The sequence below is a fragment of the Mastigoproctus giganteus genome, chromosome 2 (assembly GCF_048544385.1).
Source record: "Mastigoproctus giganteus isolate SK-2022 chromosome 2, ASM4854438v1, whole genome shotgun sequence".
NCBI classification, from domain to species: Eukaryota; Metazoa; Arthropoda; class Arachnida; order Uropygi; family Thelyphonidae; genus Mastigoproctus; species Mastigoproctus giganteus.
In genome coordinates, this window is record NC_143576.1 from 69,530,292 (window position 1) to 69,818,649 (window position 288,358).

Consider the following 288,358-nt stretch of genomic DNA (forward strand, 5'->3'; position numbering starts at 1 on the left):
TATTATGTTCGTGCAGTGTGTGTTGTTGTGTTGGTCTGGCCGTTTTGTCACCAGGCAGGCGATGAACTGGAAAGCCTGCCCAGTGTCCGTCTACACCACGGGGAGATGCGCCACAACTACGTATGTATCGCGAACGCCCTCCGAACGCTCTGGTTTACCAGCTCTTACTGCCCTAATATCACAGCAAAAAAATAAATAAATAAATAACAATAAAAATAAAAAATATATATATGTAAGAAAATAGTAAAAACTAGATAAAAAGTGCCCTACGCGTGTCCTATAGCTAGCTGATAGAGACATAATATCTACAATGTCAATCAGACACTGACACACTTACTAGAAGCAACCATGGCCAAATGGAACACCGCCATCAAGGTCGTGAACATTACCATCAGACAGATACCCATCAGAAGAGGAATCTTCCTAAGGAAAACAGACCTCAGGAGAACATAGTTCTGTCTTCTGAGGAGTTCAGCGCTGACACAAGGATTCAATTTGGCCTAGAGAAATATGCAAGACCCATGGATTGCATCAAGGAAATCCAGTTAGCCAAAAGTACCAGCTAAAGACCGGCGAAGAGATTGAAGCCATGATAGTGGAAGAGACATACAAATATTTGGGTATGATGCAGGCCCACCAGTTTGAATACAAGGAGATCAAGGCTCGACTGAATGAAATACGCTATCAGAGACTGATACGCCTGCTAAAATCCCGATGAGTGGCGGGAACATGGTCACAGCCATAAACACTTATGCAGTCCCAGTGCTAATAATGTACTCTTTCAGGATCATAGATTGGACCACCACCGAGCTGGGAGAGATTATGTGATTGACCAGGAAAATGATAACCACGAAGTACCAACACCGCCGGAAGTTGGCCATCGAGAGACCTTTCCGTAGCCCGGAAAGAAGTGAGGGAGCGACTGACCCCACTGGGAAAGAGAAGAAGACGATTAAGAACCTGCGGGATTATTTCCAGGAAAACACAGCACCAATCTTCCAAGCCAAAACAATGATCGACAAGAGGACCACACTCACACAAAGAGAATAAACAAAGACAGAAAGGTAGGCAAAGAAGACATTCCATGGCAGACACTGTAATGACCTCCATCAAGACTGCATAGATAAAATGGCTTCCAACGCTTGGCTCACTAACAGAAGGATCTTCCCCGAGACAAAAGATTTCAAGCTCGCCATCCAGGAGCAGGTAATCAACACCAGAAATCACAGGACATGCATCGTCAAAGACCCCGGAGTAACAGATTAAACACGTAACCGATGCCACCTGGCCCCAGAGACAATCCATCACATTACCGTAGGATTACGGGTGATCACCTAGACGGAGTGCACTCACAGATTACCAGGTGGCTAAGCTGATCAAAGAAAGTTGGCCGTATTACAAGTACAAGCCTCAGGCCCTACTAGAGACCTCTTTTCACAGACTATACTGGGTCAGTTCCATCATAACGGACAAAAATATCCTGCGCAATTAACCAAACATAATGCTTATTGACAATACGGAAATGGCTACCTGCGTTCTCGACATATTAGTGCCCAGCACCAGCAACCTCCACAAAACATACGAGGAAAAGATCAGGAAGTACTCAGAGCTAAGACTAGAAGTCAAAGATATGTGGCATATGGAACAGGTAATGACCATCCCAAGCATCGTGTCAACCACTCGCATGGTGCCAAAGCGCCTCCATAAGAACCTAGCAACAATAGACCTCCCAGAGAGCACTTAACATAGAACTTCAGAAAGCCACGATCCTGATCACATAGGATAATACGAGAGTTCCTCGATCAATAGTAATAATAATAGCAGCAACCGGACAGACACAATCAACCACCCCATGCACCAGTACCCGTCACAGGGAGGGAAAAATCCCATGAAGAGAAATTTATAATAACAAATAAAAATTTAGTCTTCCGTTGTACAGTGTCCAGTAAATAGCTTATCTTCCAGAGTTTGTAACACTTTTGCACGGTTAATGTTAGCTCAACAAAACACCAATGTTCATATGACATCTACGAAACAAAAGGACCATTTCGAATGGTATTTCTTTCTTATGCTGGATTTCATCTAAGAAATTTTCACTGCAGTTATTTCCCAGTTGCACCAGAGAAACTTCGAAGGAATGCATAGAATTATCTCTCTTTATAAAATCTAGCACAATAGCGTAAACTTGGTATGCTCATTTTAGCGCTGCCTAATTTGCTGCAGTCGTTTTCGGGAAACAGTTAAGCATTAATGAAGACATGATTGTCTCATCTCAGCAAAATCACCTAGACTAACCATTCTTTCCAATGAGAAAGAAAGTTATTATTAAAGGAATTCAAAACGGTCTTTGGAGGGTAACTTTTAGCATTCGAAAAGTAGTTTGACTATTTCTGCAGTTAACGACAAAATAACTGCAGATTTCGAAAAGCTGATGGAAAAAAGAGCTGCTGAGCATTATTCAAAAGCAAAATAAATATCTTCAGTGAAACCAAAGCTTAGGGCCATTTGCACAATTCTGAACCTAAAAGCAGAGTTTACAAAAAATGAATATTCTTCAAGGAATTTACACCTCAAATTTCGGCCGGGTCGCCACGAGTTATCATGATAATGGCTTTTACTTTTCGGAACTCTTTTCTACTATTCCTTCGCATGTGATAGGTGTATCGCAATCCACGAAAGCTCATTAACTTAACACACCAGAAACAATTTCAGATCTTAAAATTTAAATCGTTACAGGCTGAGATGGCGAATAATTGAATTATGTTAGTGAAACTACTGTTAACAGAAAATGTGACTTTGAATTTATATGCAACACCCTTGTGATTGTAGAACACTAGTATAAATAAGAAACATGGCGCTGAAGGATTAGAAGAAAGTACAGCGATATCAGATTTTCATTTGGCGCTGCAAAAAATTATGAATCATACGCGCTATGACTTCATCCACAGCGGGCCTTTCTGTAGAAATAATTTTAACTTTTGTTTTTGTTTTAAATAAATAAATTTTCATTTATTGCAACTACAGCAAGCCCATCACAGCACTAGGCTAGGGGCATAAATTCAGTACAAAGGAGACAAATATATACATAAAAAATTACATAGCATATTCTATATATACATTAACAACGAATATGAATTATAATGATCAAAAATATATATTGCAGAACATCACATATGGCTCTGGATGTAGTTACTGGGTTGTAGGTAGGCAGCTGTTTGTATTTCTCATAATTTGTTTGGAAATGAGACTCCTGTAGGCTTCAGAGTTGAGCAACCTCTTACAATCAATGTTGTGATAATTTATGAGGTGAAGGGATGCATTGGGGAACATCCTGTCCATTTGTTTTAGTCTGGAGAGTTTGGATTTGAATTGTTGTTGGTTTCTTGAGTTTTCTCTGTTGGTGGGAGCTATTATGTTGGCTAGGTTTGGTGAACTGGATGCAGAAGTAATTAACTTTGCAAGAAGCATGACTCCAGACTCGTTGATCATCTGTTGCAGAGGCTTTGTTTTTAAGTTTTTGTAAAGCTGTTGCCTGGATATTGTACGGGGAAAACGAAGTTTATTGTTCAGCCATCTAAGAACCCAATACTCTAGGGCAAGGAATTTTTTTACGGTAACTTGAGGAGCGCCAGACCAGATTTCGGAGGCATAGGACAGAATGGGAAAAATGCATCTCTGAACATGGTTAATGACTGTTTTTCTATCTTGAATCGCCGCTGTTTCTTGCTTGATCAGCCATCTTGATTTTTGAATTTTTTTAGCAACATATACATAGTGAGAATTAAATGAAAGATTTTTGTCAAAAACAACTCCTAGGTCTTTGTGAGCAAATACGTTGGGAATTGAAACATTTGAAATTTTAATTTCTATGTGGTTTGGTTGTTTCTGTAAGGAATAAGTTATTTGAGCAGATTTGTTTGTATTTATAGTGAGATTGAGATTCTTCAGATATTTGATGATTCCGCACATCTGTAAATTCGCATCATGGCTAACCTTGGAAATGTCATCACAGGATTTGGAAATAATAAACAACTTTAAATCATCGGCATAAGACAGCAGATAAAACCAACATAAGTTTCGTAAAAAAGACACCACTCTTTCTACTTTTTCTGATTATTTAAGCAAAAGGACATTCATTAGTTTCATTGCAGATCCATTGCAGGATCTGCAATTTCGTTAAAAAGTTTATTATATTTTCAACTTTTAGCAAGAACATTAATAAGATGTTTTGTAAGACATGTAAATTATTTCGTAACCTCATGTTTAGGCTGAGATGTGAATCTTCCTTCTATTCCAATGGATTTCCATTTCATTCCACCACGGCTGAGTTAGCAAATGGAATCCCAAGAATTTTAAACGTTAGTTTATAATGAGAAAGTTATGGTCATTTACAGATACGTGTTTAAAAATCTATAAAAGATTAAAATTCAAATTCCAATCTAGAAGTCGGTGAGATCAATCCCTCCATTGCTGGTTAACTTATTTGGACACTGGGCCTGTTATATACAGCATTCTAGCGCTTTTCTCCATACGCCACACCATGAGACTTCTACCATTTACGTAATTTCGGAAAAATCATTGCATATATCCCAAATATATTGATAAAATGGCCAGGCAGTGCATTATCACTCTTTTTTTTCCCAGTGTGATATAACAGAATTTGTTCTATTTTTAACTCGATACTTTTCCATGAAATTTAAAGTTATTATTTATCCATGCAGAGATAAATTTAAATATTTTCTCTTGGAAATCTTGAACGCTTTTGTTCATACCCGTATTATCATTGCCTGAGAAATGATCCTAGATCCGTGCTGCGCTATTCTGCCAACATGCATGAAAAGCTGTCAGTAACGTTTTAAGAGCACCGTTGAGACGAGCTTTTCGCGTCTCAGGGGTATTCGTGTTTCCTGCCGTTGTAGGATATAGTTAACTTTCACTTATGCTTCCGACTTTCTACTCGAACGGATACCTTTCTCTTATTTGTACTTCGATGTCCTCTCGCAATCTTGAACACAAATAACAGGCAGAAACGTGATTTCTCAAAATTTTACGGCGTGCAGTGTTATTGGGAGCAGTGGGGAAGTTTCCCAAAATTATTTTCACTGCGTATTCTTAAACAGAAAAGGCGATCAAAACGTCTTCGATTAAGAACAGATGTTTTTATAGATTTTCATAATCCTGGACAATAGTGAATTAAAAAAGAAGTCGGAATTAAAAGAAGAAATCAAAATACAACAAGGCAACGCTGTTCATGAAGCATCAGGGTGGCGTTAAATTTTTAAATAATATTATTTTTTTTAAATCACTCCGTATATGCTTTTTATTGTAATTATTGTTTGTAATAAATACTGAAGAATAATAATTGGATCCCAAACCCTCTATAAAATTGGCGATAAAGTTGGGTTTCTCTAATCCGAGACCATAAATAGAAAAAAAGTAAAATAATATGTCAAAAAATTTAAAATACAGGAGTTACCAGAGTCCAGCAGAGGATATCACGGAAGTCAATATAGTTAGGTCATGATAATATGATGGGACGCTGCATATATCTCTTCTGTATTTCAGATCATTAGCAGACTTGTTAAGCTTTGCATCAATTTGTTGGGCAAGATCAAACACATCGTTTGGAATGAATCCGTCCATTAGATGGAATCTTTGTTAATTGGACAGAGAGAAAGGTTCGCCCTCAGACCTTGGAGGGGAATTCTCCACTGGCATAGCTCTCATCCCTTTGAAGCATAAATGGTTCCTGTGATAATTTTGATTGTTGTTGTAATCAGTTTGATTGGGATTTCATACGAGCGAAAAAAACTGTCTAAACAAGGTGCTAATTGAATAGTCGGAACAGCGGTAATCTGTAACTTCTCTGATGGTCTATGTTATCGATAAAATACATATTTAATAATTTTGTCCGTTTATAATAAAATTAAGTCTACAGGAAGACTTATTCCAGGTAGGGAGAATTGGATGCCAGTTCTGTTGCTCGGTTTTCTAGAAATTTACAGTGATAAAACTTACGCGAACACTTGTATTTTGCCATTAATACCTGTCGATTTTACGGTTAACCCATCCAGAATTTGGTAAAAATATTTGAATTAATTAAAGTTGAGCTTTTTGTGTTTCTAATTAAAGCACAGCGTAGAGAAATCCACGTTATTTTACTTTCCAATTATGTATCAGAACTTGTTCTGCTGTTATTAAAGTATTTATCTAGCTTTTGCTTTTCCTGGCTGTGAAACTTTAAAAGTTCTTATTTTAGATTTATTTAAGCTTAATGCGCTGAAATAAATCTAAATACTTTCTTTTGGGAATCTTGAACACGTCTGATCGAAGTACTGTACCATGGTTAAATAACCTATTCTAGATCAAAGTGTATACTTCTATTAGGGTATACATGTCAGATTTTCGTACATTATATACGAAAAGCTAACAGCAGCAATTAAGCGCCATCTGTACAACGGTTTGGTTCTATATTTACTACTCAAGCGCAGTTGGCCAGAGGCAATGAGGAACTACTCGCCATTTTATATCCCTCATAAAGTTATGGCGATATAATTACTTATACAAGTGATTTTGGAATTAATTCACATATTTGAATATATAATTGATGACATATATACTTGACATTAATGAAATATTTAATTAATAGAAGTCACAAATAATGTACCGCTATTTTATCAGCTTAACCTCGACACTTTTTTCCCTGTAATTTGGACTCTCACCTGTCTATGATGATCAAGATCGTGACTGTATTAACTACTGGATTTTTTTCTAGTCGCATCTCGCTATGACCAAATTCGGGTGTTTCCCTCAGTGCTAGAATGGTGAGTAGTTAATGAAAGTTTCCCAGAATGGATCGAGGTCTACAGGGTGTCTCAAAAATACACGGCATAACTTCAGGAATGAGTTCCTCATATGTAGACAATAAAAATATTTTATATCAACATAGTTCCGGAAATTCTTGGTTCCCGAGTTACTAACCGGAATGTCTTATCGCCCGCAGGTGATTTACTTCATCACAAGGTACTGGCAGAATCTGGTGATTTTCCATTCCGACCATGTACTCAAATTAGGAGCAAGCGAATATGCACTTTATGTACGGTGTGGCGGACGGCAATGCTCTGGACGCTCGTCGTTTGTACCACGAAAGGTTCCCAGAACGAAGATGTCCAGACAGGAAAACGTTTGAAGGTATCCATCGCTGCCTTTGTGAACATGAGACCTTTACACCTCGTGCTGCCGACAGAGGACGACCAAGATCTACGACTCCTGAAGTAGAGGAGGAGATTTTGGATGTTGTGCATTCCACTCCTGGAATCAGCACACGCAGAATAGCAATGCAACTGGCTGTTCAACGTTCGATTATTTGGAGAGTGTTGCAAGAACACCAACGGTATCCTTACCATCTGTAACGGGTACAGGCCTTGTCACCAGCAGATTACCCTGCGCGAGTAATGTTCTGCCAGTGATTCTTGCAGCAGTGTTGTACAACTCCTCACTTTCCTGCCTTAGTGATAAGCACAGATGAAGCACAGTTCACACGAGACGGAATCCAAAACTTTCACAATCAGCATGCATGGGCTGAGGAAAACCCACACGCAATTCTTCCATCACATCACCAACAGCGGTTCAACCTCAACATCTGGGCGGGTATTTTGGTGATAAGGTATTTGGGCCCCATGTACTTCCAAACAAACTCACAGGGCAGGTGTACAGAAACTTTCTGGAAAACAACATGCCTGATTTCTTGGACGACACGGCACTGATCATTCGTCAACAAGCACACTTCATGCATGGCGCTCCCGCACATTTCAGCCACCTAGCCCGCAATTACCTGAATCGAAGGTTTCCTGGTCGGGGGATAGGTAGAGGTGGACCAACCTGGCTTCCACGCTCGCCTGATTTAAACCCACTAAATTTCTTCTTGTGGTGGCCATTTAAAGTCATTGGTGTATTCGACTTCGGTAGCTGATGTGGAAACTCTCCGCAATCGAATTGTGGCAGGATGTGAGACAATACGAAACCTGCCAGGAATTTGGCATCGTCTTCTCGAGTCCTTGAGACGTCGATATGAGATCTGTATTCAGGCAGAAGGTGGACATTTCGAACAATTACTATAAGGTGATGTGAACAGTTAAGTGTCATAGACTTACCTTCAAAACTCGGAAACCAAGCATTTCCGGAACTACGTTGATATAAAATATTTTTGTTGTCTACATATGAGGAACTCATTCCTGAAGTTATGCCGTGTATTTTTGAGACACCCTGTATAATGTTTGCAATTACCCTCATGGATAGCACAGTTGGTAAAATCGCGGTCCTTCTCACACCAGGTGGAAAATACCTGGGTTCGAGTTCCATCGATGACGAAAGGAATTTATGGGCCTTTTTTTCACAATGTGGCTGAATTAGTCAGCCTCAAGCGAGGATAAAATGTTTTTTTCTCCTGGAAACTCCAGTTTTTCGTCACGCAAGCACACAATCGACAACAGAACGCACTCAATTTATAGACAGTATATACGGAGCAATATGGCCTTAGTTGCTGACGCTCCTAAATCCCTACAACAACAATGCTTGCAGTCATTTTGATTGTGGTGTTTAGTCTTGCTTATGATTTCTGTTTTCGAATAGAATAAAGTTATGGATTTTTTATAAGATGTGATGTGTATATTACTCTGTCCGTATGATGCCGTTGTTTGTTGGATTTATTGCTGCAAGGGCTACTAAGCCTATAATGTACCTATTACAATCTTATTTGGTACATGATTTTATGATGCGAAGTAGCCAGTATTCATATGAATACATTCTTTTAATGTTAGTTGTAGTCGCAGAAGCCCAGCTTTCTTCCCCATATAGCGCGAATGGATGAATAACGATGCACATAATCCTTTATGGTTTGTTTTTTTTATCTATGTTACGCAGGAACTGTTGCTTTGCGATCCATTTCACTTTAGACATCTTGATGTGGTGGAATTGAATAGTCTGCTTAAAACTTAACTTTTCATCAGACAAATCTCGGTAGTGAGAAGCATTTAAAATTTGATTGCCATTCAGTTCTGAAGAGATGTGTGCTGTATTTGGCTTTAGAGAGAATAACAGCTGACTTATTCGAATTAACTGCCTACGCGAATTGTTGATGGTATGTTTCTAGTTAGTGTATTAGATTAAATTATTGAAATCATTCATGGCTGTCACGGGATTCTCATTCTCAATCGGTGAATCTGCTTTATGTCATCAACGTAACAAATCATTTCAGTTTTATTTGGCCAAAATGGGTATAAAGAGCAAACCCGAGAGAACATCCACTCCTGGCAACACTCTCTCTTCTGTGTGTGTTGAATAATCTCTGTTATTAACAGTCATTTTTAATCTTCTATTAGGATTTTTAGATTGAAAAGTAGGAAAATTTCCTCCTTTGCATCCTAAAATGTACTTTTTACCTATTTTATAATTATATTTCACTTCGATCTGCTCGCACACTCTCGAACACAAGTAATAGCTAGAAACGTAGTTCTTAAATTTTTCGCCATGTATAAATACTACTGAGAGCATTAGCGAGTTTCCTAAAAATGTTAAACTACACAACCCTATTCGATGAGAGCTGACACAGTTCAGAAATGTTTAAGTAAAGAAAACATTTCTTCACAGACTTTCGAATCTGCGAAATTCTGAATTAAAAAAGACGTTGGAGTTGATCGAATTAACACCAATGCCATCAGGCGTTAGTGTCTTGTAAGTATACTGCATGCGTTCTTAAAGTTATTACATACAAATCTGAATATAAAATTTATTCAGAAAGAATACACTCAGAAGCACCAATAATCGCTTCATGAAAACGAATACCTTTAAGAATCTATAGCTAGTAAATTTCTAACTTCTCTTATGATCTGAATGTGAAATTTTTTGAAGAAGAGCACGCTAAAATCTGTCTTAAATGTTAATGGGGAATTCATCATTTTCTAAGGTTGTGAGCGATCTTATTGCAAGATCATTGTGTAGATACAGATGGATGAGGTGTTAAGGATTTTTTCCATGGGAAAAATTCTTAACACCTCATCCATCCTTAATCATTTTTCAGTTAAGGATTTTTAACCATTTAACCATCCTTAACCATTTTTCAGTTAAGGATTTTTCTCATGGGAAAAATCCTTAACACTTCAACCTCGGCCATGAGACTGAGTAATCCATTAAAAGCAAAATGACCATGGACCTCATTTCCACCGCGATAGTATTCGAAGTAATAAATAGGAGTAACGCACGATAACTTTCGTTATGATGCCACGCTACCCTTCTGTTTGAATCGAATTCAAGACAAGAATTTTTTATGAGCTTTTTTCACACTGAGGCCGAATTAGTCGGTCTCTGGAGGAAGTTGTCATGGCCACGTTCCTTCCTCGGAAACTCAGATCATCCATCCAGCTAAACAGAAAAACCGATCTTAGAACACACCCACAAATTGCAGATAGAGTGCACTGTCACGTCATAGCTTAGTTGCTTTGGCAAAAACACAAACAACCACCAAACACCTCTTGGGTAATATAACGCAATGGGTAGAGTGGCTTCTTGTCTGAAAAGCAAGAGAAAGTTTTATAGGCATTTTATCCACATCAGCTATTCTCAGACGAGAGTTACACGGTTTTATCTCCCAGAAATGCATTTTAAATCTTTAAAAACAGAAAATTCGCCTGTAGAACATTAGCAGTTTACATGCTATATGCAGTGGATTTTTGTGACTTCAGTTTCTCCACCGCTTTCCGGAGAACAATTATCCCCCACATACCGAAAACGTTCTACTTGAGAAAATGGTGTATGATAAAATTGTCGAGCAATCTCTTTCGTCAATAAATATTCACAATGGGCTTTTACCGGAACGGTGGTATCACTAGTGAACGCACTTTCCTCATAATCTGCCCATGGAATTTCTTATGTTTTGGAAGAACTAAAGATTACTGAAATATTTGATTCCAATGATTAAGCTGTGCTTACTCTCATGACGTATAAATATGAAATATTAACAGACAGAGTATTTAGTGATCTAGCAAATCTTTATGTTATTGGCTAAAACTGGACCAAAATACAGATAAAGTACGCATTTAGGTAGTACTCGGATTTCTTTCAAAAATTTTAGCGAATTTTGAGAAACTTCAAACTAATTCACGCGCTCGTGAATTAGTTTGAAGAATATGGAACATAGAAATCTGAAACTTGTCTCAGGAATATTGTTGACCACTAGATAGCTTCTGTTTTCTCGTGCTCTTTCTTTATATCTTTGTCCCGCCAGCCTCTCAGCGAGATCGGATACAGTATGGTAGAATAATGCCCTTCGCTCAAAGGGAACTTTCTTTTGTGCACCCAGTGAGCTGCAGCAAGAAAGTTGAGAGTCAGGTTTGTGAACTGGTCAAAATTTGTAAAATTCAGATCAGTGCTTGATTTGCAATAACCTTTCTCCAAAACAATGAGTGTAAATTACGTATCCTAAGTCACATAAAGATATTTACTGGTATGGTGGCGAATATTGACAATATGAAGCATTAAACAAACAAATCATTTATTCACAGGATGAAATGCTAGATTGGGAAAGTAGGATGGACGGGTGATCTGTATAATGTCATGTTTCATCAGAAATGTCTTCACAACAAGTGCGAAGTGGGCGGGGGCATTTGAAGTACCTGTCCGTTAAAAGCAGCATTTATTCTCTCCCCTTCAGGTACAAATTCCTTGAGAATCACGCTATGTTTGTCGAAAAATATGACCAGCATCGTCATGCTCCTGGACTTCTGTAAACAAAACATTTTGGACCTGGTGACGATTAGAAAGTCCTTTATGAGCACTTTAAACGGATTTTATGAACTGAAAGTAGTATTTTCAAATGTTGCTATCATCTTCACGGCCACAAGTAGTTTTTCTAAAGTGCCATACTAGAACCAAAACAACTAATGCAGTCTCAAAAACAAGCTTCTTTCTCAATTTCGTAACATTATGCAAAATTACTTGTCTGTTGATATAGAATTTTTGAACTCTCTGTGGTACGGTGTGAGTTTTAGTTTCTCTGCATAACCAGAAACTTAAACTCATAATTCGTGTCCCCACCATGTTTCATAACTTACCCAGTCATCATTTTGCCGTAAAACACGACGGGCTGTCAAAAAGCTCATATCACTGAAACCATCATCGTGAGTTGCCGTGCAGTTGATCACATTCCAATCAACCTCTCTGATCTGCCATTTTAATTTAAATGACTATAATTCTTTGATAGTCTAAGCTTTTCTATGACCATCGACAAGGCGTAGTGCTGTTGGTTTCAACCTGCACTGACCGTATTCTTCTCATGTAAAACCTTATGTTGGCTTACATCTCTTTTACCTTGGCCCAGAATGGCAAAACGCGCAACAGGCGAAGACTGTAGCTAAATTGTCAATGGAACAACATACAGATGACAGGCGTCTTTTCCGAATTCGTGTAGTATCACAAAGTTTGTGTTCGTCCTCTACATTATTTATTTATTGTCTATAGGGACCTCCACATTAATAAAATATTTGTCTAACACTAGGAAAATGTGACATACTGGGTTTTGGTGTTTGGCCGGAGCCCAGAATTTACTTGTGCGATTCATAGTGGTGTCACTCTGGTAAAATAAGGCAGCTAGTAATTTTTTCGCAATTTCCCTCAGTACCCAAAAATACATGTCCCTCTAGAGATTTTTTGTCAAACAGTATGTTGGTAGAGGTGTTGGTGATTTGTTATTTGGGTGTGTCAGGAATGAAAGGCGTGTTCAGTGAGTTATCATTTATCACGAACACGGAGGATGACAAAATTGAGCTGCCAGACCTGCGACATGATAATTTTTAACTTCTAGCATTTAGATAAAGATAGATAGATACATTACTTTAGTAAATGGATTACCGAACAGGGGATCGTTGATTTTTTTTATATGTTTGCTTAATACCATTTCAATTAAGAACAACCGTTAGGGTAGATTGCAAATCTCATCACAAGCAAGAAAAGATCATAATCCCAGTGTTGTTTTATGTTCTTTCGTTTCAAAGAACTCGCTTGCCCATTGTTATCTTTCATCATGTTTAAATTCCCACTTTCATTATAACAAAAAAATTAATCCGAATTATCCAGCCATGTCTTAACGATAACTAAAGAAAAGAATGCTGCTTAATACATGCATACATAATGTATAAACTCACATATCTTCTCTTCAAGATTCTTTATACCCCCCTCCCCGAACACGGGGTGTGAAAAATGAGACAGTAATTTTTTTACAGTGCAGAGGTGAAGTAGTATGAAAAGACGCATTCGAATTTAAAAAAATAATGATTACTAGATTTATTGCCACAACATAGAACCGAAAGTATTTATAGCTGCATTATTTCAAACTGAATTAATGTTTCAGGAGAATGCCTGTAATTTTCGCTGCCCACGAAGCGCATTCCTTTAATTAATGCAACCGCAAAATGAATTGATTAAAACATGGAATAATGAAGGAACTGATTAAGACAGCATAAGGACCAAGTCACACAATGTACGACAGTTAATAATTACAGATATATAATCAAAATCACGCAAAAAAGTAATTAAACCCGCTTAATTTGGCTTCTTTTTTGTGAAATTTTGTTTATTTATTATTTGAAGGGAGCAATTAATAAATAATTGATAGAAAGTTTACAAAAAATAAGTAAAACAAGAGCGTCTAGCTTCCTTACATCATGAAATTAATTATAAAAACATTTTTCCTTATTTTTTTTTCGAAATGTCGATTGGAAAAATTATACCACTGGAACCAGTTTCATATAAAAAAAAAAAAATACGAAATACAGGAACAACCTCAAACTTTCCTTCATTGTTACCTTGAGAAGATATTTCCTCCGTTTTCTTTCAAAACCGACGTACATTGCAGACTCTTCACATCTTAGCTCGATGTCCTTTTTGACAACTCCACCAGCGCATCTCGTTACTAGCGACATCTGCAGTAGGAAGAGGAAAGGAACGCACTATCCTTGGGGCGGAAACGGCCAGAGTGCAGTTCAAACTTCGGCAGAACATGAGCGCGTCTGTCCGCCTTGCTCTGGAAAACCGAGAAAACGAAACTGAAGGAGCAAAGTCAGTTTTTCAGTAGTTTTAATCGAAAATACTTTGCGCAGATTCGCCCTACTTAAAATGCTAATTTCTAAAAGAAAGTCAAACATGAGAGAAAAGTATATTTTAACATTTCGTCGTGACTTTCTTACCTTCGTGGAAGAGCTAAATCGTTTAATCAGCTAACCAGTTGGGATGAACATCGGAAGAGAAGAAGATCCATTCCAATTATACTTTCCTACTAACACAGCGATGAGTTCCAAACAAAATCGAACAAACTGGACGAACTCCGAGGATAACTTACCCAGTGACCTGACTTTTAACGGTGACTCCGCACGAGAAGTTGCGCTTTACGGAATTCTGTTTGTGTTCGCGGCAGCTGGAAATGTTCCTGTTTTCATGTCTCTGGTTCGAAACAGACACAGAAAGTCCAGGGTCAACTTGATGATAATGCACTTGACAACTGCAGATTTAATTGTCACCTTTATAATGATTCCTCTGGAAATATTCTGGAGAATCACCGTGGAGTGGATGGCAGGGAACATAACATGCAAACTTATGCTGTTTCTACGCGCTTTCGGACCGTATTTATCTTCAATGGTATTAGTGTGCATCAGCCTCGATCGCTATTTTGCCATATTGCATCCACTTAAGGTAAATGATGCGCAGCGTAGGGGTAAGATGAACCTTTTAGTTGCCTGGATTGTTAGCGCAATTTGTAGTACACCCCAGGTAAGTTGCGACATTTCTGTCTGTCCTAAAGTTTAAATAAGATCGACAAGAATAGTAAAATTTCGAGTATTTGATTTTCACTTTAGTTGTCTGTCAGAACTGCTTTTTCTTATCCGAAAATCTAAATCAATACCGGAAAGGCAAGCCTTTATGTTCGGTTGCTATTGGTAATACATAAATATATCAAATGTCACGGCAACATTTATTATTTATCGTTTTGCTCTTTGCAGAACTTGCAAAACTTTTTCTTATTGGTTTCATATCGACAGGACTTTTACAGAGGAAAGTTGTTATTCTAATGTTCGTTTTATGAATCTTTTAAAGGGACTTGTTTTTTAACAGAGAAGGATAAAAACCCTGGACGCCATTCTCAAATCACGCAAGGGATTCAAGGAAGCCTTGGTCCTCTGCGCAGGGTGACAGCATCTCTAAACCAACAGAGTTTAATTTATTTAAAGCAAATTGGTACAAAAATCATTCCTATTTTCATCATATCAGCCTACAAATAATATCATTATTATACTTAGTCGTCGACAGGAAAGGGGAGAGAAGCAAAGGGCACTCGGCCCTTGAATTTTAAACATTTCCAAAATGATGCATTTTTATTGGGTTTTCGAACGAATAGATACAACTTTCATGGAGTAAATCTTTATCTTCTTCTAGAAAACCTCTTGAGACCGTCATCTGTTTGCTAAACATTTCCATGGAGATTCACCGAGATTTTTAAATGCCAAAATTAAAACCTTTCAAAGGCTGTAATTAAGTATCCCAACTCTTAAAAGATAAGCGTATCGTGCCTGTAAAGCCTTTTCAAACCCCAGCTATAAAGGGATAATTAAAAATAAATTGAAAAACAGACTGCTAGAACGCGAATCTCCTTTGGACTATAAGGAGAAAAGCTAAATATAGCTCCTTCGTTTTCCTATTTTATGAGGAAAGCGAAAGAGAAGTAAAAGATGCTATTTAAGAAAAAGTGTAAGAGTAGACTTCTTATAAAAGTTTATCTCACTAGAAAAACCACTTTTAAACGCGCTGAATTTTTACTGTAAAAAAATTAATTCGGAATTATTTAAACTCAAGCCAAAGAAGAACGTAGTGCTCCTTTTTAGAGTATAATTAATCACCGAAATCAAATTATTCAAAGATAAAATAATAGTTAAGTATTTATACTAAAGTTGAATCGCTGAATCTGCGGATTTTTAAAATTTCTCGCATAGCGGAGGTGATGCCAATCCAGACCTCTCCAATCAGTGTCTTTCCAATATACATGCGAACTATATATTCCTTAATATATGGGCTGCCTGTTTGTGAGAAGAAAGAAATCTGCACAGTCTCCTTAGTCTGCTCCCTCAGACCGATTAACTCAGAAGCTGGGTGTATGAAAATTGCTGTTTATGCGGGGCGGGATGTTATGCAAACTGGGCCACTCGTGGCAATAGCAGGGCTGGCTCTTGTCAAAATGTAAGAAACTCTTCGTGTTACTGAGGTCACTTAGCAGAGAGTGCACACTTGAAATAACAAGGTCAATATTGACCTCATGAATCAGAGCAGACCTCCGTGTTACTTTCGTCACCGCTCGAGATAATTTTACCACCAACTTGTATATAAATGTTATCTATATGTTAATTATTTTAATTTTAAACAAATATCAGTTGCTTCTGTGGTTTTAGTAACAACGAAGTTGTGTACATTTCCTTTAGCATGTGATTTTAACAAATCTTGTTCGATATTTTAAAAGGGTCACTCGCGAGCTGGATTTAGGGAATAATTTCGACATTGTTTATTTAGATTTCAGCAAAGCTTTTGACTCAGTCCCACATGAGCGGTTGCTTTATAAGCTGGAACAGGTTGGAATCACTGGGAAAATCCTTAGATGGATATCAGGATGTCTTCAGGGCAGGAGGCAGAGGGTTGTGATAAATGGCTATACCTCAGATTGGGTTGATGTAAGAAGTGGGGTTCCCCAAGGATCGGTATTAGAACCGCTGTTGTTTTTAATTTTCATAAACGATATCGATGAAGGGATAGAGGGCGTGATATCTAAATTTGTAGATGATGTTAAAATTGGTAGAGTAGTTAATGATCACTGTCAAGCTGAGCTTCTTCAGAGAAACCTAGATATATTTCAGGAATGGTCAGAAAAATGGCAGCTATGCTTTAATCCAACAGAGTGTAAGGTATTACACCTGGGGAAACAGTAATCCCAAAATAACTTATTCACTTAGTGGAGTTCAACTAAACCCAGTACTGGAGGAAAGGGACTTGGGTGTTACGATACGGTCAGACATGAAATTCTCTGAGCATTGTAAACAGATTGCAAGGAAGGCCCATGGTGTCCTATCGATGATCTATCAAACTTTTATCAAAGGTTGGGGAAATTGAATAAAATGAATGAGGACAAAATTTTCAAGATTATAAATGATGCTAGAACTAGGGGACATAAATTCAAGTTACGGGGGAAATGTTTAGATTGGACTGCAGGAAGTTTTATTTTAGCCAGCGAGTTATAAATTACTGGAATAAGTTGCCTTCATGGGTGGTAGAGGCCGACAGTTTGGGGAAATTCAAAGGTCATCTGGACCTCTAACCTTCGGGTCAGGCAAGCGCATAGGATAATAGGTTTAATTTCCTTTTCTTTTATTAATTATTATTTTTTTTATCATTGTTTTATTCGTTTTTTTTTTTTGGATGGTGCAGCATAAGTCATAGGCTTTCTTCCACCATACGGCCATTACTAACACTAATACTATTTTTCGAATATAAACAATTTTTTTGCCCCTTGAGGTTAACTTGACAACTTAACTTCGGAACAGTCTAATTATCCGCAGATATGAAATAAGGTAATAAAACGTTTGAAATCTTTCCCTTCAAAAAAAGTCCCGAAAACAGCATTTGTGTGGCGTTTTCCCTATTTTGGAAGATTGGTTAACGATTACAGGGAAATGAAATAAGAATTACATACGCAAAATTCAAAGTAGAAATCGTTTTGAGCGACGGTTGGTATTACTTTTTATGCATTAGGAATTTTAAAATTTTACTTTCAAATGTAATTTTTTTTTTTTTTGGTAAATTATATTTGTTTGAATTTTCATATTTCGAAGAGAACGTCCATTTCGCGTAGTAGATCGACGTAAAGAAATAGAATAGGACGAATTCATAGGATAGAATTTTCTTTTTATTATCTTTACTTTCATTAGTCATAACCAAAGAGTAATAATGTTATAAACACTGTTTTACGAGATCTGAAAAATGTAGAACATTTCAGAAAGTTAGCTCAATAAAAACATTACTCTGATGAAATTGTTGAACGTTTTACCGAGAAGAAAAATTCGTTAATTAATTGGAGAATTCCATTTGCTTTTTACCCAATTTTTAAGAATTCTAAAAATTTATCCGTTGGAAGTGAATCATGAAAAAAAAAAAAAAAAAAAAATGGTCTTTCCGAATTGACTACATTGAAATAACCCTCCGGAGAATTACCAAGGCTATTAAATAGTTTTCAACAGGTTTATGGAAGCTCAACTAGACAGAAATTACGCTGAAAATCATTAATCAAGTTTAAAAGCTGTAAGACATTAGATATTTAACGACCTTTTTCGAAAAGGTGCTAGCCCTGTTGAGCAAACCTTATGGCTGCATTTTTCTTGTTATTTAGAGATAGAGAGGTTTCCTTACCTTACTTGCTGTTTCCTTACTTGCAGATTAAAATTATTAAAATCTGTCCACCTTTGTTAGCCTTTACTGTAGACAAATTTTCTGACAAATGAATTCTGGAGGTATCGTGAAATCTAACTTTTAGTATTAGTAACGGCCGCATGGTGCAAGAAAGCCTATGGCTTATGCTGCACCAGTCAAAAAAAAAAAAAAATAATAAATAAATAAATAATAATAATTAATAAAAAAAATAAAGGAAATTAAACCTATCATCCTATGCGCTCCCCTTACCCGAAAGTACTACCCAGATGACCTTTGAATTTCCCCAAACTGTCGGCCTCTACCACCCATGAAGGCAACTTATTCCAGTAATTTATAACTCGCTGGCTAAAATAAAACTTCCTGCAGTCCAATCTAAACATTTCCCCCCGTAACTTGAATTTATGTCCCCTAGTTCTGGCATCATTTATAATCTTGAACATTTCGTCCTCATTCATTTTACTGATGCCTCTCAGAGCCTTAAACACCTCAATCAAATCTCCTCTAAAGTGTCGTTTCCAAACTCTGCAACCCACATATTCGAAGTCTTTCATCATAAGGACGCCCTTTTGCCGATCTCACCAGACGAGTTACCCTTCTTTGCACCCTTTCAAGAAGCTCGATGTCTTTCTTTAGGTGCGGTCTCCATACTTGAACACAGTATTCCAAGTGTGGTCTAACATAAGTCTTATATAATGGGATTATCACGTCCCTATCTCTACTTGCAAAAGTTCGATAGATCATCGATAGAACACTATGGGCCTTCCTTGCAACCTGATTACAATGCTCAGAGAATTTCATGTCTGACCGTATCGTAACACCCAAGTCCCTTTCCTCCAGTATTGGGTTTAGTTGAACTCCACCAAGTGAATAAGTTATTTTGGGATTACTGTTTCCCAGGTGTAATACCTTACACGTTGTTGAATTAAAGCATAGCTGCCATTTTTCTGACCATTCCTGAAGTCTATCTAGGTCTCTTTGAAGAAGCTCAGCTTGACAGTGATCATTAACTACTCTACCAATTTTAACATCATCTGCAAATTTAGACATCACGCCCTCTATCCCTTCATCAATGTCGTTTATGAAAATTAAAAACAACAGTGGTCCTAATACTGATCCTTGGGGAACCCCACTTCTTACATCAACCCAATCTGAGGAATAGCCATTTATCACAACCCTCTGCCTCCTGCCCTGAAGCCATCCTTCTATCCATCTAAGGATTTTCCCAGTGATTCCAACCTGTTCCAGCTTATAAAGCAACCGCTCATGTGGGACTGAGTCAAAAGCTTTGCTGAAATCTAAATAAACAATGTCGAAATTATTCCCTTTATTATTCAACATGTTGGCTGCGCAGATGAAAATGAACCATCACGTTTTAGGGATCTGTTTTACATTTAACGGTATTTTACATTGGAAACAGAATTTTCCAATCACTAGTTCTCAAACTTCAGTGAAATCCGTAGGTGACTCATTGTTACTTCATTTCTTTGGCTGGCGTTGATGAATTCTGGATTGGACTTCGCCCCCCACCCAATGCCGTTAATTAGTTCCTATAAAAATATACATAGTAGGAGATACCCAGCTTGCCTCTTAGAGTTCGTAATGTGTTTTTAATTTGATTTCTATTAAATATTATTAATTTTTCATAAATTTATCGACTTTCCAGCCTCCTTAGCCATCTTTTTTTTGAAAAATTGTTCAAAAATAGCTTGGTGTTTAAAAAAAGTAATTTAGATAATCCTCTGGATTACTTTTTTTCGACTTTTCTTGATTACATTTTAATCGAAAAGCAATTCATAAACAAAGGTGGAAACTTCAAAAAGCCATCAATGTTTATAAAGAATAACTAGAGTAAGTAGTTGTCGAAGACCAGTCTTGACAGAGCTATCATTCAGGAAAGAAAATTGGTGGTTAGAGATCGTTTTTCCAAAGAATTAGTTGTTCAACATCTCCGTAGTTTATTGAGTCGCCAAGATAAAAAAAGTGCACCTGAAACATTTGTTTGGTAATTGCATGTACCTCAGTTATTGGCATGGGTGAAAATAAGATCGATTTTAAATGGTGTTTCCGAAGTAAATTCACCGACACATACTCATTTGCAAACATTGGAATAAAGATGTAAAAGGCTACAGTTTGGGAATGAGTTAATGACTGACCGAAGATGAAGATGTAAGATGGAGATTGAACACTCTATTCATAAAAGTACAATGAAAACGAACAAATGCATTTCCCTTCCTTTCTTTCTTTTATCTGCTCAGATCAGATGTCTGATTTTAATTCCTGGTTCTCCTTTTCATTTCATCGTGTTCGTTTAAATTCCTTTCAGATTAAACTTCACAAGGTTTATCTATTCTCTATCTCGCTTTCACACAATTCTTTCAGCGAGATTGGATATATTTTTCTTTATTCTATATCCTGTAAATCACTTATAGTTTATCATTTGCGCAAGATTTCTGTCTTCAGTCTTTCATTAGGCTCTCTTTCTGAAGGGTTATTCCAAATGAAACGTGAACAAATGCGAATAATGGAATATGACAGGTTTTGTAGCCATTGGGCCACACAATAAATTCACTCGCGTCAAATCAGAGTTCCGTGCAGGCCCTGATTCTTTTGACTCATGTCAGATAATGTCTGTCGTGGAAATTAATGTGAAGCCAGTTTCGTACGTGTGGCGAATCGCTGTCCTGCAAGACTCGGATATGCACGTCTTAAGGAAAAATAAAATTTTTAGTCACATTGAGGTAATTTTTTGATTCTTCGTATTTTTAAGATATATGGGTCGAAAATTTTGTCATCTGTTATCCCAAACAACTGTGTCACACTGGGATAGCTTTGGCTCTTATCCACTCTTTACTGTGAATCGTGCCTCTCAAACTAGTAACAGCCCATGTGCTTAATTAAACCTCTTTAAAAAAAAGGGATGGTTTCCACTTTAGTTCAGCTTTCAAAATTTTCTGTACAGAATGGTAACGCATCCCAGATTGACGTACCGCTCTAACGGACTTAGTGAAAGAGTATCCTATACCGTCTTAATGTTATCATCCGACACAACAGTGCACTTTTTCTTACATGGAGCAGCATTCATCGCTTGGTCACTTATACTCAGTTCAGCTGTCATTACTTAAAACAAACCTAGATTTGTTTTTTAAGTAATGACAGCTGAACAAAAATAGAATACATACTCTTTGCGATTTTTCGTGCCTAAAGCACTGTTTTAAAAGTAGTCAGCCACTTTCCCGTCACCCAGTACACATTGACAAACAAAAAACAGTCATATTGGACTCGACTGATATCGAGTGTGTTGCATAAAAGACAGTAAACCTTGTAACTTTCCCTCTGGTCTGGATGAAAGTTTAATTTTATATTTAACTTTCATCTAAAAGACATCCTAACCCCAAATATAAAACGAATTAGAAGTTACAAAACATCATCCTTTTAAAATTAATTTTCCACTGCTAAAATATATTTGAGATTTTCTCCTCAGTAAAATACACTGGTTTTCAAAGAAAGTGCATCACGTAAGAATTTCACATTTCTAACCCTTTTTCGCGATGGTATGTTACATTAATGACTAGCATCACAAATAGAAATATAATCAAAAGATATTTATTAATAGTTAAGGCAAAGCTAAGTAATATTTGACAGGTGCTCTCAAAATATTCCAAAATGAGCAATTGCAACTTTTATACAACACTTATGGTAAACACGAAAATTATGGCTGAAATGTTATCAGAAGTCCTCAATTTGCTTCAGTTTATCATTTTAAATGGAAAACAAAATGTAAAGTTTACCAGGTGCTTATATAGCTGAAAGTAACAGCTGATGCAATATTACTCATCACCTATTCGTGGCAGTCTTATCTGATTCAATCTGTAAGAAATATTGCCATATACTTACGTTATTCGGACGACAATTACAACTTTAAGGGGTGATGCACTTTCTTTGAACACCAGTGTATATTGTTAGTGGGTTTCTAATAGATTAAGACGCTGCCATTGAATTATTAGTATTAGCCATATAGTGCAAGAAGCTACGATCTTTTGATGCACTGCCCAAAAAATTAAAAAAATAAATAAATAATAAAAATATAAGGGATAATATAAAACAATAAAACAAGATGTATAAAAAATAGGTAAGAAAGAACACTAATTATGTGATTCCTTCTTCCCGTAGGTGAAGAAGGAACATGGACTCATCCAGTTGCCTTTGAATTACTCCAAGCTGTCAGCGTCAATTACCAGCGGAGGTAGTTAAGTCTAACAGCTTTGAAATAAAGAAGCTAAAACGAACCATTAGTTCGGAATAGAGCTGAAAAATGTTTTCAAGGTGGGAATAATGCAGTTCGCAATGTTTTGCTCCACAGTTATTTTTTGTTGAACAAGTAATGCCCAATGGAGGACACAATTGCAGTGCATATACAATAAAAATAAATACGTTTAGACAAACTATACAAGGCTTATCGGGACAGTTAAAAAAAGACTACAGAAGTCTATCAGCTTCATTAATATTGAGTAACTTAACCATTTCATCAATATTTCTTAGAACTCTGTTGGACATAAAACAGTAGTGGCATGTGATACAAGAAAGCAAGTGTATGAACTTATGCAGAATCAGCCAAAAAAAAAAAAAAAAAAAATCACACCATTCCCTCCAAATACTTGTCCAGTTCCTCCTTAAATTTATTTAACCTATTAACTTCCACAACGACAGATGGAAGTTTGTTCCAGCAATTAACCACCCGCTGGCTAAAGGCAAATTTCCGCACATCTATTCTACATCTGTCTTTCCTCAATTTGAATTTATGTCCCCTTAGTTTCGTAATCTGAACAAGTGGAAGGATCCCATCAGAATTCAGCATGCTCAACCCATTAAAGGCCTTATACACCTCAATCAGATCGCCGAGCAGGTGCCTAGTCTCTAGCCGCTGCAATTTGCAGAACTTAAGCCTCTCTTAAGAGGATCCCTTCATTCCCTCCACCAATCTTGTTGCCCTTCTCTGTACACGCTCAGATCTACATCCTTCCTAAGAAAATCTACATCCTTCCTAAAATGAGGCCTCCAGACCTGTACGCAGTACTCAAGGCGCGGTCTGATCATTGCCTTTTTCAGAGGGACAATCACCTCCTTTTCCCTGCTAGCAAAATTCCTATATATCATTGACAAAACCCCGTGACCTGCCCTGTCAGCCTGTCTGCATTGCTCAGAAAACTTCATATCTGCCTGCACAATTACTCCCGGGTCTTTTTCATTTTCTACCACCTTAAATGTAGTACCAAACAGTTGGTACGTTTCTCTGGGGTTACTTCTTCCCATATGCAGTATTTTCATTTATCAAGGTTAAACTTCAGTTGCCACTTCTTAGCCCATCTGCCCAAATTATCTAGATCCTGTTGCAGTAGCACACTGTCATTAACAACCCTGCCAACCTCTGTATCATCTGCAAACGTCGACACTAAGCCTGATATACCTTCATCAATATCATTGGTAAATATACAAAACAACAGTGGACCCAACACCGAACCCTGTGGGACTCCACTAATAACATTAGTCCAAGAAGAGCAGCACCTATTAATTACCACCCTCTGTCTTCTCCCACTCAACCATCCTTTTATCCATTGTAGCAACTTACCCTTAATACCATTCTGCTCCAATTTGTACAATAGTCTTCCATGCGCAACAGTGTTAAAAGCTTTCCTGAAATCCAAATATATGATATCAAAATTAAAATTATTTTTTGCATTCACTTCCTTTGTAACCACATCATAATATCCTATCAAATTTGTCAGACAAGACTTTCCCTTAACAAACCCATACTGTGTCTGAATTATTGCTGCAGTCTTGTCTAGATGATCCTGTAGTGAATCCATTATTTTACCCGGATCAGACGTTAAACTAACTGGTCTGTAATTACTCGTGTCACCCTTCGATCCTCCTTTGTGAATTGGGGATACATTTGCACATCTCCAGTCCGTGGGGACCTCCCCTAAGTCCAAGGATGCTCATAATTATGGCTGAGGGTTTGCTTAGTTGATTTTCCGCCCCCTTTAATATAACTGGATAGATCCCAGGACCTTTCTTATCTTTAACTTCAATAATTTTCCTCCACTTTGCTCTCAGTTATTACAAAATCATTAAGCACCCTGCTACAATTTCATAACCTTCTGCCATTTTCAAACCTTAATAACTCCTAATGTGTGAATGTAGTGTACTCTTAACTTGTCTGCATACTGGAATCTGAATGGCCGTATGAGAAAGAGAGAGATGTCGGACGTTCCTCAGCTGTAAATGTAAGTGGACTCTTAAATATTTCATGAAATTCGTACTTCTCAGAAATTTGAGGGCTGAGTGAATTCTTCTGGGACAGAGTAACATGGAATGCAAGTAGGCGTAGAGGGATTCATTAAAAGATTGTGCGGTAGTAGACCGTATTCCTGAAAACAGTGTACATTATAAAATTTCGATGAACTGCTTCTATCCTGCTGATTAAATAAATATTCTGTTTTATACTTCGGAACGGCCATAGAGGGTCAGATCAGGCACTACTCCTGCCTTTCCGTGTGCCGGAAACCTTGGTAGAAAAGTTAATCATCTTACAAGGGCTAAAAAGAGGAAATATGTACTGTATCCATACTACCACTTCTTCCTCATGTTCATGGACTCATTAAATATAATGCATATCCTCCAATGAAAGCAAATGCCAGCTCATCCCGTACTTCAAGTTTCAAGGTCATCTAATGAAACTCAAAAATCACAAAATGCAAGTTAATTTTTGTTGGATACCAGTTCAGCTGGCATTGACGTGCTAATCGAGAAGTAAAGAATCTCACAAGTAAAAATCTACTGTTCTATAAAGTCCCGCATTCTAATTACAGGCGTATCAGACTTTCATCACTCAGTAGCCACAAACCTGTCAAAATCAATCAAATAATAGAGTTCTGCAAATAAAACAGAAACTTCAGCTATGGAAGTGCAGTTTATGAATCGGCACGAAGAAATCATTGGACACACTTGTGTTTGCTAACGAAAGACAAAAATGCTCCTGAATGTCTCCACTGCTACTGTCAGCTCACTGTGAAACATTTCATTGCATCATATGGCGCGACAAACAGCCCTCCATAGCCCTGTAAATATGCGAAACTCCCTGACCCTATCGTAAGCGACAGTATACATTAGATCATATACAATGGCATTATAGTTACCCATTATTTAAAAAAAACTCTCAATGGTAGGCTGTCATTAGAACTGGATGAGTTTGAATATTTGTGAAAGGCTTAAGCTCTGTATTTCTTGGAGTTGCACATCTTGTCGACATCCAGGCAGAGATTGCCTCAAAGAGGATCTGTATTGGCTGGGAAGAAATGTTCCAGGTAGTTAAGGTTAAAGCACCGTTGGGTTTTAAGTTGCTTTTGAGATAAAAAAAAAAAATCCAAAACCCATTTTAACCCATAAAACAAACTTCTGCTGTTTCACTTCCATCCTGTAATTGATTGATCGCCATGGAGTTTAATCACTTCATAATGATTTTAATTAATTATACAGCTGTGTTATCCATTAATTGCAATAATAACTAAATAATCACCGTTAACCTTGGATGTCTTTTGTTACTTAAATCAGGCACAATTAATTTATCTGAACATCAGATTTTTAATAATTGATTAAAATAGCTAAAGTTTTTTCTACTCTCCTAAATTTTAGTCAAACTATTATTACAGTAGCTTCTGAAGTGATTTTCTTAAGGTTTTCTTATAGAAATTGGAAGCGCGAGAACTTTCAAGTACCTCGCCACTGTTTTTGCAACTACAGTATTTAGATTTTGCTTGAAGAATGGCGCGGTATCGGATATGCGCTGATGCAGTTTGTTTTTCCTTTCCCATTAACTCAAACAACATCTGCCGTCTTACCCTAGTTGTTTTAGTAAGATGCATTATTGCTTTTACAGTACAAAAAGGATAACACGAAACTCAGTATTTGCACGGAATGATCACTACTCTATACATATAGTAGTAATACATAACATTTAAGAAGGAAAATAACAAGTTATAGTATGTCTAATACTCCAAAACGCGTAGTGCAGCAGTAGAGGAAGCAAAAGGATATAAATAATTTGTGATTTGTAGAATAAATAAAGTGTCTGTGAAAAAAAAAAAAAAAAAAATATATATATATATATATATATAAAAGAATGCGCAGTTTGATTTTTAAAATACTTCACACTTTTTTAAATTGAAAAATGGAGGAGATTAAGAGATTAACGCTTCTATTTTATTTGTAATGCGTTTATTTTTTTAGATAAAAGATGTAAAACACACAGCTTCTTTTAAAAATAACACACAGCTTCTTTTAAGCTACATACAATAAGAATTACAATTTGTTAAGAAAAGATAAAATATTGGAATTGTTCAATCCGAATTAAAAAGAAAATGGGCACGTGTCTGGTATCTTGCCACCATTTTTCCAAAAATGATGAGATTACTAGCACCAAATGAGATAAACATTTTAATATATGCAATAAATAAATATGTAAATATCAATAATTTAAGTAAGGATATAGAAATCTCCCCCCCCCCCACAATAGGGTTACTAATATCAAGTTATCCGTGATTTCCTTTCATTTTGAATCTGCCTGCATCATTATAACTTCGATCTAATGATTTTTGGCAACTTAAGTAGCTCCCAACCTCTACTCTAGAAAATTATTGTGTGCTTTTGGAAAACATCAAATGGCTTTAGTATTAACAGAGGCAAATGATGTAAGAAAGCAAGCATATACAGCATCAGCCAAAAAAAAAAAAAAAACCTTCCCATTTCACCCATCCATTCGCTCCAAAAGTTTGTCTACTTCTTTTTTGAATTTATTTAAACTATGAGCTTCTACAAGGACAGATGGAAGTTTGTTCCAATCAATCCAACAAGGCAAAATTCCGCACATCTATTCTGCAACTATCCTTCCTCAATTTCAATTTGTGCACCTTCATGTGTGTGGTCTGAGCAAAAAGAAGAATCCTATCAGCATTTATCTTGCTCAATCCATTCAAATCCTTAAACACCTCACTCAGATTTACCTCGGAGGTGCCTAGTCTCCAGACGCTGCAATTTGTAGAACTGAAACGTTACTTGGTGAGAGCATCCCATTTCCCCCACCCACCAATCTCGTTGCCCTTCTCTGTACTCGTTCCATCAGTTCTACAGCCTTCCTAAAATAAGGCCTCCTGACCCGTATGCAGTAATTAAGGTACTGACCATTGCCTTATAAAATGAGATAATCACCTCCCTTTCTCTGCTAGCAAAATTGCTGTATATATCATTCACAAAACCCTATGATCGTCTTGGATTCCTGTCTGCATTGTTCAGAGAACTTCATATCTGACTGCACAATTACCCCCAGGTCTTTTTCATTTTCCGCCTTGAGTGTAGTACCACACAGTTGGTACGTTACGCTGGAATTACTGCTGCAGTAGCATACTGCCATTAACCACCCTCCAACCTTTATCATCTACAAACTTGGACATTAAGCCCGATGTCTTCATCAATATCATTGATAGCTAGAGAATGCAACAATGAAGCACCCAAAACCGAACCATGTAGACTTCATTAGTCTCAAACAGCAATGTCCACTGATTATCACTCTCTGCCTTCTCCCACCCAACTATCGCTTTATCCATGCTACTTTCCCTTAATGCCACACTGATGCAATTTGTGTAGTTGTCTTTTATGAGTAACAGTATCAGAAGCTTTCTTAAAATCCACGCATATGATATCGAAATTATTTTTTTCATCCAGTTGCTTTGTGACCATTTTCCCCTATGACTGCTTTCTTGTCAGGAACCAAAAAATTGTCAGTCACGATGGATAGGCCGATCTCAAAGCACAAATTGATGGATTGCAGTGCATGGAAGAATATAATTTTCGGGATTATAGTGTTTGTTTTTTTTTTTTCGATTCCAGAAATCTCGTTATTTACCTGCCTAATTCAATATTTTATTATATCTATGTATACATATCTAGTTACAATTAATTATATGTAATAAATATTTATTCATAGCTAGTTTCATTTTTATGTATCTACGATTTGAATTGTTTAGTCGCTTGTCGGTGGCATTGGATAAATGAAAAATTTATATTCCAGAATGACACACAAGTGTCAAAGGAGTTCCACAGAGAGAGTTTGTTTGTTTGTTTGGATTTTTTTGGCGCATTAGCAACTAAGGCTATAATGCGCCCAGAGAGAGAGAGAATACAAGAAGGGTATCGTATCGTATTATTCGTCATTGTCTTCAAACAAACACGGTCGCTTTTGGTTGGTTGAAAAGCAGGTACCTCTGTATCTTCAAGCTTTAATATTTAAAAAGACAGCTGCTGCGGCTGTTTTCGTATTCATTGAAATTTCCTAATCTTTTTATATTAAATTGTATTTTCCTACGTTAAATGTAATTTACATTCCGATTCTACTCTAACCATTCCCGATAAGCATGTGAAAAATTATGCAGAATTGATCTCGTGACCATGTTTATTTTTTAAGAAAATATTGCGGCTGGGACTCTGGATATTTCATGCTCTGCCCTTGCTGATTGGACCCTGTTTATTAAATCATATAGATCGCCGTTCCACTTGCTTTTTTGAGTTGTATTTGATTATTGCATCTGTCAACCGTGCTTTAAGTTCGTTTAAGGAACTCGTGCCGATACGTAAAGTTCATGATATACAGTAAATCAGAATTGATTTAACTACGTGGTACACCCAAACGCACATTTTCCACCTAGAAGTTGATATACAAGCTAGTAATTCCGTGTTTCTAGCCTTCGTTGGTAACACGGTTGTTATAATCACCGTTATTCCCACTCCACCGAGTAGAAAAGACCTGAGTTCGAGTGCCGTCAATGACACGATGAATTTTTACTTGTATTTTTCGCAATGTGGTTGAATTAATTCGGTTTCAGGCGAGATTAGCATGGTTTTTCATCCAAGAAGCAGCAAAATCGACCACAGAGCACATGAAATTATCAGATATATATGGCGCAATATGGCCTAAGCTGCCGATGCGCCTATAACAACTTGTGTTTGTACAGCAACTTCTATGTTAGTAAGAGTAGAAAAAAGTGTGACAACTTTTTAGCTCCAAATACAAACAAATAGGGTATTAAACCTCTTATTTCTATTTTATTTTTCTATCTTCTTGAAATTGTTCCAATAATGTTGTACTAATTTTATTACCGGATGCAATATTAACGTAACTCTGCTTGGGTCTTTAGAATGTATAAAAGAGACGGAAAATGAAAATTGTTTTCACAACCGGTAACCAAACCAAGGACAAACTATAGTGTTCGAGTATTCTGCGCACAAATGGAATGGAGTTCCTCCAGTATTCTGAGTTATACTTTATTGTATTTAACTTACTGAGCCTCTAAATCATATTCAGCGCTAATAAACCAGAGGGACACACTAAAAGATGAACCTGGCTGTAACTAATCGAAATGGTGATTTCTTCTCAATAGCAACTCAGTCATAATAAATAAAATCCAAGGCGTCATGCTTATAGAACTTCAAGTTGGACAGGCTAGGTTACAATGAATTGCATAATCAATTGAAAGGCCTGTAAGGGGAAGGAGTGAATAAGAAACAAGATACTGTACAGTAAAAATGCCCTCGTGGGTAGTACAGTTGGTAGAATCGCCGTTCCCCCAGACACCGGGTGGAAATGACCTGAGTTTGAATCCCGTCGATGACGTGGGGAGTTTTTATGGGCTTTTTTCACAACGTGACTGGGTTAGTCAGTCTCAGGCGAGGATAAAATGGTTTGGTTTTTTCTCCTGGAAACTCGGGTTTTTCGTCCAGCAAACAGAAAATCAAGCTCAGAACACACGCAATTTACAGACAATATACACTAAGCAATATAGCTTAGTCGCTAATGCTCCTAAAAAAAAAAAAAACACGAAAATCTCCCCTCTACTAATCAGAATGCGAAGAGGTGAAAAATCATTTGCCGAAACGTTGTGGTTGGTGAACTAGATAACTAACTGATTAATTACACTGAGCTGCCATGTTATTGAATACTCCTGCTCAGTCATGAGTAGATCCGGCGAACTTTCAGAATAGCCTGAATTCTTTATAGCATGAACTCAAGGAGATACCAAAGATTTAGGAAGTTTAGGATCTACAATCCGAAGATCTTGTTTCGCCTCGTCCTAGTGGTATGAGGATTGAGATCTGTAATTGGGAAGGCCGCTGCAGTAGGTTTTCCTAGTTACCAGTTCGCTTTTAATGTTCTGAAGCCATTTCTATACAGTTGTGGCCTTGTAACTGGGTGCATTATCCTGTTGGAAGAGCCCATTCGCAGATAGATATATTATAGCCATAAAGAGAGGGTCTGGTTGGTTTGTTGTAGAGTTTGGGCCCATCAGCAACTTAATCAATATTGCGCCGTATATATTGTCTTTAAATTCCGTGTGTGTTCTGTGGTCGATTAGCTGTTTGCTGGACGAACAATCCGAGGTTTCTGGAGAAGAAAACATTCTACTCTCGCCTGAGACCGACTAACTCAGCCTCGTTGAAAGAATCGAATCATCAATGACTTTTGTGTCATTGACAGATTCAAACTCTGTTATTCAGGGAAGGTTACAATTTCCAGATAATCTGTGGCATTCCCAATATTGCTCCGCTGATATCAAGCCACTTCACACATCCCCCACCAGTCTGGAAGGATGGATCCATGTACCCATTCTATTTAGTGTCAAATGGCACCTGGGGGGAAACCCTCCCCCGTTGCCGGTTAACATTAAACACATTACCCATTCTATTTTTTCCATATTCTGGTAATTCCATTAATGTGAAAGAGAAGGAGCCAGGATTCGCCAAACCATGCAAAGCTTTTCCTACCAAGCCCACTGCGATCACTCCTTTTTTTTTTTTTGCTTTTTGTTGAAAGGAACGGAACCAATTCGGGCTTCAGCTGAGATACCTTATCCGTGACAAGTACGAAGAGTTGTGTTTTTTTAAAATGCTTTTCGTTTACCACCATTGCACCGGGTTGTTATTTGACTGAATGTAGTTTTTCTGTTACTCTTTAGAAATCTTGTCAGTCTCCTATACCTACGAGCTGTTTCCGACCACGGGTTTGCCATTGGCTGATGTTATTCAGTTATTGGATCAAATACAATACGTATAAATGTTCTAAAATCACTTCTGGCCCTCTGTGAATCACAAGATGAAATGTGCGGCCACTAATAGAAAGTCAATCGCCCCATTTTAATTGTAATATAAGTAAGATCGAACTTTTTCAACATTCATTGTGCTGCACGATTTTTTTTTTTTTTTTTTCTTTTGCCTGGGATTTCATTATTCACTTAGTTATTTTTCTAAAAATGAAACAACGTATTTTATAAATTTAACTGTCTACAGAATCTTTTTTGGGAGAATAGTTCTAAAATCTCTTTCTCTTCCCATTCAATTAAATACTACTTAAGAACAGCCTTGGTAGACTGATTTCGGTCTCGACTCTCCCTCCATTTAAAAGGATTGGCCAAACAAGTTCGATGCACGATAGTTCTCAGCAGAGTGGGGAGAAGCTATCCACGCGCGCTAAAATCTCCTTTGTTAGTGTGTTTGTTCGTTTTGTGGGCATGCGTGTAATTCAAATTGACAGCGTGGCGATGCTCTAAACGGAGCAGCGTGCGGTGATTGACATGGTAATCTGCTGAAGGCTAAGAACGACAAAAAATTCATAGAAGAATGTTCGCTGCGGGTATTGTGTTGTTAGTGCTTACAACAGCTGTTAATAGAGTGAATAAGAAAGTTTGAGAAATAAGACAAAAGACACATCTGCCACGAGAATCCACCGACAGTGTTGAACCTTTGAAAATCGAGCTACGTAGTGACAGAGCTGAGGACTTACACAACTACCGACATGAGGGCTTTTGGAAACAGTCTAATTGGGTGATGTGCATTTATTTGCATGCGAAAGCGAAAGGATCATCATACGGTAAGTACTAACATATTAGCCATTCAGTTAATGACACAATTAGTCATTTAAGTCACTAATTGTCGCAGCTAAGAGTGGGTAGCTGTTAGCTGTGGACAAATTGAGATTTTCGGGTTAACATATTGATGTGAGGCGAGGAACTACCAATGGACAATAGCGGTTCCTTCTGAATATCAAATAAACTGTTATATTGAGATTTCGAGAAATGTGTAGGTATCACTCTATGAATGATAAATAATTTGTTATTGTTTATATTTCGGGACCGCCAAATAGGGCTATTTCGATTAATTTGAACTCGGTCAGCCCAGTGAACTTATATTATGCACGTGTTTCACCGAACGACTGAACGTTCTAAAATGATGAAGCGGTATATCTTTTATAAAAAGAAACGCTTTAGTCCTTCAGTATGGTCGCCACGAGATGTGATGCATATTTATGAATTAGGAAGATAGTCTTGTTCCCAGCCTTTTTAACTACCACTATCTCCAAATTACATTTATTGTGCCTGCCACCATGGTTGAACCCGTAGTGTAACTGATAGTTCCGCAAGCATTGTTTTTATTGCCCGGTGTAGCCAAGTATTCACGAGCGATAACACAGAAGTACACGATTGTGGTGATGTCCTTGTATTCTCTCTGTCTTGCGAACTATTACGACGTTATGTGGTTGACCCAGAGTAAAACAGAGAAATTATTTTTTGTGTGTAATTGCGAAAATTCAGCATGTCCATGTAGTCGCCCCGGTCACCAAAAAGACCTCGCCCAATCGGTATTTCTTCCAAGACACAAAGGGCAAATGTAGGTACTTTGTGTTTAGACAGAGAGGAGTTCACTTTGAATACGGTTCCTGATAACTAGTCTAGAGCCACTTCTGCATATCACAGTCGAGAATCGCTGATATAAAAAAACTCAGCTTTTTTGCATGAAGTATTTTTCTGTTTTACCAATCTTCTTGTGTCCAACTGATTTTTCAATGTTCCTCCCTTCTATTTCTGTTATTTTTATTGAATTGTGAAAGAGCGGAGATAGTCTCATTTCCAGAGGAGGAATTGATGGAAATGGTTCACTGATCGACCTTTTTAACACCACCGAAAACACTCTGGTATAATCGGCTTGATTGATCAGTTAGCTAAGTATCCAACTCCACAATGTTAAGATTGATGTGCTTCAATGTTGCTGAGTGTTCGTTTGCTTTTCGTATTGACCTGATAAAAATAAAATAAAATATTTTAAAGCCTTTAAACAGTTCTTGAGTTTTTCTAATGTTAAAATGAATCTCTTCGAAATACAGGATCTTTGGAAAAATAACATGTCTGTTCTGAGTTATTTATGGAGAATAATTTAATTACCGAAGTGTTATTTTGCTTTCGTTGTAATTGTGTATTTACTGTGCTCAAGCCAAGAAAAGAATTTCAGGGTACATTTAGAGAAGTAACATTTGAAAACAAGTCCCTTTAAAGGGACTTGTTTTCAAACAAATTTTGTATTTGATTGACTTCTTCTGTACAAAAGATGCACATGTCAATAATTGCTTTTCATATCGGCATCAGTAAACCAACTGCTATTAAGCACTACACCATTTTGTAGATAATCTCATTCAAAATAAATGAAACGTTGCTATTATTATTATTATTATTATTATTATCTTTATTTTCTCCTAAGAGACACCCGCTTACAGCTATTAACCAGGGGGTGCACATTCATATATAAAAATATAATTTATATACATAATTATCTATTTATAATTTATACAAATCAAGTCTTTATAAATTATACAAATCAAGTCTTTATAAATTATACAAATTATACAATGTCTAAATTATACATTTTCTAAATCATACATTGTCTAATTAATTATATTATACACATCATTGCCTTATTTTACATGACAGGCAGATAGAAAGAGAGCACAAGCATAATTTACAATTTTACAAGGAATTAGAGAATGTTCACATCTACAAAAGTACAGCACTATTTACAGCGAGTTCACAGAAAGACAAGACGTCCAATATAAAAATAACAGGAGCAAAAACCAGTTCATTTTTCATTTCCTGCATTCTCTTTTGTTTCCCTCTGTCGGCATCACTCAACATTTATAGGTGGAGTAATGCCTTTTGAAACACTTCGGTCCTGTATCTCTTCTCTGTGCAAAGCCTTTCTGGGTTTGCTTGAAGATCGTTGAACATCTTAATGGTGTTCAAAGGAAAAAATCGCCAAAGGCTTTCCAGCTGTGTGAGCGCGCTACTGATTGGAAGGGATGTTGTTCTATTCGCCCACCTTTGCGTCATGCGGGGCCGAGTCAGCAGGTGGTCAGTTTTCGGCGAGTCGACTCTTCCGGTCAGTAGTTTTGCAAGCGTGAGGACGTTCTTGGTGACAATAATGTGAGGCCAAGGCGTGACATCCAAGTTGGCATATAAAATGGTTCTTGAGATTGTAAATGGCTTCGTAGTGATCCTGTTTAACCATCTCAGCATCCAGTACTCTAAACCCAGGAAAGCCTTGATGGTAGCATCTGGGGCAGAAGACCAAATCTGAGATGCGTAGAGAGGGATGGGGATGAAGCATCTTAAAATATATTGTTTAACAAGGTCAGGGTTCCTGATACCTACTAGTTCTTGTCTGGAGGTCCATAGCGCTGCGTAAGTTTTCTTCTTTACATGTCCGAAATGGGGTGTGAAGTTTAGGTTTTCGTCCCATTTCAGACCAAGATCAATATGTGTCCTGACTTTTTTGACCACACTGCCATTTACGCGTATTGATATGTGGTTTTTTAATACCTTGTTGGTGAAAACCATTTGGGCTGTCTTGTGTTCATTTAGTCGGAGCCCCATGCAATTAAGGTATTCTTGCAACTCGGCGATTTTGGAGTTTGCTTCGTTGTTGCATTGTAAAGATGTGTTTTGGTCATTCGAGGTGACGAAATATTTCAAGTCGTCTGCATATACGACAAATTGCTTTTGATTTTGGGTAAGGAAGGGATGCAGTGCCGTTGCGAAGAGAGTAGCAGAGAGGACACCACCTTGTGGGACTCCCCTGTTGACTTGGAAGGTCTCTTTGGAAGTTCCATTTATGGCAGTGATGTGTCTCTCCCTCAAAGAACTCGTTATTATAGCTAATACGTGCCCAGTTATATGGAAATATTCCTCCAAGATGATAGTAATAGCCGAGATGGATATTCTGTCGAAAGCGGATGCAACGTCTAAGAAGACAATGTCTAATTGCTGTCTGAAGTTAAGGGCGTGTTGTATTCGGAATAGAGTCTCCATGAGATTGGTGGTAGTAGATCTTTGTGGGATCACTGAATGAAGGTACTCCGGTCTATGCCCGAAGCAGTGATGGTTGATGGTATTTAAAATGGATTTCTCAAATATTTTTTGAAACGAACATCCAATTGCAATAGGCCTGTAGTCTTTGGCGGATTTAGGATTGCTATTTTTGGGAACAGGTTTAACGAAATACGTATTCCATATCTTCGGAAAGTGGTTTTCACTGAAAATTTTGTGGAAAATGTGAAGGAGCAGATCTATGATGTATACACTGCTGATCTTAATCATGAAGAGTGGGAATTTATCAGGCCCAATTGTGGCTTTATTCTTGAGGCTATTCACAGCGGCTTTAATATCATCTCTAGCGATACTGATTTGAGACAGTTCAGCATAGACCTCTGTCTTCAGTTTGCTAATTGCTTCACGGATTTTCTCTGTGTTGACTTCACTTTCAACTTGATTTTCTGCTAGAGGAGTTCCAAAGGTGGCTTGGGTCCATTCTGAGAAGGTGTGCTCGGGCATTATATCCGTACGCCTTTTCTTATTATATATCCTGCTTCCTTTCTTTAAATGTGATCGCACCATGTCATAGTGAGCTTGACGTTTCGATCGAATGAACCGCGCTCTAGCTTCTTTATATCGAATATAATCAGGTGGGTGTTCAGTTTTTTTCCATTTTCTGAAGAGTTTTTGCTTCTTTTTAAAAGCATATTTTACTTGTGGACTAAACCATGAATTTGCTCGATGGGAAATTTTTATGTGTTTTGATGCGCCCTCAAGAGCAATAAAGTGAAGGGTATCCGAAAGTGCTTCTAAGGCATCGTCTACGGGGAGTTGGAAGAGATTTTGCCAGTTGAAATTCGCGAGCCGTTTCAAAATTACGTCTGGTTTTATATACTTGGTTGAGAAGATAACATCAGCGTTGTTTTCCCTCTTCCAGTTCTCTTTTTGTCTACAAGTTTGACTCCTCAGGTTGACTTGGATTGAGAGAGGGATGTGATCCGAAGCGAAGCGAGTCGTACTGTCAGTTAATGTGATGTCTAGAGCATTATAGTATACCAGGTCAAGACGCTGTGTGCCTCTTGTGAGGGGCGTTTCAAGTTGTTTCATCGAGAGGGTTTCCATAGTATCATCCAATTCGCTCTTTGCATCTTTGTACTTAGGAAGAGGCATGTTCAAATCTCCCATCACAATAGATTCTACATTTGGGTTCAAGTTTGCAACGAGCCAAGTAAGGAGTTCATTTCTGGCTTCGCTGTCATGGTTGGGTGGAAGGTATATAATACAAATTTGTACATTCTTTGTACCTTCTCTGAAGGTTGCTGAGACGGCTTCAAAATTTTCCGAGTGTGACTTTTGGTTTTTAGTTACAGAGAAATTATTCTTATAGAGTATCATTACTCCTCCTCCTCTTTTGTTTTCTCTTCCTCTTGTAACGCATTTAAAGCCAAAATTGTCAGCCAGAGCATCTAGCTGTCTATTATTATGAAGCCAGGTTTCTGTCAGGCAGATGAATTCATATTCGGAGCTTAATAGAAGGTTCTGCAAAGTGTGAAGTTTATTGGCTATGCTGCGCACATTTTGAAGGTAAAGAGAGACTTGCATATTTTCTTTCGAGTCTGATGAGGAATTCCTTAATTGCTACTGAGCAACCCTGGTTGAGAGCCTCGAAGCACGTTCCCTGAAGCGTTTAACCAGGGTGCCAGTGGGCCAAATGGTTTTGTCTAGTAATCGTGCTTCACAATTAATAGGGCATGAGATAGTGAAGGAGGAATATGCTGGATGTCTTGTTCGTACTTGTCGTACTTCCACGTCAATACCCATTCCCTGTACGCACATTTCTTTAATGACGCTCGGTGTGATACTGGGTTCAATCCGCGAGACAAATAGCTTTCCTCTTGTTTGAACTGAGGTGATGCTGTATCTTTCTGCAAGACAAGGGTGATAATCAGATGGCTGGGATGTTGGAGGATGATCAGTAGAATCGCCATTTGTCCGTATGGCATGTTGTTGCTGATGGGCATTTAGGTGAGGGGGGTCCTTTTTAGTGGAATTTTGAGGGGCCGATTTTGTCGGCAGAGAAACAACCTGAGAAAAAGTAGGTTTCTGGTTCATGTTTGGCTCTGATGGAGGGGTTGATTTCTTTTTATTGCGGTCTCGGTTTGCAGAAGAAGTAGAGCTGGGGATAGCGGTCGCTGGACAGTTTTCCGACCTGTGCATTTGTGCATACCTTTTATTGGAGGATTGGTTTTTTGAATTATCAAAATTTTGAGGAGGTGGCTGCTCTTTGCATCTTGCAACTCTGCCCTAAATTTGAGGGTAGTCGTCCGTTGTGATTTAATGTGCGAGTTCTCCATCGGTTTCCCTCTTGCAACTTTCGAGGTGCCAGCTGGGCAAGCCTGTGGGTTTTCGAGTATCGGGATATTTCGTCCGATTGTTCCGTTAATTGCACGTAGTTGAGTTAGGACTGTGTCTAATTTATCATCAATTAGTTTCTGTTTGGCTATTAAAGTTGCTAAAGTAGCATAAAGTTGCTATGCTAGTGAAAGTGAAGTACGAGGGGTAATCATTTAACTCGTGGACTGGTGCAAGATCTTATCATAATTTTCATCATCTGGATCTTCTGTGGATTTCTCCTTCTCGAAATACTCTTTCCTTGAACTTTAAACTCTTTCGCCACCATCGTTCCCACGCATTAAATGCTTCTTGTAAACCATTTTTCGAAAGAATGTGAAGTGCTTCAGTTGTGGCTCTGCGAGCATCACTGTGCCGAACGCGAAATGCTTGCCTTTCAGAGCTTTCTTCAGACGTAGAACCAGGAAGGAATCACACGCGACTAAGTCTGGTAAATAAAGGGTGATGTGGCAGAACCTCGACACGGATAACTGCCTGCACAACATAAGCCGTATGATGCCTGGCATTGTCTTGACAAAAAATCATTTTTGTTGAAGTAGTTTTGACACCGGAAAGTTCTTGATGTTACTCACAAATGGCGCGGCGAAGTTTGACCCTGAGAACCTCAGAGTATGCTTCCTTATTAATAGTTGTTCTACGGGGCACAAAATGTGTAACAAGAATGTCTTCTATGTCAAAAAACACAAGAAAAATTTGTCAGCCGAACGAGAAACTCGAAATTTTTCGGTTTTGGTGAATTAGAATGCTTCCACTCATTGGACTCTTGTTTTGTCTCTGAATATTAATGAAAATTCCATGTTTCATCACAAATTACTACTCGATTTAAGAAGTTTGACCCTGTGTTTCAAAACGATCAAGAATTTCTTTGCGCAAATTTTGTGAAATCCAGCGAGAAGATTCGCGACATTTTCAGGTGACCTTTCACAAATTTTTTGAACACTACTGTAGGAAATGGACATTCTAACAGCTAATACACGAAGTGTAATTCGCCTGTCTTCACCCAAGATTTCCTGGGCTTTTGCGATTTGCTCAAGGGTTGATGAGGAAGAAGGCTGACCGGGTCTTGAGTCAACTGCAACAGACTCATGGCCTTCACTAAATCGCTTGTGTGGTTTAAATATGGTCGTCCTACCAAGACACTTCATTGATCTCTTTAATTGCTTTCGATGCATTTAAGTCCCATCTGACACAATAACGAATCACATATCGTTGTTCAATCGATATGTCCGACATGCTTCAAAACGATCGTCAGTTACACGCGGCTAAAAAAAAACTCTTCTCTCATAATAATAAAATTCTTTGTTCATAGAAATGTAGGACACGATTCCCGCTACAGGCAACCAGAGGAATCTTACAATTAAAATTACGTTCAATACATAAAAAACTACGTGGGTACACAGCAAATACATAGACAGGGCAATATACACAGCTAATATTGCAATAAATGGATTGATTATACAGAGCTTATATTGCATTACAGTATATAGGTTTTACACCTATTATATACAAGCTGCAACACATTGAAAGGGTCTGGAAACTTTCGCTGGGAGTTATTCCGCTGACAATTGCAGGAATGCTGAGTGCACTTGACTATGGATTTGCGCTTTTCTCTTCTGTAGACAGAATCTCTGGACCACACATCTAAATCAATGTTTGCGGCGTTCAGTGCGGCGATGATGCTGTTCGGAAAGTGCCCCTTGAAAGTCGAGAACTTCTGCAGGTTAGAACAAAGCACTGGACGGTTTCTGAGGGCTCTACCAGGGATTTTCCACCCTACGATTTCCCAGATATTAACGAAGTCGAGAGCAGCGGAGCACAGATTAAGCGCCATTGTGAGCTTCCTCGCATATCCCAGGTGCTGGGCTGGGGTGTATCTCAGATTTATGCAGAGCTGTGATTTTGATGTTGTACAGGGCAAGTGAGCCGAATTCTTGGCCCAATTTAGGACCCAGAATTCCAGACCCCAGAGTTTCTCCAGACTGGACATAGAAGCATCTGACCAAACTTCAATACCATAACTGATGATAGAACTAAAATAGTAGAGGAGAAATTGTCTGACTGTTTCCTTGTTGTTCGCCCTACAGAGATCAAGTTTCATACCCCAGAAAGTCCGTAATGCTCTTGAATGCAGTTGCTGGATTTGTTCCTTATACGTTAGGTTTTCGTCCATTACCACTCCTAGGATTGTTTTTTTATTATTATCATCATCTGTTTATTCCAGTAAAGGAAACGTGCCAGGAGGGTACGAGATACTACGTCCAGTGAGTTACATATACTGAACACGTAGTCTCGTCCTGAAATATTATATATAGAGGGTGATTCACTACCAGTGCTACAAACTTGCAGGGGGTGTAGGGGGCACAAAGACGAATCGGAATCACATAGCATTGCAGGGTCCGAAATGCCTTCGTCATGCGGTAGATGACGTTCAACGAGGTCGCGTGAACAGCGATCCTGCTGGAAGTCAGCATTTGCGAACCGGTTCCCGAGGCAGTAGGGTGGACGAGTATTCCAACGCTGAACTGGCCGACATGCACCTCGCGTAGGGAGCTGCGGACTGTAACGGGTGCACCGCTCTGCGCTTGTACCAGGAACGTTTCCCGCACAGGCGTGCTCCTCATCATACGATTTTCGCACGTGTGCACAGAAGGTTACGTGAGACTGGTTGTTTCACGAGAGGTACCGTGAATCGAGAGCGAACGACGAGGACGCCAGACAATGTGGAGAATGTCCTACGTCTTGTAGAAGGCAATCCGAGTACGAGTACTCGAGCGATAGGACAACGATTGGTATTTCCCAATCCACTGTATGGAGGATACCGTCAACAAACCAAATGAGTTCATACCATCTGCAACGCGTCCAGTCATTGGAGCCTGCGGATTATCCACTCCGGAGGACTTTTGCTACTTGGCTTCTTCAATAGAAACGGTTCGCAAATGCTGACTTCCAGCGGGATCGCTGTTCACGCGACCTCCCGTTCAACGTCCTCTTCAGCATGACAAAGGCAGTTCGGACCCTGCAATGCTATGTGATTCCGATTCGTCTTTGTGCCCCCCTACACCTCCTGCAAGTTTGTCGCACTGGTAGTGAATCACCCTGTATACAGTATTTACACATTAATGATTCTGTACTATACAAATCATATATTTACAATTCAATAATTCCATATATAACTTACATAACTGTTAGAGATGGTATATTTTTCCAGTCAACAGCCTACAAAATTATTATTGTTCTTAAAGCAGAAAGTTTCACTTTTACTCGCAATTCTTTGGTACTTTGCAGCCGATTCTCATTACGGAATGAGTGGCGACGAGAACATGCCCCGCAATGGAGGGCTGCAGAGAGGCTGCTGGATCGAGGTCTGCTTGTGCTTTAGGTGAGAAGATGATATATCTCATGATATACTGTGTGCACATGACTAGCATACGCACACAGTCTGTTCAGTAGTGATCAGAGAGAGCGCCTCTATCGGTTTTATGGAAAATTCGCGCTGTAAACATAAAATCTCGTATAACTGCCCTCTAAAAAAGAAAAATATGTGGCTGTTCGGGATACAGGATAGAAGACTCAAGTCGTCATATTTCAAGTTTGTCAAAAATCGCAAAAAGATTGTTCATAACTAATCCAAAAGAGCAGTACAGTAAAACGAAAATATCTGGTCGTATTAGATGAATGGGCACCAACAAGAAATTGCCAAAAACTTCCATTGCAATGTTCTCGTCTGTCTGGATACAAAAAAAAAATCAATTTTGTTGATCCAGAAACTGCAGCCCATATAAACAACATAGAGAATCAATGTAAGGAGCTGAAACCACCCGATGAAAGTCGGAAACACTTATTGCGAAGTATAATCGCGGACACAATCTAAAAAATGAAAAATGTGATTGTTTGGGATACACGAACCTGAAGTCATATTTCAAAATTGTAAGAAGATGCTGCGCAGAAATCTTCAAAAAGCAGTTATATCAAATGAACGGTACTAATATTTTCATATGTCCCTACAACGCAAGTTCCATTTTGTTGATCCAGAAACTGGAGCCTACAAAAACAGAAAATGAAACGGAAATCCTTTTTAAATGAAATGTTAGCAAAGTTAACGATTTTTTAAAATTAGGAATCTCTCCCATTTTTCATTATTATGGATTATTCGTTGGTACATATATATAACCTCATAACTTATTAAATAAAGCTAAGTTACCTTACCTTGACAACGCACATTCCTCAGGAATAGCTCTGAATTTTATCTAAGAGGGAAATTCAATATCAGTAGCTTTCCTGGGTGCTTAATTAACAACTGATTATTTTATTTCGCGTATCCTAATCTTATTTAATAATGGAGTTGACCTAAACTGTTAGGTCTCCTGAAGCGACGTTACTAAAGAACGCTGGATATTTAATAGATAATAAATTGCCGATTAATGTTAACTACATCTAACATTGTGAGTTGAGTCCGTTTGAGAGTAGTTTGGCCGAAGTTAATTTAAATCCTATAAACTATACTTATTTTTACATAATTACGCAGAATATTTAAAAAGCATTCTGATATTATTCTAATGGCCAGTCAGCCATTTTTTTCCCTATTCAAACCAACAACCTCATAAGATTGGTAATATAATTATGAATCACTCTTTAGATGTTCATTAAAGCATATGTTATTACTGCGGTTTCAACGATGGGTATCCTTTAGGACTCATGAAGACCGAACAGTCGAGTGATCAGATTTATCTACAGCATGCAAGGTGATGTGAGAGTTAATAAAACAAGTAACTTGATGTTAAGTGAGTTTTACATTACTCGTAAATTTTAGATATGTAATCACTGTTTTGTTCAGATTCTCACGATTTCCATATCTTAGTATTATTAGTGGCGCATACTAAATAAAATGCACTGAGCCATGGGAGAAGTATGTTGTTATTTATTTATAGTAGTATGAGTAAATATTGATAAGGGCACCTATGAATTTGTATAATAATAAAGCCTGCAATACAACGCCTCAGTAACCAATAGGTATTATAGTTACTATGCTTTTTTTTTTTTTAACGAATAATATATGCTGAAAACATACTATCTGCGGTGATTCAAACATTTTGAATCAAGAATAAACTAGATAAACGTTTTCTGGGCGAGAGCAAGGAACTACCCTCTCCCGGGCGGGGGTAGCTCCCGTAGGAGAGCCTTGAAAGTTCAATACCCCTTAAAAGGGGCATTGAAATTTCAAGGAACGCGAAGTGTAGTGGTCTGTAATCCCGTGTGTAACCGACGGTCGATTTTAGGTGTGTGAGGGGAAACCGGAGTACCCGGAGAAAACCTCACTCCACGGCCCGAGATCGACTAACTCAGCACCGAGTGGAAGAAGGCAGGAAAACTTCCTAAATACCTTCTGCTGGATTCGAACCCAGGCCCTTCCACTCGGCGAACAAGCACGCTACAACTGTGCTACCGTGGACCGCACGAACAGCGCGCGCAAGTCAAGTTATATGGTTTACAGTTTCCTCATAATGGTGGGATCGTTAGACGTGAGCGAATCATTCATCTTGCAATCTAAAAATTCTTAATTCTTTTACTTTTAAATTACAATAAACACTGAAAATGCTGAACTTCTTGAATACACGCACGGAATCTTTTCATCATATTTGTGTTTCACGAAAACATGTTAATAATCATGAATTGTTTGGTTCTAGTGAATGTTGATATTTGTTGGTAATTCCGCTTTGATGTTCGCATTTTTATTTATGCGATTTTGAATGAGTTTATATAACCTTACAACCACCTCTCTGCATGCGCAGATATACAGTGTTGTACGAATTGCGTATGATTATCAAAATGAGACAAACATTGTTCATGAATGTCCTTAGTACTTTTATATTAAGTTGTTATCCGGCCTGCCTGGGGTGTGATGCCCTACCGTGGTCGAACGGTCCCTTGTGTGGGACCTCGCCGAGCCCTCCCGAAATTTTGATGCTAGTTACAAGTTAGGTTAAGAATATTCGCGGTAGGTTTGATAAGTCACAGTGGTGGAAAGGCTGAAGGAGAAAGATAGTTGATAGCGAAGGCGACCCCCACAAAGTACAAAGTATGTTGAGGGTCAAACGGCACCAGGAATTTCTCCCATCTCCGCGAGTGTTCGCTGTATCGAGGGACAGTACTCTGTCAAGACCAGAGATTTAAAAGTGTGTGGATCATGTGTTGTGTCCATTGTTCTTCTGGCCTATTGGCCGTCGAGCCCCTGATGGGACCCGACGTTGCCCGTACTATGCCAACGAGGAGGATAGCCAGGTGTACCTTGAAATTTATTATACTCTGGCATGTCCCGCCGCCTAATTTCCTGGGATTTCAGCGGCTGGGTCCTATAAAAAAACAGATAATCGCGGTGTCATAATTGCAAAATCGCTATACAAGATAGTCTGTGGGGTTTGTTCCCCGAAATTACCATGGGTTGTACGCTAAAATGACAAGTTCTAGAGGCCTAATCGGGCGGGCAATAATTTTGGTGCTAATTTAAACTTGGATGCGTGGGGCTTTCGCGGTGTATAGTCAAAGAGAAGGGTAGGGGCCAATAGGGTAGATGGCCCCTGTATTCAGTGGGGCATGCCCATGCCCGACCAGAGAGAAAGGGGGATGGCGGGAGGAGGAGAAGAAGACAGCGAGCCAACTCCCCCCCCCACACCAAGGAATAGGAGTGAAAGCAGGCTGGTCAAGGTTACCAGCCCAGATCGCCATATGGCTAGGTGGCAGCAATGTGCTGCAGTCATTTCTCTGAGCCCTTGCATGGTAGTCTTTGTTGCCTTGATCAGGTTGTCAAATGTCTGTGCTGGATGAGGTTGTCTAATCGGGTTGTCACTGTGATTTCTTTTTTATTTTTTTTATTTATTTATTTGTTTATTTTATTATTATTTATTTTTTTTTTTTTTAGTTGGTTACTTCCAAGTCAGGTCCAGTTACCTTGTTCATGTATTGAATGAGATTGTCACGTCAGGTGGATACATCTGTCGGTAGTCATAGAGATTGTGACTTCAGGTAGACTCAGTTGTGAGGTTTAATTCCTTGGTTGTTTCACCCTGGTGTCAGTTCATCATCTGGGAAGGTTTCCGGAGTTGTGTTGACTTCTGCTGGTCTGCACGGCATAGTTGTTTACTGCAGTGGGAGCGTCCTTCTCCTTGTGCAGAGGTCCTGGGCCAGCTGCGCGAATGCCTTGTATGTGTCAACTTCAGTTATGGCGAGGTCTTCTTGATTACGGAGGTTAAGCTGTGTTCTGGTAATGAACCTGCAATAGAGGTCCTCATATAGTGAGCAACTGTACATTAGGTGCTCCCACGTTTCACGTTCACCACAGAGGCAAAACGGTGTATCACTCAGTCCAAATCCTTGTAGTTTGTCTCTAATGGCCCCGTCTCCCGTCAGCAGGTAGGTGGTGTAGAGTCCTGGTGAGAGCCACGGTGGATAATTCGGGTATACCAGCCGTATGTTGGGTAGAATTTTTCTAGTTATTGCGCCTTTGCTGGAGGTCTCCCAGCGGGCCTGCCAAGTTTGTTGGAGGTAAGCGGAGAGACGTTTCCTTTCTACTTTGGGATCATTTGACAGATCTATTGTGTAGTCGAGGCTGTTGCCGTTCTGCCTTTGGTCAGTTGATAGAGTAGCCCATGCTTAACAATCTCCAGGTCCAGAGGTAGGGATCCCGTTAGGGCCTGGAGTGCGTGGGTACTTACAGTGTTACATGCTCTCGAGATGGTTATGAGTATCAAATTATTATTATTTTAGGGTTTCCCGTAATTAAATACATTAACCCGTATTCGTGTCTGTAAAAATTGCGTGTGTTCTCTGGTCGATTTGCCTGTTTTGCTGGACGAAAAAACCTCAGTTTCTAAGGGAAAAAACCTTGCTATCTACGCCTGAGACCGACTAACTCAGCCACGGAGTGAAAAAAGCCCACTAAAGTTCCTCCCGTCATCGACGGGATTCGAACCCGGGCCTTTTCCACCCGGTGTGGGGAGGACGGTGGCGGTACCACTGTGCTACCCACGCAGACATGGTTATGAGTATAGTGGACATAGTGTTTTTTGTTATGCGGTTCCCGTGGTTTTCCCACAAATCCGCGTTAAATACTCTGTTAACATAGCAAAGCCAGTCAGTGTGGGTTATGTGTGTTGTTTGTGTTGTTTGACTGGCCTCTTCGTTACTGGGAGGCGCGATCACCAGGAAGGAGCCTCCCAGCATCCGTCCACTGGCACGAGGAGCCGGACCAGGGAGTAAAAGACATCTGACGGGCCGTCCACACTCTTGCAGGAGCGAGAGTGGGAAGGGCCAAGGAAAGAGCGGAGAAGAGACAGGAAAGTGGAAGACAGACAAGATAGCGAGGATGACAGAGCGTAGGCATCCTCCCAGGCGAAACGGAGCAGGAAGACTGCTAGGTGCAGTTGTGGGAGTCCTGGAGAAAAACTGTGGGTAGACCCAGCAGTGGACTGAAACCGACCATGTATTTTCCCCCTCCCCCCATCCTGCTGCATGGGCTGTGGAGCTTGTTTCTGCGGCCTGTGTTTAGGAAGGAAAACATCTCTCTCTCTGTTTCTCTTCCCCCCCCCTTTTTTTTTCTCGCATTCTACAATCAGTCCATGGCTGTTGTTTTTTTTTTTTTTTTTATTTAATTAATTTATTTTATTTTTTTAATTATTACTTTTTATTTATTTAATTTATTTTATTTCTTTAATTATTTTATTTATTTATTTTTTTCCTTTCTCTTCGCGTTCTACAATCAGTCACATGGTTGGTTTTTTTTTTTTTTTTTTTTTTTTTTGCGTTCTACAGTGATATTATTATTTTATTATTATTTTTTTTTTTATTTTTTTTTTCTTTTGCACCACGGGAAAATCTAAATAAATATATATGTTTTTTTTTTTTTTTTTTTTTCTTCTCTCCTCTGGAGTGGGCCCCTAGAGGAATCTGGCTCACCTTTTGGCAACATCAGGTGGATCAGAGTCTCATATTGAGACAGTACGTGATTAGCTGAGACTGGCCCACCTTCCCGTGGTGTGGACGAGTACCCAGAATCATCTGTCCAGGTGACTGGTGCTTCTGGGTAGCCAAGTGGCCAGAACAGAACACACACATAATACACACAAACCGACGTCACACACATATCTGGCCCATTTGTAGTGATACTGTTCTTCACAGAGATACGAGGCGGAGTTGAACTAACGTTCTAGGAGCCGCCCCATGTCCACATGTGGGTAGGAAGAAGAGAATAGGTAAAGAATAGTAAAGAGAATAGGTAAAGTAAAAAGGATAGGTGGAATAGGACCAGGGTATGTCTGCCAGGGGCAAAAGTTGATGACGTTGTAGAGCGGATATCATCTTTTAAGGGCACAAAAGGTGATATAGTTGTACACGTTGGCACTAATGACATTAAGAGTAGGAGACCGGCGGAATTACTTGACAAGTACAGGTCACTGATGAAAAAAAGCCGTGAATTAGGGTTGAAATTGAAAGTGTCTGCAATTCTGCCCAGACACGATAGGAGGGAGTATATGATGAGAGCCCTGTCAATCAATTCGGCCCTGGAAAGATTGTGCAGGGCTCAAGGGGTAGAATTTTTTTCAGCCTGGTCTGTACTTGTTAACAGGAGAGACTGCTTCTACAGGGATGGGATACACTTAAATAGAAAGGGTGCAAGAATGTTTGCTGATGCTATCGAGGCAATGTTAGGTGGGTCGGAAAACTGCTAGATTGGGGGGATACAAGGACTAATAGATTAACAGTAGCCACTGGCAGAGGTGAAAGTGATTCTTGCACTGCTTCTATTGGAATGAGCCGCAGCCTGGAAAATAAGATGCAGGATATTTCAGAGACTGCTGGGAATCATTGGGGTACAAGTAAACACATGGGATGTGTTAGGGTAGCTAAGAAAAAGAACAGGTGCATGTATACTTGTGTGTACACCAATGCTAGGAGTTTAGTAAATAAATTTGATGAATTTGAGGTGTTGCTCAAAACATCAAAGGCAGATATTGTGGGGATTTCAGAGACGTGGTGTCACACAGATATAAGAAATGCAGAACTGGAATTTGGGGAGTACAATGTCTACAGAAAGGATAGACAGGATAGGAAGGGAGGAGGGGTTATGCTATTAGTTAAAAAACACATAAAATCCAAGGAAGTGAAGCCAGTCGACATCGCTGGACAGTGCAGTGTCGAGTCAGTTTGGTGTGACATAAGCATTGGGAGATCAAAATTGAGAGTAGGAGTGTGCTATAGGCCTAATGACTCTGATGAGTATAATAAGAAACTGTTCGGAGAAATAGAGTGGGCCAGTAAATCAGAGAGTCTTATAATGGGGGATTTTAATTTCCCAGATATTGACTGGAATTTGGGGGCTGGTCACTCACACAGTAGCAAGGCTTTTGTGGATTTATTGGATGATTGTTTTCTACATCAGCATGTTCGGGAGGCAACTAGAGGGAGTAATACTCTTGATTTGATTATCAGTAGTGATTCTTCATGCATTAAGAATCTGCAGATAAATGAACCACTTGGTGGCAGTGATCACAGTGTGCTGAAGTGGGAGTTACTCAAAGAGGTAACTACCATTAGGGGTAAAGGGAAGGGGTATTGCTTTCGTAAAGGCGACTACAATGGACTGAGACAGTATTTAAATTCTATACAGTGGGATCAACTGATGATATTGCCAACAGCAAATTCAAAATGGGAAGCATTCAAAGAACTTATTGTGGAAGCTACTAGGCTTTACATACCAACTAAGAAATATTGTTCAAGGTTTAGGCCTAAATGGTTGTCAGATGAACTAATGAGGCATATGGCAGAGAAGAAAAATGCATGGGATACATACAAATTAACACGTGACACGGATGCCTATGATAGATACAAGTTGATCTGTAACCAAGTTACAAAGGAGGTTAGGCAGGCGAAGGCAGATTACGAGAGATCCTTGGCAAGGGATGCGAAGAAAAACAGCAAAGAGTTCTTTACTTATGTAAACTCTAGAAGGAAGGGGATGAATCAGATTGGTCCACTTGAGATCGATGGGTCAACTGTTGATGACCCTGCTCGGGTAGCTAACAAACTAAATGAATATTTTGCATCGACATTCACACATGAGGAGTTATTCAGCGAGGGGAATGCCAGAGGTGTATTCAACTCTAGCAGTAAGCTAGAGAATCTTGTAATAACTGAGAGCAAAGTGGAGGAGAAATTGTTGAAGATAAACACAAGAAAGGCACCTGGGGTGGATGGGATCTATCCAGTTATATTAAAGGAGGCAGCAAAGGAGGTAAGCAAACCCTTAGCCATAATTATGAGAGCTTCCTTGGACTCAGGGGAGGTACCCATTGACTGGAGATGTGCAAATGTGACCCCAATTCACAAAGGGGGATCAAAGGCTGACACAAGTAATTATAGACCTGTGAGTTTAACTTCTGTTCCCGGAAAATTAATGGAGGCACTGGTGAAAGAAGCACTGCAGGATCATCTAGACAAGACTTCAGTTATAGCTAGGACACAGCATGGTTTTGTTAAGGGGAAGTCTTGCCTGACCAATTTGATTGGATACTATGATGCAGTCACAAAAGAACTGGATGCAGGGAATAACTTTGATATTATATACTTGGATCTTAGAAAGGCTTTTGATACTGTTGCACATGGAAGACTGCTGCACAAATTGGAGCAGTGTGGCATTGGAGGCAAGTTGCTGCTATGGATAAAGGGGTGGTTGAGGGGGAGAAGACAGAGAGTGGTAATCAATGGACACTGCTCATCGTGGACTAATGTTATTAGTGGAGTCCCTCAGGGTTCAGTATTGGGGCCTTTATTGTTTTCTGTATTTATAAATGATATTGATGATGGTATATCAGGCTTAATGTCCAAGTTTGCAGACGATACGAAGGTTGGCAAGGTTGTCAAGGACACTACTGACACTATGCTGCTGCAACAGGATTTGGAAAGGTTGAGCAGATGGGCTTCGAGGTGGCAAATGAAGTTTAACATTGACAAATGTAAAGCACTACATATGGGAAACAGCAACCCCAGAGCAACGTATCAACTCTGTGGTACTACACTGACAGTGGTAGAGAATGAAAGGGACCTGGGGGTGGTGGTGCAGGCAGATATGAAGTTCTCTGAGCAGTGCAGACGAGCTGCAAGAGTAGCTCATGGTGTATTGTCAATGATATATAGGAATTTTTCTAGCAGGGATAAGGAGGTGATTATTCCCTTGTATAAGGCAATGGTCAGGCCACACCTAGAGTACTGTATACAGGCCTGGAGGCCTCATTTCAGGAAGGATGTAGAGCTGCTGGAACGAGTACAGAGAAGGGCAACTAGATTGGTGAATGGGACAAAGGGGTTCTCTTACGAAGAAAGGCTTAAGTTTTGAAAATTACAGTGTCTGGAAACTAGGCACCAGCGGGGTGATCTGATAGAGGTGTACAAAGCCTTGAATGGTTTGAGCATGCTCAATGCCGAAGGGAGTCTTCCTCTTACTCAGAATAATCACCTGAGAGGGCATAAATTCAAATTGAGGAAAGACAGATGTAGGATAGATGTGCGGAAATTTGCCTTTAGCCAGCGGGTGGTTGGTGGGTGGAACAGACTTCCATCCCTTGTCGTGGAAGTTGATAGCCTAAATAAGTTTAAGGCTCAGCTGGACAGGTATTTCGAACGAACAGAGGGGTGAAGTGGAAGTGGTTATTTTTATTTATTTATGTTACTTTTTTTTTTTTTTTTTTTGGCTGATGCTGCATAAGCTTGCTTTCTTGCATCAAATGCCTCTACTAATGCTAATGCTAATGCTAGTTCAAATTAAAGAGTCCAGGATCGTAACAATGAAGAATCACGGAGCGGCGTCGACAGGGCTGTCCGCCATTTGCAGTTTCATGTCTGGAAGTTTCCGGTGCTGGGTATCAGTTGCTGTCTAGAGGAGGTTATCCAGGAGTAGTGTTCGGGAGTTGCAGGTGATGCCAGCGACGACGAAAGACCTCGTTGGCATAACTGGTCAGTGCACGGAAGGCATCATTAGATTCCAATAACTTGGTTTCTGGCCGAAGTGATGTAGTGTGGAGGTCTAGGAGTAGTTGGTTTCTTAGATCTAAGTATACGTTGCATGAGTGCATCACGTGATCCCAGTCTTCAGGTTCTCCGCAGGTACAGAGGGCATCCTCGACTAGGCCGAACTCTAGAAGGCGTCTCTTGAAGGACCCGTGGCCAGTTAATAGGAAGGAAGCATAGATGTTAGGGAAGAACCAAGTGGAACGTTACTTGTTGATGTAGGTTACCTCAGGAAGGAAAAGTTTAGTAGTTGCACCAGTTGTGGAGTTATTCCAGCGGGTTTGCCATAAGTTTATGAATTGTAGCCACACACGTTTATGTTCCTGTTTGATATCGGTACGGGTTTGGTGGTTATGAGTATGTGTCGCTGCGTAGTCTCCAATCAATTCCCAGTAGTAGCCTTGCAATACCATATTCCAGCAGCATATGTAATCGCTGGGAGGAAAATAGCTTTATAGTAGAGGCTGAGGGTTTTCCTCCTCAAACCCCATTCCTTGCGTGTGATTCGCGCAAAAAGTGCGGAGTATCCTCTAATTTTCTTCCGTAAATGCACTATATGTGGTGTAAAGCTCAGGTTCTTGTCTAGTACGACTCCAAGGTGCTTTAATTCGGTGGTAAGCTTAATTGTGTTATCTTGATTTGAGGGGGTCGTCTGGTGTCTAGGGCTCCTTTTAATAATATAGATCTTGTCTTCGAGGATGAGATCTTCAAGTTATTGTTGTTAGCCCAGTCTTCTAGTTTCTATTGCTCTGTTGGCGGTGTTCTCCAGTTGCGCCCTAGATCCCCCAGGCAGCATCAGAACGACATCATCCGCATAGGCTAGCGGAACGATGTCGCCGAGTTCCCCCACAAGAAGACAGAAGCCCGTCTCCTCCTGCCGTGGGATGGTGATTCAAAGTGTACCAGGTGAGGGTACCCACTACAGATCGCCGATGGCGCAGTCAAGTCAGGTTAGTTATCCAATTTGCATATCATCAATGTCCAGTGTTGTCATTCATATAGTGTGGCTCTGCTCAGGTAGGAGTTCCTGAATACTGGGTTTTAGTTCAAGTAATCGTTGGCTCTTGATCTTACCTCATCCCTTCTTGTCGTGATGTCAGTGATTGACTTGTGCATTGTCTTCCATTGTTCCGTGGGAATGATCTTCTTGTGAAGAGTGACAAAACTTCGTATTCCTCCTTGCTATCTAAAAGGTGGGGTTCTTGCCCTTTTGGTAAGTACAGTATTGTGGTGATGAGTCTATTGCGTAGGTTGTCGTGCATAAGGTGGCTACTACAGGCACACATGGGATAATCAATGATGCCGAGTGAGGTTAGCTTACCATTTATAGGTCCGTGACCGGTGAGAAGGTAGGTAACAGCGAGTCCGGGGGAGCCTTGGGGAAGATCCTGTTGAAGCTAGATAGGAACTTGTGTGTTGCTTTATATTTACCACCTGTCCTGCCGGCTCCTCCATGGGCAAAAGCAGCACTGCGTAGCACACGCTTCTTGATTAGACCGTGCCCGTGAGCCACCATATATGGAGGATGCGGAAAGGTCAGGGAATGACCACCGCATATCCCCGGAGCAATATGGCCTTAGTTGCTAATGCTCCTAAAAAACAATCAAAATAAATAAATAACCTGTCCTGCCACATCTGCTTCCGCTCTATCTGCTCGCCAGCGTATACCCCACAGGTCAAAATTTAATAGTTACAAATTAAGTTAGCCCACATTTCGGTCTTTCAATCTAGCGTTCAACCCACGGAAACCTAAATTTTTTTTTATTTTTTTTTAAGGTCCTAACCACTGAAATCTCAGGAAACTAGGTGGCAGAACCTGCCGGAGTAAACTAGTGGGTACCTGGTCTGCCTCCACGGGGCGAAGTGTGGGCAACGTCAGGCCTCAGCGGGGGTCTGACGGCTAAATGGCGAGAAGAACAACGGTACACGACATCACACACCACAATGTAAACTACGCGGAGATGGGGGAAATCCCTGGTGCTGTTTTGACCCTAAACACACTTTACACCTGCTTCAAGTCATCTCCATTGACTTCGCCGGGGTATTCCACTCACTTTGGTGGCCGAGCGTCCTGACCAGGCTGAGGGGGGCCGCAGTCCAAACCAACCTCTACAAAATTATGGAAAGTTACTTATCACATAGAAAAGTTGAAATATCATAATTTCAACTTTTCTATGTTGAAAAGTATCCAGTATCAAAAAATTTTAAGGTTCGTACGCAGGGGTTGGTGCGTGGGCCAATCCTGTGGAATATTGTCCTCGACGAGTTCCTGAGGATGGACTTGGGACCCGTCGGTGGCCAGGCCTTTGGGATGATCTCTTCATGACCATGGGGGCCGAATTGGAGACCCAGGCAAATAGAGCACTACAGCAACTTCAAGTTGCTGTAGTGCCCTATCGTATGTTAGTTGTCTGACGGCACCAGGGGTTCCCCCATCTCCGCGTTGTGTAGCACAGAGATTTAAAAGTGTGTTGAGTGTACTATCATGTGCTGTTATTCTTATGGTCTATTAGCCGCTAGGCCACCAACGTTGTTCACAATAGGACCCTAAAAAAAACTATCGTTGGTGTGAGCGCTAGAATTGGAAAGCCAAAAAGTTTATACTTGGTGTAGTGCATACGCTAGCTGTAGGTAGAGTAGGGGGGGCGACCCCGGCCAAGGCCCCACCAGGAGAGGGAAAGGGAGTAAAAGAAAACCAGGCAATAGTGCCCGGTTTAGATTGCCAAGATGGCGCAGTAGCAATGAAACTGCATGACACTTTAATGCCCAATTAATGCAGTCGCTGACTGCATTAATTGGGGACATAATTACTTAGGGCATAACAGTCAGGTGTTATGCCCTAAGTATTGTCCATGAGGATGGTTCCTCTCTTAAGGATACAGTGACTCTGTTTCAGCTTGGTTGCTTCTTGCAGTGGCGGTGCCTTGCGACGGATCGTTGACGTGCAGTGTGGTTGGAACTCATCAGTCAGAGAAGTATCTCCATCTTTGTTGTCTCTGGAATGTCTGGGAGAAATTTGTTAGTGATGGCCCCTTTTGTCGAGGGATTCCATCGCTGTAGCCAGGCCTGCTGCAGGTGAGTCTGTGTTTTTCTGCCAAGCGGTTGTTCAGTGGGTTTAGAGTGAAGTCGTGGAGGGTAATGGCTCTTAATTTGGCCGGGTTATGTAGCAGGCCGCAGCGTACTGCCTGTGCCAGGGCCTGAGTGCTAACTGTGCAGTAGGATTGGGCAGTGCATCGCTTCCTATTTTCTTTGTTTGACGCCAGTCTGGGATTTTATAAACCAGATGGGAGCAGCATATGTTATAGCTGGCAGGTAGAGTGATAGAGTCCTCTTATTGCTTCCCCAGTTACCAGAGCAGTGCAGTTTTTTTATTATTTTCTATTGGAAATAAGCGAGATGAGATGCTTTTATCTCGAAATGAGAGAGATTTAAGTTGCGCAACCAATTTGACTTTTTTTTAAAAAAATCTGTGGCGATCTATTGAGTTGAAGGTTTCCCTTCAGCTTGATGGTGACATCTCGAGCTGGTGCTGGCAGGCCCACGTTTGTAAAGCTGACAGCACCTGGTTACCGGTAACTTCAAGTTGTGCTCTGATGTTTGCTGATAGCATGAGGACAAGATCGTTTTCAAGGTGCAGGTTTAAGAAGTAATCTAGTACAATGTAGAGACATCAACACAGACCCCCTGGGGATTGATCCGGAGTTCAATATGCGATTAAAGATTACAAGAAGGGGCTCCGCAATGAAGGCACTGCACACTTTAACCGTGAAAAGAGGAAAGCCGTCAGGACCAATTGTAGTTTTATTGGAAGTCTATTGATGGCATTTATAGAGTGCTGCTTTGTAAGAAATATAGTTGAAAGGGGCTGTCTGGAATGTATGAGGAAATTGCTAAATTTCGGGGCCTGATGGCACCTCGTCGAAAGTCAAAGATACCCATTCCTGAAATACTTTCTCTTCCATATGGAAATCTTTTTGTTGCATTTGTATGCAATACGTCTGGAGTGATTTTTTTCTGTTGAGTACCAGCTGCCGGATTGCTTTTCTTTTATATTTAAGGAAGGCTGCCCGCTGTTTCTTGTACATCTGGTAGTCAGCTGAGTAATTAATATAATTACTCAGTATTAATATATAATTAATACTTTGTATAAGCCGTGTGCTCGAAGGTTTCCCTCTAAATTGAAATATTCAGTTAATGAGTTGCAAAGTCCTACAACTCACTTGCGAAATATTTATGATTATCTCTGCGTAGCTATTAGCGATAAATAAAGTACTTCTCCTCAGAAAAGTTTTGTTTATTGGAGGTGCATGACTGCGGACCTAACGTATATCCGATAAACTCGCTACCCCATCAAATTTCATTCATTAATTAATCTTTATTGTACGTAAAGGTAAGATACAATGCATCCATCATGGCATGCGGCCAGAGATTTCACATGTATAGTAATAACAAAATTAAATCACTAAAGTACAATTCAGGAACAGATACCATGAACCACTTCTCCATGAATTCCTAGATTACAGGAATTCATCCCCCTGCTGGGTGGGGAGCAGATCTCAAGGTAGTAGATTACCGGTATAGATCAACGTCCAGCGATTGTATAATCGTCAATATTTGAGTGGGAAGAAATCTTTCAGTCATGTGCAGTCTCACGTGGGTCGAGCACAACTATGGCTTTGTTCTCAACGCAGGAAGAGGAACTCTCCAGCAGATCACGTCCCAGATGTTGGGTGCGGAGATCTTTCTCGTGAGCATTTTCACAGTGAAAGTTAGGCGTCTCTGTTCCAGACCGAGAGCCATGGCCGCTGCTTTGGAGGTAACTGTCGTTGTTACCTACCTTCGTCTTGTTGTACCAGTGTGTAACAAGGATCCGCGCTACCAGACGACCTTTTTCCATTCTTCAAAATGAATGTCTTGTACCCCGCTGTTTCCGTTGCTGCTATACTTCATCCTCAGTAGGGGCCAAGGTAATATGCGATGTGTATTTCTCTTCGTAATCTTGTTGTATTGCGCTGTCACTTAACCGAATGTGGCCCGTCTATTATATTTCACTCTTTCCGCCATATATCAGCGTTTCTGGCTACAGAAACGTTTGGGAAGGGTTCGAACTCTGAGTCCATACACTAGTAGCACCATTCTCCGTATACTCGACATAGGCAGTGCCCATTTGCATATTCTTTCACCGACATGTCTCATGTCGAGCCATTGTTTCCTTCGTATCTGACTACCTGCTTTACAGAGACTGCTATGAACACCCCAAGCATCTAATGAATTGACTGTGTGCCACTTACTGTTCATTAAATGCTTGGGGTGTAACTAACAATAACTGATTTTAATTAATACTTTTTTCAATCACTGTACATATCAAGTAAGCCGTTAACGACATCAACAGAATAACTGAAGTGAACTGATGGAAGAGTACCAAATTGAATTACGATTTGCATTCTTCTGAAGTTATAGTTGCAGCAAGTGGCATTGTATTAATTTTTCCTGAGACATTCATCATAATCAGTCCGTGTGTATTGGGACTTTAAAAAAATAGCAGTAAAAGAATTACTTTACTTTAAATTACCTCATGCGTATTCCCTTTATCTATAGTCCAAGTTCTGGTTTTCTTGATTAAAATGTAAATTCAATTCCCGACTTTCTGTTCATTCAGAGACAAGATAAAAACTTGCGACTCTCAGTAATGATGGATTTCGTGACTGAATCTCATTCGGGCTTATTTCGTTACTGTTCCATTATGCATCGTTATGCATTGCTGTTTAAGTTAACAGCAATGTTGGATTCATCTATGGGGATAAGAATTAAATGAAGAATTTTGTGGAAACGAATTCGGTGTAAAGTAACATGCTCTTAAAAATATGAATACATTTTACCAGCAAAGTGCTTGTCTCAACGCATTCAATATAGAATGCTGCAGCTACTTTATTATTAAATTAAAATCTGTGCCGATATTTCTGTTCAGAAAAACTTTAGGAGTAAAAATTGAATTTTTAATTCGAAAGATCTCGTCATCTGTTAAGCTTTTCGTAAAGGACTACTGAGTTAAAAAGATACGAAAGTCATTTTAACTTTCATACACATTCAGTGGCCACTTTATGAGGTACACTTGTTATAGTGAAGCTGAATGCGTCACTCCCTCTATAACAATAGCATGCGATATAAAGCGGATGGACAGATACTTAATAGGCAAGACCAAAGTTTTAAGTGACTTTGAACTTGACATGGTAGGTGGCGTCCGAGGAGCCGGCATGAATATCTCGGCCACTGCAACCCTGCAGAGACTTTTAAGCATGATTGTCTGGGGTGTATCGAGATTACCCAAATAACATGGAGCAAACGGCGATAATGTGGTCGCAAACAGCTCCTCTTCCACCACAGAATGGAGGCACCAATGAAGGCCAAAGAGACTTCCGCTTGGTAACAGAATGGCTACAGTCAATCAAATTACAACCCAACATAATAGTAGTGAAGGAACGATTAGTCAAACACACAGATGGCAGCACTTGCTAGAAAAATGCGTTTAACTCTCAATGTAGATAACACACTCCAAATGTTGTCCAAGATATTCGTTATGGTGTTTTCGTATACTGTATTTCCGTGTCCTCCTGTTTTAAACAAAGTAATCGCACAAACGTTGAAAGAGGCCCTGTTAAATTACTCTGGTACTGATATTTTACGAACTAAATTTGAAGCTTTACTTATTAATGGTTAAATTTTAAACATCATCGTAGATATTTTATTATCGCATATTCGTGACTATTCATTAGCCGAACTAATATCTTTATGATCCAGAAAAAATAAATATAAATGAAACTATTGGTTTCAAGCTAAATTTTTCATACACTATTGAAGTAAAGTGTAGTTGGATTCCAAATATTTTATAAAAATTCTCGATGTTAGTCACTTCAAGAAGAGCATGAATTCTAGGAATATCAGAAAGTCATAGGGGAAAAGCTCAACAGAACATCGTGGGTGTATGTATAGTGACTTCCATTTAAGGAGGGGCAAGTTTTTGTAACGGAAAGAGAAAATACCAAAGTTTAGCGTAAATACATTTTCCAATTTCCATCTCCACTCCTACTTCAACAGACACAGTACCCTGTGAGATAATACAGAAATCAATGAACGAGAGTCGCACTGTTGACGGTGCAATATGCTCTTAAGTCGTTGATGCGCCTAAAATTCTACAATGGATTGTTGAATGGCCTTTATTAAATGTGGGTACAAAAACCTATTTATGTCTGCCCATCGTTATGTTCTGTGCCATAGATATTCATGTACTCCATTTATCTGCTTCCTCTGTTTTCATGGGGGATAGAATAAAATCCCTATGGTATCGGGAGGATAACCTTATCATCCATATAGAATCCAGAACACTGTAGAGACTAGAGGTTTAAAAGTGTATGGATATTGTTGCTGTTGTTCATTTGGATTTTTAGCCGCTGGGACCCAACAGTATTTAGATATAACTTGGTACTGGATAAAAAAAAAAAAAAAAAAAAAAAACATTTGTAAACTCTTCCAGCGGGATTTCGGTCAGAAAGCGCATGCCTTAAGCACTTCGGTACCTAGTCCCAACGCAATATTTCTAAGTTCTTTGACCGATATGAAATCCCGTTGGAAGGCTTTCCAAATGTTTTTCTTTCAGTACAAATTAGTCGATCTTGTGGCGAGACTCGCCCCGACGTTTTTAAGTGATTTTATTCCGTACGTGGAACTACGCAATAAAATCACTTCCACAAATTGAGATCTTTTCATTATTGTTTGCGTGACTAGAAATTTGGGCAGCAATCATGAATTTTTAAATTTTCTTGTGTTGGACGTTTAGAATTTTAATGTGCATCAGCAACTAAAGGTTGGAATGAGCCAAGTCAAATGACATAAATAATGTAGAAGCTTACACATACATCTCAGATCACAGAGTTTGGTAGGTCATATGCACTGTTTATCCATCAGTTCGTTTTCAATTAAGAAAGAGACAATTATAATAATTCTTTCATACGCATATATTAAATGTAACTGTTAGTTTTGAATTAAGTTCTTTCATACATTATTGAAGTACAGTGCAGTCAATCAATGAGATTTAACTGCACGGATTGTTTGAAGTATTTAAATATTCACTTCGGTTAGGTGTTGTACTGAGGACGCGTACTATTTCAGATAATGAAGTCTTCATATTTCGGCTGGACATCTCTGCGATAGAAAAATAAACAAACTTTATTGCTTAAGGAAATCAACACATTGTTTTCATGCTGCTTTGTTCTTTGATGAAGCTCATTAGCCGGTTAGTGCGCAAAACTCCGACCAATCTTTTGATTAGAAGTTGTTCTTTGGGACTTTTGTAGAAAAACTGTTATCATTGCAAAAGATACAAGTATGCCTATCATCGGATTGGAGGCCAGAAAATCTGAAAAATTCTCCAGTTCCAAAGCGATGCGGGTCGGTGGTAGGAAATACATTTATACCCAAAAATGCGCGCCTGCCCACGATTACTTTTTAACTCACTTACCTCTTACAACAGAACCCTTTAGAAGAGGTAAGGAATTTGCATATATGCTTAAGACGCCTATAATATCCTTCATTTAACAACTCTACTTCTAGTGGATGAATTGGCATTATTTTTTTTTTTTTAGAAAGATTTGTCCAGCTTTCCCAAATTCTATTGAAATTGGGAATTATTGTAGATGGAGAACTGGACATTGTTTTGTTTGCAAACAGTATGCGCTGATTGGAGTAATGAATGGAAAGTACTATGGGGTGCTGATAACTTATCGGTCTATAAGAGAAAGAAACAAGACAATCTAATTATATATATATATTCATTTATTGCAAATACAGCAAGCTAATCACAGCGCTAGATTAGAGGCATAAATTTATAGCATATTCTATATATACATTTTAATGAGTTACAGGCAGCTGTTTGTATTTCTCATAATTTGTTTGGAAATGAGACTCCTGTAGGCTTCAGAGTTGCGCAACCTCTTACAATCAATGTTGTGAAGAGATGGATTGGGGACCATCCTGTCCATTTGCTTTAGTCTGTAGAGTTTGGATTTGAATTGTTGTTGGGAGTTGGCTACGTTTTGATTTATTTGTTTTTATAAAGCTGTTGCCTGGATATTGTCAAGGGAAAACGAAGTTTACTGTTCAGCCATCTAAAAACCCAATACTCTAGGGCAAGGAATTTCTTGACGGTAACTTGAGGAGCACCGGACCAAATTTCGGAGGCATAAGACAGAATGGTTTATGACTGTTTTTCTATCTTGAATCGCTGCTGTTTTTTTCTTGATCAGCCATTTCGCTTTTTTTAATTTTTTTAGCAACATATACATATTGAGAATTAAAGGAAAGATTTTTGTCAAAAACAACTCCTAGGTCTTTGTGAGCATGTACAATTTGGTTGTTTCTATAAAGAATAAGTTAATTGAGTAGATTTGTTTGCATTTATAATCAGATTGAGATTCTTTATATAGTTCATTCAACATATTCGCCTTTAAACTCCATACGCACACTTGCTACAATTTTCCACCTCTCAAAGAGAAAACCGAAGACTGCTCCCAAAGCAGGCTTTTATCGCTCTTAGACGTCATCATTTGGTTTGAGGGATGAAAGAAGCCTAGTTCAGCCAATCTAGCATGTATTTGATGATATGTTGCTTGTGGCCGAGCAATTTTCCTGCAAAAAAACAGCACCCCTCTGAAAGTGGAGAAGAATGCTCAGCAATTATTATTTTGACCTTCCCAGCAGACTTCTTTGGACTCTGCATCATAACGAAACAACCATGTTTCATCCTCGGTAACAATTCGCGCCTTGTTCAAAACATCATGAATAACATACCAACACGTTCCGCTATCGGTTTAGGTTACAACAGCACTGTCGCAGAAACTGGTCTACCGGTCCTTTCTGTATTCATCAGTGTCAAAAAAAAAAAAAATTAAATTTTGCAACCTAACTTTTCACGGTTGAATAGCATAGACACTTTTTTCTCTGGTAGAAACAGTTATTTCATAACTGCCTTCGTTATTTTTTCTGAGGCACCCTTTCTTCGACCTATAAAATATAAACATGCATATTAGGGTTTTTAAACGTAAAAAGATATGCTCTTTCATAACTTTACATCCATTTTACCACAAAACAAAAATTGGAAGTGGGTCGAGTCGAGAATATAGCAGCATCCCCTCGTATGGTGGATGCTGATATATTTGCGTTCAAGCATCGACAGCTATGTGCAGCATTTCATTGGAATTCAATCCATAAAATATTTTTTTGGCCTTGCACAAGCTCTTACAGAAAATAATGCGACAACTAATCTCTATAAGTGTGTTCCAGTTCCTTTATCAATTGTTGTTGTTGAAGTATCTTTCCCTGAAGCTCACAGAAATTTAAAACTATTTGTTCTGTCCAACTATTTAAAGTGTCTTCGATTTGTTTTCATTTTTTAACCTCTTTGGCACGAAGGGTGGTGTTATATTACATATGATAACATCCTGAATGTAAGGCTTAGAACTCTTGAATTCCCTCCTATCGTCAGCTTCAAGTTGTTCAGAATAAAGATAAAGCCGTATATCTCCAATGTTCTGAATGTTTTTTTCCGCAATACTTAACCTTTATCTTTGGAAAACTTGTGGTACTCTTTAGCGCACTTTTATTCAAAACAAAAGTTTCCTTCTGAGCGCTACGTGCTGTAAAATCACTCTAATGTGTTTCAGCAATACAGCGCGGATTGATACGAACAGATTCATTATCGATTCAACAGTCTACGAATAATAATCCCTGAGTAATAAATATCATATTAATGAACCTGTTCATTTTAATTTTGGCGCATGCAGGGAATCAACAAGTTCCATCCTGTTTTAATGCGATTCAAATTTCAGTGAATTCCAACGGTATCGAAGTTTTCCACTTAACCTTACCAATCTGTATCGTATGTAATGTGAAACGAATTGGATTGATCTGTGAAATATTAAGTTAAATCTGAACTGTTAAAGAGCACTACTTTTAAATTCACTAATCAGGTTGTTTAACTAGTCTCACTATAGAACAAATGTTAATTGCATTGTTGTTTCTCACACTGCATGATCGAAATAAACATTATCTGATAAATGTTGAGTGTGGGTGGGAAATATATTCGGTTGGATTGTCTGTCTACACCTGAATTCAACATTTCTCAACTAAGAAAAACAAATATTTTCCACTGGTTAGTTGAATTGGACACACGTACAGTACATTTTGATATCACGAAGATCACGTAATTCTTTCAGTGTATTTAAAAAGGAAAAATGAAACATTTGGCAACGTTCTCCATGTTAGAATTACATATTGTTAACTGTGGGGGGTGGAATTAAAAGACAATGATGATATATATTTTATTTATTATATTATTATTTATTTATTTTTCGTTCCCTTATATGGTTTATCCACCTTAGTTTAATTTCCCCACTTACACATCTGACTTTACTTTACAGGAGAATTCCAAATTCAAGGGAACTTCTCAATTAATTATAATTCCCTTCGGAAGGGCTGAGTGTTCAGGAATAACAAACAACACATTTTAATAAGCAACAAAGTTTATTTATATATATATATATATACAACATAATATGCATACAAAGTTAAATATAGGATACCTTGCATATATTATTCTTATATTAACAATCAATATGCTATTTTCATCATTATACTCTGTGTTCTCTCCATTCTATTACAATACACTGAAGACCAATCTTAACTTTCCTAAAGTCTCTATTTGTTATTAGTCTTCAGTTGGACCAACAATTCTTCATCAATACAAACACTATATATTCAATTATTTATCCTTAAAACAATCAATTATCTAATTGAATTCAATTCAGTTATCTACCTTTGAACCAACAATTCTTCATTAATACAATCACTATATACAATTATATACAATTAACCTTCTCATATTAACTTTACTATCCTCCTAACACATTATATAATCATTTGACAACAATCTAATCTCTTACTTATCTTTCGTTTATCTTGCATTCTGCAATAGCCTTTTTTAAATAATTAAACTCTGTTTGTATATCTATAATTTACTTCAGAGATAATTTATCTATCAATTTACTTTTAGTGCTACCACTCTTTTTCATTTTAATTAATCACTATACTGTTTCCTAACAGTCCTTGTTAACTTACATTACTTACTATTATCTTTTTTCTTTCCTTGGGGAGGTTTCAAACTTCCATTTTTGGCTCACTGAGGTTCTCCTTCATCTGCTTTCACCTGGAACTGCTATAGATATTTATCAGGAACTCTTTGCTGCATCGATCTGGCGTCCTTCCTCCACTTTATTCGGCTACCTTCCATTCACTGCTTCCTTCCTTCTCATTGAGCTACTAATTCCGAGTTTTCGCTCCTTCACGAGCTACTGATTCTGCGGATTTCGCTCCTCCATCGAGCTACTAATTCTGCAGTTTTCACTCTTTTTTTCTCCACCTTATTAAAACCTTTCACAAGGAGAAAGCTCATAGGGGCTACCCTCGCTTTTTCCGCTCCACCTATTAAAACTCTTTCCAGAAGAAAACTTCCCAGGGCGCTACCCTTCTCATTTTTCCAACACGACCGAATGCTCAAATGTTAACTGACACATATTTTCTACTACAACAGAACTCTCAACTGTACATGTTACTAACACATTTTTACCTATATCGACGAAAAACCCAACTGTCTGTTCTAACTCATTTTTACAACTCTGACAAGAATCTCGACTTTGTCATTCTTAACTCTTTTCCACAAACACCCACAAGAATCTCACTTTGTCTTCCCCTAACTCATTTTCGTAAACACCCGCATACAGCTCAACTACGGGATCTGACGCCTAACTCATTTCCATAACCATCCACCTAATGCTCAACTGCGGGGTCTGACCCCTCTCTCCCCCTCTTCACTCACTTTTTGTTCAAGGCGCCTCCGTAGCCAGGTGGGAAGGAGCAGCAGCGCGTAGCATACGCTTCTTGATTAGACCGGGGTTCGAGCCCGTCACCACCAAATACAGAGGATGCGGAAAGGTCAGGGAATGACCACCGCATATCTCGGAGCAATATGGCCTTAGTTGCTAATGATCCAAAAACGACGACTTTTTGTTCATCTCAATTTCTGTACCGCCTACATATGTCAAATCCGCTCTAATTTTCAGTTAACCAATCTTATTCATTTTATCAACTTTCCCTATTTTTCTATTCGTCCTTTAAAATTTCTCAAGCTGTTTGTATCTTCAGAGCTAATTTTAATCTTTCTCACGGTGTCCGTTTTGTGCCCTATCCCTTCTTATTTTAAGAACTTTGTAAATTTTCTCAGGCTGTCAGTACCTTTGAAGTCAGCCGCTTATAGTTATACTGTGGTAGACTAATTTCCCACGATCTAACAACTTTGCCATCACGACAGCCAGCCGCCAGCCTTAAATCTAATTCCCAGCATTTCGTTCCGTATATACTATCTTCTCTTCTCCAGGTGTTACGATTAAAGAAATGTCCTGACAGTAGCATGTTCCACGGCGCTATTGTTTACCAGATTTGCCACCTTCTGCTAATAGCAGTAGTTACGCGCTTCTATTGTTTTGATTTGTCTGTGTGAGCTGGGAATCGAGTGTACCCTTATAGCTAATAGCTTTCCACTTACCGCTCCCCTTGTACAGACGTTGTCTGATTTAATCCCTTGACTTGTAAGGTTCGCTCCCCATATTGCCATATCCTAATCTTTATTTTACATAAATCTCACTTTTTTTTTTTAAATATTAACCATGTAAGATTTTACATCTTACATAACGTGATAATTTACTTTCTGTTTTTTCACACTGAAAAAGTATGCAGTCGTCGTAAAAGGAACACCTCTATTTGTTTGGTTAATTCACCTTCGGTACAAAAAACCTATTCGTGAGCACAACCAGAATTAATTAAAACAGGGGAATAAAGAGAATGAAAATCTCGAGGTGAAGATAAGGTGACATTGGGGGTTGCAAACAATAATTGCCAAAGCACTAACTTTTACGTGGTTATGAGTCGCTAATTTTTTTTTCAAGATTTCTGTACTCAATAGCCAGAAAACCAAGAAGCAGGCTATAAACTCCTTCATGGAGAAGAGGATAGCGTGTGGCCAGCAGAATCGTTAGACCTGGCCGAATGGTGGGATCATGTAACTCGGTTCGTCAAAACAGACAGTGCAGCTGCGGACTCCCCCCTGGAACAGTGCACACTACGACATAACTAATCTCACTAACGTGACAATTGGCGAAGAGGAGCTAATCAAAGCCCTGCCCAATAAGAAATCAATGGGGAGTGACTCTATGAGCTGACAAAGTTGTTTAACAGAATTTTACAACAGGGAGCCGTCCCAAACGCTTGGCTAAATTATAGAGTCATCCCAATTCCAGAGGTGCAGAATCCGACCTCTGCTGCTGACTATAGGCCTATATCAATCTCCTCCATTTTTCTCAAATGCCTGGAGAAGTGCTTGCCAATCAGATCCTTTCCCAGAGACCTCAGCATACACATTATGCGCTCTCACAAAGATCGCCAATAACATGCATACAGGCTCTGAATTTGAAAACCCTTCAAGCCTATGTTATGCATTCTGTTTTTCTTGATCTGAAAGCGGCCTTTGACTCAGTGCAAGTTAACCAACTTATGTGCCTTCTGGAGAACTACTACGGTTTCACGGGTAATGTCTCGAACTCCTCAGAAATTTGCTGACCAAGAGCTGCCTTACCTTCCAGCAAGGGAACAACTGTATAACAAAATAGGTGGATCGTTGTTGGCGATATTTATTCTACTAATGAATGAAATATCTGCGTTTATGGCCTACGCCGACGACATTGTATGTTACCTCTCAAGCCCGGTTAACACCTCATCAGACCACGCAGAGGAGTTATCGAATTCTGTCATCCTGAACAAATATCTCTCCTCTTTCTGTGAGTACGCTACCTATTTTGGGCTTCAAATAAACCCTGAAAAATTTAAATATATCATCTTCTCACCTAGAGCACAAGTAGACCTCAATCCAGCAGCCTCTCTGCAGCCTCCATTGCGGGGCATGTTCTCGTCGCCACTCATTCAGTAAAATTACTAGGAGTGGTAATGGACGAAAACCTAACGTATAAGGAACAAATCCAGCAACTGCATTCAAGAGCATTACGGCCTTTCTGGGGTATGAAACGTGATCTCTGTAGAGCGCACAACAAGAAAACAGTCAGAAAATTTCTCTTCTGCTACTTTAGTTCTATCATCAGTTATGCTATAGAAGTTTGGTCGACTGCTTCCATGTCCAGTCTAGAATTTTGGGTCCAACAAAGGGCTCACCTACCCTATACAACACCAAAATCTGAGATACACCCCGGCCCAGCACTTGGCATATGTGAGAACGCTCACAATGGCGCTCCGCTGCTCTCGACTTTCAAGCGGCACTTTCCGAACAGCATCATCGGCGCACTGAACTCCGCAAACATTGATTTGGATGTGTGGTCCAGAGATTCTGCCTACAGAGAAGAAAAGCACAAATCCATAGTGAAGTGCAGTCAGCAATCCTCCAATTGTCAGCGGAAGTCTCCAGACTGCCTCAATGTGTTGCAGCTTGTGTGTAATGCAATATAAGCTCTGTATAATCAATCTATTATAATAAAATATAAAATACATTTATTGCAATATTAGCTGTGTACCCACGTAGTTTTTTATGTACTGAATGTAATGTGTCCAGTTAATTGTAAACTTTCTCTGGTTGTCTGTAGCGGGAATCGTGTCCTACAATTCGATGAATAAAAGCTTAATAGACGGTACTCACCTCAATTGATCTGCTTAGTTACGTGGAGTTGAAAATGAAGTTAAATTGAATAAATACGGAATTGTTAAACCTATAATTAAAATTTTTTTCAAGGAAGTAGAAGTGAACTACCTCGTCCCTGGTTGTCATTAAGCTCTATAAATCATCTAAATAATAGAGAAATTATTTATGGCTTACAAATGTTTATTCTTCATCGACTAAACGCATACTCGTTGGTTTGTTGCACAAGGAGTCGTCTTCTTCAAAATGCTTCAATAGGCGTTTATTTCCAAGATAATCATCTCTTTTTTTATAAATTTCAATAGCATGCATAAGCACTTTTTAACGGAACGCACAAATTGCAACTAACACGATTTGCGCGGCGTAACAAGTTTACAAAGCTTTAAAAAAGGGAATGAAGAGATGATTCTGAAAATTTATGTTTTTTTATACTATTGAAGATTTCAGTAAGGGGCAAACACATTTCACCATAATAACGTCAAAAAACCACACAATTCCAGCTATCGGTATTTTCACAAAGGCAATAACATCGAGTTTATTACCCGTTTATAATTGCTTGCAGTAACAGAAAAGCCCAATAAACCGTAAAGTGCTTTAGAAAAATATCACAAAGCCGTTCAAAATTGATTCTTATAACAGAACATATGATAACGATGAAAGTGTAGTTCGTTTAATGATTTGAATTGGTAACTAATACGATTTACGCTATAAAAAGAGAGAGAGAGATAATCTTTATTACCCTTCACGGCCATAAAGTCAGGGGCTTACAGTTTCCCAAACTTCCGGGAAAATTGAACAATTATTTACAAAAAGGTACCGACAAAAAGGTAAACGACCTTTTAGGGAGCTATATAGCAAAAATTTGAACTTTCGAGGTCGTGGAATGAATTATCAAAACACAATGTGTTATTGGGTTCGGGATACACTGTATTGTGTAACTACGCGCGTGGTTTGAAATGCGGTATTTATGAATGTTTATTGTTGATACTTGGGGAAAAAAAAAAAAACAACTCGTAAAGCGAGCACTGCCTATACACTGAAAGAACAGAATTTATGGGATACCTAGGTAACGCAATGCTGTCACCCCTCTCACTAGTGGACGAGCCAACCGCCTGGCAGGTAGACGGTAATTCGATGTCATTATAGATAAACGCCATGGGTTAACCGACTTTGAAAGACGGGTGATAGTGGGTGCCCGACGCATTGGGTCATTCTATCGCGGAGGTGATACAGAAATTGGACTATCCTCCGTTCGACAGTATCAAGAGTGTATCGGGAATACGCCATTTCAGAATAACATCTCATCGTGGGCGGAGAAAGGTGGTGGATGAACATGGTTGTCTGTCTCGCATTGTTTCAGCCAAACGCATAAATCACCGCCGACTTCCACCAGAGAGGTGCCAGAAACGTCTCCACCAAGGCGATCGTTAGCCGCCGACCAACCAGAGTCCCATTGCTAAAACAACAACACAGGACTCTACGCCTCAAATGGCGAAAGAACATCGACCTTGGATGATTGGAGACGGGTCTCCTGGTCCGATGAGTCCCATTTCCAATTATTTCGAGCGGACGGGTGGGTGCGTATCTGGCGGAAACCGCACGAAGCTATGCACACGTTGGGACCTCTGGTACGTCTAGATGCATCTCTGAAAGGTCCACGATAGGTGTCCATCCTTGCAGGTCATCGTGCAATGGACTTCCCCACAGAGGTGACTATACCATGGTTCAAAGAGCATTCCGCAGATTTTACCACCAACCGAAGCATCTTTTTAGATGCTGTGGAAAGGTCCATTCGAGTTATAGATCCTCTGGACAGCGGTGCAGCGAGCATGGATGGGTACCCCATGATTTCCGTCCACTCAGTGTAAATTGAAAGTACTGTTCTCGACAACTCGCATTTTCCATGACACGTGTCAATTTTTCTTCTTCCCAAATTCTTGTTAATAGTTTTCTTAACACCATTATTTAGATCCTTTGTCATGACGCACAAGCGAGATATCGCATTTTGGAACTTTTCGCTAACGGTCATAATTAAATTATTTAATTTGTTAAGGCTGAATATTGTAACTTAATTGATAAATGTGAATAAAACATAGATTTAAGAGCGGCTTTAATAATTTATAATGCTTAAAGCATTATGTTTAAAGTATTCTTAGAATTGAGATATATGTGCAGTGAAATGAAAGCAATTACTTTTATATTATTATTATCATCAGTTTATTTCTCTTAGGAGAACACCCGGTTACAGCCACTGGCTAGAGAGTGATCATACATATACATCTATGTTACAATTATAAAATACATGAAATACCTGATTTATAAGTACACTTTATCTCAAATATGGAATATTTGAGTTATTAATTACTCGCAAAGGCTGCTTTCACTACTGTAAACTGGTAAGAACCTAATACCATGACAATTGAAGCATACCTTCTGCTTACAAGTGGGAGTTTCGCCATATTTACATAAACACAAATATTTACAGCCAAACAACAGGAATGACCGCGATACAGCAAAATAAAAATTTGAAAGTTCAATTTTCCAGCAGTCGTCTTCTTCTGTGGGGATTAGAGTGGGATGGTAGGACAATCCTGACACCTACTTCTTGATGAGGTCGGGTTTCCTAAAGCCCAGTGGCTCTTGCCTGGCCGAACAAGGTGCTGAAACTGTATTTGCAAGTAAGAGTTTCTGAGAACTTCCTTTCTGTAGGATTTGCAATTGCAGAGCTTTTCAGGATTGATGTTGAGGTTGTTAAATAGCTGGATGGTGTTTGCTGGAAAGAATCTTCCGAGGCTATCCAACTGCGTAAATGCCGCTTTCAGTTGTGGTTCCTTATCTGTAACTCGTCTTGGTTTTTCGCCTGGTATTATTATCCACTCTCGGGCTTTCGGCGCATCCAGTCGTCCCGTTAAAAGCTGAGCGAGGGTTGTTATGTTTCTTGACGTGATTATTTGTCTCCAGGGTGTGACCTCTAATAAATTGGAGTATAGTTTAGCTCTTGAGATGGTAAAAGGCTTAGCTGAAATTCTGTTCAGCCATCTCAAGAGCCAGTATTACAGTCCTACAAAGGCTTTGATACTGCTTTCGGGAGCTGAAGACCAGATTTGTGCCGCGTATAGGGGAATAGGTTGTTTTGTTGTTATTTGATTTTTAGGAGCATTAGCAACTAAGGCCATATTGCTCCGGGATATGAGGTGGTCATTCCTTGACCTTTCCGCATCCTCCGTATTTGGTGGTGACGGGCTCGAACCCCGGTATAATCAAGAAGCGTGTGCTACGCACTGCTGCTTCTTTCCATAGGGGGAATAGGAGTAACACATCTGTTGATGTATTGCTTCATCAGACCGGGGTCTCTAATACCGGTGAGCTCCTGCCTGGTTGTCCAAAGCGCCGCGTATGTTTTGTTACGGATGTATGCAAAGTGCGGGGGGAAGGTCAGGCCTTCGTCCCACTTGAGACCAAGATCAACGTGTCACTGTGCCTTTTGGACGAGAATGCCGTTCACAAATATTTCCCATTTTGTTTGTGAAAATCATTTGTGCCGTCTTTTTTTCATTCAACTGCAGCCCGATACAATTTAGATACTCTTGAAGTTCTTTTATTTTAGTCTTAGCCACTTGGTTGTGGTAGTCAGCTGATTTCTGATCTCCTGAAGTAATAAAAAATTTTATGTCATCGGCGTCTGTGATGTAGTGCTTCTTGTTCTGGGCTAAGAAGGGTTCAAGGGCTATGGCAAAAAGTGTGGTAGACAAGACTCCGACTTGCGGGACACCTTTATCAACCTCATACGTTGCACACATGTTTTCGTTTGTCACCGCAATTTGTCTGCGCCGAAGAGTGCTCTTTAATAAATGGAGGGCATTTCCTGTAATGTGAAAGTAGTCGAATGACTATGAGAGCTGGGATGGATATGTTATCATTCGCGACTGCCACATCTAAAAAGACTACGTCCACCTGCTGCTTACTGTTTAGTGCTTGCTGGATCCTTAGCAGTGTCCCCCATGAGGTTGGTGATGGTCGATCTCTGTGGAAGTACTGAGTGCAGGTATTCTGGCCTGTGCTTAAAGCAATGCTCGATAATGGTGTGCAGGATTGTTTTTTCAAAGATTTTTTGCAAAGAGCATCCGATAGCGATTGGTCTTAAGTCTTTTACAGATTTTGACCATAAATAGTGGGAAATTATCTGGCCCAATCGTTGCTTTATTTGGGAGGCTGTTGATTGCACTTTTTAAGTTGTCTCTGCTAATACTTATTTCCTTTAGATGTTCATTGTTAGTGACAATCCGATTACTGCTGATAGATTCCTTAAACCCCTTGATTACATCTTTTATCCTGTTACTGTTTGCTTCGCTGTCAATTTGGTTTTCCTTGAGGGGTTTCGGTCCATTCCTTAAAGGATGTCTCAGTAATTTTATGCTGACAATTCTTTTGCCTTTTGCTTTAGCCATATCTATGTGTGCCTGTTTCTGAAGAACTGAAGAACAAATTTGAGCTTCTGCAGACTGCTCAAGACGAAGATATCGACGAGGAATATTACAACTTTCTGAAAGTGATAAAGCCCAAGAAACCTATAGGGAAACAGAAATCCAAAGAAGAAAAAATTAGTCAAGAAACACTTGTCATGATGAACCAAAGACGACAAATGAAGAGCAAGAAAAACACTGACAGGGAGAAAATTGAGTATACTGAGTTATGCAAAGCCATTAGAAAGAGACTCAGAGAGGACATAAGAAGATTTAACACAAGAAAAGTAGAACAAGCATTAAGGGAAAACAAAGGATTTAAATCAGCAGCCATGAGCAGTAATACAGAAAGACAAATGATACTGAAACTGAAGAATAGCGATGGTGTACTTATAAACAGCAGAGGAGGCATAATTCAAATAGCAGAAGACTACTATAGAGAATTATACAAGGAGCGAGGGAATGATACCAGCAGTGGGGAAGATGGATTGCAAAGTAGCAACACATACGACATACCCGATATTCTTCCTGATGAGGTAGAACATGCATTGAAGAAAATGAAGAATCGGAAAGCTCCGGGGGAAGATGAAGTTACTGTAGAGTTGTTAAAATTGGGAGGAAGAGACATAACACAAAAACTGGCAAGGCTCTTCACAAAGTGCATTAGAAAAGGGGTGATGCCTAAGCAGTGGAATAATGCAATCATAGTTTTGCTGCATAAGAAAGGAGATAAATCAGAAATTGGAAATTATAGACCAATTAGCTTATTATCCCATATCTACAAGTTGTTCACAAGGGTCATTACTAACAGATTAGAAAGAATACTTGATGAGAATCAACCGAAAGAGCAAGCTGGCTTTAGGACAGGATTCTCAACTATGGATCACCTTCACGTAATATCACAGCTAATGGAGAAAGCAAATGAATATAAAACACCATTATGCCTGGCATTTGTGGATTATGAAAAGGCATTTGACTCCATACAGCATAAGGCAATGTTTCGGGCACTGGAAAGACAAGGCATAGATACTCCATATATTATGATTTTGAAGAAAATATATGAGAGTGCTACATCCTTTATTAGACTAGACAAAGACAGTAGCAAATTTAAAATCGAGAAAGGAGTTCGACAAGGAGACACAATATCTCCGAAGCTGTTTACTGCTGCCCTTGAGGAAGCTTTCAGAAGATTAGACTGGTCGCAGAAAGGAGTCAATGTGAACGGAGAGTACCTAAACCATTTACGATTTGCAGATGACATTGTGGTCATAAGCCACGATCCCAAAGAATTAGAGGAAAATCTTAATCAGTTATGCACAGTTAGTAAGGATTTTGGACTAAAGATGAATATGGCTAAAACAAAAGTAATGATGAACAAGTATGCCACGGAAAGGGAAATAATGATTGAAGGAGCAGTAATTGAAAAGGTGGAGTCATATACTTATCTGGGACAAGTTATTAGCTGTAATAATGATAAATGGCTGGAAGTCAAGAGAAGAATAAATTTTGGATGGATAGCATTCAGGAAATATAGTCACATACTGAAGAGCAATATCCCAGTTTGTCTGAAACGTAAAATAATGAATCAATGTATACTCCCCACCATGACTTATGGAAGTGAAACTTGGGCACTCACCAAAAGAATGGAAGAGAAGCTGAGAACTGCACAGCGAAGAATGGAACGAATTATATTGGGAATCAGACTGTTAGATAAGAAGAGAAACACATGGATTAGGCAGCAAACTCAAGTAAAGGACATTCTTATCAAAACTAAAGAACTGAAATGGTCTTGGGCAGGACACATAGCTAGAAGACATGATGACAGATGGACTAAGAAAATAACAGAATGGTACCCAAGAGGAGCTAGAAGAAAACCTGGAAGACAAAGGCGGAGATGGATAGATGAAATTCATGAGTTTTTGAGTAGTAAATGGATGGCCAGTGCTCAAAACAGAAGGAACTGGAAAGTTGCTGGAGAGGCCTTCATCCTGCAGTGGATTGAAAATGGCTGATGATGATGATGATGATGTGTGCCTGTTTCTTCCCCTTCATGAAACGTGCTCTTTCATGTTTGTACCGGGTGTGGTCCTCTGGCTGCCCAGTTCTTTTCCATTTCCTGAACAATTTTTGCTTATTTTTGAAGATTACTTTCAACTGTGAGTTGAACCAGGGCTTTTGTCTGATAATTTTATTTCCTTAGATACTCCTTCTTCAGCCATATGCATGAGTGATTGTGAGAGCGCTGATAAGGCATCATCAGTGGCCAAAAGGTATAGGTTTTGCCAATTATATGCCATCAGATGTTTCAGAATGACGTCACTTTTAATATATTTTGATGAGAAAATTATCTTTGTATTACTTTTTGGATGCAATTCAGTTTTACGGATGTCCCGGATTCTTCTTAAAGTGGCTTCACACGTGAGTGGTTGGTGATCCGAAGTGAATTTCATGTAGTTATTCCTCAACTTTATATCTGGGGTATTGTAGTATATGAGATCTAGGCACTGAGTTCCTCTTGTTGCTGGTGTTTTCAATTGGATCATGTTTAAAGCTTTCATTGTATCGTCCAACTCGCTTTTTGCCTCCCGATGTTTTGGTAGTGGCATATTTAGGTCCCCCATTATGATTGTGTCTGTGTTCGTGCTCAGATTTGAGGTGAGCCACGTAAGAAGCTCGGCTCTGTTTTCTTTAGTGTGCTCTGGTGGTAGGTATATTACGCCTAATTGCAATCTCCTCGTTTCCGTACCAAAAGTGGCAATGATAGCCTCGAAATTTTCCGATTGCGCCGCGAGTTCTTTGACTACTGAGAATCATTTCTTTAAAGAATGAGTCATTACACCGCCTCCTCTTTTACCCTCTCTTCCATTTGTGATGCAGTTGTAACCGGAGGGGTATGCAATCATTCTCCGAGTTGAGTAAATAAATAAATAAATTTTCTGTTTATACTCCGGGACGACCAAACGATCAGAGGAGTTTACAAGATACAAGAAACAGCACCGTATTCAGCAGTCACGGGCTTGAACCCCGGTCACTCAAGGCACGTGTACTTATGCACCCGCGCGCCTGACCACTAGGCTACGGCGGCCTTTAATAGTAGTAAGGTTTGTAGTGCGTGAAGCTTATTCGATGTGCTTCTTACGTTTTGCAAGAAGATAATAATCTGGTTCGATTCTTTTGCGAGAGAAAATTTGACTGTTGATTGCTATTGGGCTGTTCCTAATTGTGGGCCTCCCAGCCCTTTCTCTGTATGTCTTCACTAGCGTTCCTACTAGCCAGATGTTTCTGTCCAAGAGCCGTCCTTCACTATTTAGTGGGCACGAGAGTATGAAAGAGGAATATGCAGGATGTCTGGTGCGTATTTGCTTGATCTCTACGTCAATTCCTAATCCTCTGTCGCACATTTCTTTAATCAGATTTGGGCCTGTCTGCGGGTTGAGTCTTGGGATAAATATTTTTCCTCTGGTTTGTACAGAGGATATGATAAATCTATCGGCAAGCCTCTGACTGTGTCCCGCGACACGTTTCGTTGTGGTCTCGGTTCTGTTGTGCTCATCATTGATTTGATTTGTTTTTTGAACCCTATAGTCAGCGAGATTGTTCTCAAACATGGATTGATTTGCGCGGGAGGGTATCGATGTGGCAGATTCACTCGTCTTGTTTTGCTGCGGTGCCTTCGGGCTAATGGCCGCAATCTGCGCAAAGGTAGGTTGTCTTGTAAACCCAGTATTTATTTCAGTCGTCATTGTGCTATAGGGGTTGATAGGGAGAGGGGACTAGCTTTGGCGGGGTCTATTCTTGTTTCTGGCCTAGTCGTGTAGTTTTTCTCAGTGGAGATTTCAGATCCTGACACTCTTAGACGCAGTACTGAATCGCCTCCCTCATTTTTAAAGTTATTATTCTTATCATTCCTTGCTTTTCCCTTCGTATTCCTCTGTAATTTGGATGTCTGTGTATGCTGATCTGTACGTGCCTTATCCGCATCCTTGTATTGGGCCCTATTTTCATAGCTAATACAGCAAGCCCTTGCGCCAATAAATCCCACTCCAACAAACCAACCCGGAAAGAATGTGTTTTTGTGGGGGGTGGTTTGGTGGATGATAGATTCTGGGGGGATAATACTTCCTTTTTTTATTATTATTATTTATTTCTTTATTATTAAATCACGTTAACCTTCCAGACCCACCTCTTTTAACTTTGTATTTCTCAATTAAATTTCCCCCTTAATTTACCTCCCCTCCACGTTAACACCTGACTTGTATACTGCACAGAAGATCACAGATTCTGGGGGAATAATAGTTCGTGTATGTCTCCTCTGGACTGGCTGAGTATTCAGAATGACTCAATACTACACATGATAAACATATACAAATTTGTTTATTTCACAGTATATACATTAAAGAATTGTATCATACAACATCAATTGGTATAATGTTAATAACTGGCATTATATGTGTGTTAAGATGTAAAATTAATAGCAAATGATATAATATGTCTCTTCGTGTCTTTCTGCCTCTTCTCCTTCTGGTTTAGGTTACATCTCATAAGATTACTTTACTTTCTAACAGTTAAACTTCTCAACTAGAATTACATCAGTGAACTTAACACCTCTATGGATATTGTCCTAGATTTATAAATCCCCGCTATAATCTTTCTTTAATTTATCCCTTCCAAAATAATTCAATCTTAATATCTTGTAACGTTTCATGTACATAGAACACCTTTACATCTTAACTTAGAACATACCAGTCTCGAGTACATTATCTAAATCTCCCTTGCTTTAACTTATCCTTGAGATGAAGTACATACATCTATGAACCCTTTTCTTCCTTTTATACTAATCAATACCAAATCTACTATCAACTAAATAAACGTTTTTCTAAAGTCCTTCTCTTCAAATTTAGCTTAAAATTATTATCTCGTACTTACATATTAACTTAGGGAATCACTCTTTACACTACCTTTTCTCAGTTCAGGGGCGACTCATCATCAACAGCATAGGGCATCATCAGGCTCCAACTGGAATTATTCATCGGCAAAGGAACTGCTGCTCATCTACAGGGATTCTCCTACGTTCAGGAACTCGCTCTTCTTTACATACGGCTATTAAATAAGTTGCTCCGGCCTGCTTTTTTTGGGCGTCTGATCAGTTTGACGAAACTGGGAAGCATAATAGAATTATCAGGACTCTTCCTACTACTTTATTAAGAAGCCTGGCTATGTAGCTCTTCCTTATCTTGCTATACCGAGGCTTTTTCGATCCTTTTTTTTCTCAGCTCCAGCATAGGTGTTTCCATCTTACAACGGTTATCTCCTTCCTATTCCAACAACTCTTAAACAGCAACTCATTACGCTGTCCACTACCTTCTGGCGATTCTCCCGGCACTTCTCGGGATTTCTTTCCAGCCGCACATCACTCAGGCATCTCCACGGGAACTCTCTAAACTTCCACACTGCCAAAACTCACAACTCTCCCAAAAAAAAAACCTCTCTTACTCCTTTCTTGCATCTGCCTTTTGTTTCAGCCGCTCATTCTATTTTGATCCAATCGTCGTTCGTTCTCCATCATCTCATTATTCTCATTCGCTCTCTCCCACTTCTTCCGTTTTTCTTGGCCCTTCCCTCTCCTGGGGTAACTTCCTGTTTACAAAATTTCCAGCAACTTCGATGAACTACAGGGCGTCTAGAAATTTCTAGATATTTCCTTGTGATCATTCCCGATTCACTTACCGCCATTAGTCCACTCTGTTTTTTCTCTACCGCTCCTTGAAATTAATAAGTGCTCAAGGAGTCGGTCTCTTTCATCTAGCGGCTAGCCATTACCACAGGTGTATGTCGCATCCAGGGTCTCCTTCACCCTCTTAGTTCTTAAAATCTTTCTCTCCACAAGGGGGGGTCGGTTCCCTTGTTCTTTCCTTCCAAAGAACTGCTCACTTTCTGTTTATGCGACCATGAACTGGCCTTGCGGTGCCCCCTTTGTACTAGTGTTCCAGTGCTCCCATTGTCTTGTGTACCGTCCTGCTACTCCCCGTTGTTACGTTAATCCTCCCCTACTTGACTGTATGGTACGGAGCGATCGCAATCTAAGCTTAAAATCATCCTATGTAAATAATATTATTTAATATATACATCTTTTTTTTCTTGTTATGTTATAATATTTATAACATAACATTCGCTAGGATAAGTGTAAGAATTTTGTTCTTACATTTTGTCATTCAGGATAGCACTGTCGACATGTGTCATCGGACACTCCGGGCTCCATATGTTATTAATTAATTACTAATTAACTGTTAAGAAGACAGTTATTTACATTTCACCCTTATTAATAACAAAATTCAATTAGTTAATGAACTTGAGTGTTGCTGAAATGTAAAAACCCAGTTCCCTCGCATAACTTGTTTTCCTAGTTGCCAACAGTAATTAATTTAGAAGATGCTGATACACCATGCAAGTTTAAGAGCTTGAGGTTCGAAGCCCACTTAAATCGAGGCTGTAGTTAGTTTTGGAAGGAGGAAGTCGGGATTGCTTCCCGCAACATCCAAAAGGGCCATCGACAGAAATACTGAATGTTTAAGTTTGCTGAGAGAGAATACGTCCAAACAGAAGATAATTTGGACGTCTTCTGTTATTCCACACCCAGTAGAGAGCAGTTCGTAGTTTTCTGACAATTCTTTCTCCATTAATGTGACTGGAGTCTTTTTAATTTTCAATGACCTTATGACAGAATGAGTATATCTATCAAATAAAGTCGTATATTTTTTTAAGTAAAATGTGCTGCTCGTTTGAAATAGTAGAGGGCTACCCCATCACCTTTTTATATGTCCAGAATGGGACTGGCTATTTTATATGTATGGTTAAATATAACGAATAAACATAATACGCACACACATTCGGTGCATCAGACATACGTCACTTTTATATTTGGTCTTGAACTCCTCACTGTTAGCAATTGAAAGAAAGCTCAGTGCTTTTGCTGATGGAATCGGAATTGCCATTAACTGCGCAACGAGGTACAAAGGAAATAGTCGCAGTTAACATCATTAAGGGACGGATAAGAAATCTATGGCGGGAGTGTGCAGCATCGAGAGATATTTCCGCTAGCCCACGAAATCTGATGCAATTAATCTTTTCCGTTTGACTTTAAGAGAAGCGCGAATGAATGTTTGCAACGAGTTAGATGAAAGAGATATGAAATTTGTTTTGTGTGGAAAAAAATTCCCCTACTCTTAGACCATTCATTTTCTCAGAAAAATCAGTATGTGGCACCTTATCTGGATATACATGTTAGGATAACCCCGAGGTGAAGACCTTCACTCCAAATCCAATACCAGCAGGGTAGGGTCCACAACGTTTGCGGTCGACTGATTAGGATATTCCCAATAATAGCTTTTTATTTGTTACTGGTTTTCGCGTAATTACGAAGGACTGCATCAGCACATTATTTAAGCAATAGAAATTTCTCAAGACTCGCTAACATTAAACAGAAAATCTTCAGAAGAATAACTTCGTCGACATCATTTTATAAAAAGAAAATATTCCCCGTCATTAAGTTTTCTCAACCCGTTTAACGCCTTAATATATCTCAATTAGGTCATAACGTAACTGCTTAGTTTAAAAGTTTTACAAACTACGAAACTGGAGTTCCTTTTTTCTGGAAGAATACCTCTTTGCATCCCCAAATAATCTTTCTGCCAGACTTTGCATCCTGCTGTATAATACAAATTTGTGAATTACTTTTGTGCGGATCTTTTTTCTACCTCAATCACATTCGTAGATTCAAATCTAAGTGAGAAATAGATAATATGTATTAAAATAATACACATTATCTATTTCTATATCAAGGTTCAATAATTAGAATATTCTCTTAAGTAAAGTTTCAGAAACTTTGCTTTAACTATGTACATTTTGTTTAAGATTGAAACCCTGAAAACTAAATAGCAGATGATATCCAAAGGAGTGCCAGTGAGGGTATTTAATAGCCGTCTCTTATAAACGCTTTATCATACAGTTCTGTTTCTGCCTTATGCGCTTTCTATAAACATTTCCATGACACTGGTCTTCTGAATTGGCATCTGTAACTCCACCGTTCTCCTTCAAATCGGTTGAAGCACGTGCCTCAATAATCAACATTCATACATGCTGCCTCTGTTCTTTGGAACAACCTTCCTTCACGTGTATTTCCCGTAAATTACAATCTATAGATATTGAAGTCTAATTTCAACAAGGATCTTATCTTTCAACTCGTACAGATATTGTAGGTTCTGTTAAGTTTCGTGTTTTCATAAAAACGGAATGTTAAATTTTAGCTAAAGAGTTGCTCAACATACCCATTTCTTTCGAACATAGTTTTGATATTCACACACCAAAATATATTAAAACTGTGAACTGAGAAGAAAAACCAAAAAATAACTTGGCAAAAAGAGAAACTTTTAGAGTTCAACTATACATTCGTGGACACTGCATGCATCTATCTTCCACCACGCGGTTCACAACTTTCGATGTTTTTAATCCATCAGGGCTTTTGGGACACCTTCTTTGTTCATTCCCAAGAAAGACTGAAAAATACAGCCAGACATTTTCAAGAAAACTTTACAGACCAGTTTCCCATCAGTTATTTTTCTTTCATTCATAACCATAAATAAAACTAAGTGTTTAGGATAATGAAGACAAATTTGAAAGTTTTTGTTTTCTTTTGTTTGTAGTTAAAGCCTGTACTATCTCCACTTTCTTTCTGGAGCTAGTAAAGGAGCCACTAAAACTTCACCCCAAATGACTAACAATATATCAAAGATTCATCGATTTCGTGAGCGCTGAGGAGTCTTTCCAAGACAAATCAATAAATATAACGAATCTGATGTAAGTATTGAGACCAACGAGATATTTTGTCATAAAGTAAAAACAAAATAAGAATTTGCATCAAGAAAACCATGGGGAATATTTTGTACTGATTTGCCTGTCTCGCGTATGAAAATGCACTTGCAGTGAGATTTTGAAGACATTGCAAAGACAGTAATTGCGGAAATGATGCATGCATTACAATATTATAGAAACAATCATCTCCTTAGAATCTTTTTCACGTTATATAATATAGCGATGTTTAAATGGTTTCCCATTTCCTTCACCTAAGTAAATAAATAACATGCAAACGCTCTTGCCCCTTTAACGGATAGCTCAATTAAGGCAAACTGAAACAGAATGCATCTGCTTTGTTAGTATTTTCATTTTATAAACGGAAATACCAAATAAAATTGATAAAGTGATTGTTATGATTGCATATTCGTTAAAGATGGGGACGGAAGAAAAATTATTATTATTATAACGGCATGCATAGCTATCTATGGAAGTGTATGTTAACTTTCAGATTTTTATGTTATGAGAGTTGAAACCCTACCCCCTCGCAAGGGATTGGCCAACTGCCGCCTCGACTGAAAAAGTCTTTAAAAATTTACAGGGTTCAAAGACGGAAAACGCTCCTGGTGAGTTTAGCATTCATAGGAGAAAAGAATTCGAATGTTTAGGCTACATAACCTGAAATTAGGTGCATAAGGCTCTCAGAGGAGAAAGTAAAATGAATGAGGGTGAAATTTTAAATTATTCAAATTACGGGGAAGGAAGTTTTCTTTTATTCATTAATTACTGCAATAAATTTTCCCCAGGGGTGGTTTGGCTAACAGCTTGGGAAAATTCAAATAAGTAGTTTATTTTTATTTTCGTTGATGCTGTAAACGTCTCCGGCGGCAATCGAATCCAGACTTCTGAACTTGCTTCTCTCTCTGGAATAGGCAGGATGGTCTCCTTTGCAATTTAGACTGTGTATGATATTCTTTATCATTATGGTCTTTTGAACCACATGTGGCTCAAAAGACCATAATGTTAAATACTGTTTGACACTTGAAGCATCTTATTGGATTGGGGATGTATGGCTTTCACTGATGTTAGTAGGGTAGGTGTGTTGAAAGTTGGTATCAAGTTTGAATTCTTTTCGCATGAATGACATTCTGATTTTAACTCTTGTACAATTTCTTCTTCAGAACTGTTTAGGAGGTCGCATTCCACGATAACCCCTTTTGATGTATTTAAAGTAGCATGTGGAGTGACTTTGATGGGAATCCCACCAAAAGTTGTCGTTTGTATAAATAGGTCACCTGATTTCAAGCGGTGAACCAGCTACATGTTCTAGACACCTTTTTTATAACAAAGGGAGCAAGTTTACTAACTGGCTTGTCTGATAAGTAATGTAAAATTAGAAAGAGCGGAGAGATGAACTGGGTCACATCTTTCTTTTGTCTCTTGGCAGTAGATGGGTTTGGATTACCTTGCTACCGATTGCGTTCAGTTTGATCCAATGACGAAGGTGAAACCTGGTTTGTAGAGTCCATTTTTGCTGTGAAAGGATTATATGTTTCCTTCCCCACCACGGGGTGGCAGGAGCGGTGCTACCTAGTGAAAAAATTAATTAATACACTAAGAAAAGAAATGTGATTTTCCTCAAAATCTGTTAAGTACAGAACCACTTCAAAAGAACTGAGAATAAGAAAGGCACTGGAAATAAAACATTAATATTACTGAGTGTGGACTCTGTTGGACGGTTAAATGTTTGTTGTTGGCAACGGTGGAAATTGCCTCCCACCCCTGAGATTTTCTTCTATATATACAGGGTTGTTAAAATTAAAGTATCCCTATGTAGAGGGCTCTGGAGCGAGTTTTAAGGCTCGTACTGAAGAGAAATTTGTCACTGTATGGCGCGTAACTATCTTAGTTACGATTATGCAAATAAAGTAAGTTTATTGCCACAGCTCTACTGTACTGTATGAAAGTAAAGCAGTCTTTTGAAAAGCATACAGCATCAAGGCCAACACCGTTGCAGTAAAAAGGCGCGGACATATGATTGTTTGTGCTTTACGCAAAATGATTGCGAAAGAACATCTTGTGTTCAACCAGCTGTCTGCGCGCGTAGCACAGTGGTATCGTCACCGTCCTCCCCCACACCAGGTGGAAAAGGCCCGGTTTAAATCCCGTCGATGACGTGAGGAACTTTAATGGGCTTTTTTCATTCCGTGGCTGAGTTAGTCGGTCTCAGGTGTAGAGAGCATGGGGTTTTTCGTCCAGGAAACAGACAAATCGACCATAGAACACACGCAATTAGCAGATGAATTTAATTATTTGTTCAACGAGGTAGAAAACAAGTGGACTCCTCTCGTGTTGAAGATGTGACTATGGCTCTCGTGGATTTATCAAGTCAATCTCCATGTGGACATGTCGTATTCCACTGTAAGGCTAGTAATGCGTCAGGTGTTGCGGTACTATCCTTACAAGATGCATATGCTAAAGCATGGTGATGCAGATATTCGTTTCACATATGGACAACAGAAAACCTCGAGTTATCCAAGAGATCCCGTTGCATTCTCCAAAAGTAACAGTGAGGTGTGGATTTACGGCCACATTCATGAGTGAGCCATATTTTTTTTTTTAAGTAACACCCACTGGACAGCGATATTATGAAATATTGGCAAATTTCGCAATACCATATTCATGCAAGATGGTGCGTCACCAGACATCTGGGCGTGGAGTTTTTTGAAGAACCAGGTGTACCGGGAAGGATGTCACACTCTGGCAGATCTGAAGGACAGCATTAGGGGTCATGTTACGTTCTGCTGTTCAAGTGTATTGCCACAGCGGCATACAGTGGCAAATTTGTAACTATTTATTTTTTTTTCCAATAAATGGCGAGCGTATTTTTTATTGTACCCGTTATCCAAATTTCTCTTCAGTACGAACCTTAGAACTCGCTCCAGAGCCTTCTACAGAGGGATACTTTAATTTTAACAACCCTGTAATTAATGATATGAAGGTTCTAAGTTATGCAATCTTTTCTAGACAGTTGGCTCTCCAGAAGACCACATGACGATCAATAAAGAGAAGCATTATATATATTCATATTTAGACAGCGACAAAGGAATTATAGTAGTCCTCACTGCATATATTGAGAAATGTGCAGCGCTATTCTTGCCCTTATGATCCTTTGGCTATCTAATAGCATATTACTGGAATTATTTACAAGACAAGCGTCTTGTTTTATTTGAGATACTAACACTGCAAATGTAGTATATCCTACAGATTAATCAATTCCCAATTGTTGCGTTATGCTTGTGCGAAATTCGAGGCTCAAAATACTTCAGATGAACTGTTTTCATAGATAACAATAGATTAATCGAATTATATGATAATGCAAAATTCTCAAGCCTGTCATGTGAATCTGTACTGAATGCATGGTTATTTTGAGAAAATAGGTTTGTTCTACGTACTGTATATTTGTAAATTGATGGAATGAAATACAGTTTCACTGGAAAGCAGAATTTGAAATCTCTAAATGGACCCAGAGAGATAAGGAGGTTTTGTGTATACGCAAGAAACATCGTTAAAAGTGCGGGTCAATTCACGGAATATAACTGAGTGGACAGTGCAACGTTGAGTCTCTTTTGTGAGACATAAACACAGGGAAAGGAAAAATGAGAGTAGGAGAGTGCTCTTGGCCTGATGAGTGCAGAGAAATAGTGTACCAGTAAATCAGAATGTCTTGTAATGGGAGATTTTAACTTTCCAGATATTGGCTGGAACTTGTGGGTTGGTCACTCGAACACTAGCAAGACTTTTGTGGATTTATTCTACAGCAACATATTCGACGGGCAAGCAGAGGGAGTAATACCCTTGATCTGATTATTCATGCACTAAGAAATCACTAGGTGACAGTGATCGCAGTGTACTGGTGTGGGATTTACTTAAAGATGTAAAGGTGACTACAGTGGTCTCAGACAGTTTTTAAATTCTATGCAGTTGGATCAACCGATGATGTTCAAAACAGCGAATTCTAAATGGGAAGCCTTTAAGGAATCTTGGAAGTTACTAGGCTTTTCATACCAACTAAGAAATACTGTTCAAGATTTAGACCTAAATTGATGTCAGATGAACTGGGGCTCGTGACAGAGAAGAAAGATGTGTGGGATGCATATAAATTATCAGGTGAAAAAGAAGCCTATGGCAGATAGGCTTCTGTAATCAAGTCGCGAAGGCTGATTACGGAAATCTTTGGCAAAGAAAAACAACAGACTTATTTACTTAAGGAAGGGGGAATGAATCAGAATGGTTCACTTGGTATTGGTGGTTCGACTGTTCATGATCCTGATTTACATAATAACGGAGCGCAAAGTGGAGGAGAAATCGTTGAAGTTAAACATAAAAAAGGCACCTGAGGTGAATGGAATCTATCCAGTTATACTGAAGGCAGCAGAGATGGAAGTTTGCAAATCCTTAGCGACAATTATGAGACATCATTAGATTCAGGGGAGATTCCCGTGGATTGGAGATGTGCAAATGTATCCCCAACTCACAAAGGGTGACACAAATAATTATAGACCTGTTAGTTTAACTTCTGTTCCGTGGAAAATAATGGAGTCACTGGTTAAAGAAGTGATGCGGAATCACCTAAACAAGACTGCAGTAATAATTCAGACACACCATGGGTTTGTTAAGGGGAAGTTTTGTCTGACAAATTTGATTGAATACTACGATGTGGTCACAAAGGAACTGGATACAAAAAATAATTTTGATATCATATAGATGGACTTCAGGAAAGCTTTTGATACTGTTGCACATGGCATTAAAGGAAAGTGGGATACGGCAGGGTGGTAATAAATGAATGCTGCTCTACGTGGAGTTCCCCAGGGTTCGGTGCTGGGCCCATTGTTGTTTTGTGTATTTTTCAGGCTTAATGTCCACGTTCGCAGATGATACAAAGGTTGACGGGGTTCTTAATGACAGTATGCTACTGCACCAGGTTCTAGAAAAGTTAGGCAGATGGGTTGCCAGAGCAGGTCATGGAGTTTTGCTAGCTGAGACAAGGAGGTGATTATTCCCTTGTATAAGGCAATGGTTATGCGACACCTTGAGAAATTCATACAGGTCTGGAGGCCTGATTTTAGGAATGATGTAGAGTTGCTAGAACGAGTATAGAGAAGAGGAAAAAAGGGGTGCCCTCACCATGAGAGACTTAAGTTCTGCAAGTTGCAGCATCTGGAGACTAAGTAGCTGCGAGGTGATCTGACTGAGGTGTATAAGGTCTTGGATGATTTGAGCAGGCTCAATGCTGATGGAATACTTCCGCTTGCTCAAATTGAGGAAAGACAATTGTAGAATAGATGTGGCGATGTTTGCCTTTAGCCAGTGGGTAGTTGATTGTTGGAACAGACTTCCATTTGTTGTGGAAGTTGATAGCTTAAATAATTCTAAGGCTGAACTATACAAACATTTGAAGTGACCGGATGGGTAAAATGGGAAGGTTGGTTATTCTTTTTTTTTTTTTTTGGCTGATGCTATATAAGCTTACTTTCTTGCGTCATATGCCTCAGCTAATCCCTGCTGGCCATGAAGCTCAGGGATTATCAGAGATCGCGGAAGTGTTCATGACAGAATACTTAGACAGTGGCCTTGAATGCATGTGTAAAGAACGATTAGTTCTAAGACCAGAGGATTTGGGATATTTGAGTTTCTTCCTAGTATTGACGGAGATGTGTGCATGGGGCTAAACTATCCCTTCAGCAACTTCGTAAAATACGGTATGTACTTATGTTTTTTGGTATGATTATAATGTATAAATCTTACTACAGTTGAGATGGACGTTTTCTTTTTTTATATATATAAAAATGTTACTTCCATCCGTGCGTATCGTATACAATATTTGCATAACGTTTAAAATAAATAATTATCGTAGCTTGATGCTGATATTTAATTGGCTTATGCATGTTTTTTCCGAATTCCATTGGCCGTCACATCCTTCAGACTTCACTGAACACTCGGGAAATCTGTCAAAGTCAGTTTTGCAACTCGAAACGTATTAGTCAGCATTAAATTCCCGTTCGGTTGCACGCCTCTCCTCACCAAAAACATCTTTATCAGTACTCCACTCGGACTATTGATAAAAATGTTTTCGGTTCTGGTAGTCGTGCACCGAAGATGGCTGTAGTCATTTCGATACATAAGATTGCTGCTTACTGTAGTACTTGTCAAAACAAACTTGTAAAGTATTACATCAGCATTTCAATCGAAGAGAGGGTATATTTTAAAGTGATGTGTACAAAAAAAGTAAAAAATTTATTTATATAAAATGAAAAGTGTAATCACATGGCCATTATCATTAATACACATAAGCCAACTTTGTTATTGACATTTTTAGAGAGAACAACAAATAAACTGTTACCTATCTATAGAAATATATTCACAAACGAGATTATTAATTTTGTTAAGGCGAAATTTCAAATCGATTTGTAGTTCTGTTATTGAATGAAGAAACAAGACAAAATTTTCAAACAGTGACAATCGTAGCGAGAGAAAGTCGATTTTTTCTCTTATCAATTTAAATGTTACGAAAGTAACAGACATGTACCGAGGAATCAAATAACAAGGGATGGTTAGTACAATACCAACCGAAAGCTTCATGTAGTAAACACCAATCCTTTTCTTCCCCTACAAAACAAAATCTCAGCAATAATCTCTGATAAGACAATTAGTCTAACTAGGTTGCTACGACAATCGTCAGACTATTGCCTTATTCAGTCCAATCAGGACCTAAAAGGAAACGGACCAGAAGAGAGTTTGGTGCATCTTGGTTTATAAGAACTTTTGAATCATAGTGCAACGTCATTTTTCAAAGTAAAATCAGCTTTATTTTGCTCACAAGTACATTTAAAATATCGGAAATAGACCCAAATAAAGAATTTATATTTTCACTATGAATTAGTAAAAATTTCAGAGCTGCAAGGCTCGATAACTTCCACGATTTTTCAATATATTAAAAAAATAAGAGATTACCTCAATCTTTTTCGTGGAATGCTTCCAGTCAATTCTCTCCAAATGTGATGAAAAAACGAATTAATGAATTCCCTCACTCATAGAGATACGACCAAATTTGATCGTATTCTGGCAGAAACCGCACGGAGTTAAGCACCCATCATGTTAACTGTTGCTTTTATCTCACAAGGAAATATTCAGGCAGGCAGTTTGTCGGTAATGGTCTGGAGCGTGTCCAACTGGCATACGTTGGGACCTCTGGTACGTCTAGACGCATCTCTGAACGGTCCAGGTTAGGTGTCCATCCTTGCAGACCATCTGCATCCCTTCATGGTCATCGTACATCCACAGGACCGTGGTGACCAGAACATGGTTCGAAGAGCATTCCGCAGATTTTACCACCATGGACCCTGCGGAAACGTCCATTCGTGATTTGGATTCTTCTCCCTGGAATGCGACGGAATAATGGACAGCAGCAAGCATGGGTGGAAATACCTGTGGAACGCTTTCGTGAACTAGTGGACTCAATGCCTCGCCGTGTGACTGCCCTTATCCGGTGAAAGTTAGGCCTTCCATGATTTCTGGCCACTCAATGTACATTGGGTATGGCGAGGCAAACCCTCGTATATACAGTTGATCTCCATAAAGAGAACTTCTTTGCTGCTTACTCTCACAGAGCCATTAGTTTAGTTTATAAACTCGTTCTGGTTTATTTCACATGAAATGTATTGTGTGAAATTCAGTTCGTTGTTTGTAGCTTAACAGCTCTAAACCAGTATGGATTTAAATCACCTACTTCTTTTTGGCATCTCTAATGATGTGGAAGCGCATTAGTTTTCTTAACTCTCTATTGGAACGTTACAGCATTTCCTAAGAGATTTCTTATAACTTCTACCAATATTAATTTTCCAGTTGGAGGTCTTTCTCTATCCGTTTCTCTGGCGATCTTTGCGCGTACATAGCAAACTGGAATGTTATCAAGTTGATGTCATCTTACCACTTTCGTAAGAATACCAGTATTAATTAAAATATGTTTGTGTTTTTATTTAAGTGCTTTTAAATATATTTAAACTTTTTAATGTTTTTCTCTTGATATAACTGAATGAATACAGATACTGTATTTATATGTAAGGGAGAGTAGCCAGTTTATAGAAACCGGTTGTGCATCAACAAAAAGTGCCTTTTTTTCTCTGTGAAATATGCAACTGTTGCTTTTATCTCACTTGTAACCTCCCTCTCCCCCAAGTAGCTTTAGTTCTGAGATCACCATTATGTATTCTTTTATTTCGTTGAGTCAAAAACTGAGAAAAAAAATAATAATAAAGAACAAAAAGCTGTAGTTTAGTTAATAAAAATTTCGATTCCCTCAATAGAAACTGATGAAGATGAATTCTCAGAACCCATTGCTAACAATAAATTAGATGCAAGTAAGATAGTCTTAAAGTAGACTATCAACTTGATTCTGTACGCAGTGTACAATGAGGTAGACGTCTCCTTCCCCAAGGTGAGAATAACGATTGATATTCGATGGATGGCGGAGCTGTGAGCACATAATGATTTTCTATATATAGAACTCTGCATGGCTAACAAAAGTTACAACCGCAGGACTCCTTTGTTTGCGACCTAAAAGTCGTTAATGCCTACATATTTTTCTCAACTGAAGTTGACCTTTTAGTAGAGATTAATTACAGCAAGAATGCGTAATTTTTGTGATCGTTAAACTTGTAGTATTTCTCAGTTTCATAGACCTTTATAGAAAACAAAGTTTTTTTAATACTATGAGTACTTCTCTAAATCAGACACTGAATAATTTCCGTTCAATGCGCTATTTCTCGAGGCTCAATGAAGCTTTGTTTATTGCCCTGCAAAGCAGCTGACAAAAAGAGATGGTACTGCAACTTCCATCAAGAATAGCACATTCTTCGTCGTGAAGATTTCTTTTAAATAGGATGCAATTTAAAGAAAAAAATTAATAGGTATAGCAATTGTGTTAATTTTGTTCACTCAATAGTATTTTCATTTTTTTAATGATCGATTTAAAATAAAGCGATAAATATCTCTTATGGAGTTTATTGTGAAAAATTTCTTTCCTCAATAACTGGACTCTAAACTTAACAAATCCAGCGACATTGATTAGATAATGTTTATCTATTTACATATCATTAAAAGTTGTCTTCCAAATGTTATAATCTTTATGGTAATTAGTTATATGTCATGCTAATCGAAAATATTACAGTTTAGTTGTACAGGCACTAAGAAAGCGTGACAACCTAGCCCCATCCTGTACCGGATGAACGAATTGATGTTCTAAACTCCTACTAATTAGTCAGGGGTAATTTATATTATCCTCTTACGCCGCAGTTCTCATTAATTATTCCACGCTAATAAATCCATTCTTTAACCATCAGCGATCCACTTGCCACATGCATCTTGACAACAACTGAGTGACATTAGAAATATCACTCTAATGGAACGCAGCAGCAGAAATGTTTTGACATGCTGGAATACCAGGAGTTGGTGACGACATTTTCACCCAAGTTTTAGTTTCATAATTTGATTTGCGAAGTGCATTGTATTTTTGCATAGGTGGCTCCTAGAACAGTTCATATCAGTTCAGTTTTTACAGACTCTGTCAAGATAAGGTTAGTGTGTCATGTAATAAAAAGAAAATTCCATCCCGCACAGGACTCTCCGTCCTGTGCCGGTTGAACTGGGATAGGACAGAAAAATTTTATCTGTGATCATCTAGACTTCCGCTTCCACGTGCTCGTCCTGCCCGAAAAATCGAGTTTCCCGGGGGGGGGGGGACGAAAGATTAGAGGGACTCTCTCAGCCCAGGATAAATTGTTAGGAAAAACGAAACGAGAGTGAGTGAGAGGTTGCCGTCAGAACGCGAGAACGGAAAATCTTTAAATTCCTGATCGCGGAAAGGAAGGAAGCAAAAATAATAATAAAAAAAAAGTGTTTCATCCCGCGCGGGAAAGGGTAGCAGGAGAGTGCTTATTGCTACTCTGGATCCAGGAACTAGTCCAGAGTAGAAGGCGAAGAAAAAAAAATTATGATAGGACATTTTGCAGTTAGCTCAAGTCCTAGGTTAGTAGTCAGGTTTAGGTGTCTCCGTCTGGTGAAAACTTCCTTAACAAATGGTTGGAAGGTTCCCAGTCGTTGTAATAAGTTTTCCAATATGGCTAGGGTCAAGGTTTGTCACAATAGTTTTCAGTTGTGCTAGCTGCTGTTCATATTGAGTGCAGTCGAAGATTATATGGAACCAGTGCTCTTTTTCCCCACATCCGCGTATGAGAGAGTCACAGCTGAAATAGCTTCTCATTAAAGGAGCCGTTCCCCGTTACCAGGAGAGATGTTTCAAGGCTCAGTGAGAACCACTTTCTCATTTTAATTGTTACGTCTGGGAGGAATCTTTTAGTCACTGTCCCATCTGGTCTGCCACACATTGAAACACCGAATTTTTTTCTTTAGTTGTACCTTCCTCAAGGGAGGTACAACTAAATTCTGCACATCCAGAATGAAAGTGGGGATTCTTTTCTTGAGTCTAAAACAGAGCCCTCAGTAGATAATTAAAAGATCTAGGGGAAGTGTACCTGCAAATACCTGTATGGCAGCCGTGGATACAGTGCATGGCGTGAAACCATGCTCCTGCAGCGTATGATACAATAGGTAGAAAGACCGCTTTACAGTATACCAGGAGTGTTCTTTTAGAGAGGCACCAGTCACTTCTGGATACTCTAACAATGGCTGCGGTGAACCTCTTAACCTTAGTGGTCAATTACCACTCCTAAGGCTTTGGTTTGTAGTACCAGGGGAAGTTGGATGCCATTCATCATGATCTGAGGGGGCCACCTGATATCTAGTTTAGTTTTGAATATGATCATGAGATGATTAATTACTCGTTGGGCATTTGTTTCTCTTGCAGATCGAAACCTTCCTGAGACTAAGATGGTTAAATCATCAGCAAAAGATATGATTTTTATGTTGCCAACCTTGGGAGGCATCCCCGATAGATTGACCGCATTATTATTTTTCTGTTAGAGAAATAGGATCTAAACAGTTTGTACAAGTTGAGGGAACATCCATCCGCCCGGGGGCGGTCCAGGGCGCTCTCCCAACATAGATTATCAAAGGTCCCCTCGAAGTCGATGAACATCACTAATTCGTATGTAGACTGACACATTTCTAGGTGGAAGCCATACTGTGAAGGAGACATTGGTGATCCTTAAGGTATTTTACCCAGATTAGCTAAAAGCGGTTTATTGGGCTTGGGTGTGAGTTTAATCAGTGTCACCTTCCAGTCATTGGGGAGGTTGTTGTTATTTGGTTTTTAGGAGCATCAGCAACTAAGACCATATTGCTCCAGGGATATGCGGTGGTCATTCTCTGAACTTTCCGCATCCTCCGTATTTGGTGGTCACGGGCTCGAAGCATGTGCTGCCCACGGAGGCGCCATTGGGGAAGCACGAAAATAGACTAGACTCTTGTTGCAAAGTAGGTGTTCTGGTTTAAATCTACAGAAGCGCATTATGAAGACAGTCAAGACCTGTTGATTCTTTTGAGGACTGATTTCAGCTGTTCCGAGAGAAATTCTGTGTTCCTCTTCCTGATTGCTGTATGGTCAGGATTATCATTAGGGAAGGGTCTGTCCAATATGCCTTTTCCGTTATGATTTTGCATAGAAGTTCCCAGGGGTTTGCATTACCAGATTCTTTGACAAAGGCAGTCCAGGTTTCTCTCTATTCCTCGTGGCAATAAGTGTTGTCTTGGTATTCTTTTCGGGATGTAGAATTGGGTCACATCTTCAGTAGGCTAATCTGGGTGGGTTTGATACTGTCTTCTAGTCTGATGTGTTTGTTTTATAAGATTGACAAGTTCCCTGTTCCACCAAGCATTCAAGTTCTGGAAGTCCAGCTGGATTTGATAGAGAATCTTACAAATTAACATGATTCAGTAGACGATCGGTTAGTCGTCATGGTGACCCAGTTGCATTGATCATTTGTCGTGAGCGTTACGCCTATGATTGTGTACTGTTACATTTCTAGAGAGGATGAAGTCCTCAATTAGAAGTCCACTCAGATCAGGAGTGGGAGAATGCCAGTAGATGAACATTGCATTGACACCAGCGCTCTTGTTGCCTAAGAAATCCAATGCGTGCTCCAGGCAGTTCAGTAGCTCTGCAATGTCTCTTGAGGTTGGACAGTACGGTGAGCTAAGATAGAATGAATATTGTTCCGTGGTGAGTTGGACACATGTCGCAAACTGTGTACAAAGACCAGCTTTCCAAGTCTTGGGTAGGCTAGATCAGCCTTGTTTGTAGTGAATATCCCGTGATCTTGTGTTTGAGTGCGTGCTCCCATACGGTTATTGACTTCTAGGCACCTAGATGCATGATTTAATGACATCTCTGAATCCATCCGCAGTAGATGATTTTAAACTAAAGCTACTGTGGGGGTGGTACTTGTTTATTGTGGGGGGTGTGGGTATTATTGTTTTTCTTGGTTGCCCTAATTTTCTTTATATTTTAATTATTGTAATTTATCCCCTTTTTTATATGTATATCCCCGTAGTCCAATCCTCCCACTTAGCATCTGACTCGTTTGTTCTCAGAAGATTACCAGACCCAAAGGGGACCCCAATTAATTTAGGTATTTTTCCACCGGATTGGCTGAGTTTCGGAATGACAGACTCCAACACATGAATGTGAAATAAAACAATGTTTATTAACATATCATACAGAAACTAGCAATAGCAGTTATTCAAACTATGTTTAGCTGGTGACTTGTTATTTCATTAACCTTTATATGTGTAAATATTTGTTCAAACTCAATTGTTTCATCATCAGATATTCTACTCTAATACACATTATTATTCATTATGTCATGGTGTCTCTTCATGTTCTTTACAGGGACTTCAATAGGTCGTGTCATACACTTTACATAGATTCTTCCCACTCTTCTTCTGAACAGTCTGTATAATAAACCAACAACTACCCGCCAATGAACTGGCTCACAAAAACCTTCAGAGTTCGTGTCTCAATTTGTAAGAAAATTTCATTTATTCAATCAGACACTCTTTCTGCAATCAGGTCAACAGGAAATATCAATTAATTCAATTTAACATTACCTTTCAGAACAGTTAATCCTCTATACCTTTATATATCACTTATTAATGAGCCCCTACTCAAATCAGAAATCAACTCATAATAAATTGAAATTTCAACCTTTAATTTCATACATATTATAAAAACCTTTCCCAACCTTAAACAATTCTCAGTTATCTATTATACCCTCTCCTTCCAGCAAGCATTTATATGAGGAGCTTCACTCCAAATTATAGGCTGCGTCCGTCTTAAATACATTACCCCTTTATTCATATATTCATTACTTAAATCTCCCTCCTTAACTATATATACACATTTTTCTCCTAAAGTCCTCTCCTTAATAAATTAAGTACTGTAAGGACCCGTCCTTACATTAATTAATAAAAATGGTTAAATATTATGAGAATTTAACTGTAACACGAATAGTGGTTTTCTGGTAAAAACAACATGAGTTAAGTAGCACTGGAATTCAAAAATACCTTCCAGTCACTCCCCGTTTAGTTGTAGCTTGTTTGTATGGAAGTTCTTTGACGAGTCAGTGAAAGTAATATACCATGACAAATCCCCATTAAGACAGAGGCAGATGCACCATAGTAAGGGCCAAGAGTGCTTAAGCTGACCCTCTTATAAATTTCACGGTGAAACGCTATTAGAGGTGGGCGACGTCACCAGGTGTGCACGCGTGAGGTCACGGGAGGAGCTGTGATGCTTCTCAGTTGACCGGAACTTCCGCCTCGTTCTCGTATGTTCAAGGCCCACGGAAGTTGGGACACAAAGAGTAAAGAAGACCCGCCCACGGAAGAGGAGAGGAGACAAATGAGAACACAGGAAAAAGGATGTGCAGATCTCCTATTGGCCTGGAAGAAAATAGAGGGAATTTTGAGAGGGAGATTCTAAAAAGGTTTTCGGAGGAGGCTGAAGAAGTTCACGGAGCGGTCTGGAGAATGAATTGAAGGAGTTGGAGAACGATACTAAGCAGAGCAGTAGTCTAATTTGGGTGATAGCTGCAGACCTGAGATAGATGGTAGCAGTGATAGAAATTCTGCATATCCCGACAGCCCGTAGGAATGTTCACCTGTAAACATGGAAGCCATAGTGAGGAAGAAGGAAGAATCACACCCTGAGAATTATATAGGCAAAGCCAGTCGAATGAGTGGTCGAACCATTGACCTACTCGAAAACCCCTCTATCCACGGAAGAAGAAATGCTGACCGGTAAAGAGTATGCGACACTGATTTGATTCCAGCCGTGCAGTACCCGGTAGGGAAACACCATAATCACCGAGATCCCCAAATGAGCGCCCCCGCATTCCAGTACCTGAATGACCGATATGAAAGGAAGCCGAGCAGTGAGGGAAGTTCCAGGCCAAACACGTAAGTACTAGAGAGTTTACCGAAATAGGTGTACTTAATTTATTAAGGAGAGGACTTTAGGAGAAAAATGTGTATATATAGTTAAGGAGGGAGATTTAAGTAATGAATATATGAATAAAGGGGTAATGTATTTAAGACGGACGCAGCCTATAATTGGGAGTGAAGCTCCTCATATAAATGCTTGCTGGAAGGAGAGGGTATAATAGATAACTGAGAATTGTTTAAGGTTGGGAAAGGTTTTTATAATATGTATGAAATTAAAGGTTGAAATTTCAATTTATTATGAGTTGATTTGTGGAGAGTATTTCTGATTTGAGTAGGGGCTCATTAATAAGTGATATATAAAGGTATAGAGGATTAACTGTTCTGAAAGGTAATGTTAAATTGAATTAATTGATATTTCCTGTTGACCTGATTGCAGAAAGGGTGTCTGATTGAATAAATGAAATTTTCTTACAAATTGAGACACGAACTCTGAAGGTTTTTGTGAGCCAGTTCATTGGCGGGTGGTAGTTGGTTTATTATACAGACTGTTCAGAAGAAGAGTGGGAAGAATCTATGTAAAGTGTATGACACGACCTATTGAAGTCCCTGTAAAGAACATGAAGAGACACCATGACATAATGAATAATAATGTGTATTAGAGTAGAATATCTGATGATGAAACAATTGAGTTTGAACAAGATATTTACACATATAAAGGTTAATGAAATAACAAGTCACCAGCTAAACATAGTTTGAATAACTGCTATTGCTAGTTTCTGTATGATATGTTAATAAACATTGTTTTATTTCACATTCATGTGTTGGAGTCTGTCATTCCGAAACTCAGCCAATCCGGCGGAAAAATACCTAAATTAATTGGGGTCCCCTTTGAGTCTGGTAATCTTCTGAGAACAAACGAGTCAGATGCTAAGTGGGAGGAATTGACTACGGGGATATACATATAAAAAAGGGGATAAATTACAATAATTAAAATATAAAGAAAATTAGGGCAACCAAGAAAAACAATAATACCCACACCCCCCACAATAAACAAGTACCACCCCCACACTACAATACCATCATCTCTCTATGACAAGTAAATATATACAATGAACTAGAAGCTAATCATCCATATATCAGTAACAGTTTTGTAGTATAATACTGATATACGGATAATCAATACTACTAAGAAGCAGGTGTCATAAAAAACCATCATAAACTATAGAGTGACTTTAATTCTTTTACTAAGAAATCTTAATTCAAAGTCACACATGACATTCATATTATCAGGTCTTAAAGATATTTATCAGACGATTTTACTCAACTGTAGTTTCTTATGACGGTGTTTGTTCGTTATTTGGTTTTTAGGAGCATTAGCAACTAAGGGGATATGCGGTGGTCATTCCCTGACCTTTCCGCATATCCTTCGTATTTGGTGGTCACGGGCTCGAACCCTGGTCTTATGACGCTGCAAATAAACTATAAAATGACTTTTATTCCTTTACTTAAAAGGATTGTCTTCTTCAAAGTCACATATGACATCATCAAGGCTTATAAAACGTTTCTCAGACTGTTTTTAATCACATCAGTCGGTTAAGAAACTGTATATAACTACCGTAGCATACGGATCTCCAAGATCATAAACAGTAAAGAATAGCAGATAAAATTTCAATACTTTGAAAGATTACTTCAGAATAACTTAAATCTGAACAAGTAGTCTTAAACAACGAATTTCTCACAAACTGAAAGAGAAACAGTCCAACTACACGCATTTAAAATTTATTGAACACTAATAGTTTTTTCTCATAATTAACTATTTAAAAATGCTTCGTGAAAACACAAATATAGTCCTAACATAGAGTGGAAATTGATCTAGTTTATTATGTCAATTCGAAATTAGAACGAACTCAAATCTTTCGGTTTGGCTTTGCAAAAAGGAACTCATAATAGTTAATTTTTGTACATTTAAGGTTACAAATAGATTTTGATATTAAGTTCCAAGTCAAATTATATTGACCTGCACTTTTCTTCTCTCTATTCGGTAATAAGTCCTAAATGTCCACAGCACTAATAATTAAATAGTAGCGGGTTCGCTGCTCTTAATACGATATCTATAATAAAAAAAGTACGGATTTTACCAGACAAGCCTTCTAAAACTGGAAATAATAGAGGCCAAGCCCGAATTCTCTCACTGTTCTATCCTTTTTCGAGGACAAAGGAAGCCAATTTCTGTTACTATCGATTCTGCAGTTCAAAGTTTTATCTCCTACTTTCATTCACTAATTTCTTTAAATGTGCTTTACTTAAATGAGGAAGGAAAAAAAGATTTTATGTGGACTGAATGAAAGACCTTCAAAAAGGAATGCAAATGTAGCGGCCAGTTGTCTAGAAGGAAATGAACGAGCCATAAAGCTTGTGATAGCAAATTGATTTTTTTCTAGACAACAGTCAAGATCTAATATCTGTCGCCCATCACTTCGTTAACAGCTGCTAAGGGATCGATAATTTTATGATCTCTGTTTTCAGATTGTGTTTAGTCGAGGTCTTCCGACAGAATCTTACTTTATGTGACCACTTCTCGCAGGTCGGCAAAAGAAACAGATAAGGAGATTACAAGCAAAAGACTACCAAAAGAAAGTTAGTTGCTAAAAGTAGATTTTTTATCTTCTTAAGATAGCATTAAAAAAATTCAAATTTTGTCACAAGAAACAAAAAACACGTTAATGATGCAATGCCTGCTCGTTTGAAATGGCCTCAGTAACTCCGCGAGCGAAGAACATACACAGGCCATTTCAACTGAGTGTGAGCTCTTTTTCTGAAAGAATAACTGAACTGACAGACAGTCGATATTTATAGAAGATACACTTATGATGGCATCCGGAAGAAGTATTATTATACAAGCCTGGAAAGGAGAGAAATACAAAGTTAAAGACAGTGGATATATGGAAGGAAACACAGGGATGTTATTTGTTAGTTACAAAGAAAGACTGATTACAGAAAATTTATCAATAACACGTATGTGAAAGTGAGATCGCCATCAAAACTAGGCTCGGTATTTATTCATCCTTCCTTGGTTTTCAGTTGGTTTTGTTATTATATGAATAACTGAAAAAATATGATCACAACAAGAGCAAGACTTCAGTTATGTCTAATTTCTCCAAGTTAGAAAGCCTATTTGCCCACCAGCTCTCAAGCAGAGTCCTTTTCTTTTATCACAACTCGAATTGAGGATTATTTGAAATTCTAGTGAAAGTTGTTAACTTAATATTAGGCTTCATTCAATTTTAAACTTTTCTTGTCATTTCTATTTGTTTCTGAGGACAACACTACTTGTTTGAAAATGACATTCTTCTTTCCTTTCCATTTTCTCATCTGAAGAAAATGCGCCGTTATTTCTACTTCATCGGCATTTTATTTTATTTCAAGTTACAGCGTAGCGAACTTAGCCTGATAATCCAGTGAATAAAAAAAAAAAGTTTTCGCTGCGACACATCAGAAGAAAAGGAAGAACGAGGTGTGTTTCAGATTTCTTGGTACGACGATACGCATGTCTGCAATTTTCATGAAATCGTTGTGATGCACTTTGCGAACCTCATTTTTCTAATAAGAAAAATTACCCTGCTGAAATTCATTAATAAAACAGACGGAGAACGTAAGTGCTGCGTGTTAAGGTAAGAGATGACGAGGCGGCCATTGACGTGAGACACTAATCAAAGTTTCCAGTAACAAAATGTTTAATTTTAGGCGTATTTGTCTGTTGTCTTTATCATGTGCGCGCTCGGGATCAACAAATTTGTTGAAAGATAATATTCTGTGAGCTGATAGTATATATTTAATGCAGTCACGTGATCAGAAAAATAATTTTACGAATTTGAATTCGGGAACACCTTTCGATTGCGTAATGAAGAAATTATGTTTTTCCCCCTAAGTAAGTAATCTAAAAGATCGTTGGAAATTGCATTTAAATATTTTATTAGATAATATCGTAGTTCTAACCTCCACATAATAAATGTGGCGCTTTAATTAATTGGTTTGGTCAGCCTATGGCCTTATAGGCTGACCAAAATATTTCTCGAGGAAATATTTAAGCGTAAGCTGTTTGTTCAAATGATAATAAAGAGCAAATTTGTAAATTCCATCCGGCGAATTGTTTCCCCCACTTGAATCAATTTTCTCTATTTATGAAATGCACGAAAATTCCAATCCAGACCAACTATCACTGTACAAACCGAAGTGTGATTGCTTTGAATTCCGTTTTTTTTTTCTACTTAATATTCATGGAGATTTAGTTCCACAACAACCAGCACGTATGTACAGCTAGGTCTGTTGCAGATGATTGTTTGTCTTTGTACTCGCATACATGCTTCGTCCCAAAGAGAAAAGTAGTATTTTTTTATTTCATTCAATAAGCATATGAACAGATTTTTAACTTCCAAAATTATTAGCAGTTCTCTGCTATTAAAACTAACAAGTTCTAATAGCAGTGACCGGTTTCAGAAAGTTTACGAAACTTCTGTAATTAGAACATGCTGTCAAAAAAGTAGTCCAAAATAAGGAAACTTTCACATTGTTATCCACTGCAGTTAAACTGGCTCTCGTTAGGGCTGATGGGAGACAGTCAGCCATTATTACATCGCAGCGGATTGCCTTCTATAGAATTTCTATGAAGATGGGAATGAACTGGCGACAACAAAATCATCAGTTTTTTTTTTTTTTCCTGAACCCTTTTTATGCATGGAACAGAGACCGATAAACATTAAACTGTCATTGAAGTAGGGAGTAACCACGAGTGGGTCTAAAGGCTCTCCCTTTGTATTGATAGGATTTTGCACAATCTTTTAACTAAATTTTTAAAATCGATGTTTTTAAGAAACAGTTTTATTTTTAACTTTTAAGAAGTGCTATGAATGTTCCACTGTTTAGTTTAAAATATAAATAATTTTAAATCTTTTTGTGGCTTTTATAATTCAAACTCTATCGAATTTATTAGCTTTTTCTCCAACTCCAAGGCGTAAAAAGATTGCAACGATCAACTAACAGAAGAAATCCCCGACATGCATATAAGCAGCATCGTTGCCCGAAATCGAACTCTTAGATCAAATAAAATGTTTTGATTGATAAAAGTAGGGCAATAATAAGACTTTTCATTGGACTGTGTTACGAAAAAGACAATTAAAAAATTAGCTGCAGTCAATACTTTCTAATAGACCGCGTTCTTGTTCTGCGAAAGTCAATAAGAAAGAAAAAAAAAATACTCCACATTACAACGCTTGGCTTCAACATTGAGTTTCTCAAGTACTGATATTAACATACTACTGTTTTTTTTTTTTTGTTCACGTAGTCACGCTAAACTCGACTACGAATTTACATATTAAATAAATTCCTGTTTCGCTGTATCTTTCCTTCCACCTAGGAAAGAAAGTAATTACACTTTTTCTATAAATTTGAGCTCAAGACAGAGCGAGATAAAATACAAACCAATCCAGCAATGGTTCCTTCGAATTTAGTTGTTCTTAAAATCAGGCCTTATAGATAAGTCGATGAGGAAGAGTGGTATGTGCTTCACTGCATGTAAAATAAAGTTCAGCTATTTATAACCAGGGCAATTTCCTCCCTAAATTTCAATAAGGTAAAAGCACCAAACTATCATCAGTTTCAAGAATTTCTGTATAGCCTCACATCTTACCTTGCAATGTGTTTCCTGCAAAATGAGGCGATATTTCAATTCGGAAGAAATGTGTTTTCTTGAACATCAAATGGAAACCAATGCTATAGTTAAGTGACTTGTCTTTTCTTGATAACGTCGCAACCATTTGAATGCAGTGGTAATTTTATATAAATGAAATAAACTCGCTAAAACGTGCACCACAGTAAGAACAATCCCTTTATCGTGGTTCTCTGCCGTTCACTATAAACATTCGTGTATTGAAAACTCCATGATACTATCAAAATCATGGTAGTAATCAAGAAAATAAAATTATAGCATACCGATACAAATAAATGTTCATCGAGTTGAGTTGAAATTTTGCTGAATTTCAATCAATAAGAGGCAGATTGAAATCTAGTAATTACTCGCCCGTTTCACCTACTATTTATAGAACTCTCATCATACTTTTTTTGGTCTGCAGCACACCCCACTCTTACTTTTTTTTATTATTTCACACCACGCAAACTCAGTATCTGCAAATGATCTTGTTGCACTGTACTCCTCTTATCCTTTCTAAATGCATTATCTATGACTTAGGATGATATAATAGGGCTAAAAAAAGGTTCGGTGAACCAAGTTAGCCCTGTAGTCTTCTACTAGTCTTATTTCTCCAATAACAAGTTCCCGAGATTCGAAGATCTTTTGAAAGAAAAAAGTTCTTCCCTGTCCACTGCAAATACTGATTGTGTTATTAAGTTCATCACTGCTGATTTAAGATGTTAGAGGACACATTTTTGCCATCCTCAGAAAGCGTTGCATTATACATCAGTATGTTATCTCGTCTCATCTTCTTTACCGCTTTTATTGGTGAATAAACGGAATCATTAATTATGCGTGACTTTTTATTTCACCAAGCTGACTGGAGGTGAATTTTTGTAAATACTTTTGTTTTCTTATTTAACTTTCTTAGCAATGCTTATCAAATGGGATCGCTAATCTCAGCGCATACTAAAATTAAAAATGAACCCCACAGGTGTTATTGTCATTTGCCTTAACCAGGCCGTTTTGGAATACCTCCACTCAAGGGGAGGGTAGTGTCCGTTGTCTTGTGAACAGATTTTGCGCAAAAAAAGTGTGAATGCTTTGTAGGTCTCTTCCTCTTGTAGAACGATGTCCTCCTCGTTTCGAAGAAGCGAGTGAATCTTGGTGTATAGTTGACATCTGAGGTCCTCGTATTGGTCACACTCGCATACCAGATGCTCCCAGGACTCCTCCTGTCCACAGGAGCACCGCGGAGTAGCTGCGATTCCAAAGTCATATAGCCTCTTTCTAAATGAGCCATGTCCGGTCAATAGGTAGGTAGTTTTCAGTCCGGGCGAAAACCAGGCTGGGGAGAGTGGATAAACTTGTCCTACATCCGGTATAAACTTCTAAGTAATGGAGCCTTTGTTAGTGAGGTTCCAGCGTTGCAAAATCCGTCTGTTCTCCACGGTTTTGGAGTTTGTTGGGTCTGTGGTGAATCCTATATGAGAGACTATTTTTCCTTTGGAATGTTGGTACAGCAATCCCCAGCACGCAATCTCCAAGTCCAGGGGAAGGCATCCCGCCAGGACCTGGAGCGCGTGGGTGCTCAGAGTGCAGCAAGCTCTTGTCATCATGAGCAATATCGATCGGTGTGTCATCTCCAGTTTTTTCTTGTTGACAGCTGTGCTAGTCTTTGTGTACCAGGCCCCAGCTGCATAGGCTAGTGCTGGGATAAAGAATGCCTTATAGAGGACGCCAAGGGCCCTCTTCTTCAGGCCCCAATCTGGCCAGTAGGCTCGCATATCTTCTTATTTTTGTTCTCAGGTAGCAGAGATGTGGTGTGGTGTGAAGCTAAGGTTTCTGTCAAGTATCACTCCGAGGTATTTTATTTCTGTTAGCAACTTTATGGTTTTCCCGTTTATCTTAATCTGCGGTGGTCTTCTAGGGTCAAGGAATCCTTTGAGAAGTATTGAACTTGTTTTTTCTGAGGAGATAGTAAGGAGATTTGTACTAGCCCAATTTTGCAAGTCGCTAGTGGCCCGGTTTGCTATGGTTTCCAGTCGTGCCCGGCTGTCAGCCTACAGCATCAGAACCAGGTCATCCACATATGCCTGGGTTTTAACATTTGGAATATCCAAATTAAGGAACTCGTCTAGGACCAGGTTCCACAAGAGCGGCCCCAAGACAGAACCCTGAGGGCAGCCCCAGAAACAGAGGCATATGGAGTGGTAACAGTGATTCGCCTGTTTTCAAGATAGGATTTGAGGCATCGATATAAGTCTTCTGTGATATGGGCCTTCCGGAGCCTGGCCAGAACAGCAGGCCACCATAGAGAATCAAAGGCTCCTGCGAAGTCAATCGATATTAGGAGGAAGTATTTTGTGTTGCAGTTTTTAGCTGTTTCAATAATATTTTCCAGCGCCCCTTCCTAAAGCCATATTGATTAGGCGACATGAGGTTTGATTCTTGGAAGTGGTTCTCGATTCTTTGGTAGAGAAGGCGCTCGGCCTATACGACCCTCGCATTCCTTGTGGTTTCGTCGGGTTTTTTTTTTAAATAAGTTTTATTCGTGCAGTTTTCCACGAGGCCGGGAAGTGGCCCACCGAGAGACATCGGTTGAGGAGTCCCAATATTGTGTTCGGTAGTTTCTACCACCACCTTGAGCATCTCGGGCTCAATTTGATCTATACCAGGGGTCTTTCTATTTTTCATTCTCGCTGCCGCTATGCTGAGTTCCATTGGTGAGAAGGCAGGTTCAACAGCTGTGGTTGTGTATGTGTTATTGTTCTCACATAGTTTTCTTTGTTCCTGGGTTTGAGGCTCGGTTGCAGGAAGGAAGATATGGTCCAAGATATTGTCTATAGAGGATTTCCATGTTCTGGTATAGGTTCCCTGAGTTGTCTCGTTTGCCGTTACGACTTCCCCTCTCGGGAGTGGTGACCCGATACACCACTCCCCAGGGGTTAGCATTTCCTTCTGTATTTACTAGGTTTTCCCATGAGGCTTTCTTTATTTTAGCTGTGTAGTCATTTCTGACCTCACGGTACTGTTGCCGCAGTACATCGACCTCTGCCTGTGGCCAGGATCTACGCGCCCTCTGAAATGCCTTGCGGGCACTATTTACCCTTTTCCGAACATCTGTGAGCGCTGGCGACCACCAAGGAACGGCTTTGAGGGAGGGCATCTTCTTCTTGATGGCTATATCTGCCGCTTCTGTGATTATCATGCATGGTATTAAATGTGCAGGCCGATGGGGCAGGAACTTGGATCCCTGGCGCATGTGGAATAATGTATCAGTGGTCTCCGCTATGTTTCACTTTTTCCCGAATGGCGATGGTGTCTTCCAAGATGACAATGCACCTAGCCATCGGGTACTTGATGTGCAGAAATGGTTTGAGGAACACCGGTCTAGCCGGGTGAGTAAAGTGCCTGGCTGGCAACCCAAAGGTCGCGGGTTCGAATCCCGCCTCGGGCTTGGATCAAAGTACTGCAAAAAACCTTGGGAGGTGCATTATGGCCACAGAAGCCGATGCGCCAACAACTACCAGGGGGAAAAAAAAAAAAAAAAAGGAACATAGTTCTGACTTCCAGCATATCGATTAGTCTCCGAACTACTCCGATTTCAATCCCATAGAGCCCTTGTGGGACACTATGAAAAGGCATATTAGGCGTCTGAATACACCAATCACCTGCATTACATACAGGCTTGGTTGGCCATAACTCCCGAACACTTCCGACATCTTGTTGAATCAATGTACGTCGGATAGTTGCTGTTCTGAGGGCAAAAGGATTTACGAAGTATTAGGTAGGTGGTCATAATTCAGTGATCACTCAGTGTATAACGACATATTTTCTTTATAAACTTATTAATTTCAAAGTGCATTGTCCGGAGCTTCTTGAAGCTACCAGCTTTAATGACACTAACTCTGGTACTCGACGTTTCATCCAAGTATACAGTCCCTTAACTTTTCCTAATTTCTTGTTTATACTGCTCAGAAATTTTCATTATGACTGAATCTTAACCACTAGATCCTATTCCTCCTGAAACACTTTTAGCCCCTTCAACTTATACATGAGTGCAAGATTAGTGTTCCTGATATGCATAACCGTATACAGGAACTCCCTGACTTTACGTAAGTTTTTGCAGGCCGGTGGAAACGTATTTTGCATCCCATAGGAATAAATGGAGGTATCATGAAAATATCGTAATGTGAACCCAATAATACTTTGGTAACGTAATTCGTTCAAAGTAAGTCCTTGTAAATTGAAAATTTCGCTATATTGCTAAGCTATTTATCTCTCTAAAAGGTCATATTTATAGTGAAACTGCACTGCCTTGCAGTTATGGTGAAATGTGGTCCCCTTCACTGAAATCTTCAAAAACGTTTCTTCGTTCCTATTTACGTATTAAAATGATGAAGGTGATAGTAGTGCCAGAAAACGAAATAAAATTGATTTAGAAATTAAGATGATTAACAAGTAGGAAGCAGGACAATGTTTGTCATCTATTGCACGTAATTAGGTCTCGCTGGATCAACAGTGATCACAAAACAGCGTTTAGATGCTATATCGAAGATGGAACACAGCTGTTAATAATATGGATGGAAAATCAGATTCAGAAGCGAGTGCCCCTGAGTCTAATGACCATTCAAGCAAAAGCAACAAGTATTTATAAAGATATTAAGGATAAGTACGGCGAACCCCAACCCAAGTTCGTGACAAGCAACGGGTGGTTTAATAGGTTCAAGCATCGCGCTGGTTTCCACAACATTAAAGTATGCGGTGAAGTCGGCAGTGCCACTTTCGCAGCTGCAGAGAATTGTGATGTGTTGGAAAAAATGATTTATGAAGGTGGCTATTCAACGCAGCAAATTTTTAACTTTGACGAGACTGCTCAGTATTGGAAAAAAAATGCCGGCTCGAACATTCATTGCCAGGTTTCAAGACGTCAAAAGCTCTTGCTTGGGGCTAATGCAGCGGGAAAGTACAGATTAAAACCACTGTTTGTGTACCATTCTGGAAATCCTCTTGCATTTAAGGGCATCAATAAAGCCACTCTACCCGTGCATTTCCGATCGAACCAGAGAGCATGGATAACAATATCTTTCTTTGAGGATTGGTTTAAATGCTGCTTCATTCCCGAGGTTTAAAAAATATTGTAAAGACAACGACGTTCCTTTCAAGATAATGCTCCTGGACATCCTACGCAGCTAGATGATTTCAATTCGAAAGTGAGAGTCATATTTCTACCTTCAAAAACTTGACTTTACTCAGGCACTGTCTGCAGTAGACGAAGAGAAAAATTTTACGTTAAGAGACTTTTGGAAATCTTACAATATTTACCATGCCATCTTAAACATTAATACGGCCTGGGCAGAAATTACTAAAAGTTGTGTAAATGGCGCAGAAAATATGCCCACTGCACGTAAAAGGCTTCGAAAAAGACGAATCATATGAAGAGGTTGCAGATTTATGCCAAAGGCATGGAGGAGTTAATAGAGCAAAACGAAATTCAAGCTGAACCAAATGAGGAGCCGAGACGCTTCATCACCAGAGAGATGGCAAAGGCGAGGTTTGAGAAGATGGATCCTGACAGAGAACGATTCTTAAAAGTTAACAGAGGGGTGAATGATATGCTTGCTACAAAGAAATCTACGATGAAAAGAAAAAAAGCCACCCATTAATATGTTCCTTCTAAGATTGAGCGGCCGACACCTTCTAAATCACCTCAACCTCCGCAGCGGCGTACTTATCAGCTGAAAACGATGCTTGAGAGGTAACACTTACAGACGTTATGCCTGTCTCCTCTCTTTTTTTTTTTGTAATTTTATAATTTTGAATTTTTTTAAAATTGCACGCTTCTGTAATTTTTTCTGCGCATGAGATAAAAAGTTGAATAAATACAATAAATAAATATATTTACATGTTCGTCGAACATTTCTTTTCTGATTCAATCAATTCAGCGAGTAAGCTGCGAGTGCTGCACAAGCATGGGGAAAATTCCGACTTGCGTAACACAACCCTTACGTAAGTCGAGGAGTTCCTCTATTAAAAGCACTAAACCTTTTTCCCCAGTTTTCCGATCACATTCATTTTAAATGAAACATGACCTACCCGAATTGTTATCCACCTTCAAATCATCATAAACTCTAAGAGTTACCATTAATATCATTTACTAACATTAGAAAGAAGAAGTGGGAAAAGGGAGTTCGCGTAGTGTCTCATTAAAATTCCTAATTATGTCATACATTTGCACGCACCTTTAATTATAAATGAATACAAAGTAAGCCTCAGGCTTCCTTGCAACATATGGCTAATAATTAATACCTTTCCCTACAGCCTTTACTTCATCCACCCAATATTATAACTAACAATGGCTGCTCTGCGATTATTGTATCACCAATTGGCTGTGAAGTGACTTCTCAACATTCCCCAGAGTTTGCATTCGACTAAATATCGTTGAGAAGCTCGTATTTAACTCATTTGTCAATTTTATAATTCTTCCACCGCAACAAATTAAGGGACTTGTTTTGTTTACTCTCCACTTTTGCATTCCTAAACGAGAACTCCTTATGTCCCTCTAGCATTTCCTTGTAATAAGATTTTGTATGTTTTACTCCATCAGAGGGTTTGTTAATAATTCTGTAATTCTCTTCTCTTTAACTGATAAACTGTGAAATTATCCGTAAACTTCACTCCAACTTAAGCTAGTGGAATGAAATGTTTGTGTCTTCCTGGATAAATTATGTTAAAATACGAGTACTGATTGCTGGCTTTCAAAAAGGAATTAATCGAAAAAAATGTAAGGGATTAGAATGACCAAATGTTAAGTTTCATTAGGTTTTGGTAAAGTTATCGTAATGTAGTGGAGGAAATTGGACGTGAAGTTTCCTTATTCAACATTGAAGAAAGGAAAATTATTTTGAAAAATACAAATATCATCGTTACTTAAGGTAATTTCGTAAGAACATTGAGCTTCCAGAAAGATCACAGAGTATTTATTAACAAGGCTAGTATGAGCGATCACCAAAGAAATAGTCCCATCGTGACCACGTAAACACGTGTTACTCCCTGATAGTGCTGTCACGTGCCTCCAGCATAGACCAACTTGAATCGGCACATCTTGGCTTTTTGTATCGTTTCGGCCGATAGACGCATATACCTACCAATGATCATATGGCTCTGAACGTGTTTGTTTGATTCGAAATCAGATCGTTCAAGACGTTTTTCTATCTTGTGCCAGACAAACATGGCGGACGTTCAGCCCTCATTTCTGAGCCACAAAATGCGTTTTAAATTTTGTAAAAGGAAAATAACATCGAATTATATGTGTTCAGTCGATCTTGCTCGTTCTCACATTCCCAAAATCGATCATTATTTTTAATATACTGAAGTCACTCGTATCTAGTATTTACATACTTCAAACCACACCTATAATTACAATAACTTTGTGGCTGACTGCATAGTACTTCAAAAGCGTACGAAAGAATTTAATTCCAAACCAATGAAATTCAGTCAAAGTAGAAAATCAAAACAATTGTTTGATTTCTCATTTAAAAATGAACTGACAAATAAACTACTGAAACCTCAGTTACAACTAGCGAAACATACCAGTTTAGCATTAGACCCGATAGCGTAGTGCTCATGGCATGCGCTTGCTGATCGAAACGACCTGGGTTGAATTTCCAATAGTATTTCTAACAAAGGCTGCTCTGTGTGGTTAACCTATCACCTAGTTTGTTGCGAAGTGACTTCTCAATATTCTCCAGAGATTCGAGCTTGCGTTCGACTAAATATCGGTTCAGAAGCACGGATTTAACTAATTTTCCAATTCTATGATTCTTTCCATTTCTTGGATCATGTAAGCGACCGAGCTACATTTTTTTTTTTTTTTTTTTTTTTTTTTTGAAACAACATGGCCTAGCTCGTATTCCTAGGGTGCCTACATGAAGGTAGCCGCTAACCGAAAACCATCAGCGACATGCAGGTGAAGCTTATCACTAGACACAGACAGAGAGAGAATCTTTTATTGCACTATCTTCAATTGTGACAGTTGCAATGTCCCTTCAGGGGTTAACACTTATAGAGGTGATATAAGACGATACAATGACTTCCATAATGGCATTAGGTTACGTAAAATAAATACTGGTGTAAAGTAACATTTAGAATAAATTAACAAAAAGACACTTGAAAGTCCCGATTTTCATCTTCGCAGCTCGTGGGAGAGAACAGCATGAACAGAGACAGTTGATACACACACCGCTGGCTCCTTTCCTGATATGTTCAGTAATTAATCGGAGCATTAAAGTGGTGAGTGCAGGGCATGTTGGCTTGGATGCGATGAAGAGAAGGCTTTTTATTTTGCAGACTCTCCAGACAGTCGTTGACTATTCCTTACTGGAGGAAACCTGGGGTGAATTTGCATTTCACTAGATTGGTTCAAGGACGCGCTCTGTCTGTGCTGAGTGATTGGAGGGTATGGGATGTGTGGGATCCAGAATCCTCTTCCAATAGTGTCGGTTAACCGCAAATTTCTCTAAATCGGCATCGATGCCCTGGATTCTTCCGAGCTGGGAAGGTGGAATCCTCCAGCCACAGAGATTCTAGAATGAAGGAGATGTGATGAGACCGGCCAGCATCTTTATCGTGATTATCAATATCATTTTTTCAATGAGAGAGGGCAGCCTGGGAATTCCCAGAGCCATTTCAGTCGGTATGGGCTTGGGGTGGTAGCCTGTGTTTGTAGGGTACCCACTTGAAGAGCCAGTACTCTGCTGCATAAAGTAGAAGGGGGGGGGGGGGGTATATTTTGTTGCGGTAACCTTGTGTGAGACTTAATAAAGGTGCGTCGCTCGCCTGATGAGTTTTTCGATGTGATGGTTAAATGTCAGCAACCCCCCCCCCACAAATCTAAATGGCATTAATCTTTGGTGAGATGTTGTGGGCTCTTTCTTCAAGGAGTAGCGCATGCACGCAGACTTTGCTGGATTGATATTAAGGCAGCCTACTAGTGCGAGGAGCACACTGTTAATTTCCTCTGTGATCATATTGGGGGTCTGCATTTTTAAGTCGTTAGCATAAGAAAATATACCTGGTCTCTGGATTATAAAAGGGGAGATAATGGCAGTAAAGTGGAAGCTGGAGAGGACTCTCCTTGTGGTACTCCTGTAGATATTTGCTTAGTATAGCTTTTTCCAGAATTATGGCGTATGATTGTACGGTTCTGAAGGAGTGATGAGAGGAAATGCAATGCATCCCCACCTATGGAGTAGTGATCTTCCAGCAGTCGTAGGAGGGCAGGTACTTGAACGGCATCAAATGCTGCGGGTGATAGCAAGGGAGTGTCTTTCCATTGATGGGGAAAGGTGTGTTTGGTTAGTACTGCATTGAAGATGTTAACAAGGGGCTGGATGATACGGACACAGGAATCTCAGAATAAACTGGGTAATTCTATCTGCACCCATAGCTGTAGAGAATGGTTGAATTCAAGGCTGCTAAGATTTGGTGTTTAGATATAGTGATGAATGTCAGAGAGTCCTGTCTACTATGATTGAATATGTGGTGGAAATTGTTGGATGCCGCAACGGCTTCAAATCGGGTAATGAAGTCAAGTTGTTCTGGAAAACTAATAGTTTCCCGCTGTTAGCAACCGTTCAAAATAGCTCGTGCTCTTGAAAAGGCTATCCTATCATTAATTTCGCCAGATTGCTTATGGAGTTGCTGTTTTAATTGAAAGTTGGAGTTTATATGTGGGGTCCACCATGCTCTAGAGTGGGGAGTGATTGTGACTGTCTTTGAGGCCGCATATTGAGCTACCGTGATAATCCGTTTAGTTCACAGGTCGACCACTAGTATGGCATCGCATAACTCAGGAACATACCATGGGATGCTGCTGTAATGCATTTGGGACTGTAAATTGTTCTCCTTACCACCTGTTGTTTTGCGTTAAAATAACCATGCTGAGAAGTATTGGTGTGAAGATCAGGTCAAGTTGGTCACCTCTTGCATTGGGTGGTATGTAAATGATAACGACTTCAATGGAAATGGACCTCAATTTAAGCAGTGCATAGCGCGCTTCGTAATCATCTGAGTTGCGGTTCTCATGGTTCAGCGTGACGATGGCTTGATTGTAGAACAATGATGTTCGCCCTCCCCTTCTGTTATTCCTGCATGTGAGCACGGCACCATAACCACTGGGGGGGGGTCGTGCTGTTGCTCAGCGGGTTCCAGCCTATCAAGTTTATTGTTAGTGCTTCTGTGGCCATATTGCACATCCCAAGGTTTTTCATTTTCTACTCTGATTCAAGCCCGAGGCAGGCATTTTACCCACCCGGCTAGCCCTTAAACTGTGGACATTCTGGTAAAGTAGTTTGACCACAGAGGTCAAGGGGACTCTCTTAATTGTCATTTGGTTGTTTCGAGGCTGTGTTGTTGCTCTGGTTTTGATAGGCATCTCAGTTGGGTGTATTAGATTTTGGGGTTGTTGTTCATGAAGATTTACATGGAGGCGACTCAACTGCATTTCCTAGTTTGTCATATGGCATGTTGTTCTCCTATAAAACGGCCATATGACATAGTAATACAGTTCGGAGTCACAGGCTGGTACTTAACTGGGAGCGGTTCGACTGCAACGTCAATAAGCTGCTTTTAGACTTTCCAGCAGTGCGTATCGCTTGGAGTCGAGAGGTGCTGGATGTTCCTATATAATAGGAGCGGCTTACTCTTCATGTGGAAGAGGAGATGTGTTTCGGTTGATTATTTGCCATAGAATTCATTTGAGTCGTTGAGTGCGTCCCCACAATCTGGGCCCAGGTTATATAAGCTGTAACTCTAAGGACGTTCTGTCGATAAGCGTAGTGAGGGTGTTGTCACAATTCTTAGACTGGAAGCCTGTGGTATCCTCAGTTTGGGATCATCTATGGATAAGTTTCGGTTTCCGTATGACTGGAAGGGGTCGAAGAACCATGAATGCTACTCAGGTTTATATTGTGACCCCCTCACTAGGTATCTCCGTTAAGAAACAAGGCATAAGACTATCACGGGTGGGAGGCCGTTATCAGACCGCACAATTTCAATAATTTGCATTATAGATGCTTGAAAGGTGTCGAGTATCGCCTGTAGTTGGTCATCCTGGATTTCCGGTAGCTGAGGATGTCTGTCGCTTCTGTATCCTTCATATCTCGTCCTCGACGCTATTTTGCCATTTGAATTGGCTGATGCGAGTCACCCTTTGTGCCGGTTTCATCGGAGGTGTGGGCCGGGTCAGGTGATGCGTTCCCACAATGACCGGGGGCATATGCGGCTTTGCTACATTTTCCACAAAGGGCTGGTGCATAGCATTGTGTGGGCGACTTTCCGGAAGCAGCTGTCATTGTGGTATTTTGTTATAATTATTTTCAGGGTGGAAACAAATCAGTTGTAGATATTCAGGGACAGAGGTAGCAATTGAAAAAGCTTATCTTGTCGGAGACACTCAGTTTCAATTTACACCTAGGGTGAAGGTAACTTAACTCCGGAAATATCGGAGGCGTTGAACACCTGCTCGTCCTGACCGCGCTAGAGGATTAGTGGGTGCGAATGACCTTTGTATACTTTATATTTGAATATTAAATACATAATTACCTGATGTTTATGGAGAGAAGAAAAGACATTCTTCCTATATAGCTTATGTTGGGGAATATAAGGACACCATTACTACATCACGCGATCAGCGGGTTCGGTCGACTTTATTGTTTAGCTATGAACACATAGAAAGCAGTTGCATTGGTTAACTGCTTTCAATTGTGTTAATAGTCAGTGAGATGCTTCTGCTGGTTTCCAGACACTGGCTACCCGTTCTACGTATGAGCATCTTAACTCACCAGAAAATTTTAACAGCATCCTTTGGATACTGTTGTCAATATCATTTACAAATATTAGGAAAGGGTGGGATTAGCCCTGCTCCATCCCAATAGGTTTTGAACGAAGGCTGTCTCACTTAGATCAGTGGTTCCCAAACTTTCTCGGCACCCCTGGCCAAAAGAAATACCTGACACAGTAGTTTTCGACCTTTTAATATATACCTATATAATAATTTTATTCTTTATGTAGAGGTACTAAATAAAGATCACCACAAAATTAAAAAGATACGGTACAATGGATACAGTGCACCTTTTTATAATGAAATAAATGCATAAATTAAAAAAATAATAATAACTTTAAGTAACTTAAACCGAAATTACACGGCACCCCGGTTGAAAACCACTGACCTAAATAATTGTGAATTGACTTCTCACCACTCCCCAGAGATTTCAGCATGCTTTTCTCTGCACAAATCATAACTCACAGGACAATTCTGTAATCTATCGTGGCAACAACTTAAAGCTCCTGACCTTGCTCCTTTTGTATTGACATACGAGAACCATTTTCTCTCAAAAGGGAAATAATCGAAAAAATTATAAACAATTACGACCAAATGTTCATTCTTATTAGGCTTCGGTGTAAAGCTGAAGAATTGGTTCATGAGTTTGATATTATTAAAGTAACTTCTAAACACCTTGTTGATCAATAACATATTATTTTCCAGAAGAATCCGTGAAAGGCTAACAAAGATACATTTAAATAGCTTTTGATAAGTTATCAGAAATAAAAAATATGTATATATTTTGTTATTCAATATTGAAGAAAAGTAGGAAACGATCTAAAAATATCACATAAAATACGTCTTATCTGAAACGGTTGTATTATTCATAAAAAATTAATTATTAACAAAGCAAGTACGTGTGATCGCCATTCAAATGAATGGCGATCACACGTACTTGCTCTTTATATAATCACATAGTTCATTTGTTTCTGAACCAGGCAAGTACAGTGAATGTTCAGCACTGCAAAAAAAAAAACAATATATATATATATATATATATATATATATCAGAATGTTCATTCGATCTTGCTACCAAAATCCATGGCTTTTTTTTATATTCCTAAGTCAATAAGATTGAGTATTTTTATGAAGTGTTTAAATATAGTACTTCAAACAACTCGATGATTAAAATCAGTTTGACTGCACTCGTATTTCAACCCATGTACACTGATATAACGCAATCTCCTTCTGCATCAAAGAGTAGACACGAGGAAAGGTTCTATGGCGTTGTTGTTTATGCTCCGGCACAAACACTAGAAATAGGACTTGACAATTAATGCAATCTTATTTAGCAGTTTGCGCGAGCTCGAACTAATGTCCATTCAAACGCGTGAATACTGCACTCTCCGCTAGTAGTATCATTCATGAATCAGTTTCCTATACTAATCTCAATGATAACCCTAAATAATAAGCATCAATTAATGCAAAGAAGCAGTCTTTCTCGGTAACAACAAGAAAAAAAAAGGAATATTATATTTTTCTGTTCTGGATTTAGCCATACCGCTGTCTCTAATAAATTGGAATTAAATGTATTACAGAATTCGCAACACCCGCATTATTTCATTCGTATCCATTGGTTTTTGTCCCACCCACAAAGTAGAAGACCTTTTTCATGCACTTCTTCAAAGGAGGGATAATGATGTCCATGTGCCTTCCTAGTCGCTTGTTCGCAAAATTTCATTCTCACTCAATCTTAACCTGTAGGCTTTTAGTCCTCTCCCTTCAATTTTACATGAGTGCAGGATTTGTGTTCTCCAATTGTAGAACCGTATATTTATTTCTAAATATACGAGAAATGGTAAAATAATATTTACCATTTCTCGGATCATGTAAGCTACCCATCTAAATTTTTTTAGGCAACATGGCTTGGCTTGTATTCTCACGCACGACTCTCTGGTTCAAATCATCAGAAAAATTTAACAGCTTCCTTTAGATATCCTCATCAAATATCATGGGGGAAGGGCATTAGCACTTCTCCAGCCTGATATATTTTTTTTCAACCGGGGCTGTCTTCCGTTAGCTGTAAATTTACTTCGGTGTCAATACTCCCCAGAGATTCGAGCTTGTTTATGATTGCACGTATCATTGAGAATAACGTGTTTTAACTAATCTGCCAATTCTGTGATCTATCGTCGCAACTGCTTAAAGCGCCTATTTGATTTATTGCTTCTGTAAAGGGAAATAAGCAATTAGAACGATCAACAAACCTTGTACATTCAAATAGCTTTCGATACATAATAGAAATCAATAACATATTTCTGTTATTATTCAATATTGAAGCAAATCAAACTAGGGAAAACGGTATGGCATAAGTTTATGAAAGAATTCAAAGCGAGAATCATTTCAATTAAAAAAAAAAAAAAAAACTGGCGCGTGTAAGCTCAGTGCAACTACTTCTAAAACGACCTTGGGATCAGATCTCGCCGGACGAGTTTCCAAAGGTTTTTTCTTTCAGTACGGAGTTACTTGATCTTGAGTCCCATGGGGGATTCTTTCCCCCACTGTTACGTTTATTTACAATTAAATCTAATAGTAAACATAAAAATACTTCTACATTGAAGAGTTATTTAAAGTGCGTGGTGCAATATCGAGGGACTTCGTGGTAAAATAAAAAGGTGTCTATACGTGCGTCTACTATTTGAACAATCATGAGAAAAAAGGTTACCCCATACTGACAGTTTCAAGAGCAGAGTATCGCAACCAGTTGTAAGGATAATTTTTATATGCTGCTGTTAACAAACATAAATCGTGGAAGATGCTCGATAACACAAAGCTGTACTTGGAAATATTGTTAAAGCAAAAGGGCTACTCCTCTAAAAGGCATTAACTGCTTTAAATGCCAGAGGAGCTTACAATTTTCTGTTTCGGGTCCCTCTCTTGACGAGAATCACGTCGTTGCTTACGACACTAGTTGAATAGGGTAGACTGAGATCCTGAGTTATCTTCCGTGCAGCTTATAGGATTTAGTTTTACAGGAGATATTCCGTCCTGAGGCAACTGCTGTGTTATCATCCTCTACGTAGTCCAATTAAGGTCACACATCTTGTGACCTTCGACCTAGTATCTTTAAGCTAATTCTTTTGAAACTGTGTCCAAACGAGATATCACACTGAGTCGAACATATAGGAAGACTGCGCGCTTCATGTGCCGCCGAAGGCGCCCCCGTAGCCAGGTGGGAAGGAGCAGCAGTGCGTAGCACACGCTTCGAGCCCGTCACCACCAAATACGGAGGATGCGGAAAGGTCAAGGAATGACCACCGCATATTCCCGGAGCAATATGGCCTTAGTTGCTAATGCTCCTAAAAACCAAATAACAAACAATGTGCCGCTGAACCATGAAAATTATTCAGACGTGCTTGGTGCACAAGTGAAATGAATGATATGATCAGACCTTTCTATTTTAAACAATTCACATTACATTACTCGCTGTACTTGAACACGGATGGTCTATTTCCAGAGCATATGTAGAGATGAGAATTTCTCAATTCTATATAACCTACACCTCCTCAACTTCAATTGAGGAAAGAACACAATGCGGTAGACGACGTTACCCAGAAATTCTTATTCTAAATACTTTAGATATTCGCACGTTGGGGGATTGTCGCTTCAAATCATCAACAGGGCATCAATGATCAAGCTTTTTCGAAATTCTGTAATCTTTCTTCTTGAATTTTCCAGTGGGTTTCCCGACCGCATCACAGAGGATTACAATAAATTTTCCCAATGATCCTTCTGTTTGCTGGAGAACTCGTATCGGTAAGCCTTGATCGTTATGTTGACAGATTACTCTAAATCAAGTGTCCCCAACCTACGGCCCGCAAGACTATTTCATCCGCCTTGTCGAAATTTATTCTATAGAAATCTTTTTTGGTTGCTACATATCGTATATAAGCATATTTTTAATCAAAATATAATGTTAATGCGTCCAAATATAATTTTGCAACTGTGCGCTTCCACTTGGCAGCAGTGTCTCTTAAGATGTTGGAAATCCCAAGGTTATAAGTTTATATAGCCTTGGTCTATATAAACCGGCGAACACGAGCGTTGTGTCAAAAGGTGAAATAGTAAAGTTAAAACAATTGCTAAACACTAATCTAAGTATTAGTGAAAGAATTGTATGCAATGTAAAAACGAGTACGCGTATTAATCTTTCTCCTGGTCAGCTGTTCTCATTTGGGCCGCTGCACCTATTGTCAGTGCTATTTGTATAAGTGCATATTATTTTTAATTTTAGCGAATCAAGATGTCAAGGAAAAGAAAAATTGATTCCGAATGTCGTGTATTCAATGAACTTTGGTCGATTAATTATTTTTTTATAAGGGAAAATAACCGATGTACCTGCCTTATATGTAAGGAAGCAGTTTCTGTGTTGAAAGAGTATAATTTGAAACGGCATTATAAGTCAAAACAGGCCTAAACTTAAAGGAGAGTTGCGAAACAAGAAATTACAAGATCTGAGCTTTGATTTCAAGAGGCAACAACAACAGATGACACATTTCACTAATTTAAATTTAATTAGAGCTAGTTTTCGAGCATCTCAAATCATTGCTGAAGAAGGGAGGGCTTTTACTGATGGCGAGTTTGTGAAAAGAGTGTGCCTATCAATTTCAGAAGAAATATGTCCTGATCAAGTTAAGCACTTCGCTGCTATAAGTTTATCAGCGTCGACTTTAGCAAGAAGAATCGGACACTTGTCTGCAAATGTTAAAGATCAGCTGAAACAAAAAGTTACAGATTTTATAAATTTTTTGACTGCAATTGATGAAAGTGAAGATATTACCAACACAGCACAGTTACTCACGCCGTATAAATTAAAATTTTGAAGTGACAGAAGAACTGGATGCAATGGAAAGCTTGAAGAATAGAACCTCTGGTGAAAACATATTTTATTTATTTATTTTTTTTTTTTTTTGGTAGTTGTTGGCGCATAGGCTTCTGTGGTCATAATGCACCTCCCAAGGTTTTTGCAGTACTTTGATCCAAGCCCGAGGCGGGAATCGAACCCGCGACCTTTGGGTTGCCAGGCAGGCACTTTACCCACCCGGCTAGCCCGGTCGGCTACATATTTTATAGCGTATCAAAAGCGTTTGAAGACCTGCAGCTTGATTTGGAATTGTTGACAGCAATTACGACCGATGGTGAAAAGAATATTGGTTTCATCGGCCATGTTAATAAATATTTTGATTCGAGAGACCTGTACAATTTCATTGTGTTATTCACCAGCTTTTTGTCTTCGAACTCAATCGTGTCGACTATAATTAGTATTGTGAATTTTATAAGCAAAAATGGCCTGAACCTTGTCAGTTTAAAATTTTCTTGGAGGAAATCGAAAATGGCGATTCGTTGTATCATATGGAGGTACGATGGTTGAGTCGCGGTAATGTGTTAAAAAGATTTTTTCAACTCGGAACCGAAATAGACATGTTCATGAACGAAAAATTAAAACCAGTCCCAGAATTAACAGACTCTAAATGGTGGTTATGGGAACTTGCATTTTTAACAGATATTGTGAACATTTGAATACATTGAATAAAAAGCTCCAAAGTCGCGATCTACTTGTAAATCGGCTTGTTCTAAAATATTAAAGCATTTCAGACAAAATTTAGAATTATTTAAAAATTAAATTGAGCAAAATATTTTTTTGTGTTGTGAAAGTTTATATAATAATATGCCAACTGTGATTTTTCTACCGACAATTGTGTCCGAAATCTTGAATTATTTGTTTTTTTCGAAAACAATAGAAAATTATTTACATTATTTCAAAATCCATTTGATGTAAATGTTTCACAAATAGATAAAGATCTAGAATTACAAATCATAGATCTTCGAAGTAACGATAACCTGAAAACATTATTTAACTTTTATAAAACTTTGACTGAAAATGAATTTCCAGAATTAAAAAAATTAGCAAGAAGAATAATTTCTATTTTTGGTAGCACTTACCTATGTGAACAAACATATTCAAAAATGAAATATATAAAATCCAAACATCGATCAAGAATGACAGATGAACATTTGAAAGACTTTAAGATTGGGAACTTCTACTATTAAACCTAACATTTCAATTATTGCTAAATCAAAACAACTACAAATATCAAATGTGATTATAGCTCTTTTTTTATAACAAAAATCCAATGTTTATAGTTTTTCTATCTTGTACACCCCGTTTGACCTGGTGAAGTTGCTAAAATTGCACCGACTCCGGCCCGCCATTTGTTATGGATTTTCTATGTAGCCCTCCACTCTAGATTAATGCTTTGCGAGAGGCGCGAAGCTATTAACATTATATGATTTTAAATACTTAAGAATAGCTCCTTAAGAATTAACCCGAATCAGCCAACTTGAAAGACTTCAGTTTCTCATAGTTCCCTTTTCAAGGAATCCATGTACCACAGCCTTGAAAGATCTCCATGCAGCTAATTCAACATCATTCAGGTTTCTATGAAAATTCCTTCCTTCAGCTTTGCACGGGAAACATTTTCAGTAAATATGCGAATCCTCTGCTTTCTTTATCCGGAGCCTTAGTGAAATTCTTAATCAGTCCAAGCTTAAAGTTGTGAGGGTTGGGGATTTTATTTATTTAATTTATAGCTATCCCCTTGTGATTAGTTCCCCTTTAAAATAACTCCCCACTTGCGCATTTGACTATTAACTTCAAGGGGGAAAAGCTCTTAGATGTATTTAATTCCCTTCGGATAGGCTGGTACTCGGAACAACAAAAAACACACGAAGGTTATACATAAAATTCAGTTTATTGTACATATTTACATGAATACATCAAAACCAAACATATAACAACATGATCTAGTCTCATCTTCTTATATATATATCTTAATCATGCATCATATAAGACCATTAATAACAAGATATCAATCCCTTTCTATTCCTTTACAAAATTCATTTTCTTATCAATTACGTCAAATATTTTATATCTTTTAACTTTCCCTGGCTAATGTCCTTCAGCACATATCCTTACAACTGAGTAATTCTTATACACATCTCACAATTCGGGATATCTACAGTCTTTTGTGTGATGGTGAGAATAAATCACTTACTTAGTTATCTTGTAGGGCTCTGCGGCATGTCCTTCATCTTTCTCGCGGTGAATAGCAGGTCTTTTCCATCTGGAACGCACGACAGGAGTTATCTGATTTGTTTCCTGGGACTCGGGTTCCTTTGCTCCTTGAAAGTAATTCATTCCATCCTTTAGCATGTTTGTCTTCCCTTCTGTCCAGCTCCATTATCTCCTGGGCATCAGACATCTTGTTTATTAACACGGGAGTTGATTCCTTCTCAATTATTGTGCGAGATCCTACAATGAGCTAACTTCATCGTATTCTGCTTTCTCAACTATTTTAGTTGTCTACTGCTCTTTACTGACAATACGTCGGGCATCCTTCATTGTCCAACGATTTTAATTTTTCTCTACGGCACCTTTCTCCATTCCTTTCACTCCCTCAATCAAAAAAACTCTGTCCGCTACTGACGGATTGACTGCTACATCTTAACTTGATCCCCTTTCTTCTCTCCAAAACTAACTTATACTATAACTACTCAACTTATTATACCATCCTAAATTGTCAAAAACTTGCTCAACTCTGAAAGAATAGCTCATTTCACTAACACTAACTAAAATCTCAACTTCGTGTGTTCCTAACTCATATTTCTTTAACACGACAAAAACCTCAACTTAGTGTCTGTTTCCAACCTTTTCGTATAACGAAAGTTGATGGCTAATGGCTCTGCTTTTATTTCTTACTACCCATTAAATTTATATTCCATGCTGAAAAATTCTTATTATTGAAATCAGACGATATTACTTTCGTATTCACTAGCAACAAGAACTCCTATTTCCTAATTAATAAAAACCAACTTATTATTCTGTAAGGTTTTGAATCTTTCAATGTGCAAAGGGGCGAAGAAAAACCTTTTGTGGATCAACCAATGGAACATACTTTACCTCTCTTGTCTCAGTGTTATTCGACTGCTCTACTAACACAGGAAACAACAGTATTTAGTGAAACCCACAAGCAGTCCAATCACTTTGAGATCACCACAAATATTCCAACCATAATCATTGTAACGTATAGCAGCAAGAATCTGGGACATATTATCGTAAGTTGCTTTCAGGTCAACAGCATGAACAAGAGGAATTGATGGTAAAGTATTGCCATCAGTTTTCATTTCGCTTACACCTTTGGCGAGTAAGTTCCACTGTTGTAGTCTGGATCCGAGTAATTCAGCCTTCTCTTTGGGTAAACACAATTCTCTTATTCAATGTAGTGTGGGGCATTTTCTTTTTCTGGCTCGTAGTCCAAATCATGTGAAGTACATCGTTCTGCGATTTCTTATGTACCTTCACCCCCCATGACTTTGGTGGCACTGCTTGCTCTTTTTGTAAATACATTTTATTTTTGTCATGTCTAAATGATTCTTGGGCTCGCGTCACACCATAGGGATGGCAAAAGGTAATGCCCTCAACTTAAAGTTCGTTGTACAAGTAATACAACAGATATGTGGAGCCCAATTTTTTTCTTGGTCACCGATCTTGCAGCCGAAGTACAATGAATATTTTCTTCCTCTGAGTTTTTGGGGTTGTGTGTCCACAAACATAACAGAAGTTATCTGGGTGATTGACGCAAGTTCTGTGCTTTGTCTTCTCCATTTTAACAATGCATTAACGTAAAAGCAGAAGGTGAATTCTTGTAGTGTAGTTTATTACACACACTATATATTGAACAATAATGATATACTTGCTTAACTTTTAGTCCAATGAACAAAACCAACCAAAAGTTTAAAAATTGTATTTCAAACAGTGATGATATCTTTGTACAGAATCCAGTTATCTATATATATCTTAAAACTGAAACGTGATAGGAAATTTTTATGATTGATTTTAAATTCTATACAAAAAAAAAAAAAAACATTGATTTGCTAGAGGTGGACATCAAGTTAAATGTCCATTGTAGAACTAAATAAAATGGCAAAATATATTGGGATTTCTCTCTAGTCTCTATTCTGTGCAGAAATTTAGGTCTCGGCCCAGGGATGTGCTCTCAGAGGAGCCTCAAGTTTTCTAACACCAAGTCATTTTGTATTTCTATAAGAACTTCACAAGAGCTTCTTGGTTTAAGGTCCAAGTAGTGGTAAGAATAAATTAACTACTATTTACACACTGAATGACAAATCTTTTTTCAATAGAAATACGTTGGATTTAAATCCTGTATTTTAGCTAGTTTATTTTTTTTTTTCACCCATAGTTTGGATTTTATCTATCTATTCATTAGTTGTATTGCTGATTGGGAGGTTTTCAGATCTTACTACAGTGGTCATTTCCCTCACGTAACTTCGGCCACATTAGAATGGTGGACATTTTCATTAAGATACCGTGAAGAATCGTTACTAAGAAAAGTGGAAGGCCAATATTCTGGAAAATTATTGCTGCTGGACGTTGATCCGAAAGGTTCCTGACCATTACAAAAAGAAAACAGTATATTTTAAGCAGTTATTGTAATCCTTGCTAAAATCTCAATCTGCATTCCTTTGCATTATTATTATTGTTAACAGCTACAAAACAGCAAACAAACGTGCCTGAGGGTGCAGCTACAAAGCAGAAGCTTGGAGTAAGGCAGAGCAATGGTATTTCTTCACACACATTACACAGTCTTAGAACTTGCAAGAAGAGTCCATTTTAAGTCAGGTACTGGGGGTGTCAAATATCTCAATATTTGTTTTATTAATTGATCTTGCAGTCCTGTTGTAGTATCCATAATTTGTTCTCGCAGTGGATGGCTTCTTAACGCTCTTGTCGGAGCGTTGAAATTTATTTGTGAGACGAGATGAGGGCAATTCAGGGTACCATTTAACAGCTGGTTAAGAAGGAGTAAGTCTTCTTTTTTCCAGCGTTTCGAGTCCAAAGAATACACACCACTCTTGGTAGGATTTCTCATTGTATTCAAGGCCACTTTTAAAGCAAACGTATTGGATTGCTCTTTTTGGAATATTTTCAATTTCTAATTTTTGGTAAGCAACGTGTGGGGACCAGACCTGTGAGGCAAATTCTAGGGCTGGCCTAACATAGATTTTGTAAAGAAAGATGAAGAGTGCCAACTGATTGAAGTCTCGGTTAATTCTTTTCAGGAAACCTAGTTTTTTGCTAGCTGCCTTCGCAATGTTAGAGACATGGACATCAAAGGAAAATGATTCTTTAATAAAGATTACTAACTTTTTTGATTGCCTTGTTGTTGATACAATAAGCAAAATTAAGTTTGTTTTTCTTGTGTGCATTAGCAAACCCATCAGCTCACACTTGTTTTCATTGACTGCCATTTTGTTCTCCTTCAGCCACTGAATAACTGGTTGAAGAGATTCGTTTAGGATGATGCAGTCATTGGTACTGCGAATTGCTTTATAGATTTTTATGTCGTCGTCTCCAAGGATGCTTGGCAGGTCATTGATGTAGATAAGAAATAATAGCGGGCCTAAGGATGAACCCTGTGGGACACCAATTTCAGGACTGAAAGGATATGAGGTTTTTACCTTTAAATGTCACGGATATTTTTCTACCTTCCAAGTATTTTTCAATCCAGTTTAGTGCTTGTCCTCTGAGACCATAGTGATGCAGTTTGTTGATTAGTCTCTGATGGACTACCTTGTCGAAGGCTTTGCTTAAATCAAGGAAGATGGAGTCGACTTGTTTTCCTTCGTCAAGCGCCTGGGATATCTTCGAAACAAACGAAATCATATCTGTGCAGGTGGAACAACCCTTGATAAATCCGTGAGAGTAATCTGACAAATTAAGTTTCATAAAGTTAAATAGCTGCTTCATTACAATGGATTCAATTATCTTTGCGAGTGTATTCAATTGACAAACTGGTCTGTAATTGTTGGGTGAGGATGGGTCTCCTTTTTTGTAAAGAGGGGTAACAAAGGCCTTTTTCAATTGAGATGGATAGATTCCACTCTCAAATACCAATTTTATTAAGTGAAGTAATGGCTTTATAAGTATAGTTCCACATTTTTTTCCATAAGACAGTAGGGATACCGTCCGGGCCTCGTGTGAGGTCCTTTATCATACTATGGATTGTGCTCAATAATTCTGCTTGGTTTATTTCAAATACTGTTACGGTATCAATGTAGTTGAAAGGAAAATTTTCGTTACCTTCCATCCCGTCATCTGTTTTGTAAATTTCTTCAAAGCTGCTAGCAAGGTAGTCTGCCTCAGACACATTCCTCTCTAAATCTGTGGGTATTAGGAAATAAACTTGGATCAGCACCATCAAAAAACGTGAGATGTCCTATATTTCGGGAAGTTAAAAATCAAAAGTATAACAATGCTAAAGAAGGGCTTCTCGTTCAGAACGAGTTGCCTCGGTAGTGCACTCTTTCATAAAAATGTAATATGCGACATTTTTTGATTTTACCGTGATCGCTTCATCTTGAGGAAACATGTAGAACTTTTTACGTGTTTCGGATAGCATTAACAAAATGCTATCGGCATCGAGGGACTTATACAGAAGAAGAGGAAAATAAAATCGCCCAACAAACAAAATTTTAAATAATGAGGCTTGAAGGACTAATTTGGGGCCAGCTTTTATTATGCGCTGTGTCCAAAACTCTTTAAAAGATGACAAGTACGTTTTCTTCTTTGAATGATTTTTGAGCAAATAAGAAGTTCAAACTTTTACCTTGACCGCAAGATAAAAGCTACTATTCGAATTTCACTGCCAATCAATATAACCACCGATGAGGAAAAAGCGCCTATTCTTGGAGCATCTCGTGTGTGGCATTTGATGCTCTGGAAACCTATAAATGAAATGTGAAAAATTGCACCCGAACTCTGAACTCGTCTACTTTTATCGTATGTCTTCGCGTAGACGATGACGGCAGGTGGCACACTGCCAAATGAAAGTCGATAACCACTTCTCCAAATATTGGAGCGTCATAATAGAGTTTCACATCCATGGCTCGACACGCAGACAACAGTGAAGTGTGAATATTAGAACGAGAACAAAAATTTCTCCTTCATTCGGACCTTTTTCTATTATCAGTTTAGTACAGGATTTTCGCTAAAAGGGTATTCATTCTTTTAACAATATATTAATTATATAATCAATGCATATATAGGGTTCTAGACAAATGGCCCTTCCTATATTGACAGCTTAACGTTTAGATAATCTTGTGACACAGAGAAAGTTTATTCAATTTAACAAGAACTTAAGTCCGCAATTCTTGACAGATTGATTGCGAGTTGGTTAAATGCATCCTCGTGTCTCCCCAGTTATAAGATTCTAGAAAGTTGAAAATTTTTTCGACATTTATTTATTTAATGTAGGAGAATATATAGATTGGTGTTCAAAGAAAGTGCATCACCTAGGAATTTCACATTTCTAACCCTTTTTCGCGATGGTATGTTACATTAATGACTAGCGTCACAAATAGAAATATAAACAAAAGATATTTATTAATATTTGACAGATGCTCTCAAAATGAACTTCGCAACCTTTTATCATTTTAAATGGAAAACAAAATGAAAAGTTCGCCAGGTGCAAACTAATATTTAGTTGAACCGCCTCTGGTCCCGATGATAGCAGCACACCGTCGAAGGCATTGACAAGATCAATCGATAGTTCGTGGTTCCAAACACGAAAGGTCTTTGATTTCTTTCTGGCAAACCTCTAATACAGAATTGAAGGGGCGGCTTCTGACTGTTACTGCACTTGCTACTACTACTCCTGTATGTTCTTCCCATTCTCTTTTCAGCTCAGACGAAGAAGCTTTACGGGTTTTAAGGCATAAGCGCTTCTGTTTTGGCGTAGAGACTCGTTTCGTCCGGTTTCTTTTTTTCTTATCAGCAGAACCGGTATTCTCGAATTTGGAAAGAAATCTGCTCACTGTCGACTGATTACATGACACTCTATAAGAAATATGACGGGAAGAACATCCTTCCTCACGTAAAGCAACAATAGCACTCTTTCGTCGTGGTGTCAACTGTACGTAACTCGCCATCCTGACACATGCAAGGAATGACTGCAACTCTAGCAGAGCTTGCTTATATTGCCATATACATACGTTATTCGGACGACAGTTACAATTTTAAGAGATGCACTTTCTTTGAACGCCAGAGTATATACATTTACAACATTGAGTTTGAATTACGAATATGAAAAAACAAAGTGTATAACTAATTTTTAAATGGCATGGCGGCAATAAGCACTCACATACACCGATAAGCCAAAACATTATGACCAGCGATTCGTTATGCAAATCGAAGCAACTATAGGTGAACTACGGCGCGTGCTCGAAGACTCTCCCGGATGGCACGTGGCAACAGGGAGACTGTGGCGCAACTACCCGGTAATTGAAATGATGATGACGGGAGCAATGTGCCACGACACACACAGTACATCGAACCTTGCTGAAAATGAGGCTGCATAGCCGCAGGTCGCTCCGAGTGCCCATGCTAACCACGGGTTCACCGGTGACAGCGCCTATAATGGGCACGCGAGCATTGAAACTGGACCTTAATTGATTGGAAGAAGGTCGTCTAGTCCGATAAATCACGTTTCCTGTTGGTACTTTGCGTCGTTTACCTAGGAAAGTCATGGCACCTGGATGCACTGTGGGACGAAAACAAGCTGGTCGCGTCATGCTAGGATACTCTGGGTTCAGTCGTCTTTGGGCCGGGCACTCTGACGTCTATCACCTACTAAACATCATTGCTGACAAGGTACACCCTTTCATGGCAACGGTCTTTCCCTCTGGCGGTGCTGTCTTTCAGCAGGATAATGCGCCAGGCCACACCGCCCGGATTGTTTAAAACTGGTTCGCGGAACATGAGGAAGATTTCCAGGTATTGCACTGGCCTCCAAATTCCCCGCACATCAATCCCATCGAGCATCTGTGGTTTGTGTTGGAACAGCTACTCCGATCTGCGACGTCTCAACCACGGACCTTACAGGAGTTAAAGGATCTGCTGGTTACGTGTTGGTACCAGATACCACAAGACACATTTAGAAATCTTGTAGCGTCCATGCCTCACCGGGTACGAGCTGTTTTGGCTGCACGTTGAGAACCAACATCATATTAGGTAGGTTGTCATAATGTTTTGGCTCATCGGTGTATAAGTTTCTGAACGCAAATAAATTGGTTCTCTTAATGATAAACATTGTACATGACTATTACCTATCAAAACGTACCATTCTCATTATCTTGAAGGTGATGATCTCTACGACTACAGCAGAAAATTATCGCAGTGCAACCAGAGTTACATGGAAAAATACGTAAATCCAAACAGCTGTCTTAATAATAAGAAAAGAAGTCCCTCTCGTACGATACGATAAGGACTGTTTTGTTACACTATATTAACTATGAGTTTTCTCCATTCTGTGAGTGGAAAATGCATCCCACATTCAGAAACCAATAGATCATTATAACGTAGTGCCTGTATATTATCATTCCTTATTCTCACTGACATCGAAAGGCACTACACTCCAGAATCAGTCATTGTTCCAATGCGTATCCTTTTAGTGATTTATAGATGCCTGCCATCCCTCACTTCAAGCATCATCATCCTGGAGATTCAGTGAAACTTAAGATATGGCAAGCATCGATCATTGATGGGAGTTTACATATACTGTATTTAGAGACCACCCATCCAAGTCATTACTCGATGATACTGGGTGTCGTTCTGTCGAAATCAGTAAGATTAACCGAGATTGTCTTCAAGAACACATGATGAAATAGCCCTGAACCTCCCATCTCAATTACTGGGAAATTCAGTACACAACGATTCAGGAATGTTAAGTACGGACAACATCTACAATTACAAAAAAATTTTCCTATTTCAGTTTATTGAAATAAATAAAATACTAGTAAACATGTGGATGTCACGTTTCAATTGAATTTAATTCAATAGAAACGTGACATCCTTTTCATTGAATTTTAACGTTTGTTTCGATACCACAGAATAGAAAAATGGCTTAGAGGCTGAAGTACCTGATTAGTGGATTCCAATCTTTTCTTGTATTAATTAATTGAAGGTACTCAGTCGGACTGTACAAGCCCAATTGTGTTCGTTTCCTCACTAACGAAAATTATTTATCATAAGAAGAAAGAGAGTTATCTGGCAGTATAATGTCTATTATCGTTCTAAGTGCAATTTTCATTAGAGTAACAAAAACCTTCAATAGCATTTCCGCTGTAAATCTTTGGATTTTTTTTTCGCAATCCGTGTGATTTTGTATCCTACCAGTGAAGTGGTGTATCTTGGTTCAAATCAAAGTGACGTTGCCATTTAAATTTGCGAAGAACTACGAAAAACAGTGTGGACGTCATTTTATATAAATATTAGTTATAATCCATATTTCTTGAAGCTAAGGTGTACGGACATTATACTGTTCTTCCAGGAAATTATCGTGCGAGTTGAGAAAATCAACTTATATTTGACATTTTTCGCAGTGAAAATTAAAGTAAACCAATGCATGTTTCAGCTACAAATCTACTTAAGCAAGTGTACGAGGGATGTTTCCTTAAGTAGGGTTGTAAACAGGTATAACAAGTAGTAAATTCTCAGGGGCAGAAGAGCTTTATGACAGATTTTGATGGGATACGCGTCTTTATTCGAACAGGCGAAGAGCGCGTACGGTCTGTATGAGCATGGCAAACTGGCAATGATGCGACATTCATATTGATAAAATCCCATAAATGTTGGTAATGTTTATAAAAGAAAGTTCTGTATAACAATTTAACCATTTTCATATATCGCCGAAATTGTAAACAACACTAAAATTACCATATTAAAAGTATGGATGGTAATGATATCATCGACAACTTCAATGCCTTTCTTCTTTAACTAGGGTTGGTTGCAGCTCGATCCAACATTTTATATGACAAAAAACATGATATTCCTCTTTGCAGGTTTAAGGTTTTCAAAAATGAAAAACTAGATTATATTTGTTGTAATTGCAAGAGATATTATTAGTAGCCATTCCAAAATATAATAGCGGAGTTAAACGATTTACTTTCAGTTAAATATTACTGAATTCAAATAACGGATCAGTCTCTAAATCCATCCTCATCTCACCTTTTGCCTCTGCAGTTACACTATTTACTTTAGATGTTATCAGTGATCTCTTTGCGTTTTTTTTAATCCCTATTCTTTGAGATTTTCATGTTAAGTCGATAACGTTATGCTATTGTTCCACAAAGTGAAACAATAGCATAACATTATCCACCAATATCCATTTAATCATTATGTACACATTTTGCGTGGTTGTAGTTGCAACTAAGGCCATGTTGCTCCGTGTATTCTGAGACCGACTAACTCAGCCACAAAAGACCCATATGCTTCATCTACGGAATTTGAACTCAGCTCTTCTACAACCAGTGTTGGGAGGTGGGGTAGGGAACTTGTTGGGTTTCAAGAAGAAGAAGTATCAGGATTCATAGTTGTTTTGCTCAGCGCCCGGGCTTCCCGCCCACAACCCGACAAGCAATTATTGCGCTCAGGAGTGGGATACCAGAGCTATCCAGACAATAACCCCTCTCTCGGGGCATGGTATCGAAACAGCTGGCCCTTAAAACACCGAATTTCCGCGGATCGCAGCGCACAGTAAACACGTTAGATTCCTATAGTCTTCGCTTGAAACTTAGGCTGTGGGCATTGTATCTGGGAGATGAACCCCTCACACGTGCAAGTCCCATCTTTCTTTGTCATAATAAGTATGGAATGAACAGCTAACTGCTCTTTCATTTCCTGTACTATCTCTAAATAAATAGCAGCCAGAAAATTCCATTCCCTAATCACTTCCTTAGATGTATTTAGGAAGTTAAGTGGGGTTACCAACATAGAAAAATTTGCATATTTTGTTACTCTAAGTAACTTTTTGAACTATTTCTTCATCAATTTAAGTGATCCTGCAATTGTCTCTGATTTATGGATAATGTGCTGCTTAGAATATGAAAGTTACGGAGGAGTCAATTTGGCACTCTTGGTTTGTAATAGTTTCAGGTTTCCATGACCATGGAACGCGTAAATGCCATGGTTCAAAGACTAGTCCCGTGACTACTGAATACGGTGCTGTTTCTTGTGAACTCCTCTGACCGTTTTGTCGTCCCGGTGTATAAACAGAAAATTTAGTTGATTCAGCCCAGCTCCAGGGGGGCAGGAGTAGTGCCACTAGGAGACAAAGTGGTTATTTAGTTATTATTAGTATAAATATATATACACAAAGGCTTTGCTTATCCGTAACCTTATAAGAAATAAACTCAATCAGTATTTTATAATAAATATACTCTCTGAAGAAAACGCAATAGTTAATGCACTGAAAATCTCTACCGCCAGATTCGCTTGGGACTAATACGGGCTTTCATCACAGCGCGGCTGAATTAGTCGGGGTCGAGCTAAGATTGCATACACTCCTCACGAAAGAATAATTGTAGCTTCATTCCGCTGTTGCTTCTGTTCATTGCACCATGATAAGTATTAAGTTTTGAACAACTCTACAGCCCCGGTCTCTTATTCTTCTTAACGTTTTTCCGATCTCAGTTGCCCAACTGTGGTCGGTCCAATTCGCTCCTCAACTATAGCAGTCCTAAATTGCAAAGATTTCCCGGTGTCCTCATAACGAAGGCTACATCATTATTGCTTCAGCTGAAGAATTTCTAAAAGATCAGCTCAGTTGTGATCGCACTCATTTCATCTCCTACTTTTATGAAAAAAGCGTATATTTTAACTGAAGGGCTGACGTCAAAAACAGAATACAAAACCAAATCTTAATTTTACCAACATTTCGTTTGGCAGTGTGGAAGAGTTACCAGAATCTTGTTCATTTTCCATCACAAGTTGTACCTTTAATAAATTTCTATGTGCACTCTCTTTATTGCGAAAGAAGTGCAACTTTTTCTTCTAGACCTACGTGACACTATAGTGATTTCGCCACTTACCTTAACGAACTCTGGTTTGAAGAAGATTTGCTTTGTCGATAACTGAGAGAATTCTGCGATTAAGTTAACCGATTCTAAGAAGAGCAAGTGGGTGTCCCTACCCCTCCCACACTGCCAAGGTTATTCTTGGTCCATCAGCCACATACACTACATTCAATAAGTGCCGTTTTGTCAGTGCGTTTGAATAGAAAGCGAAATAATTTTTTCTAGAAGCCTCTCAGCAATTTTCCCTTTTCATCTCGCTCTTTATTTGTTCCCGTTATGTTTAAAGCCCCCTTCCTCCGGTTATCGGGTCTTTCCGAAACATCATTTAAATTCCTTTAACATTATAATCAAAGTGTAAAAGATCTTTCTCTTTCCGTAGAATATTGTAAGATTATGATGAATAATAGAGCAAAGCTAGAACTGTAAGGGTGTGTCAGTAACCTGGGTTTAATCATTATTTCAAAGATACATTTAACCAACAGCCCATACAAAAACATAATTGAAGTGTTTATTTTTCTCAGAACAGTTAGCTACGTTCTGTGGGGGGAGGGGGAATTGGACTTAAATTTATTTAATATTCTTTGTTTTGTTCCCTATTATTCATATAGACCTCTTTTTCTATACCCCCACTTACACATCTGACTTAGACTTCACAGGAGAATTCCAGATTCAAGAATGACAAAAGCACACGTTAATTTATAACATAACATAGTTTATTTCCATATATATATATATACAACATGATAAATTGATCAAAACGCAGGTACATACTAGTATTATCCAAATTTGCCTATGTAGCATCAGATATATATACAACTTAGTACATTGGTTTTACACTTGAAGGATTATTTCTTCATACACAACAAAATCAATATCCGTACACAAACTTATTTTAATTTCTTCTTTCTTTCTTCACACATGAACAATAATTACTTTAGAGGTTTAGTTCACACTCTTTCTCTTATGTAAATTGATTTAGGAATTTCACTCTTAATTTCTGATTTAATTAATGCCCCTTTTTGTCTTGGGGAATATGATATCACAAACTTTCCCTAATCATGATGAATCGTACATTCAGAAGTTCTTTTTCTTTATCCTTCCCTTCCAAAATATATCATAGACAATAACAAATATCCAATTTCTCTCTTTTCCCTTTCTACCTCTGTCAAATTATACATTACTCAAAATCCAAAACTGTCATCTGACTTATCTCTATATTTATTTATACTTTTGTACCACCTTCCCTTAACATCTTTCTAAATTTCTACTAATCTGCTATTAGATTTCCTACAGTCCTTTATAGGTAAGTGAGAATACCTTATAACTAGTCACTTAATTTTACGAATCGGATTTCTCCGTTTCAGCTCCTTCTCTGATAATGGCATCATCGTTTGCCAAGGGCATTCATCCCAGGACTTCTAGTTTCTAATGGGCTTGTCTTCGATACTGCTACTTAACCTTCGGTTCAGTTATTCTGGCGGACTCGGGATTACAACTTTACCTTCTCAGCGCCTTGCCTTTATCACTGCCTTCAGATGATGGACTAGGGTTATTTTTCTCCTTACACGGACAAGTTTATTTCTCCATACACTTCATTCATCTGCAAACGGGCCACTCGACTGTTCTCTTCTATTATGAAACTCCACTAACTTTTCTTAACTTTGTCAGATCTTTCCCACCCCTACACAACTTATTATTTTTCCTACTAACACTGTCATGTCTTTCCTGGCTGCATGCGCTCTCTTTTTGTTTTCCTAATTTGTGTACCGCCCTTTTGTGTTGGCCCACCATCGCTCCGAAATTTAACCACTCGTACATCAATATTTAAATTTACATCCCGACTATTCGCTAGTGTGGGTTTCCCAGGCCGTCTGATGCTTTGAAGTTTGCCGCCGTCTTTCTGTTTCACTTAACACCTTTACTTCCTATCACCGACAGCCAGTCTTAAATCTCATCGGAGCATTTGTCAAGTCTTTACTACCCGTCTCCAGATGTCACCGATCAAAGGAATGTCCCGACAAACTCGGAGCCATAATTATTCACACGTACTCACTAGCTGCTACCTGTGTCCCGTGTGTTCTGAGTTGAAGCGCACTCCTTCGTTTACTCCTCTCTCGTGTGACCTTGTCTAAATTTAATTCCTTGCGAGTGACCCATTATCTTAGTAATATTCGTGACTAGTAATGTTTTGCTGCCCCATATTGCTATATCAGAAGCTTTACTTTTAATTAATCTCACTTTTGTATAAAATATTTTACTTTTAAGAATTTATATCTTACAGTTCACAAAGCTTTTAAACTCACATACTTTATTTCGTTTCTCGTATTTATTTATCTACCCAGAAGTGTTTTTTCGTGTTCAATTTTATTCCATTCACGCGAAGTTACATCACTATTAAGATAAACAAGCAAGAAAAAGAACCCCTAACAATTGAAGTTAAAGAAAGTCTTTGTCAGTGTAGATGTGCGAAACCTGTCCAGTAATAAGGAAAATATAATAAGCCTGGTGACAATTCGGATTTAAAAATTTAATTAATTAATACATTTTCTGTTTTTTAATTCGGAACGATCACAAGAAAGCGTTGAAACCTACGTTGGTATAAATATGTGCATAATGATTCAAAAACATTCCGCATGTTTTCTTACTACATCAGAGAGAGAGAGAGAGAGAGAGAGAGCTGTCTTAGCAACATACCGTCACAAGTGGTAACTTGTTGTTTATTACATATATATTTAATAAACATAATTATGCAAACGTAGGTTTGAGTGCTTTATTATCTTCAAAAAAACAGCACTGTGCTCAGCAGTGAAGTGGGCTTGAACCATGGGCACTTAAAACGCGTCTACTTTATGCACCCTTGATCAGACACGTTTAGAAATTTCATATTTAGTTTTTAGCATATACGCATAAAGCGCCCATTGTCTGGATGTAAACAACTCGACTCAGTGGATGGTTTTCATAAAATTGTATACTTGGCTGTTTTAAAAATATCTGTTGTGTCATACCAATAGAAAAAAAGCAATTATTACGACAGGATATAACGACTTACCTTGACTGCTGACGTCAATAGTGTTACTAACACTATCCCCATGAAGAGGGAAGGTCTGAATGTGGGGAAAAGCTAACGTGGACAGATAGAGAAAGCAGTCCACCCGAGTAAGGTGAAATAGGGGTTGGGGAGAGGGATGAAAATTCATAGGGGCAGACGCCACTGTGTGAGTCCCAACCATGATGATGCTAGTTTAGTATTTTAATCTTCAGTACAATATTGTCTTACTCTTTTATCAGTTGGGAAAATGCTATCCGACCCCAGTTTGTGTTTGCACTTGAGGGTCGTTGTTCTGAGCAGCTCTAAGTTCAGCAAGTTTTGCCCGTCTGATGGTAAAGACAGTTTGCGCGTAACTCGTTAGGGCTTTGTATGTTGTTTCATCCTGAAGCAGGTATTTTTCATGGTTACGAGGGTTCCCCTGGATTTCAGTAAAAAAATTGAGCATACATGAGATCCCCCCCCCGTGACTCCTCTTCGCCACAGTGGCAGAACGGAATTCTTTCAATTTCTGTTAAAAGGGCCCATGTCCTGTGATCAGGAATGTAACTTGCAGACCAGGTGAAAACCAGGAAGGGGACTTTGGAAAAGCATTGTCAGTGGATGGGAGGAATCTTCTGGTAAAGTCCTTGAAGGTGTTTGAAAATACGTTTTCTTTCTGGTCATTGCTAAGTTCCAGTTGAAGATTTAACAACAAGTGTTGGATATAACACGTCTGTGCGTGCTGATCTGGAGCGGGATGTCTGAAATCGCCACGCTTGATGTTGGAAAGGTGTACTACTTAAGACTCCGGACCGGCCCAGAATACCTCCAAACTAATGATGCAGTACCCCAACTTCTACACACCGACACTGGATTTGTAAAGTGAGAGATTCAAGGTCAGCGCCGGCTCTCTATACTCGTGAATGTCAGACATTCACGGCCTTACATTGCTGTAGTCTTATCTAGTCATGTGAAGTTGGAATGCATTAATGTTAACACTTGTCTCTGTACTGTACACGTGGGGATACCCTTGTGTTCAGCCCAGGATATTTTCTTTCCATGAACTGGGCTCCTTAGTTATTGCAGACACTTGTATTACAAGTGTGTGGGATTTATCACTGCTGGGTCACGTCTGTGCCAGTCTCTGGTTGAAGATCAACCCTGCAACTCTAAATCTAACCCCCGCGCTCTATTTCAATAATTGGTCATTTTGAGGGCTCTCTCTCCCCAGAAAGCTTTGGATACCCTGGGAACCGGCGGTATTCTACGAGTTTCTGGCTAATTGGACAGATGAACAACATGCACTATTTGGTCTTTACAGAGTATTGCATGCGTCAGAATCCCCCCGTGCCCCCTAGACGCCATACTGAAAACATTAACTAATTTTCACAACTAGCAGAAGTGGAAAATTTTTAAGCCACTCTGCTTCAAGAATGGGTTTCCAATCATTCTGTATAATAACATATACGCCGAAATAAACGAAAATAAGAATGACTCGAAGACAAGCGTATGCAAAACTACTACCAGAGGATACAATTATGTGCATATTCACACCCTGTGCAGAAGCTTCGTAAATCTAACGCAACTTCGTTCATTATCAAGCTTCACTATATTTATACAAATCAGATTATTGAAATGGGTATGGGGAAGGTTTTTTTCATAAAGCCATATCACCACCAGCGTTTCGATGATTTAACACAGATTAAATGGGTTTACTGCTGATTTGTTCAACGCGAACTATCACCAGCCACTACTGGCGTCCATAATAATAGCCTCAGTTGCTAATGCTCCTAACAACCAAACGAACAACGGAAAGTAACAGTCGTTCATGAAAAATGCCCATTAGGTGGAAGCTTAAATCGCATTTTTTGGAGGCAGGCAAAAATTTGTCACGAGTTCAGTTTCATGAATTTTAGATCTGTTAGAAATTCCGTATATCTAGTGATATTTTCATACTCTACCGTTCAATTGGAAGAACAACTTCATTTAATCATTGTAGAATAGCTTGAATTTTATTTTGCAGTATGTTTTCCTTAGATACGTTCTCCATTGTCGTGGCATTCATTAACCTCATGAATTGTTCCTTTCAGAGCGTAATTTTCCACGTGGAGAGTCATCCGAACTTTCCTCAGTTCCAGCAGTGCGTGACCTTCAATTTCTTTCCAACCGAATATCACGAAATGGCCTACAACCTCTTCTGCCTTTTGGCTCTCTATGGCGTTCCCCTCCTCATCATCATCTACTGCTACTCTCGAATCCTTTGGGAAATTTCTCGACGATCTAGAGATTCTGAAGGTAAGAATTAAGTCTCTATAGGAAAACTAAAATTATTTCAAAAGATTGTTAGGAAATGAAATAGGATATTATGTGATGTGTTTACGAAATATCTACTTTAATGGTCAATAATGCAACTTTTTCAATCAGAATACGAAACCACGCACACATAATTATCGAAAGTTTCATGGTGAAGAAACAGGTAAGCATCCACAATTGTGGAAAGAATAACACACGGTACAATCATTCAATTTTTTATTGGCCTGAATGCGAAATTGATGAAAAGGTGCTACGCTGGTCAAAGCAGTAAGAAATGACTGGTGGTGTCCTATAATAGCTTCAAAAAGTTCGGATAGAGCAAATTTCAAGAGATATCTCAAATAGTATAACATGCTCTGAATCGTGCTGCAGGGGAGATAAGGTGCATTTACCCTAAAAATATTTTTTCCTGAAGTTCCCCCTCTCGTGCTTGAAACAAATTACAAACTCTACTTGACGTTGTTCTAACACGTTCCCTTTCTTTTTATTTTTAGCGTTTCAATTATGTCAAGGAGATAACTTTATAAACATGTTAACTTGTCACTTATATTTCAGCAGATTCTGGTCGAGGGTTCTGCGTAGAGTCTTTTATTTTTCACAGCCGAAATTATCTTCATCTCCACCTTTTCAGCGAATTTCCGGTATTGCCACTGCACTCTAATGAATGAAAGGGAATTATTTATCACAGGAAAAAAAGAATCGTTAATCTCATTTATTCTTGGGAATTTTTTTTCACTTTTCATCTACTATGGAGCATCATTCTTATGATTTTTCCCCTCAAAATGAATTGTTGAGGAGGCTTCCATCCTGCAGTGGGTTGATAATGGCTGCACTTTACTTTACACTGAATTATAACCACGTACCTATTACTTCGTAGGTCCTACTTTTTCCTTCAGTACAGCAGCTATTCGACGTGGCATTGATTCAACAAGATGTCGGGAGGCATGGCCAACCAAGCTGTGTGTAATGGAAGTGATTGGTGTATCCCGACGCCTGATATGCCTTTCCATAGTGCTCTATGGGATTGATATCGGGGTGTTCGGAAGATAATCGATATGCTGGAAGTCAGAACTGTGTTCCTCAAACCATTCCTGCACATCAAGTGCCCGATGGTTAGGCGCATTGTCATCTTGGAAGACACCAGTGTAAGTTCCTGCCACTGAAACATGCCCCACATCATACTCTTTGCACCAGCCGAGTCTGTTACGCCGATGAACCTTGGTTAGGAGAGGATGCCGTAGGGGTCGTCTGCTGGTATAGCCCGTGCTGCGCCTGTACGAGTCGTTGGACCCGGCGCTGACCTTTGCAGTTTTACCGTTGGGTCGTTGTTTGGCCATTTTGACGCCAGTCCTCGTACACTTTAACTAAGGCGGCTCCCACAATCCGTCCTTTATCAAAGTCCGATAAATCCTTCCTTTTACTGCCTACTGAACCACTGGCACCTTATCTATGCTACGTAGGTCGACTAACTGCTCACTCAGTGTATATTGTTAATTAGGAGAACTAAAAAAAAAAAAATTAAGAGGATTCCGGACAAAGGGACATAAGGCAATTATTACGTAGATCAGATTAAAATTAAAAAGCACGTCATACCACTTGAACAAGCAAATTCAAATCTGTATTATTTATAAAAATTTTAGTTTATTGGCATCACACTTTATTGAAAATTAACCTCTCTATACCAGCTTACTATGCAGGGACCGTTACAAATTCTAAATAATTAAAGAGGCAGTCAGAATCTTTTAAAAGCAAACTAAATGAATACATTTCAGTAATCTAAAGCTGTATTCTCTAAGACAATTGACATTAACGTACTAACAGATTACACGAAACTCGTATACAATTGTAAGTGTCAGTTACTGTACATTAATTACCACTAAGTTAGAAGATCCCAAAGTGTGGGCAAATTAATCCACGTACGAAGCGTTTATATTTATTTCATATCTTTGAGATTAAATGAATGTACAGAAGCGTATATTCATAGCTAGATTTTATGTAAAAATCTGTTTATTTACACTAGTTCCGGTTAAATTTATTAAACATATTAAGAGGCTCAAAGTATAAAAGTTTGGAAACCTCTGCACTAAGTTAGTTATGCATTAATTAACTACGCGTATAATTAATATTTCAAATTACAGTAATGTAATGGTTTTTTTTTTTAAGTTGTCCATTCGTGGTATCATTTACGAGGTGCTGCAGTGGTGAGCCCTTAGAATCTAGAATTCCATGATTATATTAAAAAAAAAACAGCCAACCTAGACAGAAAATAAAATTAATAACTGGATTCCTGCAATGCTTTTATTTGAGTGCTAAACCTTTTTTTCTGCTTATATTTTTTTTAATATTGCTGTTTGTGTAATTAAGAAAGTGGAAGCTATATGAATTATTTTTTTTTTCTCTTAAGCTTATCGCTGGAAAATAAATGAAGGATGACATTATTAGTGAAAGAGAAAAGTTTTTTTTTTGCTGAAGCAGGTTTCTAATTTTAATAGAAATGAACTTATAGTAAACATTATTAGCAGTTTCTTCTACAGATTTCACTTATGCAACAACCATTAGCAAACTGACGTAAAATTCATTTGGTTTCTTGACAATATGGTGGACCAATGTATATCTGCATGGTTCCCTGAATACCAACTGGCTTTCATTTCATTTTAACCATCTGTTGTAGTACTCTGCTGTCCCGCAAAACATTCTTTCCAATATGTGCATATTGAGTGTTCTCAAAAGCTCGAAGTATCATTTAAGATATGCTGCGGTGGTTTAAAGTTTTGTTTTAGTTGCTAATGGGTTTTCTTAATTAATGTAGTTGGTTTCCGGCTTCGCTTTAGTGTTAGTAAGTTATTATTACGCGATACTGTTATTCTATTAAAAGTAATTTGCATCGTACAATAACATTTAAGGTAGGGCCGACAAAAATAGTCGCTATGACACCTAAGGAAAGCTGTTGGCTGAACTTCCAGTTCCTTAATTGCTGTGGCCTTCATCTTGCGAGGAATTGAATGACTTTAGAAAAAAGTACAGTATGATGGACTCTTATTACGGCCGCTAAATATCGACATCATAATTAACGGAATGAATTTTATTAGATGAATAACAGTCTAGCGTAACCCATAGGTTCTAAATCTTGGGTACGCGAACTCATAAGAAAAAGAAATTAATTCCAGATACTTAAAAACGCAGACATGGTTTATTACTCTGGTGGTACGAACAAAACGGTTGGGTACCTGTGGTGCAGTAATCATATCGGACAGAGCAAAAATTAAAGTTACCCGGAGAAAATTTCGTATTCAACATCGGTACAGCAAATGCTATCCGTTTTAATCGTTCAATGTAATATAGCTAGGAAATGACGCTACGGTGACTACCCGTAGATTAATTTTGTAATAAACCACTCTTTTATCACTCGAATAATACAAATATAATTTTATTAATTATCCATGATGACAACATCCTGAAACGTCATTTGTAACAAACTTCGTGTAATTAGGTTTTTAGCTATTAATAAAGTGGCAAAAGATTGGTTTATTCCAAAATATATATATATAAAATTTGTTCATTCGTGAGAAGATTGTACGGTTTTTCGCATGCGTGTGTTTGTAACTACGGGGGGGGAGGGTAATTCCCATAATTAAAATCCTTTGTTCTGTTGCTTCGGTAAGCTGGTAATACTTAAATATCATTTAACATATAGTATAGTGTACTCGTGTCTAACGGCACCAGGGGTTTGCCCCATCTCCGCGTTGCTTTCATTGTGGGCGTAACAATTCACTGTAAAGGCCAGAGATTTAAGAGTGTAGTGTGGATATTGTTGTTCTTCTGGCCATTTAGCTGCTAGACCCCAACGTTGTCCACACTATGCCTCGTGGAGCCAGACCAGGTACACTAATATTGAAATATTTACTCTGGCAGGTCCTGCCACCTAATTTCCTGAAATTTTAGTGGCTAGGACCTAAAAAAAAAAAAAAAATACTATATATATATATATATAGGGTGATTCACTACCAGTGCGACAAACTTGCAGGAGGTGTAGGAGCACAAAGACGAATCGGAATCACATAGCATTGCAGGGTCCGAAATGCCTTCGTCATGCGGTATAGGACTTTGAACGGGAGGTCGCGTGAACAGCGATCCCTCTGGAAGTCAGCATTTGCGAACCGTTTCTGTTGAAGAAACCAAGTAGCAAAAGTCCTCCGGAGTGGATAATCCGCAGGCTCCAATGATTGGACGCGTTGCAGATGGTATGAACTCATTTGGTTCGTTGACAGTCTCCTCCATACAGTGGATTGGGAAATAGCCAATCGTTGGCCTATCGCTCAAGTATTCATACTCCGATTGCCTTCTGCAAGACGTAAGACATTCTCCTCATTGTCTGGCGTCCTCGTCGTTCGCTCTCGATTCATGGTACCTCTCGTGAAACAACCAGTCTCACGTAACCTTCTGTGCACACGTGCGAAAATCGTATGACGAGGATCATGCCTGTGCGGGAAACGTTCCTGGTACAAGCGCAGAGCGGCGCGCCCGTTACAGTCCGCAGCTCCATATGCGAGGTGCATGTCGGCCAGTTCAACGTTTGAATACTGGTCCATCCTACTGCCTCGGGAACCGGTTCGCAAATGCTGACTTCCAGGAGGATCGCTGTTCACGCGACCTCCCGTTCAACGTCCTCTACCGCATGACGAAAGCATTTCGGACCCTGCAATGCTATGTGATTCCGATTCGTCTTTGTGCCCCCTACACCTCCTGCAAGTTTGTCGCACTGGTAGTGAATCACCCTGTATATATATATAAGAAAATTGTGTAGAAAGGCCAAATGATTTTAGTGTGAACGCAATTAAATTTTAAGTTATGTGGGTATACACTTGCGTATTAGGTAGACTGAGGGGAGAAGATAGAGAAGGTGACCCCAGATAATCAGTGGGACAGGCCCATGCCCCACCAGGCGAAGAGAGGAGTGGCATGGAGGTGAGGGGACGGAAGATACCGTCCCCTCCCCCTGCTGGGGGAGAGATGAAAAAATGGGACCATGCAAAGGAGCATGGTTTGAGAGCCAAGATGGCGAGCAGCAAGCTGCAGTTGGTCTTCAGTGGCACTGGTATTCCCGTTTGGGCCATCACTCATGGGACCAGGTCCCGTCCAGTTTAGTCAAGTCAGTTCTTGTCCTTTATTCAGTAGGTTCAGTTGTGCTCCATTGCAGTGAGCACAAGTCTTCTTCCGAAGAGCTCTTGGGCGTAGCAGGAGAAAGCCAGGTACTCTTGTTTTGTATCCAGTATGTTGTGTTCCCGTCCTCTAGGACAATAGTGGACATAGTGTTATTGTTATGCGGTTCCGGTGGTTTCCCACAAATCCGCGTTAAATACTCTGTTAACATAGCAAGGGTAGTGTGTTGTTTGTCTGGCCTCTTCTTTACTGGGAGGCGCGATCGCCAGGAAGGAGCCTCCCAGCATCCGTCCACTGGCACGAGGAGCCGGATCAGGGAATAAAAGACATCTGGCGGGTCGTCCACACTCCTGCAGGAGCGAGAGTGGGGAGGGCCAAGGAAAGAGCAGAGAATAGGTAAAATTCAAATTAAAGAGTCCAGGATCGTCGCAATGGAGGATCACGGAGCTGGCCGCAATTTGCAGTTTCATGTCTGGAGGAGGTTATTCAGGAGTTGCAGGTGATGCCAGCGACGATGAAAGACCTCGTTGGCATAACTGGTCAGTGCACGGAGGGCATCTAGGATTAGTTCGATTCTTACATCTAAGTATACGTTGCATGAGTGCATCACGTGATCCCAGTCTTCAGGTACAGAGGGCGTCTCTTGAAGGACCCGTGGACAGTTAATAGGAAAGAAGCATAGACGTTAGGGAAGAACCAAGTGGATGATGTTTGTTGATGTAGGTTACCTCAGGGGGCTTGCCATAGGTTTATCAATTCTAGCCACACACGTATGGGTTTGAACAGTGAGGAATTCAGCTTCCTTATTGTTCTTAATGGCATGAGAGAGTCCGATAAAAGCGACGTGGAGGTCCAAGGGAAGGCGGCAGTTGATGGCGTTCTACATGCTCCGGTCATTTGTAGTTGAATTTTACGTTGAGTATGCAGTAAAGTGATCGGTGGTACCATATGTGACAATTGGTATAAATACTGGTGAGTTGGTCCTTTAAGACCCCAGTCCTTGCAGGTAAAGCGTGCTAACAGCGATGTAATTTTTTATCTTTTCTTTGATAGTTTGGATATGGGGGATGAAAGTTCTCCTGTCGTCCAAAATTACTCCTAGGTATTAAAACGTATGGTAGGAGGTCTGGAGAAATCCAGTTTGCCTTTCAATAGGAGGATTTTGCTCTTCTCAGTGGAGACTGAGAGTTTATTTTCCGTGGCCCATACGGACAGAGCAGAGAGAACAACTGTAGCCTGGGTGGGGCCCTCGATGATGATAACCATGTCGTCGAGTATCATATTCCAGACAGCTGGCCCCAGGATGGAGCCCTGGGAACAGCCTCGGGTTATGCAGTGATATTTTGTTTTGATGCTGACCTTGCGGTTAGAGAAGTAGCTTTTGAGACAGTGGTAGAAATTCCAGGTACAGTTAGAGACTCTGGCCCTCTGAAGAACGCCCGGCCACCACACTGTGTCAAAAGCTCCTTTGAAGTCAATGAGGATTGCTAGTACATAAGTTGCATGCAACTTTAAGGGTTTTAAATCCAAATTGAAGTGGTTTGGCATCCTCACTTCAATCCAAATTGAAGTGAGGATGCCAAACCACTGGCTTCATATCGGGGTTGGAAGCGGGAAAGCAGCAGTCTCTCAAAAACCTTGCTGAGAATGGGAAGCAGCGCAATCGGGCGATATGCCTTGGAGGTACCTGTGGGATCCTCAGGTTAGCATGCTTCCAACGTGATGGAAAGTTACCCTCATTCAGATAGGTGTTGAAGAGCTGAAGAAATATCATTGGAGATGTGGCCCAGAGACGTTGCACAGTCTCGCCTTCAATAAAATCCAGACCAGGAGCTTTACCTTTTTTGATTTTTTTAATTGCTGTATCGACTTCCTCTATAATGTCTGGCTGGATGCTGGAATTTTGTACTGCTATCTTCCTGTGGATGTCAGTGTCAGAGTTGGTGTAGTCTTAGATGAGCCATCAGAGTGTATGACATCCGTGGATCCCAGCTTATTCCTCACGAGTTTGTGGACTAAACCCCACGGATTCCGGTTCCCCTCAGTCTCGACAAGGGAAATTTTGTTAGTATATTCACGGCGGACTTCTTTCAATCGGTCACTATACTGTTCTATGATGGGAGCAGGTTAGTGAGTTCCTGTGACCACCATGGTACAGATCTTGGGTTCCTGGAACCCTCTGAAGCTTTGAGGAGCAGACTCTGCGCACTGTTCATTGATTGGTAGAAGTTGCTAGCTGGGTCATGAAGAACATCGTCAAACTGGTCCCAGTTCTAGTAGAGAATCTTACAATATCCTGGATAAGCATAATCGGTGACACTGTAAGTGATGAGGCGATGGTCGCTAGTAGTGGCCGTGTCATGCACCTGCCAATGAAGGAGTCGTCTGTGTAATGCAATGAATTTATCTAACATGTCTCCCCTTGCATCGGTAGAGGTGTTGAACCATTGTGTCGACCGGGCATTCGAATCTGCTGCTATAATGACATCAGTGTTTTCCAGGAGTTCAAGAGCTTGTTCCAGTCGAGCTATGTGCAGGAGGATATCTGTACCAAATTGGAAATATGCTGTTAAGACCGCAGAGTGATTCTATCTGTGTTACTACTAAGTCTGGATTGCGGACGATGATAGCAGCGAGGCACAATTGGTTTGTCGTCTGGATTTTCCTGAAAGCCAGGGGGTAACCAGAGACCCTTCCACGGACGCAGTATGGTTCCTGAAGGAGAAGAATATCTAGATTCAACTCGTCCATTAGAAGATGAAGCTGTGTTGCCACTGAGATGGATTTTTGGCCATTGATCTGAGCTATACGGAAGGGGGGGGGGGGTTTGAGCATTTAGGAGGCGAGGCTTTGTTGGGACAGTCCTTGTAGAGATGCCCTGCCTCAGCACAATGCCCAAATATTGGTTGTTTTTTAAGACACGTAGCAGAGGTGTGCCCATAGCCTAGACATTTGTAGCATTTCAGGACTGGTACAAAATCTGTGGGATGACCAGCCCAGAAAAATTCTATCCTGGGGGACACTTCTATAACCCAATTAAGTCGACCACGAGTCCGTGCATTGGTGGAAAATTGAATTTTCATCTCCTTAATGGCTTCTTCTTTGCTCATGGATTCAAAGAGATTTCTGTTATATACTTCCTCCAGTAGGTCAACTTTCTGGATTGAGCCATCTACATCAAACACAATTAAGCTTATTCCCCTGAGTTTAGGGGTTTCAGAGGTAAGAGTTAGATCTTCAGCTGTGCCGCAAGACTTGATCTGACTTAGTGGCTACTTCCAATATTATCCCTTTGTCGCGAATGATTTGGAGATTATATAATTCTGGTTTTATCTTCTTTAGCACGGTGTCCTTTACTCCATCGCTATCTGGGATGTCGCACCCTTCTCTATTTTTATTTTTTATTTTATTTTATTTTATTTTATTAATAACAAGATACACAACAGGTAACCATTAACAGTGTATCTGAGATCAGATCAATAAACATAATAACAATAATGTGAAATCCTACAGGACGATAAACATTGATATAGATTCAAACAATAAAAGCATATGTACAAAAGAGGATTGTATTAAGTTAAGTTACCGGTAAAACAAGTAATAATTAATCCGTTAGAGAACAGAAAAGTAATATAACAAATAATAATAAACTACAATAATTAGATGTGAGCTAGTCACTTTGCAGTTTAAGTGAAGAGGCAAACTTGTGGATGGAGTTCATCAGTGATTGGGAGTTGTCAAAGAAGTCAATGCGAGAGTCGTTTGCTGATTTGCTGATTCTGTTCAGTGGACTGAACTTCATAAAGTCCGTGTTGGCAGAGTCAAGGCGAAACGGTGTAAGGTTCCTGACTTGTCTACAAGGAGCATTGAAGTTTATTTTACTCAGGATATCAGATGCTTCGTAAATTCCAGTGATTACTTTGGCTAGAAGGGCGATGTCAGCAGTAACTCTTCTAGTGCACAGAGGCCTCAGATGAAAGTAATCACACAGCGATTCATAATACACTGAGTGATAGAATAGAGGATTGCGGTACGTGAGGTAACGGACAAAGTTTTTTTGGACTGCTTCAATTTTGTTAGTTAAAGTCTTTGTGTGAGGATTCCAGATGGGTGAACTGAATTCAAGGATTGGCAGAACAATAGTTTTGTAAAGGATAACCGCATATCTGTAGTTTTTGAACTTGTATGTGTTCCGTTTGATGAATCCCAGTGTTTTGAATGCTTTGCTGGTGATTTTAAGGACATGGGCATCGAATTTAGCACTGCTGGAAAAGAGAATCCCTAAGTCGTTAACTTGGTCACACCTTTCGATGATCACAGAGTTAATACTATACTCCGTATTCATTAGTTGTGGAGATCTGCAAGATGAGAAAGAGATAACTTTGCACTTCGAGGGGTTAGCAGACAAGCCATTCAGAGATAGCCACAGAGAGAATTTATTGAGAGCACATTGAAGTTGTTGAGAATCGGTAGTCTCCTTCACTGCTGAGTAGATCTTAAGATCATCTGCATAGAGAGCAACTTGAACATTGGAGGTGTAGATGAAAGAAGGAAGATCATTTACGAAAACAATGAAGAGAAGAGGACCTAAGGGAGAGCCTTGTGGTACTCCGCTTAGTGGTATAAAACAGTCTGAGTTCACTTGATCGATGATAACGCTCAAGGAACGATGCGTAATATAGCTGCGTAGCCATGAGAGCAAAGGGTCACGGATGCCATATAGCTTAAGTTTTTCCAGAAGTTGTTCGTGCGGGACTTTATCAAATGCCTTAGATATGTCTGTGTAGACTGCATCAACTTGTAGGTGGTTATCAAGAGCTTCAGAGGTGTATTGCCAGAAAGGAAGTAAATTTGTGACTACTGACTTGCCACTGCAGAAACCATGTTGATTCTGATCGATAAAAGGCTTGAAGAATTCGAAGAGATGTTTGTGCACTGCTGTGTCGAAGAGTTTAGCCAGGCTGTTTTGCAAGGTTATGGGTCTGTAATCGCATACGTCATTTTTATCACCTTTTTTGAAAATAGGAACTATATTGACCTGCTTAAAGTGCTTAGGATACTTCCCCAGCCTGAGAGACAGGTTGAAGATCCGCAGTATGAGGGGTTTCAATGTAGTGACAGTCCTTTTCCAAAATAAGCCTGGAATGTCATCTGGGCCTCTAGTATAGTCATTTCTCATGCTTTTTAATGCCGAATTTAAATCTTCATCAGTGATAAAGAGATTAATGAGGATATCATCTTTAACAGGTGTGAAGTCAGGAAATGAGGCAGATCTCAATGTATCATTTGTTTGAATTCTGGAAAAGTGTTTGGCAAACTCTTGAGCAATACTGAATTCCATCTGCGTTACGGAGTTGTAACTTTCTACTGGTTATGTTCTAGCTTTTATAATCAGCATATTCTTGATCTGAGGTAGTTTGAGCGTGGCAGCATAAGACAACTGGTGCCGGGTAGCTTCATCAGAAGCTTGCCCAGTATTCAGGACTGCTATAGTTGGAATTTTGGTTACTTTAGATAGAGTTTTATTAGTTTGTTGGAGTTGGTGGCCTTCAGCTGTTCATTTTCTATAATGACCTCATATAACTTCTTCTCTAAAGAGCCCCAGCAGCGCGAAATTTGTAATGATACGGCCCTGGTGACGTTGCTGTTTTTTCTACGGATGCAGTATTCCATTTTGCGCCGTAGCCCAGTGGTCAGGAGCGAGAGTGCATAGCACGCGCTCCTTGAGTGGACCGGGGTTCAAGCCCGTGACTACTAAATACGATAAATATTTGTATTGACGATTTATTGTAAACTCTACTGACTTGGTTGTCGTGCCGGATTATAAACAGAAAATTTAAATTCGGCATTTCATCCTCCCATTGTTTAGGGGGAGTGAACCAGATGCTTCGGGTCTTTTGAGAACCTTTTTCTTGAGGGTAGGAAGTCTCTTCGTGGATGCTGCGGTTGCCTGCAGTGAAGCTCTACGATGTGCATTTACTTTTCCAGCCATTATGCAGAGCTAAAAGCAGCAGATGCCAAATCAAGCATTAATTGGGAAAAAAAAAAGTGTAAAGTGTATTTAGTGTCTAACGGCACCAGGGGTTTCCCCATCTCCGCGTTGCTTTCATTGTGGGTGTACCAGTTCACTGGGAAGGCCAGAGATTTAAAAGTGTATGGATATTGTACATGTGTAGTTTAGCTGTTGGATCCCTACTGAGGCCCCGTGGAGGCAAACCAGGTACACCAGTATTTTTTGATAAGTACTCTGGCAGGTTCTGCCACGTAATTTCCTGAGATTTCAGTGGCTAGGACCTATATATATAAAAGGGGGGGGATAAACTTGAATCTAATTAGGCCGAAAGAGGTTGTTGCAAGTGTGGCATTTAAAATTTTTACGTTGTGTGGGGCATTCGCTGGCGAAAAAGACAGAAATATGGGGTCAATAGGGAAGGCGCCCCCAGGTATATCAGTGGTTTACCTTGATCGTCTCATTCTGACGATACAGGCAAACTCAAGAGCCGCGTAGAGGTTCTCGCAAATCGGGCCCTGACCGCTCTCCAAGAATGGGAAAACCGAAATCAACTCAAAATATCTCCCACAAAAACAAACTCCATCCTACTAAAGGGACGCCTGGACCTTAGGCGGCCTCCGCACGGTGAGCACTCACGCCCTGCATGTGCTCGCAGGCACTCTCCCGCTGGACTCAGAAATCATACCACGGGGCCTACTGTACTACCTAGACAAAGGCACCCCATAGACTTTTCTGGGGTTCACTATTGACCTAACCTGCAACTCTCAAAAGGGAGAGATCACAAAGAAATTCCTACCCAATATTGAACAAAACTACCCACGGAGCGATTAATGCCAAACTGTTTCTACTTGAGATTCAGGTTGATCCAACTTGCGGGGGGCTGGAGAGTTGTTGTTATTTGGTGTTTTAGGAGCATTAGCAACTAAGGCCATATTGCTCCGGGGATATGCGGTGGTCATTCCCTGACCTTTCCGTATTTGGTGGTGACGGGCTCGGACCCCGGTCTAATCAAGAAGCGTGTGCTACGCACTGCTGCTCCTTCCCACCTGGCTACGGAGGCGCCGGGCTGGAGAGCTGGCAGCACCTAATGTATGACTGCAGGCTCTATGAAGGCATACGTGGTGTTTTACTCACCAGAATCCACTACTTACCACAGCGACAAGGACACGAACGAGGAGTATCAAGCCTTCTCGGATTACGCACAGGCATTGTTCGCGAGGAGGAGGAGAAACCAAATGGCCGCAGCCCATTACCATTATATCAAAGAACATCTGTTCTTCAGCTCGCTAGGACTGGAACATCAGAAATGACCCACCACCAAGATTTAGAAAACTCAGGAAACAAACTTTACTAAACTTAGACACCCCCACCAGCTGGGTGTATGTGAACAAGACACACTCCTGAGAATTGGAAAGCTTAGGAAATAAACCACACTAAGGTAAAGGACTAACATGGACGGGTCCCAAGGATGACAACTTGGACATGACACCACCAACAGGGTCATTGTTTAGTTTTGCTGCAGGCGTTTGTTGGCGATCGCACCAGGCTCCCTTGCCTGGTGCCTTTCCACCCCCGCGCCCGTGGTGGGATGCCCCCACCCACTCTATCTTTATGCTAGCGAATGTCCCACACACACAAAAACTTAATTATGTCAAAATTCCCGTTCGCCCATTCTTTTGGCCTTTATTATGCAAGCATTATCCCCCTCACCTAACGATGATTGATATATGTATCTGTCTGTACGTACGTGCATATAAAAGAGCGCGCGCATTTTTTTTTTAAGGTCCTGCCTCTGAAATCTCAGGAAATTAGGTGGCAGGACCTGCCAGAGTGAACCTAAAACTTCTGGATTCCTGGTCGGCCTCAGCTGGGGTCCAGCGGCTAAACGACCAGATGAACAATGGTACATGACACTACACACATACAATATCCATACACTTTTAAACCTCTGGCATTTCCAGCAAACTGGTACACCCACAATGAAAGCAACACGGAGATGGGGGAACCCTGGTGCCGTCTGATACTAAATAGAAGAAGAACTCTTTATTCTCTTTATTGCATACAAAATGCACATGCCGTACACAATACCCTTCACGGCTACAAGGTAAAAGTCTAATACACTGCAATAAACAAGGATGAGATAGGAGAAAATAATCGTATTACTAATTCATCATCATCATCAGCCATTTTCAATCCACTGCAGGATGAAGGCCTCTCCAGCAACTTTCCAGTTGCTTCTGTTTTGAGCACTGGACATCCATTTACTACCCACAAACTCATGAATTTCATCTATCCATCTCCGCCTTTGTCTTCTAGCTCCTCTTGGATACCATTCTGTTATTTTCTTAGTCCATCTGTCATCATGTCTTCGAGCTATGTGTCCTGCCCAAGACCATTTTAGTTCTTTAGTTTTGATAAGAATGTCCTTTACTTGAGTTTGTTGCCTAATCCATGTGTTTCTCAGCTTCTCTTCCATTCTTTTGGTGAGTGCCCAAGTTTCACTTCCATAAGTCATGGTGGGGAGTATACATTGGTCCATTATTTTACGTTTCAGACAAACTGGGATATTGCTCTTCAGTATGTGACTATATTTCCTGAATGCTATCCATCCAAAATTTATTCTTCTCTTGACTTCCAGCCATTTATCATTATTACAGCTAATAACTTGTCCCAGATAAGTATATGACTCCACCTTTTCAATTACTGCTCCTTCAATCATTATTTCCCTTTCTGTGGCATACTTGTTCATCATTACTTTTGTTTTAGCCATATTCATCTTTAGTCCAAAATCCTTACTAGCTGTGCATAACTGATTAAGATTTTCCTCTAATTCTTTGGGATCATGGCTTATGACCACAATGTCATCTGCAAATCGCAAATGGTTTAGGTACTCTCCATTCACATTGACTCCTTTCTGCGACCAGTCTAATCTTCTGAAAGCTTCCTCAAGGGCAGCAGTAAACAGCTTCGGAGATATTGTGTCTCCTTGTCGAACTCCTTTCTCAATTTTAAATTTCCTACTGTCTTTGTCTAGTCTAATAAAGGAGGTAGCACTCTCGTATATTTTCTTCAAAATCATAATATATGGGGTATCAATGCCTTGTCTTTCCAGTGCCCGAAACATTGCCTTATGCTGTATGGAGTCAAATGCCTTTTCATAATCCACAAATGCCAGGCATAATGGTGTTTTATATTCATTAGCTGTGATATTACATGAAGGTGATCCATAGTTGAGAATCCTGTCCTAAAGCCAGCTTGCTCTTTCGGTTGATTCTCATCCAATATTCTTTCTAATCTGTTAGTAATGACCCTTGTGAACAACTTGTAGATGTGGGATAACAAGCTAATTGGTCTATAATTTCCAATTTCTGATTTATCTCCTTTCTTATGCAGCAAAACTATGATTGCATTATTCCACTGCTTAGGCGTCACACCTTTTCTAATGCACTTTGTGAAGAGCCTTGCCAGTTTTTGTGTTATGTCTCTTCCTCCCAATTTTAAAAACTCTACAGTAACTTCATCTTCCCCCGGGGCTTTCTGATTCTTCATTTTCTTCAATGCATGTTCTACCTCATCAGGAAGAATATTGGGTATGTCGTATGTGTTACTACTTTGCAATCCATCTTCCCCACTGCTGGCATCATTCCCCTGCTCCTTGTATAATTCTCTATAGTAGTCTTCTGCTATTTGAATTATGCCTTCTCTTCTGTTTATAAGTACACCATCGCTATTCTTCAGTTTCAGTATCATTTGTCTTTCTGTATTACTGCTCATGGCTGCTGATTTAAATCCTTTGTTTTCCCTTAATGCTTGTTCTACTTTTCTTGTGTTAAATCTTCTTATGTCCTCTCTGAGTCTCTTTCTAATGGCTTTGCATAACTCAGTATACTCAATTTTCTCCCTGTCAGTGTTTTTCTTGCTTTTCATTTGTCGTCTTCGGTTCATCATGACAAGTGTTTCTTGACTAATTTTTTCTTCTTTGGATTTCTTTTTCCCTATAGGTTTCTTGGGCTTTATCACTTTCAAAAAGTTGTAATATTCCTCGTCGATATCTTGGTCCTCAGCAGTCTGCAGAAGCTCAAACTTGTTCTTAAGTTCCAGTACATACTGCTTTTTCTCCTCTTCTGTTATCTCAAAGACCTTTGTATTATTTACTCGAGTCAGTTTTTTCCTTTCCTTTCCTACATCTATATCAAGTGTACATCTTACCATTCTGTGATCACTTCCAACATTTACCTTATTCAGGACGGTGACATCATTCACAATATATCTTCTATTAGTGAGGATGAAGTCGATTTCATTAGTAGTTAATCCATTTGGACTCTTCCATGTCCACTTTCTGTTCACCCTTTTCTTGAAAAAAGTGTTCATTACTGACAGTCCTTGAGATTCTGCAAATTCCACAAGTCTTTCACCTCTTTCATTTCTTTCACCAATTCCAAAATTTCCTATAGTTCCCCTTTCTGTGCTGTTTTGTCTTTTTCCAACCTTAGCATTGAAGTCTCCCATAATAATAGTGTAGTGGGTTTTCTGCTCATCTAGAAGACTCTCAATTTCAGTGTACATTTCTTCAACCTCTTCATCATCATGGCTCGATGTTGGTGCATAAATCATTATAATCTTTAGCTTGTATCTCTTAGAAATCTTGAGTATTAGTCTTGACACTCTTGGTGATGTACTTTTGAATTCCAAAATGTTGTTTTTAAAATCTTTATGGACCAGAAACCCAATTCCACCTTCACTCCTTTCACTGTTTCCATTGGTGTACAGCAGATTTCCACTTGATAAACTTATAAGTGATTCATTTCTTCTTCTTGTTTCAGCCAAACCGATGATATTCCAATTCACATTTTCTAATTCCTTTTCCAGCTCTAATATCCTGTCTTCACCGATGAGTGTTCTTACGTTATAACAGGCCAAGTTCAGTTTCCGTGCGTGGCAGCCTGGTCGTACCCAGAGATTCTTAGCACCCTCTGCTTCCACTCTAATCCTCTCGCTGCCGTAAGAGGGAGAGTGAAAGCTGCTGGGGACTGAGGGCCATTTGTTTCGTCGTGCTTTCATATTGCTGGAGGGGTTGGTCTTTTCCTCTTCATGCTGACCAGGCATCTTGAAGAGAACCACTCTACACGTTCGTTACCATCGAGAAGGTGTGCATGAGTGGATTTTAGGGAGGCAGGCCAACCGGACTTCTCCTAAATCTTCTGTAATAGAGAGATATTGGATCCATCAGTGTTTTAGGCTGAGTGTCTGATAACACACAGGATACCTGTTCCCCTCTAAGCCCCTTATACAAGTGTAATGAAATGAAAGCAAATGGAAAATTCACATATGAACGTATATACAAAACAGCATGTTATCATGCTAATTTATCCTCCAGGGAGCAGTCCTCTTAGAGAGTTGGAGCAATGTAGTGAGGGATCCTTGGGAGCAGGTTCTAATGCCCTGTGACATGGTCCTGAGAAGGAAGTCGATGGAGTAAGTTCTGCCTGTATTTTTTATCCAATGCGAACTTGTAGAGGTCGCCATCCAAGGAGTATACGTACTGCAGCATTTGCACGGGTATGAAGCGATCGGATAACTTTAACCGGTTTGGGGTGGCCTGGAGGACTGGATTGGCCCCGGGATCCTCCAACCGCAGTTGGCCCAGAAGTCTGGGTGCGAAATAATGCCAACCATCATTTTTACAGAAAAGACGAGTCTTCTCTCATGGATAATGGCAGGAAGCCGTCTGATGTTTAGAGATGCTGCCATCTGGGTGGTCCTTCGTGCAGGGGGAAGTCGGAATTTCCATATGGCCCACTTCAATAGCCAAAATTCGCCCGCAAAAATCCGTCTTAGATGCGTTGCGACAGTTGAGGTCCAGACTTCTGCTCCATAAAGAATGACCGGATAGACACACGTCTTAATATACCCGCACCCAACGGCCTGGTCATGGACATGCATAAGTTGTTGCTTAAGCATCCACCGGAGTCGACAGAATTTTTTTTGCAGGTGGTCTATGTGTGGTATAAAGGCGAGCTTCTGGTCAAAAATAACGCCCAGGTCGGTGTGTTGCTGAACAGCAGAAATCGCGGATTCTCTTATATTGGGCTGCACCATCGTTGGGTTCCGTTTGAGCGAGAAAGTTAGCTGTTTCGACTTCTCAGGATTGATCTGAAGGCCGAAACCGGAGAGGAAGGCCTCGAGGTTCTGGATTTTATGTTCGATTACGACATTTGTGTAGTCAGCAGTGTCTCCGGGGTTGATAACAGTGAATAGCTTTATATCATCGGCAAAGGTGATAATATCAGTTCGGCCCGTCACGAAAGGCAGAAGAACAGCTGAGAACAAAATACCAGAGAGGACCCCACAAGGTGGGACTCCAGTTGTAATATTTCTGGTGTAGCGCCGATTGGCATCGCGAACAATAATCGTCCTATTCTCAAGCATTGACTGAATGAACCAGAGCACGTCTCCGCCAATGAAGTAATACTCACGTAATAGCCTTATCAACGCGTGAACGGATACGGAAACAAATGCTGCCTGGACGTCGATATAAGTAACGGTGATTTCCGAAACGTGCTCCAATGCTTCGAGGATCTTGGTAGCGGTACTGACTAGATTTGTAGCGGTGGATCTGCGGTGGCTGATGTGGCATTATTTGTATGGTTAACGTTTTTTCTCAAATATCTTTAATAGGCTTGATGCAGAAGAAATAGGACGGAAGTGACTGGGCTGAGAAGCAGAGCGTATTTTTGGCAGCGGTCTTACTAGATAGACATGCCACATAGGAGGGAAGGATTTTGTTGAATAATGACAGAATGGGATCAACAATAAATGTACTCAGGCATTTCAACATAAACTGAGGAATCCCGTCTGCGCCGGATGCGCAGACGCAATTTCTAAAGATTGATGCAATAGCTAAACTGCTATTGCATCAATCAGTTGATATTTGGTGAGTTGAACTGAATTTAAGAAGTCGGTTGAAATCGGATTGATTGGTAAGGTGGATTCTGGCTGAGCCGCAAACCTAGTTATGTGGTCGAGCCAAATGCTCAGATTGAGTGAGTGAATGGCGTCCTCTGATTTGCTTCTATGGAAGGACTTCCCTTTATTTATGGTAGCCTCTAGGTGAAGTTTTATTGCCTCCCTCTTAATGAAAAGAGCTCTTGCTCGGGAGAATGCAGTTCTGTCCGAGGGTGAGCCGGAGTTTTTCCACCGCTTGTGCATGTTCTGTTTGACGTGGAAGCGTTCAGAGACTTTTCGACTCCACCAGGCCCTTGAATGCTCTGTAATGGTTAGCTTCTTTGTTGCAGCATAGAGAGAGACAGTGGCTATCCATCTTGTCATTAAGTCAATTCCGAATTCAGGGTCGCATTCCTCAAGGACATCCCTGGGCTGCATAAACACACCTTTCAGGATCAAGGTATTTGGGCGCTGTAATAGTTTTGGCTGTGACTTTCCTCCTGCCAGAAGTGATGGGTATTTCTGTTTGCACAGAGAGAATGATGGGGTTATGATCAGACTGTAGGTTGCTTGTCGGGTTTTGATTAGCCACACAATGTGCTTTCACCCCTCGTGGGTGGTGTGCTCACCAGTCTAAGACCTAATATGTCTAAATGCTGACTCAGTCTTCTCTTGAGGCTCCCCAGGGTATTTGGGAGATTGAAATCCCCACACACGATATGGTTAATCAGCCAATTGAGGAGTTCATCAACTACTTGTGCGTCTGGAACTGGTGGGATATACACTGCGGCAATGTCGAGAGAAACGTTCTGGCTGTTGTTGTTTTTAGGTTTTAGTGTGACTAGAACTGCCTCGATACTGAGTGGAGGATAGAAAATACCTGCTCATTGAACAAAATTGCTACTCCTCCTCCCCTGCGGTTTTCTCTAGACGTACACACCATCTGATATCCTGCAGGCCAAGTAGAAGAAAGTGTTTCTTCACTGGGATCAAGCCATGTTTCTGCAAAGCAAAGTACATCCATTGAACTGGACAGCAAGAGCTCCTCAACTTCATTCAGGAGAAGCTATTCTCCTGACCTTGACGAGGGATGTACACTGCCTGGTCCGTCTGTGACGCCTTGCTGGTTTTCGATGTGTTGAAACCATGACAGGGATCGTGAAATTCAGAGGTACAGATGACGGAGATTTTGAGTAGTTTTCAATCACCGTTGAAATACTTCTTACATATCAGTGGGGCATGCCCTTGCCCCACCAGGGATAGGGAGAGAAAGTGGGCTGGGCAAGGGAGCCCTGCCCAGTTCGCCATAGCGGCGATTTGCAGTGCAGTCTGATGATGACTGGTTGGCGGGGCTGGGTTCATTCTGGGAGCGACTACATCCTGGCTGGAGCCACACCCATTGGTTCCTAGGTCGATGTTGTTTCATATTACGCCGTTTGTCCTTAGTATTTTTCTATCCTTTCCACTGTGTTGATGTTTTATCAGTTTGCGGTCATCTATTCAAGACGTCAAGTGCAAATCGGCTGAGGGCTTTGTATTCATCTTCTGAATCCAGTAGATGGTACTCTTGATTTTTCAGCAAGTATTGAATCTACTTCTGTGTTCTTCGTAGCATTCACAGTCGTGCATAATACGCTGCCAGGTTTCAGGTTCTCCACAGGGGCATGTGGACTCTTCTATTATTCCGAGTGCGTTCGGTTTTGTTTTAAATGGGCCGTCAGGAGGAAGGTTGTATTTAGCCCAGGATAGAACCACGAGGGGGCTTTTGGGTACATTTTTGCGACTATCGGTATGAAGCTTCTTGTAACTTGACCCTTTGGCGACATCTCCCATCTGTGCTGCCAAATCTTCAACATGTGAGCCACTATTCGTTGTTTCTCTGCCGTCCGGGTCCAAGGTAAAGTCATAGATGGAGGCAGGTATATCCTTGGACAGTAAATACATGAGTCCAGCGGAAGAGCTCCTGCAGAGCGTGGGTGCTCAGCGTTTTGCATGCCCCAGTTAAACTAGAAGTATGTTTCTTTGGATAGTGTCCAGCAGTCTTCTGTTGACCGCGGTTCCGGCCTTCCTGTTGAGTCCCTGCGAGATACTCTTGCTCCATAGTTCCTCTCTCAAGTAGGCGAGGTGTAAAGGACAGGTTTCCATCCAGGATAATACCTAGATATTTTATTGGCTTTGCTAGTTTAATGGTGGTCGTCTGATATTTAGAGAGCCTTTTAGTAATACTGAGTTTGTCTTGGTTCGTGAAATCATTAACATATGTGTTTTCACCCAATTCTGTAAGGTTTGTAGTGCTTTGGTTTGTCTGTCTTTCATGTCCCGTTCTGGAGTCCGTTTCCACCATTAAAATGAGATCATCAGCCCCTTCGGAAAGTTGTGACGACCTCAATTTTCCTATCCGACATATATGCCGGGACGGTGTCGAAGGCCCTAGCAAAATCCACTGCTATTACCAGAAAATACTTCTGGTTGCCTTGGTTTTGTAATGGTTCATGATCCTTTCATAGAGCTATGGAGCCGGAGGTTTTTTTTTAGATACGTTTTAGGTGTGCAGTCTTCCCAGTTCCACGGCTTCGCCCCCTGTCTTGGAGATCAGGTTTTTCCAAGAGGCTCGCTTGTTCTTTTTAATTTTTTCTGCAGTAGGAAGAACAATAGCGTTTAAGTCTATTGGGTTAACTACAGGTGGTCGCGGGCAATATAGGATCTTTGTTATTAAGATGCTGCTAGCTCTCCAGACCGCCGCAAACACAGGTAGTGTCCTCTTCAATTCCCAAAAATAAAAGTTTGGCATTGATGGAGCCATGTCCGGAACTTAGGGTAGATCCTGCCGACGTCAGGTATAAACTTTCTGGTTATCTCCCTTGCCGCAGCAGGTGAGTGTAGAGCCTCTTCGTTTCAGCGGTGCGGTCAGTTGTATGTCCGAGACAGGTCTTGTAAAGCAAATAGTAGAGTTGATGATAGGTAGCATATTTCCTAATCTTGGTTCGGATGTTTTGTTGTGGTCTAGGATGACCCCTAGATACTTGAGTTGTTTGGAGAATTTTATTGTCGTAGGTTCAAGTTGGTTTTTTCTGTTGCAGTTCTCCACTTTCCCCAGGAGGTGCTGGTCGGGCGTTGTTAGTCCTGTTGGAGACGCGCATGTAATAGGCGGTCGGAGAGTAAGGCTAAGTTTGACATTGTCAAGGCTCCTGCCTGGAGGCATTTTCTAGTAGTTGTGACCAATCGCTGCCAATTCTCGCTTCCGTAAGGCCTCGCGTTGGATATGAGTTTCCTTTCTAAGGTGCTACAGTTCCCGGTTCCACCATGGCACTGCACCTTCACAGGCCTGAGTGAAGGTGTCCCAATTTGCTTTCTGAATAACGTACCTGTGCTGTATTTGTCTTGGTACTGGGTTCCTAGTTAGTGAGCGGTTATGGTACGGTGGTCCTGGCATCTTGGACCGACCACCCAGCAATATTGTTGGCCATGATGACATCTATAATTGACTCCTTAAAGAATATCCCCATAATCGAGTCTTGCCTGGTATAAACTCTGGGCATTTGCTGTCTCTTATGGAGTGTGCTTTTATAATAATGGCCTTTTTCAGAACAGTGACCACAGGTTGGTGCCGTTTATGTCTAGTGTGGCCATATCTGCAACAACGGAAGCGGTGGCTGTTCCAGTTTACAAAGATCCTTTCAGGAGTAAGTTCTATAATCCAGTTGGTGGATCTAGTGTATTTAGATTTGTTTTGGGCGTCAGTGTCAGGTCCTTTTCGCTTATTGATGATCTTTTCTGCTTCCGTCTCTATTAGTCTTCCTAACTGCTTTTATCCTCGTTGTCTTGCATTTCGTCCAGTGTCGCAGGGCGTAGAACGACCAGATGTGTTTGCTATAGGAGTGTTTTCCGTTTGGCAGGTTGTGCACTCTGCGTGGTCTTCAGCGCTTGTGCGTAGGAAGGGGCACACTGTGGCATATTCCGATCGTGTAGAGAAGAGGATAGTCTCCAATTTGCTCCATAAGGAGACGATTTCGGCGCGGAGATTTGTTGTAACCCTGTTCGTTTGCTCTTTGAACAAGGTCTCTAATGCCATCCTAAGGGTGAGCACCTGTTGCACGACGGGGTCCAGAGCATGCTCCTCCTCCGTTCAGTTTGAGATATAGTTTCTTTCTACATTTAACATATAAATGAAATTTTTATAAGGGTTTAATTATAAACGGACCGTCCAATAGCTAGTGTGAGGTTGATTGAAGTCCGCTGCTTTGGGATGCTGGCATTACATGAACTTAACGCCGACAAGCAAGGTAAAAACTGATATTTTCCGAAGAGTTCGAAAGCATAAATATCTTATTTTAAATAAGCATCACGACATTTCTATACAGTCCTGCAGGAACTACTGTGCTTTCATAAAACAAAGATAGATCAGTGTAGTTGTCTACAATTAGAAACTAAACTGTGTGGCGGGTCTATTAATTTGTTATTAACATCTCTCCTACGATGCGCATTTGCCAAGCATGAGAAAGTTTTCTGGAGTTGTTACATTAACTCCGGTACGCATATTTAAGCCCCCCCCCATAGTTTTTTATTGCTATGAAAATTAATTGCAGGTTATTTATGATGGGTTTGTGTGGCCATATTCCAGAAATCTTTATTGTAATAATAATAATACAATGTTGCCCTTCAGGGCCAGGAGTTAACAGTAATAATACAATATAAATAGGGAGCATTGATATATAAAACTTAGGAAATACAACTCAAAACATCATATAGTAGTATAAACAGGCAACGTTCTTTGCCCTGAACAGAAGTAGTTAATCCATCATTAAGGTCAGGGCACATGAAAGTAGCTGAAAAGGCAGGAACCTATCGGCTAAGATAAGTGTGTTTAGGGTCAAGCGGCACCAGGGGTTTCCCCCATCTCCGCGTAGTTTACATTGTGGGTGAACCAGTTGACTGGAAAAGCCAGAGATTTAAAAGTGTATGGCCTTGTACTGTTGTTCATCTGGTCATTTAGCCGCACTGTCATTCATGGTCCACTCCAGTATCCTTGGGATGTTGTCCTTTTATAGTAATTAGTGAGGGTGGTGTTCGAAATTCACTAGTGGGTAACCAATGGTTTGTCTTGTGTCTCTTTCCAGGGTTAAAGAGTAGGGTCCTTAGTCTGGTACACATCTCTTGGGCAAATTGCGAGAGAGAGCCCAGTAATGGTTCCAGGTTTGCTCCTCACCGCAGTGGTATAGTGGGTAGACTTGCAGAATGTCAGGGTCACAGCGCCCTTGGTTGATGGGGGAGACAGCCCACTAGGACCTGGAGTGCAGGGGAGCGCTGTATAGTCTCCTATTGACTGCCGTGGTAGCTTTTTTAAACCAGAACTCGCAGTATATGAGTGTGGCCTCTTCTTTAGGCCCCCAATTGTTCCGAGTAATGCAGATTTACTAACACAAGGTTCATCCCCTGTACAGCAATTGGGCTAGAAGGGTATACAGAAATTATAAAATATACATTTTTGTACAAATTTTCAGCTCTTTACAATATAATTATTGTATAGATATATACATTTACTAAATGTATTCCCTTTGAATTAACATAGATCTTGATAATTGAAGAGTTAAATACATAGGTTGACTTCTTTATCAGTAACTAATATAACAGATTTATTTATTAGGTCATATCATCCAATTTCTAATAAAAACTGGTGATTTAGTCCATAATTTGGCTTCTGATCAATGGAGAAGGTGTTACATGGGAACATTCCTTTTAGGGAGCCCGTGGGGATGGCTTCTATTTCTTCCTCTTGTTGGGGCAGCTTGGTAAGCGGTGACAGATTTTTTTTTGAGGACATTTAGCTTCCAGGAGGTCATGACTAGGAGAATGGATTTCAGCCACTGCAGAGGACCAGAGATTTAAAAGTGTATGGACTTTGTACCGTTGGTCATTTAGCCGCCAGGACCTAAAAATGTCGCGGGAAGCGCTAGAAGTCTGAAAGGAAGACAACTCCAGTTTACAGTGGGGCAGCAAACTGTCCCCTCCCCACTCTGCCAATGAGCTAGTATGAAATGAAACTTTGGGGACTGACTCACTATTAACCATAACTCGAATGTCATTCTTGAGCTTCCTCTTTGTGATTGGGGTGTTTTGAATTGATAAAGAATTTTAGATCATCAGCGAAGGAACTAAAATTTGGATTTTTTTGCGAGGAATGGTTCAAGTAGGGTTGTCGACATCACCCCCTCGTTGCATAAGTTGTTTTCTGGTGAAAGGAACTGTTCTGCAGAGTTAGGATATAAGGTAACATCCAATATTTCCTTTACTGATTCATGCCACGTCTTTTGTAGGTGCCCGGTATCACCTCCCCCCCCCCCCCCCAAGGCTGTATTAGGGCTTCTCTCTGAAAATCTGTACAGGGTGAGAGCACGATGTAACTGGAAGGTGGTAACGCGTTGTCCAGTGACCTACAATTGACGATTTTAGCATTAGAAATTTCATGTAGGACGCAATATGGGCACAGGCAGCCTCCGTCGTGCTGTAGTTGAGTGGGTGCCCTTGAAGGAAGAAAATGTCCAGGTTTTCCTCTTCTGCGCTGTGTTGCGCACTCTTGGCTCTGATCGAATGGTCGGCGTGAGTAGTATGGCCGAAGAGACAGCATCTGAACCACCACGGGTTCCTTGTAGTGGTGGCTGCCCCAGTTTATAAAGACTATTTTGATGTTGTATTGTTTGCCAGGATCTTCTTCTGGGAGTGCTTGCTGGAGATTTCTCTGCAAAGGTAGGCATCGAGCTTCTAAATTGCTGACTTTGGCGGTTGACACTAATTTCACGCCATCTGGACGGTGAGCTCATCACTGGGGTTTTTGCAGTTTGTGAGTAAGGTACTGTCTGTCCATGGGGGGGGGGGGGAAGGATTTGCGAAAATCATGACTGAACCGAGACGGCTGAGAGACTCTCCATGAGCACAGATCCCAGAATATCGCTAATCAGCTTGGGGAGCCTGTGAATTTGAATCAAGCTGGCCATTTTAGCTGTAGAGGAAGTTTGTTTATGGCCCATTTTAAGAGCCAAAACGTGACCTGATTGTGCTATTGGCAGCTGATGCCCACACCTCTGCAGAGCTTAGAATCAAACACCACCCTGTGGCAGTTCACAACAACATTGAAGTTTGGCTAGAGACTTGATTTGTGAGCACTGCACGGATTCACCAAACACAGAACCGTATCCTTTACACCACGGCTGTGAACAAAAGGAAATTAGAATCAATGCGGCATGGTCTTTCAACTGTATCCTGCATCGGCTTCACTACCGATCCAGCCAACAACATAGAGAAAAAACGTCTTTTCAGCCATATCCCGGACGTTACCCAAGTCTACACCACATGGTTCGTTTAATGCCAAACTTTCGACCTTCGGAATAAAAGAATCACCACTATGCCACTGCGGTGAAAATCAGACATGATGTCACTTTATAACAAAAATATGTTTCGGGAGGAGGAGTACTATAGAGTCCTCTCGAAATTTGCGCACTAACTGAACAGCAGTGGATGGGATCCTATCCCATACACGCCATGTTAGTGATCTGGCGAGGCGACGGCTTTCCTTGCCGACCCCTGGTGCCGTTAGACACTTGTTTATAAGTTTTGTCGGTTGAATGGTACTGTTAATATGCATAAGTTTATGGTCGAACGGCAAGAGATTTAAAGGTGTACCGTTGTTCTGTCGGGCTTTTGGCGTCCCTCTCGTCGGAAGCCAAACAGCCAGTTAACTTCTGGCCATTTCTGCAGAATCCATTTAATTTAAAAGTTAAACGAGGCGGAGATGAATAACGTTCCAGGTGCCGCCCAAGACAAATACATGATGGAAAAAAGGAATTGCTAGAATCTAGCTTAATAAAAATGTGGGCAGGTCTCCAATACTGATGAAAAGAAAAACTCTCTTACATTGGATACCAGTGAAGTAAAGGTAGATAAAAACGAACAAGCGTTACCCAAGTCTGACTTGATACAAAACACTTCTTTTGTGGAAGGATTTGATTTTTCTGAAACTTTCGACCCCACAAGGGTATATAATACAATTAAAAGATCTCTAGGGGAATACTTAGCAGCACAATCGAGTAAGGTAACAAAAGTTGCCTTAGGATTTATGGTCAGATGTTAGAGAACACACTGGACTGCTGATCGGACTATCCGCTCAGGACTTAAGAAACAATAGTGTTCTAGTCGAAACGACTAATTCCACAATGCTGACTGGTGGTCTGGCTATGGATAAACCCCGTTTGCAATACACATTGTTTCGAAGAGGTGAGGCAGGAAATCATGTTACTAACTGGGTCATTGAATTAGCTCCAAAATGACCGTATTTTTCTGGCGTTTTCGCTATCTGAGGTATGGACATTCAGCACAAAAGAGTCTCAACTGTAAGAGGAGAAATCGAGATTTTCAACATTCTGTCCCGAATACATAAGAGCGGTGGCATTGACAGAAAAGAGAACACAATATGAGTAATACGACTAGTGTAAATTATTCTTACCAGGCCATTAAAATCCTACAAATTAACGGTGGCAGAGCATTTAAGGTAATTGGCTTCCCAACTTCAGCCATTTTCAATAACGATTTGGTGGTCTGTGTGCTTTTCTACATCGTTTCTCTCTATTGCCCCTGCACAATATAGATAGATTATGTACAAAGTTTACCTCGAAAAACTTGATAATTTCTGGTGATGTAAATGCGGCATAGCGGGTTTACAGACCCTCGAACATGTTATTCTTGCTTAATAAACCCAACAGTGACCACCATGCCATAGTTTATGGTCTCCTTCCTGGGCAGCTAGTCGATGACCTTAGGAAATTTTCTCTCTGCTAACTTTACGACAGAAATGATTGAATCCATTAATATATTAAGGGCTAAGACTGTTGATTTTGTCCAAACCCAGTTGTATCTGGCCACGGATTATGCACCGAAGAAAAAACACAGACATCTGTCTCAACAGGATGTTCAAGCATGCATGGTATAGTGTCAAGTCTGTTACCTAAAGATATTCCAGAGTTGGATACATTGGAGCAAGGCCAGATACGGGTTCTGCCACAGCAGGAATTGACCTTGTGGAGAATCTTGTTATCGTCAAGTTTTTCAACTTGTACTGCTATATCTCTTGAACAAATGCCTCCTGGAAGGATACTTTCCAAATCAGTGGAAATTGGCATTGCACAAGACAGGGGAAAAACACATCTGATCCCCGTGCTTACAGGCCAGTTTCTTCAAAAAAGGGAGGTTCACTGACTAACTTTATCCAGAATTCATCTTCTAAATATGTTTTGGACTTTGATGGCGCTTTTTGACTCCCTCTGGTCTTTAAGGCCCAGGGGCCTCTCCTCTGGAATGCCATATTAGAGGACAAAATTCAACGTGGCATGGGCTGAAATCAAAAAGCTCAAGATATCTCAGAGTAAAACAAATTTCATGACATTTAAAGACCACCAAGAATTCAACTGAATGGTTCACAGATACCTTGGGCATAATCCTCGATGATAAATTAATCTTTCTCCCTCATGTCATCAAACTGAAGGAAAAAATTAGAAATTTACTGCTTCGGTCATAAGAATCTCCAAAAGAGACTGAGGTCTGAATAAAAAGACCATGAAGCAATATTTCTGCCTATAGTTTCGTACGGAGCAGGTATTTGGCACCAGAACATCGTTAAGGTGAAAATCCTTGGAGGAGAACAGAACTGCCCTTGATACAGGTAAAACAAACACACATGATGGACATTAGTTAAATTATTGTTTTGCCCTTGAGCCTGTAGGGAGTTTTTGGCAGTACTTTGAGTTGCCAGGCAAACCAGTATTTGGATCAGGGAGAGATGAAGTTGACGTTATTTTAACCGAGCGGGCACAAAAGGTAAATTTGCATACATGGCATCGAATGGTTGGTTCCTTCTCGTCGCGGCAGGCTAGACAGACAGATTGTTGAAAGTTATTCTGTTTTTGTGACATGCCTGATTTCGGGGTTTAAAATCACTTGGAAGCAGTAAACTGCTCACTTTTAGGCTTTAATTCCTAATAGTTTTTCCCCTCTGGCACTATTAAGCTTGAAGCTTTTATATTCGCGTTCCACAGTGATGACTGTGAGAACACAAGAAAGCTTAAATGGTTGAGAAAAGGGGGCGTTTGCCTGGTTCATGAAGGCATATTTAAAAATTAGAAATACCTGTTCATTATATCACGAAGATGAATCCAGGAGCGGTTTAAGGTCGGTTGAGGCCCCTTTAAAAAAAAGAGAGAGACGGGGAAAATAAAAATACATGTTAACCATTTTTTTTAAATAAATAAAAAATATTATAATTAATAATCACAAAGTTTTGAACTAATTTGTTGGGGTTTTGCGTGGGCCCAGAGTGCCCGCCGTTGAATCATTCTATAAAGTTAAGTAGAACTATTTATATCAGGAGCATAAACGGACACCGTATGCCACAACTCACGCATCCAATTAATATTTCGGAATTCGTTTGATCCCCCCCTCTTCAGATCAAATAAATAAATTTTCTGTTTATATTCCGAACCCAAATAGACAGCGCCGTATTCAGCAGTCACGGGCTTGAACTCAAGGCACGTCTACTTATGCACCCGCGCGCGCCTGACAACTAATAAAAGTGTAGAGCATTCGGCAGATAACAGCTGACTTGGATTTTGAATAAGTAATGATAAATTTCCATGGGATTATATTCAAAAGGTATCTAATCTAGAGCGCCAAAAACATTAAATTAATTGTTTGCCACTCTACTCTACTTGGTGACATCTTTAGCCAATATTCGAAACCTTTTTAGGTAGATTAACTTGTGTAGTACGGTGTGATAAAAAAGGAAACTCATCTAGACAGTATCGCATAAATCACCGCGCGTTGAATAGAAGGTGTTTTGTGCGCTGTTAGAACGCAGCTTTTCCACCGAAGAGTCTGTCTCTCCGATGGCCTCTTAGCTCAATGGGGCAAAAATATATTCTTCAGCCATCACATAATTTTTGGTGGCTGAATCATGGGAGTACGGCCCGCAGACAAACGCTCAGCCCTCTCAATGGCGTTTCGAGAATTTTCACCATGACAAAGCCCTTGCACATTCCTGTGTCCCCAATCTGCCGTACTCAGCGGATTTTGTTTCCTAAGTTCAAAGATCCCTTGAAAATTGCAGATTTCCAAAGACTGAGGAAATTATTGAGAACGCATCACAGCACTAGGCTAGGGGCATAAATTCAGTACAAAGGAGACAAATATATATTGCAGAACATCAAATTTGGCTCGCGGATGTAGTTACTGGCAGGTAGCTGTTATGTTGGCTAGGTTTGGTGAATTATGACTCCAGACTCGTTGATCATCTGTAGCAGAGGCTTTCTTTTAAAGTTTTTATAAAGCTGTTCAGCCATCTAAGAACCTAATATTCTAGGGCAAGGAATTTTTTTACAGTAACTTGAGGAGCGCCAAACCAGAATGGGAAAAAATGCATCTCTGAACATGGTTTATGACTGTTTTTAGCAACATATACATAGTGAGAATTAAATGAAAGCTTTTTTTGTCAAAAACAACTCCTAGGTCTTCGAAACATTTTCTATGTAGTTTGGTTGTTTCTGTAAGGAATAAGTTATTTGAGCAGATTTATAGTCAGATTCTTCATGATCCCGCGCATCATGGCTAAACAAGTTCAAATCATCGGCATAAGCCTGTAGAGATGATGAGATTTCTATGAGTTAGGATGGTGTCAGCTAGGCTTGTTGTTGTGGAGCGTCCCGTAGGACCAAAATGCATTAGCGAAGATCGCAGCATGATCTTATCAATAATTGACGATAGCTTATATTGTTATTACTACATGGCTGGGAGATGCAACTGGACATTTTAATAATAAAACTAGGGATGCCGTCAGGGCCTTCACTACTATCAATTCGTAATTCTCTGAACTGTATTCTTGTTTACAAGTTGGTTGACTAGGAAGAATTTCATGTTGCAAGGCAGCTCTTGTTTTTAAAGAATGTGCTCTTTTATTATGCTTGAGCCTGGATATTAAAGTATGGGTTTGAATTGAAAAGACAGTCTTACAAGTTTGGATGCCGACTCTGTTTTTAAATTGATTTAACCATTTTATTAGTAGAAACGTGGCCTCCTGAATAGGTATATTTTTAAGAGCTGCAAAAACTTTTCTTTCTGAAGGAATTTAATTGATGATTTCTAGAGGGGGGGGGGCGAGGATTCCCACAGCAAATTGCTGCTACGTTTTTCTTGAAGTTAAAGATTAGAGTAAACAACAAGATCAAGCGCTTGTTTAGCTCCTAGAACTAATAAGGAGTCGGACAGCAACTTCATTTGTAAATTATATTTGGGAAGGAGGAGATTAAAGTCGCCCATTATAATTCTGTTAGATTGAGACTTATGAACAGTAATGATTCAGGTTATTACTTCATTAATAATATCATCAGTAGGTCCAGGCGGAATATATATATTTGAAGTAGTGGATCAGAAGAGAAATTCCTTCAAAGTTGTAGGTGTTAATAACTGACCCTCCACCTCTTCGATTAATCCTAGATGTCATGTAGTTGTTGACAGAACCTAGAACAGTGGCATGATGAATAGACCATTCGGCCAGTTATCAGGATTTAGATACTTTTGAAGGTCACACTCCTCAAAGATGCGTAAGTCGAGTGTTTGGTTTTTACCTTGAAAGCACTATCGAAATGGGAGGTAGTATTACCTCTAGTCTGCTAACAAAAATATTATTTTTACTTCTAAACATCGGACGATTTATAATTTTAAGTTACTATATTTATTTCTTCTGCGGAGGAGTTTGAATGCAAGCTATTATGAAGTAATCACGTACATACTGCCAGGTTTTTGTTGATTTCTAATTGTGGTGGGTGACAACGATTCTGTCTGGAACAAATTCTGCAGCAACCTGATGAACATAAGAAGGCTCTCAACCATTGCCTTCAGGTCAAGAAGCTGTTTAATATCTACATTTGTTCCAGGGTAACAAATGAGATACCTTTGTTAGGGAATATTTTAGGCAGGGGGAACGGGTAAGAAATGGCATCTAAGCTTGACTTCCTTGTATGATGTGAGGGCTTCGGAGATGAAAGATTGTTGGGGTATTCAAACTTCCATTGTTAGCTTTTTTACAGGAAGGACATCTCGAATTATTTTTAATCAACGAACATAAATCACACTGCAACTTTTGCAGATAACCCAATTACGAACTGTTTTTGACATATATTGCATGAAACTGCTTCTTTAGGTGCCATGCTGAAGGTTTAAAAAATGACTGAATACCAGTAAACAAGTGGTCCGTTATCAACTCAGCAGGGACAATGCCAAGGTCAACCAGCGTTTCTGTATGTAGCTACGCTAAGCAAAGGCTAGCGAGAACGTTACACACTGAAATAAACAATACTTGTCTTTACGAAGACTTCATAAAAAGCACGAGGTAGGTAACATCTAAGCATTCTGTTTGTGATCTTGCTGTTCAAACTAACCATCATGAGCAGTATCCTCCGGACGGACACGTTCATGCGAGAGCTCCTACCCAAACCACCCCATTCTTACAAGATATGAGTCTGAAATCACAGCAAATACTCTGGAAATACTGCCTCCTAGAAGATCCAAAGAAGTCATCAGGAGCAAAACCTGCCAAATTGCACCATTTCGCGATCACAAAACTCACATATGGGGGGGGGGGGGGGTCCTCGCGCTCGAGACCGGATAATGCTCTGGCTGCGGAAGTACATCGCAATTGTGGCTCCACCTCAAACAACGTGAAAGGTAACCATTATACCTAATGTAAAGACCCTACAACGTATGCAATGATTGCAAGCCAACAAACACTGAGCCCCAATCTGCAAATTGGGAACACTCGAATGCGTAATGTCTTCATTAATAGGCTCTCCCCTGCTACCACAGCTGATGATGTGGAAAACCTTCTTGCTGCATTCAAAATGAATGGTAGAGTCACTAAGCTGTCCACGAAATATCCCACCTACGCCTGCTGGAGCTCTTGTTATGCCATATCTCAGGCAGCGATATAGAAGTAATGGAAAGGACTCTCAGATCTTTTTACCACAGACGCCGTTCCCTGTGCCATGTCAGAGACCACCCGTCCGTACCATAATGTGCGTAGTCTTAGGAACAAGCTTGACACTATGGAGGCGTCGCAATATTCTACAAGAAATCCTCGTTACGTTTGACGTCTGTGTGCTGTATATACCCCCAAATCATCCTTGAAGTTTCCAACAGGTTAATCAATCAGCTGCATCCCACAGCTTCTCACTTAGTTTGTGGTGATTTCAATTTACCTCCTCAGCTATCTAATCTGAAAAAGGATCTTCTAGCACACTTGAGATGTGCTGACCTACAACTTATTAATGAAGCTCCAACCAGGAGGAATAGCCTCTTTCCCTGGGTGGCCTTAGAGACTAGTGACCCAGAACTAGCTGTGAACATTCTCACAAACATCACAATCAGTCCATGTACGAGGCATTGGTATTTCTGGCGCAAGGGCTACTAGGGCCATATTGCGCCTATCAAATCATGTCAGATGCGGTCATATATCTCTTTGAGGAAGCAAAAAAATTCTATTAGATTTGCATCATTGCCTATAATGTGACGAAGTGTTGAAGATTTCGTAGAGTACCGAATGAGGCTTTTCTGGCAGCAGTATATAGTGTACAATCAATGAGAAAAGAGTTGCAGTGAGTACACTTCGGAGGATCGTCTCCTGTGAGTAGATAAAGATGGGTGAGGTGACTGTGACCGATTCGCGCTCTGGACAAGACGACTTCTTCCCTTCTGTTTACACGGAAACTGGAAGCCCATAACTGTGGTTCAGATTTTATTTGCAGGAGCTTGCCACAAAAGTGTCCACTGTTCTTTACATACAGGATCTATAGTCAATATACGGAACGTAGTAATTCGTCGATGCTATGTTGGATGATTGTTTTAATGCATAATCCGCTTTTTCATGGCCTGGGATCCAACAAAAGATGACTATTTGCTGGTGTTCTTGGATATGCATCAGCCGAGATTTTATTGTTGCTATAACAAGATGTGTTGGCGAGGAGGAATTTTGCAAGGCTATAAGTGCACTCTGTGAGTCTGTATATATCACAGTTTTTTTGGATGGACAGATGGAGGATATTTTCTAAGGCAAGGTTGATGGCACATAATTCTGCTGTATTCAGTGGGCAAGGAAACAGAGACAGTGTTATGGGGAAAGACGGCTGCAGCCCCGACTCCGCTTTCAGACTTTGATCCATCAGTGTATAATTTTGTGTGTGAGCAGTATGGAGTTGATATTAGCAAGCGAATGTTTTCCCCAGCTTAGGAAATAGCTGTCACAGGATGCCATGGAGGATCTGCACTGTTTGAATCTTGGAGGACTTTGTCAAGATGTATATTCCAGTAGGTTGAATTGCTCTAGGTTTGTTTCTATAGTGCATAAAGAACTGTGGATCATTAAGTATTGGCCTAATGGGGTGAGTAGATATACTTTGAATTTTGGCCGCATAGTTTAGGAGTAACATCTTTCTCCTGAGTCTGAGGGGAGGTTCATGGGTTTCAATATAAAGACTTTGTACTGGCGACGTTCTATAAGCACCTACAGCAATCCTGAGGGCAGAATGTTGAATTGGGGAAAGACGTGCTAACACGCTTTCTCTAGCAGAATCATACACCGGGGCACCATAATCAAGGCGAGATCTGATTAGGGCTCTATATAAGTGAAGTAGGGTGCAACGATCTGCACCCCACGATGTAGAAGAAATAACTCTTAGTAAGTTCATTTTTTTCTGGCAAACAGTCCGTAGATGTTTAATGTGTTCTTTAAAGTTCAATTTATTGTCAAAAATCACACCAAGAAGACGAACACTGTTCACAACTGCGACAGGTTGGTTTCTTAAATGTATTTCAGGATCTGGGTGCATCTTTCGTTTGTTACAAAAATGAATGACACTAGATTTCTGATAGGACAGTCGGTAACCATTCTGTGTCATCCATAGTTCGATATTATTGATTGATGTTTGAAGTTGTCTCTCAATAAAACTCATGTTTTGTGAACTGCAAGAGACCGTCAGATCATCAGCATATAGGTATGAAGTTACTGTATTGGGAATAATTTTAGTCAACTGATTTATTCTTATTGCGAACAAAGCCCTGAGGGACTCCTTCTTCTTGTATATATGTTTTGGAAAGGTCCTCTGCTGTAGGAAATTCTGTATGAAATAAGGTAAGTGACCTCTCAGATCCAGGGAATGTAGATCTCTCAGGATGCCAAAACGCCAAGTGGTGTCAAAGGCTTTCTCTATATCGAGACGCTTATTTTGAATAAATGCATTCCTAATATTAGTTTCTGCTTTGATCATAAGATCCAGTGATGATCGGTTTTTCCTGAAACCAAATTGATTATCAGATATCATGTTTTGGGTCTGTAATTATTAGGCATAGAGAGAGATCTTTCCCTGGTTTGGGTATTGCCAGTACAAAAGAGTGACGCCAAGAACTGGGGAATAAATGTTCTATGAAGATAGCGATTTATTATCTAGATGCTGTAGCATTATGTTGTATATTCCATCAGGGCCAGCAGCGCTGTTCCTTGCAGTGGATAGAGCCTCTTGAAGTTCTAGCATAGTGAGTGGATTTGGTTCTGAAATTCAGGTGGGATTTTTCTGCTGAAGTCTTAATCTTTTGAAATGATGATTTGTATGCTGTTGATTGAGATAACTGTGAAAGTACTGCGCCTAGGGCATCTGCAATCTCTGCAGGAGTAGACAGTTCCAGCCCGTTCCAGGTGATAAGTGGAGAGGACAATGGGTGAAATTTGCCATTTAATTGCCTGATTTTTTTCCATATAATTCTTACGTCAGTATTTTTATTAATTTCAGTTGCGAATCGAATCCAAGAGTCTTTTTTTTGCTTTTTTCCTAATATGGCGGGCCTTAGCTCTAAGTTTTTTGTAGTTTATCAAGTTAGCAATGGTAGGGTATTTACGGAATAAATTCCAAGCACGGTTTTTTTGCATTTCCACAGTCCTCATTACGGAGGAATGGCAGTAGATGCAGCTACTAGGATCTGTTTTATAATATGGTTGGTTGGTTGTCAAAGGATAAATGGGAAGCGTACTTTGTCCAATCTGCCTTAGAAAATTTCCATTTTTTGCAGATTATTGGGTAGTCGTCACTATTGAATGGATCGTCCAGAGCAGTCCACTCAATACTAGGAAAGAGGATAGGTCTATTGCAGAGACTGATCCTGTTGGGAGATGGAAATAAGTTGGAGAGCCTGGATTTTGTCTGTCGACAAGCATTTCAGTGAGTTGTCCTCGGGCGTCTGTGTTGGGAGATCCCCACAATGGATTATGTCCATTGAAGTCGCCCAATAAACAGAAGGGAGTTGGCAACTGCAAAATGAGATCTTGAAGTTCTTGAAACGTACAAGGATCACTGGGTGGCAGGTAGATGGAAACCAGTGTTAGGTTAATGCCAATCGCTATTCGCGTGGCAACGGCTTCAATGGCAGTTTGTAGCGGAATGCGTTTACAAGGGACTCGTGAGTCCACCCCTCCATGAGTATTTGTGGTTGTAGGTCTGTCTTGCCGAAAGAGAGTATAATTTTTTATCGAGGGAGACAACTGCGGTGTTAAATATGTCTCCTGTAAGCAGATTCCAATTGGATTATGGTTCATAATTATTTCGTGGATGTCGTCAATATTGCTGCGAAAGCCTCTGCAATTCCATTGTACGGATTTATATGGAGTAGCTGCATCTGTCTGCTTTTTGGAAATCTGTTTCAGGCGGTCATCTTCTCTCTCTTTGAAAAAACAGGTCTGGTTTCTATTTCGTCTTCTGGATTGCAAACCTCATTTGTGTCCATAGCGGAAGAGGATTCAGCAGGCTGCTTATTAATGGGATCAGAATTTTCTTTTTGAGCATACGGAAGTTGCAGCAGCAACAGGTGGTATCGTAACTGGTGTGTTACGGAAGAGAGTATAGATCGAGCCCACTCAGAAATAGAAATGTTTTGTGGTATTGATGTGTCAGTCTGAACAGATATTGTATGAAATCTTTTGGTAGCATATGTATGTTTTGGTATCACTTGCTGTATTTGTTTCCTTGCTTCTGAAAATGAGACTTTTTTTTCTACCTTGTACTTCTGAATTTTCTTTTCATATTTCCATTGGTCACATGTTTTAGAGAAGGCTGGGTGATTGCCTTTGCAATTAGGGCAGAGTGAGGACTGTGATTTACATTCAGCTTGGGCATACAGCATCACCTCGACAGACTGTTGGGAGTGTCCGAATTTCTGACATTTATAACATCTTAATGGATTTGGAATATACGGGCGAATGCGGCAGTTCAGATACCCGGCTTTCACCGATGTAGGTAGGTTTGGTGAACTAAATGTCAGTATGATGCTTCGAGTTGGGATAAGTTCGCCATCTTTCTTCAGCATAATTCTTTTCGCCTGTGTGACCTTCTGATCTTGCAATTCATTTACAATTTCCTCCTCTGAGACATTCATTAGGTCCCATTCTGAGATGACACCTTTGGAGGTATTGAGTGTAACATGTGGTGACACCTTGACTGAAATTCCACCAAATGTGGAGAGTTTCAAAAGGGACTCAGAGTGTTTGGAACTGGTGGTCTCAACCAGTAGGTCGCCAGATTTAAGACGTCTCACCATTTTCGGGGAACCTGCTACACTTTCCAGACATTTCTGTATGAGAAATGGAGCGCCTATGGCCTGGTTTCTTAAAGAATGCAAGATCAGGAAAGTAGGATGTTCTATTCTGCAAGCATCCGTCTTCAGTCTCTTTCTGGTGTTTGTGTCATCATCGGGATGGTGCAAATCCATTGAGTTAGGATTTGCTGTCTGGATTGGGGGAAAGTTGTCGAAATCCATGTTTTGCTCCTTTTGGCCCTGGGTGGTAAAGCCACGAGGTGACCAAGCGGCTGTGTTAGTAGTTAGTACTAATAGAAAAGGAAACAGAAAGGTGATTTTCTTTTCTGGGCTTCTGCCTACTTCTTGTAGTGCGACAGAGCTACTCTAATATATATAAATTAAGAAAACGGTGTTTGAAACTAAAATATAAACTGATTGCTTAAATTCTCTTTTTAGAAAACGCACTATAATCGCTTGGCACCCGGGGCCATGTACGAGGCAATCAAATTATACGTTAACCGTGAGCTGGCTAAAGGAAAAATTCCATACAAGAAAGTGAACCCTCATTTTCCTTTACAACTTGATCCTGAATTGTGGCTCGATTTAGCTCTACTAACAGTGCCCATCCAGCAAGAAGTGTTGAATAACAGCCATCAATTCTTTACCTGCCTTGTCAACCACCGGTAATGATGGAGTTCCCTAAGTCCGTACATTATTCAGCCAGTTACTCTAGAACAAAATTTTCCCACCGCAATGGAAAAACTATCTCATCAAAGTTCAGCCGCCATCGAAACCTAAACACTTCCGATCCAACTCCTCCAGCCTGGAGAAGAGGCAGGAACTAGCTGTGACTTACTTAGACATTGAGGCTGCATTTGATGCCGTCCAAGTAAACCAACTTCTCACTCTCCTCAATAACAGAGTTATAAAGCTTCATGCAGGAGTCCCTTCGGGCCTTCTGTTTTCATCCATTATCTTCTCAGCTATGCAGACGATATCTAGATACTCATTCCCAGATCTGGTAAAAGTAGAAATTAACAACACGCTTGGGCTCAAGATCAATCCTGCTAAGTCCGAATTCATGGTGTATTCAATTGAAGCAAACTCCTTTTTCTCTCCAGCCATCGTGATCTGGGCGTTGTATTCGACCCAAAACAACATCTCCTTCATATCACAGATAAAAAGATAACCGTGAGGTACATAAGAACAGTTATCTTTCCACAGAATTCTGGCTCCTAAAGTGGGCCAACAGGAAGCACAACCTTCCAGCTCTCTCGGGATTCCAACGCCTCCTAGCAACAGTCATAATCGCAAACCTTCATTCTGGGATACCTGTGGCTGGAGGTTTCCCCCTGCTGCCCTTAGGGCCAATCCCGACTCCATCTCTCGGACAGGTTCCTCCCTCAGCAGATGTTCAAGCAAACCCAGGCACGTGACGCCGACCTGAACAAATTCGCTGTTGACCGGACTTACCGAAAAAAAAATTGACTAGCAGGACTAATCAGCAATCACATGTGTACCTTGCAACTGGTTCTCTTATCTCGATGTTAAGCCAGCTCAATCAGACTTAACTCTCGTGGAGTTCTCTCTTTTGTATCAAAATATGTTTTCATTTGTAAAATTACCTGTTCGATTTTCCCGGAAGTTTGGGAAACTGTAAGCCCCTGGAGGGTAATAAAGATTCTCTATCTAAAGGAATAGGAAACGTCGCTGGAGAACGCTTCCCAGACAGACATGTACCGGACCACCGTTTGTTTGAGCATCTGTTGTAACATTATTAAATGCATTCATCTCGTATTGTTTGAAAGATTACTCCATGTGAGAGTTATGAAGCGGCAGGCCTACATATCAGAAGAAAGTATCTGCTGGTCGAGGTGCCTTTTAACCTCTACAACGCAAAGAAGAGTGGAAATAGAGGTGCTCGTGTGGCACTGCAGCAATGGCCATCACAGAACCAGCTGAAAATATCGTCAAACAAGACCTCATAAAGGGGACTCTACAACTACCCCTGCAAATTAAAATCAACAATGTGAGCTAACTGAAGTATCTGGGGTTTTATCCTAGATACAAACCTGACGTTCCAGCCACATAAGAAGAAAAATCAGAGGATACTCTGGACTCAAGAAAACAACCTTCCTGCCAGCAATCACTTATGCAGCATGGGGAGTGGCCACTACCCACCTCCTAGATCTTTGGCAGAGAATACACAAGGCGAAGTAACAAAAGATTTCTGCCAGGCCACCATATGACAACACTATTAACCGGACACGGAGAAGCTGTTTGGTTGAGGACCCCCAACTGCATATGTGGGGAAAGTGAAACTGGAGCACCAGGAGAAAAACACTAATAGCTATATACAGCAACGCACCCAGAGTGTGACAAAACAGAACAGAATGCAGCCTGATGACGATCTGAAGAGGACACCCTAGCCCTCTTCACCTATTATTCCTTGGGGGGGGACATTTTTTGTTCCCTCTCCTCCAGTGGGGCTATCTACTCTATTGGCCCCATATTTCTGTCTTTTCCCTCCCCTCTCTACCTTCATCATAGCGAAAGCACCACACGTCAATTTTTTTTTTATGTGAATCCCAAGCACGGTACTAAGTACTATAGGTTCTAATACGTCTCGTGTTTGGGTTGGAGGTTGAAAAGACGAAAGAAGATTGTTCCAGAAAATGGCTGGTGGCGGCACGTGTTCGGACTGTTTTGAAAGAGACAGAGCAGGAATTATAGAAGCCAACTCAGAAGAACAGTGCCCATGGAAGTATCTGTAGAAGACGCATACAGCAGAAACAGTACGTCTATGAGAAAGCGAGTGGAGAGACTCTGTTAGAGATTAATCATTAATTAACCTAATTGCTCTCTTCTGGATGGAATCAAGAAGCCTGAGAGGTTTTGGGGGCAGCACCAATATTCCATGGCAGGGCGGATTTGCGGTTTATACAGAGTGAGCAGTTGTTTGGGAGAAAACCAAGTTTTTTAGATGCCGAGGAAGCAATATTTGTAATGTGCCAAGAGAGATTAGAAGTAAGGGTAATCCCCAAAAGAGATCTATCATTTTGCCTAAAAATCGGAGTGTCACTAAAGATAAGCAGAAGAATCCTTTTTGCGAGATATATGACAAGACTGAGTTTTAGAAGGATTGAAATCAACTAAGTTGTCTTTGCCCTACTGGAGCATTACCTGAAGATCGGCAGCAGATTTTCGTGAAGTTGAAGCTTTCTCAAAATGGAAAGTGGAATGCAAAACTATGGATAGGATTTCCAGTTAATGGAAGAAGCTCATTAATGTACAAGAGTGGGGGACACCAGCATTAGTGGAGAAGTTAGAAGCCAAAGAGCCATCACCTTCAGTGAGAAAACTGGATAACCATAAGATGGAAGCTTTTTTAGAAGACTTTTATGCCAAACACGATCAAAAGCCTTTCAAATGTCAAGAGCAACTACTTGTGTTTCACCGAACCTTTCCATAAATGGATAACATAAGCCAGAATATCATCAGACGGAAAGTTTCTAGGTAGTTTAAGAGTTGGCGGTTAATTGATTTCTCCATTACTTTAGAAAGAGTAGAAGTATTTGTAATGGGAAGGATTTGTCGCCCTTTTTAGGAACTGGCTGAATATGAGCAAATTTCCAAGCAGAAGGAAAAACACCTTTGGAATAAGGTGGAGAAATACCATCAGGACCTGGAGCTTTCTTAGCATCAAGATTCATCAAAATCCTTTTGACGGAAGACCACAGGAGGCATTGAATGGAGGGTGGTGGTGTTTTACGAAGATGAAGAAAAATGGGATGCTACCAGGTCAGCTTTATCCTTGGCTGAAGTGACAACAGGAGCAGAGATGGGCAAAAGTTGCGGCCAATTTGGCAAGAGACAAGTTTTCTACTATTAGTTTGGACTGATTAATAACAGCTTTGGTGTAGGCAGAAAATGAAGAATTAGAAACAAGCCAATTACGATATGCAACATTCTTCTCTTGAACAGCCTTAGCACATTTATTGGAAAACTAGGGTTTAGACAAAGGACGAGATTTTAAAGTGGAGTGTGGGATAAAGGATTCCATTCCTGCAAGAATAATTTCACTGACACGATCTGAGCAAACGTTGACATCAGAAGTTTTGAAACAGTAATCAGACCAAGGAAAAGAAGAAAAGAAGTCTCGCAGGTCATCCCATTTTGCATTCTTGTAATGCCAAACAACACGAGGTTGGGAATAGCCATGAGATAAAGGTTCCAGTGGAGAAGTGACAATCACCAAGTTGTGATCTGAAGTGCCTAAAGGACCTCTCACTTCGATCATGTACTTAGACGGGTTGTTTGTGAGAAAAAGATCAAGCTGTATTGGCTGTATGATTAGGATTGTCCCGTATTCTTGTAGGTAAATGAACAGTCTGTGCAGGGTCATTCGTAATTGCAAAAGCCTCAGCATCTCGACCAGCTGGGTCGGTGTGACTATAAAATGGAAACCAGCTGGAGTTGTGAACATTAAAATCACCTCACTGTTAGGAAAGCTGGACTGGAGAAAGTCAATTTACAATGAGAGGAAGTCAAAGAGCTCCAAGTGATTAGTGGAATTAGGAGAACGGTAGAGACAACAGATGAATTTGACACAATGAGCCAGAGGAGATTCCAAATTGCCAAGTCTCTGGCAATTTGGAATATCAGAACGGACATATGCACAAGTACTACATTTGGAAAGGCGAAAGGAATCATACAGCGAATAATTTGGACATCTGAGATGAGCAGTAGTTGAATCAACCGATAACTGGTTCACCCACAATGTAAACTACGCGGAGATGGGGGAAACCCCTGGTGCCGCTTGACCCTAAACACACTTTACACTATTCCTCACCATGAAATGATTGGGGTAGTGCCAGTTATATAACCTCCCAATTTAAAATAATTGGGTTTACCAACTCAGAAGGCATGTTCTTAAAGAGATTCTATTCTACTCTGAATCACATGGCTTAAGCAAATTTTTCACGATTTCCACATATAGGAAAATTAATCTTATGTTATGTAGGTATTTGATCTTTATGAAACGATTAATAATCTATAATTGCCTATAATTTTAGTGACTAAAACCTGATTAACAATATATTTTATTTCATTCTAACATAATAATTTGTGTAGTGATTATAATTCTAGATGATCTGTCCAGAGAACAACGGTTCCGAGGTCGATTACAACTACGGAGGTCAGACAGGACGCACATCGAACGAGCCCGAGCAAGGACTCTCCGGATGACAATCATTATCGTTCTCGCCTTCTTCTGGTGCTGGACGCCATATGTTGTTATGGTGTTGTGGTATTTATTCGATCCAGAGTCGGCGAAGAAAGTGGACTCTCGCCTCCAGTCATCTTTATTTATGTTTGCCGTCTCCAATTCCTGCGTCAACCCCCTAGTGTACGGGAGCTACGCCCTGAACTTCAAGCAGCTGCTCAAACGGTGCTTTTCACGAACAAAGTGCTCGCTCTCCCGTCAAGCATCCCGCCAGACGGTGACATCGGCGATTATTAGAGGAAACAACATGGACCGTCATGTGAGCGGTTCGTTGACCCCGCCGGCCTTGGCAACTCGTCCAGAAAAGGACTGTGTACCGGATATTGTCCCAGTTCTAGAGGACAAATATGTGAGTTTAAAACCTATTAACAGAAGGAGGAGGAGGAACAGATTCGATCCTTGCTGTTCCCGAAGTCCGTCGCTTCATCAGCCTTCGCCTACATTTCGTGAGTACAGCGAGTGATGTTTTACTCCAGGAACTGCCGTCAGAGAAAGAAATGCTATTTAATTACTTGTATATACATACATATCTCTGTAATTATTTATATTTTCACTTAAAACCTCGACCCAACCATTGGATCTGAAGGACCAAGAAAATTTGAAATATCTTTCATAACCAAAGATATCGTTGTTTACTGTTCTTATTTATCTAATTTTGTTTCTCCCTTACTGTCGCTGATAAATAAATGGCCAGTGCTCAAATTTACTTCAGATGTATCGTTTCTGCTCTTTTATTGCTAATTTCTTTCGAGAGAGTTGAAATCAAAGGAGAGGAGATTTTTTCTCTGGTAATGCAATCGCTTACAATTTACCTTGTTACATAAATTCTCTTAACTTGAGTAATATTTCTGAGCTGGTCTAGATTCGGCAGATTAATATTTCAGAAATGGAACACCTCATTTGAACAAAAAACAGAGATACTAGTCCCTTTATAATAGCAAGATGGGCCATTGATGTTCACTATATATTTTATCCATCCTTGTAAGATATTTTTTCACTCCTCCCTAACATCCGATAAATGGGGATTTAAACTTTGATTTCCAACATAGAAAATACTAAAAGGGAGCTACCAGCGTTAAAGGCTTGTTAGAAATATTACACTCCCCTGCGTAAGAAAAAGACGAGACTAAAGTGACTATATTTCCACTTACAGAATAATTGATATTTAACAATAAGCCCCGGACTACATAAGAAAATCTATACTCTTAAGTCCTCGATAAAGACTTGTGCAAGAGCGCTAATCTGCTATTTAAATTATGAGACACTTCTTTAAGAAAAGAAAACAGTCACCAGTTTCGAAATCTAAATATTTATTTATTTATTTTTATTTTTAACATATAATATACACAACAGGCATTCACCCAGTTAAAGTGTATAACAGAACAAAGGTTGTACAAAACATAAAATAGATGGTAGACTAATATACTTTGTACAATGGAAACGGGAAAAGTTCAATTCACAAAAATAAAAAAGATATTCATGACGTTAAGTCCAGCTCCATGAAGACTGGCAGAAAGCAGTATGCTGCAGTAGACATCATCACACACACACACACGAATTAAGGAGGACATCTTTAACCCAGAACTCATCCGTCAATCGGTCAACGTACTCCGAATAGTTCTGTGAAATTGTTTCTTGTTCACAGCCATGTCCAAGTCAAACTTGTTCATGAGTGCCAATGTTCTTTTGAAGAAGGAGTTCCTGGATATCTCTAATCTGGAGTTACCGATGTGGAAAGTAGTCTTCTTTCTAGTAGCCACCACTGGAGCGTGAAGGTCAATATGGCACAGAAGATCCGGCAGGTAAGTTGATCCAGCGAAGATGTGGTACAACAGTTTTAAATCAAGAACAGTTCGCCGAGTTTCCAGAGATTGAAGCAGGAACAGAGATTCCGGTAGAAGATTCTGTGGTAAAACATGGGGTTACGTCTGGAAAGATAGTGGATAAATTTCATCTGGAGCGATTCTATTTGCTGTATCAAATATGCATAGTGTGGGTTCCATATAGGAGAAGCAAACTCCACTATAGAGAGTATAGTTGTCTTAAATAGGAGCACAGAGAACTGAGGATCTTGAAATCTGCACGTCTGCCGTTTAATGAAGCCAATTTGTTTTTTCGCTTGGCTTAATATATTCCTAACATGTTTTTCAAACCCACATGTAGCGGTAAAAGTAACTCCCAGATCTTTAACTTCGGCATCTCCTTGATGTAATATTCATTAACTAAAGTCTTAGTTTTCCTCGTAGAGGCAAAGGAAATAGAGCTGCACTTCATAGTATTAACCTCCAAACCATCCCAATCAGCAAAAGAGTTGAGAGCAGTCTGAAGGTTAACTGCATCATCTTGACTGCTGATAGGTGAATATAGTTTCACATCATCGGCAAACATTAGTATCTTGATACCACCTCTCTCAACAAATTGCGGTAGATCGTTGATAAAGATGGTGAATAAAAGAGGCCCAAGAGATGATCCCTGAGGTACTCCTCTCGATGGAAAAAATTCCCTTGAGACTTCCTGTCCGATGATCACTGTATGTTTTCGATATGAGATATAACTCATCAACCAGGATAATAAAGGGTCAAGTATTCCATAGTGGCTTAGTTTTTGAGCAAGTTGATTATGTGGGACACTGTCAAAAGCCTTAGTAAGGTCTGTGTAGATCACATCAACCTGTCCCCCGCGATCGACGGTGTCTAGAACCTGTTGCCAGATGGTGAGAAGATTAGTGGTAGTTGATCGGCCCCTGGTGAAGCCATGTTGGCAGTCGCAGATGAAGTGATTAAAGTATTCCATTAATCGGTGGTGAATGATAGTGTCCAGAATTTTTGCCAGCGAGTTCAGAAGGCAGATGGGACGGTAATTCTCTAGTGAGTGGTTTGCACTTCTCTTTGGGATAGGAATAACATTAACAGTTTTGAAGTGAGTTGGGTAGATACCAGACTTAACGGAAAGATTGAATATATGCAATAATATATATTTAAGTTGTGGCAAGCATTTCTTCCACAAGATAAGTGGAATCTTATCTGGGCCTGCAGAAAAATCTTTTGTTAGTTTCCGAAGCGCTTGAATGATATCGCCTGTGTCCACCGAGAGATTATTCAGTGTATCATCCTTAATGACTTGAAATTGATAAGCTGAAGCAGCAGTAGCTGCTGTTTTCTCTGAAAAGGAGGAGAAAAAGGTCGCAAAAAGATCTGCTTTAGTTTTGTCACAGGTTATAGGCTTGCCATCGGAATCAATGATCCTGGTTCCTGTTGAGCAGTTATTAGAATTCTTTAGCATGTTCCAGAACGGCTTTAGGTCTCCATTTACTGTGAAACTGTGTTGAATTGATTGCATATAACGAGCGTACTGATTTCTGATCATCCTTTTAACGTTACTTCTGTGTTCCTTATTCGACGAGTTCTTTAATCCAATTACATTTCTGTCAGCTTTGCATCAGTCGAAGCTGATCTTCATCAACAGAATTCATTCCACTTTTGAAATTTGAAACTTCTGCTCATTTTCCTCTCCAGAGTCAAACTCTAATATGTCGTAGGTTTCGCAACAATTTTGCGTACTTTGAAACAGAACTTGATAAAACACGCTATGTTATTTAAAACCAATCATTTACCGATGCATCGCTTCTGGATACTACAGCCAACGACATCAGAAAAACATTACTATATTTAACACCACTCTTACACCGCGTGAAATTAATAATATAGTTTACTAAGCTATTCGCCTAAACTACTATACATTAAGAATATTAGCGCACTTTACTGATGAAATTCTTCTAATCACAGTAGAGAGCTTTGTCTTTCTGTGAAGTAAGAAAAATTCTTCTTCTTTCTATGCAATATGTTTCAGGAGAGAAAAGGAAGCATCTCCTTCTTGAAGACCTCCTACTCCGAACGCCAGAAAATCTCTCGGCGCTGCAGACTTATGCTGCACAGGTCTTCGAGCGTAGAAAGCGAACTGAAAGTCCACAATGAAAAACACTTTTATTCTGCTTAATTTGGCCTTACTGAAATTTATTGTCTGTTTTTTTTTTTCATAACCTACACCACGAGTGGTGTGGACGAGTAGCCAAGCGGCCAGACACAAATCTGGCCCATTTGTAGTGATACTGTTCTTCACAGAGAAACGAGGCGGAATTGATCAGATGTTCTAGGTGCCGCCCATTAGATATGTTTTAATCATACGAATGAACTAAACTTGACATTAAACATCAACTATAATATAATCTGAACATAAGCAACAAAATATTGCATTTACCATCGGACAGGAAGGGTGGATTTTTGACGGCTTCATCGTTATGTGTTTTTTGGCTGATATCAAAGGATAGACTGGCATTATAAAGAATTAATCGCAATTAAAAAAACTGGCAAGAGTGAGTTTATTATTCACCCTTGTTTACAAAACTGATTGCATATTTGGAGCTATTAAGGGAGCATTTTTTCACAGACAATGTTGTTGTGCCAAGCTGGAAATTCAAGGTTGCTGCCAATGATTACTGTTATTCTTCCTAGGATATAAAGAATAACAAGGTTTTATTCAAAAATAAAATTTACATGTAAAAGGGCATAATATTAGTCAGCCTCAAGAAAAACTTATCATGGCTTCTATGCAAGAGGGGGTTTCTTTTCTGATTTTACATGCCCGTCACATAAGCATTGCCGTGGCAAGAAACCAACCCTCCCCTCGCCTCAAACTATGTTCGTGCCCAGACTCTTTAGGTAGGCAGGATGTGTCTACTTGGTGCTGGTGATCGGGGCAGTTAGATTTGCTACATCACTGAAGAGCCACACGGTTTTAAAACTCGTACATCATGAGTTTCGATCTTCTCTGATACCAAAGCAAAGCAATAAATTCTTTTTGAAAGCTTGTTCCACAAATATCCTCACGGGACTAATGTCATTGCTCAATTCTAATGGAAGTTCTGGAAAAAAAAATTTCAACTGCAGAATCTTTTCGATGCAACTTCTCTTAATTTCAAAAGTTACTCAACTTTTTTTTTTTTTTTTGAGTGGAATAAGAAAGTTACTTAGCTTTCTTTTTAGTTGGGATTTACGGACATCTAAAACGTATATGAAAAGCATTTGAGCACCGATGCCAAGACTGAGTTTTCAGTATCAATTTTTGTACAAAGACAACAGCTATATAGTACACCCTATTAGAAATAAATTAATCAATCACTGTCCGTGCTCGAGTTAGAAAACATCATGTCGAAGTCTAGCACGGTAACGCTAATTCAATTTGTTTGTACACGGCTACTACAAAATACCTTCAACATGAATTGTTGAGGAGACTTCCGTCCTGCAGTGGATTGATAATGGCTGCAGTTTACCTTTTACTACCAAATAAAGCCGGAAAGTAGAAGTATAATTATAACAACTAAAGTTAATCGACATTCAACTTCCCCATTATTTTCCGTTGATTTTCAACAACGTACACTTTTTAACATACGAAAGAAACTGGAGAAAATTAGGATTACTGGCAAGTTTCTTCTTTGGATCATAGGCTGGCTGAAGGATAGTTATGAATGGGTATTCTTCAGAATGGACCAGTGTAGCAAGTGGAGTCCCTCGGATATAAGCTAAATGGATTCCAAGAAGAAATCTGAAACACTGAGCTTTTTCAAAAGAGGACGACGGGATTGATCAGGGTTGTTGTTATGTTATTTAATTTTTTAGGAGCATTAGCAACTAAGGCCATATTGCTCAGGGAATATGCGGTGGTCATTCCCTCACCTTTCCGCCGTATTTGGTGGTGACGGGCTCGAACCCCGATCTAATCAAGAAGCGTGTGCTACGCACTGCTGCTCCTTCCCACCTGGCTACGGAGGCGCCCTAGATTGATGAGGGACATGAACAACTGCTTAAAATGCGCGAACTTTGCAGTTAGCGCATTGTGATGGGGATCAGTAAAATGACAGAGTGGGTATATTTTCTGGTGGGAGCTTTTATTTTATATTTGTGCCTCCTGGTGGAACTAGGAAGTAACAGAAAGCTGTATCTGTCTTATGAGGTATTTTTAGGATAGCGTGTTAAGTGTTATAGAGAACTTGGATATTCACTTTTCTGCGATGGGGAAAGTATAAGTCATTAGGAATGTAGGAAAACATCCGTTTCCTTGTATCATTTAGCAATTCTAATACTAATGTTTTACCAAGATCTTGGTAAAATACCTCCCACCATTCCCAACACGCTCCATTCAATGCCTCCTGTGGTCTTCCGTCAGAAGGATTTTGATGAATCTTGATGCTAAGAAAGCTCCAGGTCCTGATGGTATTTCTCCACTTGTTCCACAAAACCTGTGCTCCTGAACTTAGCCCTATTCTTTGCCGCCTTTTTTCACTTTCTTATTCCAAAGGTGTTTTTCCTTCTGCTTGGAAATTTGCTTATATCCAGCCAGTTCCTAAAAAGGGTGACAAATCCCTCCCATCCAATTATCGTTTCATTGCAATATTTCTACTCTTTCTAAAGTAATGGAGAAATCAATTAACCGCCAACTCTTAAACTACCTAGAAACCTTCCGTCTGATCAACGATCACCAGTATGGATTCCGTCAGTGTCGATCCACTGGAGATATTCTGGCTTACGTTACCCACTTATGGACTAATTCAATGGAAAGGTTTGGTGAAACACAAGTAGTTGCTCTTGACATCTTAAAGGCTTTTGATCGTGTTTGGCATAAAGGTCTTCTAAACAAGCTTCCAACTTATGGTTTGCCAACTGTTTTTAGTAATTGGTTATCCAGTTTTCTCTCTGATCGCTCACTGAGGTTGATGATAGATGGCTCTCTGTCTTCCAACTTCTCCACTAATGCCGGTGTCCCCCACGTATATCAATGACCTTCTTCCATTGACTGGAAATCCTGTCCATAGTTTTGCCGATGATAGCACATTGCATTCAACTTTCCATTTTGAGAAACCTTGTCCTGCTCAATCTGCTACCAATTCCTTAAATGCTGACCTTCAGGTAATTCTCCAGTGGGGCAAAGACAACTTAGTTGATTTCAACCCTTCTAAAACTCAGTCTTGTCTTATATCTCGCAAAAAGGATTCTTCTGCTCCTATGCTTATCTTTAGTGACATTCCGATTTCTAGGCAAAATGATATATCTCTTTTGGGGATTACCCTGACTTCTAATCTCTCTTGGCACAAGCACATTACAAATATTGCTTCCTCTGCATCTAAAAAACTTGGTTTTCTCTTTCGCTCTCGGCGTTACTTTTCTTCCAAACAGCTGCTCACTCTGTATAAATCGCAAATTCGCCCTGCCATGGAATATTGTTCCCACATCTGGGGTGGTGCCCCCAAAACCTCTCTCAGGCTTCTTGATTCCATTCAGGAGAGGGCAGTTAGGTTAATTAATGATTCATCTCTAACAGAGTCTCTCCACTCGCTTTCTCATAGACGCACTGTTTCTGCTGCATGCCTCTTCTACAGATACTCCCATGGGCACTGTTCTTCTGAATTGGCTTCTATAATTCCCTCTCTCTCTTTCAAAACAGTCCGAACACGTGCCGTGCCGCCACTAGCCAACATCCATTTACTGTCCAACTTCAAACCAACAGAACCAACTTTTCATCTTCCTCATTTATTCATTCAACTGCCATCTTCTGGAACAACCTTCCTTCATACGTATTTCCTGAAAATTACAATCTACAGAAGTTCAAGTCGAATGTCAACAAATATCTTCTTTCGTCTTCTTAACCTCCAACCCAAGCACGGTACTAAGTATTATAGGTTCTAATACCTCTGGTGTTTGGGGTTCACATAAAAAAAAAAAAAAAAAAACTAATTTAACATCTGAGATATATAAACAGCATTATCAGACTTAATTCAAAAGAAAGTAAATCTCCTTCCCAAATAACTGAATCTGTAAATGCGATAAAATTAAATTTAGTGTTACTTGTATCCAAATTAAGAAAGACGCGTTAGTCTTTTTTTTTTTTGAAAAAAGTTAAAAATTTCATGTAATTCAGCAACGAATTAGTGTAATCACATATAATTGGTTTAATTTCAGTGCACTTAGCAAATATATCGTAATATACGAAATTCTTGATGAAACAGGAATCTAAGTTACCACTGCCTGAATTTCTCATAACTGAAAGCTTCTGGACAACCGTAGAAAAGAAAATGTATTCCTTGTTAACTGAAACTTTTCAACAAATGAATACGCTTTGTTTTAGAGTGAATTGTGTATCCCAGAGCGGATTCTGTACAAAGACTTTTGAAAACGAAGCACACATAGTTGCCCAATAGCTGTTGGCTTCTATATTCCCCGGAATATTAAAAACTGACAGATAACAAGCAATGTAAAAATTTTATTTACCATTAATTAATTTCAGACTCATAAAAGCAAAATATGTTTGAAGAATATTTAGTATATGTCTCTTTATTTCTGTTCATTCTTCTCTACATCTATCATCAAAGAAACTGCTGTTTCTGATAACGTAGTCTATGACAGAGCGCACTTCTCGGTGTACTCTTTTGTTGTTCATAAACATTTCTCAATGACATGGAAGTACTCCAATACCCACTGAATAAATTTATTAAGATGGAAGTGCAGCCACTTGAAAATATCAGCCTCAGTTTCATCATCGCTTCGGAATTAAGCCCTTCACAGTGATCCTTGAGTCGCTAAATGGACGGGGACGGTAATTACACGAAAGTAAGTCTGTCATACGGGACGAAAATGCAGTTTCAAGATGTGCAAGTTCCGATAGTCACGTATGCTGAATGAAGCGAATAATGTCACATCTTTTGAAAACATGGCCTGTTGACGTTATGCCTGCCTGAGAGAACCAATTACGGTTCCAAGATCAAGCAAGTTTGTTTCAGGCCATTGCACTTGCGTGCATTTCAGATCACTGATATTTTCGCAACAGCACTGTATTTAAAATTTTTATGACCTGATGACAGCAAACATGAATCATATATCTTACCAAGGAAATAATTTCAATATATTTTTGCAAGTTTTACTTTTTTTTTCACAAAAAAAAACCTAATAACGCAGTATTATTTCAACATGAGAGAGACAACTACTGACATTTTTAATTTACCCATCTCCCTCTCTGTTACATACAGTGTAACAGTGGTCATATAATTTTATGTCATGTTGTATTCTTAGGATGATTAATATAGTAGTTTCACCTTGCTTTCCACATCGTAGTGCTGTATCCTTAGGCTTGCCTAAATGTTCAGGTTTCCAGTCTTGAGCTTAGTTAACCGCCTCAGATTGTTAATAGAGAGTGCTGCTGCCCACCTCTATGGTTTGTATCGGAGTTTACCTTCTGATAGCTAGGCTATCGCTGTCATAGCACGCAGTGGCAATACTATTCCCAAATTGGTGCTGCTGCGGTCATGTTCGGCGAGTTTGAAAATAAACAGAAGTGGTGCGTTGTATTTCAAACTTCCTCCAACAAGTGACAAAAAAAGAAGTGATATCATCTGGCAGATCTAAAGAACATCCATTCAAAGAAGTAGCTGGATTTGGTGGTGTTTCAGAAAGAACAGCTATAGATTTAAAAAAACTAGTGCCAGTCAAAATTAACAAGAAATAAACGATAGAACTGTGATTAAAAGAAGGTGGTACGTGATCCACGACGAATATAAAGTTTAGTAAACGAAATCGATTTCAAAGAAATAAAAACTACAGTCAGCACTGCGAAGATAACTTCATAACACGGCTACTGAATTAGGATCTTCCCCCCACCCCGAAAAAGACCAAAGTTAAAAGCTGTACATAAAAAAGGGAAGTTAATACAAACTAAAAGCCATAAAAAAAAAAGGTTCCATCTAATATGTTCATAAAACAGCAAAGTTAATACAGGCTAAAAGTGATAAGAACTGGAGCGTTTATGATTGGAAAACAGTGATGAGTCTGACGAATCCAGATTTTGCTCATATTGTTGCTAGGCATCGCTGTCATGGCACGCAAGCATGATCTGGTTAGAATGTTTTAATATACAAGGTGTGGTAATACTATTCCCGATGAATACAACAGTATGCTTATCGCTCTAAAAGATCCACCGATCTTGCAATTGTTGACTTCTGCTCAGGGATCATTGATAGTCTTGAAAAGGGTCACTATGCTATAGCACTGTTTCTTGACTTATCTAAAGCTTTCGATTGCATAAACCATACTATTCTACTTAACAAACTCAATAATCTTGGCTTGAGAGGGAAAATTAACCTTCTCCTTGAAGACTACCTTACTGATCGTACGTTTGTCGTAAGAACAAATCAATCATACTCCGACATCTGTTATTTCTCCAGCGGAGTACCTCAAGGCTCACTTCTTGGACCTATCCTATTTGTTCTTTACATCGATGAATTTCTCTCTCTTCTTCCATCTTCTCACCAAATAGCGTATGCCGATGATATTTCCATCCTGATCACAGATAAAGACCCTAATCAGCTTCAACTCAAAATCCCTGCCTTGCTTTCTGTGATGCATAGTTGGCTTCAAAAGAATCAGTTTATACTGAATCCAGAAAAATCGAAATACATAGTGTTTAGAACGAAAAACAAACCACTAAATATTGATTTAGACTTAATAGGTCTCGGAAAATGGCTATATGATAAGCTAAGTTGGGCAAAACAGATGATAACCTTACGAAAGAAAACCTCGTCACTGGCAGGAATACTCGCCAGGGCGTCTCCTTCCCTTCTCAGACTAGTATTCCTTTCTTTAATTCAGCCTCACCTCATCTCATGGGGTACCACCAGCCAAGAAAACCTTGCAAGAATCAACTCCATTCTCAATCGATGCGTTCGTTCAATTTTGGGCCTTCCCTGGAACGCATCGGTTAGTTCGAGATAAAAGGAAGTAACACTCCTCAGCGTCTACCAACTGCTACAGAAAGCCGAGGCCGTCTTTGTTTACAATACACTGAAGACACCAGAGTTTCCCCCTCTCTTCAGATCCTTTTTCATAACCATAGATGAAGAAGAAATATCATACAATCTAAGAAATGAAGCCAACCGCTTTTCAGAAAAGTATAAAAATACAGAGGTGCTAAAACCTGGAACAAACTTGCGGCAAAAATCAAAAATGTCACTTCACTAAATCAATTCAAGAAACTAATAATTGAACACATCACCAGGGATGTCTGATTCAAATTACCTTCCACTCAACTCCTGGATTTTAAAAACACCAACATAGAAATAATGTACAAATGTTAAAGGAAGCAGTTGGCAAATAGTTTGTAAATTTCTGTGCACACATCTGTGATCATTTTTTATTTTCTCACCATCTAATTGTAAAAATGTTCATAATGATGTTACAAATAGTGATGGTTTTCGAAGTCTTCTGATACGAAATGTACAAAAAACTCCTATTTATGTCTTTCCTGTTGATCATTACCTGCACAATTTCAGAACTGTATATCTTTCAATTGTATATTCATCGTTCTTTAAGGTAACACCCCTTAAAAATCCATTGGCTTATGTGTTCTCCCTCCCTTTTTGCTGTTAACTCCCAAAAAAGTGTAACATAAAATAGGGATAAATAAATTATTATTATTATTGTAATGATGCTAACTGCAAACAGTTCACAGGAGGGAATTTGATTTAGATTAAGTGCAAGTTGGTGGTGGGCCACTGATGCTTTGGGAATGTTTTAGCTATTAAGAAGTGCGTCTTCTACTTAAAATACCAACCAGGATGAAACAGGCTGCCTATACAAATATTCTAGATGATCCGGTTGTCTTTTGCTGAACAGTTGAGTGACACAGTATATTCCAGGATGACAACTGTCCGGTTCAATGGCCTCTACTGCTTTGGACTGGCACGAGGAAACGAAGTGTTTGACCAGATTTAAATATATGAAACTATCTCGAAAGAAAAGTTGAAAATAAACAACAGCAGCAGCATCAACGAAAGCTGAAAGAATTACGAACTTAACTGTTTTCAGAATGGTCTAATATTGATATAAACTATTTAAGGGTACAGCTGAAGCTCCGTAAAGCCCCATTCGTGCTAAAGGAGGTATGTCAGTCCAAATTACGATCAATATCCCAATTACGATAAGGGTGCTTCAGTTCTGAAAGTAACTTCTCAATCTGATCTAGGGCTAATATGGGATGATGGTATGTCTTTTGGACCCGACTTCATCAGGCAGAAGTTAGTAGGAATTCGGAACCCAGTGCATAAAACTCGATACATTGATCATATACGGCTATATGCTCGGTACTGAAATTACTTATTACAATACCCTCAAGTTCTCGGCATATTTGTTTTCGGCCTTGAGATGGATGAACATTGTGGCAGGCGCCTCCGTAGCCAGGTGGGAAGAAGCAGCAGTGTGTAACGCACGCTTCTTGATTAGACCGGGGTTCGATCCCGTCACCACCAAATACGGGGATGCGGAAAGATCAGGGAATGATCACCGCATATTCCCGGAGCAATATGGCCTTAGTTGCTAATGCTCCTAAAAACCAAATAACAAATAACAAACATTGTGGCAGGGAATCCTCTCTCGGGTATTCGAACTTCAGCATCAAGCCCTGAAGACTGCAGTTCGTCATAAGAAATTTGCCTATGGTCGGCAACATTATTTCTCGCATGGTTCAATGTGAGGCTCTCTACAGTATGATACTAACTCAACATACTAGGTAGTATTGGAAGGTGCTTCCCAGAAAACATACTGAAAACATTTAATACGCTGAAGATGGATGTCATTAAGCTTTGCGCAGATCTACATACAGGAGACAAGTTTCTAGCGACTCTTCTTCTCCTCTCAATTATGAAGCACCCTCTCAATTTCTGATCTCTTGGAATAGCTGTCTTGTCTTTCCCTCTACGCTCTGTTAAAACTTTTTATCATAACCAGTGCTTTATACTGAAACAAATGGTGTCATTTCTTCTTTACGTTTTTTTTTTTTTTTTGTAACTACAAATTTGTATGCTTCTCTTGCAAAGTTTAACAGCTGCATCCTATTATGTTTGCTTGCACCAGGGTTTGAAAAGAGTTTGTTCCCAAAAGCAGTTATTTCAAACGTGAGAAATCAATTAGTGTAACCTGAACTGCCTTTTGTCTCCAATTTCGGGTGTCAGTTAAGACAAACAATAGCTGTAATTGCTGTTAAGAAAGTGAACTGTGCAAGCGGAAAACCCCAATGCATGATAAAATTCTGTCCAAATTACTTCCAATGGGAAAAAGTCTTCGGTACATTATAAGATAAATGTTTACTGGAGTGGTGAAGAAAAAGAAAGTTGTGGATTTTGTAACTTACGATACCACAACTATTGTTTGATTACTTAAAGATTATTAGTAATCGATAGAGACTGGAAATCAATATAAAAGATTTTTCTTAGTTTCTTTAACATTTGTTCACTTCTTAACCTGCTATTTGGATCTCTATGCTACTCGCAACCCTATAGAGATAGTTTGTTCGAAAAGACATTTTATTACTGAATTCTAGAGATGATGATCTCTGGGCTTTCAACGCCGCGTATAGAGATGTTCAACTTGATAATCTGTCAAAAATCACACGAAATATCTGCGTTTATAGATCGAGCTCTTGATCTTTCCAGGAGGTTATCTGTCTAAAGTAGATGCGAGTGTGGCAATAACAGCATACGAGAGATCTTCCATTTTTTTAATCAAATGGAAATCTTAATGCTTTTTTTAAGATTCCTATGGATGCTGTTAGAAGAATTACGTATATGTGTTTCTGTTTTAATGAAGAATATTATAATTTTTATAACGAATATTTTTTTCAGGATTTCTTGGATCTTGTACTAGCAGAATCCTCCATAATAAGGTCGGATGAAATGAACAGACTTTCGGAGTTGTCGGTCTCGTGACAGAGATTTAATCGAATCACCTGTGGTGTCCCAAGGCGAGATACAACTCACTATAATTCACTTTTCACCGAGGGTTGAAGAGATATGACCACATTGGATGAGTTGGTATGTTTCATATTTTCGCAGCATAAAAAAGTCATATAACAGACTGTTAGGAAGCATAGCAGGTTGAATTCTCAATAGTAATTCGGATTCAGATTATAACTAGAATTTTTTTTTTATAGAAATATATTGCATTAGTTTTCCTTTCAGAGAGGCAATAGGCATTCTGTAACATCCGCAGCTCTGTTTTATTGACTGACATTGTCATTGAAATTGTTTCATGGAGATCATCAGCACATATGAGGTACGTTTCAACTTTTGCAGGAAACCTGTATCATTTGGTATTTTTTTTTTTCTCATGGTAAGAAAGGTGAAAGACTAGGAAAGGATATTTTTAGAAATGACTTAAAAAGTACAAGAAATGGTAAATGTCCTTATAGACCAAGAATGTGAAAATATCGAAGAACACTAAATTATCATTTGGTATCAAAAACTTTCTGTTTATCAAGTTAACTTTACCAAGCGTTCTTTTCAATGAAGACATTTCCCCCAACTTTGACCATAAGATCCAAGGAGGTTCTCTTTTTTCGAAATTCATATTGATTTTCGCTCATTAGTTATTATTATTATTGAGACACCACTTAAGCGGGCTCACGTCAATTCGTTGTGCGAGATTTTGGTGAATCTGATGTGTATGACAAAGCAAGACTGAAAATGCAGTTTTAACTTGCCGGGCTAAAGTAGATGCCAGGATGGCAATTACAGCACACAAGAGATCTAAAGCGCTTTAATGTATATACCTAAGTGCTTATTGTGTTCACCATTCGCTCCTCCCTCCACATGTAAGAACTAGATTCCTAGTAGGCAGGCATCTATTATTTAGATTTTGAGATAGTTGTTGTTGTTGTGCTTGGATTTTTCTGGTGCAAAGGCTACTTAGGCCATATTGCACCTATCAAAGTAGTTAGTACTAATTTTATTGGTTTCTATGGGAGCAGTTAGAAATGGTTATATAAACCTATTCGTTTCAGAAAGAGAAAGAATTCTGTAATGTTTGAGTTTTCGCCTATGATATGGCTAAGTGACAATTCCTGTAAGTTTGAGAGAGAAGTGAATGAAATTAGACGGGAGTTGTTATACAAGATGCATTCCAAGAGTATGTGTTTTATTGTTAGTGGCTTGTGGCAATGTGAACACTGTGGAGGGTCATTACCTGATAACAGAAATAGATGGGTCAAATGGGTGTGGCCTATTCGGGCTCTGGCCAGGACGACCTCTTCTTGTCTGTTTGTACGAAAATTGGAGGCCCATAATTGCGGTATAGGTTTAATTTCAAGGAGTTTGTTATGAATGTGCGTTTGCCATTGTAGTTTCCATCGTTCCTTACATATATTACGTATATGTACTTTGTAATCCCTGAACGGGACCAGAAAATTCATTGGGGATGTGCTGGATGGATGCTTGGCAGCATCATCTGCAATTTCGTTTCCCGGTATTCCAGTATGGCCTGGGATCCAGCAGAAGACAACATTTTGCCGATGATCTCGGAGACGAATCAATTCTGATCTGATTAGCTGTAGTAGCGGATGAGTAGATGGGGAAATCTTTTGCATTGCTAATAGGGCACTTTGCGAGTCTGTGTAGATTATACTCTTTTTGATTGAGAGATGGGAAATGTTTTCCAGAGCAAGTTTTATGGCATATAATTCAGTGGTGTAACTGCTGCATTCTGTCGGAAGTGACACGGAAATGATAGTGTCATTGAATACCACTGCTGCACCTGATCCATTCTCAGACTTTGAGCCGTCAGTATATATTTTCGCAAAGTCAGGATAACTTTGTAAATGTGCAGTGTGGAGCTGCTGGATGTTCATACCCGTTAAAGAGTGTTTCCCCCATTGGTGAAAATAATAGTCACAACACGGCATGATGACAGACCATGGAGGAACGTGATCTGTAGGTTCTTGGTGGACTTTATTGATTTGTATATTCCAGTTTTCTGCTAGTTCCATTAATCTAATACCTGCAGGCCTAGTTGCTTGTGGTTTGTTTCTATAAAATATCGTGAGTGGCGGATCATTAAATATTGACCAATTAGGATGGGTCGACTGACTTTGGATCTTGGTTGCGTAGTTCAATAATAACATCTTTCTTCTGATGTTTAGAGGAGCTTCGTAGGCTTCTACATAGAGACTTTGCACTGGAGATGTTCTGAACGCACCTAGAGCTATTCTTAGAGCTGAATGTTGAATAGGGTTGAGACGAGATAAGACACTCTCCCTAGCAGAATCAAAGACAGGTGCGCCATAGTCCAGACGAGATCTAATTATGGATCTATATAAGTGAAGCAGGGTGTAGCGATCTGCTCCCCAGGTTGTAGCTGATAAGGCTCTGAGTATGTTCATTTTCTTTTGGCAAGCTGTCCGGAGATGTTCAATGTGTTTTTGGTAATTTAACTTACTGTCAAAAATTAAGCCGAGCAGACGAATACTATTTGCTATTGGAATAAGGTGGTTATCTAATTGGAGTTCAGGATCAGGATGCATTTTACGTATGGTACAGAAATGAATGGCAGTAGATTTCTGGCTGGATAGTCTGTAACCGTTTTGTGTCATCCAAATCTGGATCTGATTTATTGATATCTGCAATTGTCTCTCAATGTAGTTCATGTTTTGAGAGTGACAGGAGATTGTGAGATCATCGGCATAAAGATATGAGTCCACTGTTTTCGGAATAAGTTCAGTTAAGTGGTTAATTCTAATTGCGAATAGAGTGGCGCTCAGAACGGACCCTTGAGGGACTCCTTCTTCCTGAACAAAGTTTTTAGAGAGAATTCCTTGGTAACGAACTTGAAAGGATCTTTGTTCTAAGAAATTTTGGATGAAATATGGCAAATTTCCTCTCAGGCCAAGAGAATGCAGATCCTTTAAAATGCCAAAACGCCATGTGGTGTCAAAAGCTTTCTCAATATCCAGACAGACCATAACGAGATGCTCCTTTTTGATGAATGCATTTCTGATGTTTGCTTCGGCTTTAATCATAAGGTCCAATGATGATCGATTTTTTCTGAAACCAAATTGATTATTATTGATTAAGTTTTGGGACTCAAGATACCAAGTCAGACGGTGGTGAATCATTTTTTCGAGGGTTTTGCTCAGACAGCTGGTAAGTGAAATTGGTCTGTAGTTTTGAGGAACAGAATTGTCTTTACCAGGTTTTGGGATAGCCAGAACGTAGGAATGACGCCAGGAGCTTGGGTATCTATGTTCAGTGAATATTCGATTGAGGAAGAACAGCAGTGATGACTGTGACTTTGTATTTAAATTTTTGAGCATTATATAAAATATCCCATCAGGGCCAGCAGCGCTGTTCCTTGTGTTGGTAAGAGCATGCTGAAGTTCAACCATGGTAAATGGTTGATTATATTTTAGTGCACATCTGTCAGTGAAATTCAGTTTGGATTTTTCAGTTACACCTTTAATTTTTTGAAACGATTGGTCATAAGAAGTTGAGGAGGACAACTGGGAAAATACGGATCCTAGTGCATTTGCGATTTCTGCAGGAGTAGAGAGTTCCTGTCCATTCCAGTTAATTAGTGGAGTAGATGTTGGAGGAATTTTGCCATTTAACAATTTTATCTTATTCCAGATCAGTCTGATGTCTGTATTTTTATTAACTGAGGAAGCGAATTTAATCCAAGATTCTTTTTTTGCTTTCCGTCTGATATAACGGGCTCTTGCTCTAAGTCGCTTATAATTAATAAGATTGGAAGTGGTTGGATGTTTGTGGAATTGATTCCAAGCTTTGTTTTTCTCTTTTTTTGCATTGTTGCACTCTTCGTTCCACCAATAATTTAATTTTCGCCTTTTCCTGACTTGGTATTGTGGAATTGCAGCGGTTGCAGCTGTTAGAATTTGGTTTGTTATATGTTCGGTAACATGGTTGATAGAAGAGCACTGTATGATATGGTTGTCGAATGAGACAAGCGTGCTATATTTTATCCAGTCAGCCTTTGGAAATTTCCATTTTACTGGATTGTCTGTTGGTAATGAGCAGGAGGTTTGAACTTTGCATATTATTGGGAAATGATCGCTGTTGTGGGGGTCGTTAAGAGTTACCCACTGGATACTTGGATAGAGCACTGGAGAGCAAATGGAAAGGTCTATTGCAGAGGTTGATCCGGTAGGAAAATGAACATAGGTGGGAGAGCCAGTATTTAACAACGTTAGATCCTGTCTATCTATTAACGTTTCAACAAGTTTTCCACGTCTGTCTAAGCTGGAAGAACCCCATAACGGGTGGTGAGCATTAAAGTCACCTAGTAGACAGAAGGGAACTGGTAGTTGCAACACGAGACCTTCGATTTCCTGAATAGAATATGGACGATTAGGTGGAAGATAAATTGAGACCAATGTAACTGTGATTCCAATTACTACGCGTACGGCAACAGCTTCTAAAGAGGTTTTCAATGGAATGCATCTGGAAGGAACTCTTGAGTCCAACAGGATGGCTACTCCTCCATGAGCACTATTAGTGTCAGATCTATCTTGTCTGTAGATAGTGTAATTTTTGACTGTGGTGGAAACTTGGGGTGTCAAGTTGGTTTCCTGTAGGCACATAGCTACAGGATTAAAGCAGTGAATTAGTTCGTTGATATCATCGATGTTGCTGCGAAAACCTCTACAATTCCACTGAATTATTTTTTCCATTATTTGGTTTTGTTCGTGGAACATGTATCTGACTGCTTTTTATAAGTTGATTGTTTATGACGGTCTGGTTTTGGTTTTTCTTTTCGGGGAAAAGTGGGACGTCCCGATTCATTGCTATCATCCATATCATCTTCTGCGTGTATTTCAAGCAGTTCTTCTTGACCGATAGAATCATCTGTATCCATGCTTGTTAGACCTGATACTTTCGTCTCAGCAGAATAAGATCTTTGCAAATTTTCTGCTGCCTGACGATGCGGAAGTCTCTGGGTTCGAATTGAGAGTGGTGTGTTATTGCTTTGGTCTGTTGAATTCGGTTTAGATGGATGCTGGATCAAGAGTACTGATCGTGCCCAGTCTGATATTGATGTATTTGGAGAGATGGATACTTCAGTCTGACATGCCACTGATTCGTGTCTGAGAGTGGTAGAAGCATAAGTGCGTTTTGGCATACTTAAGTTGATCTGTTTTTTCGCTTCTTGGTAAGAGACTTTATTTTCAATTTTATATTTTTGTATTTTTTTCCCTATCTTCCACAGTTCACAGTCCTTAGAGTAGGCTGGATGTTTGCCACTACAATTAGGGCACTGTGGTGTTGGAGCTTTGCATTCTGCTTGTGTGTGATTCTTGCAGCTGCAGTTTGGACATATGGCGTCTCCACGGCATGCTGTCTGAGAATGGCCGAACTTTTGACATTTAAAGCATCTGAGCGGATTTGGGATATAAGGCCTTATGCGGCAATTCAGGTAACCTGCTTTGACAGAATCCGGTAGATTTGGAGTACTGAAAGTCAAGATTATGTTTCGCGTGGGAGTTAAGTTGCCGTCTTTTCTGATCATGATACGTTTTGCATGAGAGACATTTTGATCTTTTAGCTCCTGGACAATTTCTTCCTCAGAAACGTATAATAGATCCCATTCCGAGATCACTCCTTTGGAAGAATTTAGTGTGTTGTGTGGCGTAACCTGAATCGGTATTCCGCTTAAAGAAGTAAGTTGTAGTAGTAACTCCGAATGTCTTGAGTAACAAGTCTCTACTAGTAGATCTCCTGACTGGAGACGTTTAACCATTTTTGGTGAACCTGCAGCGTTTTCAAGGCATCTCTGGATGATGAAAGGTGAGAGCTTGCTCACAGGTTGGGATGACAAAGAGTGTATTATTAGGAAAGCTGGAGATTCCTGCTTCCTAGTGTCTTTTTTAAGTCTCTTTGAAAGAGAGAAGTCATTGTCGGTGTCATTGTCAAGTTCATGTTGAGAGCACTTAGGCTCTAAACGTGGAAATTCATTTTTTTCCATCTTTGCTCCTTTTCGCCCCGAGGGTTGGTTTTTCCCCCAGGTTACCGGCCCCGCCACGTGGAGGCAGGAGCGGTGCCACCAGTGACCAAGCGGTTGTTTAAGTTAGTGGATTTGGTTAGTGATATATATATAAGGAATAAGAAAAGAAAGGTGGATTGCCTTTCTGGGTTCTTACTTTTGACTTTTAAAGCACAGAACCACTTCAAGTAAATAAAATAACAGACGCACTGGAAAATAAAGAAACTATATCACTTTGGAGATCACTTTATAATCACTGGAAGAAAATCGCTTGTCACTATCGCTTGGCACTCGGGGCCATTTTGAGATAGAAGAAAATGGGTCCGCTTGTTTTTTATTGGCTGTTTGCTTACGTCAATTACTTTTTTTTTTTTTTTTAAGAAAGGCTGAAGCTTTCAGTCCATGTCATCTTCAACGTATATCTCAAGTAGTTCCCCACTGGCTGTATTATCACAGTCCGTCATCAGTGTCAAAGAAGTTTATTTTTGCTTCAATATTTCTTCAGTTGCCGGTACCGAAGTGGATGGATGGTGTTCGGGCTACTACTTGTGCAATCTGACATCCTATGTTGCGATGATTTGAAGAATCTCTTAATAGAGATTTTTACCACTCAGCAAGTGATGTTTTTGGAAGAATGGATACCTCTCCTGTATTTCTACCGTTTTGGAGTAACTGCTGCACAGCCAGCCATGTTTCCTTATCAAGGCGTTTTCTTCACTTCATATTTAATCCTGTCCATTTGAATTTTCTTGCATAGTTTCCTTAACTCACAAGCTTTAGTGTATACTGAAGGTTCTTCTTCAGTTAAAAACTAGATTTGCAGTATAAGGTAATTGAGCATTAAAAGTCATTGTGAGTGGTCAAAGTTTTGGCGCTTATAGCATTTACAGAATTGGTGTATATATATGGACTAATATAATACAAGAAGTGACCTACAAGAGATACTGTACTACATGTAATAATGATATTCCGATTAAATATAATTCTTCATTTTTTAAATCATTATTCTCTTCGCATATGTGGTCTTTTTATTTTTTAACTTTTCTACTACGTTTTACTCCGACACATTCAGTAGGTCCCAATCTACTATCTCTCCCTTTTAAAGCGTTTAGAGTGGAAGAAGGAGGTGATTTTTAAGGGAATTCAACTAACAACAAAAGTTTAAGAAGAGCTTTTGTATTCGTTTATATCACCATTTCTACAAGGAGGCGTCTTAGTTGAAGTCTCAACTGCTTTAGGTAGGACAGTACTGTTCTATAAACATTCCTGATAAGGAATGGAGATAATTTATGATGCATGATCTTGTTTACTCATTTCTCTTCTCACTTTCTTAGGATATGAAATATCACGGTCGGTTTCGGCGTCATAATACGTGGGGCCTGTGGGTTCCGCTGGTGGAAAGGTCTGGAGATAGATCGATTTGCTCTTTTTAGCTGTGCGGCTTCACTCTTCCGCCCAAGACCAAGCGAAGATTGGTATGGGTTAGTGATTACAGTATGAAAAAAGATAAAGAAAGGTAACGATCCTTCTTTGCTCACTTCATAAAACTTTTGAAGGAAAATCTGCTATAAAATAAGAAGATTTAAGAAAAGCACAACGTTAAAAGAAATCGCTAAAGTACTGGGGCTCAGCGATCGCAACATGTATCACAGGGAAACGGAATGGGATAAAAACGCTTGTTTTCTATTACATAATTGCATTGTCATGTGTTGACCCTTGTGAAAACTACTAATGAGGAACCGTAAAACTCCCGCCCTTCAAGCAAAATTTCTTAGTGCGCCACTGACAGATACACGGCCATTTCTAGTGAGCGAAACACCGACCTGATGTTTGCTTCGCGCGCTCTTATGCACATCTTTCTGTTATTAGAATAACAAAGTATTGTAAATCCTATTTCCCCCTTTATTTAAAAAGGGGCTGTGAAATTGAACTAACGTTTAGGAGCCACACTACATACAACGAAAAGAAGTACTTTGAATGCATTTCATCTTATGTAGAAAGAAACACAAGTACATCAAGTATAGAAAAATAGCAATGCACGGAAGTCATATGCAGATCATGGGATGCGTCGCCTGACAGAGTAGTTCAGCTGATAAAATTGAAAGCTCGGGGTAGGTACGGATGATAGAATTTCTCTATTATTATATTTTTGGCATATGCAGAAAAAAGCCGGCTTCCTTGCATCATTTAGCCAATATAATACAAAGTTCTTTCCAGAGAATGGTTGAAAAAAATATATAAATTGCAACGTCATTAAAATAATAAGCACAAACCATTTAAGAAGAGTATGCCAATAACAAGTTTCGGCTACCTCTCGCTACCATGATGGCACAAGCACTCGACATCCCGAGGATTCCACAGCCAAGCCTAAGGTCGGTACCAGCACTCGTGGCTCACTGAGAGATTTCTTCCCAAGCAGATGCTCGCCGACATCGACAGCATAACACCTGATATATTGCCAAGTTGTATTTATTTCTGTCTAGCTCTGTGTTCTTATGCTGTATTTGTGATCGGTATTTTCTAGCCTTTTGTATTTGTACGCCGTACTCATCTTATCTATATGTGAACCCATGGCACTCGTCGCCGTGATGGGAATTGTGCTGTAACTCTACTTCACAATAAAGATTTATTTATGCAGTTTTGTTTTGTTTTGTTTCAAATTAACTCAAATCCAGAATCCTTCTTCCTGAATTTAAGTTGATTTGAATCGCGAAGCCTTATTAAATTGTCAAAATGAGTCGTATTTTGAAAATGGCTGTGAGTCACTGCTTCACGATAATGCAAATGCTCGTGAATTATCGTATGGACACTGACCCAGTATTTTGCGAAGCAAGAGGTAGTAAAACTACAACTCACACCAGGGCGCCTCCTTAGTTGCCCATTGCATTAACGACCAAAACTATAACATTCGGCGGCAAAATTCCATATTAAATATATTTTTCTCAACACATACTAACGTTATACACCAGATAACTCTGTTTAATTTGTTCTGGCATTTGGACAGACACTTTTTGGACGGAGTCCATGAATAGGATCCTTGATGCTATTGTACACCTGGAGACAACCAAGAGGCCGCCGTAGGCTAGTGGTCAGGCGCGTGCGGGTGCATAAGTAAACGTGCCTTGAGTGACCGGGGTTCAAGCCCGTGACTGCTGAACACTGTGCTGTTTCTTGTTGTCTATCCTGTGAACTCCTCTGACTCATAGAGGTAAAACAGATTGAAGAGGCCATAATGTCAAGCAAGGCTGGCAATGATGGAGTTTAGGTAGAAATCCTCAAACAAGTTTGGAAAGCAATTCCCTCTGTTCTTGAAAATCTCTACAACACACGTCTACAGGAGGGGACTTGGAAGAAAGCCCTACCAAGCCTGCACTGATCAAAACTCGTATCGACCCATTGCCCTGCTGCCAATTTTAGGCAAAATTCTTGAAAAACATGGCACAAAGAGTACTGACCTATTACCATCACAAACATCTTGCATCCCCTCTGCTGAAGATGCGATGACAGCTCTAGATTTCACAGCAACAAACACCACCAAGAAGTACTTGCTTACCCTCCTTCCTTGGTGATTTCAAAGGGGCCTTTGAAATCATGGCAGAGTGTCCTGGAGAGACTCAGAGATGCTGAAGTCTCGAACCCGCTTTACCTGCTGTTTGTCAGATGTAACCAACTGGAAGTTCATAGGCCTGTTACCATAGGCTGCCTACAGGGGCCCCTGTGTTGGACCCTAGAATCCGCAAAAAAACCCACTAATAATAATTTGGACAGACAACTTGAGTAGTCGAGACCTGCTAATTAGCCGATTAACCTATACTCCATAATTAGGTCATACCTCTCCGAGAAACACATCATCGTGGAGGCAGGCCAGATGAATCGTGAGGTCCGCAGGGGCTGCCTCCAGGATTAGATAAGTTAATAACTAACTTATATCAGAGCCAAAATTAAAAGATACTCTGGATTGGTGGCTAAGATCGCCAGACGGGACTGAGGGTTAAACCAATGCACCCTGTCATTGTTTTATAGAACAACCTTCCTATCGATCATCACTTACGCCTCAGCAATATGGTTTCCCAAAACAGCGACTATAGTAAACCGAAGCATCCTTGATGCAATGCAAAGAACCATCCTACTGACAGTTACACGTGCTTGTAGAACAACCAATACCCACGCACTGCAGGTCTTGGCCGGGGCTTTTCCCCTTGACTTAGATATCACGCGCAGGGGAATAAACTACCACATAGAGAGAAAGGAATACCATGGCTATACTGCGGACGTTAATGCACAACGCAAAAATGAAAAGACAAGACTGCAAAAACGCCTGATGCAAGTTTGGCAAAAGCGCTGGGCCAACTCAAACAAGAGAAATATCACCAGGAAATTCCTTCCGAACATCGACAAGATGTATCCCAGTCCCCCAACTTAGTTTCAACCCGGCTTATACACCAACTATTTACTGACCGGACACGGGGCCTTTAAAGCCAAGCTGACAGCACTGGGAATTGTGGATGATCTGAGCTGCGTCTGTGGGGAGCTTGAGTGCTGGCAGCACATTATGTACGATCTCAGGTGCAGACTGATCACCGCAATACACTACCTCCCCAAGAACTTGGACTCACTAGAGGATTATGCCCAAAAACTATTTGCTAGGCGTAAAACACTGATAGCCCTCAACAGAAAAAACAGATAAAGAAAAAAAATGAGAGACAGAACACGTGTGGTAGTAGTGAGCAGGTTTCTGAGGGAGGAACCTGCTCACTACTTATAATATCTAATACCTAGCGAACGCAAGAATAACCCAATGGTGACAGATGCGGATCTTCCCATGATGAAGAGAGCCACAGCCATTGATAACTGACCTGACCAGTTTTCATAGCTGAGGAAGACAAACCTGGAGACTACCGACGAAGATCTCATACTGCATAGGAACTCCAAGTTGCCGCCTTGACGGAGCCATATTGGCTCAAGGCTCTGCACTCTCTTGTGCGGTAAAACCCTTTTTCTCCCACACCCGGCAGGAGGAAAGGTGACGGCTTGCTGTCTCCACTCTCCCCTGCCACGCTATTCCTTCCTTCCCTCTGGTGAGGCATGGGCATGCCTCACTGAATAAAAGGGTGTCACCTACCCTATCGACCCTCTTCCTCCTATTTCACCCCCAGCCTTAATTCTACCCTTCCAGACCATACAGCCCTACAAGTCCAAATTTAAAATTTTTGTAAAATAATAAGAGGAGTTTACCTCAATATAGTATTATAGCTGAGTATTAGAGCTCTGATTCATACTATCTAGTCCAAATTTAAAATACACCAAAAAAAATTTCCCTGATCTTTTAGGCACTTCAGAAACAGGCCTGCAGCGTCAAATCCCATGGTAGCAATGTAGCTGATCTAAAATCAGCCGCGTTCGTTCCAATTTTATTTTAGGGTCCTAGCTACTAAAATACAAGAAAGTAAGTGGCAGGACTTGCCAGAGTACAATTGTCTTATCGGTAACACCGTGAAGGCTAGCCTCCACATGACGAAGTGTGGGAAACGTCAGGTGCCATTAGGGGGCTGGCGGCCAATAAGCTGGATAAACAATGGGTAAAACATATAACACTACACATACTTTTTAAATTTCTGGCTCTGACAGAAATCCCAGGAGCCGTTAGACCCTGAAAAAGGTTGACTACATAACATCTCCAGCTATTAACTCATTTGCTAACGGGCTAAGCTCTTTGAACGTGGACTCGAACCTGATCCATACTGTAAATGTAATGACCTCGAAACTTGGATACATGTTCTCTTATTTTGAACAATTTAGAACACACTTTAGTTGGTCTTGTTCTAGAGTTATCAAACGTTAGCATTCTTGTTGAGTGTGCCAGTAATTTTAAACACCTTCAAGAAGCGTTTTCAACTAAGATCCCTGGCTTCTCAGAGGATGTAATTAAGTTGATCTCGTCATTGTGACAAAATGTGGTCAAGAGTTCTAGAAGTCACATATAGAAACTTCCTTTACCCTGAATCTCATGTGGTAAATCGCAAATTAGGATTTTCATTCAACATATCCAAACAGAACCTCCAGCCGAAGCTCTTGAATCTACTAATAAAACAGTCAAATATAGTTCTGCTGTGCAAATTACTTTCAGAAGTGGCAGTTTCTCCCAACATCACAACCACAGTACTACACTGGTGTGAAAAAGTTAAGGACCGGTCATGTTTTCACCTGTAACTTTTCATATGAGTGGCGTGGATATGGGAAAAGCATCTTTTCCCAAAGGAACCTCGTGAGGTACAGAAATGATGAAGGAAGCAACACCGACACAACGTTACAGAGGGACTTTATTCAAACATGGCAACATAGCACTGGCTGCTATGATACAGATGCATCACTGCCAAAGATGGAACAAAGAGAAGAGTTGGTCCTCAGTAGGAGATATGGCCACTCCTGATGTCGATGCAGGCTTTGCACCGCCTGTCTACTTAGAACAATGTTACTGATAAGTTCTTGCGGTAACATTGTCCATTCCTCTGTCAGCGCCATCTTCAGCTGGTGGATGTGCCGCTAGGCGTCCCATATATGTTCGATGGGATTTAGATCGGTGGAACGGGGAGGCCAATCCAAACAATGTGTTCACTTTCCAAAAGCATATCACAGCTGCACCGGTTACAGTACTGCCTTCTAGTATCTGGAGTTGTGTACGTCCATCCAAGATAACACCTCGCCCGCCATATCGATCCCTTTCACTGATGTTTGCGGGGTGATACCGTTTGCCAACCTCTCGCCAAATTAGCTGACGTCCAGAATCGCTGCTGAGACTGAATCTACTCTCATTATTATTGTTATGTCTAGGTTGGCACCTAGACTTCCTTCTATCTCCACTTAATAAACTGAATTCGTGCAGAACCTGTGCGAAACAGGCCTACCATGCAGGCATCTTCGTCACCAGGGAGCAGCTGGCACCCGGATAGCTGCTCCCTAATGGCCACCCCTAGTCACGTAGTACTGGTCCTGGTCTACTATTTTAACAGTGCCTCATACACCAAAATCCTGCACCCACCGGAAGTAGTGCTATACCGGTGGGTGCCAGCGATCCCGCTCCCAGGCTGCCCACACCGAGAACCAGCAAAAAAAAAAAATAAATAAATAAATAACAATAAAAATAAAACATAGATAATCGAAGTGTATATAACAAAATCTTAATTAGTAAGAATTAAATTATTCCAATTTCGTCTCCGTTGAAAAACAGTTACACAACACTCTTGCAGCGCTTGAAATTTAGCATGATTAGAAAATAAGATCATTTTCACAGCCTCTAACTAAATTACCAATCTGCACTTTTAGCCTTTCTCTATTTCAACATACAAACTACAATCATATAATAAATGACCGCTGACCAGACCAAAGTAATGTAGTTTAAAATTCAATGCTCATGGCCGGTTAAAATAAACGACGTTGCCATAGAAGGAAAAAACCATTTGTTTTTACTATCATAAGTAAATGTAACCCGGGGAATGAATATGTTCGAACATATTTCTTAGCTTTAGATATCTCTATAGTGACATCAGATGTAATATTCATGAAAGAAAAACTATTACCTGTTTTTTATGTAATAACAAAAGGCCCGATACACAATATACAAGTCTAGAGGCAAATTCCCGGCCAAAACCTGCATAGCATTCGTAGAGACTGTTCTGCACAATCTAGAAAAAACATAAAGCATCGAGCGCTGAATCGATAACAATTTCTGTTTAAATTTAATAACTCCGAAGAACCATGCTGATGCTCCGTACGCAACTATGGGTAAGAAGTCTGCCTTGTAGTATGAATTTAAAACCCTCCTTTTCAACCCCCAATCTGACCTAGTTAATCGAATTACTGCTGCACTAAATTCTTTAACTTTTTCGTGTAAAACGATAATCTACCGTCAATTCTTATACCTAGCTATTTCACCTCAGATACTAGGGGAATCTGCCTCCCCTTAATTAAAGCTTTTGGCGGTCGCGCATTATTTAGTTTCCCCTTAAGCAGCATCATAACAGTTTTAGTTATAGATATCAATAGCTTATGCAGATCAGCCCATAACACTACACTTTCTAACACCTGGGCCACTCTTATTTCAAGCACAGACTTGGATTTACCGGTAACGCGCCCAAAACCAAATCATTTGCATAAGCAATCTTATGCAGATTTTCAGCTCAATGTTCTAGCCATAAATTAAGTACTTAGTTCCAAATCTACTCTCATCAAAGTATTGAGGGCTCCAGGGTTTCCCCTATCATCAGTAAAGATTTTGTGGTTATAACCTTTAGAAATAATGGTGGTCCTTAAATTTTGCACAACAGTGTACGTCGCCATTCAGTCAGAACACACGGACTAAGCAAGTCGATATATCTCTAAATGAAACAGCTCTAACAAATGGACAGGCTGCTACCAACTCTGTACTTCAACCAATCCATACGAAATCGACTGTCACAAATTCGTCTCTAGCAAATCGTACAGACGCAAAATTTCCAACTTGATCCTTAACAGCTGAAAGCTTCGTCATTCGAAGTCCTATCAGAAGTGTCATTGTCACAAAATTCAACAGTGACACTGGAGTTAAGTCTATTTATCACAACTGGATTTCATATGATGCGTTTATAATTTTATTAAATGTTATTTGAAAAAAAAAATTACAAATTTATTAATGTAGTGCCTGCAAGATATACTGAGCGGTCAGTTTATTAATTTATTGATCTAATAACGAATAATACCTCCTTTAGTCCTCAGAACAGCCTGTGGCTTAGGTTATACAGGAATGCTGCTCCGTGCAGTCTTGCCATAGGATTCTGGCTCCCGACTGTCGGACGAAAGAGGTGAAACAGTTCGTTGCACCTCATTTCGGGTTCAGATCCGTCAACTCAACAAGTTATGGTAAAGTCACCCTTATTCCCAACGATCATTGCCTTATAACGTGGCGCAACATCGTATAAAAAAGCATTGCTAGACAAATAAAAAGAAGGCCGCCGTAGACTAGTGGTCAGGCGCGCGAGTGCATAAGTACACATGCCTTGAGTGACCGGAGTTCAAGCCCGTGACTGCTGAATACGGTGCTGTTTTTGTATTCTGTCTATCTTGTGAACTCCTCTTTTTTTTATAATTGAGAATAATCAACTGTGCATGAAGGGATGTATTTGGTTGGCAACACCGTTCAAATAGGCCGTACCATGCATAAGTTGATCCATGGTACAAGGAACACAGTGTGCAAACTGCAGTATGTTTACACGTTCCATAACGGCTTCATTTGTTCCTGCCGTTGGCACTACTGCTGGTACTTCTGAAACCGGAATTCATCAGATCGGGCGATCTTTTTCCTCTTCAGATTCCGTATTAAAGTGCCCGCTCTTCTCCTATTTGTGGTGGGCCACAAGTGCAGGTGACGATCTTAGGCTAGTTGCAAAGAGAGACCCAATACCGTTGTCTGCTGGGCCTTCAGATACGCCTTAGAACACCACTGCACTGTCATTTGGGCAATTGTGTTAGTCTTTTAGGCCAATGGAGGGCGAAACGAATCTGCCGATTCATTTCGGCCTCTTTCAGCACGCTGTCTCCAACCACAATGCCGTTGGTGGATTGTTTTGTAGTTGACGAGCCCTTTGACCAGAATGTATGGAGAACCATATATTCTGGTCAAAGCGAAAACCCCAGCAGAGAATCAGTGTCTGTAACACTTGCACACCACTTCTGGTGCCAACTATTATACTGCGCTGAAAATATAAATAAATCTTTATTGTGAAGTACAAAGTAACAGCACAATATCACATAAAGGCGACGAGCGCCAGGGGTTCACATGTAGTAGATTGAGAAAAACAGAATAATATATGGAATTCAAATACAAGACACGTTATAAAAGACAGCGTACGAATGTAAAAGAAATACAGAAAAAAAGAAAAAAAAAAACAGAATACAATTTGGCAATGATTCAGCAGCACTCCAGTGATAACAGATTTGAACATGGAGAAAGGAGCATCGTGATCCTCTTTTAGGTCAGGGTTCAAGGGCTTTGATAAAGTTGTATGTCCTTGTTACTTATTAGTCTGTCAAAGTCGGCATCCACACAGTTCAAGGTACCGAGCATCTGCTTGGGGAGAAACCTGTCAGTAAGTGTATGCCACAAGTGGAGATGACGATCTTAGGCTAGACTGTGGGATCCTCCAACAGCAAGCGTTCCAAATATTCGGAGATGATATGTGGCCTGTGATGACCAGCCTCTTTTCCACGATCAGGAACTTCACGTGTTTGTGGTAGCGGGTGGCAGACGAAGCTCGTTGTTGGTCCATTCATTTCAATAACTAGTATTCAGCGGTGTGCACCCGCTTAAGGTTTGTAGGTGCGGTTGATGCCCATATTTCTGCACCTTAAAGAATGACGGGGTAGATCGTGGAGGTGATAAACTTTTTAACAGTGAAGGGATGTTGGACGTGTAGCAGCTGCTGCTTTGATATCCACCGTAGACGAGAAAATCAATACCAAGGACATCTTTTGACCAAACAGAACACCAAGGTCTGTGTGCGAGGGTACGTTTGGTATTGGTACCCCTTCGAATGACACGTTGTGTAGTGTAAGCACGGATTTAAGGGAGAATATAACTTGAGCGGACTTCCGTGGGTTGATTTTTAGATTGAAGCTTGCCAGGTACGAATCACGATCCTTAAGTTAGGAATTGATCCTGTTGCTGAGCTGAACGGGGGTTGTCGCCAGTGTTAATTTGAATCAGCAGTTTGATGTTATCAGCATAGCATTAGAGACCGTTCCTGGAAGCAATAATGAGCACGATGATAGCCGTGAACAGGACACCCCCCCTGCGGTACTACAACAGTAATGTCACAGGATAGGGTGAGTTGTTCCCGATGAAGAACAAGTATTCTGTGACAGAGCGAAAATTCAAAAAAGCACAGCAAATTACCTCGAACATGAAATTTCGGGGATCGACACAGCATCAAAGGCTGCGCTTAGGTCGAGATATATTATTAGGAATGGGGTGCACTCTGTACTTATTCCATTGGGGTGGAAAATAATACTCAGTAAGGCATCTGTTGTAGATCGAGAGAAGAGGGTCTATGATTAATGTGCTCAAGCATTTGATCATAAATTGCGGAATTCCATCCTCCCCAGCAGTGGCTGTTATGAGAAGGGAATTGATAGCACGTATGGGCTTCTCTTTGTTATTGGGATATTCCCTAGGACATCTGAAGGGTTTTCATAGTCACGTTAGACAGCTGTTGATGGGACTATGGTTGTATATGAAAACCTGGCGATGTATTTGAGTCATTCTTGAGGATCGAGCATTTGATTGAGTCTACCATGTTGGGTAGCATAGAATGACTTTCCTTTCCTCAGAATGCAATCAAGATTTTCTTTGATTGCAGCAGTTTTTTTTCCGATTAAAGTGGGCCCATGGCACAGGAAAAGGTGATCCTGTCTTTACTCCTATTCGTAAGCTTCCATTTCTTTATGTAGGACTGGTTTCTTTTTGAAGCTGCTGTTAAGGTCTGGAGTCAACCACGATCTGGAACCAGGAGTCACTGTTACTGCTTTGGTGGCAGCATAGTCGTTGACTGATTTAATCCAGTTGGACATGAGTGTCACTGCGAGACTTAGGTCGCAGTCGATGAGGACATTATTTTTTTATCAAGAATGTTGAAGTTTGGAAACTCCAATGACCATGTCAAGAAAGACTATAGGCTGGTGATCGGACAGGAATAATGCGATCGGATCATCACCAGCTGTGCATGGTGTCGAAGAAAAAACGAGATCTGGTGGGGTTCCTCATTGATCCGTGTCATGTCAGTTGATCTGAAGAACTCACAGAGCCTGATAAAGACATGATGGCAGGTTAAAATCGCCGCAAACAAGGTGTTGTGCAGATGGACGAAGATGGTTTAAGAGCCGGTTCCTCATATCTTCAATAACTTCAATTGTAGGCCCTGCGAGAATATACACGGAAGCGATATCAATGTGGCTGGAGTGGAAACGTATCGAGACTATAATCTCTTCAAAAGCTTGAGTTGAGTTGTGATCGAATGCTGATAGAAGAAAAGAGAGGTGTTATACAGTATGGCTACTCCACCGCCTCTAGATTGCTCCCTGGAGGCAGAGAGCATGTGGTAACCAGCAATAGATGAGCAGAAGAGTGTCTTCATTAGGTTGAAGCCACGTTTCTGAGAAGCAGACCAGGTCAGCAAGATCTGTTCTGCTGAATCTAGTTTGTTCCTAATGGACCTGATGTTTTGGAAGTACACCCTAATGACAGGTGTTCCATGAACTTCAGTTCTGACTGGCGGTGTCCGGAAGCGAATGGCACGACTTCCTAATGTAAGAAGGACCGGAATTTTATGAGTTTTTTCAGATCAGCGTATGGGCTACATGGCCCACATAGCCGAACGCCTTTTCAAGAAATACACACGAGGACATAGTCAACTTGATTATGACACCCTGCGCAAGTAGCAGGTTCGCTCATGGTTGCAGGAATCCGTGGGCATTTGCGATTAAAATGATTACCAGCGTCAGAAGCGAATTAAGGTCTTTTGAGGCCCCGGGAGCAGAAGAAAATATTGGGCCCCTTAAAAAAAAGAGAGAGACAGGGAAAATAAAAATACATGTTAACCATTTTTTAAAATAAATAAAAAATATTATGTACTATTAATGTTTTATTTCCAATGAAATTTGAATATAATACATTGGTTTGGTTTTGGTTTTATTGGCGCATTAGCTACTAAGGCTATAATGCGCCAAGACCATGTCATTTATAAAATAATTTAAACTTTCAGTGACCTAATTAGTTAGGTCACTATGTCAAGAAGTATAAGAAAAATGTAGATTTTATAAACGAGTAAAAATATTTATTGACTTTAAAAATCTAAAAATAGCAGACACATTGTCATTGTCGGATAAAATCTGACTGAGTGTATATGGCTCAGTCAGATGATTAAAAGCGGTAAGACGGATACTGCTAAAAACTGGACATTCGATTAAAATGTGTCTAATTGATAAAACTGTGCCACAAGACTCACACATAGGAGGGTCATCAGCCCTCAGCAAAAATGAATGAGTTAAATGACTGTGTCCTATGCGGGTCCGGGCAAGAACAACTTCCTCCTTACGATTCCTGCGCAGACTAGACTGCCACGGTTCAATTAAAGGCTTTATACGGTATAGTTTATTCCCAGTCTGTCCATTCCACAATTCCTGCCATTGGGAATGTATCTTCTCGTGTATTATTTGCCTGTAGTCTGTATAGGGGACTGACAGGCAGAGATTATTATTAGGGATTGCTGATTTGGCTGCGGTGTCAGCCAAATCATTTCCCCTAATCCCAATGTGGCTGGGAATCCAGCAGAAGCGGATGTCATATTCGCGATCATGGAGAACGTGAATCTTCTGCTGAATGCTAGACAGAACCGGGTGAGGATTATACCTCACGGATATTAAAGCCTGTAACACACTGAGAGAGTCAGAATATAAAATGAACCGTTGGTATTGGCATTCACTAATGTGATCCAAGGCTAACTTTATAGCGTGCAGCTCTGCAGTAAATATGCTGCATTCAGAAGGAATCTGCTCCGAAGTAGTGCTGTCTCTAAAGACAGCAGCAGATCCCACATATGATTCCGCCTTCGAGCCGTCTGTGTAGACTGGCGCGAAGTCAGAATGTTCAGCTCGGTGTGCTGAAAAAAGCTGCAGGTAGACAGACGATGGAGTGTCCGACTTACCCCAATTTCTAAGGGACAAGTCACATGCCGGGACATGAGCATGCCAGGGTGGAAGGGGTTGCTTTGGTGTTTGGGCAACCCTGTCTACCTTTATATTAAGTTCTTTGAGTAGCTCTTGGACACGAATACCAAAAGGACGATTGGCAGTCTTACGGGTGTTGTACAAATTTTCCCATCGCGGCTCAAAAACGGTTAGCCACGTAGGGTGGTCTGGCAGGGATTTCAGTTTTAGAGCGTAGTTTAGAGACAACTGCTTACGTCGAAGCAATAATGGCGGTTCGTTTGCTTCGACGTATAAGCTCTGGACAGGAGATGTGCGATATGCTCCAATAGCGGTACGGAGAGCCAGATGATGGACAGGATCGAGCCAACGAAGTACACTGTCTCTGGCCGAATTGTATACCAGGGACCCGTAATCCAGTCTGGATCGTACAAGTGCACGATAGATGCGTAGTAGGGTGCATCGATCCGCACCCCAAGATGTTGAGGAAAGAGAGCGCAGAATATTTAGCCCTCTTGTGCACTTTGTGCGGAGTTGACGGATGTGATCCAGAAAGGTCAGCTTTTTATCGAATACGAGTCCCAAGAATTTTGTGTCCGCTGCTATTGGAATTACATTTTGTCCGAGCTTTAATTCAGGTTCAGGATGAAGATTACGCTTACGACAAAAGTGTACGCAAACGGTCTTCTCCGGCGAGAACCTGAAGCCATTAGCAAGAGCCCAGGAGTTGAGGCGATCAATAGCTTTCTGCAGTTGTCTTTCAATAACCCTCATGTTGCATGACTGACAAAATATGCTAAAGTCATCAACATAGAGGGCACAGTTTACAGTTGGAGGAAGTTGTTCTGTGATGGAATTCACTTTGATGGCAAAAAGCGTGACACTTAGTACTGATCCTTGTGGTACTCCCTCCTCTTGGCTGAAGGAACGAGAGAGTGAGGATCCCACACGAACTTGGAAGGATCGATTGGCTAAAAAGTTTTTAATAAAAATGGGGAGTTGCCCCCTAAGGCCAAGGCTATGCAGATCTTTCAAGATGCCAAATCTCCAAGTTGTGTCATACGCTTTCTCCATGTCAAAGAACACCGACACCAAGTGTTCACGTTTTAGGAAAGCATCCCGGATGGATGCTTCCAATCTAATAAGATGGTCCAGAGTGGACCGGTTCCTTCGGAAGCCGCACTGTATGTTGGAGAGAAGGTCATTTGATTCTAAGTACCATATTAAACGAGAATTAACCATTCTCTCCAGGATTTTGCACAGACAGCTAGTCAGAGCAATAGGACGATAGTTGGTGGTGACTTTTGGATCCTTTCCTGGCTTAGGGAAGGCAAGAACGATTGCCTTTCGCCAGGAATCCGGAAACTGCCCTTCAGTAAAGATTCTGTTATACAGAAAGAGCAGACAATCCATAGATTTTGGTGAAAGATGTTTAATCATGTCGTAATGGATGCCATCTGGTCCAGCAGCACTTGCTTTGGAAAGAGCGAGGGCTCTTTTCAGTTCCTGAATAGTAAAATCCCCGTTGTAGGGATAGAGGCCCTTGGACTTAAAATTAAGTGCTTCTCTTTCCAGTTTATGTTTCAGGACCAGGAACTCTGGGGAGTATGAGGATGTTGCGGAGATGTTGGAGAATGTTTCCCCAAGAGCATTGGCTATTGCAGTTGGATCTGCAATAGCGCATCCATTATAATCTAAGATTGAAGAAGGGTGGGATGTATATTTTCCCTTCATTTTCCGGATTTTATCCCAGACTACCTTAGAGTTGGTAGACTGGTTAATAGATGATGTAAAACGGATCCACGATTCCTTTTGACTCTGACGACGGATGTAGCGTGCTTTGGCTCGTGCACGTTTGAAGGCTATAAGGTTGTTCGTGGTAGGATATCGGCGAAATATCCCCCACGCTTTGTTTTGAGCCTTTTTGGCTGCTGTGCATTGTGAATTCCACCAAGGTTTGGGAAATGGTGGAAACCGGGCTGATGTTTTTGGGACAGCAGTAGCAGCTGCGTGGACAATGATTTCTGTGATGTACGTTACTGCGTCATTGATAGGCTCCTGACTGACTGTACTGAGTTCAAAATTTGCCTGATGTTGGAAGGCATTCCAGTCAGCCTGATCAAACTTCCACCGTGGTAACCTAAAAGGAAGACACGGTCTCCCACTGTGTAACAAGGTTATCACAGGGAAGTGATCACTTCCGTATGGATTCTCCTCCACTTCCCAGGTGAGTGAAGGGAGTAGAGAAGGGGAGCAGATAGAGAGATCAATGGCAGAAAAAGTACGGGTAGGCATATGGAAGAAGGTGTTTGTTCCAGTATTTAGAAGGGAAAGGTCATTGTCATTGAGCATACGCTCTATGACTCGTCCCCTTCCGTTGATGTTAGCACTACCCCACAAGGTGTTATGTCCGTTAAAATCCCCGAGAAGTAAGGAAGGGGGAGGCAGCTGCGTTAGAAGATCATCAAGGTCTGCCTGGGAGATGTCAGTCCCAGGTGGCAAATAAATAGAGCAGACCGTTATTAAAAATCCCACTGTAAGGCGAATTGCAACAGCCTCTATGCTGGTTGTAATTAGCAAGGGCTGAACTAGGGTCTGATTACCCACAAGGATAGCCACTCCTCCATGAGCAGGACCATCCGCAATTCTATCCTTACGAAAGATTGTGATGTTATGCAGGGTGGGATCATCATTTGCCTTTAGATAAGTCTCCTGCAAGCAAAAGCAAACTGGCTCGTGCTTTTGCAGGAGGGCCTTGATGTCATCAGTATTTCGCCGGAATCCACGACAATTCCATTGTAGGAATTTAGCCATTATTTTGGCTTGGTGGGTCCATCAGGCGGCTTCCGAGGTGCTGAGGGCTTACTTTTATCAGTCTTGGCTTTGTCTTTTTTGGGGAAGAATGGACGATGTCCCGTGTCCATTTCTTCCTCCGCAAAGAGTTCCAAGACTGATTCATCCTGTACCTCCTTGTTCTCTACATCCATTGTTTCTGGTATTACGGGTGACTCTTCAGAACGTTTTTGCTCTTTTTTACCACTTGGTTTTGGTAGTGGTGGAGCACTAGGAGGTACGGATATAGGAGTGGCAACTGATTGTGTTTTTTTGGTGGGCTTTTGTGAATTTAATAAATAGCGTGCAATCGGAGTGAATGACTCTTTCGGTGGTATAGTCATCTCAGTTTGAGTACCGATAGTGCACTTGGCAGAAACCTTCTGAGCATAGGAAGGTTTCCCGCTATTTATTGGTTCGATACGTTTTCTGGCCTCTGGGTAGGAGATATTCAGCTCTGTTTTCAGTTTTTGGATTTCTTTTTCATCCTTCCACCGCTGGCATGCTCGAGAATAGGCGGGGTGCTCTCCTTGGCAATTAATACAGATCGGTTTTGAAGCTGAACATTCCTTGCTCTCGTGGTCTTTAACACCACATCGAGCACAGGCAGGGTTACCACGACAAGATGTTTGTGAGTGGCCGTATTTTTGGCATCTAAAACACCTCAGTGGGTTTGGGATGTAAATCCTCACTGGGCAGTTTAGATAGCCTGCCTTGATGGAACTTGGAGGCCTTGGGGTATTGAACGTGAGGATAAGAACTCGGGTAGGGACGAGATTCCCATCCTTTCGTATCGATATTCTTTTCACAGCTGTCACTCCTTGGTCTTTCAATTCAGAGCAGATCTCTTCTTCAGAAACATGAAGAAGGTCCCACTCTGATATAACACCACGTGAAGAGTTCAGAGTTTTGTGGGGGGTTACGGTGATAGGTATTCCCCCTATGGATGTAGAGTTTAAGAATTTTTCAGCTTGTTTTGTGCTGGAAGCTTCAACTAAAAGATCGCCAGAACGCAGTCGTTTAACGGATTTTGGTGACCCTGCCAACCCTTCTAATCCTTTCTGGATAAAGAAGGGTGACATCTTTCCAATTGACTGTTCTCCGATGGAATGGAGAATGAGGAAGAGCGGTGTCACTGATGGTGTTGGTGTATCCTCAGTTCTGGCTCTTTTTGCAGAGGTGTTTTCTTTTTCATCTTCTCGATTAGGTAGGGGCCTTGTTGGGGCCCCAGAAGAAAGGGGATTTAAATTACTCATATGAGTAAAGAGAAAATGTCTGATGCCTAAGTACCTCACCCACCACGGAGCCCTACGAGGGGACGCCCACTCGTGAACTAGCAGGTACTGCGTACACGAATGGGACGCCGAGTTCGCTTAGAACACCATACCCACGTTACCAATAAGTCTTTATCCCGTCCCAGGACCATAGGGAGGGAGACTTATTGGAACGCAGTTGACCCTAGCAGTATAAAACCACCCGCCGATTGATCCCAGTCGGGCCGGTCCGGGACCACCCGTCTTGTCGAAGCAGGGGCCAAAGTGGTGTATTGAAGCTGGGCCCCTCAACCACCAGGATCCCCCTTTCCGCTTCCACGGGTCGCGGCGCACGGCTGCACACGCCGGATTTCAAAGATGTAACCCTGAAACCAAGGTATGGGCGTTAGATCCCAGTGATGCTAATCTGGAAACCCAGCAGCGTCACTGGGAGGTCCCCTCACCACGTACAGGTGCCCACGTTGAGGGGCTATAATACATGTATTATATTATATTCGCGTCTTTTTTTCAGCCCCTGATAGATATCGTTTCATTTTTCTAGCTACCATTGCCTATCAATGAAAAGAAAAATATAAAATTTAATAGTCTGATGATAAGAATACTAGAGAAGAGATTTTTCGTTATAGTGCAATAAATTAATGATTAATTAAAATTCAAAGATTATTCATAAACTACGAAAATCCAGCCGCTGATGTAACAACAGGAATTAATTTTATCTTAATATAATTTCAGCAATTTACGATATACGCGTATTTGCGTTTATCGTAAGTCTGCACTGCAGGAGAACCTTTGTAAGTTCAAAGGAGCAAATAAGATTCTATTCCTCTGATGAGCGGTAGCGCAGCCGCGAAGTAATGAAAATAAGCGAATATAAACATACTATCAGGTTTTACCGCCGATTGTAAACTTGTACATAATTAAAATTGCGCATATGAAACAAACTTGGTGTCGTTAGAAAAAAGTGTAAAGTTGGGGTTTTGGGGGCCCTTCAGAAGTCGGGGCCCAGGGCGGACGCCCGGCGCGGCCGCCGTTAAATCCGTCTCTGAAGATACGTCTGGAAAAATTGCACAAATTCCACAGCTTTCATTATTTAGGTGATCTTTCGTTAAAGGCATTTTAGGATTCTAGGTGCAGATAAAAGGATTACGAGGGGGCTGGAAAAGTTTACAGTTGTGTTTAGTAGTTCCTTAACTACGTATCGTATTCCTAGCAATACGGGAAATAGTGACACCGATAAGCCTAATCGTCAACAATTACATGCGGTCAGCAAAACGCTAAGCCTAATGAGATAAAATTACGAAATTGGAAGGAAATAACTAGCAAAAGTAAAAAATTGCTTACAGAAATTTGGAAAGCGTTCATCTAGATATAATAACAACGAAATTTCAGTTTAGACTGAAATAGTGACAATACTTTAAGCATCAAAACTCCAAGACTTGATTCAGCTGCGCCACCTGGATTCCAGTACATATCTCAGGTCTTGCTGAATTTTACGCAATCTCTCGGTATCTGGCTGCCTGTTTTATCTATCCTGGCATGAGCAGAGCGGTCGATTCCTTTCATGATGGGGACACACTTGATAAAGTAGCCACTCAGTGTACACTGTACTATAATTTGTTTAAGAAAACATTTAAAACTTGCAAAAAAGGAGAAATTCTGGTCTGTTATTGAACCTAGTTTCAGTCTCGTTCATCTCCGATAATCGAGTCCCTCTGTTTGTAAAACTATCGCAGTTTGTTACACTATCAGAAATTGGATATGAACAGATCAATGTCTCCAGACGTGAAACAACTGGGTTTTTCTATTTTTTAGTCACGTCTTGCTCATTTTTTACTCTATGGATTTCTTACTTCGAGAATACAATATCTCGAGGCACGTTTCCACTGCCCGGCTGTCAGTACATATTTGCAGCAACGTGACAGTTCTCTCTTCTTTTAGCACCAATAACACCAAGAGATTGTGCCATTTGACGAGTTATTTGCGCATAAATATCAGAAATGAAGAGAGTTGTTATTCTGTTGGGCGCTACAAAACAACAAAAGCATTTGGAATAAACTGTCTTCAGAAATGTTTTCATATAAATTAAGTACCGGTCACGAAAGAAAGATAAAAAACACTTATTACGCTCACTACGAATCATGAACATCAATTTCACTCCAAAATTCCTGATTATTCATGACTGGTATCTCGCAGTTAGAGTGCAATTAAAATCTTATTTCTTACTACACACACACTGGCCAAAGAAAATACGAACTTTTGTATTAAGACAGTCACAGACAAATGCAAAGAAAATTGTTAGGTGGGGATGATGACATAATGCTTCGTTGAGCATGAAGACTATTCGGCTGCAGTAATCTGAAGCCTGAATAGGGAAAACGCTTGGCTAAAATAAAACGACAATCGTTGTTTACAAATGTTTTACTACAGCGCGTGTCAAAAACATTCGTAACGTGATGTAGCTTGTTTTTTTTCCGTTGCAGCTCAGTTTTTGTTTTTGTTTGGCAATCGGTTAAATTATGATTGAGCCTTTAAGAGAATCATTGTTTTACCCGTTCGGAGGAAAAATGATTTGAGGACTTAGCAGGCATTCAGAACGACACAACTCAGTGATGAAAGGAAATATGTAAACTGAAAAGGTCACGTGGAGTGTAACGAGTGTAGTAAAGCCTTACATGAACCGATTGACGCCCAGATAAGTTCACCGACAATGGCGTAAGAACAGGATCCCACGGACTTCCAACAAGGTAGAACCTGATTGTCAGGTTTTACATCAAAAGGAAGGCTGAAATTGTTCGGTGCTCAAAGACTTAGGTCATTCCAATCTTGGGCACCAACCGGAAAATGCTACTTTTTTTTTTTTGAAAACTTCAAACATGAAAGTTATCAAAACCTATAATACTTAGTACCGTGCATGGGTTGAAGAAGATGCCAGATAATTTTCTCTGGTAACTAAACATAGGTTTTAACCACTTCAAGCTTCCAATAAGCAAAATGGTGGTATTGCACCGATTGATGAGAGTCAACCTGCCACCTAGTGTTAGTGTTATTTTATATTAGTAATAGTCACTGAATAAAATTTCAAACATATAGTTCTCGGTGTTGACGTAAAACATCAACTGCTCCTTGGAGGAAAACTGGTAAAACTTACGGGAGTTTTCTCTTGGAATTATAAATATTACATTTAATATTATTTATATCTTTCACTCTTTAGGTTTTCAGGGTTTGACAGTTAATTTTCATACAAGAATGTTATCTTGCTAGACTGTTCTGAAATGTAGTCAACAGGTTTTTTATAATAATTGAATATCATCAAACTGTGCAACCAGACTGCACAGTTGGCTAGCGGCGATGGTATCGTGGCTTAGACAATGTTTTCATGGACACCCCCCTCGCCTCCAGATCCTACCTCCGCATTGTTTCGGACCAAATTTTGTCACACGTGGAGACCGTGTATCAAGATGGCACTGGACGCCACGACAACGTATCACAAGGCCCGCATTGTGCAGAAATGGCTCTAGAATCATGTCCAAGCAATCTGTGTGCTCCATTGGCCACCAAATCCCACCGACATCAACCCCATCGAACATGTGTGGAATACGATGGAACACAGCATTTCGCTCCGTTGCCGAACTTTCCGAAATCCTTTGTCCAGGATTTCCTGGATCTCGGTCCAGGATAGCCGAGAACACTTTCTGAGTTCTTGTGGAGTCATGACACGCCGGGTGCAAGCGGTTATCACGGCGAAAGGTGGCCTAACGCTTTAATCAGCTAGTCATAATATTTTGGTTGATGAGTGTAAGCTTGCTTCCCTGCATCATTTTCCGTTCTAAGTAAGCTATTTGAATACCTCCTCCACACATTATGTAAATGCCAACCTGCAATCTGTAAATCAGTTTGAGTTTAGGAAGAAGTGTTCGGTAGTCGTCACCCTGGACAACATCATCTCAACAGCACAGAGCATTGAAAAGAAATACGTCCTTGTTATTTCAATTGACTTTGCGGGGGCGTTTGACTCGCTCTGGTGGGCAAGCTTCGACCAGCCCAAATTCCAATTAATCTCTTCGGCTGCGTTCAAAGCTACCTAACACACCTACAGCCAGGTCACACGACCAGTCTACAGAGGTTGTCCCCGGGCTCCCTATTCTGGAATGACGTCCTAGACGACTTCCTCAACGTATACCTTATCAATGTTATCAGTCAAGCACAGGACTTAATTCTCACCCTCGCTGCTGACAGCAGAGAGCAACTATAAACGATTGGAGCCAGGTCGCTAATTATACTGCAACACTGGGCCTCTGAAAACCGTCAACTCCGTCCTTTTAAAAGGAAATCTTAACCTTGCCCATCCTCCACAGCCGAAAATCCAAGGTAGAAATATAAAATTGGACAAAACACTTAAACATCTAGGAACCTTTCTTTCACCCCGCATCTATCATATCTTCAAATGAAGAAGAAGAAAAACTCTTTATTGTTGTTGTTATTTGGTTTTTAGGAGCATTAGCAACTAAGGCCATATTGCTCCGAGGATATGCGGTGGTCATTCCCTGACATTTCCGCATCCTCCGTATTTGGTGGTCATGGGCTCGAACCCCTGTCTAATCAAAAAGCGTGTGCTACGCACTGCCGCTCCTGCCCACGGAGGCGCCGAAAATTTATTGCATACAAAACAAAAGGTAAGAAACTGCTCGCTTCTTGTCAACAGAATAGCTTGCCGAGACTGGGGCCTTAAAAGATTCGCCCTCACTTATTACTACAAGGCTGTCTTTATGCGAATCGTTAGCTACGTTTCAGGAATATGGTACACAAAGACAATCACTGCTGTCAACCAAAGAAAACTTTAAACGCCCCAGCGTATAATTCTTTTCTCTGTCACACGGGCATACAGTACAGTCAGCAGGTACTGGCGGGAACACTCGCATTGGACCTTGAAAATATTACAGTACTTTGAAATAGTTACAAACGGGCTCCTCTACCAACTATCCAAGGTCAGAATTGTTTCATGTCTAAATTTCACAACAAAATCCAGTTATGACTACAAAGACAGAGAAAAAGAGGTTGGTCCTGCACCTTCAACAATACTGGCAGACCAGGTGTTTCAACTTCTCCAAGGGACATATAACAAAAAAGTTCTTCCTTTCGATCTCCAAAATAAATCGGAAACCTCCCAAATGGTTCACACCCGGTTTACAAGTCACAGTCCTCCTCCATGGGCCCATAAATGCAAAACTCCAGGCGCTTGGGATCATCGAGGATCCTCTATGCCATTGCGGGGGCAGAGAAGACTGGGAACATATCATGTATCATTGAGATCTATTCGAGGACCTTAGATGCGTCCTATACCTACTTCCTAAACCCAGGAACATCACATCTTTGAATCTGCAAACTTTACTCGCTTCGCTCAAGAAACATATTTGTGCGACGCCGCGCCCCTCCACAGAAATAGCACCTACTACTATTATCAATGGCTTGACCTAACCACAACCTTAAATATCCCGGATCAAGAGTGCACTCAAAACATAGACCAACTGATGTTACCCCGGGTCAGAAAGCAAGTCGCAATTAACCAAGGATCCATCCCTAACTGGGCCAAACTTAAATTACATTCGGAAATGATTATATACGCTGGAAGGGACCAAGTGTCCCATGAATGGCCACTACACTGGAATTGATCTACTACCTTACCTCAACCGGACTGGAATTCACTGGAATTCACTCTTCATCCCGATTGTGAGCACACGTAGCTGCGCTGCCACCACGTCAATTGGCGATCTGAACCGGGTTCACTTTAAATCCCCTTTCCCTAGGCAGGGAGGGGATGGAGACGGGCTTCTGTATCTGCCCCTTCCCTTTCTCTTGGTGGGGTTTGTCCCCCACTGACATTCTTCAGGTTTCACGCCTACTCTAAATAAACACGCGTGCGTTGTTTTTTTTTTTTTTTTTTTCCTTTATATATATATATATATATATATATATAGGCCCTTGCCACTGAAATCTTCGGAAACTAGGTAATAGGGCCTTCAAGAATACTAATGCGATCTCTCTATGCCTGACCTGCCTCCTCGAGGCTAAATGTGGGCAACGGGAGGTTCCACTAGGGGCCCAACGGCTAAATGGTCAGAGGAACAACATAACTAAAACTAACATACATTTTACACTTTTTGAAAACCTCTGGCCTTCACAGAGTTCTATGGTACACAACGCGGAGATGGAGGAAAATTCCTGGGGCCATTTGACAGCTAACACTAATAACACAAATATTTTTTGTATTTTAGAAAATGTTTTGCATTTAAATTAACGATTCATCTACTTTTCCGATTTTTAAACAAGGACATATGGGAACACATCACGTACCCCACAAAGCGTGTCATGATATGTTTTTTTTTTTCCCAATTACTTATCATAATCAGTTTTGAGGATTATTATCCCTTTTCGAAATATGCAAGAAAATATTTCAGCTGAACCTGTATACGGTATTTGAAGTCTGGTGTGCAATCTTGCAGAAATCTGTGGTAGTGCAACAATTAAATATAAAAGAACTAGGGATATTCATGAACAATCTGTTTGACTCATTTTGATAACCATACGCGTTTCGTGCAATACCACATCTTTGGCAACACCGTTTATCTCCGCATGCAACACATTGGTTGTAACTTATCCAAAATTGCAAATATGAAGCTCCACTAGTCCCAAACAAATGAACAATTTCATAATTATTAACTTGTTTTCATGAAAAATACAAAAGATATCATCGAATATGATGAAAAGATTCCGTTCATGTATTCAAGAAGTTTCACATTTTCAGTGTTTATTATAATTACATAAAGGAAAAGAATTAATAATTTTCGGGTTTCGCAATTTTAGATTGTTTGTACTGCTTGCAGTATCGCAAGATGAATGATTCGCTCACATCTAACGATCCCACCATTATGAGGAAACTGTAAACCATATAACTTGACTTGCGCGCGCTGTTCGTGCGGTCCACGGTAGCACAGTTGTAGCGTGCTTGTTCGCCGAGTGGAAGGGCCTGGGTTCGAATCCAGCAGAAGGTATTTAGGAAATTTTCCTGCCTTCTTCCACTCGGTGCTGAGTTGTCGATCTCGGGCCGTGGAGTGAGGTTTTCTCCGGGTACTCCGGTTTCCCCTCACAGACATAAAATCGACCGTCGGTTACACACGGGATTACAGACCACTACACTTCCCGTTCCTTGAAATTTCAACGCCCCTTTTAAGGGGTGTTGAACTTTCAAGGCTCCCCTACGGAAACTACCCCCGCCCGGGAGAGGGCAGTTCCTTGCTCCTCCCACCGAAAATGTTTAACTAGTTTATTCTCGATTCGAACATTTGTCTTACAAATGTTTGTTTCATCGAATATGATGGTGGATGTAAACAATATTTATTATTACAGTTGTTTTAATTATATAATCTGATAGTAAAAGAATAAACGCATTTTAATTACTTTCAATTCATTATTCTTGTGTTTTTGCAGAACCTTTATTTTTTTTTATCCCCTCAACTTACACATTTAATTTATAATATCTTTAAGAGGGGCCATCTTCTAAGTAGGCTCAAGAAAACTATTATTTTTCCTTTATTTAGAAAAGGGAATAATAGCTTTATAACTTTGAAATTACAATTATAACATTAGAAAAACTCTTAATAACGATACACAAATGGACTCAGTGCATTTTGATTTACACAAACCAATTAATTCTCTTCCTTACAATTTCCTATGCATGAAGGTTCGTTTAGTGGGTCTGACCCTTGATCGGATTGTAAACTTCTTTTTTAAAAAAAAGAAAAGGCAGTCTTAATGAGTAATCCATACCCAGATTATATTCCTTCACTCAGGGTTTATTTCTCATGAGTTTTCCTTTAGCTCCCCTACTATATAGTATTTTTCAACTATATTCCTTATTGCTGAGGTCATGATGCTCATTATAATCTCAGTGGCTGATGCGGCATAAAAATCTAAGCAAACAAATAATAAGGAAACAAATAAAAACCAAACTCACTTATGCTGATACGTGTAAAGGTACCCAACTTGAGTTATATTCTGAAATTACAAATATTCAGAATCGGGAAGGAGTAGAAGAGGTCTTTCCACAAATAGTTCAGTGGTTAGAAATTAATGGCCATGATCCTAAACGTTCAAAAATTTTGTGCGATATCGATCACCGATTATCACAAAAGAAATTAAAATATTTTACTCTTGCCATACACCATAGACTCCTATCTGGTGGAAAGAGTAATTGAAAATTGAGACTTGGGTATATTATATAGCGTTGATAGTTTCATTGGACATCACACACACACACACACACTAAGTCACAGGTTAGGTTATGTTATTGCTAAATCATATAAGAAGATTAATAATTCATTGTCATTACAGTACTTCGAATCTTGGACTACGTTTATCAGGTCTGACCACCCTTGGTTTACTTCAAATGTAATAACAACAGCGAACAAATAAGAGGTTTTGGTGTATTAGTCTGGCCAAGACTAATACATATAAAGACTGGATTGCAAGTTCTTTCAATTTAGTGCTCATTATCTTCTAAGAAAATTTTACTTATCCGGTAAGACCTCTGAGGCCATTAACAATAACTTACTTCGGAAATAATTTTAAATAAGATTATTTTAAATGAACAATATGTATTTAATAAAATAATTAAATCTAGATGTTTCTATAAGCAAATTTGAAAAATTTTACTTATTTAGGGTTATATCATGTGTACTGCGGCTCCTAAACGTTAGTTCAAAATGTTGGCACACTCTAATGAACTCTGTAAAGTAGCCATAAATGAGCGTAGCGTTAATGTTTGTGTCACATGTTGTTTAGTTTATTTCTGGTCACTTTTCTACCAGGAAGACGAGTACTTAGTACCCTTCCATGGCACAACGAGACGGACTACAACTACAGGCCAGCGGCCAGACTACGCTGTTTCTCCTCCGTAACTATATATGCCCATCCTTAATGGACTTAGTTCTGCACCCATGTCGAGCAGTGAAAAGCCATAACTATACACAATATGGCTGGGACCCATAGGACCAGCACAGATAGCATAGATGGCACACTGAGAAAATGATAATGAACTGCGAAGGTAGGATATTTGGTTGGTTATAGTAGTGGTAACAATACTAAGATAAATTTTATGATTAAAAGCAATTAAATTCTTTCTTCTTACTGTAAATATAGAGCTTGAATAGTTTTGCAGTGCAATAAGGTTTATCCCGGTAGATAATAATAAACAACCGCCATTTCTGATCTGGCCTCAAATGCATTTAGAATTGCCGTTTGGACTGTCAGAAGGTTGGAGCCAGTTGATCTATTAGGGAGAACATAAAGGAGTTGCTTTGGTGGTTGTGGAAGAAGATGGCGTGTTATATGTGGAAGAAGGACTTTTTCCAATAGCTTTCGGAGCGTAGATGCAGTGGATATCGGTCTATAGTGCTTCGGCTGGCTTGGTAGTTGAACTTTAGATAGTGAGGCGAGAGCGTATTTGCTCTAGGATACACTATGAGAAAGAGAGAATGGAGTTGAACACGTGGAGCAGAGGATCAAGGATATATGGACTGAGGCACTTTACGATAAATGCGGGACTTTATCCACGCCAGCAGTGCATACGGACGCAGAGAGTTGATGGCTTTAAGGAGCTGCTGTCGATCGATTTGAATGGAAAACAGCTCATCATCTGGAGCAGAAATGGGGTCTGGTTGGTAATCATAAAGTTGTCTTGGAATCTGGCTACATAATTGATCCATTCAACTGGATTGAAGTTGGAATATGGTTCATAGTTACTGGTGAAGTATGGCACTTTGCCTTTGGATAGTGTCTTGTCAGTATATTTTTTTAAATGCTTGAGACTTTAGTCTGTTAAACAGTGCTCTAGCTTTGGACTACTGAATTCGGTCATATGCTGTACCAGACTGTTTCTATTGTTTATGGAGGGACTGTTTGCAATTGAAACTTTAATTTAGCTCTGAAGACCACCGAGCATTAGTTCTAGCAGAGATAGAGACCTGTTTAGCTGCTGAGAACATGGTAAGAGTATGCAACCATATAGTTAATGTCTAGAGCCAGTTCCGAATCACCTGATTCAGGAACTCCCCAGGGAATTAATCTTGCTACATCAAAGCATATGTTTGGTTGTAGGAAGGTGGGAGAGATGATGATCTGCCTTTTCACGTTGTTGGTGACATTAAAGTTTGGGGTTGGAAGCTGCAATAGGAGGCATTAAACAGTTTCAGGTTTAATGCCTCCGCTACACGAACCAGATGATAATATGAGGTCGAGGCGATGAAGACTTCGAGTTTGGCCTTCATTTATGGTCCTGAGGCCACTAGGTGTAATCTTAGCCATAAGTGACTCATGAAGATTTTGGAGACTTGGCGGTAAGTTAAAATCTCCGCAGATGAGGTGGACGGCAGATGTGTGGAGCGTACATTGTATTTACAAATTTTTTGTATTAGCCAGTACGCAATACCATTGATTGTCTGTGCATCGGGTGTTGGAGGGTATATATACCGCACAGAGATCTAATAAGCAGAAGTTGATCTTGACCGTTACAATCAATGCTTCGAACAGATTGGATTTGCTTGAGACTACATGTACGAACTCAAGTTTGCTGGCATTTATGATAATAGAAACACCCACACCACATCGGGAGGTGAAGAAAAATTTGTAACCGGCAGCTTGGGTGGAGGCAATTGATTCTTGTTGTGGTTCCAGTAAGGTTTCAGATATGCAGATAATACATCAGCCATTTGGGACAGGGGTATTTGCACAAGTGTCTCAAGCCTATTCCGAATACTGCGAACATTTTGATAGTAAGGTGACACGAAACCTTCAGGAATGCTGATTCGAGGATAGGATTTTTTTTTTCTTCGTTGGCTTTTTAGCACGGTTGATTATTGTAGTTGGTATCAACTAAGGGTGGATTTCATTGGAGCTGTGATATTGCAGAGATTGATCAGAGGTTTTGTCATCAGGGTATGTATAGGCTCATCATCGTGTGACCCTGGTTCCTGGATTTGTGGCTTCTGAGAATAGGAATGTCTGTCATGGAGTCACGCTTGGGAGTTGTCTTTGTGGGATAGTGGATTAGCCATGGCTGGACGTGGGGAGATATTGGATTTAGGTTCGTAGTATGGCCTGAGTAGTGATCCAGACGGCTAAAGAGCAGTCGTTAAATATGGAGCTGAAATGCTGTGCATCGCACCCAACTTTGAACGATGTATGGAGGGGTGCTTCCTTAAGAAGTGTGACGGACACGTTAAGGTGCAGCTCATGCATTATGTATGATTCGATATCATCTGGTGTTGTATTTGGGGCCAGTCGGGAAACGAACAGACTTCGTCGAAGACGGACAGTTGGTGGATGCATCGCCTGCAGCTTGGTGGTGGCCGAGGTGCCCATTTTAAATGATCGCCTTCTCTTTAGTACATTTGGGGTTTCCAATTTACCCACTTCAGGGTGACGAGGCTTACTGCAATAACTCAGGGCCACAAGTGCAGGTGCAGCTACAACTGCCGCCCAGGATCGTTGCAATGTTAGCAGTGAGGGACCGAAATTGTGGATTTCATGTTTCTTAGGTATAGTAGGTTGATACACCCGGCTTGGGTACAAGTAAGGCTCGACAATAGTTTCAGGGTTAGGTTTTCATTGCAATTTATTAGATGGCTTCTGTGATTTGTGGAGTGGGACACTAAGTGGTTTATCTGAGTTAGCTGATTCTTCCGTAGGATTGGCAGGGTTTCTGGTCTGATTTTCCTGGCAGGGAAGTTCTTCGGCTCTCTGGATATCACGGCAATTTAGTGTTTGGCCTGAATTCAGAACAGTAGTGCTGTAGGATAGGTTATTGTGAGCCTGATTAGTAGCGCAGGTCTGTGTCGTAGTGTATTTAATAGCTGTACCACCATCACTACATCTACACAAACTTAGGTCTTGAGAAAGGTTATCAGCTTTGAAGGATACGTAATTATTAGTAGTGCAGGGCATGCGATGATTGATATCTTGAAGGATTGATGTTATTATAATTTCAAGTGATTTACGGTTCTTGAAGAGGCATGTGGAGTGGCTGGGAGACAAAGATTCAGCAAGCGAAAAATCAGTTTCTGTAGAAACATTAATATATACGTGTATATATTAAAATTTCTCTGTTCTGTAAAATTAATTAGGTCATTCTGGACTTATTGAATGCTAGGATGGGAGGTATTAACTAAACTTGCAATATTTCAAGTAAAGTCAAATATTATTTGCTTTTAGAAGCACTCGCATTCCAATTTTGCATTCTTAGGTTCCGCTGTAAAACATGCATGCTTCATTCCTTTAGCAGTGGTGTTAGAATGACCTTCGGAAAAACTACAGTAGTTCAGTTCTGAAGCGATGAAAGAGAGCATTTTTCATGTTCCTTTTTCCAACTTTCAAACTATCCGCTGCCGATTTGTCTTTTTTTCTGATTACGCAGATGGCACGAAATATAAGATTATCTCTGAGATAGGTAGTTAGAGCCGTGGATCGATACTGTTCAAGTTAGTAAGTCCCAACGCTAGACAGGTAAATACTATTGCACGTTGCCACTGTTTTGTGAAGGAATTTTCGGAATAGTTCGCGGCACAGTAGTAACAATGAATTTAAATGATTTAATTTTCTGGCTATTTTTTTAATTTCATGATTATGTTTATTTCACTACGAATACGATTTTGAAGATCAAGTATTGAAAATATCATCTGGCCTTACAGCACTCTGTCTAGATGCGGATACTGTTATCCGCAATTTAGGCTGCAAGAGCAAATTTATGACTGCACGTTACTTTCGAAATAATGAATATACGATGCCGTTTTACAATATTCTGATTTATTCAGATATAGCTATGTATTCCTGATGCATTTGCACTATATTTATACATAGTTTCGAAATAATGTTAACTCGCTTCTTCCAATTCCTTCATTATGATTTTGGAAGGCTGGTGAAAGATGCTGTACAAGAGAACTTTACCAATGTTTAAAACAGGGCATATGTTATTTGTTCTGCATTTTGAATTTAAGCTTTTTAAAGTTCTTACTAAGTGATTTCGACAAGACAACCTATAGGAGGAGATGGATAGGTAAATATTACTTTATTTTATTTATTTTTTTTTTGGCTGATGCTGTATAAGGTTGTTTCCTGGCATCATTTGACACTATCAATACTAATAAATTAATGAGTTAATTTTTAAAACGAAATTAAGTAATTGCTCTGATTTATGAGCACGCGATTATTAATTAATTAGATCTCCCCTTAGATGTCTATTTGTCCGAAACTTTGCACTCCACACCTAAGCTGTCACTAATTTGACCGCTTTTACTTAAACTCTCTTCAGAAGTTTTATATCTTTTTTTAGGTGAGGTCTCCAGAGCTGGATGCAACATCCCAAAGCAATCTAACCACCGCCTTCTAAAAATAGACAATATCATCCGTTTCCCCTGTGACAAAAGCCCTATAAATCATAAACACCACACTATATGCCTTTCTAGTCTCCGGTTTATACTGCATGGAAAATTTCATGTCAAATTGATTCATAAGACCTAAGTCCTTTAGCCTTGAACTACTTTTAGCTCATTATCTTCGTCCCCCCACCCCAGCTTACACATGACTGCAGAATTTCTGATTCCTTCGACAATGTTTCAGTATTTTGCAGGAATTCAACATTCATTATAGTATAGTGTTGTCAACAGAAGCCATTAACTAAGCAACTCTGAGTTAATGGCTCTTGAAGATTACCTCAACTCTCTTCAGAAGTTTCATGTCTTTTTTTTAGGCGAGGTCTCCAGAGCTGGACGCAACATCCCAAAGCGATCTAACCACAGCCTTGTATTATTAGTCATTTATACTTACATTGATGAAAGTACGACAAAATTCACTGACGTTGACAAAATATGTCATATGCTGGGCTTCAGTTACGAGAGGTATTTTAAAAACGTATAGCCTGCCACAGAAATAATGAACTTTTATTCAACATAATCGCACACCCAGGGTCCTGAGCTGGATATCATCATTCTTCTCTTTCTTGGTGATTCCCTTTTACTTCTCACACTTGTTTTTCTCTCTCTCTCTCTCTCTCTCTCTCTCTCTCTCTCTCTCTCTCTCTCTCTCTCTCTCTCTCTCTCTTAGGGTAATTCAGATTTTTTTTTTGTTTGTTTGGCTGGTGCAGCATAAGCTTCAGGCTTCCTTGTACCATATGGATAATAATAATAATAAAACATGCTTGGTGCAACCAGTCCCTTATTTTTACAAGTATCTCTTACATGTAACGCAGTTTTAGTCTTCTAACAACTCCGCATGAATAACATCAATATTTGTACAAATATTGATACATACATCTGATTACATATCCACTACTCAGCTCTTTCTTAATAATAGAGTAAATAGAGTCGCCGAGTAAATAGAGTTTCTTGCTTTTAAGTAAGTCCCCCAGCGTTCTCAGCTCTTTCTTAATAATACAGCTGACAACGCTGAGGGACTACTTAAAAGCAAGAAACGGCACTGTTGTTGAATTAAAACATGAAAGAGTAAAAGATTTTCAGCAAATATAGTTCATATTAAATAATATGGGACATTAAAACGAAAAGTGAAAACATTCACTGCAGAGAGAAAAGAGACTAGTTTGCTTAACAATTAGGCCTAAAAGTGAACGTATACAAATGAAACTGGAAAAGTTTCTGGCCTGGCTTTCGTATTAGCATTAGCAGGGGCAAATGGTGAAAGAAAAATGGTGGAAAAAACTTATCCAGTTATATTAAAGGAGGCGGAAAACCCTTAGCCATAATTATGACGGCATCCTTGGACTCAGGAAAGTCCCCACGGACTACAGATGTGCAAATGTATCCCCAATTCACAAAGGAAGATCAAAGGTTGACACAAGTAATTACAGACCAGTTAGTTTAACTTCAGTTCCAGTGAAAATAATGGAGTCACTGGTTAAAGAACCATTGAAGTAATAATTCAGGCACAGCATGAGTTTGATTAGAGGAAGCCTTGTCTTACCAATTTGATTGGAAACTACGATGTGGTCACAAAGGAAATGGATGCAAAAAATAATTTTGATATCATGGATTTTAGGAAAGATTTTGATACTATTGCACTTGGAAGAAAGACTACTGTACAAACTTGAGCAGTATAACATTAATGGCGAGTTGCTACAATGGATAAAAGGAGGGTTGTGTGGGAGAAGACAGAGTGGTAGTCAATGGACTCTGCTCTACTTGAACAAATGTTATTAGTGAAGTCCCCCACAGTTCGGTGTTCGGTCCATTGTTCTTTTGTATATTTATCAATGATATTGATGAAGGTTATAATGCGTTCAGGGCTAATGCCTCAGGCTGCGAGAAAGTCTAGACTATGTATAAGTTAAGTGCAAATGCATCATTAATACACAGCCAATTCTAAATTAGCAAATATTTGCAAAGGCGGCATTGTTTTAAGTTATATCTCATATTATGAATACCTTCACAACGAGTTGCCATGATATTGCACTACTTCGAATAAGTAGCGCTTCACCCTGGCAGAAACTAGTGTCCCATACAAGTAATTCTGATCCATGGGGGATTAATATACAGAATTTGTTGTGACAAACTTGTAACTCCTGAAATACATAGTTCTGTTTACTCTAACGAAAGTCTGACTACTGATTGGCTCTCCACGGTTGAGCTATTATAGAGAGACTGTTCCCTGATGATCACCCAGAGCAAGACACAGCCGAACAAGCTCAGATAAGGTTCGTTAACGGATCTTACAAGGGATCAAATGACATTAGTGACATTAGTTCATCTAGACAAATGACATTAGTTCATCTAGACTAAATGATATTTAGTCTAGATGCACTTTCTAAAATCAATCTGTCAAAATGTCCTGGAATGGACTTAGTTGAAAATGCTGCAATAAAAAGATTTCACCAACATTTTCCACATATATTGTTGAATGCATTCAACAAATGTCTATTAGAGGGGACTTTTCCAAATTTTTGGAAGATTGCGTTATTAAAGATTCTCAGAAAACCTAGAAAATTGGCAACAGATCCGAAGGCATATCACCCTATATCCCTTCTAGGAAATCCCCACGGAAAGGCCACCACGGCGGTCAACAGAAGAAAACTGGACATCACGCAGCGGTATATATTACTTACAATAACAAGAGCTTGCAATACTGTAAGCACGCACGCTCTCCAGGCCCTGACAGGGACTCTTCCCCTAGATCTGGAAATAGTCTTTAGCGGCTTAACATATCAACTCTCCAAGGGACGGGAGGTTAATCACCTGAACTTCACCGTGAACCCTGAAATCGACCACTAAGTGGAACGCAAGCGTCTCCTCGCACACCTGAACCAGAGCTGAGAAAACCGCTGGCAGACATCAACCAAAGGTGAAATCACCAAAAAAAGTATTTATTCCCGATCTACCTTGGCTTTCTCCTGGACTTCTCGCCACCTACCTGTTGACCGGCCATGGCGCCATAAGAGAAAAACTCCATGGATTCGGATTAAGTGACACCCCCCTATGCCACTGCGGTCTACGCGAGACATGGGGGCACTTGATGTATGACTGCCCACTGTCCACTGGGACACTACGAGGATCTCCGCTGCCGATTTATAACAACCACCTAAATAATGCTACGAGACCAGGAATATCTGATACTAACTGAAAAAGATACTCATAGTGCCTTCACTCAATATGCACAAGACCTCTTCACAAGAAGACGGACTCTCCCGCATCCACCACAACAGCAACAACCATGAAATGAATAACCTATGACAGCAAACAATACAAACCAACAACTAACTGCCTCAGAGAGAACAAAAAAAAAAAAAAAATCAACATGGTAAGTGGATCTCACGAGCCGGACCTAACCCACGAAAGGTGCACACCGGATATGTGGATGCCCCCCCCCGCGGACGGGACGCAGTCTTATGAGTGACTTTCTACACAGCTGAATTACAACCAGCACAATGAGACCGCAGAACGTTTTGCATATGCCAGCCATAATGTCAATCGGTGGTGCCGGCACTGTTGCTGGACCCATCTTTCTTTCCCCCTCCCTCGGGGGTAGGGGAGAAGGCAGGAGGCTGTCCCTCCTGCCTCCTCCCCACCCAGATTTCCTCCTGGAGGGGCATGGGAATGCCCTACTACCTATACAGCCAGTTTAAGGATATATTTAACTGGTAGAAAAGTCCAAGTTACCAACAGATTCCAGACAGTGACTAGGTACATCGATCGAGGCTGTCCGCAGGGCTCTGTGCTTGGCCCTTTCCTCTGGTCTATTGTCCTGGATGAGTTCCTGGGCATGGACCTGGGAGGTGTTGAGCTCTTGGCCTTCGCGGATGATCTTGTCCTTTTGGTATGTGCTAACACCAGGGCAAATGGAGCACTGGTAAAACTCCAGAACTGGGCAGCACTGCACAACCTTACCATTTCAGCAGAGAAAACAAAATCGATACTCCTTAAAGGCAAGCTACAAATCACAAAACCACCTACAATAAAATTAAACTTTACACCCATACGGCTGCACACTGAAGTCAAGCTCCTAGATATCTTCTTAGACTCGGGGCTTACCTTCCACCACCACCTAAAGTATCTAGCCAACAAAATTCGAAAGGTACAGTGCTATGATAAGGCGGGTCAGCAGGGCAGACTGGGGGGCTGAAGCACAAAGCTCTTACTCTCATATACCAAGCCGTATAAGTGCTAATTGTGTGTTATGGTGCCTCCATCTGGTATCGAAAAGCCATCCTAGCAAGAAATAAACGTAAGCTGGATTCAATCCAGAGGTTCATGCTCCTTTCAATTTGCAGGGAGTGCAGCACCGTCAGCACTCCTGATCTGCAGGTATTAACTGGATGTCAGCCACTATACTTAAGCGGTTAAAAGAGGGTTTTTTATCATTTAAGGAAGGGAGTTCCAACCCAACTGCTTAATTTTCAACTTGACACCACAAACAGCACGAAGCATGAAAGACAATGGATAACCCAACATCTACAAGAGATATGGCAACATGACTGGGACACTACAACAAATGGGGTCATTACAAAACGATTCCTTCCATTTATAAGTTCAACTCACCCATAACCACCATCCTGGTTTTCGCCTAGCCTCCACGTGACCTTTATCATCACCGACCATGGATCCTTCCAACAAAAACTGACAGCCATGGGAATCGAGAATGATCCACGTTGCCACTGCGGCGAAGAGGAGTCCTGGGGACACCTCATGTATGAGTGCCCCAGCTATGACAACATTAGACTTAAATTCCTTACCACAATACAGAGAAACCCTCGCAATCAAGAATCCACTCTGCTACTCGAGGAAGATACCTATAAGGCATTAACAACCTACGCGCAGGAAACATTTGCACTTAGGCGAGCCAAGATTGCAGAACCCAGAGCCGAAGAACTAAACCGGACCGGCGTGGGATAACTCTCCATCCCTTAGGAACCCCACATGGCTGCGGCTAAGCAGCCAGAGACAGAACAACAGAACATAGCACTACTCTGCCACAAGCAAGACACCACACTTTTTCTGGCTTTTACACAGATTCTGTAATTCTTCACAAAGTACCATGGTGCAGATGGGGAAACCACCGGTGGCACCTTCCACAAAACACTATGCCCCACTGACTGCGCTCCCTTGTGCGGCTTTTTTTTTTCCGGGGAGGGAGTATTTGCTCTTCACCTCTGCTCTCCTCGCCTCCTAATATTTTCACTCTCGTGGGGCATGGGCATGCCCCACTGAAAATAGGGAGTCACCTTCCTATCCGACCCCACTTCTTCCTATTTCATCCCACGTATTCACCCTCCCTCCCATCACTTTCTCTTGTACAGCGACTGCCCCACATGTCCAAATTTAAATCATATAAAATTTTGCCAGACCCTTTAGACTCTCTAGAAATAGTTTTTTCAGCGTAAAACCCCACGCAGCGCTTTATAAATGTAATTTTACTTAAATCAACCGCGATAGCTCCAAACTTTATTTTAGGTCCTAGTCACCGAAATCCCAAGAAAGTAAGTGGCAGGACCTGCCAGAGTATAATGAGTCTCTTGGTACACCCGGTCGGCATTCCTATCGCTAGGTATGGTAACGCCAGGTCTCACTGGGGACCCGGCAGCCAACAGGCCGGATGAACAATGGGCACAACAAACTACATTATTTTTAAACCACTGGCATAGACAGGATACTATCACTCGATACATAGAACATACGCGGAGATGGGAGAAATCCCCGGAGCCGTCAGACCCTCAACATACATATACCCCACTGACTTATAATGGGGTCGTCTCCTTTATTGGTCTCATTTATTCTGTCTTTCTCTCCACCAGTCTTCAATCTCCTCTTCTTCTCTATCTGCTCGCCAGCGTTTACCCCCACAGGTCAAAATTTAATATCATCCAGATAAAGTTCGCCGACATTTCGGTCTTTCAATCTAGCGTTCAACCCACGCAAACGTAATTTTTTTAAGGTCCTATGCCTAGCCACTGAAATCGCAGGAAACTAGGTGGCAGGACCTGCCAGAGTAAACTACAACTACTAGGTACCTGGTCTGCCTCCACGGGGCGAAGTGGTCAACGTCGGGCCTCAGCAGGGTCTGATGGCTAAATGGCCAGAAGAACAACGGTACACGACGTCACACACCCCAAGATCCATATACTTTTAAATTTCTAGCCTTTACAGTGAACTCTATCACACCACCATGTAAACTACGCGGAGATCAGGGGAACCCCTGGTGCCGTTTGACCCTAAACATACTTTACTCAGAGAAAGCTTCAGCTAGTGCTTCTGTTATCTCAGCGATAGAGGACAAATCGTTACCCCTGCACAGAAGGATCGGACAGGGAACTTGATATTTACCATTCAGAACCTGAATTCTTTTCCGAATTAACCTCGGATCTGCGGTTTTGTTAATTGTGTTGGCAAATAATCCAAGATTCTCGTTGGCTTTACATCTGGTTCGCGCGGTGCTTCAACTTTGAGTTTCTTGTAATTAATGAGGTTATGAGCAGTGGGATTCTGTGATTTAATAACTTAAATAATCATAATATATATACAGTCAAAGCATTGGGAATGCTGTTTACTACTTTGTGGATTTTAATATACAACTGAAATATGCCAAATATTTAATGTTCTGATTAATATAATAAGCATATAGTAATAATTCACATTTATTTAGGAAACTAATAACAAAACAAACTTTTTTTTGTTATTATACTACGACTCTGCGCGAGCAGAAAACATTTCGTTTCTATATACGCCATATTATGGATTCTTTATTCCAGTCAGTACAGTGCAATGCATGGGCAACAAACGCAATATCCAGTGCTTCAACTACAAAATACATTTATAAATAGCCCATGTGATATGTGGATGACGCTCGACAAATATTTTTAGAGGAGCCAAATATATTTCATGAAAATCCATCCACTGGGAGTCCAGTTTTTTACAAAGCAGACGAGCTTATTTTGTCGTCTTTTGCATTTTATAATCATCCATTGGTGTCTCCCGTACATGTTCCGACATGTTCGATTGGGCCTAATCGAACATGCTGGAATGCCAACATATTGGACTCCATTTTCCCTGGTATCTTTTTTCCATTTGAGAAATATCTTGTGAAACCTTTCACCGTGTTCATCGGAGATCGCTCCCAAATTTTAAGAAGAAAGTCTAAATGGGAATGTAGCTTTAACGACAGGTTTTGGTTTTCGATCATTAACCTACGATATCTGAAAACTGAGGAGATGACAACGTTTTAAGCACACATCTGAGTTTTTGAACATATTTCCTACGAGAATATGTCGAAATTATTTCAAGGAGGAAATTGATGCATCAGTGTAATTTTCCTAAAAAAATCTCTCATAAAAAGAAATTTCCTTTATAGGCAATTAAATTATAAAATTAATGTTATAGCGATTATAAATAATAATTTATGTAAATAGTTTCATTGCAGTACCGCATATTTTAATAATTCAGATTAATAATGATGTGTATGTATATTCTATCCTCCAAACATGTATTGGGATGGTCCACTCCTAAGAAGTAGTGGAATTCCAGAGGTCACATGACAGGCAACAGTACTACCAGTTAAAAGTAGGATATAAAAAGCATGCACTTTCAACACCAATAGAAGATGGAATGTGAACACTATCATTAAGTCAAGCTGACTACCATTAATAAATGGATAGTTGGAAGGGATAATAGGATAATATCCTAAGGACACTCTTCATAAGCCAACTCTCCAACGTATACTAAGACAAAATGAAATGCGTATGTACTGAGTTGTTAAAATTAAAGTATCCCTATGTAGAGGGCTCTGGAGCGAGTTCTAAGGCCCGTTCTGAAGAGAAATTTGGACAACAGGTACAATAAAGAATGCGCTTGCCATTTATTGGAAAAAAAAAGTTACAAAATTTGTCACTGTATGGCGATAAAGTTATTTGCATAATCGTAAGTTATTGCCACAGCTCCACTGCTCAGCTCTACTGTACTGTATGAAAGCAAAGCAGTCTCTTCAAAATCATACAGTAGATGTTTGTCTGGAAACAACGTTGCAGGAAAAGCGCTATAAGCTCTACTCATATCCGTATCTACTCATATCAAACCAATACTCATATCCGGTGAGTATGGGTTTGGCACACCCACGCTGGATATCATCATTATTCTCTTTATTGATGATTCCCTTCTACTTTTGACTCTCTCTCTCTCTCTCTCTCTCTCTCTCTCTCTCTCTCTCTCTCTCTCTCTCTTAGAGTAACTCATATTTTTGACTGGTGGACCACAAGCCTCAGGCTTCCTTGCGCCATAGGGCATATAATAATAATAATATATACAAATATAGATCATAATAATTTATAAATATACAACGCTATATTTGCAAATATTCACATATATTACAACGAACTACATAAACTGTTCCACGCAGTATGATATACAAAGCACTAGACTCAACAAACAGTTAATTTGTGGAAAAGATATGTGTTTCCTTTATGATTAGGTTGTACAAGGTGTTGTCTACAAAGAGTCTCTCGGCATCAATTTTTAGAGCGTTGAAGTGGTCTTCTCAATGGGAGAAGACCACTTCCGTTGCTCCTTCCCTGGCGACGAGCAGTGGTCACAACGTCTGAGATGTTTGGTGAAGAGATTCTCCTTGGCCATTGGACGACTTGAAGCCGACGTTCGCAGGCGAAGATGTCAATTGGCTTAAAGAGTCACGCAGCGCCTTCTCGGTACCAAGGAAGCACAGTCAGGAGGCAGGAAACATTATAAGAAGAATTGGACAAGGTTGTCGGAGAGCTGCGTCAACCAGAACAAAACGCTATCCAGCTCTAACAGTAAGATGGAACCTTATCATGTCCTATCATCAACTGTCTCTTAAGGTTCCTGCAGCCACAGGTAAAACATCTTCAACAGAACTGCGTTAAGAAGCTCAATTCAAATGCACTCTACGCAAGAAAGCCGGTGGTTTGCATCCCATTAACCCCCAAACCACCGCAGAATTAGTCGAAACTGGTGACATGAACATGTGATTTGGAACCCTGAAAATTATGTACAGTTGTGTTCGTCGATGAGACTTTTTAGCCTACAAACACATTCTAGACGTTATTTCATCTGGAGACGAGATAAACGGTAATATCACTCCAACACCAAAAAAAGGGGCATTTACGGTGAAGTCGGTGTACTCATGTAGGACGGAACGATGATCAACGGCTGCACCCCTCTTCATGTTTTTGATAGGGGTGCCGTAACTGCGCAGAGGTATCCAGAACAGATCCTCGAACCCTATGTGCGCCTAATTAGAGATGTGGTTGTCTTAGATTTTCTTTACTTGCACGTGGTGGATCTTGAAACCAACGACTGCCATGCCCAGCACGATCACTAGACTTAAATCCGATCGAACGAAAGCCCTTGGATATCGCATCGCACGTCGACAGCCAGCTCCTCGGTCACTTAGAGAGTTAAGATCAGTGTTGTAAGAATGGGATTTGTTGCCACAGAATCTTATAGAGACCCATATATCGAACATGGTTTGCCGCTGCTAGGCCTGTTAAGCCGTTGGGGGTGATTACAAGCTGTACTGATGTCATGTGACCATATTTTCGAAGATCTTGTGCCGTCTTCTGTAATATGACCTCTTTGGTAATTCTTATACAACCCCTATAAATGTCCCCGAAGTTTCTCGCTGTTTCCTCATTTCATCGTTATTCTATGGTAACACCACCATACTAAATGTTGTCCCCTTCATCGATAACTGCACGAATTACACCACGTTTGCTCCGTGTTCTGCTATTTTGTCGACCAGTATATTTCCAGGATGGCGTGCAGCAATGCTCTTAGAAGTCATTAACAGCCTTGAGATCCAGTGATGGTAGGCTTTCCTTTTTGCTCTCAGGTAGAGGACACGGGCTCTGTTATATATCAATAGGTCCTCCTGCTAATCAATAGGTCTTCCGCTAATGTCTGTAGGATGGTTAATTCTGCTGAAATGCCTGCTTTGCTTCTCCGTTAAACAATGTGTTGCTTTTTGATGTGATAATAACCTACTTTGAGGCACCTTCATTAGCTATCGTCTTGAGGTGATAATAATCTACTTTGAAGCATCTCATTAGCTATCGTCTTCAATTATTCTGCAATGAAATTTGGAGCATCACTGGCTGACGTGCTGCAGTCACTGTTCCAATCTATTGTCGCAATACGATGGAGAATTAAATCTGGTTTCATAAATTTTATATTTGAATTCTGACACCAGTTGTATCTCTATCTATTTTTACGAATAAATTTAGACTAATTTGTTGTCAGACGCTCTCGCGTTTTTTTTTTTTTTTATGTTAAAGTTATCCTAATTTCATTAGAACAAATAGCCTGTTCGTTCTTCGCTGATTCCTCCCACTGCAGGTGAAAAAAGAAAGAAAGAAGCAGGTCGACGAAGAAGACTCGAATTTCCGAATTGTATCAGAAAGAGAAAGTTATTTTTATTTGCGATTTCCATTAAATAAATAGATCTCAGCAATAGCGCTATATCAAGAAGTAATACTTGGGTTGGAACTTATTACAACTGCGAAATGGTAGCACCAACTTGTACGGTCCTCATCTCACGATTAATAACAACATAAACGAAGTAATCAATTAGTCATTTTATTATAAATAAAGACTTTTTGGGGTTTATTTTGTGTAAATTATGCGTTTCAATCACCATTAATATGCGATCATTGAAAATGTTGGGTTTAAAGACTACTTTTAATTACTACGTGAGTGATGCCACTTCATAAAGAAACCTTTATGTTCTTAATAAAGCTCTGTGTGTCTCGCTCTCCTGAAATGTTTATGCTTCAATCATTTATAATGTAATCGCCTCCTGAAATTACAGAAACCTGTTGAAGAAAATATATAAACCTTTGCAGCTAAGCCTAGTGCACAGCAATATTAAAAAATAAACTTTATGATGAAGAAACAACTTTGCTGTCAGATTCGCTTCAGGAAACACCCTTTTCGAAGTTACTGTTCTCTCCTGCAGGTAGAATTTCAAGTGCCCTTAAGTTGTCAAGAAACGTGTCACTGACACATTAAGGAAAAAATTTATTCAGTCGAATTACGGGTAGGAGAAAAGTTCTGAATTACAGAACGCGGTGGTTTCCCGCAAAGTAAAATCGAAGAAAGAACTGAAAACCTCGTTAAAACAACTGTTGTAACGGGCAGACTTCGGGTATAGGAAAGGCAAGTGGTGCTGGAAGGTGTGTCATCATCATCAGCCATTTTCAATCCACTGCAGGATGAAGGCCTCTCCAGCAACTTTCCAGTTCCTTCTGTTTCTGCAATGCCCATCCATTTACTACCAACAAACTCATGAATTTCATCTATAGATCTCCGCCGTTGTCTTCCAGGTTTTCTTCTAGCTCTTCTTGGGTGCCATTCTGTTATTTTCTTAGTTTATCTGTCATCATGTCTTCGAGCTATGTATACTGCCAACGACCATTTTAGTTCTTCAGTTTTGATAAGAATGTCCTTAAATGAGTTTGCTGCCTAATTCAAGTGTTTCTCTTCTTATCTAGCAGTCTGATTCCCAATTTATAATTCGTTACATTCTTCGCTGTGTAGTTCTCAGTTTCTCTTCCATTCTTTTGGTGAGTGCCCAAGTTTCACTTCCATAAGTCATGGTGGGAGTAGTATACATTGGTTCATTATTTTACGTTTCAGACAAACTGGGATATTGCTCTTCAGTATGTGACTATATTTCCTGAAGGCTATGCACCCAAAATTTATTCTTCTCTTGACTTCCAGTCATTTATCATTATTACAGCTTGTCCCAGATAAGTATATGACTCCACCTTTTCAATTACTGCTCCTTCAATCACTATGTCCCTTTCTGTGGCATACTTGTTCATCATTACTTTTGCTTTAGCCATATTCATCTTTAGTCCAAAATCCTTACTAACTGTGCATAACTGATTAAGATTTTCCTCTAATTCTTTGGGATCGTGGCTTATGACCACAATGTCATCTGTAAATGGTTTAGGTACTCTTCATTCACATTGTCTCCTTTCTGCAACCAATCTAATCTTCTGAAAGCTTCCTCAAGGGCAGCCGTAAACAGCTTCAGAGATGGTGTCTCCTCGTCGAACTCCTTTCTCGATTTTAAATTTCCTACTGTCTTTGTCTAGTCTAATAAAGGAGGTAGCACTCTCATATATTTTCTTCAAAATCATAATATGTGGGGTATCTATGCCTTGTCTTTCCAGTGCTCGAAACATTGCCTTATGCTGTATGGAGTCAAATGCCTTTTCATAATCCACAAATGCCAGGCATAATGGTGTTTTATATTCATTTGCTTTTTCGATTAGCCGTGGCATTATGTGAAAGTAATCCATAGTTGAGAATCCTGTCCTAAAGTCAGCTTGGTCTTTCGGTTGATTCTTTCTAATCTGTTAGTAATGACTCTTATGAACAACTTGTAGACGTGGGATAACAAGCTAATTGGTCTATAATTTCCAATTTGCCTCCTTTCTTATGCAGCAAAACTATGATAGCATTATTCCATTGCTTAGGCATCACCCCTTTTCTAAGGGCAAGGCTCTGCACTTTGTGAAGAGCCTTGCCAGTTTTTGTGTTATGTCTCTTCCTCCCAATTTTAACAACTCTACAGTAACTTCATCTTCCCCCGGGACTTTCTGATTCTTCATTTTCATCAATGCATGTTCTACCTCATCAGGAAGAATATCGGGTATGTCATATGTGTTGCTAATTTGCGATCCATCTTCCCCACTGCTGGCATCATTCCCTCGCTCCTTATATAATTCTCTACAGTAGTCTTCTGCCATTTGAATTATGCTTCCTCTGCTATTTATAAGTATACCATCGCTATTCTTCAGTTTCAGTATCATTTTTGTTTCTGTATTATTGCTCACGGCTGCTGATTTAAGTCCTTTGTTTTCCCTTAATGTTTGTTCTACTTTTCTTGTGTTAAATCTTCTTATGTCCTCTCTGAGTCTCTTTCTAATGACTTTGCATAACTTAGTATACTCAATTTTCTTCCTGTCAGTGTTTTTCTTGCTCTTCATTTATCGTCTTCGGTTCATCATGACAAGTGTTTCTTGACTATTTTTTTCTTCTTTGGATTTCTTTTTCCCTGTAGGTTTCTTGGGCTTTATCACTTTCAGAAAGTTGTAATATTCCTCTTCGATATCTTGGTCCTGAGCAGTCTGCAGAAGCTCAAACTTCTTCTTAAGTTCCAGTACATACTGCTTTTTCTCCTCTTCTGCTATCTGAAAGACCTTTGTATTATTTACTCGAGACAGTTTTTTCCTTTCCTACATCTATATCAAGTGTACACCTTACCATTATGTGATCACTTCCAACATTTACCATATTCAGGACAGTAACATCATTCACGATATATCTTATGTTAGTAAAGATGAAGTCAATTTCATTAGTTGTTAATCCATTTGGACTCTTCCATGTCCACTTTCTGTTCACCCTTTTCTTGAAAAAAGTGTTCATTACTGACAATCCTTGAGATTCTGCAAGTTCCACAAGTCTTTCACCTCTTTTACCAATTCCACAATTTCTTATAGTTCCCTTTTCTGCGCTGCTTTGTCTTTTTCCAACGTTAGCATTGAAATCCCCCATAATAAGTGTTTTAGTATTAGCATTAGTAGAGGCATATGATGCAATAAAGCAAGCTTATGCAGCATCAGCCAAAAAAAAAAAAAAAAAACAAACACGCTCCCATTTCACCCCTCCGTTCGTTCCAGGTACCTGTCCAGCTCAGCCTTAAATTTATTTAGGCTATCAACTTCCACAACAAAGAATGCAAGTCTGTTCCACAAACCAACCAACCACCTGCTGTCTAAAGACAAACTTCCGCACATCTATCCTATATCTGTCTTTCCTCAATTTGAATTTATGTCCTCTCAAATGATTATTCTGAGCAAGAGGAAGAATTCAATCAGCATTGAGCATGATCAAGCCATTCAAGGCTTTATACACCTCAATCAGATCGCCTCACAGGTGCCTAGTCTCCAGACACTGTAATGTGCAAAATTTAAGCTTTTCTTCGTAAGAGCAACCCTTTGTTCCATTCACTAATCTTGTTGCATTTCTCTGTACTCGTTTCAACAGCTCTACATCTTTCTTAAAATGAGGCCTCAAGACCTGTATACAGTATTCAATGTGTGGTCTGACCATTGCCTTATATAAGGGGATAATCACCCCCTTATCCCTGCTAGAAAAATTCCTGTATATCATTGACAAACACTATGAGCTACTCTTGCAGACCGTCTGCACTTCTCAGAAAACTTCACATCTGCCTGCACAATTACCCCCAGGTCATTTTCGTTCTCTACTACTGTCAGTGTAGTACCACAGAGTTGATACGTCACTCTGACGTTGCTGCATCCCATACGTAGTACTTTACATTTGTCAATGTTAAACTTCATTCGCCACCTCTTAGCCCATCTGCTCAACCTTTCCAGATCCTGTTGCAGCAGCATAGCGTCAGTAGTGTCCTTAAAAGGCCTGCCAACCTTCGTATCGTCTGCAAACTTGGACATTAATCTTGATATACCATCATCAATATCATTTATAAATACAGAAAACAACAATGGATCAAATACTGAATCCTGAGGGACTCCACTAATAACATTAGTCCACGATGAGCAGTGTCCATTGCTTACCACTCTCTGTCTTCACCCACTTAACCATCCCTTTATCTATAGCAGCAATTTGCCTCCAATGCCACACTGCTCCAATTTGTGCAGCAGTCCAGCTGCACAAATTGGAGCAGTGTGGCATTGGAAACGCAAAGACTGCACGAAGTCTTTGCGTTCTTTTTATTTTTATGCTGCGTTGTGTTTGTTTGGTTTCTTTATTTTTCCTTATTTCTGTATATTTTATCAATGCAAAAGCTGCAGACATTCAACGAATTATACAGTCTTGTTTATCTGGCCATCGATATACTTCTTGTCAGTTGTTGATCTAGCAGCCTTCTGAAGAATTCAGATTCATATCTAATATTCTTCTTTATCATTTTTCTATCTACAAAATTCTTTATTTTAGTTTATTTATCCGCGTTCTCCGTTATTAAATTTTCGAAATTATTCATTCTAGGGTTGCTTTTACCTTTCTGTTCCTGTGTTTTGGATTCTCGCACTTTTAGCTTATAATTTTACAGATAAAATTTGTCTCTCTCTCATCTGTTGTCAGTTCTCTCTGCTGGTCTTGAAATTTATCCCTTTAGGTTTTCTAGAATATTTTTGCCTTCTCATCTTTTACATTGAATTTTGTAATTCATAGGTTTCATACTTCCACTGTTACATGCGGATAACATATATCTCAATTTTTATATTTTCATATATAATATCCAGTCAAAACATCATGATCCCTCCCCCGTGTTTAAGCAATAGGCCGTTCTCCCTCCCCTCCCCTGTTGGAATGCGTGTCGCGGTGAGAACCGATAAATCTGATATTGCAGATTCGTGGCATTCCACACATACGAAGAACTTGATCGACATGGACAAGGGACGTGATATGACTGACTTCGCAAAAGTACAGCAATGATAGTACAAGGAAAACTGCGAATCATATGGGCTGTTCGCGGAGGGCTCTTGTTAAGGATTCCAATAGCGGACAGAGCATCAGTTGCCGGACGACCAAGCTCCATCGATATTCGTGGTGTGAGCATCGATTTTACGTCTATCAGTTTGCACAAGACTGTGTCATCTTGTACGAGACAATATACGAGAAACGATGGAACGGCTGATCATGGACTTTAACTAGGAGACAACAAGCGGTATTTCAAAGACCATGATCCAACGAATCCTCCACCGTATCGGCAACCAGAGTAAGCGTACGATCAAGGTACCATGCTTACATCCACCCACCCATCGCCAAAGACTCCTAAGGTTTGCAACTGAACAGCATCATTGGAACACTGATGACTGGAAAAAAATTGCCTTTTCCGAAGAATCACGGTTCCTACTATGCCGTTTGAATGATAACTGGAGTGTACGGCGACAAACTGCGGAGAGGAATCACTCCAGTGTCTTGGTTCAATAGAAACGAGCAGGCGGCGGAAGTGTTTTGGTATGGGAGATGTTTTCCTGAGAATATCTTGTAGCCCTCATATCCTAGATCGCATTCTGAATGCTAAAAACTACCTATCCATTGTGGCTTATCAAGTACGCCCTTTCATATTGACTGTGTTACTGGATGACACAGGTGTTCCAACAGAATAATACACACTGCCAAGTTACCAGCATTGTTCAAAATTGGTTTGCAGAACAGAAAGTTACTTTCTGGTGCTACTTTGGCCGCCGAATTCGCCACGTATGAATCCCACTGAACGTCTTTGGAATTATGTGGATCGATAGATTTGGCGTTTGGATCCTCCATCACGGACTATCACAGATATACGGGATGCAATTGTTGTCAAACATTTACCGTGTCACACACTGCTAACTTTACAACATTTTATATTTTTCTTTATCAACTACAATTGTTCTTACTGTTAAAGGTAGCATTTCATGTGCATGCGTGATGTTCACTGCTCATTTACCAGCTTAAAAAAACAGTAATTTTCATTTACAAAATTAAGACTACATTTGGTTTCTTAACTCCCTCAGTTTACTACACAGGTAGAGTTCGTTGCAAAAATTAAATAACGTACAGAATATACAGAGATATAGTTTGGGACTTTTTTGGCCAGAAGTATGACTGATAAGTGACTGTACTGTACTTTACATACATCTCAGTCGCTTCTTAGCGACTGGAAGTTACGTGCCGAAATCGTGAGACATGTGTTGATTAATTCATATGAGAATGATATATCGAGGAATCTATATATATATATATATATATAGTACATATTTTTGAAACACCGCATATGGGTACACACACTTTCGAAACGCCTATATAGCCTTTCTATTTACTCTTTTGTATATCAACAGTTGGCCAACCGTCTTGATACACAAGAAAAGATCCGAAGTATAAATCCCTTAAATATTTCCCATAGCATATTTGTCTTCAGCATACAGTAGTTTTTTTAAGTTAATCAAGCCCAAGAAATGCCTCATTCCATTACTGTCCTCTCTTTTGAGATTGAAGCTCCCCGTGTATACCTTTGCCCACACAAATTTCTTTAGACGCGATCCATTATGATATTGTGGTTACTGATTTCTCTTCGTTTCCTCGATTATCAAGTTTTTGATATGGTTAAGTTGTTGTTGTTGTTGTAGGAGCACCAGCGACTAAGGCCATATTTCTCCGTGTACTGACTGTAAATTGCGTGTGCTCTGGGGTCAATCTTCTGCTTGCTGGTTGTTGTTGAGTTTTAGCAAATTCCAACTAAGGTCATGTTGTTCCGTGTATATTGTGTGTTCTGGGTCAATTTTCTGTTTTACTGAACAAAAAAACCGAGTTTTCGGGAGAAAAAACCGTGCACCCGTGCCTGAGACCAACTAACTCAGCCCCGTTGTGAAAAAGGCCCCTTAACAATTCCTCCCATCATCGACGGAATTTTAACTCAGGTCTTTCCGCCCGGTGTGCGCAGGGCAGCGATTCTACCAAATGTGTTACACACGAGGGTGGAACGCAGAAGAGGGAAAATGATTTTTCTTGTCAAAAACTGCCTGAAAGTGGCAAGAATGAGTCCCTGAGTCAAATCAAAAACGGAAGTGTTACACGCCAAATTACTAAGGATTACGATAAAAATCTCTTTAGGAAGAACAAATATTTAACATTTTATATTTCGACACGTAAATTTTTAATATTTGATAAGTTATTGCATGCATGCTGGTTACGCCCACTTCCTCGGCATTTTGATTTGTTTTTATAAAACAAATCCTGAATGTAAAAGATCATTTTATTCCGTTACTAGAGATTTAAATTAACGCTAATTATTGGAAACTATGTATTAAAGAATTTATTGCCTTAAAGAAATTATCCCATCGTTGTAATGCATCGCTAAATAATTCATTGTAACAATATTTTCTAATTGTAATGGGAAATGATGTCTTCTTAATCTTCTGCAGTATTTGTTATTTTGCTGTGTAATCTGGAAAATAACTTAAAATAGTATGACAGGCTAATATCATTAATAAGAGCATGCACATCATATGAGAGAAATTCCCCAACGCAGACAATATCAGTGAGAAAAACACACAAAATATATATTTAAACGTCTCGGTAATATCTAATTACTGTGAGATTAGCAACTTAATTCCAGTTATCGTTACTGACTATCATAATTTGTTTTTCTTAATAATTCACCTCGCAGACGGCCCGGTTTTTTATGATCCCACAACCAGACGGCGAAGTGGATCACAATCAAAAAAACAAACAAAAAAAAAAAAAAACTGCATTCAGTCAACAGCATTCTAAAAGATCAAAGAGATTTTTTTGATATTTTTTCGTTTGAAAATCTACTTAAGGAAGATTATATTATTAAATACGAGGAGAATTATTCCATTTCAGACGCTACAAATTCAAGCCTCGATATTGATCAATGATATGTCAGAAAATTGAAACGAAAGAAAAACTAGCTCACTTAATATCAATGGAATTAACTGACCAACCATTGGAGAAATCCAGCAAATAAAAACAAATTCCACATTTCAACAAAAAAAAATCTAATTAAATAACGGTAGATAGTTGGCATGTTGCCTATATCACATTCATAGTTTCGAAAAGTAACTTGTTTGTTAACCAAATGAAGTATCAATACTCAAATAACACAATTAAATAAAGAATAAAAACGTTATACTTTAAAGAAATGCTAAAATGTAACCAATTTTCATGAATACCCTAAACGAATAATTTTATAATAAAGAATAATGCATGCACAGTACCTAAGTTGTACAAAACTTGTCTTCAGTTTATTTCCTGCTCACCTACCATTCACTTCCCTTCCATTTAGATGGGTGTATTGAAGTAACAAAAAGCTCCGTATATGCCATTGATCGGTCTGCCGTCAGAGGAGTTTATCACAAGTCGGGGAACGATTAACCTAATCTGACAACCGCAAAGACCTAAAAGTAACCTGGATTAAAAAAAAAATTCATTTCGGCGTATGCGATGACGCTGTCTTCGGCGAAGTTAACACAATCAAGAGATGCTGGCCAGGGTTCTGAATCGTGTGATGGTGGTGTCCTCCGCGGCAACAGAGTATTTGCCACTTTCACTTGAGGGCCCCACCCGCGCCACCATAGAAACCCAGGCTACGGTTGTTCTCGCTGCTCTGTCCGTATGGGCCACGGAAAATAAACTCTCAGTCTCCACTGAGAAGAGCAAAACCCTCCTATTAAAAGGTAAACTGGACTTCTCCAGACCTCCTACCATACGTTTTAATGGCCGCCCACTGAAAAACTACCGATCGGTGAAGTACCTAGGAGTAATTTTGGACGACAGGAGAACTTTCATTCCTCATATCCAAGCTATCAAAGAAAAGATAAAAAATTACATCACTATGTTAGCACGCTTTACCCGCAAGGACTGGGGTCTTAAAGGACCAACTCAACGCCTTTTATATTCAGCAGTATTTATACCAATTGTTATATATGGAGCTGCAGTATGGTACCACCGAATGACTTTAGTGCATGCTCAACGTAAAATTCAGCAAATTCAACGACTTATGCTACTACAAATGACCCGCGCATGTAGAACGACATCAACTGCCGCCGTACAGCTACTAACAGGCCGCCTCCCTTTGGACCTCCACGTCGCTTTTATCGGACTTTCTCATGCCATCAAGAAGAATAAGGAAGCTGAATTCCTCACTATTCAAACCCGTACCGATACCGACATCAAACAGGAACATAAACGTGTGTGGCTACAATTCATAAACTTATGGCAAACCCGCTGGAATAACTCCACAACTGGTGCAACTACTAAACTTTTCCTTCCTGTGGTAACCTACATCAACAAGCAACGTTCCACTTGGTTCTTCCCTAACGTCTATGCTTCCTTCCTATTAACTGGCCACGGGTCCTTCAAGAGACGCCTTCTAGAGTTCGGCCTAGCCGAGGATGCCCTCTGTACCTGCGGAGAACCTGAAGACTGGGATCACGTGATGCACTCATGCAACGTATACCTAGATCTAAGAAACCAACTACTCCTAGACCTCCACACTACATCACTTCGGCCAGAAACCAAGTTATTGGAATCTAATGATGCCTTCCGTGCACTGACCAGTTATGCCAACGAGGTCTTTCGTCGTCGCTGGCATCACCTGCAACTCCCGAACACTACTCCTGGATAACCTCCTCTAGACAGCAACTGATACCCAGCACCGGAAACTTCCAGACATGAAACTGCAAATGGCGGACAGCCCTGTCGACGCCGCTCGGTGATTCTCCATTGTGACGATCCTGGACTCTTTAATTTGAACTTTACCTATTCTCTTCTTCCTACCCACAGTGTCTTTCTCCAGGACTCCCACAACTGCATCTAGCACTCTTCCTGCTCCGTTTCGCCTGGAAGGATGCCTACGCTCTGTCATCCTCGCTATCCTGTCTGTCTTCCACTTTCCTGTCTCTTCTCTGCTCTTTCCTTGGCCTTCCCCACTCTCGCTCCTGCAAGAGTGTGAACGGCCCGTCAGATGTCTTTTACTCCCTGGTCCGGCTCCTCGTGCCAGTGGACGGATGCTGGGAGGCTCCTTCCTGGTGATCGCGCCTCCCAGTAACGAAGAGGCCAGTCAAACAACACAAACAAAACACTACTCACACATAACCCACACTGACTGGCTTTGCTATGTTAACAGAGTATTTAACGCGGATTTGTGGGAAACCACGGGAACCGCATAACAAAAAACACTATGTCCACTATGTCCACTTTCACTTGAGGAGAGATTTCGTGACATTCGTTCTAAGAAACTGAACATTGGAAATTAGGAAAAAAAAAAAAAGTATTTAACCAACAGTGTAAGTGCTACAATGTATTTCCACAAGAAGACTAACCTTATTGGAGTGCCTTGGTGAGAAACCTTTATTTTTCTTTTGGGATTTACGCCAGATACTAGCATTATTCTCTATTTTCCTTTGTTTGCGAGACTGTATGGTCACCATGCGGCTCGCGAAGGGAAAATAGAGAAGTGCTCCGGTATAACGCAGCTGCCGCGCTAGGATCTGGCCCTTGACTGGGGAAGGTTCCCCCAAATAGTGTGTACCCTGGGCTGGACGAGAGCCCCAACTTTCTTGTGACTGAGTTAACCTTTTAATTACAAACTATGCGTTCAGTGACTGCCCTCCCCCCCTCTCTGCCATAAACTTGCATGGTGAAGTGGAACTTCTCTCTCGTGCATTTCCCAACTTTTTTGATCTTTTCATCTGACCATCATCTTTAACGTCCTCAGAAACCGATAAGGAAAAATTTACCATCATCCTAGGGGAATTTCTACCCTCGGCTGTTTCCCCCCATGTGTTTCGGTGGGGGAAGTAAAAACACACACATAGTAGTGTACTCTCCAAATTAACGTACGGACTCTTGTGAGGAATCTTTCACCGACTCCCAAAGAGACCTGTGTAGGAAAACAGCAGCACCTCGATAAACCAGACAATTCCGATTATCCGGAAAACAAATAAAATGCATGAAAACGACATGGAAGTCATTGAGATTGGTACCCTCAGCCAAACTGAAGAGAAACAGGAAGAGGCCGAGGATCATAGACCAATTGCCAAAAGAAAAAATAAAAATGGAGCAGTACCAAAATCTGACCGGAAAACCCGGAGCACCAGCCAAATAAAGGATCAGCATGAACACCCAGGAGGGACAGATGACCAACCCAAGCCTTCAGAAAATGGTAAACTCGATCCAACACTACCAAAGGGAACCGTTCCAGAGCAAACATTACTGCTGCGAACGGCCTTAGAAAATCTGATGAAGGAAAACTGCAGCAAAATAACATCCGTATTACGAGCAGAAATCGTACACCAATGGAATAAACTTGAAGCCATCTTAATGAACACATTCGGCCAACTACAGAAGGCAGAAGCAATATTGGAAGCACGAAACATGGATGGAGAAAAACAAATGCTACAGCGCGCTCCGTCGTATGCACAAGCGCTGAGGACACCAGCAAGTGACTCGATAGTGGCCGGCAAAGCACCCGAACCCGAAAGAAAGATCCTACCTAAACAACCACACTTAGTGGTCCTACGACCACCAAAACCCCACGAAAACCAGTCCAGTGAACAACTCAAATCCCAAATAATGACTAACCTAAACGAAGAATTTAAGACAACAAGAATAAAGGCCGTAAGGAAAACAAGGACTGTCGGACTACTGATAGAAACGGAAACCAGAGAGGAAGCACAAAGAATAATAGAAAATCCGAAAATACCTGAACTAGGACTAACCGCTGCTGCGCCCAAAAACCGAGGCCCTTCAATCATAATATATGACCTGGCCAAAGACCTTACCCCAGATCACCTATCAGAGGAGCTGTTCCAAAGTAATCTACAGGCCATATTTCCGGACAGGAATAAGGAAGACCTAGTGACGCCCAAGTACATAACCAAGTCAAGGGACGGAAGCCACCAAAACTGGGTTGTCGAGCTCGCGCCCATGGCATGGAGGGCTTTAAGCACCCAGAACAGAATCTATGTTAACTGGGGCAGTCACCGCTTTCGGGAGCATGTACTGTGCCCAAATGCTACAGGTGCTGCAAATTTGGGCATACAACCCACACATGCACCCAGACAATTCCCACATGCGGGTATTGTTCGGCAAAAGGTCACGCCTGCCGTGACTGCCCAAACAAAAACACCGACCCAACCTGTGCAAACTGCAACAGTTTAAAGTTAGATAGCGCACATTCAATCAGAGATGGTCAATGTCCTACATACCTGAAAGCAAAGAGTTTATTCCAATCAAGACTCAACTATGGGAACACATCCTAAAAAATATAACATGACAGAGGTTAAATTCATGCAGATAAATGCACATAGAGCCAAGGCGGTCGCCGACCAAATCCGCAAGAAGGCGGAAGAAGAAAACATTGATGTAGTAATATTACAAGAACCATATGTACATATGAAGGCTGTTAGGGGCTATCCCATAACATACAAAGTAGTCCAAACGGGGGATGACACCCCATGGGCAGCGATTTTGGTAAGAAACCCAGATATAACGGTGACCAAAATCACTCAGCTATGCACATCTTGGGCAGCATGTGCCCAACTCACCACGGCCTTGGGCGCGTTTTATGTCATAGCCCTTTACTGCCGTCCGGGTGAGGACATCGACTTCGCAGTAAGGTACCTAAGTCTGGCTAGTGATATGCTCCCAAATGCAAAAATCATCGTGGGAGCAGACGTCAACTGCCGGTCGCCAATGTGGCACAGCCATACCCCAGATAGACAGGGTACCAGAAACGGGACCAAGTTGGAAGAATTCCTGGCAACCTCAACATTAACTGTACTAAACTTACCCAACAATCTGCCTACATTCTGCAACACATTATGGGAGGCCACTATAGATGTTACCATGGCAACTAGGAATGCTGCCAACAACATTTCCAAATGGACCGTCCGTGAGGCCTGGACAACGTCGGATCATCGCGCCATTACGTTCAGTCTAAACAAATCACTGGCCACAGTACCTGTGAACAGACAAACTGCCCATAGATATGCTATAGCAAAGGCAGACTGGGAACTCTTCCAGACCACCCTACGGAAAAAAAACTTAAAACGACTGAAATCATATAACAAGCCAGCGACACAGCCATCAGGAAGAAAAATCCAACACCAGGGAAAGTGCCCTGGTGGAATCAAAACCTCCAGCGACTCAGGAAGGAGGCACAGGAAAGAAGAAAGGCCTTCCAGCGAGCCAGACGCTCCTGGCCGATGGCGGAAATTGAAACCCTACGACAGAGCTACAAAGAGGCGAGAAACGCCTATACAGCACAAATTAGAGAAAGCAAAAACCAATCCTGGGAGCGCCTGGTCTCCACCACTGGAAACAAGGACCCTTGGGGACTTGTATACAAGATCGTCACCAACAAACTTCCCAGAGGGGAAGTAGTTGAAGCCACTAAAACACCTGAAGGAAACTTGACTACCACTTGGGAACACACCATCAACAATATCCTTGACGCTGCCTTTCATCCAGAGATACAAACAATGACAACAGAACAGAGCGGAGTTTGCCAGGCCAACGAGACTCATCAAACGGCAACAAAAGAGCACCCTTTCACCATGGAAGAGATCAGCAATGCAGCAGACCTAATAAAAGGAAATAGATGCCCTGGACCGGACCTTCTGGAACCCGAAATTATCAAAAAAACGGTAGAGTACGCCCCAAACTTATTACTAAACCTATATAACCTCTGTCTCAGAGAAGGTATCCTCCCGAATCCCTGGAAGGTGGCAAAAGTTAAACTCATCCTAAAGAATCCAACAAAGCCACCACACCTTCCGGACTCCTATTGGTCCATTGCACTTTTGACAGTTATCAGTAAGCTATTTGAACGACTACTTTACACACGGATCCAACATTACTATGATGAGGCAGGCCTGGCCTCAGCAAACCAATTCGGCTTCAGACGGGGAACCTCCGCCGTGGATGCCTTAACTCACCTCCTGACCAAGGTAAACAGATGTAATACAAAGTACTTCTTAGTGATAACCGTGGACTTCGCTGGGGCGTTCGACTCACTTTGGTGGCCGAGCGTCCTGGCGAGGTTGCGCGAAGCGAACATGCCGGAAAACCTCTATAACACAATCAAAAGTTACCTAAGCAACAGAACCATCAAAGTCACCGCCCCCTACGGCACACTCTCCAGGCATGTCCATCGGGGCTGCCCTCAAGGTTCGGTCCTTGGCCCACTACTGTGGAATATTGTCTTGGACACCTTTCTTAACATCGATCTCAATGAAGTACAATCTCAGGCATTTGCGGACGACCTCATTCTGACGATACAGGCAAACTCAAGAGCTGCGTTAGAGGTCCTCGCAAATCGGGCCCTGACCACTCTCCAAGAATGGGCAAACCGAAATCAACTCAAAATATCCTCCACAAAAACAAACTCCATCCTACTAAAGGGACGCCTTGATCTTAGGCGGCCTCCGCAAATAAAAATTGGGAAGGAAACAATCAAATTCTCCAACCAACTGAAATACCTAGGCGTGATATTGGACCAAAAACTGTCATTTCAGGACCATCTGAAATATCTCCTTAAAAAAATAAGACGCTACGCAGCCATGGTTGCCAGGGTCACGCGTAAAGAATGGGGCTTAAAAAAGCGAGTCCTCAAACTGTTCTACAAAGCTATCTTCACTCCGATCGTCACCTACGCATCCGGTGCATGGTTTCAAAAAACTACAACAGCAGTAAACAGACGTATCACGGACCAAATTAACAGATCCATCCTCCTAACCATCACTCGCGCTTGCCGCACGGTGAGCACCCACGCCCTGCAAGCGCTCGCAGGCACTCTCCCGCTGGACCTAGAAATCATACAACGCGGCCTACTATACTACCTAGACAAAGGCACCCCACAGACTTTTCTGGGGTTCACTATTGACCTAACCAGCAACAGAAATGTGGAAAAGAAGAGGATACAAACTCACCTGCAGCAGGCATGGCAGGAAAGGTGGAGCAACTCTCAAAAGGGAGATATCACAAAGAAATTTCTACCCAATATTGAACAAAACTACCCAACCTCACCCAACTGGTTCTCCCCAGGTCTACAAGCAACGTACCTCTTAACTGGACACTGAGCTATTAATGCCAAACTGTCTCTACTTGGGATTCAGGTTGATCCAACTTGCACTTGCGGGGGGCTGGAGAGCTGGCAGCACCTAATGTATGACTGCAAGCTCTATGAAGACCTACGTGGTGTTTTACTCACCAGAATCCACTACTTACCACAGGGACAAGAACATCACCTCCTAGACACAAAGGAGGAGTATCAAGCCTTCTCGGATTATGCACAGCCACTGTTCACGAGGAGGAGGACGAGGAGAAACCAAATGGCCGCAGCCCACAACCCACTACCATTATAACCAAAGAACATCTGTTCTTCAGCTCACCGGGCTCCCTTGCCTGGTGCCTTTCCACCCCCTCCCCTGCGCCGGTGGTGGGACAGTTCCCCCTGGCGCCCCCTACTTTCTCCTGGTGAGGCATGGGCATGCCTCACTGACCTCTGGGGTTGCCTACTCTATCATCCCCATATTTCTGCCTTAACCCCCCAGCCTTCAGTCTCCCACCCACTCTATCTTTATGCTAGCGAATGTCCCACACACAAAAATTTAATTATGTCAAAATTCCCGTTCGCCCATTCTTTCGGCCTTTATTATGCAAGCATTATCCCCCTCACCTAACGATCATCAAACCGACGATGATGGATATATGTATCTGTCTGTACGTACGTGCATATAAAAGAGCGCGCGCGTTTTTTTTTTTTTTTTTTTTAGGTCCTAGCCTCTGAAATCTCAGGAAATTAGGTGGCAGGACCTGCCAGAGTGAAACTAAAATTACTGGGTTCCTGGTCTGCCTCCACGGGGCGAAGGTGGGGCAACGTTGGGCCTCAGCAGGGGTCCAGCGGCTAAACGACCAGATGAACAACGGTACACGACATCACACAGATACAAAGCCCACACACTTTTAAATCTCTGGCATTTCCCAGTGAACTGGTACACCCACAATGAAAGCAACACGGAGATGGGGGAAACCCCTGGTGCCGTCTGACACTAAATACACCTTACCTTTCACTTGAGGAGGGATCGCCAATATGGCTGCCTTACAGTACGGACGTGTCGTTTATCGCTCTGCAATAATTTGTCTGAATTGTGTGTTTTAAATGTAATACAGTTAAAAATTATTGAAGATCAAACAACAGCGGACTCATAGGGGTGAGACTTTTTCAACTTTCTAGGGAAATATAATCAGATTTTTCCGTTCTTTATCTATTTCCTTTGTTGTGAGACAGGTCACCATGCCGCTCACAACGAGGTAATGGAGAGTACTCCATTATAACGCGGCTGCCACGTACAAATCTGATTCTCGACTTGGGAGGATTCGCCAATTAGTGCTCTCTGGGCTGCAAAGAGTGCCCCACCATTTTGTGTTACTTCTATCTTTGCGGAACTAAACGTACCATGTGCTCGCATAACTAAATGTACCATGTACTCAGTGACCCTCCCTCCATAGACATTCCATGGAAGAGACAGATCTCTCTAATTATTGTTCCCGGAGTAAAACTGATTTCTTCAGCGTGATTAGCGCCTCCGAAAACCTTAAGAGGAAGTAACCCCGTTTTTCTAGGAATACTTTCGTACCTAGGTGTTTTCTCCCCCTCCACATCGGACAGAGGGGATAGCCCAAAACTCCCATAACCAACTGTGTACCATCAAATTAAGCCACGGATTTGTGGTAGGCATCATTTGCCATCATTTTCAGTGGCCTATCTTACTATCCTACCATACACCCAATAATCCAAACTGTACCGGTTATCCGAATTTCGTGAAATGGAAGGAAGAACAGGAAAACACAACGATCCCCAGGGCCAGAGTGACGACCCTGTTATTGTGGAACCCCAGGACGAAGAGGAGGACCCCCGTTCTGGATCCCAACTCAACAAGCGGGGAAATCGCAATCAGCGGATCCCCAAGTTTCGGCGGGGGGGAAACACGTTCCTAGACAGAGACTAAAGAACAGCCAGAAATAGCCGCATCACAGAAAGACCCGAAAGAAGACAAACAGCAGGACTCACTCACTATATATTCTCTGTAAGTTCTTGTATATAAAATGTAAAGAATTGTGTGTACAAATAAATGAATGAAAAAAAAAAAAAAAGGACTCACTCCTCGACCCTGCCGTTCCAGAGGGTACTATATATGAAAAGACGCTCTTTCTCAAAACCGCTGAGAACATTTTCAAACAAAACTCAAATAGAGTGTCAGCAGCACTCAGATCTGAAATTGTCACAATCTTCCACAAGATGGAGACAATCCTACATAATGAACACCTTGACAAAGAGAGAGCAACCACCCGGCTACTGGCCTATTTGGAAAGCGGGGCAAGTAAAATGCCACAGCGCGCAGCGACATAATCGGATGCGCTGATGAATCAACCTCCGGCAACAATGGCTATCAGAAACACCACCAACACCAAGTCCGCACCCAGGAAGACACTGCTCCCTACACATCTTGTGGTTCTTAAACCAACGACTACTGACACTTAAAACTAGCGAAGAAGGTCAAAAAGAAAGTCATTGACTATCTGACGCAAGAATTTAAAACAGCCAAGATTAGAGCCATCAGGAAAACGCGTAACACTGGGGTAATAATCGAGACTGAAACAAAAGACCATTCCAACTTGATCATAAATAATGCCAAGATACCGACGCTCGGACTCTCTGCTGACCTGCCTAGAGAAGAAGGCCCGTCAATTTTTATATTCGGCATAGACCCGAATTTGACCCCTACTTCCATCTGCGAGGAGATATACACAAGAAACCTCCAACAACACCTACCAGACAGAGACCACGCAAGTCTACTGGCGCCTAAACACCAAACCAAGGGCGCCTCCGTGGACAGGAGCAGCAGTGCATAGCACGTGCTTCTTGATTAGACCTGGGTTCGAGCCCGTGACCACCAAATACAGAGGATACGGAAAGGTCAGGGAAAGACTACCGCATATCCCCGGAGCAATATGGCCTTAGTTGCTAATGCTCCTAGAAAAACCAAATAACAAACAAACAAACAAACGAGTACACCCCAGACCTACTCCTGGACCTTTACAACCACTGTCTCCATTCAGGCTTTTCCCACTCGACTGGAAAGTGTCAAACATCAAAAATAAGGTAAAGGTAAAGTGCAGCCATTATCAACCCACTGCAAGATGGAAGCCTCCTCAACAATTCATGCTGAGGGAAATGGACTATAATCTGCCACTCTGGTCTAGTGCGGGTTGGCAGATCGACATATTCAGCAGTCAGGGGCTTGAACCCCGGTCTACTCAAAGAGCGTGTGCTACTGCACTCCCGCTCTTGACCAATCCATCCTTAACGTGGCGAAGAGCTGCCGCCAAAAATATTTTCTCCTCATCTCTATTGACTTTGCGGGGGGCTCTCGACGCCCTTTGGTGGCCGAGCGTCCTCGCAAGACTCAGGGCTGCCCAACTGGCAACAAACCTCTATGATCGCGTAAGAAGCTATGTGACCAACCGACGGGTCCTCGTACAGGCCCCCTATTGCAAGGAGGACAGACAAATACACCGGGGATGCTGGCAGGGCTCTGTCTTAGGACCTCTCTTGTGGAACTATGTACTGGACGAGTTCCTCTCCCTCGACTTAGGGGGCGTACAGGCATTGGCCTATGCAGACGACCTGTCCCCAACCCTTACTGCAGATTCAAGAGCCCAACTAGAAACTCACGCGAATGCAGCAGTAACCACACTGGGAGAATGGACGGAAAGGCATCGACTCACCAAGACCAAATCCATCTTACCTAAGGGCTACTTAACCCCAACTAGACCGCCGCAAATATGAATCAACAATATAACAATTAAGCTTGCCACAGAACTAAAGTACCTGGGTGTTATCCTGGACCATAATCTATCTTTCACCTTGCACCTAAAATATATACAGGCTAAGATGAAAAACTATGCTGCCATGCTTTCCAGAGTCACACGTCGCGGCTGGGGCCTAAAAAGGCGCACCCTTGCGATCCTTTAAAAAGCAGCCATTATCCAGGCAATCACATACGCCTCCTGTGTCTGGTTCCACAAAGCCTCAATAGTGGTAAACCGCAGACGACTGGATATTATACATAGACCATCCTATTGACCCTCACCTGAGCATGCAAGACAGTCTCTATCCAAGCACTACAAATGATCACGGTTGCTCTCCCTCTTGATCTTGAGGTAACTCGCACCGGCATGCTTCAGCAACTGAGACGTAGCAAAGCCACAACCTTACAGGACCACACCACGGACCCGGCAAATAATTATAACTCTGAGAAGTACAGGTTGCAAACCTCATTAACCTCAATATGGCAACAACGCTGGACGATGTCTGACAAAGGAGACGTCACCCGAAGGTTCCTCCCGAACTTGCAACGAGTATATCCAAAATATCCGTCATGGCTCTGGTCTGGTCTCCATGTCACCCACCTTCTCACTGGACATGGAGCCATCCGCTATAAGCTCAACCTCCTCGGACTAACAGATAACCCAGCATGTGCGTGTGGCTCCCTTGAAACCTGGGACCACCTGCTGCACGAGTGTGAGTTGTATGAAGATCTTCGGGGTCACTTCATCACACGAGTCCGCTTCAACCTTAAAAACCAAGAGCACTACCTTCTAGAACACCAGGCGACCTACAATGCCCTCACTAACTTTGCACAGTGCTTATTTGCAAGACAACAGACTCTACCTATGCTACAAAAACCCAGAACAACCAGAATAAAACAGCATACATACATACTGAAACCCCTCTGACTTAGCGGTAGCCTAAAAACTGAGCGGACAGAAGCGCAATAAGCCCTAACGAAACCCAAAAGAACATATGCTCTAAGAATGAACAGTGAAACCACCTCGAATTTCCCTACAACCACAACAACCTGATGTACCAAGAGAAAACTGCACCGATCAGCTGTGACTGGACCTCGCTTATAAATATTTATCCATGGACGGGACATTGATCCCATGAGAGAACTGAACCAACGAATGACATCACCTGCTTGGACCTACACCCAAATCCTGGCTGACTGTCCGGATTTTCTACTTGCCGATCTTTCTGCCGGATTTTCTACTTGACAGAGCCACTGACAAGGACAAACCCACTGAACAACGACCAACGGATGGGACTTGTATACCATGAGTGAATACATAACCAGGACTTACATAAATCACTACCAAATCTAGACCAAAACCTTGGATGGAAACACCCTCACTGGACCTCCTTGGGTTCCCGGATGGTACAACTCTGTTGCCTCGGCACTTGGCCTGCAGTCTCTTGCATCCACGCCCTTTTGGCGATGTTGGCCAGTCTCCTTGTCTGGCCTACTACTTTTCCCTGTCCTTGTGTGGGGGAGGGAGGAGACGGTTTCGCTGTCTCCTTCCCCTTCTGCCACCCCTCTTTTCCCTCTGGTGGGGCATAGGCATGCCCCACTCTAAACTGGAGTTACCTTCCCTTTCGACTCCATATTTCTATCTATCTCGCCCCCAATCTTCAGCCTTCTCCCCACTCTATCTGACAGCGAACACGCCCCACACACACAATTTAAAGTCACCGAACATTTTGGACTTCTCCCTAGCTCTTCCCGCGACGCGTACGCGATCATAATTTTTTTTTTTTTTTTTTTTTTGTCTTTTTAGGTCCTAGCCCCTGAAATCTCAGGAAATCCTAGGTACCCACTAGTGAACTGTATACTAGTGGGTACCTGGTCTGCCTCCACGGGGTGAAAGTGGGGCAACGTCGGGCCTCAGTAGGGGTCTGGCGGCTAAATGACCAGATGAACAACGGTACAAGGCATCACACATATACAAAGTCCATACACTTTTAAATCTCTGGCTTTTCCAGTCAACTCGTTCACCCACAATATAAACTACGCGGAGATGGGGGAAACCCCTGGTGCCGCTTAACCCTAAACACACTTGACACTTTCACTTGAGGAGGCACCGATCTCGTTGCCTATCTCTGTACCCGAGTTGCACGAATTTGGTGCTCTGATATTTTGTTTCTTCAAAGTGGTTCAAAGTCTTCTCCTCAGATTAAAATTGTGCCCATCAAGTTTTCTAGGTGTTGGTGAGTCTGTTGATGGTTTATTTGTGCCCAACTTCCAAGGCATTTCGAAAATAGTAATTTTAATTTCGGGCTGTGCGTCGTTGCTTTCAACAGAACACAGCGCTGAAATGCGATATAGGTTTGGCTGTTGTTAACATTGCAATTTGCTGTTGTTGTTGATCACCTTGATATTGTTTATCTAAACAATTGAGTGGTGCAGTGAACTATTCTTGAATAGCAATAGTGATTGATGTTATTATTTAGATGATTGGCTCACTAAAAACTAGTTTTTGCGTAGCTGTAAATTTTGTGTCCTATAATTATGTACCTACGGAGGTAGCCATTGCTTCTCCCCCGTGGTGGTAAACAAAGGCCTTTGTTTGCCATCGTTGATCACGTGACCACCACGACTGTCTCTGGTGACACCAGCCTTGATGCAGTAAGCCACTTTATTACTAACTCTAATCTCAAATAACAATTGGATACAATATTGCTGTGATCTAACTGATGGCGTCATAAATATAATGATTATAGCATAAATGCCTTAAATGTTATATAATTGGAATGAGCTGTATTATTGTCTATTGAAGATGTTTTAAGAGTTGTATAACTTATGTATAATTATTGTACATCTCATAAACTTTAGTAACCATGTCTGACGAAAATTGCTCAACTTCCATGATAGGGGATTTGACCGTTGCCCCGGAACTGGCGGATTTCCAGGACACTTCTATCAATATTGTTGATATTTCAGGGCAACATTTTCCCCCACTTGCACCGCTCCAAGAAAGGGCAAAGGTATCTGATAATGGTCAGAATAATGAGACAGTCCATTTAGATGACTCTACTGTTCTTGATTACGTTTTTGCTCTGAACAATAGTTTATTTGACTTTCTTAAGAATGGGACTAAGGTTACCCCTTCCATGATTGCCGAGGTTGGCAAGGTATGGAATTCCATGGAACGCATGTTACTTGAACTAACTATTGAGAATGGAAAGCTAAAAACTGAAATTGCATGTAAAACATTGCCTGCTATGGTGGTGTAGCTGCTTATGGTGAAGACAAACAGGTTAATGTGATGCGATCTTCTCCAGGACACAAACCAGACACGCGATATTAGTGCGTGCTGACGATAAAAGTGAACTCAAAACAAGTGACGAGATAAAACAAATTATGACAAATGAGTTTAAATCAGAATTGAAGAGAATTAAGATAAAATCAATAACCCTTCTAAGATTCAGTCTTGTTTTATATCTCGCAAAAAGGATCCTTCTGTTCCTATGCTTATCTTTAGTGACACTCCGATTTCTAGGCAAAATGATATATCTCTTTTGGGGATTACCCTGACTTCTAATCTCTCTTGCACAAGCACATTACAAATATTGCTTCCTCTGCATCTAAAAAACTTGGTTTTCTCTTTCGCTCTCGGCGTTACTTTTCTTCCAAACAGCTGCTCACTCTTTACAAATCGCAAATCCGCCCTACCATGGAATATTGTTCCCACAACTCGGGTATTCCCCCTCAAAACCTCTCTCAGGCTTCTAGATTCCATTCAGAAGAGGGCAGTTAGGTTAATTAATGATTCATCTTTAACAAAGTCTCTCCACTCGCTGTCTCATAGACGCACTGTTTCTGCTGCATGCCTCTTCTACAGATACATTCCATGGGCACTGTTCTTCTGAATTGGCTTCTATAATTCCCGCTCTCTCTTTCAGAACAGTCCGAACACGTTCTGCCACCAGCCAACATCCATTTACTGTCCAACTTCAAACCCACAGAACCAACTTTTCATCTTCCTCGTTTATTCATTCAACTGCCGTTTTCTGGAACAACCTTCCTTATACGTATTTCCTGAAAATTAGTCTACAGAAGTTCAAGCCTAATGTCAGCAAATACCTTTTTATGTCTTCTGAACTTCCAACCCATGCACGCTACTAAGTACTGTAGGTTCTAATATCTCTCGTGTTTGGGGTTTACATAAACAAAAAAAAAAAAAAAAAAGAAAGAAAAGTTAGAGATAGAGGTATTGTAATTGAGACTGCCTCTAATAATGATCTTGAGAAACTAAAGTGTAGTAAGTTTAAAGATCACAATTTAAATGTGGATCTTCCTAAGAAATTGAATCCCACTCATAATATATGACGTTAATAAAGAGATCACTGATAATGATCTTCTTGAGGATTTATACGATAAGAACCTTGCCGATTACAGTATGACTGGTGACGAATTCAAAAAATGTGTCAAGGTTGGATTTAAAATTAAGTCTAAAATTAAGAATAACTTTCACTCGGTCATTGGAACCCCTGCCAATATTAGGAAAATTCTATTAAATACTGGTCATCGTGTATATATTGTAGGGGCATCACATGGAGTAAAGAATTTTATTATAGCATGACGATGTTTTAAATGCCTCGGGCCGACCGGGCTAGCCGAGTGGGTAAAGTACCTGCCCGGCAACCCAAAGGTCGCGGGTTCGATTCTCGCCTTGGGCTTGGATCAAAGTACTGCAAAAACCTTGGGAGGTGCAATATGGCCACAGAAGCCGATGCGCCAACAACTACCAAATCAAAAAAAAAAAAAAAAAAAAAAAAAAAATGCCTCGGTTACGGGCACTCTGCACGTAATTGCCATCAACCTGAATATACTTGTGGGCACTGTGGCAATCAGGGGAACCAGATTGAGTCTTTTCCTGACAATGCTTCTCCTGCAACTTGTCCCAACTGTAAAATGCCCAAGAAAAAAGCAGATCATTCCTACCGTGACAACGGCTGTCCTGAGTATATTCGCGCGCAAGAGGTGACCAAGTCTCGTACTAATTACATTTAATCGCAATATAAATCATAACACTAGCGAACCAATTAAAGTTTTGCAATTGAACTGTCAAAAGTCGATCGCGGTTTCTAATGACTTAAGTAGAATAATCTTCGACCACGATATCCAAATCTTAGACCTTCAGGAAGTGTATTCATATAAAGGAGTTGTAAAGGGATTACCATTATCATCAAACATTGTACAATATAATACTGAAACAGCGGAAGTAGCAGGAACGCTGTGACCAGGGTTTGGGCAGCCCTGGTTATAGTTGATCCAGGCATAATAGTCACAAAGATAACAAGCTTGTGCTCCACACATTCTGCCTGTGCCTGTCTGGAGGGTACGTTTGGGCAGGTGTATTTTGTTTCATTGTATTTTCAATGCTCTCAACAACATCAACAGATCGATCCTTACCTAAATTATGTAGAGGATATTCTCCACAGATTGGCGGGTAGAAGAGTTATTATGTGTATGGATGCAAATGTTGCATTAACATTATGGAACCGTCACTTTACAGATCAAAAAGGCGAGTTATTAGAAGAGTTAATCCTAACTAAGAACTTACATCTTTGGAACACTATAAGGCACCCCCACTACTTTTGTTTCAGCATCCGATCAATCCTTCATAGATATCACGATGTCCAACTCTATATTTGGACAAAACACAAGAAACTGGCAAGTTAGAATTGCATGGTCAGCAAGTGACCATAATCCTGTAACGTTTGAAGTTGTTATGGATTCAGGCTGTACGGCAAGAAGGAACTCATACGATTTTCCAAGGTACAGAACTCAGGGTGCAAACTTGGAAACTTTTGAGAACATGCTGTGCGTAGAAGCCACGGCTGATAACATCGAGAGAACTGGGCAACTGCCGGCAATGGAGCAGGTGGAAGCCGTAAATGACCTAATAAGGTTGGTTGTGATGCCTCTCTCACAAAGAAAAAGTGAAAACAGAATCATGTGCCCTGTGGTCTCAGGATCTCACAAACTTGAGAAATGAATTGAAAACTGTTCGGCGTAACTATCAGCGTGCCAAGAGAAGTAATAGGGCAAGGGCTGAGGTGGACCGTCTGGGTGACCTTTACAAGCTGGCCAGGCGGACCTACTTTAATCAAATTTATAGAGAAAAGAAGAATGCTTGGGAACAACTGGTTAAATCGACACTAAAGGATGAACCGTGGGGACTTTTGCTTACAAAATTTTAGAGGAGAAATTGCACCCTGGTGAGATCGTTTCGTCTATCTTGGCTGATGCGCAAGAGACTCTTTCTTGGACAGAGTCGATGAATGCAATATTGGTTGGCATTATTTACCAAGACATTTGTGTACCAGAAAGTAGGGAAAAAACAAATTTAAGAATGGAACACTTGATGTATAGTTGTAGATTAACTATACATCAGTTAATACAGTAGTTCTGGATTAACTGATGAGGACCCGTTTACTAATCTTGAAATTGGCACAGCTATTGATTCTTTGAAGGATAGCAAATGTCCAGGCTTAGATTTACTTGAAGTTGCAATATTAAAAAGAATCTGGAGAATCCAACCACAACTAATTGTTAATCTTCTTAATTCCTGTTTGGCTGATGGGCGTTTTCCAACTCCCTTGAAGCAAGCCAATCTTAAAATTCAGGTTAAAAATCAATCTCTGGCCTTAACAATGATCTGTTACACCCACAAAGAAAACCACGCGCGCGGAGATGGGTGAAACCCTTGGTGCCGTTTGACACGAACACACTTTACACTTTTTCACTTGTCGTCTGACTATCTCCAGAGCGTTGTACGATTAGCACCCACGCACTCCAGGTCCTCGTTGGATCCCTTCCTCTGGACCTGGAAATTGTGCGCTGTGGGCTGCTTTACCAACTGTCCAAAGGCCACCACATATCCAACAAACAACACAAGTGCTGAAAATAGGCGTCTAACGACACACCTGTTGCAGACCTGGCAGGCCCGATTCCGACTCCCCCAAAGGAGCCATAACAAGGAAATTCTTCCCAGATGTACATCGGATATACCCAAGACAGCCTGAATGGTTCGCTCCAGGCCTCCATACCACCTTTCTCCTCACGGGACACGAGTCCTTCAGGTGGAAACTCTACAACTTTGGTCTCTTAGATTCACCGCAGTGTCACTTCGGAGAGCAAGAAACCTGGGATCACCTCATACATGAATGTCCTACCTACGAGGACCTGCGCGACATCCTCATGACAAAGACCAAGAACAGCTCGTGTTGCAAAATGAGGAACACTACCGTGACTTCACACTCTTTGCGCAGGAGCTCTTTTCATGACAAAAAACTCTTCCACGACCATAGAACCAGACTGACACCTCGTATAGCTACCTACATGGCTTCTCAGCAAGTCTACAAGCCCACAACGATCAGTCCAAATCATCCAAACCCATCAATTCTTAAGAGACAATGCACTACAAGAACCAGAGGAGAGAATAAGAAAAGAAATGGAAAATAAAAGGGAAAGAATAAAATACAAGGAAAGAAATAGGAGAGAAATGCTTTGAAGGAAAGAAAGAAAAACATATTGACTGTGAAAACCAAACCAGGACGGGATTCTCTCCCTTGCCTCAACATCCTGGCGGAGCTTAATTTGAGTGCAGAAATATCCCCCTGCACTAGCTATCCACGATCCCACAGCACCTTGCTGCCAACACGTCACCTGGCGATCTGAACCAGGTAGCCTGACTACTTTCATTTCCTCTCCCCAGCGGGGTGTGGGAGGGGACGGGGGTCTTTTCAGTCTCCTCTCTTCGCCGAACCCCTTTTCCTCCTGGTGGCGCATGAGCCTGTCCCACTGACTTCCTTGGGGGTACCTTCTCTATTGCCCCCATATTTCTGTCTATTCTCTCCAGTCTTCTGTCTTCTCCTCCCCCCCCGTCTATCTTAATACAAGCGAATACCTCACACACCTAAATTTAAATACCTTCAAATTAACTTTTGCCCATATTCTAGGCCTTTCCTATTCAAGCGAATTTTGTCATTAACATAAAACCAATTAAATGATTTTTTTTTTCGGTCCTAGCCACTGAAACCTCAGGAAATTAGGTGGCAGGACCTGCCAGAGTAAATAATTATAATACTATGTATCTGGTCTGCCTCCACGGGGCGAAAGTGGGGCAACGTCGGGCCTCACCAGGGGTCCAGCGGCTAAATGACCAGATGAACAACGGTACACGACATTACACATGTACAATATCCATACACTTTTAAATCTCTGGCATTTCCAGCAAACTCCACACCCATCACAATGCAAGAAACGCGGAGATGGGGGAAATCCGTGGTGCCGCTTGACACCAAACACTTTACTTTCACTTGTCGTGAGAGGTTTGGTTTCGAAGCCCATCGGAGGCCCAAAGGAATTATTAAAGGCGTCTCTTCAATCGGCATACTACTTAACCAATCTCAGGAGGAGGGGGGGGATCCTGCTGCGAGATTTTAAGTGATTTTTTAGCCCCGCAACTTGAAAATTGGCTCGTGAACACCATTTGTATAGCAAGATGCAAAAATCGCATCAACTAGAATCATTGAAACTGGGGCACTGTGGTCACAGTAGTCAATACGCCAAAGAATTTCCAAGGGAAAGAGAAAAAGATGCAAACTACACGATAAGAATATATGAATTTGCCACATATGAATGGTCGATGTATCAAAGAACTCCCTAAAACAATCAACCAACGTAAGGTGGCTGAAAATGAAATCAGTGACAGCCACTTAGTTTAGTTTGTAAACGGAACTCGCCTGAAACCATAAAGTCCCTCCATTTAAAAAGCAAAAATCACAATATTTGTTAAATTCAAGAAAGACGAAAGTCAAACATAATTGGCAGATCAGGCTTATCGGTTAAATAGAACAGATACCCTTAAAGATATGAAAATCGAGGTATCAAACGTCTTTCTAATAACCATTTTCATCATCCAAGTTCAGCCTTAATTTTCCTAATACTTGTACCATACTTAGCAGCAATAAAGATAATTTGTTTATTACTGACTCCCTTCCTTAGACTGACATTTAAAAAAAATAATAAAATCGATGTTTAAAATAAATGTATAAGATAATACCTCCTGTACAAAGTGAACACTCTTACTCTCGGTGATAACAGTAATTGTGAAACTCCAGATAATGACGTAGAAGAAAATCGAAGAATCCCTCAAAGAGAGTCTACCCTCTACAAAGGGAGGGACATTCTCCTAGACGGAGGCAATCTTTAAAGGATTAATTTATATTCGTTTTTTTAACCCATAACCTCCGAAGGTTTTATTCGGAAAAGTATATATGAAGTCACTCAGAAAATTAATATTATAATAATTTTGTATGAAATTTATGCATGTGGACCATTTGAAATTTTTGTATGCAATTTATGCAAATTTATAGCCCATATCGGTGCAGTCAAGTTTTTAGCGACAAATTTTAAAAAGAAATTCAAAATTAAAATATCAATTAATAAGCGGGAACTGATATAATCTAAACAAAGTCGAGCCTCAGGGGGAATTACAACGATATTTACCACATAATATTAGAAGTGCGTATTAATTACAGTGAACATATTAATGGATGCCCAGTGGATTATCGTCATTGTAGCAGACTAATAGTCGCACTAGTGTACTTAAAGTGCCTCTTCCCTCAAAGGCAAATGTGAGACTATGACGTTTTCGAATCAATTGCGATGATGTCTGAACTGTTTAAATTATGTCGTGTGCATAAGTGCAGCGAACTCGGTATTCCGGGTTTGCACAAACAGAGGATGAATACAATTATGGTGATGAATAGAATTGTGTAATTGTTAGTCGAAATGAGTTTGAGATATCCAGATCCAGAGTATTGGTGAAATTAATGTAGTTGAGTTCTACTCTGCGCAGCTGGTCGACGTTTGAGATAATTAATTATCTGGAGACCGAAATGTGGGACTGAATTCTATGTAGTCGTAACTCATCTGCTCTTAGCTGGGTAAAAAACGGCATTCGAAATACTTCAGATAATTCAGGATAGTGTATAGTGTGTTCGTGTCTAACGGCACCAGGGGTTTCCCCCCATCTCTGCGTTGCTTTCATTGTGGGTGTAACAGTTCACTGTAAAGGCCAGAGATTTAAAAGTGTATGGATATCGTATGAGTGTAGTGTTGTGTATCGTTGTTCTTCTGGCCATTTAGCCGCTAGACCCCTGCTGGGGCCTAACGTTGTCCACACTATGCCTCGTGGAGGCAGACCAGGTACACTAGTATTGAAATATTTACTCTGGCAGGTCCTGCCACCTAATTTCCTGAGATTTCAGTGGCTAGGACCTTAAAAAAAAAAAAAAAAAAAAAAAAATATATATATATAATAAAATGAAATTTTCGCTCAGTGGGGGTTAAGAAAATTGTGTAGAAAGGCCAAATGAGTTTACTGTGAACGGAATTAAATTTAGTCATTATTAAATTTTAAGTTATGTGGGGTACACTTGCGTATTAGGTAGAGGTGGGGGGAGACAGAAGGCTGGGGGAAAAGACAGAAATATGGGGACGATAGAGAAGGCGACCCCAGATAATCGGCGGGGCAGGCCCATGCCCCACCAGGCAAAGAGGTGAGGAGACGGAAGATACCGTCCCCTCCCCCTGCCGGGGGAGAGAGGAAAAGATAGGACCATGCAAGGGAGCATGGTTTGAGAGCCAAGATGGCGAGCAGCAAGCTGCAGTTAGTCTTCAGTGGCCTTGGTGTTCCCATTTGGGATATCACTCATGGGACAAGGTCCCGTCCAGTTTAGTAAGTCAGTTCTTGTCCTTTATTAAGTAGGTTCAGTTGTTATTCCTGGTTGTCATGTATAGGGTTCAGTTCTGCCCCATTGCAGCGAGCACTCGTCTTCTTGCGAACAGCTCTTGGGCGTAGCAGGAGAAAGCCAGGTACTCTTGTTTTGTTTCCAGTATGTTGTGTTCCCGTCCTCTAGGACAATACAAGATCTTTGTTATTAAGATGTTGCGGAGGTCGTCATAAAGCTGGCAATCATACAATAGATGTTGCTAGCTCTCTAGACCACCACAAACACAGGTAGGGTCCTCTTCAATTCCCAAAAGGCAAAGTTTGGCATTGATGGCGCCATGTCCGGTGAGAAGGTATGCTGCATGGAGTCCAGGTGAGAACCACGTTGGGAACTTAGGGTAGACCCTGCCGACGTCAGGTATAAACTTTCTGGTTATCTCCCCTGTATGGGAATTTGTCCATCTCTCTTGCCACACCTGCAGCAGGTGAGCGTAGAGCCTCTTCTTTTCAGCGGTGCGGTTATTTTCTGGGTCAGTTGTATGTCCGAGACAGGTCCTTAAGGTGCCCTTTGCAAGATGGTAAAGTAAACCTTTGCCCACAATCTCCAGATCAAGGGGGAGGACTCCGGTCAAGACCTGTAAAGCGTGGGTGCTCACCGTGCTGCAGGCACGAGAAGTAAATAGTAGAATCGACCTTTGGGTTGAGTTGATGATACGTCGGTTGACTGCGGTAGTAGCCTTGTGATACCATACGCCAGAGGCATATGTGATGATAGGTATGAATATGGCTTTGTAGAAGATATGTAGCGTACGCCGGCCAAGGCCCCAGTCCCTTCGAACCACCCTAGCAACGAGGGCAGCATATTTCCTAATCTTGGTTCGGATGTTTTGTAGGTGGTCTTTGAAGGATAGGTTGTGGTCAAGGATGACCCCTAGATACTTGAGTTGTTTGGAGAATTTTATTGTCCTCTGGTTTATCTTAATTTGAGGAGGCCGTCTTAGGTCCAAGTTCCCTTTCAGCAAGGCTGAGTTGGTTTTTTCTGGTGATATTCTCAGGTGATTCTGTTTTTCCCAGTTCGGCAGTAGCTCCAAGGCCAGGTTTGCAGATTCTTCCAGTTTTGCCCTTGAGTTCGCCGAGACGGAGAGAATGAGGTCATCGGCAAATGCTTGAGCATCCACTTCTCCGAGGTCCGAGACGAGGAAGGTGTCCAAGACGATGTTCCGTAGGAATGGTCCCAGGACAGAACCCTGCGGGCAGCCCCGGTGGATGCTTCTAGAGAGGGTCTGATAGGGCGCATTCACTACTATGAATCTGTTGGATAGGTAGTTCTGTAAGGTCTGATAGAGGTTACTGGGAAGATTTGCAGCTCTGAGTCTGGCCAGGACGCTCGGCCACCAAAGTGTGTCGAATGCCCCAGCGAAGTCCACAGAGATCACCAAGAAGTATTTTCTGTTGCAGTTCTCCACTTTCTCCAGGAGGTGCTGGTGGGCATCTATGGCAGAATGACCCTGTCGAAAGCCGAACTGGTTGGGCGTTGCTAGTCCTGCAGTATTGTAGTGATGTTGGAGACGAGCATGTAATAAGCGCTCGAAGAGCTTGCTGACTACGGAGAGCAAGGCTATAGGCCTGTAGGAGTCTGGGAGGATAGGCGACTTGGAAGGATTTTTTAGGATAAGTTTAACATTGGCAACCTTCCAAGATGTTGGAAAGGCTCCTGTCTGGAGGCATTTGTTGTAAAGATTTAGCATCAGGTCAGGGGCATGTTCTACTGTCTTTTTAACAATTTCTGGTTCTAGCAGGTCTGGCCCTGGGCATTTATTTCCTCTGATAGTTGATGCTGCTGCAGTTAGCTCCTCCCTGGTGAAAGGCATTTCCATTGCTTGGTTATTGTAGGTCGCATTATCTTGGCCCATTTTCTTCTGATCATCAGTCTGTGATTCAGCCGGTGGTTGAAAGACCACGTCAAGAATATTGTTTATGGTGCTTTCCCAGTTTGTAGTCATGGCACCTTGTGGAGTTCTAGTAGCAGCGACAACCTCCCCCCGAGGGAACTTGTTTGTGGTGATCTTGTAGACCACCCCCCAGGGATCGTTATTGCCAGTAGTTGTGACCAATCGCTTCCAAGTCTCCTGTTTGCAGTGACGTATCTGCGCGGTGTAGGCATTTCTCGCTTCTCTGTAACGCTGCCGTAAGGCCTCCACTTCTGCAGCTGGCCAAGATCTTCGGGCCCTTTGAGAAGCCTTGCGTCGGATATGAGTTTCCTCATATTCCTCATAATTCAGGATAATAAACTGAGGAAGAAGCTAAGACCTTGATTGCGAAAGATCTCTTATTAGGTGCGAATCGTTGATTATTGGAACAAGTTTCCTCCGCGGGAAGTTGAGACTGACAGTTTGGATGAATTCAAAGTTGATAACATTGGATAGTTATCGACGTGAGGAGAGAAGCCCATAAAATAAAAAAGGTCCGAATTGCATTTCATTTCCTGATATAATACATGTTGCAGCATAAGCCATAGGCTTCCTTGCACCATGTGGCCATTGCTAATACTAATAAAGAGAGCTTTTGATAATACACCGATAATCTACTTGAAAATATATTGATGTATTTCCAAATTGAAAGCAGGCTGCCACATGGCTATTTTGATGAAAAAGCATTTAATAGTACATGAAGAATTTATAGCAAAATACTTCCTCACTTGGGACGAGCCGTAAGGAGGTATTTTGTTATCTATGTTGATTTCAGTGGCCGTGGAACCTTTCCTAGCAGAGTATCATAATTTCATTTCTTATTCCGATGACATAAAATATTTTGTTGTCTCTAATGAAAGATCTCTCGTGCCCAACGTCATGCACTCAGTGATCACCCTCATCCGAAAAGATCCTAAACCGCATAGCTCGCAGTATAAAAAGCCGAACAGCTTCGTACGTTTAAAGTGCTTGTTCTAAGTATGGACAAGCGGTGCAAAGCCTGCATCGACATTAGGGGTGGCCATATCTCCTACTGAGGACCACCTCTTCCCTTTGTTCCATCTTTTGTAGTGATGCATCTGTATCGTGGCAGCCAGTGCTGTGTTGCCATTTTTGAATAAAGTCCCTCCCTCTGTATCGTTTTGTTTCTGCTGTTGTGTCGGTGTTGTTTCCTTCATCATTTCTGTACCTCACGAGGTTCCTTTGGTATGCTTTTCCCATATCCAGGCCACTCCTACGAGAAGCTACAGGTGAAAACCTAACTGGTCCTAAAATTTTGCACACCAGGGTAAAAAGGGTTTTGGGATGAAAGTTTCAGACCGGGAAATTTACTAGATTGAAAAGTTAGCGCAAAGCATCGTTTTAGTTCGTAGTAAATCACCGAAGTAGGTGAAAAGGTGTCGCTTTTATTACATCTCATTTTGTGAACGCCTTCACAATATGAGATACAGTTTCTATAATACTTCAACCAGTACCTGGCAACCATCCCTTTTCGAAATCCGTCAGATGAGGTCTATTGCCCAAGTCGATCAAGTACTTCGTATGGACGGCATGCCACAGATCTGCAGTATCACATTTACCGGTTGTGGAACCAATCGGAGAAGAACGGCCAATTGACAAAACACGCAGTTTAATCATAATATTTTGACTGTATACCGTACTTTTAACTATATTATAGCTATGATTACAATATTTTGCTGTATGTACCATATTTAATATAGTACCTTAAGGATGGTGGGCAGCAAGACATTGATAGGCGTTTCCCAACTAACCGATTTTTTGATTGGCTGTGACATCGTATCAAAGAAATACAACAATTATTAACCAGTTATACTCTTGTTAACAAAATATTTAAATATTATATAAAATTTTACAGAACTTTCTACAAAACATTTCTAATATTTTATAGACGGTTTACATTAATACCAAGTGGAAATTCTGTTGCAAGCAATGCCCATATCTGACAAGGGAATCTACACCTATGTGCAGAAGATAAAAAAAAAGCCATTTTTGCAAACGAACCGATCCGAAATTATGTTCTCGGGAGCTACAGGCCTGAGCCCATCAGATGGTTCGTTTACAAAAAAATGGCTGTTGTATAATTCTTATTGGAAAAGTTGCTCTATATATGTATTCCGATTCAATTCACAAGATTTACGGTATTGGACAAGAACATCTGTTGTAGATTTCTCAGCTGTTCGTAGTTGGATCCTTACTTCATTTCTGTATTCACAAGGTTCTCTTCCTTGCAGTCCTTGACTGTAAGGAAGAGAACTAATTCCGGAATAGTTTGGTGCATCTATTGCACTCGGAACCCTTTACCATATTTTCTGCTTATCCACAGAAGGATTTGGGTGAATAAGTGATTTTGGATTTTATAGCGCATGAGCGACTAAGGCCACGGATGCGCTAAGTACACCAGAAGAATTTAATATTAAAAAGAGAATCTGCAGACGCGTAGGGGGCAACTGGATCTCCTTGGAGAATCCTGTTTTGTTTTTTTTTTGTTTTTTTTGAGAGAGAGAGAAAGAAAAAACACATATTGTGTTACGAGGTTTTGATGATAAATTCAGCCCTCTGGCTGAATTTATCATTATCAGAGAGCAAAGCAAAGTTTTTGCTTTGCACTCTGAAGAGCTGCAAGAATCTTTTTCTTGGTGTGTTCGCTAAGCGGTGCGAGAATGTGAGATGTTTAATGATTCCTTAATAGGAGCGATTGGTGATTCTGTTAATAGAAACACCGTCCAGGAGGCAGAGATATTTGTATTCTTTTTATTCGAAAAAGTGATATGTATGGATGTTTTTTATTTATTAAAAAAGGTTGTCCCAACCAGTTTTCCTGGAAACCCCACCAGATATCGCAATACGTACAGGTAGTTTGTAGCATAACATATACTATCACTAGTTGGTTATCATTCCTGGCACATGGAGACGGCCAGGGATAATCTGTCAGCGTACGGATAATACCAAATCAGCATCAATCGTCTTCCAGCCTTCTGATAACATATACACAGCATCAATATAATACCCCAATTTGGATGATGTGTCGGTTCATTACTTCATATATTGAACAGCTATTTTGTACTAAAACTGATCATTAGTCTGCTGGTCTTCATTACAGGATAAGTCTTTCGCAATATTTAACTGCTTCACCTCACCACAGAAGGTCGACTTTGCATTCACTACACAAAATCAGAATAAGTCAATAACTTTGTTCCCACATCAACATATGCAGCTGATGTACCCATCACATAGCAATGGTGAAGCTGTAATCAAAAACAGCACTGCTCAGGAAATGGAATGAACAGGGGATGTAATATCCTCTCATTAACTACTAAAGAATATGCAGCTCAGTAGAAGACCAGTCCGAACCAACATCTTCAAGAAGTAAAGAAAAGATTCGCTATTCAGCGGTGGCCATCAACAAGGGGCTGCCTCGCTATGGTTATTATTATTATCATTATTAATAGCTACAAAACCAAAAATTAAACACTCCTGAGGGTGCAGCTACAAAGCATTATTACACAAGCAGCTTGGATTATATAAATTTCCAAAGCAAAGAGAAAAGTAAATGAACATAAAGAGAATACAAAACAGTAAATTGAAATCTATAGATGATAAAAATAAAATTAAATAAATAAAAAGAGGAGGGATTAGTCAGATTTAAGTGAACAGGTAGGAGAAAGGTTGAGCACTGGTATTTCTTCACACACATTACAGAATCAGAGTCTTAGAACTAGTAAGAAGAGTCAATTTTAAGGTTCAGGTAACGGATGTAGTTAGCAGTTTGTTGTTCCTTGAAGTGTCCAGGGGTATCGAATATCTCCAGATTTGATTTGTTGATTGATCTTGCAGTCTTGTCATAGTATCCATAATTAGTTCTTGCATAGGATGGTTTCTTAAAGCTCTTGTCGGTGCGTTGAAGTTTATTTGTGAGACAAGATGAGGGCAAATCAGAGTATCATTTAACAGCTGGTTAAGAAGGAGTAAGTCTACTTTATCTCTTCTTTCTTCCAGCGTTTCAAGTTCAAAGAATATACACCACTCTTTGTAGGATTTCTCATTGTATTCAAGGCCACTTTTAAAGCAAAAGTACTATGTTGCTCTTTTTTGAGTATTTTCAATTTCTAATTTTTGGTAAGCTGCATGTGAGAACCAGATCTGTGAGGCAAATTTTACGGCTGGCTTAACAAATTTCGTAGAGAGAGATGAAAAGTGGCAACTGATTGAAATCTCGGTTAATTCTTTTAAAGAAATCTAGTTTTTTGCTAGCTGCCTTCACAATATTTGAGACATGGACATCAAAGGAAAGCGATTCTTTAATTAAGATGCCTTGTTGTTCAATAAGAACAATTAAGTTTGGTTTGTGTGTGTATTGAAAAAACTCATCAACTCGCACTTATTTTCATTAACTACGATTTTGTTCTCCTTCAGCTGGCTACTGAATAACTCGTTGAACAGCTTCGTTTAGGATAATGCAGTCATTGGTATTGCGAATTGCTTTATAAATTTTTATATCACCTGCAAATGTGTTAATTTTGATGTGGTACTCTCCAAGGGTACTAGGTAGGTCGTTGATGTAGATAAGAAATAATAGCGGGCCTAAGGATGAATCCTGTGGGACAACAATTTCAGGTTTGAAAGAATTTGAAATTTTACCTTTAAATGTCACCGACATGTCTCTACCTTCCAAGTAGTTTGCAATCCAGTTTAGTGCCTATCCTCTGAGACCATAGCGATGCAGTTTATTAGTCTCTGATGAACTACCTTCTCAAAGGCTTTGCTTAAGTCTAGGAAGATGGAGTCGAATTGTTCTCCTTCGTCAAGAGCAATGGATATGTTCGAGACAAACGAAATCATATTTGTGCAGGTGGAACGACCCTTGACAAATCCGTGAGAATAATCCGACAGATTAAGTTTCATATTGAATGCCTGGGGTTAATTACAATGGATTCAATTATATTTGAGAGTGCATTTTAATTGACAAACTGGTCTGTAGTTGTTGGGTGAGGATGGGTCTCATTTTTTGTAAAGAGGGGTAACAAAAGCCTTTGTTAGTTGAGTTGGATAGATTCCACTCTCAAAGAACAATTTTATTGAGTGAAGTAATTGCTTTACAAGTGTTGTTGCACATTTTTTCCATAAAACAGTAGGGATACCGTCCGGGCCTTGTTTGAGGTCCTTTTTCATACTGTGGATTGTGCTCAACAATTCTGCTTGGTTTATTTCAAATACCCTTAGTGTATCAATGTAGTTGAGAGGAAAAATTGTGTTACCTTCCATCCTGTCGTCTGCTGTATCTGTTTTGTAAATTTCATCAGAACTGAGGCGGACTACTTTCTGCTAGGAAAGCAGTCCGCCTCAGTTCTGTTCTCGTTCGTGTTCTCCAACACGAAGCCAACCACCCGGAGACGACAGATGTGCTTCAAGGGTGATGGATCACAAATTGAAACTCAGGTCTGGTCCCTAAACTGCATCGTATGGAGATCGGTCTGTCCTTACTGGATTTTTGCCTATTGTAACTTGAAATGGGCCGTGCAATATACTGTTTACAGGCAGACACGAAAATCTTGTTAATGGTGAGAAAGGGAAGATATAGTATGGATGTACTGCAGATATTTAAAATAAATAGGGTAAATATATCAGATCCGACAGCGCATTTGCTTGGCAGGCTATTCATTGGGAAGGCAAAAATCTTATTCGAACAGGCCGATGGAGGAAAGCGGTGTTTTATTAGTTACTGGGACAAAGGCGTCATCACAGAAGGATATAAATTCTCTTTTATAAACACTACAAGTATTCCATTTGGAAGAAAACATTAAAAGGAACAAAAAGTTGAAGAACACGAATAGATATACAAAATCTATGAGAATAAGTCAATCATCTTTATATATTCTTGTCAGATTTCGCTTATGAAAGGAATTATAAACTATAAAAGAAGAAGAAAATGTCTCCGATCATTCATAAAAAAGTTTGTTTATTCTATCCTTTTAAATAATTCTCGGTAGAGCAGCTTCCATGCCTTAGCCTTAAAATTAGCTCCCTACTCCTGTCAACTACAGTTGTAACCCTTTCACCATTCTGAAATGTAGTCCTTTTTTATCTAAACTTTATGTTCACAAATCATGGAGAACACCCACACATATTTTTATAGGCATAATAATCAATAAACGTCATAAGGACTGGTGCGCTTTGACCAAAGCAGTGGATGTGCCAGAACAACCCACCAATCACCACATAACAGAATAAGCTATTACCATGGCTTCGGGGCAGTAAATAAATAAGCAATCATTAACTGTTGCTCTTTGTTAATTGGGCAATTAATTTCGTCTTAGTCCTTTAAGCGTTCTGTCGATATATAGAGCTAATATATTTGCTGATATACTGTGCTAATTACAAAGATAATAAGGAACAAATAAGATTTCCTTTATTAATTAAATAAAAACATCTGTGCTTCTAATCTCGATTCGAAGAGAGTCGAACTTGAGATCGATTCCATTGGCGCATTGTGGCGACGTTGCCCTTGCGCTGTAAGCCCACAAACAAACATCGATTCCATCATCTTAGGAAGGCAGCGCTAAATATCGTAAATCTATGAGATTATAGATTATGCCATTGAATTCCTCTCGAAAGTTAATTTAAATCCTATGAATGGAAACAGTATTTTATTGTTTGCTCCCCCCTCACACATGATTGTAAACATTCTCTCTCTCTCTCTCGGTGTGTATGTGTATATATATATAAAATATAAATAAAAATAATAGAATGTATTGATAAAACAGAACGTCTAAAAAAGAACAAAAAAGTTATTAATTTATTTAATCGGATTATGGATCCGGGACACTACTAGTTACAGCAGAAACACCCAACAACCATAATGAAATATAGCAAATTTATTTGATCAGTGTATTGAGTAGGGTTGCTGACCTGTCAAGTATACTTATAATGGAATAAATTGAGAATGCCTACAAGGTAACAGCAGATTAACTTAAAAATGACATAAAAATAATAAAAATGGTACCTAATGCTGTAGGTCCTGACTTTAACTACGTCTTCATATGGTCGGCAGCCAAAACCGTAGGAGCCACAGAAACAGGCAAGGTCTCTGTTTCTGTTATGATGTATACATCTGTATACATCATTCTGCCGACCCGACAGAAACCAAAGAGGAAGGAATAAAAAGAATATAATTCAAAAGTAAATAAAAGTAAAAATGCTAAAATAAAACTGATAAATTCTGTCAAAGGCAAAAAAAGTGAAAGAAGGCAAAGTTAAAGGCGTTGTTAAAAGTCCTACGACCTACAGCATTAGGTACCATTTTTATTATTTTTATGTTATTTTTAAGTTAATCTTAATTTCAGGTGATTTGCGTTTATCTTGCAGGCATTCTCAATTTATTCCATTATAATTACGCTTGACAGGTCAGCAACTCTACTCAATACACTGATCAAATACATTTGTGTGTGTGTGTGTGTGTGTGTATATATATATATATATATATATATATATATATACACACACACACACACACACGACTTATTGAGTTACAACATGTTGCGTGTCTAGTTACTGCTGTTGCTTCGTACAGTTCGTATGGGTGTCGTTACTCCGTAATACAGTACTCATTTGTACTCCTATCAATCTGACTGTTTTACAATAGAACATTAACCCTTTACTAATTCTTGATTTTAATTTCTTTATTTGCACTTAATATTTGTCCAAATTTCCAGAAACCCTTTGACAGTTTCATTTTTATTGATGACTTTCTCGAAGAACATTGGAAGGTCAAAGTATTTTATATTGCTTGATTTTATCAAGCAATGTAAAATACCAGCTAAATTGAGCTCTGTTACAAAACGACCGCAATAAGTTACAGCATCCATTATGTGTGTGTAATAAAAACGTTCATTACTTAAAATATCTGAAGCACACACAGGTGAAACTATACTAATATCAAAGCTACTGCACAGAAGCAGAAAAAAGGATATCCAGTCGGTATCAACAAAGAAAAGTGTATAATAACTTCTCTAGGCGAAGGGAGAAATACCTAACAGGGTAAAACTCACACGCTATTGAGATTAAGGTCCCGAGAATGTGAAATTCGAAAGAGCAAATTAGAAAGCAATCAAAATGATGGCTGTTAGCATAAGCAAACAAAACTGAGAACTGTAGATGGCAAATAAAAGCTGAAATAACCCAAAATTCTTGAAAGTTGCTACATGCGCTTAGGACTTGTGGATAGCCGTGTACCGAGAGAAAGTACTATTTCATCTAAACAGGGAATAATTCTCTCTGCATTTAAAATTATCTTAAAAATCTCTTTTTATTTTTAGTGTGTTAAGTGCTATTCTACATGACGAAAGTCAACACTCGAAGAACTAAAATATATGAAAATAAAGAATATATAATATATAAAGAAAATAAAGAATATTCTTCCATATTGACTGCGTCCCTGTGGCAATAAACATTACTCCACAATGTTCTGTTTGAGAAAGGAAAGTTTTCATTACGCTTGATCCAGAATCGAGGCAGTAAACAGCACGTGTGAGCAAACAGCGCACCGAGATGACTGGAAAAGTGCGGAGCCTCGCTGTTAGGAATGGGAATTACTTTTTGTTTGGCTTTTGAGTGTTATTCTACATTTTGAAAGGTATATGAGCTGTAGAAACTCGACTTGACATCAAATACAAGAGAAATATCCTTCATTATTTATAACGTTCGTGTAGGAGACTAATAGAGTCAATCGTCGAGATAAAGTTTGGTACTGTAAACACACAACTTCCAGAAACCAATTCTGCTGCATATCTGGGCGCTTTCCCAGTCAACCCAGTCTCTGTCTCGAGGGCTTTAATTTCGAGCATCTGGTAGACCAGGAGAAGAGGAAAAAACCCAACTGCAGAAACTCATTTTACCAACGTATTTCACTTATAACGACTTCTTTATTTTTAATTTTGAAATACATTTCTAACTAATTTTTCATTTGTAAAGACAAAACATCTCTCATCGGATTCATATAATTCAAAAACTGGGAATAAAAACTTTCAGAAGAAAATAAATAATAAATTTCTACTCCGGGTAGCCACAGAGCAACATGAGAACGCAACATCATCGTATTTAGCAGTCACTGAGTCTGAACAACGATCAACCAAACGCGTGTATAAAATGGACTCTCCCTGCTGACCACTCAGCTACGGAGGCATTCTAGCAACGGCCAGCCGTGAATTTTACTGCTAATCATCCTTAATTTTAATAGTTCTTAATGTATTTACAACTCTTTATTAATAATTATCGTGGTAACGCATCAACTGCTGAAACAGCATTTTGCAGGACTATAATTATTTGTTGTGCTTTCATGCTGAACCCGTGATGATTATTTCACCACTCATATTCGCTCTTAACAAAATATATCTGATATTTCCTCTCTTTCCACAGGTTCAGACTGCCTTTGCTGGTCCAATACGAGCATAGCTATCTCTGAATTGATTAAATATAGTGCCCTTTCGTTTTTTTTCTTTTCGTATTTCAGTCAAAAATTAGAAAGTTCTGCCGTTTACCTCTGCAATGCAGCATAAAATCTTCTTCATTAAATAAAAACAGTAAAATTATAGACAACTTCTCTTTTGAATATTTAATTTCTATTATTATACTGATTTAGAACATCAAAAGAAAATTTCGAAAATATAAGATCGTGCTGTATTATAAATGCATTTTACTTTAGAGGTTCCTTTTCAACGAGCGATTGTAATGCTGACGGTGCAGATAACGTTCCTCTCCACCCCCACCCACTGTAGCTAATAATATTCCTAGTGGCATTCATCCAACGAAGCTTTTCCAATCAAAAAAAACTTTTATTCAAAATTGAAGTTTACAATTTATCTTAAATATGGCATATACATTGAATATAAATCAGGCTGAGTTGCATAAAAAGAATCTTTCTATATTCTAATGATATCAAATTATTCTTTGCTGACTGAAGTCATTCCAGCAAGCAGTATTTCATAAATGAATAAATGTTTAGCTGATATTACTCGGCTGAGAAGTTTGTTTTCCTTTGTTTCCAGAGATACTGCCTAAAACGTTAGTTGAATTTAAGTATAACAAAAAGATTTTCTGTAATATTTATGAAAGAAAATGAGGAATTAGTCATTTAGATCAATTTACTAAGAGCGAATTTATCACTAAGTTAGGTTTAAGAATTCTTACAGTTATTTTATTTTGCAGCTTTGAGAAATTAAGAAAATACTCATCAGTAATGGTTTTGACGTCTTTTCTTTCCCACTGGGCTTTAACAGAGGAGAAGGTACTTATATGGGAGCAGCAGCTGACTAAACTGGCTGCCGAGAACTCAATAATGAACATCACATTCCATTTATTCATTCACTACTGAATGAATGAAAGGTGATCAGTCATTTAGTTTATGTGACAATGGAACTTATATGCAACATTCTGAGTGTACGCTGATTACTAGCTTTTACTATTTTACGAATAGTAAGCGCAAAGCGTTTATTATTTTTAACAACGCCGTCCATCTGTCTGCATATAACAAACTCGACTTCCATTGGAGGAATTTATATAAATTCCATATTTGGTTCTTTCTGAAAGATTTCTGAATCTGACAAACAAAAATCAGAAAATTATTATTATTTTGTTTTCATACGCACCACACGAGTTGTCCACATAATTATAGCTGAAGCAGTGGATTAAACATTCTTCGTAAAATTCTAACGATTAACTTAACAATATTGTTCATTCAATTTGAAAAGTTCCTTGTAAAAACTGACCCTTCACTCCAAATGAGAAGATTTTAAGTTTCAACTCAGCAATCAAATCGAACTTTACAAAAACCTTTAACCTTAAATATAATTATTTTTTAAATAAAAAATCCTTACTTTCCATAAAATTAAATACATATATTTAAACCAAGAATTAAACTAAAATTAACTAATATTTTTTTACACATGAAAGGAAACTACTTTGAGCAGAGGTAGCAAGATTTAATTTTAAATCGAAAGCGCCAACACTCATTCTTTGGAGATGCAAAGGTAATATTCGCTGGACTATTAAGAAGTAATACTTTATCTGTGTAAATTATAACTTCTTTAACTAAAACTTAACTTTGTATTTGTTAATAAATCGATTGTATCAACTCTTTCGTTTTAAAATAACAAATGATTGGAAAATCTAAACACAGCCGGATGGAAATCAGCAATCCAGCAGGAAAAAAAATGGAAGTTTCTAACAGGTATTCGCTAACGTTGAATAATCTGTCTTATAATGAAATTAGATTTTCGGTGTTGTATCAGAGAAGTAAACTTTAGTCTGACAGGTTTGCTTTGAACTTTACAGCGATGTAATGGAAAAGAAATTTTCATCCGTGTGTTTGCGTTACCTTCACAGGCAGAATTCATTAAACAATCTAAGCTAAAGTACATATAATATGCTCGTACAGTATGAATATTTTATTTTCTAGTAGCAGCTCTATTGCTTTCAGTCCGAAACAAAACTTCGTCAAATTAAAATTTCTGCTTTTTCGAGGATTACATGCTGATAGCCTTTTCGAAATGTTTTATCTCAATACTTAACCGTGCTTCTGCTGTTTACTACAAACTTCATATGAAAAGCTAAGAAGGTGAATTTTTCCAAGGGTACAAAACAGGATTGCTATTCTTAAGGGCAGATCCTGTAATGCACTGAATCTAGGTGACAAAAAAGGCGAGTCACTCGGATAACGCTTGCAACTCCATTAATTCTTGAACATACACGTTATCGTAATGTAAGCATATTAATCCACACGCAAAAATACATAACCAAATTAGATTCGAGTAATGAAATTATGGACAGCGAAGGAAAACTAATGATGAAACACATCCATTGTCTCTATTTGGATCATCATATTTAGTTGCTCAACATATTTTGAATCATATCAACAAGATTGCGAGTTTCTGCTGAAATCTGACTAATTTTGGTTTCAGAAGCTACCTAACTTTCTCCATACCAAACGTTGGTAGCTTTATTAAGCGATTAACGCAATAAAAAGTTGTTTCATTCTTTAAATAACGCAATAACTCTCTCATGAATATTGTGGACACTCCATACTTTCGAAAAATCACCTGGTCCAATTCTCCGTCTCAGAACACAGCATCCACTAACATTAGCAAAGGCATACTTTTCAAAAAAGATAGCTTAGAAAAGCCTCAAAGAAAAATCCCCTTGCACCCATCCATAGGAACCAAAAGTTTGTTCAGTTCTTCTTTGAATTTATTTAAGCTATCAACTTCCACAACGATAGAAAGAAGTTCGTTCCAGCAATCAACACCCGCTAGCTAAAGAAAAATTTCCAAACATCTATTCTGCAACTACCTTTCCTCAATTTGCGTTTATGCCCTCCCCCCTCAGCTGAGTAATCTGAGAACGAGGAAGAATCCCATCAGCAATAAGCTTGCTCAAACCATTCAAGCCTTTAAACACCTCAATCAGATCACCTTGCAGGTGACTAGTCTCCGGACGCCGCAATTTGCCGCACACAAGCTTTTCTTGGTAAGAGCACCCCTTTGTTCCCCTCACCAGTCTCACTACCTTTCTCTGTACCCGTTCCAGCAGCTCTACATCCTTCCTAAAACGAGGCCTTCAGACCAGTATGCAGTACTCAAGGTGTGTGGCCTGACATACCGCATTATACAAAGGGATAATCCCCTCCTTATCCCTGCTAGCAAAATTCCTGTATATCATTGACAAGACTGCATGAAATGCTCTGAAAACTTCATATCTGACTGTACACTCACTCCCAAGGTCTTCTTCATTCTTCACTACCCAGAGTGTAGTACGGCACATTTTGTACGTCACTCTGGGGTTACTGCTACCCATATGCACTACTTTGCGTTCATTTGTCAAAGTTAAACTTCAGTTGCCACCTCTTAGCCCATCTGCCCAACTTTTCTATATCCTGTTATAATAGTTTACGGACATTATTATTATAAAGTCCTGAAAACTTGGATATTAAGCCTGATATGCCTTCATCAATATCATTGATAAATATAGAAAACAGCAATAGACCAATATCGAACCCTGGGGAACTCCACAATAACGTTAGTCCACGAATAGTAGTGTCCATTGATTACCACTCTACCCTCCCTTTATCCACAGAGGTTTGGTTTTTATTTTATTTTTGTTAGAGGTTTCTCAAACTGGAAAGTGGAATGCAATGTGTTATCATCAGCAAAACTATGGACAGGATTTCCAGTCAATCGAAGAAAGTCGTTAATATACAAGAGGAAAAGAGTGGAGGAAAAGAACTGAACCTTGGGGGACACCAGCATTAGTGGAGGAGTTAAAAGACAAGAGAGCCATCTGCCATCACCCTCGGTGAGCGGTCAGAGAGAAAACTGGATAACCAATTACAAAAAAAAACAGTTGTTAAACAAAAACAGTTGTAAAGCTTGTTTAGAAGACCTTTATGCCAAACACGATCGAAAGACTTTGAGATGTCAAGAGCAACTGCTTGTGTTTCACCGAACTTTTCCACTGAATTTGTCCATAAACGGGTAATCAGATCACCTTGCCAGAATATTACCTAGATGAATAATTGCTCAAATATACGAAACGTGATAAATGTATAGTTCCACTTCTTTTTTTTTAAAGTAATCCAAAAGATTAAATTCGGGAGATGCTGGAAATTCAATTATGAACGTGTGCTATGTTTGCTGTAAACAAAATGCTGCTGGTTAGTGACTGGAAGATAACATAAATCAACAGCAGGTGTTAGACATCTGGAGATACCAATGATGCTACCACAGAAGTTACATGCAAATTACACGAAGCTGCCAATGATAAACTAATATTTACAATTAGGATTGCATAAATTTTGAATCCCCCTGTACATTTTATATAAATTGAAGTATCTTTATTGTTACGTGTAAGGAAATATAATAAAGACGTACACTGCTTGTTACAATAACTCATTGCGATACTTTGGTCAAGGGTTAACAATAAATATGGAAAAATCCTATAAAAAACACATCTTCATAAATTAAATAAGAAGAAAAAATTACAATATACGTATTAATATATAAAATATGGAGGTTACAGTATAACTGTCAAAGCAGACTGGTCTGTATATTTGCAGTAGAAAAATAAGATGTGCCTGAATTAATCATTCAGGCTCATATCCAAGGACTAGCATTACTGCTTGAAGATATGATTTCTTCTTAAGAGATAGACTGAAGATAAAAGTTACTCGGCCGCCGAAGAAGACTGTGATGTTGTCGACCGTTGTTCATGGAGTATTCTTCGTCTGATCCTGAGAAAATTTCTTCAGGAGAAAGCCAGAACCTGGACGCGCGAAAGCATCTGCTGTAGCAAAAATTGATCTGACGGGTGAAGGCCCGTCAGATCAATATACGGTGAAGAGGGAAAAGCTGCGGAACTGATCAAAAATAAGATACTGGTATCCTACAGACACTGCTTTCGGGAGAGGAGACGACTCAGCAGAAGTTCAACTGCCTCTCTTCAATAACCCATGAAAGCCTCGGAATACTGATAGTGATGGCCAGAGCTGTAACACAAAGTTGGGAAGGTAACCTGAGCCAGCAGAAATCCCATTTAAGGAGATTATACTCAGACGGTACCCTGGTTTAATGATGGATGGTTCTGCCGATACTAATATATTTTTTTTCTGCGGCATACAATAGCGGGGCGTACACAACGGTTTGAATGATACTGACCACGATAGATCTGTCAACTATATGCTACAAGTGCTCTTTACACAGCCACTTATGTTGCGCAGTTCTTGTGAGCAGCACGTTTACATGATGACTGAAGCAAAGTTTTGGATCAAACACAAACCCTAGATCGGTGTGGGCTGCGAACAAGTGGGATGGAAGTTTCTTCCATGATAGAATGTATGATTGTTGTTTTAGTGAAAATATCACGGTTTCTGACTTCTGTGGATTTACGCGAGGAATAAAGTTCTTGAAGGGCGGACATTGAATGACAAAGAAACATTGGGTACTTGTATGATTTGTTAGAGGTCTTGATTGGCTTTCGCTGGTGTCAGCATCTTAAAATAACCGGCATATGTAACAACCCGTTCCTGTCGATTTATTGGTTTTTGCTTATTCTGGAAAACTTTGTTGTTGGCTTGTGTCTGCCAGATTTCATGTCATTTATCTTTACAAGTTTGTTTTTTACACTATTATCTTATAATCTGTGTATGCACCAATAATTTTGCTGTATTTGAGGAGGCTGGGTGTCTGGGGGCTTCGTCTCACAACATGAAATTCACATAGAATTAAAGAAATTGAGGGCAATACCCGAGTGAAATTATAAAGTAGTAGTGTCAAGTGTTACTCTGATTTTAAATAGTTGCCCTGGAGTGAAAACAGAAAAATTTTTTGAGGGGACTCCATATTCCTTCATAACTTCCCATGGGCTCATCCTATGGATACTCTTCGTCATGTCGACTGAGAGAGAAACTGATCTAGCAGTGTCTGGCACTGCTGGTTTCTCGGTGACGCTGCACACAATGCTGTCTTAAATCTTTATGCGGGTGCTTTTTTTTTTTTCTTTCCTCGGAGGGGGGATTCTGAACTTTCTTTCACCCTGCTTTGATATCGCATTATTATCATAAACTGTGATAGTATATAAAGTTTGGTAAGGAAAATAATTGCATAAACAAATCGTAGAAATATACTGAAGAATACGAACCATCAATATACACTGCATTGACTGTTCACATTCGCTGTCATATTCGCACTATGCTCATAATTAAATCACTTCAATTGGAACTATTGTAATCGACCGATGCTGCTTGCCACAAGCAAGCAGCTTCAGTCGAGAACGCATGATGTCACATCTATATTGTTGTTGGCCAACATGAGAGAGTTAGCCAAGTTACTATTGAAGTAAAACGTGCCAACTTCACAAAGTTTTTGGTATAAACTATAATAGGCGCTTTGTGATACTGCTAATCTTAAATTTCCTCATACTAACTGCACTTTCTTCCGACAGATTAACTGAACGAAACTATGCTAACCGTTTCATTCTCATTTAGGAAATGAATTTCCCTTTCTCACCACACTCTCTTTCTCTTATTTCCTGCACATCTTTCGCTAGCATAAATAACGTGCCTAGTAAAAATCACAAACTCTACGGAGAGTGTTTGTTACTGCTCCTGGTAGGTTGATCATAATCATATATTTCAAGTTTCACATCTCTATTATGGATTGGCAGAGGAAGCAAACTTTAAGCCTTTCATTCTTATGAACAAAAATTTCCTAAGATAATATTGAAACGAATCGTAAATGGTGTTCGATTATGTGGTCTGTAAAATCTATTTGATTTCATTGTAAACCAAGATTAGTTTCGAATTGTCAATATACTTAGATTCATCGATAATCACTAGAATGCTAATCTCCCAACCAACTATCCATAAATTACCCGAATGGATGATAGTTTCACAGCAGCTATAATCTTAATTTGCTAATTTGGAGCTGGAGATCTTCGAGCATTGGCAATAAAGAAGACATATCGGTTCGTCTTTACTGCTAATATCAGAAAAGGTCGACAGGACCGCAGTTGGTGGCCATCATTTGTCTACGATTGTGATATACATATATCGTACACGCTATGCAATAAACTACTAATAATAAATCTTTCTCTCTCTCTCTCATGAGACTGCCCACGTTAACATATCCTGGAATTGGCATACAGATATAATGGGGTAAAATTATTCTCTAATCAGAGCTCTTTTCCACAAAGTAATTTCCTATAATCGCGAAGGATATATAGAAAACAATGCAACAAGAATTATTCACATACAATTAAATGGTCAATAAAAAATAAACTTAGATTATGGAATTAGCGTCCAATGCTCCTTAGACAAGTCGTAATTAATACGGGCATGCACAGTTAGGCTTAGTTTATTGTCAAGTAATCTTTTAAAACCGAAAGATGAACACGATGAACTGTGTAATTTAATAAATCCTTTAATGACGGTCAGACGTTTTTAAATTACTACGGGCAGCCCAATAACTCTGGCTTTCTCTGTCTGTAAACAAACATACCGCTTCAATTCATAAACACACAAAGTTTGAAATATTTAACGAAGTTTTCAATATTTATTACTAATTAGTTGTAAAGCAAATAACTTTCTAAACAGATGATTACAAAATGCACCAATTTCATGCTAATTCTATAAAAGAAA

At 40.0% G+C, this 288,358-nt stretch overlaps 1 pseudogene across 1 annotated transcript; it reads left to right on the top strand.

The window, feature by feature from the left end:
- Positions 1-14,280: 14,280 nt before the first annotated feature.
- On the top strand, positions 14,281-178,255 carry LOC150089330 (adipokinetic hormone/corazonin-related peptide receptor variant I pseudogene; annotated as a pseudogene). Its single transcript, XR_016548099.1, has 3 exons — positions 14,281-14,817; positions 135,419-135,623; positions 177,559-178,255. The product of XR_016548099.1 is annotated as an adipokinetic hormone/corazonin-related peptide receptor variant I pseudogene (transcript).
- Positions 178,256-288,358: the final 110,103 nt, after the last annotated feature.